General features: G+C 32.4%; 26 protein-coding genes and 1 pseudogene across 62 annotated transcripts; 9 read left to right on the forward strand and 18 right to left on the reverse strand.

Moving 5' to 3' along the window:
- Positions 1 to 2,188: 2,188 nt before the first annotated feature.
- On the reverse strand, positions 2,189 to 8,850 carry LOC100817289 (probable serine/threonine-protein kinase At1g54610). 9 transcript variants are annotated; one of them, XM_014763198.3, is made up of 9 exons: positions 8,525 to 8,850; positions 8,205 to 8,270; positions 7,530 to 7,967; positions 6,915 to 7,199; positions 6,490 to 6,807; positions 5,155 to 5,382; positions 3,656 to 3,756; positions 3,049 to 3,166; positions 2,189 to 2,884 (listed from the first exon to the last, which is right to left on the reverse strand). In XM_014763198.3, exons 3-9 carry the CDS (start codon positions 7,896 to 7,898, stop codon positions 2,561 to 2,563), a joined length of 1,743 nt encoding a protein of 580 aa, XP_014618684.1. In that variant the 5' UTR covers positions 7,899 to 7,967; positions 8,205 to 8,270; positions 8,525 to 8,850; the 3' UTR covers positions 2,189 to 2,560. The 9 variants fall into 9 exon arrangements, with proteins under 9 accessions (XP_014618684.1, XP_040861677.1, XP_006589162.1 ...); XM_041005743.1 differs by having other exon boundaries at positions 7,530 to 7,955; positions 8,060 to 8,270; XM_006589099.4 differs by having other exon boundaries at positions 8,060 to 8,270.
- Positions 8,851 to 11,826: 2,976 nt separating this feature from the next.
- On the reverse strand, positions 11,827 to 13,601 carry LOC100784520 (uncharacterized). The gene has a single exon (XM_003535311.5). The coding sequence runs from the start codon at positions 13,546 to 13,548 to the stop codon at positions 12,169 to 12,171; it is 1,380 nt and encodes a 459-aa protein (XP_003535359.1). The 5' UTR covers positions 13,549 to 13,601; the 3' UTR covers positions 11,827 to 12,168.
- A 2,451-nt stretch (positions 13,602 to 16,052) lies between these two features.
- Positions 16,053 to 23,663, reverse strand: LOC100785045 (WD repeat-containing protein 48). 2 transcript variants are annotated; one of them, XM_014762758.3, is made up of 15 exons: positions 23,535 to 23,663; positions 21,762 to 21,862; positions 21,149 to 21,307; positions 20,045 to 20,110; positions 19,826 to 19,915; positions 19,350 to 19,658; positions 19,071 to 19,168; positions 18,314 to 18,349; positions 18,118 to 18,238; positions 17,779 to 17,997; positions 17,444 to 17,539; positions 17,266 to 17,331; positions 17,080 to 17,118; positions 16,815 to 16,952; positions 16,053 to 16,689 (listed from the first exon to the last, which is right to left on the reverse strand). In XM_014762758.3, the coding sequence occupies exons 2-15, from the start codon at positions 21,858 to 21,860 to the stop codon at positions 16,348 to 16,350; spliced, it is 1,878 nt and encodes a 625-aa protein (XP_014618244.1). In that variant the 5' UTR covers positions 21,861 to 21,862; positions 23,535 to 23,663; the 3' UTR covers positions 16,053 to 16,347. The 2 variants fall into 2 exon arrangements, with proteins under 2 accessions (XP_014618244.1, XP_025979911.1); XM_026124126.2 differs by lacking the exon at positions 23,535 to 23,663 and having other exon boundaries at positions 21,762 to 21,875.
- Positions 23,664 to 28,700: 5,037 nt separating this feature from the next.
- Positions 28,701 to 33,048, forward strand: LOC100785581 (kinesin-like protein KIN-14U). 3 transcript variants are annotated; one of them, XM_006589104.4, is made up of 12 exons: positions 28,703 to 28,843; positions 28,991 to 29,070; positions 29,313 to 29,520; positions 29,636 to 29,719; positions 29,809 to 29,970; positions 30,072 to 30,178; positions 30,302 to 30,489; positions 30,587 to 30,751; positions 30,843 to 31,061; positions 31,255 to 31,292; positions 31,909 to 32,036; positions 32,124 to 33,048. In XM_006589104.4, the coding sequence occupies exons 3-12, from the start codon at positions 29,316 to 29,318 to the stop codon at positions 32,760 to 32,762; spliced, it is 1,935 nt and encodes a 644-aa protein (XP_006589167.1). In that variant the 5' UTR covers positions 28,703 to 28,843; positions 28,991 to 29,070; positions 29,313 to 29,315; the 3' UTR covers positions 32,763 to 33,048. The 3 variants fall into 3 exon arrangements, with proteins under 3 accessions (XP_006589168.1, XP_006589167.1, XP_003535361.2); XM_006589105.4 differs by lacking the exon at positions 28,991 to 29,070 and having other exon boundaries at positions 28,701 to 28,843; XM_003535313.5 differs by lacking the exons at positions 28,703 to 28,843; positions 28,991 to 29,070 and adding an exon at positions 29,104 to 29,241.
- Positions 33,049 to 35,690: 2,642 nt separating this feature from the next.
- Positions 35,691 to 43,585, reverse strand: EDR1 (serine/threonine-protein kinase EDR1). Of its 2 annotated transcripts, none has more exons than XM_003536056.5 (13): positions 42,908 to 43,585; positions 41,496 to 41,903; positions 40,783 to 40,886; positions 39,617 to 40,611; positions 39,160 to 39,200; positions 38,470 to 38,538; positions 38,108 to 38,208; positions 37,872 to 37,950; positions 37,691 to 37,789; positions 37,119 to 37,187; positions 36,954 to 37,003; positions 36,225 to 36,401; positions 35,691 to 36,091 (listed from the first exon to the last, which is right to left on the reverse strand). In XM_003536056.5, the coding sequence occupies exons 1-13, from the start codon at positions 43,370 to 43,372 to the stop codon at positions 35,956 to 35,958; spliced, it is 2,793 nt and encodes a 930-aa protein (XP_003536104.1). In that variant the 5' UTR covers positions 43,373 to 43,585; the 3' UTR covers positions 35,691 to 35,955. The 2 variants fall into 2 exon arrangements, with proteins under 2 accessions (XP_003536104.1, XP_014618685.1); XM_014763199.2 differs by having other exon boundaries at positions 42,903 to 43,038.
- A 12,448-nt stretch (positions 43,586 to 56,033) lies between these two features.
- On the reverse strand, positions 56,034 to 56,680 carry LOC102662571 (uncharacterized). Its single transcript, XM_006590094.1, has 2 exons — positions 56,288 to 56,680; positions 56,034 to 56,207 (listed from the first exon to the last, which is right to left on the reverse strand). The coding sequence occupies exons 1-2, from the start codon at positions 56,678 to 56,680 to the stop codon at positions 56,034 to 56,036; spliced, it is 567 nt and encodes a 188-aa protein (XP_006590157.1).
- A 215-nt stretch (positions 56,681 to 56,895) lies between these two features.
- LOC102662715 (protein MAIN-LIKE 2-like) lies at positions 56,896 to 58,005 on the reverse strand. Its single transcript, XM_006590095.1, has 2 exons — positions 57,631 to 58,005; positions 56,896 to 57,528 (listed from the first exon to the last, which is right to left on the reverse strand). Exons 1-2 carry the CDS (start codon positions 58,003 to 58,005, stop codon positions 56,896 to 56,898), a joined length of 1,008 nt encoding a protein of 335 aa, XP_006590158.1.
- Positions 58,006 to 68,202: 10,197 nt separating this feature from the next.
- Positions 68,203 to 69,834, forward strand: LOC100818354 (late embryogenesis abundant protein D-34). 2 transcript variants are annotated; one of them, XM_006589110.4, is made up of 4 exons: positions 68,203 to 68,572; positions 68,731 to 68,781; positions 69,093 to 69,404; positions 69,550 to 69,834. In XM_006589110.4, the coding sequence occupies exons 1-4, from the start codon at positions 68,276 to 68,278 to the stop codon at positions 69,715 to 69,717; spliced, it is 828 nt and encodes a 275-aa protein (XP_006589173.1). In that variant the 5' UTR covers positions 68,203 to 68,275; the 3' UTR covers positions 69,718 to 69,834. The 2 variants fall into 2 exon arrangements, with proteins under 2 accessions (XP_006589173.1, XP_006589172.1); XM_006589109.4 differs by having other exon boundaries at positions 68,204 to 68,599.
- A 1,479-nt stretch (positions 69,835 to 71,313) lies between these two features.
- Positions 71,314 to 102,990, reverse strand: LOC100818893 (protein MON2 homolog). Of its 2 annotated transcripts, none has more exons than XM_006589112.3 (44): positions 102,777 to 102,990; positions 102,113 to 102,298; positions 101,782 to 101,871; positions 97,762 to 97,835; positions 97,376 to 97,531; positions 96,964 to 97,084; positions 96,694 to 96,749; positions 96,345 to 96,399; positions 96,178 to 96,234; positions 95,963 to 96,064; positions 95,587 to 95,667; positions 95,433 to 95,485; positions 92,935 to 93,004; positions 92,617 to 92,680; positions 91,235 to 91,383; positions 91,005 to 91,132; positions 90,491 to 90,548; positions 90,288 to 90,385; positions 90,088 to 90,172; positions 89,877 to 89,942; positions 89,739 to 89,798; positions 87,055 to 87,141; positions 86,542 to 86,722; positions 86,294 to 86,337; positions 86,078 to 86,209; positions 85,870 to 86,001; positions 85,726 to 85,778; positions 85,598 to 85,646; positions 84,384 to 84,442; positions 83,621 to 83,760; positions 83,368 to 83,534; positions 81,646 to 81,774; positions 81,475 to 81,560; positions 79,213 to 79,328; positions 79,013 to 79,125; positions 78,701 to 78,824; positions 78,411 to 78,532; positions 77,041 to 77,209; positions 76,733 to 76,940; positions 75,648 to 75,969; positions 73,737 to 73,876; positions 73,184 to 73,305; positions 72,882 to 73,089; positions 71,314 to 71,998 (listed from the first exon to the last, which is right to left on the reverse strand). In XM_006589112.3, exons 1-44 carry the CDS (start codon positions 102,879 to 102,881, stop codon positions 71,893 to 71,895), a joined length of 4,923 nt encoding a protein of 1,640 aa, XP_006589175.1. In that variant the 5' UTR covers positions 102,882 to 102,990; the 3' UTR covers positions 71,314 to 71,892. The 2 variants fall into 2 exon arrangements, with proteins under 2 accessions (XP_006589175.1, XP_006589174.1); XM_006589111.3 differs by having other exon boundaries at positions 90,088 to 90,175.
- Positions 102,991 to 109,718: 6,728 nt separating this feature from the next.
- LOC100820325 (benzyl alcohol O-benzoyltransferase) lies at positions 109,719 to 112,049 on the reverse strand. Its single transcript, XM_003536061.4, has 2 exons — positions 111,450 to 112,049; positions 109,719 to 110,747 (listed from the first exon to the last, which is right to left on the reverse strand). Exons 1-2 carry the CDS (start codon positions 111,921 to 111,923, stop codon positions 109,842 to 109,844), a joined length of 1,380 nt encoding a protein of 459 aa, XP_003536109.1. The 5' UTR covers positions 111,924 to 112,049; the 3' UTR covers positions 109,719 to 109,841.
- A 9,974-nt stretch (positions 112,050 to 122,023) lies between these two features.
- On the reverse strand, positions 122,024 to 128,267 carry OAS-TL6 (cysteine synthase). Of its 10 annotated transcripts, none has more exons than XM_014762494.3 (12): positions 128,121 to 128,267; positions 127,483 to 127,584; positions 127,311 to 127,370; positions 127,095 to 127,204; positions 126,944 to 127,001; positions 125,446 to 125,709; positions 125,049 to 125,186; positions 124,915 to 124,966; positions 124,462 to 124,541; positions 123,413 to 123,472; positions 123,181 to 123,261; positions 122,051 to 122,267 (listed from the first exon to the last, which is right to left on the reverse strand). In XM_014762494.3, exons 3-12 carry the CDS (start codon positions 127,347 to 127,349, stop codon positions 122,178 to 122,180), a joined length of 972 nt encoding a protein of 323 aa, XP_014617980.1. In that variant the 5' UTR covers positions 127,350 to 127,370; positions 127,483 to 127,584; positions 128,121 to 128,267; the 3' UTR covers positions 122,051 to 122,177. The 10 variants fall into 10 exon arrangements, with proteins under 10 accessions (NP_001238426.2, XP_014617980.1, XP_040861466.1 ...); XM_041005532.1 differs by lacking the exon at positions 128,121 to 128,267 and adding an exon at positions 127,710 to 127,878 and having other exon boundaries at positions 123,421 to 123,472; XM_006588291.4 differs by lacking the exon at positions 128,121 to 128,267 and adding an exon at positions 127,710 to 127,878.
- Positions 128,268 to 130,605: 2,338 nt separating this feature from the next.
- Positions 130,606 to 136,024, reverse strand: LOC100775420 (cysteine synthase-like). 7 transcript variants are annotated; one of them, XM_006588364.4, is made up of 11 exons: positions 135,747 to 136,024; positions 135,385 to 135,445; positions 135,146 to 135,255; positions 134,869 to 134,926; positions 133,898 to 134,161; positions 133,675 to 133,812; positions 133,527 to 133,578; positions 132,566 to 132,645; positions 131,217 to 131,276; positions 130,987 to 131,067; positions 130,606 to 130,837 (listed from the first exon to the last, which is right to left on the reverse strand). In XM_006588364.4, the coding sequence occupies exons 2-11, from the start codon at positions 135,424 to 135,426 to the stop codon at positions 130,748 to 130,750; spliced, it is 975 nt and encodes a 324-aa protein (XP_006588427.1). In that variant the 5' UTR covers positions 135,427 to 135,445; positions 135,747 to 136,024; the 3' UTR covers positions 130,606 to 130,747.
- A 2,498-nt stretch (positions 136,025 to 138,522) lies between these two features.
- On the forward strand, positions 138,523 to 147,421 carry LOC100786106 (5'-3' exoribonuclease 4-like; annotated as a pseudogene).
- LOC100786620 (probable transcription factor At3g04930) lies at positions 142,161 to 145,099 on the reverse strand. Of its 2 annotated transcripts, none has more exons than XM_006589114.4 (2): positions 142,665 to 145,099; positions 142,161 to 142,361 (listed from the first exon to the last, which is right to left on the reverse strand). In XM_006589114.4, the coding sequence occupies exon 1, from the start codon at positions 143,805 to 143,807 to the stop codon at positions 142,689 to 142,691; it is 1,119 nt and encodes a 372-aa protein (XP_006589177.1). In that variant the 5' UTR covers positions 143,808 to 145,099; the 3' UTR covers positions 142,161 to 142,361; positions 142,665 to 142,688. The 2 variants fall into 2 exon arrangements, with proteins under 2 accessions (XP_006589177.1, XP_003535363.1); XM_003535315.5 differs by having other exon boundaries at positions 142,161 to 142,466.
- A 5,332-nt stretch (positions 147,422 to 152,753) lies between the features above and the next one.
- Positions 152,754 to 154,524, forward strand: LOC102662842 (probable transcription factor At5g28040). Its single transcript, XM_041006215.1, has 2 exons — positions 152,754 to 152,939; positions 153,361 to 154,524. Exons 1-2 carry the CDS (start codon positions 152,754 to 152,756, stop codon positions 154,522 to 154,524), a joined length of 1,350 nt encoding a protein of 449 aa, XP_040862149.1.
- An 893-nt stretch (positions 154,525 to 155,417) lies between these two features.
- On the reverse strand, positions 155,418 to 158,033 carry LOC100305603 (uncharacterized). 4 transcript variants are annotated; one of them, XM_026123954.2, is made up of 5 exons: positions 157,910 to 158,033; positions 157,505 to 157,686; positions 156,385 to 156,575; positions 155,902 to 156,006; positions 155,418 to 155,803 (listed from the first exon to the last, which is right to left on the reverse strand). In XM_026123954.2, the coding sequence occupies exons 3-5, from the start codon at positions 156,541 to 156,543 to the stop codon at positions 155,615 to 155,617; spliced, it is 453 nt and encodes a 150-aa protein (XP_025979739.1). In that variant the 5' UTR covers positions 156,544 to 156,575; positions 157,505 to 157,686; positions 157,910 to 158,033; the 3' UTR covers positions 155,418 to 155,614.
- Positions 158,034 to 160,234: 2,201 nt separating this feature from the next.
- Positions 160,235 to 161,885, reverse strand: LOC100499673 (uncharacterized). The gene is made up of 5 exons (NM_001251211.2): positions 161,753 to 161,885; positions 161,459 to 161,500; positions 161,140 to 161,310; positions 160,559 to 160,645; positions 160,235 to 160,470 (listed from the first exon to the last, which is right to left on the reverse strand). The coding sequence occupies exons 1-5, from the start codon at positions 161,822 to 161,824 to the stop codon at positions 160,429 to 160,431; spliced, it is 414 nt and encodes a 137-aa protein (NP_001238140.1). The 5' UTR covers positions 161,825 to 161,885; the 3' UTR covers positions 160,235 to 160,428.
- An 8,267-nt stretch (positions 161,886 to 170,152) lies between these two features.
- On the reverse strand, positions 170,153 to 173,855 carry LOC100775959 (serine/threonine-protein kinase WNK1). 2 transcript variants are annotated; one of them, XM_014763201.3, is made up of 8 exons: positions 173,452 to 173,855; positions 173,323 to 173,360; positions 172,872 to 173,099; positions 172,528 to 172,748; positions 172,180 to 172,337; positions 171,663 to 172,095; positions 171,356 to 171,559; positions 170,153 to 171,249 (listed from the first exon to the last, which is right to left on the reverse strand). In XM_014763201.3, exons 1-8 carry the CDS (start codon positions 173,524 to 173,526, stop codon positions 171,164 to 171,166), a joined length of 1,443 nt encoding a protein of 480 aa, XP_014618687.1. In that variant the 5' UTR covers positions 173,527 to 173,855; the 3' UTR covers positions 170,153 to 171,163. The 2 variants fall into 2 exon arrangements, with proteins under 2 accessions (XP_014618687.1, XP_006589178.1); XM_006589115.4 differs by having other exon boundaries at positions 170,153 to 171,559; positions 173,452 to 173,846.
- A 1,306-nt stretch (positions 173,856 to 175,161) lies between these two features.
- On the reverse strand, positions 175,162 to 175,452 carry LOC102662977 (loricrin-like). The gene has a single exon (XM_006590097.1). It carries the CDS (start codon positions 175,450 to 175,452, stop codon positions 175,162 to 175,164), a length of 291 nt encoding a protein of 96 aa, XP_006590160.1.
- An 18,787-nt stretch (positions 175,453 to 194,239) lies between these two features.
- Positions 194,240 to 199,354, forward strand: LOC100776502 (zeta-carotene desaturase, chloroplastic/chromoplastic). The gene is made up of 14 exons (XM_003536064.5): positions 194,240 to 194,733; positions 194,902 to 195,026; positions 195,230 to 195,364; positions 195,515 to 195,587; positions 195,670 to 195,743; positions 195,927 to 196,031; positions 196,319 to 196,563; positions 196,646 to 196,733; positions 196,840 to 196,882; positions 196,968 to 197,124; positions 197,257 to 197,385; positions 197,845 to 197,917; positions 198,362 to 198,526; positions 199,075 to 199,354. Exons 1-14 carry the CDS (start codon positions 194,598 to 194,600, stop codon positions 199,237 to 199,239), a joined length of 1,713 nt encoding a protein of 570 aa, XP_003536112.1. The 5' UTR covers positions 194,240 to 194,597; the 3' UTR covers positions 199,240 to 199,354.
- Positions 199,355 to 199,731: 377 nt separating this feature from the next.
- LOC100306700 (nuclear transport factor NTF2-like domain-containing protein) lies at positions 199,732 to 206,498 on the forward strand. 3 transcript variants are annotated; one of them, XR_001382907.3, is made up of 9 exons: positions 199,732 to 199,937; positions 200,050 to 200,225; positions 200,326 to 200,426; positions 200,707 to 200,772; positions 200,966 to 201,048; positions 201,973 to 202,019; positions 202,693 to 202,771; positions 202,873 to 203,028; positions 206,332 to 206,498. XR_001382907.3 is itself a non-coding variant. In NM_001248212.2 (8 exons), exons 1-8 carry the CDS (start codon positions 199,881 to 199,883, stop codon positions 202,960 to 202,962), a joined length of 699 nt encoding a protein of 232 aa, NP_001235141.2. In that variant the 5' UTR covers positions 199,740 to 199,880; the 3' UTR covers positions 202,963 to 203,156. The 3 variants fall into 3 exon arrangements, 1 of the variants encoding a protein (NP_001235141.2); XR_001382908.3 differs by lacking the exon at positions 206,332 to 206,498 and adding an exon at positions 204,754 to 204,903; NM_001248212.2 differs by lacking the exon at positions 206,332 to 206,498 and having other exon boundaries at positions 199,740 to 199,937; positions 202,873 to 203,156.
- Positions 204,273 to 206,053, reverse strand: LOC100777551 (uncharacterized). The gene has a single exon (XM_003536066.4). The coding sequence runs from the start codon at positions 205,750 to 205,752 to the stop codon at positions 204,757 to 204,759; it is 996 nt and encodes a 331-aa protein (XP_003536114.1). The 5' UTR covers positions 205,753 to 206,053; the 3' UTR covers positions 204,273 to 204,756.
- Positions 206,499 to 207,649: 1,151 nt separating the features above from the next.
- On the reverse strand, positions 207,650 to 208,284 carry LOC100787172 (uncharacterized). The gene has a single exon (XM_003535316.5). The coding sequence runs from the start codon at positions 208,247 to 208,249 to the stop codon at positions 207,773 to 207,775; it is 477 nt and encodes a 158-aa protein (XP_003535364.2). The 5' UTR covers positions 208,250 to 208,284; the 3' UTR covers positions 207,650 to 207,772.
- Positions 208,285 to 224,235: 15,951 nt separating this feature from the next.
- On the forward strand, positions 224,236 to 226,093 carry LOC100778089 (uncharacterized). The gene has a single exon (XM_003536067.5). The coding sequence runs from the start codon at positions 224,951 to 224,953 to the stop codon at positions 225,854 to 225,856; it is 906 nt and encodes a 301-aa protein (XP_003536115.1). The 5' UTR covers positions 224,236 to 224,950; the 3' UTR covers positions 225,857 to 226,093.
- A 5,996-nt stretch (positions 226,094 to 232,089) lies between these two features.
- On the forward strand, positions 232,090 to 236,552 carry LOC100778625 (protein NDL2). The gene is made up of 11 exons (XM_003536068.5): positions 232,090 to 232,466; positions 232,598 to 232,697; positions 232,893 to 232,990; positions 233,251 to 233,339; positions 233,605 to 233,665; positions 233,750 to 233,836; positions 234,504 to 234,581; positions 234,668 to 234,724; positions 234,836 to 234,891; positions 235,834 to 235,969; positions 236,084 to 236,552. Exons 1-11 carry the CDS (start codon positions 232,407 to 232,409, stop codon positions 236,324 to 236,326), a joined length of 1,065 nt encoding a protein of 354 aa, XP_003536116.1. The 5' UTR covers positions 232,090 to 232,406; the 3' UTR covers positions 236,327 to 236,552.
- A 2,349-nt stretch (positions 236,553 to 238,901) lies between these two features.
- Positions 238,902 to 239,756, reverse strand: LOC100779163 (mitochondrial import inner membrane translocase subunit TIM23-1). Its single transcript, XM_003536069.5, has one exon. It carries the CDS (start codon positions 239,668 to 239,670, stop codon positions 239,116 to 239,118), a length of 555 nt encoding a protein of 184 aa, XP_003536117.1. The 5' UTR covers positions 239,671 to 239,756; the 3' UTR covers positions 238,902 to 239,115.
- A 7,466-nt stretch (positions 239,757 to 247,222) lies between these two features.
- Positions 247,223 to 249,363, forward strand: GT-2B (trihelix transcription factor). The gene is given in 2 exon segments (NM_001249714.1): positions 247,223 to 247,599; positions 247,995 to 249,363. Coding segments are annotated over 2 exon segments (1,746 nt in total).
- The last annotated feature ends 5,658 nt before the right edge of the window (positions 249,364 to 255,021 follow it).

Below are 255,021 nucleotides of genomic sequence, written 5' to 3' on the forward strand. Positions count from 1 at the left end.
TATTTAAAAAAACTATTGAAATTAAATTTAGAAATAAAGATAAAAAATAGATCAAAAGAGATAAAAAGTTAAAAAAAATCTAATAAATACTTGTTTTTATAAAAAAAAATTAAAAACACTCTCGTAAAAAAGTCCTTATTCTCGTTTAACATGACTATTCTGATTTATATATAAAGATGACATTTGATGCATGTTATGATAACAGAAAAATTAATAGAAAAAAATTATAAATAAGTGTAGTTTGTAACCAAATGGTTTTATTAACTTTTTTGGTTTAGAAATTTATTTGGAATATTAGCTTTTTACAATTTTTTGTAATATATGATATTGAGATTTTTTTAAGTTGTTATGTAACTTAATTATTATATGTGAGATTGTAAATGAAATTTTTAAATTGTTTGTGATATTTGTTGTTATTAATAGGGTTTTAAATAAATTTAATTATTTTTGTAATATGCAGTGTATTTGATATGACAAGTTCATCATCCTCCACATCCAGTTTTGATGTGGTATGTGGACTACGTGAAAATGATGTGTTGTGGATGCAAAAACAACATGTGTCCCAACATATTTGGAACGGGGATGCAGATAGAAAATTAAGAATGAGGCGAGCGATTCCAACTTATCAGGGTATAGAACAACCACCGACAGAAATTATTTCTCTGTTACAGTAGTCTGGATTATACGTGCAATATATTTACATGCAACTAAAAATCGACAAGTCATAGTAGATATACTTTCATTTTTATCTAATTTTACCTTATTAGGAATTCTTTTTTTTAACCCATCAAAAGTTACACCACGTTTAATTTGAATAGCCTTTTTAGGACCTTCAAATCTGATGTCGTCGTCACTTTAAAATATTCTTCCATTCAAATAAACCAGAACAATAATCGAAGAACTCATTTTTATAATAAAACCTACAAAATAAATCAATAATGTCATCAATAATTTTCATTAACTATAATAACATAAAAAAAATACAAATTAATAAAAAATTAATAAATATATTATCGATTTTCACCCCACTGAAGAAATATCAACAAAGCTGTAATATAGAAAGAGAAAATTGGAGAGATGCGAAAATGTACCAGAGAAAGAAAATTGGAGAGATGTAGAAATGTAGCAGAAAGTGTCTCGTTTATATAGGCATGTATTGCGCTGATAGTAATGACGCAATACGTTGTACTTAGGTAATTTAAGCAAAGGGTTGCTTCAACTGACATGCCACAACACCTTTTCAGCTGGTCACGCGCTGTCCAAAGCAGTCAACACTGCATAACCTGTCCAAAAGTAGTTGTGCCACTGCATGTGTAGCAATCCATTGTGCAAAGTTTTTGACACAACAAATCAATACCACTTGTCAGCTCCCCGTTGAATTGCGCCTCTACCTTTGGCGCAATACAAATAAAAACAGACCCCTTCGATAAATAGTTTCAAAACAGCCCCTTTTAGTAAATAGTTTCTAAAAAGACCCCAAACTGATGCTTTTGCCAGGTACGTGGAATTACTAGTTTTATATGAAATATAAAATTAATTATTTCAATTAAAAATGATTATATATATATATATATATATATAAGATATGATCAAATGACATAGATGCAAATTAAACTTTGATATAAAATCCTATTTATCTATATTTATTTAATCTAAAAATTAAACTTAAACTCAACCCTTTAGTTTATCTACTATAACGGCCACTTTTACAAGAATATTTTAAAAAGTGATAAAATGAAATGATTTCTAATTAGTGGTTAATGTAAAAAATCTTTACACTAACAGTATATAAAAATTAAATTATATAAAGAATTAAACATCCACTATTGGAGAACCAATTGAAGAGGATTTTTTTAATACATTTGAAAATTCGATTAAAGAAAAAAATAACAAAACAGAAAGAACATGTGATTCAAAAGGGAAAAAAAGTGGTAAAACGAGTATAGATTACTCATTTTAAAATATGAAATTTTATATTTTTCCTGAAGGTGTGAATTGTCTCTTGTGAGTAAAATAGGATGAATGATAATAACTTTATTAAGGTGATATCAATACAAAAAAAGTAAATGAGGAAAGTAAAAAAAAGAAAAGCGAATCCAATACAGAATAACAGAAAGCAAAACAAGTTACTATCATTTTAATTTTGGTGCAGCTGGAGTTGCAAGCACCTATATCTATAAATGAGGACTAAAAAACAACTCAAATTTTATTGCAATTCTCAACATATTAAAAAGAATTCAGATATTGACACGAGTATGAAAACAAAAAATCATGATGTACACCACAGTAATTCTCTATAATAGCAACAGACTTAACAAGCCCCCCCCCTAGAGAAACCTCTATCTATATGAAATCCAATAAATAGATCAAAACTATGAAACAAAAATGAAGGTTTTAAAATGGGGGGAAATGGTTCTACCCCTTGATAAGAAAGGAGTTAACTTTAAGAAGCAAGCATGTAGCATGACATATTTTTAAGCAGTTGGACTCCAACACCAAAAAATGAGGCAGCAGGGACAGGTTCTTTCTTCATTTGACTCTACAAGAATGTACTAAATATCTAAGCTATGATTTTCTTTCCTTTAACCTTATCCTTGAGGGCACCTTTATATGGTTTTGATAAATCCAGTGCATCACCTGCAGTGTGTTTCTTCCGCTTTGTGACACTAATGCTAGCAGTATTACCAATGGGACCTGACCAAGCTTGGAATGGTTCCTTTGAAAAGGTGTATGAGGTTGAACCGAAAGAAACATCAGAAGGAACAATATCTGGATCAATATGATTAGAAGATCCCAAAGGAAAGCCAAGCTGTCCATCTTCATGTGGTGGAGGGAACTTTTCACTCTTGCTCTTAGCATTTGCATGAGTGATTAAACGCCTTCTCTGTTACACATGAAATCATTGCAGCAAATTTTAATCAACGTTAGTTTTATACTTTCAATCACAACTATACAGATTTTCAATAATAAAAATGATAATGAATTTTATTAGAAGGAAAGCAGCAGTTCAAAGGCATAAAACAATAGAAGTAAATTTCTTTAACATACATCAATGTTGGATTGAAGCTCAGCATTGCCTTCAGGAGCAGGAGCAGCTTTTGCAGCGCGATCACGCGTACGATGCTTCTTTGCACCATCAACGTGAGCTTTGCCAGCAGCTCTTGATCTGACCATTCATATTTGCAGGGAATATCGGTCAAATATAGTATGATCACCAAATTAAAACTCACAGATGTTAATCAAAAGGAACATTCTTCACTCTACTGATCTCTATAAACAAAGTGTATGTCATTGTATGTGTGTATGTTGAAGCAGACTCTCTTTTATCTGCTTTCAGTCATATGATTAAATTTCTACTGTCAATAAACATGTAACTAGTTTTTCAGTATCCACTCTTTGTTTCAAAAGTGTCATCATTATTATTTGCATACCTGTAAGTTACTCAATCAAAGATATTTACAATAAGTGTCATTGAATAATTCAGATGATATAAACTAGAATTGTTAACAACACCTTACATTTTTACCCTCAATGTCTCCAATTTTTCTGTCCTAATCCCTCCATTTGTTTTTAAAAAATATCATTTTCTTAAATATTCACACCTATGTGCACCTCACTTCTAGTATGCATCAAGCAAACTTGAGAGAAAAGATACCTCCTTGCTTCATCATCCCGTCGTTTAGCATCCATTTCCTTGGTTGGGGGATATTTTGGAAGACTAGAAGGATCACAAGCATAAGGTTCTGTGGTAAAGAACTGCAAATTGATAGGAAGGTCAAACAAAGTAAATGTATGTGGGTTTGATTTAAAAAAATAAAAGAAAAATAAAAATAGAGCATCTAAATTCGACAAAGATAACATCTACTTTAGATTCAAGAGAAGTTTCAATTTATTAACGTAAATTTTGGAATATCCACATCCCTTATGGACTTATGGTGATCATTTCAAACATGCCATCCATTCCATCACTTGTTCATTATTCCAAAGAAAACAAGAAAGAGTGAATTGACTTCCAAGGTCATCCAGACACCATTTTACATCAAATCAAACTTTTTTATCCTATTCCAAGAAGGGATGCATATTCTAAAGTAAAAAAAGCTCAAGAGAGGCACAGAGGCATGGTAATAAAAACCGAACCCGTGGATACCCATCTGACTCTGCCCCAATTTTGACGGGGAAAACCTTCTTTGACTGGGGTCGAGGTCAGATTTTCCCCAACTTGGGGAAGCGGGATTGGGTTCGGGTTTTGGTATGTCACTCCCTGCCATGCCCCCGCCCCACTCATATATTTTTATAATTATTAATATAGTTATATTTATGTATAATTCTATTAATATATATTATATGTAATTATTAATCATATAATTATTTTCATATTTTGTCATTTATAACTATTAAAATATAGAATAATTATTTTAATAGTTAAATAAATAATATTATAATTATATTATTAATTATAACAAAATTAAAAATTATACATTTAGCCAAGAATATAATTTAATTCTTAAATATGTTTACGTTATTTATTCTTTATTAAATTATATATAATGATTGAATTCAAATATAATTAATAACTTAGTCTATGATTTATTTAAAGTATATAAACAAATATATATCATTTTTAAATGTGAGATGAGTTCCCCGCTTATTTCCCCAAACCTGATAAAACCCAATGGGGATGGGGCTGGGTTTCATTTTTCCACCCTCGCCAAATAAACCCGAACCCACCCTGCCTTTTGTGGGGATGGGGATGGGGATAGGCAAATCCGCCCCGTTGCCATCCCCAGAGGCACATCATCTAGTTGATACAAAACTACAATGGTTTTCCTCAGACAACATTCAAGATTTGATGGACCATTCTCCTATAGCAGCAGTTTACAACATTCATGCACACTTATTTTGGTATAAGATATCAAAGACTCTAAGAAGCTGAAGAACCATGCTCTCCAACTTTTTGTGTCAGCAATAGAACATCACAAGTCATAGACCTTCAAGAAGTTCAACATGTTGCTTATTTTGTATGTTTCATGTAAGAGTCTAGTGTATGTACTTTAGGCAATCTATGTACCCTGAGAATAGATCTGGATCCAATAGATCTCTAAGTAGCATGAAATAATAATATCAATAACAAATCAGGAATTTTCAAAAGCCCACCTCACTTCTTAGAGCATCTGTGGCACTCTTCCGTTCTGCAGGATCAATTGCAAGAAGAGTGTCAATAAGGGGCAGTGCTGAAGGTGGAAAATCTTTAAATGTCTCTGTTATGCATCTCTTGTATGGATGTCGAGGTTTAAACAAAGTAGCATTAGGCATCTTTGACTTCTTCCAATACTCATCAGAAGGCGAACCACAAAGTTTGTATATCTTATGCAGTTGTTCCACCTATGTAAGTCATCAAGAAAAAGTGTCAGAAAATATCCAATGGAAATTTCAAATAACCAGCAAATAAAGTGCAAGTGATATATCCTTAATGTGACGCAAATTTCCTCAAATTACGTAAGAGAAGGTAGAGCTAAACATAAGATCTAGTATACCACTTAAAAGAGTGATTTGCTGAAAACAGCCTTGGGGATGCATTTAAACAAATACAGAAATTGTAGATAATGTTGTTTTCTAGTTATCAGTCTGCATTGCATAATTAGGCAACTGAACCAAGATTATTATTACTATCATCATAGTCACTAGTACTGCTAAATCCTTACAAATGCATGTCTTGATTATCCTTCTACTTTTGAGGGTGGAATGGTTTATTCACCATTAACCCACAGCTAAATCATATGGGAAAACTACGACTTTATAACAGTCAACCAGAAAAAATGTTTTTAGTAATAACATATTGAGCTGGTAGCAGCCTAACAGGTATACAGCTTCTAGGTGTGCAATTCTTTTGTTGAGAACCATCCAGTTATGCTCCACCACTTCATTCCTCTCTAGAAGTTTTCCAGTAAATATCTTACGGACCATCATTCAACTCAGCTATAATAATCATGCTCTCCTATAGTATTCTAAAATTTGTATCTCCTTTTTAGTTTTTACCCAGTTTTTGTTTTCAATAGTACATGTACATTAAAAAGTTTGAACAAGGGACAAAAAGCCAAAGGTTTTCATTTTTGCATTAATTGCACGTCTTCCTATTTTGTATATTTCTCATACTTTTTCAGTTTTTCTTAGTTTATTTCTCATTAATTGCACATCTTCCTATTCATTGCAGATATGCACAATGGTGACCTTCTAAATGGCAGTATAGTGCACAAAGCTTGGATTAAACTTACATAGGCTTACCCCCATGAGAAGAGAGGGTTGGAGGAGGGGGGAGTTGCAAGGCAATAATTAAAAGGTTCATACATGCATATCTAGAAAGCAGACTGTTCCATTAGGAGATATAACTTCTTTTAGAAAATTTGTTGAATTACAACACTAACTGTTAGGCAGAGTTTAGAGGGAAATGAAAATTCCTATAAGACAAAACAAGAAATTTTAAGTTTTCACCTCTGTACGACCAGGCAAAATAGGTTTCCCAGCCAATAACTCTCCTAAAATGCAACCAACACTCCAAAGGTCGATGGCCGCACCATATTCTGTGGCACCAAGAAGCAACTCAAGAGGTCGGTACCAAAGGGTAACCACACGATTAGTCATGGGTTGCCGGCGATTTGGATCAAAGAAAGATGCAAGTCCGAAGTCAGCAATTTTAAGTATTCCTTCATTGTCAATAAGAAGGTTTGATCCTTTAATATCACGGTGAAGTACGTTTCGACTATGACAGTGCTCAAGTCCTGATAGCAGTTGATGTATGTAACATTTAACCTGCAGTAGGAGGCATATAATATATGGAGACATCACATACAGCCAATTGAAAAGAAACCAAAGAGTATCTTTTATTTCTTAGATTATTAAGCCAAACCTGGCCTAACCTGAGGCTCTGTAAACTTGATGTCAGGGCTTGCAGCAAGTCCAGCTAAATCATGCACCATGTAATCAAACACCAGGTACAAACTCAAGGACATTCTGGATGTAACTAAACCTTCTAGCTTTATAACGTTGGGATGATCCAATCTTCGCAAAATAAGAATCTCTCTGGCCATGAATTTAACACTCTCAGGTTCCAAATTGTCAAACCGAACCTTCTTCAGTGCAACAATCTTACCCGTCAATGTGTCTTTAGCTTTGTATACATTACTATAAGTTCCTTGACCAATCTAATACAAAGGGAAATTTTAAAAAAAGAGCAGAATAAAGAATGAGAAGAGCAGAATAATACATCTCAAATAATGCAGACTCAATTCCTTTTAACCTTGCCCACAATTTTATCAATCCAATAATGCATCATGAGTTTTGACAACACTATCACAACATCAATGATCAATCATAATCTGCAATTCTGCATTGATGAACTTCAAACCACATCCATCCATATATCCCTGATATGGCATGACTCATCAAATGCATTTCCATTTCAAGTTAAAGGTAACACAAGCACCTGAAAAATAACTAAAGTTCAAATTTTTTGCCAGTCAATACAAACCCACCTTATCAATTTTCTCAAAGGTGTCAGCCTTTCGGGGAATCCACCCACTAAGTGCTTCCCCACACACTGCTGTTAGCCAAGGTGGCCAGCCAGCTGCTACTTGCTCCCCCTGCAAATGCTTTGGTGGATTACTTAACCTTGGATTTGGCTTTGATCTTCTTCTTTCACCCTTCGGCCGCCGAACACGATCATCACCGCCACCATTCTCTTCCTTCTCCTTCTCACCATTCTGAGCCACTACCGCGTTCTCCTCAGCTCCGCTTGTGGACGCTTCATCAACTTTCTTGTTGGACCCAACACTCAAATTCTTCTCCTCCTTCACCTCGGAGACTATTCCCGATGACACTTCTCGGCTAATCACACACCCCATTAGTTCTCCTCCAATCCAAGCTTCATTCCCTTGACATGGCTCTCTAAGTGAGGGTCTCTGATCACCACACTAATCCAATAATAATAATAATAATAAAAAGTAAAACACGAGCATGAATATTATTATGATTAAGATTATGAATGGATAACATTTTTTTTTACCCTTGATCAACTTGGTAATCCTAGAACAATTGGTGAAAGCAGCAAACTTAAGCATCAAGTGATAAGAGGAATTCGGAATCAAAAGTAAGACTTGTTCACGTTTTGAACGATTACTGGCCCACAAGGTGCACGATCAAAAACATACCCAGTGATCAATTAAGAATTTTGTTGCGGTCAAAGGTATCAAGATTCAGGGTGGCGTCAAAGTGATCTATCTACATACACAAAAGGAAAGTGAAAAAGTAAAAAAAATAAAATTAATTTTATTTTCCCAGATAGAGCAAGCAAGCAAGCACGTGATGGGTTGAGAAAGAAAAGGGGGCAAAGAAGAAAAACATGAAAAAAATGATTGTGGTATGTTGCAGAGAGTGTTAGAGTAACAGTAATTGGAGCAGGGGTTAGTAATTTTTTTGTATAAATAGAAAGAGGTTGTTGTCTTGTGTGAGAATTGTGGGTACTGTTTACCTGCGTTTGTATTGTCTGGTGATGTTGTTGCTTTGGTCTTTTCTGGTTCTCTTTCTCTCTGAGACGAGAAGAGGAATATAGAGAGGATGAGATCTTCCAACTCTCAAAAAGTCAAACCTCTCCAAATCTCTTTCTTACAACACCGTTTCCATTTCATTTGTTTTCTACTCATTTCTCGTCTTCCCTGCTTCCTAAATTCATCGGTTTTATTAGTACTTTTTTGCTTTTTTTTTTTTTTTCCTTTTCTCCCTTCACTGGAGTGCCTAAAGAAAAAAGAAATAAAGAAAGAAAACAAAGAAAGGGAATTACAGGGAAAAGGACTAAAACGAATGGAACTGAAATGATTGATAATTATTAGTATTATCTTAAAAAATAAAATTATTGGTATTATTATTTTTTTTCTTTTGAATCCTGTTAAAATTTAATAGTATTATTTCAGTAATTAATATATTTTTTTATTAAAAGTTATAGTATTAGTGTATCAGTAATAGTATTGCTTACTTAATAAATTACTGATTAATATTTATTGTATTGTTTGAAAAATAATTTTATTAATTAATAAAGTACCGATTAATAGTATTTATCATTTTTTGTAATTTAAAGTATTGAAATAATAGGTAATTATAATTTTAGGATTGATTAAATATTTTACTGGAAACATCATTAATAGTATGAGCTGTTCATTGCTCCGCGTCGCATCCATAATCCGGAATCTATATTGATAGGTACTATTTTTTAAGAATATTTTACTATTTTTATTTCCTTTGGTGCAAAATGGAAACGAACCAGTTTTCTAACTTGTTTAATATTCGTAGAGATGTGCTTGTTTTATATGCATGCATTTTATTATACCTTAGGGGTCATTATATATATATAAAATTATGTAATTCTTAAAAAAGTATGACTTTGTATTTAAATTTTGATAATTCATAATAAAATCTAATAATTAATATTTATTTCTCGGTTTCACATATTAGACTCACTATATTTATCTTCACTTAGCATATATTTTTTTATTAAAGTTACGATAAAATTAAAATTCTAATGACTTTTGATATAAAAAAATACACTATGAATCAATAAAAAATTACTCTTACTGTTCTTATTATTTAAAAAAAATTATTAAAAAAATCAATAAACTTATTATACATAATAAATTATTATGATTGAACAAATAAAATTATTTTACATTACTTTATATTATTACTGCATAAACTATTTTTTTAAAATTAATTTTAAATAATTAAAATATGTTTTTAAATTATTTTTAATTATAGATTTATATTAAAATGTGGAATTATGAGAAAAAATAATTCTAAATGTAAAGTAAATAAACACTTTTTTTTTTTTTGGAGACATGATGCAACAAGATCTGTACAACATAATTTGGATAATGGTTAGCACATCCAAAATGATGGATCATGGATCACGACTACTTACGATTATGATTACCTTGTATCTACAGATATCTTAATTTTTTAAATTGATTATTTTCATGATAAAGTTTATGAATAAATATGGCTAAAAAGATTCAAACAGCTCATAAACTTCGCCCAGTGGGATGCACTTCTCTTTTTGGCATGTAGAAGATCCTTGTCCCAAAGTCACACATATGTAGTTTTGAATTGATAAACAGAATATTTCATTTCATCCCAGTGCAGTTTGATATAAGAAATTTATCAACTTGTTATATACTAGAAGTCTGCAACATGTTATTATTTTCCCTATATTTTCTCTTTGATTGCATAATAAAAACACAGATCAGCCTGACCTGCTATGCTAAGATCACACATCACGCTCCTCTTCAACTATGCTAGAAAGTCACATAGGCTACCAAGATTTCAATCGTTTAAACAAACAAATATGCAAACAACGTTTCAAATTCTCCAAAATAATCCACCATTTCCAAAAATACAAGGATCAGACAAACTCTTTGCCCAAATAGACCTCCTAATTGTGTACATGCTTGCAGGTTTGCAAATTAAGATTAATTCTGCAAACTAATTAACAGAATCTAGAGTAACTTCATAACATGACTCATGAGCTGATATGGTAATAGCAAACAACTAAATACTAACAAAGTATTCTTTGGGCCAAGCTCAAATTGAATTCATTTCTATGCAAAGTTGGTAATACCGAAATTATAGCAGTTTAAGATAGTTTCTTGTACAGATTCCAATGTTACTTCTACTAAACCTTATAAGTTATCAGGAATAATATAAACAGATCGATACAAACAGAACCATCATTTTTTTTTTCAACAAGGTGCTTACATCATAGTTTCACAAGAAAACACCAATAACCGAAGTAGCTCAAGAATTAAATAGAACTAATTTACAACAACTGTCTTAAATTGAATCAGCATCTAGCAACTACCCATCAATATATACCCCCATTAAGACGCAATTCATAAAACAGCACCAGAAAATCATAGAGTTATAAAAATTTTCATTGATAACGAAGAAACGCACATGGAACCAAACCTTTTCAGATAACTGGCAGGAAAGTGAATTGCGAATTTGATGCGAGTGGCTGACTGAGTGAAGTGAACTTATGTATTAAAATGGAAAATATTTTATGTTTTTGTCAAACAAACATTCCATTATGGTTGAAAATTGGCAAGGCAAATTCATCTACACGCTTTGTTTCAGTGATAAATAAATAAATTTCAGAGTGTTTAGACATTCATTTTTTTTCCCAACAGCTACTATTTGTAAATTAATCATTTTTTTTAACATATTAGTTTCTTTCCCTAGACCAAATCATGTCAGTGTTTAGCAAAGGACTTCAATTGATTGAGTAATGTGCATATACAAGTTATTTTAAAATTTTTAACATTTGAGTTTAATTCTTATGAATAAAAAAAATCTTATTAGTGTTCAAACACTCATTTTTATTGAATTTATAATATCCAGCTTCAAAAAACTTTGAACCTCAAATCTTATTTATTCAAGACATTCAACTTCAAACCCAATTTCATTCCAACCAATGTCACGTTGATTTCTCGTTATTTAATTACATTTTCATCTTTCTATCATAATTAACGTGTGATTTGAGTATCTCAATGAATTCTACTAAGTCAGAAATATTGATACTTTCTTCGCTGCAGAGTTATACTCTTCATAACATAACAAGTGTAGAAAAAATACCAGCTTTTGTGGTTATTGATTCTGCTGTTCCTCTAAATAAACATCATCATAGTACGCTTCATTTTTGGAGTGTAATTGTTGAAAGGAGTGAATGAACGGATAGAAATTAAAAGAAAAATGTTAAGAATATAAGTATGATGCATGAATATATGTCATTGATCGACCATCTTACCAGGCCAATGATCATATCATATATAGCCAACAAGGGTCGTTATTTAAATAGCACTCCACATATATTTATTCAATCCTTACACATCGCTTTTGCCTCTAAAATCAGGTACAACACACATGTCATATCATTATTACATATAGAGAAGCATTGATACATATATTAATTAACTTAAGAAAGCCAAACCATGTAATTACTGAAAGCACATGCACCTGAGAGCTTACTCAACAAGAGTACATGTTACTAATTCTTCATACATGTATAGCTATAGCTGCTAGCTTATTGGATGGACATGCATGCCATTAAACTTATCCTCATCAGCCTCCTTAATTATGATCGAGGGTGACGCCATTAAACTTCTTCTCAGCCTCCTTATGATTCATGACTCCATAGCCCCGTCTCTTGTCATAATCATAATCAGGACGTTTCCCCCCATCACCGAAATTGAAGCGTTGTCGCACCGGATTCATGGTCCTGTCACATGTGCTTGCTGGTGGTGGCGCGGGCCTGCTCCCAAACTGGCCTGGCCCATTTTGATGGGCCTTGTTCTCATATTCACGCAATTTTGCAGCTTCTTTCATCAACAACTCCATGGCCTCGTCGATATTATTCGTTGCCTTGGTTAGTTGGATCCCTTTTCTTGGTGAATCACTCCAGCCTGAAGCGGGTTTTGATCCACCGTGCTTGTTGTGGTAGTTGCCGTAGTCACCCTCATGATCATAGTTGCCATGTCGAGTTGGACTTGCACTTCCACTACCATAGCCCCCACCATATCCATTTTTATTAACGGAAATACCTGTGGGCTTGGGCTTGGGCTTGCCCCCTTCTCCGTTGTTGTAGTTATCATAGTTGTCACCATATCCACTATTATAAACGGGACTGCCAGTGGGCTTGGGCTTGGGCTTTGGCCCTTCTATGTTGTTGTAGTCACCACCATATCCACTATTATAAACAGGACTGACAGTGGGCTTGGACCCATCTTTGTTGTAGTAGTCCCCATAGCTATCATAATCATGATCATAGGGACTTGTATAACCGTCATGGTTAATTGGCTTGGGTGCACCATAGTCACCACCATAACTACTATTATAAACGGGACTGCCGGTGGGCTTGGACATGGGCTTGGGCTTGGGGCCATTTTTGTTGTATCCATCATAAGCATGATCAAAGTTGTTCTTCTTGGCAGGACTTGTATAACCATCATGGTTATCAAAATTCTTAGTGTTACCTCCATATAAAGGCTTGTTCCCTTCCTTGTTGTTGCCATAACCAGGACCATCATGTTTATTGGCACCTCCAATTGGCTTGTTGGTTCCGTAGTCAGCATAGCCGCCATTGTAAGGTTTTGGCTGCGAGGAGTGGCGCCAATCAGGTGAAGTCACGTGACCGGAGGACCTTGGTGGACTACGGTTAGCTTCATTGTGCACCTTGGTGAGGAAGTCATCAAATTTACGTGGGCTTGTTTGATGTGGATGCTTCCCTTCATCGTCATCATGGTCGTTGTCACTCTCGTCCTCATAATAAGGCCTGCTAGCAACTGGAATTATTTTTTTCTTGGTAACGATCCCGTCTGAGTAACCATTACCGTTACTAAATTTGGGGACGTAGGGAGCAAATGGCTTTGCACCAGTTTCAATGTTTCTCACATTGCTAGTGTTGTAGGTGGATATTTGAGCGCTTCGGTATGCGTAACCATACTGAGCCATGCTTCTTACTTCTCAAACATACACCCACCTCTATCTTTTGCTTCTTAACTTAAAACCCTTCTCTTTTTATATAGGAAGAAAAAAAAGTTAATTATTAGATTCTGAATTTGAGGTATATATGTCCTTATTTTAGTCCTTTTTGAAATTTAAAAATATTTTTTTTAGTTATTAAATTTTGAAAATTATATTTTTTAGTTAATGATATAATAAATTAATACTTTATGATGGTTTTTAATTGCCTTAAATTAATTTTTATTTTTTGACCATTTGAATTTGTATTTAAAAACTATTATAAAGTGATAAAAATCTATCACAAAGTGCTTTAAAATTACCACAAAATATCAATTTATTATGTCAGAAACTAAAAATAATAATTTTTTAAAATTTAAAAACTAAGAAAATATTTTAAATTTAAAAGACAAAAAAATTACCCACTCAAAATCAGGGACTAAAACTAAGCTGAAAAAAAAAATACGGTGAAACTTTTTGTTTGAACTATGCCCGGCCCACAATGTCTCCAACTAAAATAGCTAAAGATATGCATGCGGAGCAGGAGATTGAAACTTATCGTGTGCATAAGATAAGAGAATCGTATGCTATATACTTTAGGCGGAATTGACAATACACGGGTGTGAATTTTATTAATGTTCTTATATTGATGATATCTCTGGTGATTGAAAGTAAAGAATGGTATTAATTCCTTCAATTAGTGGATTGAGAAGCTTGAATTCCACTTGTTTTAGTGACATGCATCGTTTTCTACCCCTGGATGTAAATGAACATGTTCGTTGGTGTTGGATGGAATCCAACGACGCAGTAACGAGAACAAAGTAATTAAAACGGACCACAACATAAAAAGAATCTGAACCCATTTCATTTTCTGCTAGCAAAGTCAAGAATCTGTGGAAATCTACAGTTCGAAAGAGTATCAGTGAGCTAGGTGGGCTCCCTGGAGATAGAGATGACTTCTCTCAATTGATGAACAAAGTTATGCTAGCCATATATTTATTTAATTAATAAACTACTGAGTAATCAATCTTCAAGCTTCAACTACAGAGAGAGTGCCACTTCATTAATTTAATCGTCATATACTTTACTGCTTTATTGGAATTCAATATATTCTCTTTTTTGGCTACAACGTAGTGAGGGAGAGGAATACTTTTAAAAAGGAAACTTCAATCATTCAGCTTCAAACAACGATTCTCCTCCGATCTGAAATTAACAGAGAAATTATTAAGTGATTTGAAATTATTATAGCTAGTCTCAACTAATCTTTACATTATTAAAATGGGTTTAATTTAATTTTGGTTTTTTTTTTCATTTCCTCAAAAATTTAAAATTTAAAATTCAAATTAATTTTTAATAAGATCAAATTGAATTCATTTTATAAAAAAAAAATAAGAAATCTGAAATCAAACCTTTAAAAATAAAGAACCTAATTCGACTACTTTAAAAAATTACAGAATTTTATTGAACCTTTAGACAATAAGATGATCAAATTCAACCTACAAATAAATTAAAAAAAGAAAAAAAGTAATTAAAGGTGCATTTATCTATTATCTTGTCACCTCATGCCATTGACAACATTGTTTCCTCTCCCATATCTGGCTATTCGTATATCATGGCACATCAGCGATGGACAATATTGAACAAAGGAAAAGAGATGGATTTGCTTAACTACTCGAGAAGATATATTCAACCACCTGAAATGTATTTCAAAATATAATTTAACATTTCCATAAGAAAAAAACAATGTCCTGACTGCAAGTTTTCAAAGATGGAATAGGTTATTAACTACCATGTTCAAGGAAATATCTCAAATTTGATTCACAACTTCAAGGATAAAGGAACAACGCGTTCTTCTCTTCCTACAGGACACTTCGTTCATTTCATTTAGAAATGAAGATTGAGAAAGCGCATGGAATTATTGCTTGATTTCTTTTCTAATCTGTCCATTACTAAGGAAATTAAATCTTGATGAATTCTTAATATACGTGGAGCACTTAGCTTCCCTTGGGTAAGGTTTTGGAGACTAGAACCTTCACATGGATGCAAATAGAAACTGCATCCGCAAAGGTTATCCAAAACAGATCTGTATCAAGAAAAATATTATATAAATTTTTTATCCATCAGAATTGACATCGAGAGAATTTACAAAAATTCACGCATATGATTCAACTAACAAAATTATATCATCTTAATAAGAAAAATGGTATATAATTACTATTCACTAACCCAAGAGAAATGATAATTATAAAGAATTCCAGAGTTATAAAATTTTCATCAAGGTCAGTAACTCATATCCATTGGTAAATGTTCCACCCTCTCTCAAAAAGTAAGAAAACAAACTCAGTCTTTTTAAAAGACTAACCATCAAAAGTGCAAAATATATAGATAGATGATACGAAAAATACATGGAACCGAGCAACAGATAGCACTGGATAAATATTAGCAGCTAACTACTATAACTTAAAACAAAATCGCAACTACTTAATTGATTTGTGTTATAAACTACTATGTTCAGTATCATCATATTTGTTTATGGGATGTGTGTAAAATACTATCATATATATGATTATCCACAGTCAAGTTCAAACATTAGAATAAGCCTAAGATAAGAAAAAGAGGAGATTAAAAAAGAAAGAAAGAAAGAAAGAAAGAAATCAGCCAACCAAGTTCTTAATAAATGCAATTGCCATGACCCACAAACAAGTCTTCTTCCTTGCTACTACAAGCATGGGTTCCACCAAACAATGAGAGTGTACAGGAAGGCAAAACGTTAATTACTTCATATTTTCTCTAGAAGCTAGGTAACCGATTATTCAATACAGAGTCCAAACACCACCAGGGGAAGTCTTTTTCATCCTCAGTTCCATCTAAATCAGACATTTTTTTTCTCCACGGACCTCCATGGGTTCCCTCGGTAATAATGGAAGGAGGGGAAACATCTGAGAATTCGAATGGAGGATAAACCATTATCTCAGTCTCAGAACTTCCATCAAGCTCAGTTCTTGAATGTGTAACACTTCCAGATAGTAACTCCGCATTATCATATGGAGGGGCTGGAGTTCCCATTCTTTGCTTTCTTTTTATCAACCAATTAGCCAAGAGCCCTTTCAGTGTTTCTTGAGCCAAGTTAACCTGTAGAGTAATGTCAAGAGTCATGAGTTGCTTTCATATATCTTAATTAAGAAACAAGCAAGCACTGATTTTGGTAGTTGATACTTGATATATAGTAAATTGGATATGAGGATAAATGCGTTTACCTTATCATCTTCAGGCTTGCCTACAATGTTAAGATCTGCAGAATACATCTCACCAGAAAAACATTGAGGAGTGTCCAAATGTACAGACAAACATCCAAGTCTAGTATCCACTGTGAACCATGCTGGAATATTGCTAACCTGAAGCAGTATGGGTAGAAAATAAACATAAAAAAAAAACTAGGTAGGGCTAAAATCTTATATAACCGAAACAAGTGTAACTGTGTAAGTAGAATTAGTTGGTGATGATTAATATCAGTAATCATACCATCTCAAACAACTCTTCTTTCTTCTCCTCAAATGAAACCTACATACATAGTTCACATGTAAAGCATGAGCTATTTTGAACTCAATAGAACTTCGAAAATTATAATTATAATCAATACAAGTATGTTCATTCCTTTCTACAATGTTGCCACACCGATAACCAAATGAAAGTACAATCTATTCTTACCTTTCCAAAATCTTTAACTACAACACCTTTCGTAATTTCCCACAACTTTACTGAACCAGAAGTATCCTATAAAGAGCCATTTTATCAGCTCAGAAGATGACAGAAAGATTAACAGAATAGATGACAATTTAACATTTTTGGCATATAATAGCACGAATTAAAAACACCATATGATTACCTTTGTCAGGACATGCCTCCTATTATTCAAAACTTCATGTTGTACAATTGAAGGGATGCCAGGAATAGTTAAAGTTGGTTGTTTATATACAGGAACCTATTGACGTTTGTAATTTTGGAAATAAAAAGAAAATTATTAGTGCCCCAAACAGAGAACCAAAAGAACATTTATCTGTGAAATATACATGCACAAATATACATAACACAACTATGCTTCACCTTTATTTGTGCAAATGCACTAGTATAATGTGTTCCTATAGCAATACAACACACTTGGTAGATAAAATAATAAAGTTAGTATGTTGAACTTTTGAGAAATAAATAAGTATAACATACAAGGGTAGATCCTTCTAGTGACACCCTTGCTCTGGAAAAGGACAAATTGCCTCTATGGAAAATCTTTTGAGGGTTGCGTCCTTCAGCAGGCCATCTGTGCACTGAAGAGTCTGTTGATGCAACCCAAATGCTATCGTCATGCAAAGCCAATTGAAGAATAGGATTTTCCCCGGTTGAAAGCAAAACACTCTCTCTTGTTTGCAAGTCTGTCAAGTATAACTACAAAAATAAAAGAATTACGAATCAGTAACACAAGCTTCACTAATTAAGCAAAACAAGGAGACATCATATAAATTCAAAGTCATGATAATTAAAAATTTATCGAAAAACTGCACTCACAGAAGAGTCTCTACCACCACTATAAACATGACTAAATGTTGAAGTGCTTGCAAGAGCCCAAATAGAATCTGTATGAACTGCATAAGAATGCACACAGCGTTGCTGACCAAGATCCCAAAGCCTATGATGAAAGATGGTGAGATTAGTAAACCATAAAACAAAAAGAAATTATTATAAAACCATATACACGCATTACCTTATCATAGAGTCTGAAGATCCTGATATACAAAACCTGCAATAAAAATGTTAAAATAATCTCAGCTCTTGTGGGGAAAAAGCATTACTTAATCTAACCTAATAACTTATAAAAAAATTTCGTACCCCATTGTCCAGAGGCTCTTCGCTATGCGAAGGTATGGGGGAGGGATATTGTACGCAGCCTTACCCTTGCATATGCAAAGAGGCTGTTTCCGGATTCGAACCCATGACCAACAAGTCACCAAGGCACAACTTTACCGCTGCACCAGGGCTCGCCCTCTGACCTAATAACTTATGCCATGGAAAAATGCATGGCTATATGGAATGGCAAAGAAACCAAAAAACATTTAGTGTTTATCTCCTTTTCATCTTCTAAACATATAAGCATCATCAATTCAATTAGCTAAAAAGATTTTTGTCATCAATTTAATTAGTCCCTCAAAATCATAAATAAATTATTAAGTCCTAACTTTAGTGAATGTTTAGCTCAACTTTTTTTTTTTTTTATAGCAAAAAAGGAGCAAGAGCCTGTAGGAGATTGGGGCTGACATCCCAACTAAGCTTACGTTTACCTACTTTTTGAGAGAGCTTTAGAAAAATACGCGGATTATTTCTCCAATCAAGCTAAATCAAGCATGTTGCTAATGTTTGTAAATAGTAACTTGTCCAGAGTAGAAGCAATGCCATAAGTATTTTTGGTGGGGGGGGGGGGGGGGGGGGGAGGAGCAGAAAAATTACGAGTCCTATCAACACACCTGCCAGTAGAATCCAGAAGTAAAGCCCTGATGTTATCTGTATGCCCTTTTAGCTTCAAAGTCTTTGATCCAGATCTCGGATCCCAAATACGCAAAACCTTAAAAGAAAAAATAAATAAAAATAAATAATGCTCTAGGTAGAGATAACACCCCACTATCTAGCTAATGAAATTCAATTTAATATAATATAAAGTAAATGCTTCTTATATTCCAAGGGTAATAGCTAGCAGAAGCCACACACGGGAGAACATAAATCTGAACAAGAATGCCACATTTTACCTTTTCTGTACCACCGGAGACAAGAAGTGTTCCACCTTCATTCATTGCCAATGCATAAACAGATTCCTTATGGCCTTTGGCAATAATTGGATTGTATCCTTGAGATTGAGTAGTGTGCATAGACATACTGTTACTTGAGCTGATGGTATGTAAGCTTGTCATTGGTAATGAGTTTCCAGAAACATTGATATCATTTGAATTATCATCATCATCCATTGGATCATTGCATTTTGTAGCTGAAGCTAGTGCAGCTTCAATATCCCATATAAAAATCTCCCCGCCAAGGCCACCAGAGGCAACCACATTGCTCTAAAATTCACGACACTTCTAAAGAATCAGAAAATGGATTTGATAAGATTCAAACTTTAAATTCAATCAAACTATGTCATATTTGAGCACATAAAAACAAGAAGAAAAAAAAACTTTTCTTGGTGTGCGATTCATAAGAAGCATGAAAAGTTCATAGTACACATTACATTTTTTTCTGCCACAGCAAGGCAAGTAACATAATCTGAGTGTTGACGGAGTGTCCTAGTACATGTTCCTGTGGACAAAGCATTCCATGTCTAGCACAAACATACAACCACCAAGTTAAACAAAAGGGGGTGGAAAAATTGAATCGATACTGACGTACCGTTATCACGGGAAAAGAGCGAGGATTAATTACAACTACAACTAATCAATAGTCAACGAACCTTAAGGGTTGTATCTGAAGAACACGAAACAAGAACATTATCACCAACAAGAACAACATCATTAACCTGCAAAAATAAAAAAATAAAAAGCAATTTCTATCTATTTAACTTACATTGCAAATTGTGTAGATATATTTGTTTGGTTGGTAAAAAAGCTATTTATTCCTTAACTGGTGTAACATCTAAAACTCATGGAGTCTTAGAAATTTAGGATTAAACCAAAAGTATATAAGTTGAGCAATGATTCTAGGTTCAATTTTTATAGAATAATAATATAATATTATTTTGTATTGGCTTTGCCATTATTTTCACACACAGAGACGCTAAGTATTGTTCTCAAATGTTATATGTCTTTTTTCTTGTTCACAAACACCTTTTATCTATCTATTTATTTAATAATGGTGTTTTTATTTAATAGTAAAATCAAATGTTATAATTTTCTCGTTATTAAATGTTATCAATTATGCTTTTTATGGATTTAAATTTTCAAGTAATTATTTATTTAATTAAAATATATTATATTTATTTATTATTTAGTAATTAGCATTCAAATATATTAAAATGAAACAGGTTAATTGAACTATTGTAAAATATAAATAATACATTTTTGGTTGGAGAAAAAAAATTGATTGAGTTGTTTTGAAGTATGAAAGATTATTGGAAAGTGTAAAATATAGGTTTCTTTATTGGATATGCACTTGACGAATCACTCTAAATAAATAAATAGTAAATAGATTTTATGTTCCCATGGATAAGACATAATTTTGCACATAACATATATAGTGAACAACTTACCCATAATTTTGCACATAACATATATAGTGAACAACTTACCCATGTTGCATCATATGCACCTTTTAACCTGATGGATCACTTAGTTCAATGTTAAGTAAGAAAATTACCACTAAATCAATGTCGTTTAAGCAAGAAAATTACACATAATAAATACAAATTCTAATAAATTGATAACAACAACAACAACGTCTTATCCCACTAGGTGGGGTCGGCTACATGGATCAACTTCCGTCATAATGTTCTATCAAGTACTCAGTCATAATGGTGATAAACAAAAGAAAAAAAAAGCACAAGATAAATAAGGATTACCCAGTCCACATGAGATTCAAAGGTAGCAGAGCATGATGGCATGTCATCAGCTAGTGCCCACCGATTTAACTTCCCATCACGACTTCCAGTGAAGAGATAACCAGATCCATCAAATGTAGTAGACTTAAGAACAGACAAACAATTTATGCCTGCACAGTGCTGCAGAAAATAACAAACTTTAAAGATAATATTCAGATACACCAACCAATGATATTTTTTACTTTATAAAGATTTCCAAATAAAAAATGCAAGATTGATGCCCAAATAATGTATATTACATCACCTGATTGAAGCAAAAAGCCAAGTAACTGGCCAGAATGATACAAATTAACACCATGGTGTACAATAAACTATTGATGATAAATTAAGCTTTCATTGATTACAAGGTAAAATAATGGGTAAATTTTAAACATTTGATGTTCAAAGATAGAGAACAATATGGGTACCGCTTTATTAACTTTAAGAATTACAGAATCAACTCATACAATTGACAGGCTTATAGGCAAATGACAAAAACAATCTGTATGGATAAAAATGCAAGTTACAAAAAAACAAACATAAAACTCATCCATTTTCCTGGAAAAAAAAATAGAATAACAAATAATGATCTCACCCTTTTGTCATCAGAATCATTCAACACATACGTTAATCTCTTCTCCTTCCGAGGGCGAGTTGAATTGTTTGTGTTCCCCACACTACCAACACGATGCATTGCTGAAACTATGACAATGCATAAATGATAAATCATGTAGCATAAATAGCAAATCCAGAAGTAAATTACAAAAATGTAAAAGGATACTAATTAATTTAAATGATTTGTGTCAACCTATACATGAGTTCCTTGACATAAAAAAAAAAACTTATATATAAAAGTGGTTAGCAAGATGCAAGGTGGTAATCTCAACTAAATAATTTGCTACAGTTCAAATTGTTACAAATGGGGATCAAGATCTAAACATTTTATTTTATAAATTATTTGGTTGAAGAACTAAGGATTGACTTATATTCCTCAACTATCAATCCCAAAACTTATCATTATTCATACTCACTAAATTTTGAAAATATGTCTCAGACAAGCTATCACACATCAGAAACAACCTAACTTCTATTTCTGCCAGATGCCAATCTACTAGCTTAAGAATGTATCCCCATTGTGAACAGACCAAACGAAATATATCCTGAACAGTTGACAATGTGTTCATCAAAAGAACAATTTCAATAGTTCAATGTACTAAAGAACTATAGATGGGTTGGGCTTTACATAAAAAGTGGCCTAAAATAGACCAGATTTTTTGGCCCAACGGGTTAACTGGGCTCAGGCCGGGCTAGTCCTACAGATAAATAAAAGTGAAAATCAAGTAAGTTTTGTAGTTGAGGTGGTGAGGTGTGCGTGAAAAATGACTCACGTGTGGTGAGGTTGAGAGAAATATATCAGGTGCTATTTATCATCATGAAAATAAAAGGGTGAACAATGTGCGTTAGTGAGCAGTGACAAAAGAGCAATGTTTATTGTGTGAGATGCTTGTGTAGTTGTGTAGTTGTGTGTGACAAGCAATGTACTGTTAGGTCATAAGGTGAGAGAATATATATGCAAAATGAAGGCAAACGCACAAAATGTAAACACTAGGTGTATGTTTGGGAAACTGGTGCCGAGGTCCTGAACGTACATTGGATCCAAAAATATGCCTTTCCTTACTTCTGAAAAGGTAAGTTGGATTTTCGGTACCCACAATTCAAACACACGCTATACCATTTTTTGGACGAGAACAAGGCCATTGTGCCTTTGTGAGTGTGAATGCTTACTATGTAATTCAAGCTTTGTTTTTTAACTATATTTCAATCACTTCATAAGTACATTTTTAAATTTATTTTTAAGATGAATTTGGCCCATTGGTCAGACATATGACCGAGGCCTAAAAAATAACAGTCCAAAGGAAATGTGGGACGATCAAATTGGTTGATTTAGTTTCATGCTTTAACCTAATGGGTCAGATCAGAGTGTTTGTTTCAACAACTCTAAGTGCATTTGGTACAATAATGGAATTCAAAGACTTAATAAATTTAGTGCAATTAATTCTTTGCAAATGTAGAAATAATCAAAATTATATCCATCCAATGCCCAACAACAAAATTTTGTATTGAGCCAAATTGAAAATGTGGTGAGTTTGTCTAGTTGTACAATGCAAGATAACAAAATCACATGCCATAGAAAATAAGCTCAAAAGCCAAACGTCTAGGCCCAGTAAAATTGTAGAACCAATAATTTCATTAAAACGTTGGAAACATGATTAATGCAACCTTAAATAAGATCATGGAATCATGTAAATCACGAATAACATGAAAACACAAAATCATAATTTGCATAACTGAGGCCTAAACAACGCACCATTAAAGCTTTTTCCAAATTAGCGTCTTGTACTTTCCCCAAAAACTGCTGGATTTGTCCCCAAATGTCTTCTCATTTCTCAATATTCTCAACGGTTTGCTAAACTCTGCAATTCCACGCTTATAACCGGTTTTCTTTCCTGCAAGCCTTCTTCGATAATCAGTACTATATTCAGCTGAGGGTCAAACTTATATACCAGTCAAAGCATACCTTTGATATCAAATCCACACACAAAAAATTAAATGCGAATTAAAACCAAACACAACCATAGAAGAGATAACAAATTGAGCCAGTCAAAGCTATTGAATACCCCAAATCATTCCAGATATAATGTACGTGGACGTAAAACTCAAATAGTAATAACAATAATAACACCAGCAAGTCTTATACCATTACGCAAATTAACAAACCCGATCACAGGGTTAAGCATTCTATCGTGGTCTGGAACTAAACTAACTTCTCATAAGATGCATGAATTTTTCTATAATTGATACGAATAAATAATAGAAAGTGGAACAAAAAATAAGTCCTAACCTCAATCAATTATGAATGTGTGACACAGCTGTTTTGTGCTTGTTTGTTTTTCTAATGCGTAAGCTTCAACTTGAGAGGAATTTGTTTCATAGGGAAGGGAGAAAAAAGAGAGTGAAGAATGCATGCAGCTCTAGATGGGATTTGATTTTACCGCGGCAAGTAATTTGACTTTAATTAAGGGCAATATTGTTTTTCAGTTTAAAAACAAATCCACGCAATTGATCTTGATGTTTTTGTTAAGGTTTGTTTCCTGATTTAACGTATTACCGTTTCATATCCAATATCTTGATATGATCATGAAGTATCACGTTTTTTTATTGCATTCTAATTAACAGTTATATTCAATTTTAAGTGCAACTTTTTTGCTTACAATCTGTTAGAAGGGTTTAATAGTTTTCTAATGGAATATTCTTTTTCATTTTTCTGAACCATTTAATATGATATTTTCATATACAACTCTAATAACTACATTTCTAAATCTTGTCTAATGTTATAGAAAACAATAAGTCAAATTCCTTTTCAAAAAATAAACAAGTCAAATCAATTTTTCATCACTATATGACTGATATTTTTTTTTTTATGAATCTATTATCTATCTATCTATTACTACTATTTGTTACATATTAAGAAGGTTTTGTTGTCCAAAATCATGTCACGTAGTACCACCCTTTCAAGATATTTAATATTTTGCTTGAATCATTTTCAATTTTCATAGATTTTTAATAATAAAATAACTAATGTATATAATTACATTAACTTTGAGATCTGCACCAAAAAAAAGGACTGTATGTACCAAAAAAAAACATTAACTTTGAGTTGTATTAAGGTGCTTAATCAATTAATTTTTTGCTTCAATCAATTAAAATATAAGCTGAACTTATTAATTAAATATTCCGTGTTAAAAATCTATAGAAATTGTTAGAAGATTATTATTTTCTTTTTAAAAGCTTATTTAATAATAAATAATAAAGTAAAATGTATATATAAATGTGGAATCAATTTATACGGGTGTTGATTAGGTGAAAATTAATATTAAGGTAGTCACTTTTGTTCATCGGTGTGTAATTCGCTGATAAATATGTCTTAAAAAATGAAAATACAAAATTTAGTTTAAAAAGTGTAAAAAGTGCAATAAATATGTCCTGCCGTTAATTTTCGTCCATTACTGTTAATAAAATCACTTACGTGACACACGGAAGGATAAATTTGTCACTAAAATGATTGTCAACGTAGATTCTTAATATAAGGATATATTTATCATAATATTTTTTTAACTTTTCCTCTTCCCCCTCTGTTTACAACTGCGTCCTGAAAAATGAAAATATAAAATTTAGTCATTGAAAATATAAAAAATGCAACAAATATATCTGAACGTTAATAATAGATTGTGACTAATTATTATTATTATTATTATTATTATTATTATTATTATTATTATTATGTGTTTATAATTTACTGTTCCTATTCGTTTAGTACTTATGCAATATATTTTTTAAATTTCCTTTTAATATATATATTTTTATTATTTTTATTTTCTTGTCAAACCTTAATCTTTGCTGTTAAAGAAAAACTTTATTTTATATCTTATAATTTTATCAAATTTTTACTAAATTTCTCACTTTTAATGTTTAAAATTATTCCATATCACAATTCCAATTTAAGTGCCCTCATATTTAGATTGAAAATAATATGTCGAGAGTTTTGAGTAGAAAAAACACAACCGGTTACGTGACCAAATTTATTTATTTAAAAAAAAGAATTTAATCAACTAATTTTTTTAAAAAAAATCTCACAAAATTTAAACTAGATAAAGTTAAAGTGAAATTATAAGTCTTTTTCCTTAATATATATATATATATATATACCTCAAATATGAAAGAATCCATTGGATAAATCTTATGTGCTTCCATTCGAGATAACATTTGTTATACATAATATGAATGAAATGAAAACAGTTACTAACAAGTAAAGAATCCAAATAAATTTAAATAAAAAATATAATAACACTCAAATTAATACAAATGTTAACTTTAAAATAAAACAAAAAAGATTAATACAGAGGTTTATTCTTTGTCTTTGGGACGTAGAGTTGTATCTCTCGCTGATTTAGGGAGTGCAAACCTTATTTGACATGTTGTGACAGAGTACGTAATCAGGATTAATAATTAATTGAAGAAACAAAAAATTTCAAGAAATAAAAGGCTTTCATTTTTTTAAATGCTAACTTAATTTTTTTATATCATAAAACTAAAAAAAATTATTTTAGTTTGAAAAATAAGTAGTTATATTGATTAATTAAAAAAATAATTAACAATTTAATAAATGGATAAATAGATAAATAATCAAAGTATAAAAGTTCAAATCTTAAGTTGTATTTTACTATTTTTTAATCTCGTTTTTCATAGTTTATCTCTTATACAATTCATTATTAACATATATTTGTAGCATTTCTTATACTTACGGAGAATAAATTTTGTATTGGAACGTATTTGTCAGCAAAGCGGGAAACGAGAAGTCAAAAAGATATGATGACAAATATGTCTTTAGGCTGACAATTCATGTTAGCAATCATGTGACAAATTTGTCCCTCTGTGTCATGTATGTTATCTTATTAATGGTGATAAATGGAAGTTAATAATATATAGGACATATTTATTGCATTTTTTACACTTTCAAGAATTAAATTTTGTATTTTCATCTTATAGGGATACAAATTAAACATTAAGGGATAAAAGTGAATATTTATTCTAATATTAATGATGTTGTCTAAGAATAATGTATTAAGCAGGTTGTAGAGAAAATATTAGAGATCACTTGGGAAATTTTATTCCTGCTTTCCTACTCGACACTCGTGTCATTGTAGGGTCAGATTTTTCTAATAATTATTAAACTTTTTTAAATGGTTGTGCAACCACGTAAATGAAACAAATGTTTTTTTTTAAATAATTTTTAAGTTGTATACATCTTGATAGAAAAAAAAAGAGATAAAAATAAATGATTGATGATGTAATATGATAAAAAAAATTTATTAATTGAATATTTGAAATTTGAAATCATCAAAATATAATTATTCGGCGTAAATGTTTCTCCATTACTAACAGAATTTGTCTTTTTGCACCGACTGATGGAGTCATGTGTTGGACGCATGCTCGGAAATGGCAACCAAATTGTTGATGAGTTGGCCAAACAAACATAGTTTTAATATTAGTCCTTGCCTTTTCATGTTTTTCATCTTGTTCCTAAGTTTATTAGTCTAGACTAGACAATTTAGATGACCAATCCAACGTGGCTTTCCTACATGGATTCTAGCTTGTTTATAATTTCCTTTTTTTCTCACACAAAGAGGTTGTTCAATTAGGCATAAATGATTCTTCAATATTACCAGAATTTGTTGGATGCATGCTCTCGGGAAGGCCAACCAAGGTTTTTGATGAATTGGATAAACAACTTTAATTTATCCAAACCTTTTCATGTATTTCATTATGCTCCAAACTTTGTTAGTCTGGGCAATTTAGCCAACCAATTCAACGCAACCCTTGGTGTGATTTGGTAGTAGTAGTAGTATAAAGAAAGTGTTAAGAAAATATATACTATATAAAGGTACAAGTTCCAAGGTCTCGAAACCAAAATCGACCCTCCTGTCTGCTCAAGCCTTCGGGATGTTTATCCTGCGATTATCTATTGCTTTTTTGTGGTTTGCCAAGAACAAGGGTAGTCAAAAGAATAGAAAGTACTGTAGAAAATATTAAATAAACTGTATTTAAGTGGTTAAGGAGATAGTATGTTTAAAAGTTTAAAATATTTTTATATTTTTGAAATACTATACGTCAACATTGATTAAAATAGTTATTTTAAAAATTAAGAATTTTTATTAATATTTATATTTAAATTATACTAACTTTTTAAAAAATTACACTGCATTTTAATTAAATTTATATCTAATATATAAAACTTTTTATTCCATACATTTTTCAAGCGTTACACTAGGTTTCCTTATTATTACTCTTTATAAAAAAAATGATTGGCAAATACACGTCATGGTTATTATTTTTAAAAAATTCTGGACCATTACAAGAGTTGGTGGGTACACCCAGAGTTTCTCATTTTCTTAGCAGAATTTAAATTAGACAGAAAAAAAAAACAACCCAATGGCATCTCATAAGATGTGGCAGCATCTGAATCCACATAGTACATTCTATCATTTATATGGAAAGCAAATTTATTATTTAATGTAAATGTAATGAAATACTAAACTGAACATGGAAATCCAGCATCATCTGAGTCCGCATACATTCTACCATCATTTATATTTTATATAGAAAGTAAATGCAATAAATAGAATAAGAATATAGAAATCTCTCACTCTCATTAATTGAATGCCTATAGGTAACTTACATAAATAAAGAATTTGTCTGAAACAAAGCCAGAACAGAGATGAACCAACCACGTTCCCCGTTGCTTATAGTCAAAGTTTAACTCAAAAGCACTGACATTGAGTAGTGAGTTTCGTAACGAAAAGGAACATCTTTTTCGCTTTAATTTCAACTCTGCCACTCCGCTCCCTCCAACTCCAATAACTACAATTCAAGTTTGAAGATCTGATCTGGACCAACCAAAAAGATTCTTACGCCACCATTATTATTATTATTGTTTTTCTTTCTTATTACTTATTGTACTACAAAACTCCTTTTTTCACTCCTAATCAGGGAGTGTTCAAGTTCAATCATTGAAAATAACCAACTCTCTCCTTCTCTACATCTTTTACTTCGTTCTTTGTGAGTTGAAAATCCGTGCTTGCTTTGAGTCTTTTCAGTGTTGATCCTAAATTCTTCTTCAAAACAGTTCCCTTTTTTTATTTTACTTACTTTTTACTTTTGAGTTTATGGTTTACGCTACATGAATCATGGGAAATGTTTCTTCAGTATTACAGTTTCATTATAACGCGTGTTCCAACTTGCTCCATCGCATGTCTCGAGGTTAAGGGGTTCAAGTCCAATCTATAGTGAGTGTCTAGAAGTTTCGTTTCTTTGATTGTTGTTTCTTTGAGTTGGTTAGATTGACTTTTAGCTAATTAAGAACAGAGAAATAAAAAGAAAAAACAGATCTCTGTGTATGTGTTGTACTAGGTAGCAGTGATAGCTTCTATTACTTTCCAATCCTTGTCTTACATAAGGTTTGTTTTTTTATTTATTATTATAACCGTACTAGGTGGCTGTGTTTCATACTTTCATTTCATGTTTTTAGGTAATGAAAATGCCTGTTCCTAATGGAGAAGAGCAGATTCTGTTACCTGAAACTGAAAATGCAAGTGAGGTTTCGAAGTCACCCTCATTGGATTTGAACCCAGATTCAGTTGATGGGTCCCCACCTGTTTCCACCGTTTACACTGATGTGGGTGTCGTCCCAGAACACCAAAAGAACGAGCTTGAGCACTTGATATCCAATTTAGAAGGTATGAATGAATAAAGTCACGCCCTTCTCTCTGTTTCTTTTTGTGGCTTATGGATTTAAATCTAAGGAATAAATGTTGTTAATGTTTTTTGGCTTGGTTGAAATTGTTTGTGTAGGTGAAATTGAGGAGCTGAGGCTCAAGCAGAAGAAATTGGATAAAAAGCGGAGAGAAGAATTAAGCAAGATATTGGACATCAAAGGTATAGGCTAATAGTATATTTACTAAAAAAGCATCAAGGTTAATGCTAATTGTTTACAAAGTGTTGAAGAATTGTAATTTGCTATTCAGGGAGCATTCGAGTATTTTGTAGAATTCGACCGAATCTGGTTACAGAGAAGAGAAAATTTTCTGAACCGGTATCGGCTGGACCAGAGAAAATTCGGGTTAAGTTCGGGGGGACGAGGAAAGATTTTGAGTTTGATAAGGTTTTTACCCAAGAAGCAAGCCAAGGCTAGTATTTAATGTCGGTGTGTCTCCCAATTTTATTTATCTGATTATAGTTCCAACTTTTACTAAAGAGGGTGCATGTGCCCTTGTTGGAACCTCTGCAGAGAGTGTTTTTGTGGAGGTTGAGCCAATTCTAAGATCTGCAATGGACGGGCACAATGTGTGTGTTTTTGCCTATGGTCAAACAGGCACAGGCAAGACATTCACCATGGTTAGTTAATTCAACATTGTGTTGCTATTTGTGCATGTGCTAAACACTCTTATTACTTACTAGTATTTTTTAATGTGGTAGCCTTGCTAGTGTATGATGATGCCATGCAATAATTGTTTTTAGGATGGTACAAACGAGGAGCCAGGAATTATTCCGCGTGCACTTGAAGAGCTCTTTCGTCAAGCCTCTTTGGATAATTCATCTTCTTTTACTTTTACAATGAGCATGTTGGAAGTTTATATGGGCAATCTCAGGGATTTGTTATCTCCAAGACAGTCTGGCAGACCACATGAACAATATATGACAAAGTGGTAACATTTTTTCCCTTTTTCTTTTCACTAACATTTCAAAGATTGAATTCCACAGTATAATAAACTCTAGCTAACTAATGATTAACCCCTTCTATAGCAATCTCAATATTCAAACAGATCCAAAGGGATTGATTGAAATTGAGGGTCTCTCAGAAGTGCAAATTAGTGATTATGCTAAAGCCAAATGGTGGTACAACAAGGGCAAACGGTTCAGATCCACCTCTTGGACTAATGTGAATGAGGCATCAAGCAGGTCACACTGGTGGGTTATAGGTTTACTTAGATACTTCAAAGTATTTTAATGGGTTTCTCAGCTTGATAGTTACGTTATCTGTTTAGCTTCATATATCTAGCTTGACGAGGATAAGCATATTTCGGCGTGGGGATGCATTGGAAGCCAAAAGTGAAGTAAGTAAATTGTGGATGATTGATCTTGGAGGCAGCGAAAGGTTGCTTAAAACTGGAGCCAAAGGACTAACACTTGATGAGGGCAGAGCCATTAATCTTTCCCTTTCAGCTTTAGCTGATGTTGTTGCTGCTTTGAAGAGAAAGAGGTGTCATGTGCCTTACAGGTATGAATCTGGTGTTGATTTCTCATTTTTAATTTATGTCCTTCTAGCTGCTAGATGTTATCTGTACCTGAAAAAGCTATTTAACTTCAGAGATGAGTCCCTTTTACTGCTTCTAGTTTTTTGTACTATCATTGTTTCTTTCTAGACAATCAAAGTATATATAGTTAGTGATTTGTTGCTACTTTGCTTGCAGGAATAGCAAGCTGACTCAAATACTGAAAGATTCTCTTGGTATGATACTATTTCTTCTTTTGATTGCATACACTACCAACTTTTGCGCATGAATGTAGTGTGATAAACCTTTTACAAAATTAGAAATTCATACAATTTGAAATATTTACACGTGTTAGTCTTTAGCTCACTTAGACTATTGAGTAAGAACAGGGAGACCCAATCAGCTTTTTTTGTTGATGTGTCAACATCTATATGAACCATGCATTTGTAAATGTGATAAGATGGAATGAACTACCAATTTAGTCTCCTAAGTATTATTACCCTCTCTCTTGAGTAGTTCCTAAAGTAATAAAACTATATAAGTAATTCCCTAAGCATTAAATTTCCATCAATTTAGTTCCTAAATTGATTTATTCTATTAACGTTCAGGATCATTGTGAAAGGTTTTTTAATATTTGAAGGACTACATATCATGATATATAATATTTCAGGGATTATTATTATTTTTTAATTTAGGGATCATTTAGGAGAGAGTAATACTTCAAAGAATCAAGAATGAAATTGATAGTTTATTTGACATAGATGGCTCGTGATTTATGATGTGCTGACTATTTTGTTGTTTTTTAATCTAAAATATAAAATCTCTAATCTTTATAATAAAAAAATACTTAAGGGTATGGCTCAAAGGTGTTGATGTTGGTGCATATAAGCCCTTCTGAAGAGGATGTTTGCGAAACAGTTTGTTCCTTAAATTTTGCAAAGAGAGCGAGAGCAATAGAGTCCAACAAAGAAGTGCCAGTGGTAATTTTACTGATTTTTTTTTCTAAAGCAAGTTCCTCAGTGGAAACTGTTTGAAGATTGCTGACTACTTGCATATATATACTGTAGGAAGTGAAGAAGCAAAAAGAGAAGAAGATTATGGAGCTAGAGGAAGACATCAAGGAAGCCGAAAAACAGAGCCAGAATTTAAGGGAACAAATACAGCAGATTGAGTTGAAGTTAAATGAGAGTAAAAAGCTCTTATTTACCACATATAGTCTTGTGGAAAGTGATCACATTGCAACCTCAATTAGCCCCAAAGATGATGTCAAAGAGGTCATTGAAACCCCTAAAGCATCCAAGAAGTCCATTAAAAGAAATTTCACCAATTCAATGCCTCGATTCATGACTTCAACTGTTGCAAGTCGCCAAAGGCAAAGTGCTGCAGAACGAGACATTGGTACTGTGAGATTGAAAAGTTTTAGATCAATTGCCTCTAAAAGTTCCATCAATTTTTCATATTCCCAATCATTGAGTTATTCAGATATCCGCATCAAAGCAATACTGCGAAGTTCAAATGGAAAATCTCGGTACGCTGAAGCAGATAGTGTTCCAATTCCAAAGACTGTTCTCACAGAAAAGCCTAAATGCAACAATGATTTGGAACCAAAAGTCACAACTCCTCGAAGCAAGATGGTTACATCATCAGACCAAAACTTTAGAGTTTCATTGGGTCGTCACAGAAGAAGGATGTCTGATTTGATCTAAAGGTTCAAAAGACATCTTGGTTGCAGATTTTTTAATGTGGTGAAGGGATTGCATGTTTAACTTTTTGCAGTTTATATTTGTCTGTAACAAATAGTAGCGAGTGGTATATGAATAGGTGTGTTTTCTTGATCTTTTCTGGGTTGGGATCTGTTAATTACTTCATTAACATGATCATTCTCTGTTTTTGAGCTTATTGGGTCTTATTAGTCATTTGCTTATGTGATTGTGTAACTATTTGGGGCCACTAACTTTCACTGAAGTTTGTCATCATGACCTTTTATATGAATACAACACTTATTTAGCCTTGACTAGCAGGAGTATGGATCAATAACTGAACTTTTTCAAACCAACAGGAAACAATTTTTTACTATTCCTATTTTTTCTTCCAGACAACAAATGACACATTTAGGCTTAGTTGTATCTATGTATTATCAGGATCTCTGGTTCTTCCTTCATACTTAAAATTATGATAGAATTGTGCTATAACTGGGAAGGTGTTATATTCTTGATGGTCACATACTCACATGTACAATTGACAACTCAAGTCAAATAGTTTTGACTGATTAATTTATATACGAGGGGAAACAATGATGTGGAGAGCAATTTGTTTTTCTTCCGTTCAGCTTGCGAAAAGACATAGTCGGATCCTTTATTCTATTTTTAAGCATTCTCCAGTCCGGGATTCTTTATGATATTCATAAGGGTATTTGTTTCAGTATAACTTTTTTAATCCTGAGAATATTATTCTTGAAAATAAAATGAGAACATTTTCAGTATTTAATAAAAAAATGTGTTTGTTTAATTATAAAGTTAGTTGAGTATATTTTTTATATTTCTGGGAATACTTGGTTTAATTTTTTTTAGGAATATATATTATAATTACTAAAATATTTATATTATGTTAAAGATATTATTTTTTTCACAAAACAAACACCTTTATTATAAAACCAATAAATAACAAATAAATTATACTTAAAATATATATATCTTACAATTTCATGATAAAATCTCTCATTATTTTTACTATTCATTAGAGTATGACAAAAAAAATATAAAAATACCTATTTGTGCCACATCTCACATGAAATGAACAATTGACTATGAACGAAAAATTATTTTGGTTAAAATTCTTGAGATTGGTAGTAAATAAAAATTGACACGAGCGAAAATTTTGAAAATGACAATTAGAGATTAAAAGGGAAGTATGATATTTTTTTCTCATGAGAATAAATATTTCATACCTCCTCTGTCGTAATTAAATATAGGTTGAAAGTGAAATTATTGTTTATCCAGGTAAAAAGTATACCCTGAATTAATTATTTTATTATTTTGTAACAAATGCAGGATTATTTTTTCCAAATGTATTTCTGGGATTAAAAAATCTACCCACGAAATAAACGCCCCACAGTGTTTAACATAATAAGCTCTTCTGCTCGAGTGGTCTAAGGGCGGGTTTAGTATAAGTAATTTTGTTCTAGGCTTTGAGTGGTCTAATGTTGGTGTAGTGATAGGATAATTTTATTCTAAGCAAGGTATGATTTGCTATTTACAAATGAATGAATGAATGATCTTGAGTATTAAATTTGGTTAATATTATTGACCACGAGCCTAGTTCAAAAAATTTGACGGAGGGGCATTGCTATTGATCTCTTCATTGCTAGTTAAACCCCCTAATGTTTTGCTTTTATTTTACTTTTTTGAAAATATCTCGATGGAAATAAATTTGTGTTATTTTTTGAAAAATTAATACAATAAAAACTTGTTTGCGTTGTATTAAATAGGTTTGAATTCAAGATACACAATGAAGGTTTCCATTGTGTCAAATTTTTAACTTATTTTTCAAAAATAATAATTAAACAATGAAAACAAGTTTTTATTGTATTAATTTTTCCCCCAAAAAATAACAATGGAAACCTGTTTTTACTGTGTTAATTTTAATCAACATAAATATGATTTTTTCAGAAGTGTTTTTAAATAAATATCAAAATGTTTTTTTTTTCTTTTCACTTTGTTTGGGGGTTAAATAATAAAATATGGAAGTGCTAATGGTATTCATGCCCTAAACGGAGAGTTAAAAGCTCATGTAGTATGTGGTAGTGGGCCCGCATTTGCATGACCTGCATCCGACTGACAATACAACTTGACTGCAGGAAGTGCTTATTCTGTTTCCTTTGACTTTGACTGGTTGTTGTATTGTAATCGTTTTTTTTTAAGTGTTATTGTAAATAGAACACAATATCATTTTCAATTTAAGAAAAAAATTTATATACTCATAGTATAAAAAGTATTTTACCATTACAATCGATATGTATAATAAATTTATTAATTTTTAAAATAATTATCTTAAAATAATTTAAACTATAATTTTTCAATAATTTTCTACTTCGTGACAATAAAACTTTCATTTCGTTATGTCTAATTAACAGGGAGTGATTATTTTGACTGCTTCCATATGGATCAGGATGAGATTGCAGATGAATTTAATTGATTTTTACAAAATATTTGGATTCAAGAAATTGATCGCAGCTATCGTCAAACATTGTCACAATTGATTTTTTTTATTATTCATATATGAATATGAATACCTGTGCTCTCCACCGAAAAACTATTAATATGAACACAGTTCCACTCGCATGAATACAGGTACTTTAACAAGAACAAACGACGTATACGGCATCAAAGCTGCGATATCGCGTAAATGGTTTTGTTACCGTAGAGAACGAGGGTCCCCTTAAGGTCATTGAAAGGGATGGATTGGAATCCTTTGGGAGGTATTCAGAAAAAAAAAAAAATGCATGTCATCATGGTAAAATCTTGACTCAAATAAAATGTTGAAGACATTTTCGTTAGTATACGAGCTTCGTCACCACATTAAAGCTTGAGCACATACTGCTTGGCCAAATTCTAGACATTCCCGGTAAAACGTACTTTTGCAAAAGTATATACTTTTTTGCTTTCAAGTACAGTAATTTACACATTACCGAGTTTTGGTTCCTCGGACAACCTATCATCACAAATACAAAATGGCTCTGCAGTTGTTTGGTTGCAGTAGCAGTTGATATTTTCCTCAACACAAACATTTGCCGTTACAAGTTTTGATATTTTTTTTCCCCTTTTATTGTGTTCATGTTACCTTTATACGCACATAACTATGCAAAATGCCTCTAATTATTCACACTTGAAGCGAGACATTTCAGGGGGTGGAATTTACAGAAATCTCCTGCGGCATAGGTGGAGCTAACTGATCTTGATAAGATGGGATAACCAGACGCTGTAGAGGCTTTAGAGCCACTGTGAGTTGCGCAAACGAGGGCCGCAAATTTGGATCCCTGAAACGGGGAGGGGGGCCAGAAAAATGTCATAAACTGGAAACTGAAGTGTAGTTGCAAAATTTGCTGAAATCATTTAATGGTATGTGTAAAAAAAAAGGAATAAAACAAACTTTAAGTTGAGCATGCTTACTGTTGCCAACACTCCCAGATTATTCTTGCAACTATAGGATCGACTTCCTTAGGAATATCAAGTCTACGGTTTTGGAAACCAACGGCACCAACAACTTGCATAGGATTCATTCCACTCCACGGCAACCTTAGAGTGGCAAGCTCCCATAAGATGACTCCAAAACTATAAACATCGCATCTGTATTTGAAATGATGATTAATAGAGATGCACTCAATAGACACGGCTATTGTTGTAAGAAAAGTAGAAACTAGCATATATGTGAATCTAAATATATGTTCAAATGTTAAATTGCTTAAGTTCATAAATTTCAAGTATTTTGCTTCTCAAACTGCCGTAGCCATGTCTGCCAAGCATTAATATTTTACCACAAATATCAATAAAAATAAGCTTTTTATGATTGGAGATAACAATCTAGTAATAGAACACACCAATGAAATAGGGCTTCACTATTAATTACCAAATGATTAAAAAAAGCTTGCAAGTTAAGAAAATGCTTTTCATCAAGCAAAAATCTGTAAGAAAAGGACTAACAGAACCTATTTTACTTGTGAGATATGAAATTGTTATAAGAATAGGAGCAGGTCAGCTGCTGCGACTAGCTCAATACCATTCACATTTTAGAGACCCAGTAGAGTGAAGCAATTATGGACAGACATTGATTACACAAATAAGATATGAAATGACGATGAAAATCAAGAATAAAAAAACCTTAAATTAATAACAACTCACTTCTCATTTGAGGGCTCATTGCGGAGAACTTCAGGAGCCATCCATTCCGGCTAACATATTGACAGAATCATGTCAGTGAAATGAAGAGAAATGCAGATCAGACACATGCTGCATGTGCCTAAACAAATGAGCTACAGAATAACAAAGATTTTCTCAAATTCTCACCGTTCCAGCAGTTGACTTGGATGACAAAAAAGTGTTGTGCTTCAACCGTGACAACCCAAAATCACATACCTGTAGAAAGAGTGGCTTACTTTTAACTAACTTAGCCAAGATTATATAAAATGCACACAGCTCAGAAATTGATGTATACATAATTCAAGAAATATGTTCAGAAAAAAAAACAATGACAAAAATATCCTTCAGTGTAGACACTAGAGTGACTAGACACACATTTGCCATGTGATTACAACTGTTCAAAACCCAAGCAAGCCTGACCAAACCTGAGCAACCCAACTCAAACTATTACCTGGGTTTCGTTTTCAGCTTTAGGCTGGGTTGATTCAAAATCCAAATATCAGTTAAGATGGCTAAAATTAGTAAATTTAAAAACTTATGTAACCCAACAATCTGTTTTTTACTCATAAAACTATGATTCCAACAAGACATCATCCCCATCACCATCATCATGTCGTTATTATTTTATTGCACTATTTTTTATGGCGCTCTTTAATCATGTTATGCAATAATAAAGAATAAGCAAATACTATAACCTGCATGAGTTTTCAATCATATACCTTAACATTCCAGTTCTTATCAACCAAAAGATTTGGAGACTTTAGATCTCGATGAACAATTGTAGGTGTGCTGGTGTGTAAGCAATTCATGCCCCTAGCCTGTAAATTGGAGAATTTCAAAATGTGAAAGTTTATTGATGTAAATGATGGTTGAAAAGGAAGGAGTGTAATTATTTCATACCACATCCAGAGCCATTTTTATTCTTCGTTTCTCATCAATCTGACAATTAGGGCGATGAAGAATTCGGTACAAGCTTCCTCTGCAAAATGGTACATTAGTAACACTGGTGAGACTCATAAATATGAAAAGAGTAACATGGAAAATAGCTAAGGTTGCAAAGACCAATATGACCAACAAGAATTTCTCATTATTTTGTAAAAAAATATAATAATGAAAAAAGGGAAAAAGCTATATACCTTGGTAGATACTCTGAAATGATTGACAGATTGGGAGGACGAGTAACAGCACCCATAAAAAGAACAATATTTGGATGACGTAGCCTACGCATTATCCGCACCTTGCAGCAAAAGGATTAAACAGATTAATTTTGGCCTTTAAGAAGATAATCATGGTGGACCCTTACCCATGAAATCACTGCCTGTCAACTTATTCTTTTCCCCTATTAGTATTTCTGCCCAAATCTTCTGATTAGTTTTAAATTGAAAAGTAACAAAATGATTTTTTTTTTTTAAATTCACAAGTTTTACACCATTTCTTTCCATTTCTCTTGTACAAATAAGAATATTAATAATGGTTCTAGGCAAAAAAAAAAAAGTACTTCTCTTTTGAATTCTGATAATGCAGCGCCTGAAAAATCCTGATCCAAAAATTTCTTCACAGCAACCTCCTGATATTTCAACAGCAACTCATCAGTCAGAAAATCAGAGACTAGAAATCCTTATGTTTTGGGGAAAACATTTGAAATTAAAAACTGGGAAATGATTGAGACTTTACTAGCCTAGCAAGACTAAGAGATTATCAGAGCATTTTCATCTTTTTCCCCTTTCCTTTTCTTCAGATTTTCTGGTAATTTAGCAAGGGTGTAGTAAATACGTTCCGCAAATTCTTTAATTAGTAGGCTTTGTACAAATTGAATCAGCCATTATAATGTCATAGGCCCATAATAAGAGTAGATTATCCAGTAATATAGAAGGCTTTCATAATGGCTAGAAAACATAAAAAAGGGTCTTCCAGAGTGTTGATCTTGTGCTTCTCAGTTCTTAACAGAAGTTAAATTGACTCAATTAGGAAGAAAGCAGAACATCTAACCATTCATGAAGAAGGTTATCTAAATGATCTGAACAGGAAATTTATATTATCATTATCATCATCATTGTCATTTTTACATTTGAATCATGCAGATAGAAGTACAGCATTACCATCACTCAGAATGAAAATATAAAATTTCCTAATTCAATCTACAATAATAATATTCCCAGCAAGTATGAGAAGGAATTAAAGAACTCACCGTGCCATTCCAGTCAGCATGGTATACCTCTCCATATGAACCTATTTAAAACAGAGCATGAACAGATATATTAAAATTTAAATAAAAAAACTCCAGAAACATATTTACAGTCATGCAACACTCAAAACACACAAGGAGCCTCCCCAACTACCACTAAACATACTTCTGAATCCTTGTGAATGTATATCACATGTAAAAATGTGAAATTTTTAGTTAAATGAGCTTGGCACAACCTTGGGACCATGCTTGCACAAATAGAAATAAAAATTAAAAGTAATTTAATCAATTGAAAAATAGGGTAGAAATTAATGCTAGATCTAGGTCACTAATGATTGATTTGCATCTATGGAGAGCTCCACTAATTAAATAGTAAATCAGAGCAATATCAAGTTTTCAGTAAATATGAATGACATTTCAACAAGAAAATGAAGACAAATCATGTACATTACATCATTACCTATACCAATTCTTTCACCAAGAACCAGATCCTCCCATGGAATCTCGCATTCACCAACATCTACATCATCCAATATTTGATCAACCCTGTTTGTGATGGAATCAATTGATGAGCTAGGACTCTCTGGATCTTTTAATTTCAAATTGCTTCCCATGAATCTGTCATATGTACAGTTCCTCTGGTCATGATTAGGTGGTGAAACTGAACCAGTAACTTGCGCCAAAGTTTGAGCATTTACATCATTATTTATATTTGAATTATACAACGGCTTGGAACTACTAAGGTCAATAATTTCAGACATAGAAGAACCATTGGAAACAAATAAGGGAGGGTTGTATTCATTAGGATTATGATTAGTTTTCCTGGGGTCTTCATTGTAAGCATGACGATTCTTCCACATCAGTGGCACTGGGGGTCGACCAGAAACAGCATTGTTTTTAGTACTTTTAAGCTCAGGAGGTTTATTTTCCACAGGTTTGTTATGCACAGGGGCCTTCCCCATTCCTTTTATTTGGAATGGGTTAAGATCTGCAAAAAGGTTCCGAGAGTCATTGGGGCTGTTATTAGTATATGGTACAACATTGACATTCAATCTTGTCCCATCACCAACTGTATTCATTCCAAGAGTCCCTTTGTACAGAGAAGTACCAGACAAGGCTGGCAAATTTTCTAGTTGGTTAGGAGTCCCTTTATTAGGAATTTTAGAAGGACCAACGCCACTGTCTCTACTCAAACCTAAGTTTGAAGGCTCTGACTTCTCAAAATATGGTTTTCCATTCCAGGGCAGTGAATAATCTTTTACCACAGAATTTTGACTACTACCTTCACCATGAGATGGTTGGATAGGTCTTGAGTAAGAAAATTCATTATCCTTAGTGGAGGGTAAACTTGGCCAAATCTTGGGATTGTAAGGCTTAAAGGCACTATCCTTGGTGCTTAAAATATCAGCTGGGATAAGTGTCCCTGGAGCAGCCATGAGATCAACCAAAAACTCCCTGAAAGCAGAGTAGGAGATGTCAGTACCACAACATAAACTTTCCGGGTAAACTTAGAGATATCCAATGATCGCATCAATCATTTCCATGCATATAAATTTGTATCCAATGATTACATAAATTAGTAAATTAACAAATACAAGAAAAATACAAAGATGTAAAAGCCTTAACCTTTCATCCTCCAACTTTATAATGTTGACAGCATCATCCTCGACACCAGTGTAATGACTACCTTTTACCAGTCTACAAGGCATATTAATGTTGTCAGCTAATACCTGAATGCATAAAAAACAAGTATATTACACAACCAATAGATCAAGAAGTTTAGCAAATCTTGATAAAATTCATAACGAACCTTAATATGATCCTCTAAAATACACACAATAAATACTAAATTTAACTAGAAGATCTATTCTCAAATCTCATATGCAACTAGCTTTGCAACTACATTACAACTATAAATCCAAAGGTTAAAAACCTGCAGAAGTGTTAGAAGAAGTATTGATGATGAGCACAGTCAGCCATAAGTTAGATGACTCAATCTTGATAAAGTGAGCAGCACTTTCTCACTTTCCCAGTTAAGCATACTTACAGCAAATATATTTCTTAATGCATGCCCAGGCTAGATTAGCAGGGAATATTTACTCTGAGAATAATTCTAAAGAAAACTATCTGAATTACTTTTATTATTGATAATTTCTTTTCAAAATGTTTTTAAGTGATATAAATATTTAATAATTATTGCAAATATCATGTTACACTTTTTTTTTTCTTTTAGCGTAGTTTTGTCTGGAATTTTTGTGCATATTATAGTTGGAATAACCTAACAACAAACTACTACAGCTAACAAGACTTTAATCACCAATGAAAGCCATAATACTAACCTTGAAAAGCAAAGCACGATGCCTAGAGAGCCCAATATTTAAGGACCCAAGAGGCAATACAATTGTGTGAAGAGATGTCTTTAACTCTGCTCTTGTTTCTGTCCATCTTGCTAACATAATACTAGCATCCTTTACAGGACCACCCATATGACTTGTAACAAGTTCAGCAAGCCTTTGTACCAAACTAGAGACAGGGCAGTCTAATGCAATGCATTGTGCAATTTGTATCAGTTCCTCCAGAGAAGGATCAATTGTTCGATTAACAATGACCAACTCAGAACCTCCAGGGTTTGCTTCAAGATCTGTTCGAGATGGCATCTTTCCTTGCATTACTGAATCATTATAGGGCCCATATACATCATAAAAACCATCTACCACTTTCTCCTCATAGTCAAGCACATTATATTCCTGGTCAACAAAATAGAAACACAAGATAATCAAAACAGGTACAGTTAAAGAAATGGTCATTAAACGGAATAGGTGAAGGAAGCATCAATATAGTTGAAACAAGAGGTGAGCATTCCATGTTCACTAAATACAACTTGTAATTTGATTATTTCTATCTTGGTGCTCAACAGATAAAAATAAATGAAAGGGTACATGTTCACTTACTGCAAATGACAAAGTGCAAGACAGTGACAGAGTTAAACAATACCATATGATGAAGTGGGTGAGTGTGAAATAATAAGTTTACATAAAGAAACATTTATACAATCTTAAAAAAGATATGCCATAGAAAGTCAATCACAGACACAACAGCTGTAAAACAATCAACTGCTGATTATGGCAAAAAATTCATCTTATCATAAGCAAAAATGTAAACTGTCTAAATAAATGTTTGCCAAATTGCCAGTGCACCAGTTTAACAATTTAATCATAAACATTCCTTCTAGTTTTCTTTTTCAACAGCAAGCACACAAATAAGCACTTGATGATTCTGAAATAAGCGATCCACATTTCTAATTTCTAGGGATATATTACATTTCCAAAAAAAGCACTAAATCTTCAATATCGTTTGACCTCTTGCCCAATCAATCACTCTTCACTCCAGACTATAAACAGAGAACTGAGCATAACAGCTTATGCTAAGGAGCAATAAATCGGAATTAAGATTCTAGCAAAGTTCCGTCTGTTTTCAGCAGAAACCATATTTTACCTCGCTGATCAAAAACAGATTTCGAACTTCACCGGAGTAGTACTAGCCCTAGACACATATAAAGCCCCAAATCTAAGTTCCAATACACAAATGAATTCACTAAAAGTACGAATTAAAGTTCCAAACACACAAATGAATTCACTACAAGTAAAAATAAAAAACAATTCACGGCATCTCCTCAATTAATCACAACGAAAGAGTAACATTGCAGGAAGTGAATTTTCAACAATTGAGCAAGAAGAGTGCAAGACCTTACCCAGTACTGCCTCGACAGCGCCTCCGCCACATCATCCTTGTTCCGCGCCGAATCGATTCGATGGCCTCCCAAGCTCAAAAGCGTCGCCGCGTGGATCTGATCCTTCTCAGGATCCTCACGGAACTCCGAATTCGAAGCGCTGATAGCTAGGGCTAGCTGAACCTGAAACTCCTCCTCCGACGAGAAAAAGTCCTGCCGATTCATCACCGGACTCGCGCCGCCGCCTCCTCCTCCGGGAGTCACCACCACCGTGGACGCCGACGCCGACGCCGACGAAGGACTCGCCGGAGTGGCGGCGGAGCTCTGGGACTGATCGGCAACGCACGACGGCGACGGCACAGACGGTGAAGCCTCATTGGATCGATGAGGATCGTGGCTGCTACCTATGTGCAGCTTCTTGAAGATGTTCTTCATCCTCTCCCTTTTCTCCCCCGTTTGCTTTTCTTTCTTCACTCTCTCACTCATCAAAGCGAAAATTGAAGTAACTTTCCAACTCTAAACTACAATCGGAATCAGCTTTCGTGATTCTCAGCTCAGTGTTCGGTTCCTTTTCTCCCCGATTTCTTTTCCCTTCAATTTCTTCGGTTTTTCTGTGTCCTGTGGCTTTCAGGGTCAAGCAAGGGACTCAAAGGGGAAAAAGTGTTAGGAGGGAAAAAGAAAAAAAAAAAAAACTTAGGCGAGTAGAACAAGCGTTGGAATGGCTGGTAATAAAATGGGCTCAGCAATTCGCTAAATAACGAAAATGACATGCACACTTGGATACGCTACGATCACCGCGCTAGATAAACGCGTCAATTCGATGTTGACATGGGAACCTACGTGTCTCATGAATAGTCTACGTGGAACTCATAACATCTTAACTCTACTTATATTATACGCTTTTTAATTTTTCCTTCATCATCCATGTGCTTCAACTGATGAATATTCTCATTAACTTTCTTTTATTATTGATTTTTTTATGTCTTAATAAATAATAATGATTGAATTTTACTTATTTTTCTCTTCCGATTATAATTGTGTTACTTATAATGATAATTTTTTCTCAGATCGATCTCGCAAACTTTTGTTATTCCCATGCTCATGTTTTTTTCTTTCTTTTATTAAACAACCATCCGTGGCTCCTTTCTTAGCTTTATGAACCATCATCATCATATGCAAAAGTTTAATGCAAATGGCTTTTCTGTTTCAATAATTCAAATTCTGTGTACATATTTTCATAAAATTGCTTGCGAAAAATAGTTAGGGAAAAAGTTAAATAGAAGGATCGAAAGTAAAAGAAGGAAAAGAACGTCAAATAAATAAATATATAAGGCTATAAGCATAACAAAGAATATATATATTGTTTAAGAAATACTAATAATTATGAACAGATCATAAAGTTCTTTTTAATCAGATTTAGATCATAAAGTTAATATTGGATTGCATAGTATATTAGAATAATTACACAGCATAGTAAATTGGCGCTTATAATTTATTTATGGTTCACTTTTTTTAACTAAAAAGAATTATATAACACGCTATGCTAGTAAGTAGTAAGAAACTTTTTTATGTGTTTTTTCAAACATCAACGTTTTTTTAATATTTGAAATTTATTAAAAAAATAATAAATTTGTAGTTTCGGATGGATTTTAAATAATAGCAAAAAGGAAAATGCCCAATATAATTTCACATTAATAAAAATAATTTATTTAATTAAATAATTCGTGTTTAATTTTTATCGTGTGTAAAATTATCTTAGACTAACAATAAACATGTACCATGAGTAAAATTAGTCTCTAATTCGATGAAATTAGAAATATCTGTCATCTCTAATCTAAGATAAAAAATACATTAGATAGTATTTGTAATTATATATGGATATGGATAAAAATATAAGTAAAACTTGTAGTACAATGTAACAATCTTAGTAGTATCCCTCACAAGAATCTTGAGTTAGTTTATTAACCAATCAAAAGAGTTATAAAAAAAAGGAAGTTTGAGATTTTAAAGATAAAAAACATATTGTAAATATTAGGGAATTCAAATCAATAAAATGACAAATCTATTGGTTAAGTTTTTTAATCAAACTTATTTAATTTCTAAAGATTTAACTTTTTTTGTTGATTTAATCATTGTTTGACCCCAAAAATAATCAATTAAATATCTATCAATTTTTAGAAAATTCATATTGAATTACACTTTTTATCTAAAAAATATAAAAAAATAGATAAATATTTATTGTCCACGTTGAAAAATCGGTTTTCAAGAACCAATCCCTGAATGTGAACAACTATTTTTTTTCCCTTACTTTAGAAATCGATTCTTGAATTAAGTTTTTTTTACATGCGTTATGAAATTGGTTCTACGTTTTTTTTATAATGTGGTTTTTAAAAAAAATAGTTTTTTTCAAAAGAAGATTTAAAAAAAATTAACTAGTTTTTTATTTGTTTTAATTTGTGTCAATTTTTTATTTTACTTATTTATATATATTAATTTATAAAAAAATATAATTTATCTAGAATAATATTGTGTGTGTGTGTGATGAAATATATGTTAGGGTGAGTTCTTGTCCAATTTTTTTTTAAAGTAATGAAATACTAAATATTGCTATTTTTAATTAAATGATTTTTAAATCAACTTTATTTTATTATAATAAAATATTTTAAAATAAATCTATTTAATAATTGAAATATGAATTAGAAAATAAAATACATGGAGGGATGTGTTTAACATAATGCGTGTAAGTGTTCCTAATATTTATAAAAAAAAAATATTATACTTTAGAGTATCTTCAATGAGAGTTTTTTAAGTGAAAAAACTGTTACTTACATCTTCTTTTCCATTATAGCAAATTTGTGTGGCATGAAAAGTTTCTTAAAAATAAGATTTGTATGTTTTGCAAGAAATTATTTCTTAGCAATAAAAAATAATATTTATATAAAATATAACAATACTATAATTAAACTATAATTAAGTAAAAAAAAATATAAAAGTGTAAATTTTTTGAATTTATCTTCAGTTTTTTTTTATCATTGGAACAAAATTGTGTATAAATTTCTTATATTGATATAGTATCATAGTGACCACAAAAAATAATTTAAGAAATTTTCATTGAAGATGCTCTTATCATCTCATTATGTCATGTTAAATATTTTATTTCATTCATGTCTTTCTTTAGCTTCTAAACACATGGTTATAAATTTATGGTATGCAAAATGTTTATATTTCCATGTTGTTATCACAAACTTTGCAGGTTCTCAAACTACAAAGTGTTTTTACTTTTAAAAAATATTTCAATAATACAAAATAAAAGTATTTTGAGTTTAAACAATTTAAACATAAATATAGATAATTCAAAAATAAATATTAAAAATAGAAAAAACAGTTAGAAAAACAAAAAAAAAATTAAAATAAATAACAAAAAACATAAATAAATAAAACCAGTTAAGAAATATGTTCATGAGGAACCAATTTCATAACATTGTTCCAGGAACTGATTTTTAAAAAGTGTGTTCAGGTTGTAAACAGTATTATTTGTGTAAATATTTTTTCACTTGTATTATTTGGATAAATATTTATTTTATTTACATAAAAAAGTCTATCGAATTAAGCATTCAATATATAATTAATTTTTGAGTTTAATTACTTATTTGATTTTTATTGCTGATCCAAAAAACAACTTGTACAATCTTTGTTTTAATTCCTACACCTGAAAACTAGTTGCTTTAGTACTTACACATGCAAGAGCATGAACCAACATATCTTTAAAGTTAGACCCCACTAAACTCACCCCTTAAACTTTATGATAGAAATTAATTATTAATAAAGTCGATCAAAACATCGTACTTATATAATTGAAAAAAAAAAGATGAAATTTAATTTACATATCAATTTAGATTTTATCCTTTTTGAAATGAATCGTAAGCATTCAATTTAATACTATTAGTTGGTAATATCTTGAAAAATAATGAATTGTAAACAAGAAAATTAATTTTTAGATCAATTTAATTTAATTTAAATTCAATCCAACTAATTGATCGAAAAATTCAATCCAATTAACTTTTTAATCTTAATTTTTTCAAAAGCATTAAAAGTCGACAAGCTCATCCATTTAGTAGGCGTGTTTATTTTAAGGCATCAAGATAGATTCTCGAGAATGAGAACTTAGGAAAATATCTCATTCTCATGCTTGGTACAAATTTTGTAAAGACATTTTGAGGAAAGATTGATTTCCAAAAATATCAAATGTTCATATTTATGTTACTTCCTATTTCCATGGGAAGTAGTATCTTCCATTCACATGAAAATGAAAGTTATTTTTGTACAATAATTACCTCTTCTTCCACATTTCTTATTTCACTTTTTTTTTAATTAAATAATTTTTTTTTTCTGAAACTACTAACCAGTTAAATTTGGTCTTTAATCAGCTATAATAATGAGCAATCATATCAGAAACATAAGTTATAAATCAATAAAACACGACAAGTTCATAATCTGTCCAATTCGGGTAGGGAGTTCGATTCAACTTTTAAATATGTTTGCTCTACTGTTGCTCTTCCATTCACAAAAGGGAAAAACTTATTAACTCACAAAACATGAATTATTTTTAAGGCTTTAGACATTTATAATGTCATTTTCCAATAAAAATATGTCGTCTTTAATACTCCAACTATAAGACTTGAAAGAATAAAGTATATAAAAAATACTCGTCATGTTTTTATTGATAGGAAAAAAAAACCTCACATATATGTAATAAGATTTATCTAGCCAGATTTTAATTGAAATATTCCTCAAAAGTTTAAGATTCTTAAGAGTGAAGTAGAAAATAATTTTGAGCTAAGGATTAAAATGTCATTCTAACAGAATGTAACTTATATCTATACGTAATCTATGAAGAAAAAAAATGCATATGCAATCTTCATAGTAATTATAGAGGTTGTTGTTAGGTACAACCAGCATTATTGCTGGTGCATCTAGCATAGTTAAAAAATTCTAAAATTGCCCTTGCCTTATTTGTATTTGTGGAAGAAGAATCAGAAGCTCGCGGAAGAAGAAGAAGCAGGTCGCGGAAGATTGATACTCAACTCGCGGAAGAAGGGAATGCACGAAAGAACGAAAAGAAGGAGCAAAATGGCAAAATAACAAAAGGTTGGGGAGTTGTTGGGTGCACAAAAACATTTTTAAAAATACACAAGGGTATTTATGCCTTTTCATGTTAAGTGTTGGGTGCACCTAGCAACACTCAATCATAGACGGTGTAACTAAAGTTCTTTGGGTATTGCTAGGGGCACCCAACAACATTGCTGGTGCACCCAACATTTTTTATAATTTCCAAAATACCCTTCACCGTGTTTTTTTCTACAAAAAACTGGTTTATTTCATTTTTGTTTACGTTGTTGCTTTCTTTGTTTCTCCGTGGTAGTGTTGTGTGGTATTTGGAGCTTTGAAAGAGTTTGGGGTGTGTTGAAGTTAGAGATCTCTGCTTTGGTGTGTTATTTTTCAACCAAGGTACATATTTTATAACTTTTGTGGGTATGATGTTTTTTTTGGGTACGGGAATGTCAGAATACACTGTTTCAAAGGCACGAAAGAACTTCTTCCGTGAGAGTGCACAAAAGAACCTTCTTCTGCAGTTGAAATTAACAACTGCGGAAGAACCTTCTTCCGTGCATTCTTGCGGAAGAACTTCTTCTGTGAGAGTGCATGGAAGAACCTTTTTCTGCAGCTGAAAATAACAACTGCAGAGGAACCTTCTTCCGTGCATTTTTGCAGAAGAAGTTCTTCCACAGGAATGCACGGAAGAAGGTTCTTCCGTAGTTAATGTTACAATTTCGGAAGAACCTTCTTCCGCAGTTGAAAATAACAACTGCCGAAGAAGGTTCTTCCGTGAGTTAATTTGTTTTTCTAATTTTTAGATTATTTTGTATATGTATGTGTTATATTGGTTAATTCTATTTGTAATGTATGTCAAACATAAAATACATAAGATATTATTATATTAGTTGGTTGAAGTGTTGATTTTTTCGCCTAGGTTGAAGTATTTTTTGGTGATATGAACTATGTAGTTATAATGTTGAAATTAGGTAATTAAAACTTGAATTTGTTTTTTGTTAAATTATATATGTAGATAAAATATTTGTATTAGGTTGTTAAATCTTGAATTAGTCGATATTCATAGTTTGAAGTAATTATTTAGTTAATTTATTTAGGTTATTGTATTGTTCAAATTATTTAGTTGAATGTTGAATTAGGTGATAGTTATAGTTTGAATTAAGATGGACGAAGATCAATGGGCGTATAACAATACGATGTTTGAAGAAGTTGATATGGATTTTGAAGATGAACAACATTGTGGTGTGAATGAAGGATATGTTGATTGTTTAGACGCTTTTAATACTTCTCAGGTAATCATGTTGATTAGTTTCAGTCGTTTGGTTTAATGTATGATTTGTGTAAAAATTAATATGTTGGGGTTGCGTTGTAGGTCTTTGCAACCCGAGACGACATTTTGTAGTGGGCTCGAACGATTGCCCATGAAAACGGGTTTGTTGCAGTAATTATGAGGTTTGATACATATACTGGTAGTAGAGGAAGAACTTCATTTATGTTAATTGGGTGTGAAAGAAGCAGTCAGTACAAATGTAGGAAGAAGAAAATTGTTAGAAGAGACACAGGCACTAGGAAATGTGATTGTCCCTTTAAGCTTCGTTGGAAACTAGCATGGAAGAAAAGGTTGGATCGTGAAGTTGATCTGTGGGATTTACAACCATGAATTGGCGAAGACCTTAGTTGGACATCCATATGCTGGGAGATTAACAAATGATGAGAAGAATATCATTGCGGATATGACAAAGTCGAATGTGAAACCAAGAAACATCCTGCTAACGTTGAAGGAGCACAACGCCAACAGTTGCACAACAATCAAACAAATCTACAATGCAAGAAGTGCATATCGTTCTTCAATCAGAGGAGATGACACTGAAATGCAACACCTAATGAGGCTTCTTGAACGTGATCAATACATTCATTGACATAGATTGAAGGATGAAGTTGTGGTACATGATTTGTTTTAGTGTCACCTAGATGCAGTTAAGTTATGTAATGTGTGTCATCTTGTTTTTTGATAGACAGTACCTACAAAACAAATAGGTACAAACTCCAATTGCTTGACTTTGTGGGGGTGACACCAACAGGGATGACTTTCTCTGCTGGGTTTGCATACCTGGAGGGTGAGCGTGTGAGCAATATTGTATGGGCATTGGAACGGTTTTGAGGCTTATTTTTAAGAAATGATCGCCTCCCTGTTATTATTGTCACAGACAGAGACCTAGCCTTCATGAATGCACTGAAAATTATGTTTCCGGAGTGTACAAACTTGTTGTGCAGGTTTCACATAGACAAGAATGTGAAGGCAAAGTGCAAATCGCTAATTGGTCAAAAAAATGTCTGGGAGTACGTAATGGATAGCTGGGGTACTCTGGTAGATTGTCCTTCGGAACGACAGTTCCCTGAGCACCTTCAAAAGTTTCAAGTAGTGTGTTCCCTGTGGCCAATGTTCGTTGACTATGTATGTGAGACATGGATTGTCCCACACAAGGAGAAATTTATCACGGTCTGGACGAATAAGGTGATGCACCTAAACAACACAACAATAATTAGGTATTTAAATGTTTTATTATTTTAGTCAAGTTTCTTTTAATGATTTTTAGGAACATGATTGTTATTAATTTGTCTTGTCTGTTGTGTGTTTTAAATGTAGGGTTGAATCTGCTCATTGAGCTCTGAAAATGGTATTACATAATAGCCTTAGAGACCTTTGTAGTGTTTGGGATGCCATGAACAATATGATCACGCTGCAACACACTTAAATTAAAGCATCATTCAAAACAAGCACGCATGTCGTTGGAGATGTATATAAAAAAACCTTTTACAAAAGGCTTTTGGGAATGGTTTCGAGGTACGCTTTAAATGAAATTGCGTATGAGTTTGAGCGTGTATGCTATTTCAAAAACAATCCATCTTCTTGTGGTTGTGTCTTGAGAACCACGCTAGGTCCTTCTTGTGCATGTGAGCTACAAAGGTATGATGGTGGCAGCATCCCACTCGATGTTGTCCATATGTACTGGAGGAGACTTAGTTTTTTAGACCAGGGGTTATGTGAGGACGAAGTCAGCATCAAGGAAGAGATGGATAGAATATATAAAAGATTTGAGGAACTTGATGTCTGTGGCAAAGTTACTTTCAAGAGTAAACTTTGAGAATTTGCGTATCTCGATGAGAACTCTATGTGTCCTCCTTCGTCAAAGGTTAACACCAAAGGTGCACCAAAGAAATTGATGAAAATAAGCCAAAGATCGACAAAGTGTGATCTATCATATTGGGAGTATGTTGATGCTTATCATTTAATTCAAAATAGAAACACTTCAATCAGACGTAATGCATCATCTTCTGAACCACCGAAGCCAGCAAGGATGATCCCGATGTTGGATCAATTTGCGCCATTTATACAGGGTTTCATTGAGGACATTGTTGATGTGAAAGTGGATGGTAACTGTGGATATCGGTCAGTTGCCATTTTGTTAGGTATGGGAGAATAATCTTGGGCACTGATGCGCAACGAATTGATTAAAGAACTTGGCAAATGGTCGCAAGACTACATAAAGCTCTTTGGTGGCACAAAGAGATTTGAACAGTTGAGGTTGTCCCTACATGTAGATAGGTTATCCAAGGTATGTTGTTTATGCTTGTTTTTTTTTTTTTTTATAAATAATGTTTACATGACTGACACATGTATGTTTTTGTGATTTAGGTTAGTGTGGACAAGTGGATGGATATAACGGAGATGAGATATGTCATTGCATCAAGATATAATGTAATCCTTGTATCGTTGTCACGACAACAAAACTTCACATTTTTTCCTCTCAGAAGTCAACCACCGCCCGATTCTTCTACACACCGCATGATATGCGTCGGTCATATGTTTGGAAATCATTTTGTTCAGGTCCATTTGAAAATTCATTTACTGAAATATTTTCAATTATTCAATAACTTGGCTTGTTCGTTTAACTTATTATTGTTATTTCACTTACAACAGGTTTATCTCAAAGATCGTTGTCCCTTACTGCCTATGGCATTGTTGTGGTCAAGCAATTCATATCCTCAGGCAAAACAGTGGTCAATTGCATACGTAGGTAGAATGCAGTAGTACTTAAGCCTAATGACAATTAAAACAATGCATGTAGACCTAAACGAACACTGAAGCTGTAACATTTATGTATTTGTATTTACGATTGGATTTGTCTTGATGTAACACGTCAATATTGAAATACTAATGAATTGTTGCGTGAACAAATCGATGAGCTAGTCCATTTAAAAGCAATGACATGCTTGTCATGTGTCAGTGTCGTAAGTCACAAAGCATTGCATGACGTGACTCGACATTCATTGATGTGATAGGACAAGTAGTGATGTGATACGACAATGACTAACGTGACACGACATGACTATGAATGATTTGACTCGACAGTGATTGACGTGACACGACAATTACTGATGTGACACGACAATGACTAACGTGACACGATATTGAATGACGTGATGCATCTGTTAAAAGTGAAGCCACGCACCTGCATGCCATGTATATAAATGAGATATGGCCAGGCGCCCATCTGTCGCACATCAAGTGGTATTCACATTTTGTCAAAAAAAAAATCGACAAACAATGACATTCTTAGGAGAAACTTCCTCTCAGACGATCGTCAACTCAAGGTTGGCCTTCATTTTTCCAAATGAATTCATTATTCACAACGAGTGTGGGGTTTATTTTCAAAGTTCAACTCCAATGCCCATGCGAGTACCAAACATGTGCGATTTTTCAACTCTTAAAAGTAGAATACACAACACCCTTCAGCTAAACGACAATCAAGTTGTGGATGAAATTCATTACCGGTGACCACTCGAAGATACAGGTAACAAAATTCACTTCCAATGTATGCAATTGAAAGATGACATGGATGTGAACACAATGTTAATGTCTAATGATCGATTTTCATGTGTTGGACCGATTGAGTTGTTATGCACCGTTGGTAGAACACTAGATGAAATTTTAAACTTACTTGAACGCACTATGACTCCTACTCATGATGCGATTTTGTATTACAACGGAAGGTGGAACATGCCACACCAAAACAACTTTGTAGGTTACACATTCACAGGAAAAATTCCCCAAAAATTTGATATTACAAAAGGATGTGCCATAGATGAACTGAAGGATTTGATGAAGCAAGTAGCACCTAAAGGGATTCCTCCTCATAGGATTCATGAATCCTAACTTGTAAGGCATTTGTTTTTTCGACAACCTGCTCATTTGGAGTATTCTGACAAAGTTTTAAAATTTGAAATTATTGAGCTGAAATCTGACGATGACGTGCTGAAGGTGTTGGTAGAGTCCAATTATTGGAAACAATTTGTGCCAATAGAAATTTTGGCTCTCTTTAGTAAACCGGTTATGGAAAATGAGGATGAGGTGGTTACGTCGTTGTAGGATTGAATGCTAGTTTTATTTCGCGGTGTTTCATGCGAATTATATTTGTGTCCACCATATTCAACTGAATGTAATGTGTTAGTGTGTAAACAACTCTTTGTTGCTTTGTTTACGATTATTGTTGTTTGTATGTGACCTATTTCTTATGTGTATTATATATGAAAAAAGGATGTTTAATGTCGTTGGTACTAATTAATTGTTTTTCTAACTTTTATGACTAATTATAATATGTGTGGAAGCAATGACTTCCAAGGTTATTTTGATGATGCCAAAGAATCAAGAGTTAAGCAAAGTTTCAAGCAAAGATTCAAGAATCAAGTTTCAAGATTCAAGAATCAAGAATCAAGAAGAATTAAGATCAAGATTCAAGAATCACGAGAAGACTTAATCAAGATAAGTATTAAAAAGTTTTTTCAAAAACTGAGTAGCACATGAATTTTTCTCAAAACCTTTTACCAAAGAGTTTTTACTCTCTTGTAATCGATTACCAGATTATTGTAATCGATTACCAGTAGCAAAATGGTTTTCAAAAAGCTTTCAACTGAATTTACAACGTTCCAATTGATTTCAAAATGTTGTAATCGATTACAATGTTTTGGTAATCGATTACCAGTGTGCTTGAACGTTGAAATTCAAATTCAAATGTGAAGAGTCACATCCTTTCACAAAAAAGTTTTGTGTAATCGATTACACTGATTTGGTAATCGATTACCAGTGATTGTTTCTGAATAAATCAAAAGATGTAACTCTTCAAATAGTTTTTGACTTTTTCAAATTGGTTTTAAGTTTTTCTAAAAGTCATAACTCTTCTAATGGTTCTCTTGACTAGACATGAATAGTCTATGAAAACAAGACTTTGTTTTGCATTTCACAACAATCCAATCTATTAATCTACACATCTATCTTCTCCAATTCATTCTTTACACAAGCAATTTTTCTACATTAATTTCTGAGTCTCTTTGAACTTCTTTTTCCTCCTTTTGCCAAAAGCTTTCCAAAGTTTTCTGGTCTTCTAAACCATCAAAACTTGTGCTATTCATCTTTTTCATCTCTTCTCCCTTTGCCAAAAAGAATTCGCCAAGGACTAACCGCCTGAACTCTTTGTGTCTCTCTTCTCCCTTTTCCAAAAGAACAAAGGACTAACTGCCTAAATTCTTTTGTGTCTCCCTTCTCCCTTGTCAAAAAATTCAAAACGACACAGTCTGAGAATTCTTTTGATTCTTCCCTTTCCCATATACAAAAGATTTCAAAAGACTAACCGCCTGAGAATTCTTTTGTATCCCCATTCACAAAGTATCAAAGGTTTAACCGCCTGAGATCTTTGTCTTAACACATTGGAGGGTACATCCTTTGTGGTACAAGTAGATGGTACATCTACTTGGGTTTGACTGAGAACAAGAGAGGGTACATCTCTTGTGGATCAGTTCTAGTGGAGGGTGCATCCACTAGGGTTTCAAAGAGAACAATGGAGGGTGCATCCCTTGTGGATCTTTGCTTGTAAAAGGATTTTTACAAGGTTGAAAGAAATCTCAAGGACCGCAGGTCGCCTGGGGACTGGATGTATGCATTTTAATTTCCGCTTTTACTTTTGGTTAAGTTTCTCTTCTACTCCTTATTCTCTTAACAACATAGTAAAAGTCTTAGAAGAGTAAATTTTTAATTAGTAAATGTTTAGGAATAATTAATTCAACCCCCTTTTTAATTATTCTGAGACCACTTGATCTAACAATATGTTCAAAATTATGTATAATTGTTAAAGTATGTTATTATTATAGTAATTGAATAATAAATTTATATAATTAAATGATAAACCCTTTCAATCTTTTTTATATATAACTTAATGCATTGATTTGTTTGCCAAGTTTTGTTTTTTTTAATTATTATTTTATCTCAAATTGACGTAAAATGTGGGGGGAAGTGATTTTCTTGATTTCACTTTTTTCCTTTTAATTTCTTAAGAAATTAAATCATTTTTTTGTTGGATAATTCAAAAATAATAAATAATTTATGTTAATAAAAAAATAGAGTAAAAAATTATATTTTAATTAGTATAAAATATTTCTAAATAACTTATTTATTTATTTTCACTCTGTTTTCCATTATCCCAAACGGGTAAAAAAAAAATTATTCATTTATTTTATTTTATTTCTATTTATTCAAATATTATATTTTTTTTACAATATTTTCATCTATTTTTATTGTTTGATTTTTTTCTCTATTTTGAACTCATAATCTAAATTAACTTAAAGAAAGTAACTGTTCTTCAAAATCTTTGAAAAAAAATTCCCATGTAATTTTTTTAATAAATTACAAATTTCTGTCTCCCAAGATGAAATAATATTATTTTTTAGTTTCTCCAAAGCGGGAGTAAATCACCTTGTTTCATTATTTTATCTTCTCTATTTTATATATTGAAAAAAAATTAATTTCATAATTTTTAGTTATTTACCTGTATCTTGTTTTATTTGGATAAATACTTTTTAACTCTCTATGTACGTGTGTGTGGTTTATATTTAAATTAAAAATGCTCTAAGTATATTTGTCTTATCACATATATAAAGGAATACTAAAATTAAAACTTTAAATACAATAAAAATATGTATCCTATTCTATGCGTCGTCTTTGTCGCGGCCTAAGGCTTCCATCTGTGGTGTCACCTCTAGCGATCCTGAGGCAACGAGTCATGATGTCATATAACTCAGTGCCTTCAGTGACCATCCTAAGGTTGAAGATCCGCTCTAAATCCTCAGCAATCACTTGACATCCTTGGCAGTCAACCTGTCACAATCAAAATAACAAAGTTAGTATCAGATTTTTAAAAAATTTAAATTATGAAAAATTACACAATTTTAGCTTACCACGACACCGTCCTCGGTCGGCGTGACGAACGGGTGCGAAATCCGGAAAAACCAATCCATATAGTCTGGCGCTACCTGGCCAGGAACTACACAGATCTCCCCCGCGGGCACTAGATGGTCTGAAAAGTGCAGCCATCGGTCGTCTATATCAGGACCCGTAAACGAATCACAAACAGGCAACGGAGGGACGGTCTGAATGTACCCGAACTGTCGAAGCACCCGCTCTGGTCGAACGTAGACGACTATCTGACCCCATCTGAGCTGGCCCGTGTAGGTTGAGATCAGGTCGAAGCCCCTAACTACTCGGTGCTCTGCATAGGGCATCCAACACACGTCCGTGACAGTCAGGGCTTCTATACGTGCCCGGTATGGGATTCCCTTGATCCCCGTCATATGAGCCTTACTCGTAAGCCACCTGGAGGCACGTGGGCTTGCCTCAGCATAAGATCATCAACGACGCACTGATGCATCGTCGAAAAATGCTCGTAAATCCAGCACTACAAACACGAAGTCAACATCAATAAAAAAAAACATGTATTTCGTCCTAGTTCAATTTAAATTATAAGTAACACAATATTTACCTGAAATAATGTCATGTAACCGGTCATCTACTGTGTAAGGGTCTGCGACGCTTCATTCAGATGGTCATACAAGTGCACCAATGCTGCTGCTCCCCAAGAGAATCCCCCTGCTTGGGCCAGGTCCCTGAAAGCCTCCAGGTGCACGACATAAACATGTGTTGCACTCTTGTTAGCGAAAAGAGTGCAACCGACCAAGTGGAGGAGATACGCGCGGGCTGCTACAACCCAACGTCTGGCCCGACACCTGCTCTGATACATTTCCCGGAGCCAGGACAATCGAACATAAGGCCCAGACGCCTGACGGGTCTCAGCTTTAGCCTCCTCAAAGCTGACCTCAAGCAGCTCCGTCAACAGCACGACCGCCTTGGAAGTAACCAACGACTCAAAGGTATGCAACGCGCCAGTGATGGGAAGGTGTAGGAGTGACGCCACATCATCCAGAGTGATCGTCAACTCTCCTACTGGCAGGTAGAAGGTGCTGGTCTCCCTATGCCACCTCTCAACGAACGCGGATATAAGTCCAGGATCAGTGGTGATTACCGAACACCTGATCAGTGGACTCAATCCGGTGGCCGCAATCATGTCTTCTATCTCAGGCGTTGGTCTCCCAAATTTATCTACTTTTCTACCGTGAGAGACCAACTTCAGCTCGGGTCGTTCCTAAATTGAATAACACATAACAATTTATAAAAATGTCTATATAAAAAACAATCCAACTATAAATAATTATCATATAATTACTCAACGTCAAAATGTAAGTACCTCTCCACTCCAGATGCTATGTGCCACATGCTTGGCAAAACCAGTCAAAACCGATGGGTCGCGTGGTCCACCAGGGAATCCCTCATCAGCAGCAGATGAATCCTCACTACCATTAATAGCCACTCCCTCTGCGTCCGCAGCATCGACGACACCTGTCATCTCCGGAGTAACGTTAGACACATGAGAAACATCCTCATTCAACTGAGGCACATCCTCAGGTGTTTGAGTAACGTCCTCAGTCACATGAACCCGTTGCCTACGTACTAAAGCAATAGACCTACGACGCTGAGGAACTTCAGGCTGATGCGCATCCTGACTCATGTCTCTGCCTCTACCAGTTCCTGAGGCACGACCTAACCCTCTTGTTCTAACCATGATCTAAAATCATGAAGAACATTTACTTTTTTTTTTGGTAAAATTAAGTATTAAAATAATTGGTAACAAAGCTTTGTCATTACTAATTTGTTCAAATACAAGTTTTGTATGTTTCTTACTAATTTGGTCAAATTAAGTTTTGTATGTTTCTTGGACATGATCTTGTCATGCGAAATTTGAACATGACCTTCTCATGATATGTGTGACATTGTCACTTGTTGGCAGGGGTTGAGTGGTCCCCTAAGTGTTACTGCATGACATGTGTGACATTGTCATGTGAAATTTGTGTGACATTATCATGTGAAATTATTTAGTCATGATATGTGTGACATTATGCTTGATTAGGAGGGACATGTGGAATGAAGGCATGCCATTCTCTTCCTAATGAAAATTGAGATACCATCATTTCTGTTTATAATGTTTTGGTGTGTTGAATCATCTATATTCAGAATGGGTATACTGGTTTTGAATCATTCTCTTCCTAATCAAGAATTTAGCATATGACCAAACTGAATTAAATATAGATTGTTTGATATGGATGAGAGTTTGTTTTCAAGAAGAATGTCATCAAACTGCTTATATTGATGAGATTCAGATGTGACATGGAAGAAAAGAAAGATGGAGAAGATAGCACTTTTAATAAAGGTGAAGCTGAGGTTACCATGGCTCATGCAAAGAGACTAGTGCAGAGTGGGGTGCTTCCTCCTGATATTGGAATTATTACTCCATATGCTGCCCAAGTATGAAATTGTTCTATGTGAAGTGTGAACCTTTATTATAAATGTTCTTGCACAAGCTTTGTATTCTAGGAGTTTTATGAAGGATGACAATATGGTAAGTGTTCTTCCTAACCCTTGCTTACTAGTATGGTAGGTTGTTTTACTTAAAGATGTTGAAAAACAAGGAGTTGAGTGGTATTGTTTTCGTAATAGTCCTAATCTTGCTCTTCTCTTCATCGCACACAACACCATCACTAAATATAGTCTATCCCATGAAAGCATCAAACCTAGACTCAAACCGCAAAGGAAGCAAGCATGGTCTTAGCATACACGGCGAGAACACGTGACCTTAGGTTGTTCTTGGCTTCGTGGAGAATGGTGCCGCCAATGTCGCAGTCGTGATTAAAGAGCATGAGGCGGTCAACTATCAACTTGAGTCCAATGAGTTGGAGAGGTAGTGGTTGAGGTCAACAATGGTGTTGAAGAAGAAAGTGTGTATCATGGATTGAGAAACTTGTAATAAGCACGCATGTATTGCATATTGGTTAATCTGTACTACATTTGTATCATGGATTACCCAATCCAAAATACATTTGTATGTATTACGGAATGTATTATGAATTACACAATTCATAATACATACATGAGTATTATGGATTGATCAATCTATAATTATATAGAAGTGGTACACCACAATGGTGGGTCAATGCATCGTGGAGGTTCATGGTCATAGTCGTGCGCATGATGGTGTGATGTGGAGGTGGCATTGAGTGCAACAATGGTGTGTTGTGTGTAGTGGTGATATATCTAGGTTTGCTAGGGAAATATTAAAATTTTTGGAAGTGCTCCAAGTAAAAAATGGGATGCATCTAGTTCTCTCCTCACAGGAAATCCAAACTATTATTAGAAAAAGATAGAAATCCAAAATAAATACTAATTGGTATCTTTGTCACCGGAAAGGATATAAAAATAAGCTGAAGTGGCTTTTGCACATGCATGAGTTTTTTTTTGCTAATGTAATGAATAAGAAGGGAGAAAAGTTTTTTTTTCTTCTCATGCAGCATCATAGTCAAAGGACGTAAGTTCCAAGCTTTTGACTCAAAATACCAACAAGATTTCCATCAATGTCTATGTGATGTTTACCCGGAAGAGGAGATCAGGGAGCATAATAAAATCTATTTCGAATTTGGAGAAGTGAAAATGATATCAATGATAATTGTGCCATTGTTACATAGATCTTTGTCATTGTAGCAAGTAGGTACTATTTGATATATCTTGTCTATCATCACCTTGAAGAGTTTCTTATTGACTTAAGTATTGGAGTGTTTTTACTAGTATTTATCATTTTTTATGATATCTAAGTTGTATCAGAACTCTAAAGAACTAACTAATAATTCAATTTGTCATTTCTCATATACATATGCACTTTGTAATAGCAAATAAATAAAAAAACTAACTAATAATATGAATAAAATGATGGTTCAGGGATAATCTTCAAAATAAATGAGCAATATACAATAAAACATGTTGATGCGGAAGAAGGTTCTTCCGCAAGAAAGATTTCCTTCATGCGGAAAAACATTCTTCTGCAGGTGAAAGATGGTTTGTCTCCTTTGTGCGGAAGATGTTCTTCCGTTCGTTCATGCGGAAGAAGGTTCTTCTGCATGAACCAACAGAAGAACTATCTTCCGCACGAAGGAGACAAACCATCTTTCACCTACGGAAGAAGGTTCTTCCGCACGTTCATGCGGAAGAACCTCCGTCTTCTCCCTTGCGCAACAAGCAAAAACACAGAGGTCGTCTATCCTAAGGCCCGCATACACGATTAAAAGAGAAAGGAAGTTAGAACAGTACCCTAGATGGTGGAAGGTGACGAAAACGCAATAAAAAACCTTCTTAGCTTCGGCAATGGAGGAAGCGCGGAGAAGAAATGGACGCCTGAGGAGAGGAAGGAAGCGCAAAGAAGAAATGGTGCTGGGCAGAAACGTTTTTCTTTTTTTTTTAATTTTTTTTTTAATAAAGGACAATTTTGCCAAATCAACTAATTGCTGAGTGCACCTAGCACAACAACACCCAAGTTCTTTTTTTTTTTTTTGCTACAATGCAATTAAAGTTCTTAATCACATTAAAACAAAAATCTTATATCTTACATAACACCTAAAATGTATTCACCAAAAAATAAAACTTAAAAGGTGGACCGGCTTATCCCTTTTACTACTGATTACATATTTTTTATTTATTTATAGAAATTAAACACCAGGAATTTATAACAATCATATATTTCGCTGAACCAACTTACTACATATGGTAGATAGACTCTTTATTAATCATTAGAGAGAAAAGTATATAGTTCCATATTCAGTACACATGTATAATAAATCACGAGTATGTGAAGATATTAACCATTGATTTTCTTATAAACGACAAAACTTACTCCTTTTATCCTTGTTCATTTTCGAAGAGTATAGTTCTCTTCTACTAATTATATGTAATACCCTGTCTTGTTTACACTAATTTACCTCACTTAACCACGGAGCTAGAGGTAGCTCTATTAGCTCTTCTTCCTCCTCGTCATCATTAGATATCCAGCCATAGCTAGGTTTATACCTTTTGTCACTAAGTCCCGTCCCAAGTTGTGGGGAATTCGATACATGATTTTCGGCCAAAGCCCAATCTGGCTGAAACTCTGCAAGACAGTAACCTACGAGATAATTAATCACAAATACGTTTAGTTATGCTCTGAACCTTTGCTTGAAAACCAATTAAAAAAAATAAAGAAAATGGATAGTTGATAACCTGATTCTTTTTCTGCCTCAATGGGAGTTTCACTGGCAGCCTCGATTCTTTTTCTGCCTTGATAACCTGATTCTTTTTCTGCCCTGATGGGAGTTTCACTGGCAGCCTTGATTAAAAGTTGATTGGCAGGTTCAATGGGAAGTTCACTAGCAGTTTTTGCAGATACAGTATCCACACCATTGATGGGAAGTTGAATAGCAGTTCCACTGGGTGACGATACAATGTCCATCGCCTGATTAGTTAATGGTGTATCATCAGAAGTTTTTGTGTTAGAGCAAGCTAGAAAGGCACTGTTTGAGCATCCGGCAGGTGTTACCTCATTCGGACCATCTGGATTAGCCTCTATCAAACCATCCTTCACACAAAACAATACAAGACCACAGAACTAGCCCTTGTTAATACTAACTTTATAAGAATATATAGGTCATCAGATCAAAGATCCACCGGCAGATTTCCACAGGGCTGCAGGCCATGTTTTCCAGAAGTAAAAGAAGTTTTCATGGGATTACTCGATAAGATTACATGTCATCTCAATCATTTTTAAAATATTATATGAATCTCTCAAAATTGTAGCCCATGATTCACCATTACTTGGAGCTACTGAACCTCTCAAAAGAAAAGATTTTAATTTACACGTAAAATTAGGATTCTAAAGAAGCAACCACAGGAATTTAAATACAGAATCCTATTAACAAGTATCTTAATGTCTGAATGTCATTAGTTAGAAAATAAAGAAATAAAATGTATTTAATAAAGTACAACATTTAATACACTGACAACTTCAAAAACATTATTTCTCATTTAACATCATACAATAACAAATTAGAAGCTATGGCCTTTGCAAACATGTGTAAGCAGAACAAAAATTGTTCCCTTGGGGGGACGGTGAATCACATAATAGTAGGCATATTTGAAGAACTAATATAAAGTAATTGCATAGAGTCTTTCTTCAAAAAAAATATTACATAGAGTCTCAATCTGGAAAGTAATATGCTTTTGGAGACACAGCAGCTCATTGGCCATTGCTGCCCATGACATATCTAGAAATTGAAATAATATTGAATTTGGGAAGACACCAAAGCTGAAAGACTGAAAAATGAAGGACATATATAAAAACTAACCCATTTCTAAACTTAACATCATCCTAAAATATTTAATTTGGAAAGACATGATTGGCTAACGGTTATAATTAATGTCTCATGTGAGAGACATGTGATTTATGTAGGAATTAATAAATAAATAAATAATAATTATGGACTAAATTATAATTGGGTTAAATAGGAGAGTAACTGTTGGGGAGATTCGAGGGGTACACCTGTGAACCACGAGTCACCACATAAGGAGACCTGACACCACACTCTAACCCAAAACCTTAAGACTCAGGTTTATGGGTCTTCTCCTCATTTATATGGTGTTCAACCTTTCCACTTCTACCCGATGTGGGACTTCACCTCACACTTGTAACCCAACACATCTCCCCCTCAAGTGTGAGTCTCTTCCACATGATAGTTTCCCCCTCGAGCGGAAGTCTTTATCATCCACGAGTATAGCCATGGCCACCTGCGGTACTTGCCCTGCCCGCTAGCCATTCTGGCCACCTGCGGTACTTGCATAATCGTCTGAGCCGGTCACCAACTTGAATCATCGGCTCTGATACCAATTGTTGGGGAGATTCGAGGGGTACACCTGTGGACCACGAGCCACCACATAAGGAGACCTGACACCACACTCCAACCCAAAACCTTAAGGCTCAGGTTTATGGGTCTTCTCCTCACTTATATGGTGTTTAACCTTTCCACTTCACTTCACACTTGTAACCCAGCACTGCTGCTTGGGAGTAGTGGTTATAAAAGGGATAATACCCACTGATGTGAAATAAGGTCGTCTTAAAAAAAATAGTCAAGGAAGTGAAATTTTCTTTTTCTCCTCTTTCAAGTATACTAGAGAGAAGCTCCACTATGGAGAAAGGAGAAAGGTACGTACTGTTTATTTATTATTTTTTATTTGTGAGAATAATAAATTTCAAGATCCTATTGATTTCCTATAATTGTTAATTTAGGAAATTCTTAAAAATTTTACATGCATGTGTTATAAAATTTATAATTCTCCAAGAATAATTTATTTTCTCCCAATTATACATGAACCTTAATTATGAAATTTAGGGATTTTTTTTTATTGCAAGTATGAAATTTTATGATTGTTAAAATTATCTCTCCAATTTCCGCTGCACATATGGAACCCATCATGATTTAATCTGTTGTACATGTTTTTGTTGTAAGTTATTCTTTGAAAAGCGGAAGCCTGTCAGCATTGCATTTTAGGGTAATTGAAAGAAAGCCAAAGCCGTGTATGGTTTTAGGAATTCTTGGAATTGCTATTCTCAATCCCACATGCTCATTTTTTCCCCAAATATTATTGTTGAATGCCATTAAAGGATTGAAAGTTTATGTCTTGGAATTAAATTAATGTGAATGCTTTGAAACTGTTGGTAGCAATAAATATGTATATGCTACATATTTGCTTGGACGTGCTTAAATGCAAAAGACAAATAAATGATATGTTTATGATTACCTGTTCTCTATGTTTGCATGCATGTTTGTATTAGAGTAATGTTAACATGTTTGTCTTGACTAAAGACATTATGTTGGACCAATTATGTACTCCTAACTAATGGTCATATTAAGGAGAAAACTAATTTATAATACATGGAAGAGACTATGTTGATTAAATAATGTACAACCGCCATGACTCAAATTGGTTCTTATTCTTAATCATGAAATTATGATGTACCCAATGTATAAAATAATTTAGTCATTTTAATGCGCATTATGTTAGTTTAATCTACTTATTTATTTAGTCCATAATGTTTAGTAATGTCACATGAGTCAAGTGGGAGAATGTAAGAATTAATGTCTCATATGAGAGACATATGATTTATGTAGGGACTAATAAATAAATAATTAATAATTAGGGACTAAATTGTAATTGGATTAAATAAGAGAAATTTGTAAAAGTAACTGCTACTTAATGAGAGTAATAGTTATAAAAAGGATTAATACCCACTAATGTGAAATAAAGTTTCTTTCCTGACAAAAAAAGAGTTCTTTCTAATCCTAGTCATCACGAACATAAAGAGACAGAAAAAATAGTTAAGGAAGTGAAATTTTTTTATTTCTTCTTCCAAGAAAATCAAAGTACACCGGAAAGAAACTCCACTATGAAAAAAGATACGCACTATTTATCTATTATTTGTTATTTGTAAGAATCATAGATTTTGATACGCACTATTTATCTATTATTTGTTATTTGTAAGAATCATAGGTTTCAAGTTGGTCTATAATTATTAATTTAGGAAATTCTTAAAATTTTTACACTAACTACTTCTATTCTCTTTCCGTTGAGTAGAACTTTAGTCTGAAACTCCCAACTTGTAAGTTGGTTCAGTGAAGGGAACTATAAAACAACTTTCAAACAGAAAAATATCAAGAAGTTGGTGAAACTGAACCAGTAACTTGCACCAAAGTTTAAGCATTTACATCATTAGTTATATTTGAATTATAAGATAGTTTGGAACTAAATGTCAATCTTTTCATATGTAGAAGAACCCGTTGGAAACAAATAAAGGAAAATTGTACCCATTAGGGTTATGATTAGTTTTTACTAGGGACTTCAATGTAAGCATGATGATTCTTCCGCATCAATGGATGGCACTGGGGATTGACCAGGAACGGTATTGTTTTGAGTACTTTTAAGCTCAGGAGGTTTATTTTCCACAGTTTTGTAATGCACAGGCGCCTTGCCCGTTCCTTTTATTTTGAATGGGTTAAGATCTTCAAAAAGGCAACAAGGATCGTTGGGGTTGCTATGACTTATGGGTATATGGTGCAACTTTGATATTCAATCTTGTCCCATCACCAATATTCATTCCAAGAGTCCCTTTGTACATAGAAGTACCAGATAAGGCTAGAAAATTTTCTCGCTGGTTAGGAGTCTCTCTATTGGGAATTTTAAAAGGACCAACACCAGTGTCTCTGCTCAAACCCAAGTTTGAAGGCTCTGGCTTCTCAAAATATGATTTTTAATTCCAGGGCAGTGGATGATATCTTATCACAGGATTTTGATTACTACATTCACCATGAGAAGTTGGGATAAGTCTTGAGTGAAATTCAGTATCCTTAATGGAAGGTAAATTAAACAAAATCTTGGGATTGTAAGACTTGAAGGTCCTATCCTTGGTGCTTAAAATATCAGCTGGGATAAGTGTCCTGGAGCTGCTATGAGATCAACCAAAAACTCCCTTTCACCCTCCAAATTGAAAACATCAAGGCTTATTAAAATAAAAGAAAAATACCACGAAACATCTTATGATAAGAACAAACAAAACTTTGAAAAGCCAAAAAAAAAATGTAACTTTCCTACAAAAACCCTGAGGTATTCATATTTCATACCATTCTACTATGAATTAAACGAGCCAACGACAGAAACTGACTGTCAGATATTTTTTTTGGTCTTGAGTCAAAGATCGCAGGTGTCTCTCAACCACTGGGTCAGAAACTAATCTCGCTTACGATTTGTGGCTGCCACTAACCCAAGGAAATTTTACACACGGTGAGAATCAAACACGAGTTCTCCTGCTAAATATATCGTTCTCACTCATGTGAACGCAGTGGGACCTTAAACCCTTGCGGCAACCCTTTGGGTTCTGGCTGTTAGATATGCTAATTTGTTTCTAGAAAGAGAATAAAATAAGCAATCTAATTCCCAAGAGGCAGATCTTGGTTAAATTTTCCTGAAGTAAATGTTTTGTGCGAGTATGATACTGTTCTGTTCAACAAAAATTGACTCGGTTTTTCACAGCCAGCAAACAAGTCCACAACATAAACACAAAACAGATCAAGATAAATCATAATTATTACGATTGAAGCAATACATTACGACATAACAATAGCAGAAAATGAAAATCCAGAAAAAAGAACGCAGAGACCATATAGTTGCTTGGAGGGTAAGAAACAACAGAAGAAGCGTTACCTGAGGTGAAGAACTGGCTTGTTCTTCAAGAAGCGTTTCGATCAACAGAGAGTAAGCGGATTCTTCGATGAAGACCCAGCCATTGTTGCCACCGTAAACCTAAATCCACAAACATTATGATTTTGGCGATAAAATAAAATCAAATAATTTAGGTTGAATGAAGAGAATAGTTTTTTTTTTTTTTTTTACTTTGAGGAGGCTATTAACGGCAGTTCGGACGAGTCTGTTGGGGAAGCCGTAGGGTTTCATGGCGTCGAGTGCTGCCTCCATTCGCGACTCGCCTTTCTGCAAATCACAAACACGAATCAGTTCATGGAGAGAAGAAAATAAAAAGTGATTGATTGAATGAGAAAAGAGAATGTGAAACGACATACCTTAGGACGTCGTTTCGGAGCCATGAGAAGAAGAAGAAGAAGAAGAAATTGCAGAGGGAATTGGGTTTATGTTTGCATTTGCTCACACAATGTCAGTTGGTAGTAGTCACTTGGGGTGGCATAAGACACGTGACGGGGACGCGCGAAAATGATGAGACACAGACTCTTCAATCTTTTCAGTTTTCATTATTCTAGGGGAACTCTAAATTTTTAAAATAATAATAAAAGAAAAAAATGAAAAAGAAACAAAACAGACGTTAAATATAATTAATAAAATAGAGTGACAGAGTAAAAATTAATAATATAAAGATAGTGGAAAGTTACTATAAGTTATAAAAGAAAAATTTGAAAAACTTATGAAGTAATTCAAGGGTGGTGCGTGAATTTGTTTTATGAGATCTGAACACTAAATAAAAATATTTTTTTTATTAATAGTATAGAAATATAGATTAGGCTCAAAATTAGTGGACTCAATCCACACCACTTCACTTCATAAAAATTTATTTTTTTGAGTTTGATTAAATTTAATTTCATAAATGATCACTTAATTCTATAGTTTTAGATTCAATTTAAAATTGTGATTATATTACACATTTTATTTATATTTAATTTTATACAAAAATATAAATAATTAAAATTTAAAGTCAAATGATTTATTTGATCTTTTATTTTATTTACATATTTTTCAAATTGATTTGAAATGATTCTTTTGTTTGTTTTTTACAATAAAAAATTGTCCTTCTATTCTTGTAATGTTATCGCTGATAATGAAATAAATACATTAAATATTTTCATTATATACACTCTATTAAATATATTGAATATTAATATATATATTACTGGAATACGAAATATAAATCAGTTGCAATTCTCTTTTGATGGGGCAACACATAAGAAATATGCATGCATATATCAACAGGCATGTTGTAAATGGACGAAAAGAGATTAAAAGGAGAGATATAGTGTTATATTTATAGAAAAAGCTTGCTACTATACATCTAGCATTTTCGGAAAAAAAGGGCAACAAAGATAAATAGACTCGGTTATGACGGAGACGCTCTAAATGACATTTGTCTTCGCTTTCTCAAACAAACGTCAACAACCAATGGTTTCATTGAGCCACACAAAAACAAGTCCCAATTAGTTTCACGCCAAGTGTTGCTGGCAAGTCCACCGTGTTTCTCTCTAACATTCGCCACGTGTCATCACTGCATGCCCCATGCACGTACAAACAACTAATCATATATATATGTGTATATATCATCCATCCTATCTCATTCCACACCCCTTTCAACTTTGCATGCACATCACCAAAATAAAACTAACAGACAAACAGTGTGTTGAAGAATTAAGATGAGTCAAGAACAGCCTCAGAAGGAGAATCATGAGGAGGAAGGAATCAAATATGGAGATGTGTTCAATGTGAAGGGAGAGATGAAAAGCAAGCCGGAGGCGCCGGTGGACGCGGGGATGATGCAAAAGGCGGAGACGGAAACCACTGGTAAGACCCAAAAGGCTGGTGCCGCGATGCAATCGGCGGCGGCGAAAAATGAGAGAGGAGGGATGGCGGGGCACAAAGATAAGAATAACGTTGCCGCTGATGGTGGTGTTAGTGTGACTGAGACTGAGGCTCATCTTTCGGGGAGCCAGGTGATATCGGAGTCCGTTGCAGGACAGGTTCTCCTTATATATATATATACACACACATTATACGCCAAGAAACTCTAATTTATTATTATCATTTAATTATTTGGATTTTGGAGTGAGGTTTTTGTTTTTAATTCTTTTTTTATTAATTGGTTTTGTAGGTTGTTAACAGACTAGAGGAAAAGAAAAGGAAAGTTAATAAGTTGGTTGAGGTATTAATTCAATCTTTCAACACAAATCATGATATCCTGTATGTTTTACTTATAAGTGATGCTTAATTATTTTTTTCGCCTTAATTAGTTTTCCTGGCATAACCGAAAGCTACCGGCCTAATCTAAAAAAAATTATAATCTTCTACTATATATTGCATGTGTTTCCTATTTTATTTCCACTTCATTTTTTTAATCTTTCTTTTACATTACGTTATTATTTGGTGATTAATTACCATATATTCATATTTACATTACGTAATAACCAAAAAAATATAATATGATGGGAATTACGTACTTACTGAGATGTGTAGGTGGTGAAGCAATTTAACCAAAAGGCTCCACTGAATACGATGACGCCACCTTCTATTGTTCAAGAAATGGGCGCTGGAGGTGCTGGAAGCGGGATCACCATAGGCGAAGCACTCGAGGCCACGGTTCTGACCGCCGGAAAGAAGCCCGTCGAGTGGAGCGACGCCGCGGCGATTCAGGCCGCCGAAGTCAGAGCCACTGGACGCACCAACATCGTCCCCGGCGGTGTTGCCGCCGCGGCTCAATCTGCCGCCACACTCAATGCTCGAGTTACAAAGGATGAGGAGAAGATCAAACTCGCAGATATTCTCGCGGTACGTCACGATTAATTAATTTCAATCATTTGATAACACACAAGTTGAAGGTTCGATTCTTTTTAACAAAAAAAAAAAAAAAACTAACAATTAATATTTATGGATAAAAAAAAAATAAGACACAAGTTGTTGCTGTTGTTTTCAGGATGCGACTTCGAAGTTACCTTCAGACAGAGCAGCGACTCGGCGAGATGCAGAAGGGGTGACGGGTGCAGAAATGAGAAATGATCCAAACCTCACTACTCATCCTGGGGGCGTCTCTGCATCCGTCGCTGCTGCTGCTAGGCTTAACAAAACCAATACCAACACCTAATAATAATAATAATCATATTTAAACTCATATACCATACCATACCATACCATGTATGTTATCGCTTTATTTCCCTTTTACTTTCTTTCATCCAATGAATGAAAAATGAGAGTGAACAAATCTTATGACCAAGTGTTAATTAAGGTGCTCGGGGTATCTTCAGGGGACCATTTTCTATCAATAATCTTATAAACTCCATTTTCCTTTTAATTCTTTGATCTAGCTAGTTTTCTCCAAAGCAGATGGGTAGAGGTAGACATTTAATCCCCCCTGCATCTGCTTGGAATCGCTACAACCAGGAGTATGGTTGTAACTTCATGAAATGAAATTCTAGTTTACAAAATAAATAAGAAATACACCTTTACTTTTTAGGACGATGTGTTGTTCTTTTAGACAATTTTCTTTAATTAATATTAAGGTAATTAAAGTGAAAATATGAGCAATAACTTATGATGAGTTGGTAAAAATGTTTAAGTAAAAATAAATGTAACTAATCGGAAAAAGCAAGTTTTGATTAATAGTTAAGTTGTGCATAAAAATAAAGTTGTATAATTTTTTATAAGAACTTCTACTATAAAATAAAAGATATATTTTTCTTTTATAAGTAATTGAGATTTTATGAAATTAGACAAATTCTCTCACGTTATTTTAACGTATTTTATAAGTAATTAGATTTTATGAAATTACATAAATTCTCTCATGTTATTTTAACATAAGTAATTGAGATTTTAACATACTTTTTAAGTAATTGAGATTTTATGAAATTACACAAATCTTGTTATTTTATCGCTTATAACAAGAACACAATGTAATATTTTTAAAATAATTAAGAGAGATTAATTTAAGCAATTAGAAAAAATTGATGTAAGGGCAAAAGAATAAGGGGATTTTGTACAATTTTACAAAAACCTGTCACTGTAATTACTCATTCTTTATAGCAATCTATTCATAGTTTTTATTTTATTATTAAATCTCTTCATTAAGCGACTTTATATAATAAATTGTATTTTATTAAGAATATTTTATTGAAAACCGTCTTTATTAAGAAACTTCATATGCTCGTTTTGTTTAATAATTATATCTGGAGTATAATCATGGAAAACATGTTTTTTTATTAAAAGAATTAAGGAACATAAAGATACCTAAAATGTGTGTAAGTTGTTCTTCGCATCTGATTAGCTGAATATTAAGATGTATATACATTGCAATGACTATAAATAAAACGAACGAGGATATAACAAATAAAGAATTGCAATATCCCAAATACTTATGATTTTTGCTCCGAGTTTCCCAGATAGTTTGATCTTTCGGCTCTATGAACACTTCGTAAAAAACAGATAATTATTCTCCAAAAGTTAACCATCATAATTCAAACGTCATTGTTTTGATATGAAGCGTAGTTTTTCAAATAAATTTGAAAACATATGGGCGCTCATCCTACAATAATTTTCTCAATTAACAACATTTAGGAACGGGGATGGAATTGAGACTATTTCTTCTCCAGGGGACATGTTCAAATCTAATTCAAGAATTCCGAAATATAATGCCCGTTTGTTTCTCAGTCTCCAATCAATAAGATATTAATACATACATTGAGCATTTAAAGGACCAAGAAGGTTAGCACTAACAAACAAACAAAAATAAGGCCTGGGCCCGAGTTTAAAAAAATTGGGCTCAAAGTCAGACTCATTTCAGTGTGATTTGGTACAACAAAATTGGCAATGCAAGGGGCATATTGATCCTCTTACTAGGACCATTTTAACAGATTTCTTCCTCTTCCTTAGCGGTTCCTGTCTTTAGAATATCTGGTAAACCACACAATTCTGTCAGGTGCTCCATTGTTTTTCCCAGATTTATGGCTCTCCAAGTTTTGCCCCAAATAAATTGTATTGGGTTGGAGAACCTCAAACGGTTTAACAATGGACTACTGGAAAACTTTGATCTGTCGTAACTTGAGGTAGGCCAATCATGGGCATGTAGCTGATGGAGCTGAGAAAGTATGGATGACCATAATTTATGACAGGCAACAGAGAAAAGACTGGGAAAACCTCCTACAGGTGGTTCTAGTCTAGTCTACAGAAAAAAAAAAAATATACAATCCTAGACAAGGGTAAAAGAAGAAAAGCTAGGTATTTCATCAGCTTAAAAATTTCGAAGCAAACAACTTATTAAATGGGCTTATCTGGAAGTATTCTTTTCACTCGCCAAGCTGAGCTTTTCCAGAGACAATTCCTTGGTGACTAATCGAAGCAGTACTTGCACCAGCTCCCGTATTCTTAATTCTCTGTCCATCGAAAGAACAAAATTTTGAAACAGAAAAGGAAGAAGAAAGAAATATATAATGAAAAACAGGAAAAAAAAATCTCGGTTTTCTCTCAATTTTCTAGAAACGAAGGTCCCTTCCAAGATTATATAGTCTTCGTTTAAACAAGCACTTGATATGATTATAAAAAAAAAGCATATGTATTGTTGGACACGTAGGCCAAACTATGCCTTTTGCCATTGTGAAGTGACCTAGCATCTTTTGAACTAGCTTGTGCTGTTGGAGGTAGTTTTGAGATTGTTCGACTACTTTAGAAGATTTTTTTAGTACTCATTATCAAGTTTTTGTAAAATGCATGGATAGGATAAACAAGAACCGTGTAACTTTTGTTTATATTTGTATATCAAGTTTTTCACAAGTCTGTTTCAGTGGTTTTGTGACTTTTGACTCCCGTGACAGACTTGTATCTTCGGCTCCTTATGGGTTTAAATCTAATGACATCTGGGGTTTTCTTTACCCGCTTGTCAAAGAGATTGTCAAGCACTTTTTAAGCATATATATATATATATATATATATATATATATGTATATATTTTTTCTTGCTTGATTATTATTAGTATTTTGTTCTGTGAGAAAAATATAAATAGAGGTTAAGAAAATATAACATTAATGCATATTATGAAATCTCATTTCCTTTTAGTATCTCTCTTTTCCCAAATTTCCTTTTATTTTTTCCGAAGATGAGAGAAAAATAGAAATAGAGGTTAAGAAAATATAACATTAATGCATATTATGAAATCTCATTTCCAATCTCCAACCAACCCCCGGACATCCACTTGCAAAAAGATTCCACGTGTGTGCATGCCATATAAAGCATGGTTGCTCAAATTTATAGTTACTTTACCTTGATGTAACAAGCTCACAAAAGGAAGGTAATAGCGCAAACAGATGGGGACGGTTGTCATGCTTCTCCTTTTCCCTTGCTAGTTCAGTTCTCAACAATGGGTGTAAAGGGAGACTGGATGCTGCATCTGGATGAATTACAAGATGCGCCAGTTCTTGGAGAACATAAATAATTTCTTCAAGTCTTGCTTTTGGTAATGGACAGTCACCTGCAGGAAAAAGAAAATAGTTAAGTAGGCAAAAACAGGGAGATGAAATGAAGATTATTGATGCTGTTTATCTTTCATTAAAATAGAAGCACACCTAAGCCATTTTCATCTGTCAGAAACCTGCTCAAGATGTATTCACATCTGGTCATGAGCACTGTAATTGAGATTTTGCTGACTTCAGATCTTGTCATATTCCAATTGACTTCATTAGAATAACTAACCAAACATAAAATCGGTCAACATATCAAGATAATATATATAGTAAAACTAAAAAGCAAAGAGAGAGAAGAAAATAAGGACTAGAGATCAAAGCTAGTTAAAATAAACAATACGTATAAAAAGCAAGAGCGTGGGGGATGGGGGGAGTCAGGAATTGGTGGCAATCTTATACTTAGCTAGGGCGAATTGATCAGATCTCAACAATGTAAATTTTAGGACATGGATTCATCAGAATTTTTTCCCAAAGAAAGCAGTCAATTGCATACAAAAATGCATGATAAAGGTAGATTACTAAAAGCATCCATGATATCTCACAGAAGAGACATGTCTACATCCATGACATCAATTAAAAGATACTTTACATTCAGAATTTAGATATTGGAGAAAATTTTCTAATATGAACTAAAGAAGGTTTCAAAGGATGGCACCTGCTCAAAGAAAATAACTTCTGTAAACAAGTCAAGGAAAATCTGCTGCAGTGAGGAGGCATAAGCTCTACAGTCTCAACAGGTAATGAGCATGTGCGTGATGCACAACGGTCCAATGTGGAGACCAGTCGCTGCAGAATCTGAGAACATGCACATTGTTAGAACATACGAAAAATATCCAGTAGGATCTTAATTATTTAGAGTATTTTAGAGCATCTTATATTATCTCTTAGGATTAGTTTCCCTATTTCTTTGGTTTCCATATCTCCTTATATTTCACAATTTCTTTCCTTATTTGATTAGGATTAAGAGTTTAGTATTAGTATAAATAAAGGTTGTTGCTTTATGTTTTGCATCTCATATACAACACAAGACAATAACAAGAGTATATTATTCAAAATCTCTTCACATTTTCCTCCCTCAATAGTCAATACCTAAAATGTTATAATTTCAACAGTATTAAAAAGGATAAGTAAAATGTCCCACTGAAACCTCAAGCCAATGGCAGGTCCATTCAACTACATAATCTGGAGTGCAACAAAAGCTCAAAACAAGTCCATTTCGGTGACTTTCGCAGCAAACTAAGCAAACAACTTTAGTACCAATGACAAATATATAATTGTTAACCGAATTAATTATTACTCAAAAGTCATGCATAGGAAGGAATGTGTCGTCATTCAATAATAGAGCTAGATCCAATAAACAAAATATAAGAACTCTTAATATTAAATTAATAGATAATTTACATGTTAGTTTCTCCACAACAGTGATACAGAATGATAAGAGGCAGCACCACCATGTGCAAATATAATCATTGTAACAAGGCAGAGTCATATTTTGCAAGAAATACAACTAAAACTTATAAATAGTTTTAAGTATTTTTATTATTCATTATGGTGGGAATCTTCTATATCAACTTTTTTCAATACCTCTTTTATAGTTTTATGGATGATGATTCAAAAGTTAGCAATGCAATTCTTGGACGAAAATTTTTGAAGTGTAAGTACATCATATTATCATTGATGAGATAAATTATATTTATTTTGAGGATATGGGTAAGTGCTGGGGAACCTGATCGAAACTGATACTTAATTATGGAACAATGTGACTAGCTCCTTAAAACAGTAGTCCTCTGTAATTCATCAAAACAGAAAAAGAAAAGATACCTTATGCAACCTCTCCACCAAAAACTTCCTTTCCTCTCTCTCTCTCTCTCTATATATATATATATATATATAGATTCCATTTAGACATTATGTTATTCCTGTAATAGAATTTTCTCTCAGCTATCACCATTGCCAAGGTGGGTTGGTTCCATGATCCTCTTATCACCCTACCCAATGCACACCTTCGTAATAGGAGGTCTAACAGTAACTTGAAAACTATTGACAGTGTAGATCTTTTTTGCTTCTAGCTCCATGTGTGGTTACGTATCAAATTATTCCTATTGGGCTTCTTAATGCTTAAGTATCTTACATATTGGGTTGAGATTATGATGACAAACAAAACAACACACCCCTTAACATTGACCTGGTAAGTCAAGAATTTTGTTTTCTTCATGCAGCCTGATCAGCCTAGTCAAACTCAAACAAGCAAGTAAATACGTAACTCAACCCTCTATTACATAGGATGCTCATGCTCATAACAACTTCATGAAGTACAAACTATAACTAACAATATTGGATGAGTTTATTTAAACGTAAAAAAATCAACTTTAAAATAAGCACTTTTTTAAGAAGCAGATAGGATTTGCTTCTCAAAATAAGCAGAAAATTGCTTTTTTTTTTTTTTAAGGAGAGACAGTTAGGCAAACACACTAAAAAAATAGAAAGTTGCTTATTTTATTAAAATAAGCGTTTATTTCAACAAATAAGTTTAAACAAACTGGCCCATTATTGGTGATTAACTTACATCCGAAGGAGTGTCAACTGGCAACTTAAGGATTGTGTCACCAAGAATATTTAATATGGACATCTCAAGGGACTCATCAGCCTCTAGCACCACTGCTGAGATGGAATTTGAAGGAAGAGCTCGTCCACAATATCCAATTAGGAATATTTCATAAACATCTGCAATTTCTTTCCATATTCGTGTTCTGACAGGTTTGCTAATCGTTGAATCTGGACCTCCATTGGTTAATTTGGTGACATAGTGAACAAGAACACGATTGAATGCTTCAACAGCTAACCTCCAAAGTGCATTATCTGGATTGTCTCTTCTTGTTGTCATACACCTGAAAAGTTAACATAATAGTATTATAGCGCAATACTCATGAATCTATAGACAAAAGGAAGATATATAAACGTATCAAGCAGGAGAATATCTTCAGCCATTAGGGTTGCATATTTTATGGCATAAAAAAAGAGCTGACCAAATGGTAAAAAGTTTACAGCTGTCAATTCCAAGCGTAAAAGATATAGCTTTAGGAGGGGCAACTTCAAAAGTTGTTGGTGAGTGAAGCAGAATGTACTTCTCTTTTTTTCTCTCACTCTTAACAAATTATCAACTACTTTTTGCGTTTCATTCTTCTTCACTTTAACTCCGGGAATAGAAGAGTTAAGTGAAGCCAAAAATCTTTTTATCTCTCTGAAGGCATGCAAATTATAATAAAACTTAAAATATTCAGAATCTTTTCCTTATATCTCAACAGATAAAAGGAAGAGAATTCCTACCTATGAAAAGAACTTCCAGGAGCACACAAGAGTAGCATTCATCTCGAGCAAGACATGCCAAGTCATTTTTAACCCCAGTTTCCAAATTCCAATTTAAACATTTTCGAAAACCTGATGTTTGAAGCTATAGTAACCTATAAACTCTAGAATCCACTATCCACAGAAACGGAGTCTCAGCATTTCCTGGCTAGTGACTACAGTATACAAATCTTTCCAACTAAAATTTTTAAAAATAACTCTCTGACCCTTAAGTGAGTTATCCTATCCTACCCCTTAACTGTAAGTAGCAAAACAGAATTGACATTAATTAAGAGCAACTACTACCTTCCAAGGCTTTGAATAATTTCAGGGTATATAATATACTTTTCAACAGCAGGTGCCTGCAAGAAAAGATCTACTAGCACGGGAACTAGCTTTTCTGCAAATATGTAACTAGGAATGGCTGCAGTTGATCCAGAACCCGGGGATACTGCTATTTTGTTGGGTGATATTGGAGTAGCACCATTAGGTGCATCATAGTTCACCTGAGAATCTGCAAACACAAGCATAGGTTTTACACTTTTACTTAAAGGAAAACTGAAAACTAGATTAGATACAACCAGACACTTCCATAACTAAAATAAGATCATAACCTCTTGCTTGATCGATTTTACCATCCTCATTCTGTAAATGAGAATCCTGTCTAGGAAGATACTTCAGAAACTCTCGAAGAAGAACAGGCCACGTAGAAGATATGTGCTCTGTTGGACGTAACAGCGGTAAGATTTCCAATATAGTCCGTAGCACTGGTGGGACATTCCCCTAGAAAAATGGAACATCACATTCATATGAAAGTTTCTACTAAAAAATGAAAATTCTACTACAACTACTAAATAGGTTCTTTGAATAACACTGCAGGATACTTGTTCGATGTAAAGTCACTCATATATGCTTTCACCTAACAGCTTAAGTTTTTTTTTGCTTAGCTGGTTGATGACAACTTTTTCTTTTAAAGCAAAGCAAGATTTGAGATACCAAATGCTTTTGTAAAACAAGACTGCAAAGAAATCACTTGGGCCTTGTGCCTTGTTAGTTCACCGTGCTGTGTCATCTATATATTGATGACTCTTTCCTTTGTGTCATTTCAACCAATTCATGATGAAATAAGTAAATATTCAGTTACAATTTTCTCTCTGCCTCTGAAACTGATCAGGACAGCTTACGCTCATAAAAGTTATGAATTTTTTTCTAATATGATTGTTAGTATAGACCATATATTATTTCCTTTTCATTTTATTCCACTGTGAAGAACTGAATACAAAAGTGAACAATGAACGGGGATACTCCAAGTTAACACTTCAAAGAATGCCAGTGGTGTTTTTACTTATACAACAACAAACTCTTCGGCTATGTAGGGGTTATAAGGTTGAGTTAGTGGTGAAGGGAGAAGGAAGGGGAGGAAAGGTCGTGGGTTCGAATCTTCCCTATTACCAAAAAAAAATAACTAACAACTAAAATTTGCCGATAAAAAAAAAAAAAAAAAACTCTGTGGCTAAGTTAGTATAAAGAATTATTAAGGATGCTAATAAAGTTAAAGGAATTTTTTTTTTGAATGTACAACTAAGAAATCACAAGTGCATAATACAATAAGTTCACAACTTATTGGTAACTATGTATAAAATTTAAGGTGTATGAATAGTATAACAGTTACAATTTAGTGACAAAAACATTTGATTGCATAGTTAATTTAATTTATTTTTCAAGCACATAATAGGTTAGGTTTACAAAGTTGAAATAGCATGTACTCTGTAAAGCATATATGTGATATTTGTAATGTGTTGTGGATTAATATTTTTTTTTCATGTTATGTAAAGAATATTTCTTCATTTGCTTGCTTCATATTCCCCAGTATTGTTAGAAAAACTAATGAACATAATAATAACGGTTTGAAGTTCCAATTTACAAGAGAATAAGAAAAAAATAATTAAGAAATATTGATAAAGTTATTAGAAAGTGGACTTACGAATTCCATTTCAAAGTTATCATTAGTTAACATGGCTTGCTTCACAGCCAAATCTATTATTGCTATTAGTTGTGTGTATATGACATCATTGAACAATCCTTGAGCCTGCACGTAAAGCTCTCCTGATAGATGATCAAAATATGAAGTAAATCAGTCTCATGAAATCTGAATAACACTATCTAAAGCTACTTGACTATGGGCATAAGGTACAAACAAAGGAACAACTGTTAATCCATAAGCAATGTATACAGAAAAATAAAATCTTAATTAAATGAAAATCGATATATTACCAAGACCATGCAAAATCTCCTGCGTCACTTTATCAGCAGCATTGCCACGGTAACTAGAAGGCTTTCTCAGAACAAGCTCGTAAACATCAATTACTGAAATAAGGTAAGGCATTGGCATATTTCCCTAATTCAAAAACTTCTGTCAGTACTTAAATGAGTATATTTCAACCAGTTCTACTTTCTTGATTCCTATATTTGTTAATTGATTAAAAGCCAACATGGCTAGTGTCAAAGATGGTCGAGAATCAATTCAGCTATCTATTCTTCATCTACAAACAGAAGATCAGCTCCAATTCAGACCATTATCCCTACCTTAGATGAATGAGAGTTAACAGTTGTCTGCAAACAATTTATTGCTGCAAGTGCTACCTCTTTACTACCATTTAAAATGCTATTCTCAACAAATTGAAGCAATGATTCCCAGCCTACACGGAACAAAATTAAATCAGGACTACTTGTAAATTACACCAAATGAAAATACCAGATACATGATCTTTTAATAGTGAACCCACCAGACCAGAAGTTACTTAAGCTCGTGAAAAAAGGAAAGAACAACCGTAATATACGTGCAATTCCACCCAAAACAAGCACAAGAGTTTCATCCCACTGCTTCTGAGCCGTGTTACGACTGCAAAATTCATTAGAATGTACACATATATCAAGTGATTTTGGAAAATTTTATGAGATTACTGAAGTAGCTAACTACAGTGCACCCGTAAAAGGTTTATGCAGTCATGGTATCAGCATAAACACAGGCTAGAAGTCAGTATCATATACACTACTTCTGAGTTTTTCAATCCTACTCTAACTTTTCAGTCTCCCTATACCTCAACATTTTATTAGAACTATTTACCCTCCTCCCTCAGTTTCTGGTTTTGTGGATCAAAAAATCATATTACATATTCACGTTCTCATGATTTAACACATGAGCTATCATCCATTGATTTCATTGCAATTTGTGGACTGTTAAGTTGTCATTCATTGATCTCTACAAGTTCTTTGCTACGTTTGTTAGTTTATAGCTAATTGTTCTTGAAGCTCCTACAAGTAGATTTGTTAATTGCAAGTCATGATTCTTTGTTTTGGGCAGAGTTTAATCTTCAATTTGTCAGGTTCGGTTTATTGACTTTATTCCAAAGAAGATGAAAGCTTATTGTAGAAAACCAGAATTAATATTATAATAATAGCGGTTTATAGGCACATTATCTTTAATTTAGAGGAAACAGAGTATCCTCTATTAACCTAGATAAAAACGATCCGCCGTGTACTCTGACAGACAGTTTTTACTCAATTTCTCTGTTTTCTCCTATTTTAACATGGTATCTAGATCTTGACATAGGAATAACAAAAATCGTGCCCCACCAGTGACCTATTGTCCCCGGTGAACCTTTCAGCTCATCGCCCTTTCGACAACCTATTTCAGCATTCCAACAAATTTTCTGGCTTCTTCTCCAGTCATCGGTGCAATTCCAGCGACGTTTCCGACAACCACCAACTCGATCTGGATCACCCTTTGCTGATCTTCTCAGTCGTACCAGCATCAACGTCAGACTCCCTTTTACATGCTCTCATGCACTGATTTTTGCCATGCCAAACAGCACCTCTTGTTGGTGCTTCGCCGGCGTGTGGTAGCGCGTCCCACCACATTTCCGGCCTCTGTTTCCAGTGACTGGCTCACAAAGCCCAGTCAGTTTCGGGCCACTTCGTTTGCTGGGCATTATTTTCCACACTTTTGTTCGCGATTTTTATTCCTGTCTCTCAACAATGGCTTCCATTGTCCTGTCTTTGTCCTACATGCACTGGCCCTTGTCTTTCTCCCAGATGCATTGCCTCTGTCCCAGAAGCAATGGACTTAGTTTTTCAGTTTAAATAATTTTGGGTCTCCAATATTATTGGTTTGAAGCTTCCAAATGTGGTTCTTAAGAAGGTCGGAACTTGCTTTGTTTCCATAAATTATCTTAGGCTGATGGTTATTCTAGCTCTTTGGCAATGTTATCTTTCTAGCAATACTCCCAACTTCGCCAACATCCCTGAGTTGTCTTTCAAACTATTGTTTTTTGTGGAGCTCAATTTTTATTTTTTTATTTATTTGTTGGGAATAAATTATTTCTTTGTAACAAGCTAAAGCTTAGTAAGCTTCAGCTTGAGGGGGAGTGTTGAAAATCAGAACTAATATTCTGATTCTACTAATAATAGGCGGTTTATAGGCACATTATCTTTGATTTAGAGGAAGAAAAATATCCTCTATTTATGTGTAATTAATGTAATTAGCCTATATAAACACACATCTGTTGTGTACTCTGACATATGGTTTTTACTTAATTAACACTTACAAAACCTTCAGCTTCAGGAAAAATGTCAATCAATATGGGGAAATTTAGAGAAGTGTTGCAGGATTAAGAAAATAGGTAGTCTTCTGTGCACCCAAACTATGGGCCATGGGGTACAAGTGCCATAATTTAGTCATATTATGATATCATCATCAGTATAATTTATTTCTTTTCAATTTCATTATGGAAAACAATAAGTGTAGTATAATTAGAAAATATAAGATTAGGAACTTCAGGGATCAGCATTATGTACACTGTTCCAGACTATTTTCAGTTAATATTTTTTCCACCTTATTTTTTCCAGATTAGGAACTTCATGTAGTTGGTAAAGCTTATTTTTTCTCCACCTTCCAGTCTCCCCATCTTCTCAAACAAATATATCACATCACTAAGGCTACAAATAAACAAAATATGTAATACAGAGTCAATGTCAATGTCAAATACCTATGATGTATGAGCATGTGAACTGCTTTTCCTCCTCGAGTTCCAAGTTCTTTCCCTTGCCATTCATCTTTTGATGATGTAGCAACCTACTTATCAAAAATCAAATTCAAAGTACATCAGCTTATGATAAAAATAATATCTCGTGTCAACTTCTAGTAGTTTCATCCATACCATATGAGAAGCACGATCCAATGTAGGAAATACATAATTCCAAAGGCAATCTTCCCACATGCTCTTTGAAAGCTTTTGCCCATGCGTTCCTAAAGTTTGGAACAGTGTCCTGACAGCAGAATTCCTCACCTGCAAAACAAAACTTTCAGTACCAGAAAGCTTTAACATCCAGCAGCAACAATAGTAGAGAGAAATAGAAGTTCGAAGGTCTATTGAAATGGGTTTTGTTATATTGTCCAAATTTCCCTAATTGGTATAGAAGTAGTAGAGAGAAATGGAAGTTTGAAGGTCTATTTAAATGGTTGTAAGTTGTAACATTTATTTAGGGAGATCATTAGGTTTATGAATTATGGTCTTCTTCGTTATGCAATGAAACCCAATTGTGATGCACAAGAGACCCAAGGAATGAAGCCTAGATTTCTGCTATTTTATTATTTCTTTAATTTTCTCTGCAACACTAACATTTTCTATGGTAGACGGCAGTAAAAATCCAACTCATCAAACAATAGTTCCTTTCCTTAAGCTTCCCTAAAACCCATCAAAATTAGAAAACTAATCACAGATAATGTTCACTGCTCCTTATTTGACACTCATTTTATCTGCAAATCTCCCTTACTCTCACACAGACCCTCTGAACCTTAATTCTTATTTCCCACCCCTCCCATTTCCAATCAAAGTGCTCAAACTTATGATAACAAACAAGAAAGAATAGTTATGAGTGGTTTTAAACTCAAAACAGAAGTCAATTTCTAATTTTCTATTGCTATATCAAGCTGGAAAAAAAAATATAATTTTAACGCTTAATGCAACTACATGAAGTCTCCTTACTTCTCACTGGGAAAATAAACCCCATCATTCCTCACAAATGATTCTGAAATGCTGCTGGTTCCCTTTCATACAAAGAAGAGAAGCACCCCCAGTACCTAGCCCTAGATGAAGCATGCCATTATTCAAGAACATATTACACTGACATTTTAGATATAACCGTTCATGTGCTTTCACCCTATAGCTTAAGTTTTTGGGGTAGTTGATTCCAGAAATGGTATTATAGCCTCTACGGAAATGAGTTCTAGAGTTTAATCCTTCTTGCAGATTGTTCAAATTAAAAGTTAAATTTCAGCATAAGGTAATATAGGCATTTATATTGTCCTTGCCTTAAGTCCAACAGGTTCTCATGTCTAGGGATGTGTTAGATATAAAACCTATCACATAATTTCCCCCATTGGATTAAGCTTTTGGGATGATTAGACCATGATAGGTCATAAGTATCTTCAACCCACAAGGCTAGGCTTAGCTTATCAGAAGAGAAAAAGGACTCGTTCACATAAACCAAAGGGGAAAAAACATCGTCAGTTTGTCACCTCTAAAAACTATAAATTGTTTATGACAATCCTTCAACCAATGTTCTCATCAATGCTACTTATATCAACATACAGCAACAAAGCCATAGACTTCCATAATTACACTTTCGAAGTGTATCAAAAACTGAAATGTGTGATACCTCAAAAAAGAAGGGTCAAGTTAAGAGAGAAAAATTCTTACACACATAATTGGTACTCTAAATGAAACTCAATTGTTAAATAGCAAAATGGAAACAGGGGAATCCATGTTTACACATAAGAAATGCTTCATGAAGTCCTTTCTGGTAGAAAGCAAGAACAGGAAGAGAAAAAAAGTAGAAAATTCCAAAGTAAAGCAAGATTAGAAGTTCATTAATTGTACCTCTGGTCTCTCATCTGCCCCAAGGTTTTGAAGTAATGAGAAAACAGAGAATAGAAGCTTCTCAAAATCAACACCATCTACAGAAGCCTGGTCTCTCACATTATAAGAAATACGTGTTTGATCCTCCATCTTTTTGCGGTCTATCTGCTTCACTGTGGAACCAACACCTGAAAGGTAGAACCATCATAGAAGGCTTGGTATTATTGCAGAAAAATGACAGGTCAAGAACAAGGCTTGACAACAAAATATTAACCTGCTTCCTTTTCTTCAAAAGGTCCATTGAGAAGGCCCTTTGCAATGAAATCAGTCATAGTCCACAGAAGTCCAACTGCTGTCAAGCTTATGTTCAACTCAGTCTTCTGAGCACTGTATGCTCCAGTCACATCAACACATCTGTAATATGTAATAATACACATTAAACAACAGAAGGAGCTCATCTAGGAGCAAATATATGTGTGTATTTATGTGCACAGGTGTACACACACAAGCATGTTAGTATGTATGTGTAGCATTAATACAACTCTAGAATTTGAGCTAGGCCTAACTAAACCACAAAAGTCAGCTCATAAGATGAGGATTGCCCAAGCCTTTATAAGCCATCTTTAGCCATATCTATAGTTGATGTGAGAACTCAACACACATCCCTCACCCAGGATTTAACATCTGAAGGGTGGAGGTTTGCACTAGAAAAGCCATGGGACCAAGTGGATTTTTGGACAGTTAAGGGTGGCAAATATCATATCTATGATAGGCTATGATACCATCTTAAATTTGGGCTAAGCCTAACTCAACTCCAAAAGCTAGTTGATGAGATGAGGATTGCTCGAGCCTTTATAATCTCTCCTTTGTTCATATCTATAGTCGATGTGAGATCTCAACAACAACATTCAATAAGAAACTCAAAAATGTTTTTTTTCCTCAGGATTGCAGCCCACTATAGAATCAGAAAATAAAAGAAATCATATATACACATGTATACAGTATGCATGGAGGTAAGGTGAAACATGAGATCTCACACTTGAAGGCAGTCTGTAGGTAAAGCAGACAGTCCATCGTTCATTATCACTCTTAGGTTCTAGAAAGAAATAAAAACAGGAAAATTAGTACATATGATAATGTTACAGAGAAAGGATAATACTAGAAAAAAATTAAAAAACAGGAGCATATGAATTATTAGATCAAATATCGAACTACAGCAAGTCTTAAAAGAAAACTTAAAATATGCATGAAGCATCAAAAATAAGATTCAAGAAAAGGATACATGACTAAGAGATTAAACCAACAGGGGAGTTATAGAAAATATTCAAACTGATGATAATACGATAATTTGAAATAAATCCAAAGTTAACTTGTAGGTTGTAAAGAGATGAGAATTGACACATAAAATGACAGATTAGATTCATGTTTTGAAAATTGAATATACAGCGTATGAATATTAAATTCATCCCTTGAAAATGCCGTATATAACAAAAAATCATGATGATGATGTGTGTGCCCACAATTTTATTTTTTTTGACATTTAATAGTTCAAAAACTAAAAAAAAAAAAGATGATGAATCAAAAGTACACAGGAGTTTGATGCCAAAAGAGATATAGAATAAAGAAAAGAAAAATACAAAGTCCAAAAAAAAAAATAACACCATACTTATCTGCTAACATCTGTAAAGAAACACGGGAGAAATCCAGCAGACACAAATCAAGGCAGAAGAGCTCTAATGATGATATTCATTAACTTTAGAAGTAGAATTCATAATCCATTTTTTGCAGTTTTAATGAATTCAATTTGCCTAAGTTATGTGTAGTCGTAGATTAAAAATAAAAAACTAAAAGTAGAGCATGCCATCATTTTCAAAACCAACATCAAACTCCCTAATACACTGGAAGTTTCTAAAAGCAATGGAGCTTTAAAAAAAAAAGGTTGTGAGAAATATGGAAAAAAAACCGAGGTTTTTGTGTAGGTTTGGAAAACAGAAGGAAGGTATGTGAAAAGTGAGGAAAATAGATGGAAGGAAGGTATAAATAATTTAATCTAAAAACTATTACATTAATTCCTTAAAAAGGAAAATTGAATAGAAAAAGAAATATAAATGAGAAGTTTACAGATATAGAGATTATTGAGAAAATTTCAAGGAAAATTGCAAGAATGATTTTCAGAAACAAGATCATAAGTAACTAGAATATACCAATAGCCCCATTGCAGCAATAAATGCTGCAAAATAACTCAGTATACCTGGAAGCCAAGAGTAACAAGATCCTTCTCTGAAACATCTGCTACATACCTTACAGTAAGACAAAGGTACTTAGATTAACCAAAGGATTACCAATAGAGAGGAACATTAAGGGCATAAGAAGGCCAACCTCAACATTTCAAGTATATTAGGCCAGCTGTAATGAAGTTTCTCTCCATATCTCTGAAAGAAATTGTATAAATTAATATCATGTAAACAAACAATGAGGAAATAAAAATCACAAAGAAACTTGACCAATCAATAACAGCATTACCTCTAAGACATGCAAAAGAATTTTCAAAGATCCAATACGAACATCTACACTTTGAGTAGAAAAATAAAGCACCTTTAGTGGAGATATGATAGAACATTCAAGAGACATCAACTTATCAAGATTGACTTCCATCTGCATATCGCGAACACACATTAAGTCCCCTTTAATACATTATGAATTGCCAGATATAAATGGTAGAAGGTCTCACTTCCTGTGATGGTTCAAGAGACTTGGATAGTTTGTAGTCTTGGAACCGGTCAGAACCTAAGACAGCAGATATAGACTGATCAAGTGCATCAAGTGCCATGTTTTTCAAATGTGGATTAGAATTATCAGCTAGCTGCAAAAGCAAGTCAAAATATCAAGTGCAATGAAAATGAAACTAGCATTGCCACAAAAGAAACAACAAGAGACAAAAGGAAACCTCAAGAAAGTGACTAATAACTTGATCCCAAAATGGCTCAACTCCTGTGGTGAAAAAGGATAATATAACATTTTAATACCTTCACTCAAAAAAAAAAATCAAGAATGAATATTCAAAAAATCCAAAATAAGTAGTAAATAGAACCTCACAAGTATCTACTTAGGAAAACATGACATGAGAATGAACAATTAAACAGCATCCAGCATAAAAGATTTGCTATCATGCTTAAAGTTATTGGAGCTACATACTGTGAACATTATTCACAAGGATGGATATCATTCTTTCCACTGAAAAGCTTATGCTTCCAATTTTTTGACTAGTTGTTGGTCCCAAACTGCTTGAAGTCATGCATTGATGTGAAAGTTGGCATAATGCAGAGAGGAGAGACTTTACAGCAGATATATGCATCAGAGCAGAGCTCTCAAAGAGCTTTCAACAGAAAATAATATCAGGTTAGATCAATATATTCCCAACAGAAAAATGCAGAAAGAAATAAAATAAATTCTTAGGTACCAATAAAATCAGAAAAATACAGAATGAAACGGAATCAAAGCTTAGATGACAATAAAAGCAAAATTGCATTCTCAACATTGAACATGAAAAAGGATTTCCAAGGAAAAAGAGCTATAAAAAAGAAAACACTAGAAAAGGATTATCATTAGGACAATTTTAGTGCCATACATGCTCATCATAAGTTGGGTGTAGTAGATGAAAGTTATCTTTTATTGTAACCACCAAACAACTAAAATTAGTTTATTCACCTGAGAGTTCAAAGAAGAGAGTATATTGAAGTCACTGGATTGGGTAGATAACTCCCTTGTGAACTTTGGGACAGGGGTAGAGACCTCCTGCAGATTTAATCATGTACTCAGTAAATTTCTATATAAGACACACCCAAAAGAAATTTCCACCAAAAATATGCAGCATATGAAATTTAATTTGACAAACATCTGAAAAAAAAAGTCATTAGAAATAAGAAGAAATAGAATACAACATGAGAAGAAAAGTGTAACGAGTATGAGTAGTGTATATGAGTAACTCAGTTTAGTTTACCACTGAGTTAGTTAACAGTTAGGTTTAATTACTTTTCAGTTACAACTGAATCTCAACAGTATACACTACTCATATACTCTTACAAAAAGACATCCTCATTAGCAAAGGCAAACAAAAAGAAATAGAAAAATCAAATAAACAAGTCAGAAAAAATAAAGGTCTCCAATTACTTCATGCATTATGTGCTAGAGACAACCCCTTAAAGAGACCTTTTACCAAGCACTAGAGAGGCCAAAAGGAAAGTCCTGTCCCAAAACAGAGTTTTTAGTTGAAAAGCCTCCTTGCCACTCCACAGAACAGCCTAAATAGCACATTAATATAGAACTATTCCATCATCTATTGTACAAACCCCCTGAAGTTGAGTTTAGTAAACTGATCCGGATGGATCAAGCTATAGGACAGCATCACCTGTTATATGCCAGGAAAGAGCAGATTCTGTAGCCTATAGGTCTCCTAATTGGGTGTTGCTAGGTGCACCCAGCATTATTGCTGGTGCACCCAACACTTAACGTGAAAAGGCAAAAATACCCCTGCGTATTTTTAAAAATATTTTTGTCCACCCAACTAATTTAGGTTGATCCGCATAGGTTTTAGTTGATCCGCAGTTGATATAGATGATCTGCAAGTCACTTGCGGATCAAGTTGATCCATAAGAAGCTTGCGGATTAAGTTGATCCGCAAGTTGGTTTTTAAGACTTACGGATCAATTTGATCCGTAAGTCACTTGCGGATCAACTTGATCCGTAAGTCTTTTACGGATCAAGTTGATCCGCGAGTTGATTTTTAAGAAGTGTTTCACGGATCAAGTTGATCAATAAGCTTCAAACGGTTGTAACTTTTGATAGAAATGTCTGTTTGAGGCCCATAATATGTCAAAACGCTCGAAATTGAAGGGGGAATCCCCTGACAAATTCCTGAAGGCGATTTGGTCAACTCATTTTGCTTCTTCCTCGTGCATTCTCCTCGACTGGCGTTTGGCGGCGTGGTGGTGGTGCTTTATGGATCAACTTGATCCGCAGCTTTAAAATCTACATGCAGATCAAGTTGATCCGTAAAGCTTTTACGGATCAAGTTGATCTGCTACACCTGAACGCACAAGCAACAAAAATGCATACCTCGTATGCCGCCGCCAACCACCGCAACACTGAACACCGCTACCTTCACCGAACCTAACCGTTGCCAAGGAACCGAAGATAATACGACACCGAAGAGAGAAAAGCGAGAAGAAGAGTGCGCAACAATGGCTGCTCTGGTTTTTTTAAAAAAAAACACAGCTTTTAAAAGGAGAAAGAAGGCAGGGGCAGTTTTGCCATTTTTAAAGAATGTTGGGTGCACCAGCAATGTTGTTGGGTGCACCTAGCAATTCCCCTCCTAATTTGCAGCAAATCATTAGAATATGGTTTAATGACATCTGCTAATGAAAATGAAAGGCTTAATCTTGGAGGGAATTACCAAAGGAGTATTTCACTCTATTTTTTAGAGGGAAGGAAAGTGAAGGGTTTTAGATGAATATTCACTAGGGCTATCAAGAGTCCATACTCGTCTATTGAAGTTAGAGGACAATAGAAAAGGTCTTAATGTTGGTGGTGCCTCATTTAGAACAATTGTGCCATCTAGAATTCGCAAGAAAGATTTCAACAGAGATTCTCTATCTGATATTTTCATTGCACAAATTCCTAAGGAAATAAGAGATTCCAGGCATTGTTATTGACAGAGAATGGAAAGGCTACAAAAGCAACGGTGGGGATGGAGAAACCCCTAATCCAACGGTCCTCACCAAATTTTATACAAGAACAATGACCCATAAAAAGGTGAGAAGAATCAAAAAGGAACTAGTATTATGATACTCAAATACAAACAGCAACACTAAGCAACATGGCAGTACAACTTTAACTTCTATTGAAAAACAAAATAAGAGAAAAGAAACTACAACTTGAAAAGGGATAAGATAACCTACAAAAAATAGAAGACAAAAAACAAAAAGAAACTTCAAAAGTAAGCAATATTGCTCGGCAATGGAATGAAGAGAACATAAGTTGAACTAATACTTGGGGTTGGGGATGAAAGAAGGGACAAAGCAACACTAATTTGTGCTCACTGCAAAAATTTATTTTCAATAATGATAGTCAGTAAAGGGAAGTGAAAATCAAACTCCTAACCACTTGATTAAAAACACTCAAGAAATCAATTATACAAAAAGCTTAACCTATATGGAGAAGGGCCTGAAATTGTTTTGACCTATATCCCAAGCAACAATGGCAACGGGATTCAAACGTTATCTCTGTATTCAACTTTTATTGCTTTCTTGTCATGAATTGATGATTTCTGAAAATATATTGCAAGGCAATTGAAGCCAATTTTCACTGAATAATATAACAATAGATAAAATTACCTGAGTAGTGGCATGTGGAGAATGAATTGCTCGATCTAAAGCTGCCAGAGTTTCCAACACCTGTAGGTATTCATCATGACCACTCATTCAACGGGTAGGATTTCACTTCACAGATAACAGGAGAAAAATATAACATACCAGAACCCAGGATGGGCCCAGAACATTATGCAATCGATGAGCGATGTTGAAAAGGGTTCTCAATGCCTAGTTCACATGATCAGTGTTGATAAAATATGAGTTATTGCAATGACACAATCAAATATACAAATCCACAGAAAAAAATGAACAGGTGAAAAACAAAGTTACAATCAAGTGGGGAAAAAATACACATTGCAACCAGAAGGATCACCTGCACATTCTTGGGAGTGAGCACAATGCTATCCCTCTGGTCAACTGATAGTTCTGACCGTTTCGATACAGGAGACGGCAAAGCACTGCTGAAATCTCAAATTTAAGCTAAAATCTCAGTACTGTAAGCTTGAATTCTTGAAAACCATCTTAATAAATGAAAAAATAGAAAGTACTAACTAGAGATTTAAAACGTCATACCTCCTTTTTTCTGTTTCAACAGGAAAATTGATGGTAAATTTACAAAGGGATGCAAGGAAGGAGTTTAAAGGTTCTACGGCTCGGAGAATCCCACACGCCTGTGAAATTGTAAATCCATATATCATTTTAAGTTCAAACCTAATTTCAAATGTCACGGTCAAATAAAATAAAACAAAAAGGAGTTAAAGGCCAAGCTGAGTTACCTGAGTAAATGCCTGGTATCCCTTTAATATTTCCAACACAATGGCCTCTCCTTGTGACCTTCAAATTAACCGCAAGTCAAATGTTAAGGAATATATTGAAAACATTTTTTTTTTATCAGCAAAAGTAAGTATGTATATTGCTTTAGTTCCAGAGGTACTGAAAAGTACATTATAAGTTAATTGGTATTTGGTTCAAAAGCAGACTTAAAGAAGTCAGGATGTGAACCAAATTCTGAGGAATATATTGAAAACATAACAAACAACATAGGGTTAATTAAGATTAATTGAAACCAGCATGGTATAAAATAAATCTTAGATCACTGAACAACATTTTATTGGATGAATTACTCGTAAAATCCAGTAGATTATTAAAGCCCACCACCATGCTGTTCAAACTCAAAATTTCAGATGAATCACAAAGAAGTTTAGGCTCTTGTATGACTGAATACTAGCATAATACCAACCATGCTTATTCGTGTTTAATTGTTTAATAAGTGTATGTAGAAAAACAAACCTTGATAGAATAAGGGATAATGCATCAAGTATCGTCAACCACAGTGAGTCAACCATTGAGATGCAGAGAACTGCAGTTTTACCAGTCCATTTCACAGGTGGGTCATTATCACATCTAGGGGACTCAAGCTGAATGGACATAGAGAAAGCAGACCATTAAGCAGCATAACCAAAAGAAAATACAAAATGGAAATGGAAATGGCAAAACAACAGAGAGAATATAGAAATTACCTCTCCAACATCTATGGCTGCATCTGTTAAAGTTGCAACAGTGAAGACAACCCCTAATAGGCCTTCAACTGCCAAAGTTATGGCATGTGCTTCACTGGCAACCAAAACTGCAGCATTAGATGCATCATTATCTAGACTCCATTCAATACCTGCAGGAGGAATAACATCTCATTCTTGAGTCATTTAAATACCACCAAGTCCCATATCACTGCTAAACTTAAATAACCACAAAGATTAACTATTAAGTAAAGACAAGACTTCTGGTAACTTTCAAGAAGGTTTAGTAATAGCACAGAAGTATATTACAAACTATCAACCTTATCAGATATACTATGGCATACACATTAATATTTCTTTTATGGTGACTTTGAAGATCAATTCTAATTAACATCAAGGAAAATTTGAGGGTTAGTAAAAAAATAGCCTGATTAACATCAATAGACATTTCTCTCTTGTTTTCCTTCTTGGGAGCCACCTCCGTCATGGAGGAGCCTTGCCATGGGAAAAAGAATGGAGGTGTTGACCAGCAAGGGAGCCCCATTGATGCCGTGAACCTATGGAGTTGTGGGGTGTAAAAGAAAATAAAACTTATTAATAGTAGCAGTTAAAAACCGCCACCATGTTAAAAGCACTTATTTTAAATGTGTTTAGTAGTGATCAAAATTGGCAGAAAGTGTTAGCACTGTTTGGGATTTAACAAAGATATGATGAAAGGACAACATTCGCAACATTTTGAAAAGTGGGAGGCAAAAAAAAGTTGGTGGCAAAATGTGCAATTAAGCCCTTTTGTTTAGGAGAATTTTTTTTCCTCATCACTCTTCACAATTCTTTCTCTTAGTAAACTTGTACATTTACACGAAAATAATTTCAGCAAATTAAACTTGCCTAAAGGCATCTAGATGTGATCTCTGAATCATTAGGTCGAATAGGTGCTGGTAGTTTGATTAATTTTTCAAAAAAAAAATCAAAAGAATGGAAAGAGAATACAGAAATAGAGGAAAGAGCATCATCTTTGAAGATGCCAAACAATAAACAATACAGGGCAGAAAATATACAACACCAGCACATAAGAGCTATCAGCTAAAATGTGTTTAAGATATGAGAAACCACAACTCTAAAATAAAATAAAACCTAAGGAGCAGAAAAATCTAAGAGTTGGCATAATATCTTGCAAGCATTTTATGGAAACAGGAAATGATTTTAATAAAGTATCAACCAAAATAACGAGATAAACCTATCAATGGGATTGGTTTCAGACTTCCTACTCTGAGTTCAATATGAAACACTAGCTAAATAAGGGCATCAAAACAAATATTTGACTTTGAAAAAGAGATATAGATATCAAAATTGTTCTTCTTTAACCTAAACACGAAAATTAATACCTTTGGCTTTGCTACTAAACATTCCAGCAACAGCTGCCAGGCTCTCCTCACTTGATTCTTGAACCTACAGAATCATTTAAAGTCTCTTCTAACCATAAAATTTATAGACAAAAGACAGAAACCCCCACCCCAAGTATATGCATGCTATGTAACAGCTGGAAGAAAAGATACATTAATTAAAGTCAACTGAAGAAAGTGGCAATATTCAAAGTAAAACACAGTTATGCCATTCAATTTTTTCTTTATAATTTGTACCATGACCAAAAACATGACTCAGAAGTCAGAAATGAATGGAAGCATATGCAGTTAAAATCATACCTGTACATTTGAAACAACCCTAGCAAGAGCTTTGACCATTCCCTCCACAACATTTGTATTCTTGGGGTGCCTATGATGCCAATAGATACCAGCAATGAATACATAATATTGAACTTAGGTGATTTTCTTGCAATCCATATATCTATATTACACTAAAATTTGTCAAATACTACAATTATAAACACAGTAAGCATGGCTTCATCAATGCAAAATTAGTAATTGAAAAGGTTTGGATATGGTACCAAACTTCTACACATTTGCACAGGACCACATGGCCAGGACTAACTCGAAATTTCAGGACAACTCGTGTAAGAAAACACAATTAAAGATTTACTAATGCCGTAGTACTGATTACTCAATATATTATAATCCTATCTGGAAGTTTCATATGACTAAAGATTCCTATATCCATCTTTCACTAATAAATTCTTGATAAGTGATGAACTGCCAATCACTGGGCCTCCAATTTGGCATTTTGCGCTTACCGTAGAAGGAATAAAGGGAGGGTCAGGGTAGAAATGGTAATGAGTTGAATGGCAGAGGAAGATTCTGTTGTGAAGGGCCAGAGGGTCTAACCGAATGCACACATGGCAGTGAGGTACTGGAACCATGGATTGGAATATGAGGGGTTGGGAGGGGAACATTGGAGCATCTGGGTGGCTTAAGCCATTCAGGCAGATGTAGAACATTGCTTCTCTGATTTTCTTCTTTCTCAATTCCATATTTGCCTCTTTATTTTCTGTTTCCTTTCATTTCTGATTAATACCAGAACCTATCAACATTGTCGGATTGTTTCATCAAGACAACAGCTACATAGTAGGCAAAAAGAGGGGGGCGGGGGGATGGGGTTGATGGTCACATGCATGGAAAGTCCTTAAATGACCAATTAATCTTATTTTCTACTGGTCAAAAATCAAAACTTATGTTCATTGGAAACTAAAAAGCAATCTTGGGCTAGTTTGTTTAAACTTAAAAAATAAATTTAAAAATTTGCTTCTTAAAAAAAGCATAGAACTGTTCTTTTAAGTATATTAGACAAATACATAAAAAAGAAAAACTGCTTATTTTATTAAGAAAAACACTTTAAAAAAATAATCTTAAACAAACGGACCCCTTATACCATCTGGAAGGTTAAGGAATAATTTAATATTTTCAAGTATACTAGAGGCAACAAAAAATCAATTAGTCTCCAGTCTGGGATTAAAAACTACCTCACTGAAGAGAAAATTCTGTCTTACCAAATACCAACCAGAGAAAACTCTTTGAAAGTCCCAAAAATACCTCAATTGTTATTCTGTAACAAAAAACTGAATCTTATTTCATGTTTCTTCATGCATTCAATATGACATGGTCCAATTCTTACAGTCAAACAGAACAAAAGAACTTAAATTAGTATACCAAAGAATCATATATTTCAGCCCATTTATCTTTTTTCAAAGATATAGCAATTTTATTTGAGAGAAAAGAGAGTTTGAATATCCAGATTCCAGAGGATACAGTAAACAATGATAGCAGCAGCAGCAGCAACAACAACAACAACAACAACAATAACAATAATATAGCATGTAGCCAGGCTGCCCAACCTCTCTGCATGTCAGAAATTGTAACTCCCTTAAAACATCCAATCATTCCCATGGGTAGAAGTAGAATACCAAACAAAAGCCAGACATATAATCTATCCCATAATGCCATAACAAGCATAGGGGCAAAGAGACAACCATAAAGACTGGACCCAAGCATTCAACTCCAGCCACATGCACCAAAGAATTGCATAAACAGCACTTTGCCATGAAAGGCTTCACAATGTGCATACCCTCATCTATGGCTTACACCCTTTTACTAAAGCTCTATCAGTTTTAACACAAACATGATGGGTATAGTTGTATTGTAAATTTTCCAAAGAATCCCTAATTCTATATAAATCTACTACAACAACTAAGCCTTTATCACTTGGTGGGATTGGCTACATAGATCACTTGGGGTATAGGTGTATTTTTAATCCTATCTTGTCATGTGAACCCAGTCATCCATCGTAACATTCTCATTTCTACAAAATTAATAAGCTAACTTTTTCGTTGGCTCTTCAACACCCAACATTGTCCCACATATAATATTACAGATCCTATAATTGTGTAGTAAATTTTTGTCCCATATATCACTACAGGTCTTATATAACTGTGCAGTAAACTTTTCCATTAAGCTTGAGTGTTACTTTTCTATCACATATCACGCTCAAATCAATTTTCCATTACTTCCATCTTGCTTGAATCTTGTGGTTGACATCACTCTTTATGTCCCTATTAATTCTATATAAATCTAATTCATTAAAATTTTCAATGGGACCAATAAGCAACAACGTTTAAGGTATCTGGGCGATGCTCATAAGACACACATACTAGTTGGTAAGAGCACAATAGTTATAAGGCATGCCAATATACCAATGGTTCCTGGCATTATGCACATCATCATTAAATTAAGAAGAAAAAAATTGAACTTACATATCAAAATTTTGGAAAAGAATCCGCAATGTCCGTGCCTCAACACAAAACCCCTACAAACCACCATTTCTGGTTGTTAGGTTAAAGACATACTGAGTAAATCAACAACTCACGAAAGAAAAATAAAAAGAATAATACAACATAACTACATTACCCTCAAAATCTCAAGAACAAGAATGCGATGCCATAATGGCAAATCAAGAAAAGTAACCTTCAGTAACATACTAAGAAAAACCTGAAAATTAGAAGAAAAATTTAGCATCTGCCAATTTTGTTGAGATGCAACAAAATTATAAAAGGGAACTGACACCAAAGATCAACATTAGGATGGTATCTTAGATTATTGACAAAGAATTAGCTCTCAGTTGGGAAGCAGTCTTTGCATGCATTATGCTTATTCTACATTACACCATACAATTACCAAATTTATCCCTCTCACTCAACCCAAAAGGGAAATCTGCACTGTCCATTTCCATAACTTAATTGGCATGAGCTGAGTGCCTAGATGGAAAAGGAAATAGGAAACTTACCTCACATTCAGTTATAAGGGAAGAACTGTAAAGTCTTATAATATGAGCAACTGAACGCAAGACCAAACGACGAAAGCTAGGTTCACCAGTTTCTCCTTCAAGCTAATTAACATATTAAAGAATTATGAAAGTATAATATTGCACTTCAAAAACAGGGAGAAGGAATCTCTGGTGAAACACCAGTGTCATACTACATGTTTCAGGGAATTAATTACCTCAGCATTGGTACGAAGTGAAGTCATAAGAAGTGAACAAATTTGCCGTCGTAAAGCCTGACATTTTGAACAAATATATCAAGATAAAAGAACAAAAGATATGCTGGTATAGTACGATTCAAGTAAAAACCAGCAACAGCATTCAGAATTACAATAGACATATTGACCTGTTCATAGGGTAACAATGTTCTGAAGACAGCCACATAATTGGACAAAATGAACCTGTAAAACATGTTTGGAATATTATGATGAAGATTGAAGAGCATTGCAAACTCATATGCAATTTCAGTAGAACAATTAAATAGAATTCACCATACTGGTGAAGCCAATTCAAAAGCATGGGATGATCTAATTTGTAGAATATATATGTCAATGTCCTTCACTTAAATGACATTTTAGCTTAAGAGAAAAAAGAATAAATCACCAACTACAGGTATCCCAATCAAATATCTGATTGCAAAGAATCTGCAAAATGACATGAACTAGTAAACCACACATTGCAAAAATATTTCTTACTCAAGAATATCAAGTGCAAATGTCCTCTGAAGAATATTGACACGTAACCAAATTGCCTGTAGAATAGATGGAGGTTAATGTCATCCAGTAAGAAATGGCATTTAATGAATATCAGAATCACCATTAATGATGTGAATAAAAAAAAATGAGAGCACCTAATGGGTTTCTAGATACCCAGAGACAAGAAATTCCAACAAAATGGATTTTTTTTTTTTTTTTTGAACTGCCCAACAAATAGTTCCAAATAAATAGTTCCAAATAAGCACATACAGATCCACCTGCGGCAAGAGATGTCAGGTCTTCAAGCAAGCGCAGTCCAAGTTTTCCAGTTTCAGTTAAAGTCTCCCTCATCACAGGGGGTCTTCCAGAAACGGACTCATGATCTAATGATCTGTGCATGATTATAAACACCATGAAAAAGTCATCATAATGGAATTGTAAACATCATGATCTAATGATCATAAACGTAAGTTCAAATCCTGAGAATTAAGAAGTCAACTTGAGGGGAGTTATAAGGTGGTCTGGTGGTTGGGGGGAGGGGCATAAGGGATAGAGTGATAAGGAGGTCTTGGGTTCGAATCCCCCCACTACCATAACATGTTAACTACTAACATTTGCCGATAAAAAACCAACTTGAGACAAAAGCATTAAGCAAGTTTCTATTAACAGGGGGGGAACATACTCAGACAAATTGATGCTACGGTTAACATCACCAGTAACTGAATTTGTCCGAGAGAGCTGACCTCCAAAACCAAATTTGCCAGTTGGAAGAGACTCAGCCAAAACTACATGATCAAAAATCAAGGCCACTGCTTGCCTGAAGGTAGCTGCTGCAGTACTGCAAAATAATTGCATAAGAACACATACAGATACAACAACAAAGCCTTATCCCACTAGGTGAGGTCGGCTAGATATATACATCACTAAAAGCATATAGCAACTGATGAAGGATATGATGTTAATATGGATAAAAGGTCACCATAGAGAAAAGTTAGCTGAATCACAATACACACACACACAGAGAGAGAGAGAGAGAGACAGACAGACAGACAGACAAAGAGATCTTACTTCCGCACACTATCAGAAGATCGAGTGTTTTCAAGAAGCCTGAGACAGATGCCAAGAGCTTGAGACATGGTATCCTGAAATTAACAACATACAATTATAACAAGTCAGACACATATTCAAAGTTAATTCCAGTCTATTTATCTTTCAGAAAAAAAAAATTGAAATTGAAATTGAACAGCACTAAGACAGCAATATAATAAAGCCACCCTCCCTGTCATTTTCTTTCAGTATTCACATAACAAATGGGGCAATTTGGCAGGAAGCTGCACCGCATAGTGTGTCCAACCCCCAATTTCTCAAAAGACCCAAGTGTATAAAAAATCTAACTTTAAAATCAAACTATCCATCTTTTGATAATGATGTAATATCATCATACTTTGTCTTTCTATTGACAGAAGCATACAGAATCAACACGAAAAAAAAAAAACAATTGATTACCATTTAGCCAACGGCTTAAATTGGGCAATTTCCGCAATAAATCTATTTTGATCATATTTCTGGTCCAGTCCTATCAGATTATAGCTAAGAATTTGTCCTTGGGATTGGGACAGGAGTTTGAAGATGCAATTTCCACTGCTAAAATGTGGCTTTAAGTGGCAGACAGTCTCTACCTGTGGCCCAAATTGCTATAGCCACTATAAATAATGGAATAGTATTTGAGTTGTATTTAGAGAAGGCACGTGATAGTGTAAGTGATAGCAACATGGCCCAATCATCACAGCCCAAGAGGAATACAAGGAGACCTCTCCACCTAAAGGACTTTGTCTGATTATGAAGGATTCGGCATTTAGTCAATTGAGCAGAATGACATGTCCTTAGTTTGTTACAACTACCAGTAGTAGCTAATATTCTCACAATCCTGAATAACTGTTATATTCCAATTCTGTTACTGATAGTGCAAATAGCCAATCATTTGGCCTTTGTACTTGTTTAAATATCACAATGAAGAGTAATGAAAGATAGTCAAGTATTTTTCCTCAATACTATTCTTTAGATTAGCTTGTTATCCTTAACAGTAGTATGGAAACCTAACAACTAGTCCAACCTGCCCACCATGACTGAACACAATACCAAAAAAACCACCACCGACCACCTTAAGGACGCCATCCTCTGCCTCGCCCATAGCCTCAACACCCTCACCAACCACCTCTCCGAATTTTCCCAGAAAGTTGAATCCATCTTGGATCGCCTTTCTACCATCAGTGTCACCTCCCCCACCCCATAGCGTGGCACTCCTTTCACCCCTCGTCCACCCTTTAAATTGGAAGTTCCCTATTTCGATGGCCATGACCCACTCAGTTGGATTTCAAAATCAACCAAGTCTTTGATTACCAAGGAACCCCCGACAATGATGTATCACCGTCGCATCCTTTTACATGGACGGTCCGACATTAAGCTGGTACCAGTGGATATACCACAACGGGTTCACCACGTCCTAGCCTACACTGTTACAAGGTCTGGAATCCTATTTTGCGCCCTCTTACTATGATGATCCACAGGGGGTGTTGTTCAAATTGATTCAACGCGGCACTGTCAACAAGTACTTGACTGAATTCGAGTGTCTGGCAAATCGCATCGTAGGCCTTGCTCCCATATTTCTTATGAGTTGCTTCACTTTCGACTTCACTTCCAAGATTTGACGCGAGGTTCAGGCACTGCAACCGAGTCTCTCCCTCAGGCTATAGCCTTAGCCAAGCTCCAAGAAGACAAGCTCAACGATCATCAACATCCCGTCCGCAACATGTCTTTGTTTTCATCCCCAACTCCAACTACCGTTAGTCCTCATTCGCCCTCTCCCTCGACGTCGAAGGTAGGCTTCAACCACCTTTCGTCAACGGAAATTACATCTCGTCACGAGCAGGGTTTATGCTACCACTACAACAAGAAATGGATTGTAGGGCATCGCTGTAAGGGCCACATTCTGCTCCTTATAGCTGATGATGATGATGGCCTTGAAACCCCAAGTGCCCTGATTCTGCTACTATTGAAACCACCCCTAACGAGGAGGCCCTGCCCACTCCACAGATCAGCATGAATGCCATGTTCGGCATGCCAACACTGGAGATGTTCCGCTTATATGGACAGATTGACGGCCACCGCATCACTATTCTAGTCGACGGCGGTAGTACCCACAATTTCATCCAGACGCAGGTTACCAAGTTCTTGAATCTCCCACTCCTCTCCACCTTCGCCTTACCCGTCAAGGTAGGTAATGGGTCTGTCTTACATTGCACTCATCTCTGTCCACAGAGTCCTCTTCTTCAGTCCCAAAGCTTTTCCATCGACCTCCCTATGAGGTGACTTTTGGCAAACCCCCTCCATCCATTCCACACTATTTGCTGGTTTCTTCTCTGATGGAGGCCGTCGACCACTCTACTCTCTACTCGTGAGGCGATTTGTGACCGTTTGAAGCGGAAATTATCCAAAGCACAGACTACCATGAAGCACTTTGCCGATAGCAAACGACGGGATGTGCAGCATAATGATGGTGACTGGGTTTATGTGAAACTCAAACCGTATCGCCAACTCTCAGTTGTTGGTGCTTATCATAAGCTTTCTAAACGATTTTATGGTCCTTTTCCAATTATGGAGAGTGTTGATGTTGTGCCCTACCACCTTCAACTTCCGGCTTCATCAGAGATTCATCCCGTTTTCCATTGTTCGCTGTTGAAACCTCACCACAGGGACATTCCCACTAAGATTGCCACCTTACCATCTAAAGCAAGGGACCATCACCCCATAATCGAACCCCTGACCTTGTTGGATTGGAAACTGGACCACTCCACTTCACCCCTTGACCAAACAGGTCTTGGTCCAATGGCTCGGTTTACAACCTAAAGATGCCACCTAGGAGGCTTGGGATGATTTATGCATTGTGAATCACCTTGAGGACAAGGTGTTTCCTCCAGAGGTGGGTATTGATAGCAACATGGCCCAATCATCACAGCCCAAGAGGAATACAAGGAGACCTCTCCATCTACAGGACTTTGTCTGATTATGAAGGATTCGGCATTTAGTCAATTGAGCAGAATGACGTGTCCTTAGTTTGTTACAACTACCAGTAGTAGCTAATATTCTCACAATCCTGAATAACTGTTATATTCCAATTCTGCTACTGATAGTGCGAATAGCCAATCATTTGGCCTTTGTACTTGTTTAAATATCATAATGATGAGTAATGAAAGACAGTCAAGTATTTTTCCTCAATAGTATTCTTTAGATTAGCTTGTTATCCTTACCAGTAGTATAGAAACCTAACAGTAAGTCAGTGGTTTTAGAATATAATAATGAACCACAAAGGTTTTCAACTTTTTCACATGCAAAATATACAATCTTCAGGGTCATTCCTGGAAACATTTTAGAGAGTCACAATCCTACAAGCCATATTTTAGTTCCTTCTAAGGTGAAGATAACCTAAAAGGAAAAAGTTGTTGTCTAGCCCACAATACTTACTAGATTTAACGCCAATGATCTATCAAATGCATGGAGACCACATAAAACCCTGTCCCAACATTTGTCTGGTATGGTTCTAGATTTTAGAAGCAAGCAACTACTTGTGTTAATATGATGAATTGGCTAAGCAGTTTTGGAACCAACTCTTTGCTGTTTCTGGATTCTGGAAGCTTTGGGATACCTTAGGAGGCTTACTGCCCAACATCAAGGTTTTGGAAAAGGCAAGGACTAAAAAAGGCTTTAGCAGCTGTGCTTGTTTTACTGGTGGTTGTCATCTTTGGTAGAAGTATAGTGCTATAATTTTTTTTGAAACAATGTTCTCATCCATTATATCCTGTAAGATAGATTCCTGTTTTCGATCTCCTTAGACCTTACAGATCAAAGCCAACAAGTCCATGTCACACTATATAATCATTATTTAGGTCTATTACATCTTATATTCAATAAGATCAATATATTATATTTAACAGAGTACAGTCAGCTTACCAGACAACTTCCAGGTCCAGCTAAAATACAGTTTATATACTGTAAACAATAAGACACATAGTTCGTGTAGATGAAACTTACCTCGTTTTCAGGGTGCAAACGTGATTGAAATATTATTGATATTGTTTGAAGGGTCTTGAGCTGAACACCCTCATCCACCATTTCAGCATGCTGCACAGGCCAGGGGACAAGAAAGAGAAAGATGGGTAGGTTATTGATGCATGAGTTAGCCTTCCCACTAGAATGAAACTAAAACATAATGTACTAGCTCTTGCATAAATCTAAAAAATTAAACCTAAACATAGAATTGAAGTAACAAGATTTGAAAGTCTCTATAACCAAATATAGTAAGGTCCAGCTGAATGTTTTTAAACCATCATATTTTCTAGCTGAACTGGTTATCTAAGCTTACATCTTTCAGTGTAGATAAAATCTCCGTCAGAGCGGATGGAGAAACAGCATCATGAGATATCAGTTTCTGCAGACACGAAAGTCCAATAATGCTAAGCTTCACCGTCCGCACCTCGCACGCCATCAAAAAGATTCGTAATATGTCATCATTGTGTGCAATTTCACTAGGACTTGACAATGTACGAAGCTGCAAGTGAATAATAAGAAGTGTAAAGAGTTTATAGTTGCCATTCTTTTATCTAGAAGATAAAATGAACAAAACGCACATACAAGTATCCTTCTAAAATTGCTTATTATCAGTATCGTTACACTTCTACATCTAACAGAATCAATTCACAACAGCGTCAAAGAATTTTCCGCCGCACACGCTTCCTTAGACATTGATCCGAGCATCAGTCAAAATTAAAAATAAAAAAAACACGTTCTCATTTTCCGAGTATCCAAGCATGAAGCATTGAGGTTACTTCAAACTAACTCCAACAGTTCAATCCAGTTACGCCATTTCAATAGTTGCGATGATCTACTAGCCTGTTACTGGAAATTGAAATCCATAGTCTCATTTTTCTTCCTTCCTTTAAAATCAGTTCCTATTTGCATAATCGAATCGCAATGCAACAGAATCTCGGAGGTGACAAAGAGCTAAAACCAGAATCAAAGATACTAACCTTGAGGATGGCGTGCTCTGCGCCGTCTTTAACAGCGGGATAGCGACGGCGAGCTTCGGCGGAGAGAGCGCGAAGGTCGGATTCCAAGACCGCCATGAAAGCCATCTCGGAATTGAGTCGATGGAGTGTGAAGACTCTTGTCACTCACTGTGATCGGTTGTTGTGAAGTTTCACCACACGGGGACGTAGATCTTGTGCTCGGGAGAGCCGCATAGATCCGCTACGCTTGAAAGACATGGATCGATGGAAAGACAAGGAGCTTTGGGCTAAGACATGTTCGAAGCCCGTTAAGGTTGTTGCTTCCTGCACCACACGTTTCACTACCTGTACTCCCACAATTTTAATATTCCCACATTTCCCTTCCCATATTGTAACTTCTTTCACCTTTTTTTCCTCCAAAAGAAAAATGTTACATGAACACCCAATATGTTATTTGATACCTAGAGAGAGGGAGAAAAATATAGGTATGATAGAATTTTTAATGTGATAGAAAGAGAGAAATAGACAAAAATAAAAGGTGTTTAAAATAAAGAGGTGTTTGTGTACCATCACTCTTCCCCCAAATTTCCCTACTACGAAAAGGAAAAAGTTTAATGAACACCCCAAACCCCTATGCAACACCTAGAAAGAAAGAAAAAAGTATAGGTATGAATGTGTTAATATTGTCATAAGAAGATAGAAATAGAGAAAAAATGAGAAGTGTTGATAGAGTATTTAAAATAATGAAATATTTGTATATCATTACTCCTGAAAAAATACTCATATCAATTAATACCCTCATATAATCAATATACTAAATATAGGTGTTTACATTAACTATTGAGTAGTTAGTAATTACTTGTTGCACAACAAATGCCATTATTTAGCATGTAAGAATGAAATACAATTCTCTCTTATCAAGCTTGTAACAACTAACAAGTCACTAATATAGGACTGTATGGTTAAAGATGGTTTAAAGGAATTAATTAATATTACATATACCAACAAGAAGCATTTATTTTTTGATAATCTATCACTTAGCAACTTCATAGTTAAGCGTGTTTGATTTTGAGTAGTTATGTGATGGGTGACCTTCTAAAAAGTTTTTCATAAAGCGTGTGACTGAGAATAAAGTATCCTAAAAAGTCTTGTGTTGATTTGTAGGGATAGTCATTGCTCCTAAAAAGCAGTCGAAAGAGATTGTCAAAGTCTCAAAAAGGACTACCTATAGAAGGTACTAACCAATGGAGGAATTGAGTGAAATGTTACCATGTGAGCCAACCCGACTCACCACAAGTTTGAGCTGGGCCAAGCTAAAAAATTGATTTTTTCTTCAATGTTGGCCAAATTGTAACCCAACTCACTTAACCCACGAGCTAGGTGGGCTCAAGCCAAGTTGAGCTGGGTTAATCCACTTAAACTAAAAATTGATATTTTTAATTTTTATTTTAATATTTCAATGTTGTTGAACTATGACAAATGTTTGGACCAATAGATTTTATTTTAAGACTTTGGCATTTTAAGTCTTTTGAATGATATTTATGTATTCTAGACATTTGAATGGTTACTTGAATGATAATACTATATGCTTGAATGATTATTTGAGATATTTATCTATTATTTGTATTTGAATTAATAAAGTCTTTGATGGAAAAAATATCATTTTTAAAAAAATGAAAAAAAAAATAATGTTTAATTTTTTTTATTTGGGATTTATTTTTATTTTTATAAATTTGGTGAGTCAACCCACTTAACCCACTAACCCGTGGTGGACCAAGTCAGATGGGTATTTCCATGACTCACATAAAGGTAAATCGAGCTGACTCGGCTTGTTTAGCTCTCAAATCGTGATGAGCCAATCCTTGTGGGTCAAACTGATTGGTTTTGACACATCTACTCCTAATATATCAATTGATATGGCCCTTAATCAAAATCTTTGTTCCCAAAAAATATTATAATTATATCAAGATTGGAATTCATATGAAACATTTTACCATAAACATAAGACATATCAAAGACATTCTAAACTAGATGCAAAATAGAGGAGAATGGGAAATAAGTTTTTTCATATTCTAAGTTTATAACTATAAAAAAAACAATTGGGTGAAACTATAAGTCTACAATAAAGGTAAATAAAAAAATTTCAAAGGGGGTAAGAACAAAGAAAAAATATGCTCATACAAATTGTTCCAAAAAGTATATTAAGTTAAACAACTCAAAGTGACATTTCACTACAATGAATGATAAAATACACACAAAATTAAATTGATTGTATAACATTTTAGTTTGCTCGGCAATTATGTGCTCTACATGATTACCCTATGAGGCCATGACACCAACTTAAAGGGTATTTCACAAAAAATCTAATGTCTAATTTTGTATGGAGAAAATGTGAGTAATGTGAATGCAAGTTTACACAAGCTCAATAGTTAGGCTTGCTAGCTATTGAAAAGAACCAATTCGTCTTTTCATTCTCCCACTTCCCAATAACAAGAATGGAAAATTGGGTCTACCGTTATACTTAGTTTTCAAGAAAGAAGAGCATCATTGAATGTCACAATGTTAGTTAGATCTTTATGTGAGGTTTAACAAGAATGGTGTGTGTCAAAGTAAAAGGAACCCTAGGCGCATCAGAGTTAAGTCATAGCTTTTGTCTCTTAATTCATGTCCTTAGTTATAAGAGAAACTTGCATGGGAAAGAAAGCATCGCCAATCAGTCACCTTATAGTTGTTGCAATAATTTATCTATTTGTTCAATACTTAAACCTCAAAGTCATGAAGTTGTTGGAGGGAACTTTTGCAAAGTTTTAGAATGTGTTTGGTTTGTCGTTGAGTAACCTCAAAGGTTTGTTCAGTTAGAAGCCCCCTCTCACATACTTCTCCATTCAACAATCTTGAAACACACCCTGCCAACAAATATAACACACTCTTAAAGGTTATTTGGTAAAAGATGAAAGATGATGAAAAATGAGCGAAATAAACAATAAAATGTTGTAAAACACACTTTTACTTTTTATTTTAATTCAAATTTTTATATTTTTTTCAATCTACCAAACATATACTTAGTCAAATGATTTTTTTTTCATTTTACCGAACATCCACTTAGTTAAGTGGTTTATTTGCTCGTTAAATTAAACTCAAAACCAAATACATGGACCCTCATTAACTTTCATGTACAAATATATATTTTTCACAACGTGGATTAAACATTGGCTTACCGCGGCCATCACATATTTATAATACATCAAACTAAAGGTAAAACAATTGGGAAGTTATAAGACATCACATATTTGGATCGAAAAGCAAGTGCGGCAAATTATAAAGTAAACAAATCAAGGGATTTTCTTTCAGTACCGTGTGGATTTCTTCTACACCCAACAATTTTATTAAATTTCCAACACTACCCCTATTAAGTTCTTTTTCTTTGTGTGTTGGTTTTATTTTTTCCTCATTCACCAAGTTGTTTTATTTTCAGCTGAGGTTCTGGTTGTTGTTGTTGTGGCTGGTTTGATCGAGGTCACGATGGTTGTTCGCAGCACGTGGTTATCGTTGTGGTGAGTGTTGCGATGCAACAACGGAGGAGGTCGGTTTTTTTTATGTCTGCGAGTTTATCTGTTTGGTAATAAACATACGAATTAATAATTCATATGAATCTTATGAATTGACAATTCATATGTTTCATATGGATTGACAATCCGTAAGTTTCATACAAATTGACAATCCGTAAGAAACATACGAACTGTCAATCCGTATGAATTATACGAATTGCTAATCCATAAGTTTTATACGGATTGTCAATCCATATAACCTAAAAATATTTTTAAAAATTATTTTTGATGTTTTTTTAAAATTTAGTTATATTTTTTTATAATATGTTGAATTACTCATTTGCTCCTTATAGTTTCATAATTTGTATATTTTAATCTTTATAGTTTGAAAGTGGTATTTGTATTCTCTATAATTTACATTTTAATTCTCTTTTAGTCCTTTTTAGTTTAAAAGTAATTTTTTTAATCCTTATAATTTACATTTTAATTATCTTTTAGTCCTTATAGTTTGAACGCGATCTTTTTAATCCTATAGTTTATATTTTGATTTCCTTTCGGTCCTCACCATTAAAATATAGTTAATATTATGAATTACAATTAAATAAAAAAATATTAACAAGTAATTCGTAAATAATTTATCATAAGATAATTTACAATAAAAAAGAGTTGATAATTTATATCTAATTTGTAGCTATATATATATATATATATATATATATATATATATATATATATATATATATATATATATGTTGTAACAAGGACTAAAAGGTAATAAAAAGAGTTGATGTTTTTTTTGTAACTGAATGAGTAATTAAACCTTTATAATATTTGTGTAAATATTATTATGTTAACTACTTTATGCAAGTAAAAAAACAATAAAATTGTGCCATATATTAGTTTATGCAAGTCTAAATTTTAATATATATGCTTATCAATTTTAATGTATTATATTATTAAATGCAGTAAAAAAATAATAAAATTGTGTGATAGTATATGTTAAAAAACATATTTATTTATATTGACATATTTATGGAGCATACGAATTGTCAATCCGTATGAAGCATACAGATTGTCATATGATCTATACGGGTATAAATTTCCTAGCACAACACAGAAAATCTTAAACAGAAAGATAGGTACCACGTCAACGACGGTGATTATGAAAGCAAGAGGAGGAGAGATCACAATGCAACAAAGCACGAGATGAACGAAGGATGAAGGAGGAGTCACAGTGCAAGGGAGCACGAGAATAGCAGCAATTGAGGTAGGGGATGATGTTTTTAATTTTAAGTGAAGAATAATTTCATCAATTCACTTACATTATTGGATTGGATGTAAAAGAAAACTTCACGGTACACAAAATAAATCCCACAAATCAATATTCAACACTCACTTTAAGTCCCAAATACTTTTATAGTGCAATGAGAAATTTAAAAAGACCGAGAGCCTGAGATTATTTTATATAGTGCAATGAATCAAAATTTCCATTTCATCGTTTGAATAATAAACAGAACAGAATATTTTTTTGTCACAAAGCCAATGTTTCTCAAGGCAAGGCTAAGAAAATTAGTATTGTTTAGAGGAAGAAAAATGAGGAGAATGATCGAGAAACTTTTCAAATTTAAATTGAAAAAATGGAATATTTATTTTTAAAAACTAATTTTTTCTTTTCTTTTCAATCAAATAAAATATTTAATAGTATATCATTATATATATTTTCTTCCCTCTTTGATTTCTTTCCACTTGTTATAACACACCGTATAATTGTTGACAGATTTAATTATAGTATAATATATTAGATTTGATGAGTTTGATTTACCTACTCTGTTATTTTAATATTATTTAAGGACCCATGTGACAATAATATACGGTTGTCCATTTATAGGTTGGTGAAGTTGGCAATATTATATGGGTAAAGGTTGTTTTACATATGATGGAAGTTGCGCAGAGGAACAATTGAGATGTTGGTTTATGGAATAGGGAGGAAGAAATTAAAGAGCAGTTGTAGACAAGAGAGAGGATTTTTGTCGGGATTGATCAGGACATAATAACATAGATGGGCTTATCATATAGTGATTTTTGTCTGGTTTTTTACGTTTTTTTTAAGTAGTACTATTTGAGACATAATCCGATTCTAAACAAGTATTTTATTGTTTTTTTATTCAAAGCAAAAGAAAATAAACTTTGCTCGTATTGTTTAATTGATCGATTTTTTTGTCACTTGTTTTAACTTAAGAGATTAGACAGATACTCTGGTCTCAAAAAAAATATGACATGATAATTAAAAAAAAATAGTTAACCATACAATTTTAATTAAAAAATATTTTTTCTCAACTTATCTTTTATTATAATTTGGTTTTAAAAATAAGAAAGAATCATTGAATCTAACACTTCAATGAAAAATATTTTAAAGATAATAATATTAAATAAAATAAAATTAGTTGAATTTTTTTTATTTAAAACAAAAAAATGTATTTTTTTTTTATATTTGAAACCATAGGAAGTAATTAAAAGTATATAATTGACTATTGAAACTTTTTTTTAGGAGATATAAGATTGACCTTGAAAAGAGAGTACTTAAAGATGAAGGTAGAAAGAGAGAATGAGGGATTATTCAAATCTCACTCCCTATTATTTTTAACAAAATTAACAAACTAAAATTTGTGAATAAAAAAAACCTTGTTTCCATTAGTTCATTTGGAAAGACTTTGGTTATGTGGTTATGTTTTTTTTTCATTATATTGATAGAAAAACGAAGAGAATGAGAAAATTAATTTTGAATATTTAGTTTTAAAAATCATTTTTATTTTTTATTTTTTATTTTCTCTCAACTAAATAAAAAATGAATGTATCATATATACCTTCTCTTTTCTTTATTTTCCCCCTCTTATTAAAACATACTATCCTGTAATTATTGAAAGATTTAGTTACGTAATATAGATTTGATGGTTTTGTTTCACCTACTCTGTTGTTTCAAAATTCAATATTGTTTAAGGACAATAATATTGGTTTTGGCACGATATATATGAATAAAGGTTGGTCCATGTCTTATGGGAATTTTTTTTTCCTAAGTGAAAGACACGAATGTGTTCTAACCATTAATCCCACTTACGAAGTGTGATTCGCAGGTCTCATGAGAATTGCGAGAAGAAATAAAGGTTGGTTGACAACATCTATAACTCCTCCATTGACACTTTTTGTATCCTGTTGTATATATAATTATTTAAATATTTTTAAGAATATCTTTTCCATACAAAACATAGAATTTAATATATATAAAATTTATAATTTATGATTAAATGAAAAAATAATCCTATAAAAAAAACTTAAACAAAGATGTCGATCGCTAATTTAGATGAATATGTTAACAGTAGTAAATAATTAAGAAACGTAATTAATTATGATAGAAGAGTTATTGTTAACACACAATTTTTATTTGGCACACAGTGACAATACTCCAAGGTTCAATTAACTTGATAATACGTAAACAGCACTGGATGAGTCCAACCAAAGATCTCATGTCATAATTAATTAATTAATTAATTAATGAAGTTGCTTCTGAAGCATGCATGTTATGATCCAACTCTTTAGCAAAGGCTTTCATGACTTGGCTAGGCAAGCAAATCAAAACCAGAATTCCTTCTTCGCCCTTGGCATTCTGACTCGGCACATGAAAGTTCACCGCAGGGAAAGCACCAGCACCAGCAACTGCCATTCCACCATACAGCGCATTCCCCCAACCAAAGTCCAAATTTCTGAACCCAGCCTCCGTCGTATCCAACACCAGACACGACCTCACCACAGTGAACAAAGGCCTTCCCTCACTCGCCATCAAATCCGCCACCGAATCAATATACTCTTCGCTCACCTCGCCGCGCGCTTTCTGTATCAACTGCACCGCGTACTCCAGCGGTTTCTCGCAGAGATCTCCGGCGCCCGTCACCGCCGCCGGAAACGCGAAGCAGCTGCCGTAGAACCCCGCCGGGAAGGGAGGATCGAACTTTCCACGCGCGTCGACGATGCACATCATTCTCACATCTTCATTTGGAGGGATTTGAAGCGCTTTCGTGCGGCAGCGCCAGACGTATGACGTCAGCACCTCGAACGTTGTGGCGCGTTGGTCGAGGTCACGGGGGAGGAGGGCGCGGATGGAGGCGGTTTCGGTGGGGCCGAAGAAGAAGGAACGCTGCTCGAAGTCTGTCGAAACGGCATCGTTGGAGTCTGTGAGTTGTTCGTACTCGCGGTGGTTGAAGGTGACACGTGGCGGATCCCTGGCGAAGAGAAGCTCCCTGCTCCACACGGGTTGGAATGGAGGCTCCTTCATGGCTCCGCGTGCTATCCCTGCCACGGTGAGTGTGAAATGAATGAGCCCAACTCCGTCAACCATGACGTGGTTGAAACGAATTGCCAAGATGAAACCACCGCACTTCAAACGGGTCACCTGTGTATCAATCCAAAATCAAAATATATATTCATTCTAAGATATTATTCACTCTCAAATGATTCTTGAGAAAAAAAATTATGATCCAACTTAATCTTCGTATTATTATTCTCTTAATTAACTTTAACAAATTTAATTATATGTCATATGAAAGTTTTTCTTTTTTATTTTATGATCCAGGTTATTCGTACAAATATTCACTCACTTTGTTTGTGAGAATTTGATTAGTCATTTTTTTTTATAGTTTTTCTTCTTATTACATTTTTCATCTACAAAATTTAAATTCAATATATTATTTAAGAAAATTTAATTTAATTTCAGTGGTACTTTTTTCTTGATGTTTTGATTTCTTTCTTTGTGTATTAAAAAAAGAAAGAAACTTGAACATACTCACATAATCATATAATAATTTCTTATTAAAAATGAGAAATTATTATATAATTTCAGGTTACTATATATGATTCTTATCAACTTTTATATAGTACGTAATGGGGTTTTATTAATACTTTCTTCTAAAATAAAAACTCAATTATATATCACCATCAACATTCATTAGATTTATGACCATCCATGATTACCTAATAGTCCTGTAAGATACAATTTTTCTTGTTAAATATGGTGGTCTACTATAAAATTCAAAGCGTGGAATTAAGAAATGAAGAAGATATGTGAATGATTAGCGAGACTGGATATAAGTTGGACCTGTATAAGAAAAATGGGGGCATCAGTGATTCCGTCTGAACCAGGAGGTTGGTAAAGGAGTTCTTGGAAGCACGGAAACGGAGGTTTCAGAGCATCACCGAACTGATCAAGTGTGACATCAGCGTCAGCCTCGATGAACATGACACCCTCTTCGTTACAATCCACCACGAGTTTTCCATCCGAACCTTCTTCCTTAATTCTACCCGCAAACGGGTAGTAGAAAACAAGTGCTTCCGCAAGAGCGTTTCGAATGGCTTGAACTGGGTCCTTGCCTGCCAATGATGGGTCGTTACGGTAGAACTGTATGATTGGAATTTGGGTACGAAGACCCGCCTGAGAATCTATCTCAGATAGGATCTTAATTTCGCGGGGAGTGGGCTTGGCCGGAGCCACCAGCTCCGGTTCACTCCTCCGTACTGAGAACACCAGAGGGGAAGAAGAGGATTCCAACTCCAAGTCGTGAGCAAACGCCATTATTGGTCGTTTTAAGTGTGTTAGCTAGAAGTAGGTTGTGTGAGTCATGGAGTGCCTCCAGAGCGTTTATTTATAAGCATGGAATTGAACATGAGCGTCCATGTATAAATTTCTTTAGGGTGTGTTTGGTAGAGCAAAAGATGAATGAAATGAAATGAAAATTTTAAATTAATATTGAATAATTTATTCATAACCTAAAAATGAATTTTCTGATAAGTTACCACAAGAGTTGTCTAAATCAAGGTGAGGGTCAAGTTTTCCCCAACCTGGGGAGGCAGGTTAGGGTCGGGTTTTAGTATGTCATTCCTCACTCTTGTGTTACATATTTTTTTATAATTATTAATATATATATATATATATATATATATATATATATATAAAGGAGATCTCACTTATTTTAAAAATGATATTTTAGAATTATTTTTCGTTCTTATAATTTATTTTTTAAGATTTAATAGTTATAATAAGTAATTAATCATTAAATTTAAAAAAAAATAAACAATGAGGATGAGATTCTTAGAACAAGTGGTGGATCACTCCTTTTATAATATATTATATGTAATTATTAATTATATAATTATGTATTTTTCATATTTTATTATTTATAATTATAAAAATATATAATAATTATTTTAATAGTTAAATAAATAATTATATGACTAATTATAAAAAAAATAAAAATTATATACTTAGCTAAAAATATAATTTAATTCTTAAATATATTTTCAGTATTTATTATTTGTTAGTTTAACGAGATTAAGAATCTCTTAAACATATTAGTTCAAGTAAGTTCCCAATATACATACTATTAAAAAATACTAATTTTCGTATAATGTTTTTTCTCGTTTGTTTTTTTATAAAAATTATAGTAAAACATATTTTTTTTCTTCTTTATATAAATATTTTCATTCTCAAATTATCTATCCCCGCCCCAACCCCCCCCCCCCCGTCGTGTCCTTTTTGCTTTTTAATTTTTTTTCACAGATGTATAATAATTAATTGATTCTGCTAGTTTGTAATGATTCTATATTTTTGGAAACAATCATTTTGATGCGTTCCTTTCTTTGATGATTCACGTGTTCATTTCTTTGAGTAATTAATCATGTTTGTCGTTTCTTATTTTATAAAATATCAAACCAATTACCACTACTTGATAACATTATCTTACATAAATATAAGAATAACTAATTATAACTATTAGATTAAAATTAAAAATAATAAATAATTGAAATTAAAATATTTAAATTTTAAACTAAATCATAATATGTCATTAAATCTATAAAAGATTAATCATTACCTTAATTACTATTGTTATTATTATTGTCATTAATTATTACCATTGTCATTAACAACAATCATAATAACAAGTAATGATATTTAGTTAATAATAATTAAATATTTTAGAACATAATTTGTTTCATAAATTTTTTAAAAATTTAATGACTATATTATATTTGAATTTAATTTTTTTAATTTCAGTTATCTGTTATTTTTAATCACAATCTAATAATTATTATCAATTGTAATCACGTTTTTACATAAATAAGTGTTTTCACAATAATTATATTCATATCAAACCCTACACATTAAAACAAATGTAACTACAAATATAAGTGTGTTATATGTAGTCTGTACACATTTTTACGCTTATTAAAAAGATGTAACTATAAATAGTAAAGCCCCATTTGTACACTCTTTTTTTTTTTTACTTTTAAAAAAGTTAATTTTAAAAATAAAATTTACAATAATATTTTTTAGTCAGCTATTATGAATATTGTTTAACCAACTAGGTTATAGTCTAATTCTATTTGTCCTGTCTGCCTCTTGTTATGCCTTTGACTAAAAAAATAATTTACACATGAAAAGAATTAAAGACAAATTCTCCCCTTAAATACATATAACAATTGTTAATTTAGTCTAAATATATATTTTTAAAAATATTTGTTTTTAGCTTTATTTTTGTACTTTTCATTAAAAAATTATATTTTAACAAATATTTACAAATACACATAAATATTTGAAAATATTTAAAAATTCCATAAATATCACCTTAACAAATACTTGTACAATTAAGAGATACGAGAGACTAATACCGACCCCAACCGTTGCCATCCGAAGTGTGATGTCCCCTGTAGTCCCTAACATTAAAGTTGTTGCGATATGATTATTCATGATACCTGTGATTTTTATCTTCACCTTCTCATTATAATAAGATGTATCTAATCATATATTATTATTTATTAATATAAAATAAAAAATTATGTATTTATTCATTATAAATTTTAATTATATAACAATAAATACTTGTCTTGCATAATGAACCAACTAAAATATTAATTTGTTTTGTTTAAGAATCAATTTCTCATTTCATGCATATTTTTTAAGAATTTTTTCATTAGAATTATTTTAAATATACATTTTAATTATATTAATTTAAAATATTTTTAAATTTTAATTTTTTATTTTTAAAATAATTAAAATTATGCCGAAGCACATATGACACGAGCTCGGAAGAAATAGAATAGTAGAGTCAGAGAGATAATCGTATGGATTAAATACTATTTTTCCTAGTTCCACCGTGACACGTTTTGCAATGAATAATGAGTTTCCTTTTTAGAAATATAGTAATACTTTTTTTAAGGCAAAAATATATACTATAATACTTATACAATAAATTATATAGTACAACAAAGAAAACAAAATTAAAACATAATAAACGATGAATAACAAGAGATAAATACAAAAATTATTATATGAATGACTATATATATATATATTAAATAAATTTAATGTTTATACACTTGAGTATAAAACAATTTTATATTATTGTCTGATCATAATTTATTATATATAATAGATTATTAATTTTTAAAACTTTTCACACTTTCATAAGTTTTCTTTTCTCATTTTAAATTATGGCTCAGGATAAATAATGAGTTATATACATCATTCTTTCCGTCTTTCTGTCACAAAGATAAACGTGCTTGGATTGAGAAAAACAATAAAATAAAGAAAGAGAAAATGATAAAATGTTGCAGTTAAAAATTACCACAGTACCTTTAAAAAAAAAATTACCACAGTTGTAATTTTTATTTAGTAGTAGAAAACACAATAACTAACTTATTATTTTCTCTTTTGATCCAAATTCATCAAATGTCGAGAGTTAAGAAAACTCATAATCTTGTAATTGTACAACTTGTATTTTATTAATTTTAACACTTATATGAGTACTAATATTTTAGTTTATTCAGTCCAGAAGATGAATATAAGTTATGCTAAAAATTCATAATAAATAATATTTTAATATATAAGTTATGTTATAATTAACATGTATAATAATTACTATTTAAAAAAAAATATGTTATATTTAAATTTCTAATAAATAATTTAAATTATGATATAATATTATTTTTAATAATTGACATTTTAAAAAATATTAAAATTTAATTTATCAATAAAGACAAAGAAGATGATTTAAAACATATAACGATTTATATACATAAAATAATAATTTAAGATTATTTAAAATATTACTAGTTACTAATAAAAGCTAATTGTGCTTTTAAAATGAAAAGAATTACATGATAAGCAAGTTATTTTATCACAAAATATGGGCGCATGGCTTTTCTAATGTGCAACAATAAGGGGTCTCGCAGTCTGTGACTCTTGTTTACACTGGTGTAATGTAGTACCATGATTGAGAACCTGGTTCGAAGCAAGAAGTAGCTAAACTCAGCCTCAAAATAAAATTAAATGAAGTTTTAGTTTTCATATTTCTGGTCAAATATAATCAAGATTTTCTTTTATAAAAAATTATCATTTCTTAAAGTTAAGACCTAAGAGAGACTAAATCTTTTTTTTATTTATTTATAAATTTAAGTATCAAATTAATTAATATGAAAGTATAGAAATCTTAATTACATTTAATGGAAAATATAGACATTAAAAATATTTATCTTTAAAAAAATATGTATAAGGGTCTCGCAAAAGCTGAAAAGCCCATGTTTCTTTTTATTTTTATTTTTTGACAAAGTCCATGCTTAATTATTGAATTAAATTTTTTAAAAGGAATTATTGAATTACATGGGACCTAGATTTTAATTTAATTTAATCTATGATTGAGACTCGAGAGTTCTACTTTCCAACTAGTAGCTACAAGACAAGTGATAGCGCAGTGCCAATGCTAAGCTAAGCAACAGGACACTAATTGGAACGAGATGAGTAATTTTTCATGCCTTTGTTCATTGATATTGCTATATTTATAAGTGATTACAATAGATGATAACTGCCATCAGAGTCGGTTACTGCTGAACTGGGAAATAACCACTTTCTGGTATGGTATGTAGGTGGTTATAACAAACTTCTACAAGGAGAGTGGTGGAGGCCCAACTGCACTAAGGATATTGGGTCTGTTATTGCCAATATTGCTATCAACACCCCTTACTCGAAACATGTCCTTGTCTTCAAGGGCATATGTTGTCTTCAGGTCCTCCCAAGCTTCCTAAGTGGATTCCTCAAGAGATAATCCCAACCATTGGACCAGTACCAACTTGGAAGGTAAAGAAGTGTTAGTGTTTCACTTCTAGTCCATAATAATAAGGGGCTGGACGAGAGGCATATTGTCCATTATAGGGGAAGGTAAAAATCCGAGACTGACGGGTTGAAGGCCTTGGTGTAATTTCAGCAATGAGACATGGAATATTAGGTGAATCCTAGATGATTTCGACTATTGGAGACGATAAGCTACGACACCAATCCGCTCTATTACCTGGAATGGGTCAAAGTAGCATTTGAAAAGCTTATTGTAAGTTGTGGTGACCGACTTTTGACAATATGGACGGAGTCTGACATAAACCTAGTCACTTACTGAATAAGTGACATCGCGTTGATGGGTGTCAGCAGATTGCTTCATAGCTACCTGAGCTTTAAGCAAACAACGCTAGTTGTAAGATGGAGCGGATAAACGTATGTGTAGATAAGAGGGCGTCAATTGCTTCAATGGATGATGATCCCTGCATGTAATTGGGAATTGATGGTGGGGGCTTTCTGTATGTGACTTCAAATGGCAAAAGACCGGTACTGGAGTGCACAAAAGTGTTGTATGACCACTTTGCTAAAGACAATAACTTGAACCATTATCGTGGTCCGTCATGAACGAAGGAACGGAGATATTGTTCCAATATATGATTGAGTACTTAAGTTTGCCCATCTGTTTTAGAGTGGTATGAAGGCTCATCCTGAGTTTGATGCCACTCAGGCGAAACAGCTCCTACCAAAAAGAGCTAATGAAAACAAGGTCTCTGTCGAAAACTAAGCTCCTAAAAAAGCCATGGAGTTTGCAAACGACATCGAGAAAGAGTAGTGCCATTGAACGGGCTGTGTAGCGAATGGGTAAAGCATCGAAGTGATCCCCTTTTGAAAAGCGGTCCACTATGACCAAAATAACATAATAGCCCTATGATTGGGGAAGGTCATTGATAAAATCGAGCGAAAGGTCCTCCCATGGCATATTTGGGATGGGTAAGGGCTGAAGTAATCCCGCAGGATTTTTCGTCTCGTACTTGGTCTGTTGGCATGTAGTATATTTGGCGATGAAAGCTCGTAAATCTTGGCGCATGTTGGCCCAAAAGAAAATTGCTTGAAGTTGGTGTAATGTTTTGGAAAATCCCATATGCCCCCAAAAGGAGTAGTATGGAATTCTTTGAGCAAGCGAGTTATGAATGGATTGTCTGATGGTAGCCATATCTTCCTATGGAAGAAGATGAGATTGCGGTCCACCGTGAAACCTTCATGTCTGGCTGGGTGTTCCTTGATGTTCTACAACAAAGATGAATAGCTAGCAGACAAGTGAAGTGACTGCTTGAGTTGTTCAAGGAATACAAAATTCGAAAGTGATAAAGAAAAGTAGTTTTCCTCTGTAGGAGAAACAATGCGAGACAGGGTGTCTGCCACAACGTTACTGGCATCGGATTTGTATTCGATCGTGTAGTTGTAGCCAAGTAACTTGAACAAGTAAACTTGTTGCTCAGGTGCTTGGATGACCTGGGCCATTAAATCCTTCAAACTCTTGTGGTCAGTCAGGATGATAAAGGAATTTCCAAGCAGGTAATGACGCCATATTCGGATAGTTGACGTGATGACATGGAGGTCCCGGACATATATGGACGCCTTCTAGAGTTTGGGGCAAAATAACTTGCTATAAAAGGCTATAGAATGGCAATTTTAAAGCATGACAACCCCCGTGGCAGACCCAGAAGCGTCTGTTTCCAATATGAAAGGAATTGTGAAATTCGACGAGGCCAGTATGGGAGCCTGGGTCATTATCTCCTTTAGACGGTCAAAAGCACTTTAAGCCTCTAGGTTCCACTGAAAGTGCTCTTTGCGGAGCAATGTTGTTAGGGGACCTGCAATAGAGGTGTAGCCTTTGATGAAACGACAATAAAAACCAGTAAGTCTGAGAAATCCGCGCAACTCGGTGGTCGTTGATGGTCGCGGCCAGGCAACCATGGCTTGAATCTTCTCTGGATTCGATGCCACTTCCTTTTCAAAAACGATGTGGCCAAGGTTTTGAAGATGGTTCCTAGCAAATAGGCACTTGGAGCGACGAAGGTAGAACTCGCCCTTCGCGAGAGTATCCAACACTACTTCTAGGTGGTCAAAATGAGAAGGCAACGAAGGACTATAAACTAATATATCATCAAAGAAAATGACAACGAGTTTATAGAGAAAGGGCTTCAACAATTCATTCATGGTCACCTGAAATGTGGATGACGCGTTGCAAAGGCCGAATGGCATAACGCGAAATTCGTAGTGCCCTTGATGGGCATGAAACACGGTTTTCAGAATGTCTTCATCAGAAACCCGGATTTGGTGGAACCCCTATCGGAGATCAAGCTTCAGAAACCAACATGCCCATCCTAGTTCGTCAAACAATTCGTCAATGATGGGCATGTGAAATTGATCCTTTACTATGACTGAGTTAAAAGCTCGATAATCGACACAACATTGTCATGTGTCATCCTTCTTCTTCACCAAAAGAACAAGGGAAGAAAATGGACTTTGGCTTAGGCGGATAAGATCGGTAGTGAGCATAGAGGCCACCTATTTTTCCAGTTCAGCTTTCTGGGAATAGGGATAACGATAAGGGCATACATTGACGAGGACAAAATTGGGTAAAAGTTGTATAAGGTAAGTGATGGAACGTTGAGGTGGAAGGGTATTGGGTTCTTGGAAAATTTTCACGAAAAGATGAAGCAATTGGGTTAGCTTCGGTGATGGTGAGGGATTGTCGGAAGTAGGGGGTGTGGGTTGTTTGGCCTGGTCGTGGAGCAAGGAGAGTTGGAAGAGGACCGAGATGCTTTCTGTGTGGAACATACATCAAACCTATTGGGCTAAGACATATTTGGGTTGTATTGGAACACTTGCGTGAATGGTAGTGGGCTAACCCAAGTGGGTAAGTGACATTGTCATTTGGGTGTAGTCTGTAGTGACGAGTCCTAATTCTTTGAGCCATTAGACCCCTAGCACCAAGTTCGTGCCGCTGAGGGGAAGTGCATAGAGGTCGACCACGAAACGATGGTCATGTATCTCCACCGAGACCTGTGGACAAGAGGAGGTGCAATCCATCATGGTGCCATTTCCCACCATAACATGCAGTAAAGGTGTTGAAGTGGTCGGGAGGCCGAGGAATTTCGCAACGTGGGACCGTATAAAATTGTGGGTACTCCCACCATCGACGAGGATAAGAACACAGTGGTGGTTGATGGTACCATATACATGTATGGTTTTCGGTGCCGGCATGCCTGCCATAGCGTTTAAACTAAGTTGGGGTGTGGGCAAGTCAGGGGAACTCAAAGAGGTGTGGTTCAGAACTAGGGTTGGGTTTTTGTCAAGAACATCATTGTCTTCATCAGCGATGAACAATTGGAGGTGGGGCTTGCAATGGTGGCCTTGCACCCATTTTTCCTCGCAGTGGTAGTAGAGGCCATGATCGCGGTGCAACACCAGTTCCTTCGAGGATAGTTGCTTAAATGGGATGCGTGGACTGGAGGGAGCAATGATGGCAGAGGCAAATAATAAGACATTGGAATAAGAGTGACGAGGGCCCTTGTGGCGATTGCTAAGCTTGTCTTCCTAAAGCTTGGCTAGAGCCACCGCCTATGGCAGGGACATCGACTGCAGGGCTTGAAACTCTGTGCAACTCAGGATTCAACCCTGAAATAAAACAACTAAGGAGGAACGGCAGGGCAAGGCCAATAATGCGGTTAACTAGCCATTCAAAGTCTGTCAAGTAGTCGCTGTTGGAGTTTGAAAAGGACGTCGTGGGAGTCGTCATAATACGATGGGGAAAAACGGGACTCCAACGCATGGAACATGGTAGGCCATATGGTGAGAAAACCATTGTGCGTCATCCATTGATACCAGCAGAGCGCTAGTCCTTCCATATAGAAGGAAATGATGGTGAGGCATTTTGGCTCAGGGACACCTTGATAGTCAAAGAATTAGGATATTTTAAATATCCAGCCCAACGGGTCTTGACCATCGAAGTGAGGCACTTCGAGCTTCAGGTGAGGATGATTGTGTGAAGGTTGCGGGGCTAGAGCTGGGGAACTAGGCATAACGGTCATCACAACCAAACATTCCAAGATGGACTCGAGTTTCTCATTCATCACAGAATCTGACTAAGAAAGAGTGGTCTGGTGTTGGGTGAGGCGAAAGATGGCGTCCTCCAATTGTTCCATGGCGGACTGTCGTGTATTGTGCTCTGACATGGTGGTGGTGGAGGGCAGGTCGGACCACTTGATAACACAATGCTAATGCTAAGCTACAAGGCACTAATTAGAATGAGATAAGTAATTTTTCCTGCCTTTATTCATTGATATTGCTATATTTATAAGTGATTATAATGGATGATAATTGCCCATCAAGGTCACTTAGTGTTGAATTGGGAAATAACTAATTTATGGTATGGTATGTAGGTGGTTATAACAAACTTCTACAGGCAAAGTAGTGGAGGCCCAACTGCACTAAGGATGCTCACATGAAGTCATTGAGATAAGTTGACCTTGTGCTTACCTCTTGGGTCTGTTATTACCAATATTGCTATCAATATGCATGAAAAGGAGCAAGATTTGATCCTCAGCGAGACACTTCCTCTCTTATGATCCTAACCTCCAGTTCCCCACCTTTAGAAAAAAAACAAAATAAAATTAGCAGTTACAGTAATAGCCTTTACACTCTGCAGCCTTCAAAAAAAGCAATAGCCTCTGCAAGGATGTACAGGAAAGAGAAGTTGCAGTATTTGATGTTCACCTTTAGAAGAGTGTTACAATGTAGCTAATCTAATCACGATAAATGTTAGTAGTATCACACTTCTTTAACACACATTATTTCAAACATTTATTAAGAATTATAAAACATAATAAATTTTATTTATTATTTAATGAGTTTCATTTTTAATATTTAATTTTTAATACATTTTAACTTATAGGATTAATGCACTTGAATAAGATATTATTCATATGTGAAAAACATCTATTTATAAAGAGAAAACATGTGTTTATTTTCTTTCTTGTATAAAATTTCATTAGACTAGTGACAATCATGAATTATCAATCAAACAAAATTAGTGTTTGATTTAGTTGGTTTAGAGGCGTCCCAAGTAATCCCGAGGATTTAGCAAGTACATTTGATGGTTTGTTAGATTACAAGGGTGGTCACTTCTTCTCTATCTCAATGAAATTTCTTGTTTTTAAATTTATTTATGATAAATATAATATATTCAAGGAGTCAAAATAGATGCATCATCCTTTACAAGGAGATTAATCTTGTTTGTTGATAAAAAAACAAAAAAATAGTTGATTTAAAAACACCTAATATTTTTTGGTTAATCAAGTATGTTTTAATAAGAGCCTTTCTAAACTAAAAGAGTAAAAGGACACAAAAATATACTATTTCACTTCCGACTCACCATTTTTTAACAAGACCCTTTCTAAGAACTATTCATAGTCATATAGCTTTTCCGGCATTGAACATTCAATTGTATATTTTTCGTTAATTTTTTATTCCTTTTAAAAGATACGTAGATTTCTAATCGTTCTGAATAAGGGATCACTGGAGGCTTCTCCTATAAAATTCTTATGTATTATTGAAGTCAAACATATGGATCGTCCTGAATAGGAGATCACCAGACAAAAAAAAAAAAACTATAATACTATCAAATTCGCAGAGCACTGTTACATAGTATTTTTGTTCTTAATCAAATGTCATCTGTTCAGCTTCATGCCGAATGGATTCAAACAATGGTGAAGATAAATAACGCTCCCCGTAACTAGGAAATACCACCTGCACATCAACAGGAGCAAATGACATGATTTAGCATACGCAAATCATTTGTACCTCTAACTAGAATTATCACAAATTCACACACAATTTGGAACCTTGAAGTGTATTTGATTGGTATCCAAGCAACGATAACAATAAAGCAAAAGATGTTACTCAAGTGTATGACGTAAAGATGAAGACTTTGGCAGCAAAACAGGGGAACAAGACTGTTACTGAGTACACTAACAAGCTTAGTCCTTATGGATGGAATTTGACCAATAAAGATAAAATGTTCTAATGATGTAGCAGTTCTCAAGAAGTCTATTGAGCAATAGAGAGTCTATGAATATGATTTCCATCGCTTGAATCCTGAATTTGATCAAGTCAGGATTCAAATCTTGGGGAAAGAAGAGCTACCAACATTTAATGAAGTAGTTGTTGTTGTACCAAGTGAAGAAATTAGGAGTCTAATGGTAAATTTTCCAACAGTGAAAAACTGAAAACCTTAGCTATGGTCATTGACAGGAAGGTTGACAAATGTGAAGAAGGGTTATGATCAATGCTCTACCAATTAACCTATGATCCCATGCCCCATCAATAAGAAAATTGCTATAGCAGATTGAACTCTCATAACTGTCCCATCAATGATCTTGAAAATTGTCAATCATGTTCCAAAGTTGTCCACCAACGTCTTTATACAAAAACTTACTCAAGATTTGTCATGTAATGTGGTTTGTTCACGACAATTGTTGTGTGTTTCAGGATAGGAATTTGGGAAGGACAATTGAACATGCTGGAGAATGGAATGACCTTTATTGTCTAGAAGATCCAAATCTTCTCACTCCTTCATATATGAATTTATGACCACCAACAAAGAAAATATCCTACTTTATCATTATCGATTAGGACATAATGTCAAAGATTAGAAACTCACAACGATGAGTTTTCCGGCATTTTCTGGTCTCTTCCCCAATTTTATGGCAGCTGCAGCTGCGGCTCCTGATGAAATTCCCATCTGCAAAAACAAGTAATTATATAATCAGCATGAAAACTGATAATTTAAATATTTGGGATTAGAGAAGTATTGAGTTTGGATTTCACAGGAATAACTGACAAATAGAAACTACTGTGAAATCACTAAGAGCCACAAATTATCATTGCCATACCAACAAACCTTCTTTTAAAGCAAGAAGCTTAGCAGTTTCTATAGCTTCTTCACTTGATATCTGCAGTTTACAGACCTTGTTAGCCTTGACAAAATGCCTTGTAACAGTAGCTAGCTGAGTAAACATTATGTGTGTGTTGAATAACTTGTACTAATTGTAGAGCATTGTCAGTCTTAGCCCGCAATTAATGCCCTGATTTGTGATTCTTTTGCTTATAATTAAATGTACAAGGCTGGGAGGACTTTTTCGCTAGCAATTCAGTGACACTTCTATTTTTTCAAGCATATCAATTTATATATTCTTATAAAATCTAAACATGTTTTATGAATCATAGATTCAGAATCAGTATGTCTCACTCTGAAATGTGAAATAATAGGTTATAAGAAAAACATGCTAAGGATCAGAGTGCATGAAAATGGGAAAGGAAACTTTTGACAAGAATCAGACATGATGGCCGCACTTATAACACTTAGAAGCATGTGACATTAACAAGCTACTTCAAGTGTCAGAAATGAAAAATTAAAAAAAAATGAAGAGCATTAAGTATATAAATTAAAAAAAAAAGAGATTAAAAATGATCTTGTCATGTTTGGTAGGATTAGGAAACAAAAATAACAAAATAATAACCGTTTTCTGATTTTTCCTCTCAAGTATATTTTTTCTTACCATGCATGATCACATATCTTCCCAGAGACAACAAACTATACTCTAAAAAATAATACCATTTATTTTGAAATTTCTGGGCATCTAAGTGAATTTAAAAATAAGAAAAAATACAATTTGAAATATTTGACAGCCACCCACTACAATTACTAAACAAATATTCACTTCCACTCCAACATACTGTTGAGCCATTTATTGGTAACTGAGTCTGAGATATATCTGCATAAAATCTAAATATATTAAGATTATTTGAGTAAATTTTCTGCAAAACAAAAATAACAAATTTTGAGGCTACACCAGGCTAAAAGATAGATAGATTGACTCCTTGGAAATATAGGTTTCTGAATCAAAATTGAAAATTGAGTGGCAATAGTGTTGAGAGGTACCTGAATAACTTCATCTAGGAGATTAAAATCCAGTACACTTGGAATGAGACCATTACCAATCCCTTGGATTAGGTGATCACCTGAATGTGTACAAAACAGTCACTAAACGGTCTCATATTGTTGTCTAAGGTCTTGCTAAAGCTTAAAGAACAGATATTCAGAGTTGATGTATGCTATCTGAATGAAAAACTCAATTTTGCAATTCAACTAATAACAACATTTAGCAGCTAAATTAGATTTCAAGATGACTTGATAAGTGTATTCTTACATAATAACTGTGGGTTGGATAGTTAAGAAAAAAGGAAACAAGAGAAAGTCATAGGTTCCATACCGATACTATGCCGACAAAATTAACATTTATCGATAAAAAAAGAAAAATATTATATTGTGGAATTGAGATAGCAAAACGACTCGTTTAATTGGCTAAAAGAATGAGCGTAATGGTAAAATTACCTGGCGGTCCTCCACTGAGGACTGCACTTTCAACTGGTTCTATGCCGTACAGCTGGGGCAAAAACGTGAAGTTAGCATAAAATATTACTATTAGGCAAAGCAGAGCAAGCTTGGTAAGGTAAAAGAATTAAAACCTTGACATTGGGGTTTCTCTCCTTGAGGAATCTGCCAGCACCCGTTATGGTACCCCCGGTTCCTACCCCTGCAACCAAAGCATCAACTTTCCCTCCGGAGTCTCTCCAAATCTCAGGACCAGTGGTCTCGTAATGAATCTATAATTACGGATTTAACCATAATCAATAAATGACAAAAAAAATAAAATAATAATAAGCTCATATATTTATGTATGACCATATTATAAAGAAGTAGAGAAAAAAAACCGAATTAAAATAATTTTATAAAATTATCCTATCCGTCATATATAATAAATTTATTGATTTTTATAATAATTAACTTAAAAATAATTTATGATCGAACGAAAAAGAACTTTAAATTATGAGTGCATGATGATTAAATTGAAAGCATTAATACTTTTGGATTAGCAGGATTATCTATCTGGCGGAGCATGTAACTTCCGGGCGTGTTATTCACTATCTCCTCGGCCTTCCTAAGAACTGCATCGGTTCCTTTGGCAGGGTCAGTGAGATAGACTTCAGCTCCAAAGGCTCGAAGTACAATTTTTCTCTCAAGACTCACAGAAGCTGGCATAGCCACTATGACTTTATACCCCTTCAATGTTGCTACGAATGCCATTCCAATGCCCGTGTTCCCACTTGTAGCCTCAACAAGAACACTCTTGAAAACCATCATTTGAAAACAAAACAAAAAAAAACTTTGCAATATGAATAACATAATGATATGTACTTCATGAAGAGCATGCAATGGCATAGAATTTGAAAAAGATTATTGTCCAAGTAAAAACCATATATATATAAAAACCTAAACGAGGGTCACCCATATGATAGGCTGCATGTAAGTTTCAGTTTCATTTGTCTCCTTGAGATAAGTAGAAGGGGTCGGTCTGTTTTGGTTTTGTAGATAATCCAACCAAGTGGATTGGTTTAGTTTAATTTGGTCTGCCTTATATCAACTTGAATTAATTTTAATTGATCCGAAGATCAATTATCAGTTTTATGAATATTTTTTTTTATATGAATAGCTATTTCGTAAAAAATATATGACTAAAATTTGTCTTGGCACTTCACAGCATGACAAATCTTTTATACATGTCTTTGATTCACATGAATAAAAAAAATTCTCTTATAAAAAAAATTCATTAATTACGTAGAAAAAAGAATTCATTAAGATTTATAGATAATTATTTATGTATTATCAATATCATAATTTCATAATTTAATATAACTAAAATGTCTAACAAGTAAAATTACACACTATCGTGATCAAAAGTTCAAAATATTATTATACTATAGTTTGACAGGGTTAAGAAAAGAATTGAATTTTATGAGGTGTAGTATAACAAGAAAAACAATATAAGTAGAATAAATAATATATACATTAATTATAAAGTTTTTTTTTTTACATTATTATCCAATTATAAACTTTCATGTAAGCTTATTATCTTTTTAAAAAAATCATATTAAAAATGATTTTTTATTGATTAATAATTAAAAAAATTTATTAATCATTCATGCTTATTAGACTCACATAAGTATGTTAAAAAAATATGGATTTGATTGCGTTCAATTTTAACAATAACAAGAAAAAATGGAACTAAATCGAAATTAAAAATAATGTGTTTTTATTATTAGTTTGATCTTTTTTTTTACTCGATACATATGCTAAATCATTTTTTTTTTGTTACATATGTTAAATCAATTTGATTTGCTTTTAAACACTCAAAGTGCATGTCAGTTCAATACCAAAAAAAGTGCATGAAAGTTTTTCGTTGTTGAGTCTTTTAAGTTCAGTTTCTTTTTTTCTTCAACCCGGCACAACCCTTTTCCCTTAAATATATTCTACAAGGGAATATATAAACTGTAACGTACGTGACTCATTAGTCATGACTAACCTTTCCCGGTGTAATGAGGCCTTTATCCTCAGCATCTTTGATCATGCTAAATGCTGTCCTGAGTGCAAAAAAGAAGATCATAATTAAAATTTCTGAAATTGAAATCCCGAAATTAGATCAAAGCTCTCTAGTTTGTGAACTAATGTCATGCCTATCTTTGATACTGAAGCAAGGTTGCATGGACTCTAACTTAGCAGCAATGCGGGCCATACACCCCTCCACTATGTTGTTCAGGTATACCATTGGGGTATTACCTATCAACTGCACAGGAAAAAGAAGGATGATAAATGCTTCAAGCATGGCAGAATAACTAATTAAGATGGTGAAGATAGGTGAAATAAAATGTTATTATGACAAAATATATTACTTCAGTGGCATCTTTCTTGATTGCACACTGTGACTCCATGTTAATTGGAAGGCCTGCAAACTGAACAAAGAGAGCTTTAGGTAAGAAAACAATTACACACACACACACACACACACACACACACACACACACACATATATATATATATATGCAAAGAGATATTTAAGTAGACCTTAATTATAATTCTTCACCAAGGGGTGTAGGTGCAGAATAATTCACCAAAAAAAGGGCTGTGCAGAAATACTGAATAAGATAATTGACTAGCTAGCTCTGCCTGTTTCACAATTTATAAACAACCCAGCCAAAGTCTTTCTCATCAGAAACAAAGCTTTGGTTTAATTAGCCAATCATGTTCAAGAAAACAACACAAAACAATTCAATTATGGCACACGTACAAACCGAATACTCGATGCACGAAAAAAGAAAACTACTAATTCGTTTGGGGTTTGGGCAGAGTGGGACAAGTTATTCCATTAAAATATATTATCTTCATTTTATTAATGACCAATGTTGTTTCTCATGGACATGGGTTGTTTCAGATAAGAATTATTTTAGTGGCTATAAAAAGCCTCGAAGGAGTGGTAGCAGCTGTTTTGTAAAATTAATTCTTGGCCGTATATGGAAACTTTATTTGTTATGCCCTTAATAGCAATTCCGAAAACCAAGAAGTCTTCTTATCCAAGAAAGAAAAAGGTTCCCAAATTCAGCAAGTTGCAGAACCAGAGTGACATGATGAAGGTTAAGGAATTAACGTATTTTACGTAAAACATAGTCATACACTCATACACCCAAAAAAAAAGTCATACGTACACACAGACACAGTGCACCGTGAAACTAAAAGTAGTTATTATTGTATTTCTTCAATTCTTTGGAGTTTTGTATAACACATTTCATCGGCACAAGAATCCAATATATGTACTTGAAAGATAATATCTTTTCTTTGTCTTGCAAGCACAGGAGCTGTGTTATACGGACGCGAACAAGACAACACGAATAATTAACTACGTGTTCGGATTGGAGTCTCCTGCCTCTTGACTCACGTCCCTTGGAAGTTGTGAAACAACATGGGACTTCATGCGGCCGCAGTTCTACCGAAAATACAAATGTGCACAAAGTAGCTTATGCGTTTGGACGTGGAATTTAGTGCGCGTTTGATTTGGCAGTCCACAGAATTGATTCTCGGTCCATAATTAATTTTAAATATATTTTCACGTGTTTAATTTCACATTCAAAAATAATTCAGAATTGATTATAGGTCTAGAATCTGGTTAAATTAACTTTGAATAATTTTTACATTAAATCCAAATTTGTATTGAATTTTATTTATAACTTGATTTTAATAAAACATCCAAACATAAATTATATCTCTTTAAAACTAATTTTGACAAATTAACTTTATTATTATTTATCCAAACGCACACTTAATTACTAAGACACAAACACACTTAACTGGTGTGTATGATACAAATCACCAATACTAATAAACTTGTAGATTAACTCAAATATGATTAGAGACTAATTAAATAATTTATTTGTTCAACCTGATTTATGAATTAGATGGGTCAATTTTGAATAAAAAGTTGAACTTGTTCACATGGACTATTAATTTGTATAGACACATATAGATTTATTTTATGGGTTGTCAATCCGTATATAGGAAGAAAAAAAAAGAAATAAATAAAGAAAAAGAAGTAAAAAAAATAAAATATATATTTTTTAAATATATTAGATGTAGAAAAAATTTGAAACGGTATATAAAAAATAACCTAACCCTGAACTTGTTTCATAATTTGTGAGTGAGGGTCCATTTCAATTCCAATTATTTCTTGTCTGAATTAGCCGACCAGCGTGAAGGGGCAGATTCTCTTTAGTAAATAAATTTGGGGACTCTTGGGATATGACATGAGCAATTCCGAATGGAAAAAGAAATATAAAAACAGGGTCTTTTCCATTTCCATTTAAATGTCTTTTTCTTTAACGAGACTAGTGGAGGGCTATTTTTAGACAAAGTGTTTTCTTTTTCTTTTTTGTGGATATGTGGGAAATATGGACAGACGATTTTTTCAGTTTTCTTTTCGTATGAAAAAGGTATTTTAAAATGGTGGACAAATTCTATAATAGTTATTTAAAAATTAATTCAAATTCGACAAATTTTTTAAAGGGGAGTTATATCATAAAAGGGGAGTATAAAACAAATTTAATTTTATAGTTTGTGAACTTTAAGTTGAGTAATTTTAAAATAGTGGTCGATTTGTTTAAAGTTTTTGAAGTAAATTTTATAATTTTAAGGATTTTTTTTTAAAAAAAATAATAAAGATCTAGTGATTTTTTTCTTCTAAATTAATGTCAATCAAACATGTTATAAACTTGAAAATTGTTGTCTTGCCTAGACAACAAGCCTTTTGCCCTTCCAAACACAAATAGCCGAGTATCTGCTAATGGATGGAAAAGAAGTTAGTTTGTGCAAAATATCCTGCAACTTCATGTAATATTTGAGGTTGCAACCTTTTCTATGACCATTTTCATACCCACTATAAGGAGATAAACTCAATCATCAACTTGCATGTTGTGTGGTCAGCCATATGTTGAGCCAAGGTTCTGTTTTTGACATTGACACGGACTGATCAAGTCAAGAACATTAATTGTGGACTACTACTACTACTCTAACTTCCGTGTAATCAACTATCAAGCTAACTATGACACAATTAACACGAACGAAATGCAAACACACTGTAGGTCTCATTCTCAAGGGTTTGATTCCATCGTAAAACTCATTCTTGAGTTTTGCTCTTCACTTGTTTGAAACCGCATTTTGAGAGAAAGAAACACACGTCCAACCATATGCTACATATTATATAGCTTTTGCATTAACGTGGAATCTTAACACAGTTCCTAACACACTGATAATTGTCATGTTTTGTCTGGCAATTGTTGCCAAACATAATAGTAATCTCCTTTTGCTTAGGTTAAATTTCCAAATGCACAATAACAAACATATATTGCCAGTGCTTATGGATTTCTGACCTTGGCTCCATTTAAAAGAATTTTTGGTTTTAAATTATTTGGACTTGTCTTTTACAAGCATTTCAATTTGAGTAAATAATATATACACTAATAATCTAAAGAATTATTATACCGTCATTCAGTCACCACTATCATGTATATTAAGTTTATTAACTTTTATAATAATTACTTAAAAATTATACTTACCGCAATTTCTGAATAGTTGATAGTATAAAGTTTTTACGTTATGAATGCATAAAAATTAAACTATTTTGATTTGATTCCATTTGGATGAGTGAAAACAACTTTTGCATAAAAATTGAAGCTTGAAGTGTCAATCCAAATGTTATTCAACTTATTTTAGACCACACTACCGACAGTCGTGCTTGCTTAACGAGTACTCAGTGCGTACTAACCTAAGCTATTTATGCACCTTAGTCAAATGTCATTTGTTCAGCTTCTTTCCTAATGGATTCAAACAGTGGTGAAGATAAGTAACGTTCTCCAAAACTGGGGAAAATCACCTGTACAACAACAATTCAGAATTGACATTAACTAATAATCTACAATTCAATGCCAAACAACATCAAGCAATATTTTGAAACTCAGATGAATAGACGATAGTCATCCTATAACTATCATTTAATAAACTTATTGAAAATTACAAACTTACAACAATGAGCTTTCCTGCATTTTCTGGTCTCTTCCCCACCTTTATTGCTGCTGCTGCAGCAGCTCCTGATGAAATTCCCATCTGAAAAATATGTGTTTATATAATCAGCATGAAAAAATAATAATTTACATATTTGCTATTACAAATGTACAGAGTTCATATTTAATCAGAATAACCAGGTGAAATTTCTGTAAAGCTGACAGCAAGAATCACAAATTATGTTACCATACCAGCAAACCTTCTTTCAAGGCAAGCAGTTTAGCAGTTTCTATAGCCTCTTCACTTGAAACCTGCAGTTCATAAAACCTTGTTGATCAAAATAGAATCCCTTATATTAGTAGCTAGAAGAGGAAACATTATGTAATTTCCATACATCTTAGCATGTTTCAAGTATCAAAGATTCAACATTAATATGCTTCACTGTCCTTGAAGATTGGTGGATCACATATAATAGCTAATAAAGTCCAGATATGTTGCTTTTCAATTTGTATAATATATGCCAAGTATATGATGAGGCCCAAGAAAATTGTTAGGAATAAGATGGTTCAACTTAAAAATGATTAGATGAATAATTTGTTGTAGACTTGTAGTCTAATGATTTTATTTGAGTAAATAGAAATGAGAAAATGACATACATATCTACCTCGTCCAAAGGGTTTACAATCCAAAGCAGATCATTCTAAGACCATCAAGCAACATCATCCTAAGAGATAGTTGTCCTAAGATAATCTGACCTCTCAACAGTTTGAAAACTCTTTTGTTCTAAGACTATAAAACATCCTCAAATGGTTGCTCCAAATGAGACATAGCTTCAACTCAACCTCTAAAAGGAAAAAAACAGCCTTGTATACTGCGCTGGACACAAAAAATAGATATGGCAAAGTAAACTTAGTGCTGCAAAAGTCTCGTCTTATACCAAAATGGAAAGCTTAACTACGAGGCTACCTGCTCTGATTTGCTTGCTCATTCAAAAGTAAAAACAATGAAGAGCTGTATTTAGGCTGAGCATGCTAATTTAATAAGTCTATTTTCTTGATTTAAGATGGCTTGTTCTAAAGCTCATTAACGACTTTTGCTCAATAAGTCCAAATTGCTTAAATTTGGATTTTGTCCTGTTCAGTTATCATACTGAGAAACAAAATGATAAACTAATCATCTCCTCTTTTTTTCCTTGCATCTGTTTGCCTACTATGTTTAATTGATTAATCTGAATCCTTTTATGCAACTCTTTCACATCATAAGAAACAGAAATATATTTCCCAAGAAGATAACAACCTGTGTATTACTACTTCTGAAAAAATACTAGTCCTTTAAGGCATATAACAATTGAATCAAATACAATTGGAAATGTTTGAAAAATACATTCAATACACAATTACTAAACGAATATTCAATTCCACTATTCCATATTGTGCATATAACAATCTTCATGTATTATTCTAGTACATTCAGATAAAGCATTAACAAACTATGAGGTCACTCTTCGGCAAAGAGAGAGATCAATCTAAATAAAAGGAAGTAGCCAGTTTTTGGATCAAAATTGAAAACTGAATGCCAATGTTTTAGTGTTGAGAGCTACCTGAATAACTTCATCTAGGAGATTTACATCCAGAACTTTGGGAATGATACCAGCACCAATTCCTTGGATCAGATGCTTACCTTTGACATGTGTGCAAATGAAAAAAAAATAGTCAGCAAACAGCAGCCTCTAGTAGTTGCCTAAGAACTGCTCAAGGTAAAGAATGATTTTTAAGAATTTATGTATGACATCTCAAGGAACACACATTTAACAATTCAATTGAATAACAATATTTAGTACCTAGATTACAATTAATGTTAAATGATAAACAGGAGGATTGAATCCAGCATCCAACTTCCATCATATAGGTCAGTCAACAATTTAACAGGACATATCCAAATGGGAGAGCATGTTACACTAGCTAATGTCTAATAGTGCTGCCTGAGTTTGTAGTTTTTTCCAGGCCATTTTCATGAACATAAATTCTACTGTTTGGCATATTTCAAATAGTTTCCAAAGGATGATCCAATAAACAGTTTTGATGTTAAAAATGCTTGTCTTGATGGTTGACTTCAAGAATTTCTGCATGAATTAACCACCACACTTAAGGCTTCCCATTGCTATTTGTAGTACATCCTAATTATTACTTATCTCTCAAGGAATGCAGAGCCATACTCCAGGTCTAAGCACATAGAAATTGACAGACCTGCACATAGTCTTGGTAGCTACAGGTTCAGTCCAAGTTTTTCATCTGCACGTATGACCAGATAGCAGATTTTTTCACAAAGGGTCTTTTGGAAGCATGGTTTTATTCCCTGTGTTCCAATTTGAACTTGGTTCCAATTCTATTGTTCAGTGCATATAACAAATTTTCTTCTATACATCTTGATAGAGAGATGAAAATAATATAACCATGAGTCTTGGATGTCTTGAATTTTAATCTTCCATGAATATGATGATAGAGCCCAATAGTTATACAGTGAAATAGACCAGAGAGAAATATACAGAATGGTAAAATCACCTGGCTGTCCTCCATTCAAAACTGCACTTTCGGCTGGCTCCACACCATACAGCTTGGGGGGGGGCAGAAGAAATCATAAAGTTAGTATAAGAAACTTGTTCCCAAGTTCTCTCCCAGTAAAGAAAGTATGCATGGTAAACAAATCAACCTTGATATCTGGGTTTTTCTCCCTGAGGAATCTTCCAGCACCTGCTATTGACCCCCCAGTTCCTATCCCTGCAACCAAAGCATCAATTTTCCCTCCTGAGTCTCTCCAAATCTCAGGGCCTGTTGTCTCATAATGAATCTACAGGGATGACAAATTAAACAGCTGTAATTTTTCTTAACACAAGGCAACCAAATTAGGAATGTGTTGTGAATAATGAGAATACATTTGGATTGGCAGGATTTTCAAATTGGTTAAGCATAAAACTATCAGGTGTCTTGGCTAGTAGTTCTTCTGCCTTCTGAATAACTCCATCAATTCCTTTGGCAGGGTCTGTAAGATATACCTCAGCTCCAAATGCTCGCAGTATAATCTTTCTCTCAAGACTCACATAAGACGGCATAGTCACCTGAAGTTTATAGCCCCTCAATGCTGCTATGAATGCCAATCCTATGCCGGTGTTACCACTTGTATACTCAACCAGAACAGTCTTTTCAACCATTTGTCAAAAATATTAAACTTAGTTAGATAGTATCTTCAACAATACAGACAACATAAGTGCCTGAGGAGTGGAAATACCCAATTCTTCAATATTATAAGCAGTAATATTGGAAAAGCTCAATAAAACATATTTCCTGACTATGATGGATAATTTATGTTATGGACTGAAAGAATTTGAAAAAATTGTCCAAAAGTCCAAACATTATTACAGGCCAAAGTTGAAGGACATTTAGAGCTTATTTGATTTCTTTCTCACCTGTTAGTTTTAAAAACTGTTTTCTAAAACAATTCTACACTACTCAGCAGTCAAATTCTCCTCAAAATCTATTAAGTTTTAAAATTATTTTCAAAACAAGTATTTTAAAAATAAAAATAGAAACAGCCTAGAGATATCTTCTTATCTTCTTCAATTTTCATCTTGTTTAACCTCTTTCTCAATTCCACATTCTACTCTGTATCTTGCACCACTCTCCACTAGCTATTTGAGCATCTTATTTAGTTGCATTTTGAAAACTAAAAACGATTTTGAAAATAGAAATCAAACACGCCCTTACTGATGGAATTGGGAAAACAATATTGTCCAAATAAAAGCCATGTTGAGAAGTGCGCATGCCTGTATTATTACTGGCCTGAGGCCACACAGAGAATCTCCACTCCAAAATCCAGATATGTAAATATATCTTTAACACATCTAACCTTTCCAGGAGTAATAAGGCCTTTTTTCTCAGCATCTTCAATCATGCTCAAAGCAATCCTGATTGAGAAAAAAGAAGATTATCATTACAAATCCACAAATGAAAATCTTAAAAACTTACAGTTCTAGATAGCTCTAGTTTATGAAATCAAGATTGCAGGTTAAGGGAGAAGGGAAGAGGGGAATGGTCGAGGGTTCAATCTCCTCTACTAACAAAAACTAACATTCTAACAAACTAATATTTGCCGATAAAAAAAATGAAATCAAAGAATTCCATGCCTATCTTTGACACTACAGCAGGCCTGCATGTACTCCAGTTTAGCAGCAATACGGGCTACACACCCGACAACAATGTTGTTCAGAAATACCATTGGGGTATTCCCTACCAACTGCACATTAATGAAGAGAAGATAATTAATATGTTTTTTTCAACTAAACATAAAGGGAAAAGAAAATACTGCTAATGGTAGAATAGATAAGACTGTTAAGGTAAAAAGAGGATTAAGAAATAGCTCTACTTCAGTGGCATCCTTCTTGATTGCACATTGAGGCTCCTCCATGCTATCTGCTCAAGAACATCTGCAAGCCACACGAAGTGAAGGGTAATAACATGTAGAAAATGCAAATAGACATTTAAGCATATCATATAATTATTCAGCAGCAAAAAAAAATATATATATAATTAGTCACCAACAATGACAAGCTGTGCCTATTGATTCCCTAAACAAGTTCTGAACAACCCAGTTAATTAAAAATCTTTCAAAAACAAGAACCACCAACTAAAGAAAGCACCATAACAGTTGAACAATCATTGAGCACATATGAGCAAAAACCAAAAACTCAAAGCACGGGAATTTGGAGATCGAAATATTGGAATTACCAATTAGAACCTTACTATTATGTCTTCAATGATAGGAAGATAAAACGTGGAAAACAAAGATGTTTCACTGTTTTAGACTCACAAAAAGAACGAAGTCAGTCAACCAATTGTGGACCGAAATTCATAGAATTGCGTAACTATAGTCAAACAATTTATTTTATTTTATTAAGAATATGATGATAATATTAAGATGGTGGTGTTTTTTCGCTAAGATCCAAGAGCCATCACGCGTTTCTACGGATTAAGAGAAAACCTTAGACGTCGCCAGTGGCTACCGTAAAAAACGTGAAGATAATACAACAAATATAAAAATGGTATAATTACTTGGTTTTCAAACTTATTCTTTTTATTTCTTATGCAATTAAAAAATTTACATAGAGAACAAAATAGATAAATTTAAAAATTATAGGAATTAAATTAAATATTAGTTTGTTTTTGTTTTATTATCATTTTACTTTACCAAAAATCCTCAATGTAAAATATAAATAAAAATTATAAAAAATGGTTTATACGCATATATTTTGAACTTAACGACCTGTATATAAAATCACAATCAAAATAAAGTTTTAGATAAATAATTAAACATACAAAATGAATAAGAAAAAATCATTCTAAATGTGTTTTAATACGTGTTCGGTTAGATTTAATATTATTAGAAATATTTTTTAAAATTCAAAATATTTGAAATTAGAAATGGAAAATGAAGTTATAATGAGGTTAGAAAATAATTTCTCGTACTATTACAAAAATATTTTGGAAATCCTTTATTGTGGTTCCAATTGGAGCTATCTTGTCTTGTTCCATGTCTTTTTTCCATCAATAATAATACATAAATACTTTACTCCTTAACACTTAGATAGAGGGTAAGAGACAAAAAAGATGAAAGTGTATGTATTTTTTTTTTACCCATAAAAGTGTACCTATATGTGGTACGATAAGAAATAATAAATAAAACATAATAATAATTATTAATGAGGTGTTTGTAATAAAGAAGTGTCCATATATCATTATTTCTTCCTATTGATGGGGCTTAACCACTTAACCATCAAATACATAATAAGAACAACAAACCAAACAATAATATTCATCAGTTTATATACACAAAGCACTCGATCTAAAACCAAAATATGAAGAGTTCGAATGCAAGGTTGTAATTCTTGTATCTGTTGTATCTCTTGGAGTTCCTACTGAATCTTATCCGATCCAATACCAAATTGGCACAAAGATTATAACTAAATCAAACTTGTGGTGTATAGGTTATCAAGAAGGCTTTGTGACCTCTATTACAAAGGGGATGGGAGTTAGCCTATCATAATTTGTGTAATTTGTGACATGGGAATTTGAGTTTTCTCACTTTTAAATCCATATTTGATCTTTTAATTCCATTTATCAGTGCATCAAGTGATGCATGAACTGTAATTTAGAAATCATTTCAATTTAATCTGGGAGAGATACCTCAAAGGAATAATGTTTGTTGATGTTTAATTATTTCATACACTGAAGACGAAAATTGTGAAAGTAGACCCACAAATAAATATGTAGAGAGAGACTCAACAAATATATTTCATCATTTTCATGCTCTGTGCCCTTGGAAATCAATACAAATTCATGTCACACATACAAATTCCAGTAATTTCAATCAAACTCTTTGCTTTAGCGATTGTTCTTATTAATGTTATGAACAAGGAAAAACAAAGGATACAAATCCCACGAGTGTTCTTCCGTAAAATGTATTGAAAAAACTTACTTTTAGGTCATCTTCATCAATAAAGAGTTTCAGTGCTAAATTAAATATAGATGCTTATTAGTAAACAACTATTGGAGCTAGAAGAGTGTAACCAATTCTGCATTGGTGAATGAAAATTAAAAAAAAATGCCGAGTTAGAGGCAAAAATGGCTTAAATTATAAAAAGTAAAAATAAGTTATATGTCATTTAAGATGTGTAAAAAGTAAATAAGAGATACGTTAGAATGCATATGGCCTTACAGACTGAGTTTTGCGGATTAACTTGTCTCAATAGTGGAGTCTTAAGTGGGATAATATCCTTAATGTGTTATAAAGGGGGTGTGAAAATGGGAGAAAAGTGGGATATTTTGGGAATATAAATAACCAACAAAAGAAGTGAGAGCGTGAAGAGCAAAGGAGGAAGTGTGAATAGCATAGACGATTAAAATCAAGAGATAGCCCAAGATACTAAAAACAACAAAAAAAATTCTATAATCAAGCTTGGTGCTCATGGGAATAGAATTGGCTCAATTACACGTAGCAAGCGGTCTTTGATTTGATTGTTTTTTTTTAATTATTTTCACTGAAAATAAAAAATGGTGATGAAAATATATTTGGTTGGATTTTTGAAAATATTTTCTAAACGAATCAAAAATTATAAACAATAAATTTTGAATGTTTTCAGTTGAAAACAGAACCCTCATTTTAGATAAAATGAAAATACAGTGACAAAAAATATAATTTTAAGTAAATCTAAAAATACATTTTCTTTTAAAAAACACATTTTCAATATTTTTATTTATTGAAAATAGGAAACAAGAAGTAAAACTAAATATGTTTTCATACTTCTCTATTTTTTCAAAATAAAAACAATTTTCAGAAAATAAAAATAAAAAATAAAAGCTAAAAATCAAAATACAAATTAAACACATCCTAAATTTTTTCTTTTAATTTTTTGAAGTAACCGACATGATTTGAGTTTTTTATTTTTATTTATTTGTTAGTAACGTCAATGGAGGGGTTTCGAACCTTATATCTTTCAACATTTGCCTGAAGTGCCTTGTGCGCACTTCCGCTGCTTATTCATTTGATTTGTTGAACTTGAAGGCAATGCAGATGGAGGGTGAGAAGCAGCAGAAGTTTGATGTGGACCTTGGTAACCTCGTGGCTTTCGACTCCTATCACACCTTCCCTTCTCAACCACCTCTTTCTAGGTAACTTCTTCTTCTTCTTATTTTCATTTTTGACACTGTCCTTGCTTACCTTAATTGAACCTAGGGAGGACCTCATCAAGCACTGTTTTCTCAAAGGCACTCACTTGGTTCAAGCTATCGCAGATGCCCTCTTTACCTTACCATTAGCCGAAGACGTAGACGGAGCTGAGCTTTTACTTCTACTATGGGAGTGCCAGCGTTTTACCGGTGGCTCGCCGACCGGTACCCACTCTCCATCGCCGATGCCGTCGAGGTTGACCCCTCCGTCGCCGAAGACGGCGTTCCGTTGCCTATCGACGCGTCTAAACCTAATCCCAACGGCATGGAGTTCGACAACTTGTACTTGGACATGAACGGCATCATTCACCATTGCTTTCACCCTGACGGCAAGGTTAGTACTTCACGTTTCTTATTTTCTCATCATTATTCCGAGCGTGAGTGGAATAACAAGTTCCGAATTTCCGTTTCAACTTCCCGTTTGAAGTTCTGCTACTGATTTTCTTAATTCAATTCGATTAGGTTTTATATAGTGAACTGATGTGATGTGATGTGATGCTTTGTTTCTGAGTTGCTTAGTGGTTTTGGTGAACTTACATTACTGTGATTAATATGTCTTCAAACGCAGCCGGCACCTGCTACCTACGATGATGTGTTCAAATCAATATTTGATTACATTGACCATCTCTATTCGTTGGTTCGTCCAAGGAAGCTGCTCTACCTTGCCATCGGTATGTATGAGTATAAATTTATCATTTATTTTCTCATTTTCTCTGTCATGTAAATGCAACAAATTTACATGATTCGTTTCGAAAGTGTTGGATTTCTGATGTTAAAGTTAAACCTGTCATTGTACTCTTCTCTTCCTCCTTAGTAAATTTTCATTTTCTAGCAAAATGTACTTGACTCACATGACACAGAACAACACAAGAGTGCTCCTCTTGGCTAGTACTCCCCTGAGAAACCTAGAGTACTCCTCTAAGATGGAGTGCTCCTTTGACTCAAATCATTTTATGAATAAAGAAAACTCGATATCATGTGATAATCAAAAGCTTATCCATCTATAGATCCAATAAAGGCAAACATCCTGATAAGCTATTCTTATTCTATGCTAGAATAAGATAATTTGAAATAAGAAAAGGCTCAAGAGCTCTATAATGTAACTGTTTAAATAAGTGTATAAGGTGAAGATCAAGACAGTTTCCACATTAAAACTGAGCCTGGTGAATCAAAACTTACGTATATCCAACTTTCCTCTAGCTACAATCTTTCTGTCTGACTGCAATGTTAAGAGTCTAAATTTTTTATTATGTAATTTTCAAACTGATAGTTCCCAGATTCTGTTTTTACTTTAAACCCACTTTCTCATTTCATCTGTTTCTTTATTACACGTACTTTTGTTACCCCTTCAGTTTTTGCCTCTTGTTTCCTTACTTTGAAATTTGCAGATGGTGTTGCACCAAGAGCCAAAATGAATCAGCAACGTTCTCGGCGCTTCCGAACTGCAAAAGATGTAGCTGAGGCTGTAAGAATGTTAATATGCTCTTGCTTACAAGGGAATCCTTATTTGCAATGAAGGATGAAGTTTGAATTACTGTGCTTATGTGTAATATGATAGGAGGCTGAAGAGGAAAGGCTGAGGAAAAAATTTATGAGTGAGGGAAAAGTTTTGTCTTCTAAAGACAAGCCTGAGACTTCAGACTCAAATGTCATTACCCCTGGAACTCAATTTATGGTAGTGCTGTCAGTGGCTCTCCAGTATTATATACACACTAGATTGAACCACAACTCTAGCTGGCGGAATACAAAGGTGCTATTGCACCTCATCCAATTAATTCTCTATGCCACTTGATACCTTCAAGATTGGATGATTCCTTTCTGTAGAGTAGTTCCATCTATTTTTTTTCTTTATACAAATCTGGTTTTCAGGATACTTTGTCTCTATATATTAATTTATGGGGCTGCATTGGGTGATTAATTATTTGAGGTTATACTGTCTGATTCAAATGCACCTGGTGAAGGAGGAAATAAAATAATGGAATACATCTGGTTACAACGCAACCTTCCTGGTTTCAATCGAAATACTCGTCATTGTTTGTATCGGATGGTGAGTTTTTGTCCTGTTTTGAATTTTCATCTTATCTGATTTAGGTGTTTTTATCCTTTCCTTGATTTTTGCATGATATGTTCCTTAAACCAGGATGCTGATTTGATTATGCTCTCCTTAGCTACACATGAGGTTCACTTCTCAGTATTGAGGGAGGTTAGTTTCCAATGTATGAAATTTTTTATGATATTGTTATCTCATTGATCTCTATGGATTGTCTCAAATGATTACTTAATGCATGGACAGGTAATTACTATAACAGGATAAGTGTTTTTTGTGTGGCCAAGTTGGCCATTTTGCAGCTGATTGTCAAGCTGAGGATTTCGATACTCCTGATGATAGCTCAATTCACAAGAAGAAATATGAGGTTGGAGAATTAGATTCCAGTATTTTGATTTAAATCTTTATTTTTCTATTCTGTTTATTTTCTATTTTAAACTAATTCATGGTATTCACAGTTTCTTAACATCTGGGTGCTGCGTGAATATTTGCAATTTGAATTGGAGATACCCAACCCTCCTTTTGAGATTGACATTGAACGAATAGTGGACGATTTTGTATTTCTATGCTTCTTTGTCGGCAATGATTTTCTTCCGCATATGCCAACATTAGAGATCAGGGAGGTAAGCATCCAGAAGGCACTGTGTTATTCTGAGGAATAATTTGAAGGGCTTTTCAATATTCAAAGGATTAAATTGATAGTTTATTTAGTACATGCATGAAATTCTTAGATTTACTATTTTAATTTTTTTTATTAATAATTAGAATTTTACATTTATATTTTAAAATTTTAGTTCTTATTTTAAAGAAGTTAAACCCCACTTATTACAACGCCTTTAGTTTTAAAAATCCGATTCTAAAAATAAAAAGGATTTTGCGTTTGACTCATGAGATATACTTCTACGTGTTTCACACTAAATTAGATAAATTGATGGATAATGTAGTTTATTGCGAAATTATGCTGAGCTTTCATGAAAGTATGAAGTTCACTGTTCAAGCCCATCATTTCAAGAAGAACAAAATTTATAAACAGCAGTTTTTTATTACCTTTTTTTAACACTTCGAAGTGTTTCCCTTGCATTCTTTTTTGCCATGTGATCGGCAATTTGGCACTGCCATTATTATATTTAGGAATTTCGAATTTTGAAGTTGAAAAAGTATGATCGCACGTACGCAGAAATGAAAAGTGATATCGGATAAACTAATAATTGAATTAATCCGAATAAACAATGTCTTTCAAGTTTCAACCCATGCCCCAGCCTCTTTCCGAGTATCAGAGGATCCAAATCATTGGAAGGCAGAAATAAAGTGCACATTTCAACTTTACCTGAATCAAATAGTAGTAATAACTACCGAATGGCATTATAACAGACAACAGAAATTGCTCTTCATTCCAATCTCAAATCTTCAACTTTCAGTACTTCCATACAGCAAAATCCACAAATGATCACACTGATGAGATACCAGGAGAGATACGAGAATGACCATCCAAAAGAAGTTTCAGGATCTGGAATATGCCATTGCATACCACTATCCTAAACACAGCTCAGAAAGTACAAAACCCAAAAGCCCTGCGGGATACATGTAATTTCGTAAGAAAATTCACCCAAAATTGCATACTAAACAACACATCAAAATACAAGGCCGTTCATCTTGCGCCAATTCCTTGACTCTATCTGTACATGTAAATTATTAATTAGCCAAGAAGAAATTTTACAAAAGTCAAATAAACAAAAATAAGAACGTTTTATTGAACAAATACTGTATGCAATAATCAAAAGCTATACTGAAAAAAAGCTAAACTATAAAAAAAAAATTACAAACTGTCTAGCTACCCCTATCAACCATTAGTGGATTATGAGTACTGTAAACACCTGAAAGCTCAGTTTTATTTTGGGTTATACTCCTCCAGCTGATCGCAACTCCTCGAGAGCAACCTTGATCTCATCCTGCACCAATTCCAAACGCTTGGAATACACTTCCAGCTCCAAAATCTGTTGCTTCCTCCACTTCTCATCCATCGTTGTTTCCCCAATCCTCAAATTCAATAAAGTCATTGGCATTGTCATTTGAGTTTGCAAGGAATTCAATGCAAGCCCTCCTCCAACTCCAAGCCCTCCTCCAACTCCAAACCCTCTTCCCAATTCCATGCCACCGGTACCACACACCAACTCCTTCAACACCGGCGACACGCAACTCTTAACCGTCTCTTCAATCAAACCCTGTAAGTTATGCCTACCATTACAATTCTCATTATTATTATTATTACTATTGCTATTATTATTATTATTGCCAATACAATTATTATCTCTATTCAATGTTGAACCGTCGTTCAACTCGCGCTTCTGAGGCCGCGACCGCTTCCGCGAGATAGGTGTCTTCGCGGAATTGCCGAAATTAGGGTTAGGGTTGATTTCGTCGTCGTCTTCGACGGGACCGCTTATTGGAGCGGTGTTGCTCCATATCCTGCGTGAGATTTCGAAGGTGGCTTTGTCGTGAGGGCTCTTGAAGGAGACATCCTTGCCGGAGCTGATTTTGGTGACGACGTTGCGGTACTTCTTCTTCAGCCTTCGGAGCTTCTCGACGAGCTGGTTCTTGTTGAAGCCGAGTTGGAGCTTCGACTTGATTTGGTCGTAGAACAAGGCGGTATCGCTGTGGTGAGAGGATCCTCGCTGCGCCGTGTAGTCCAGAAACCCCTGCAAGAGCCCGATCTCGTCCTCGTCCGTCCACAGACGCTGGAACAGTCGCCGCGAATCGTCCAGCGCTTTTTTCTCCTCGATTAGCTCCGGGTGCAGTGGTTTCAGTGAGGAATCGGCGACGGCGGAGATCGGGATCAACGTGGTGTCGAGTGTTTCGGAGGCGGTGGAAGCGGGCGGCGCGACTGCTACGACGGCGAGGACGAAGGGAGGGGGTTCGGTTTCGTCGTCGTAGTCCTCTTCGTCCTCTGGAGTTTCATCGTCGTCGTCGTCGTCGAGATCTTCTTCGGGGAAAACGGCGTCGTTTAGATCGGATTCCATGGGAGTGAGTCGGTTAGGCAAAGGGTCTAATGGGTGCTTTGCTTTCACGGGTTTGTTGGTGTAACTTTTCACTCACTCGGTTGCAATAAGAATGAGAATGAGAATCTGGGAGGTCGTTTATTAGTTAGTGGACCAACCCAGTTGCCCCACATGATTTTCTTTATTGCTTAATTTAATAAGTTTTTGTCAACTTTTTATCAAATTATTATTATTGACTCAAATGTTGATTTAATATTTTTATGAATCTAATTACTATAATATATTCATATGACAAAGATTTTAAATTAACATTTACCTAATGATTGTTATATATATTGTTATTTTTTATATTATTAATTACTTTAAAAATCATGTAACTGATTTATAGTATAATTTTTTACAGTCATAATGTACCAAAATTAAATTACACTTTAATTTGATTTGTCTTCTAAATATTTTTATTATTTTTTATCCTTGTTAAAAAAATTAAATAATTTTTATCATCACTTAACAATCAAGTTTCGTGTATGTTGTCACAAAATAATTGTTTGGAATGATGTCATTATATAATAAAATCAATTAAAAATATATTTATAAGACTAGAAACATGATTAAGTTTTTAAATTATTTGATTGAATCTCTCACAAAATATTGTAACCGATTAAATATATAGTAAAATTGATGTTAAAATTTAAAAATAAATATAAAGCTAAGATTATGGAAAAAAGAACTTATAATTTATCAACAATAATATATTTTTATATAATAAATTAAAATAGAGAAAAAATATTATACATTGATAATGTAAAAAAAATTACACAGAAATCTCATCACAATTTAACATATATGGTAAATTTGTTAACTTTTAAAATAATTATTTTAATTATTTTTCATTCTTAGTAAAGCTAAGAAAAAAAATTATTTTTTAATTTCTGTTTTACTTCTTTCTTCCCCGTAAAGATATTAAATGGAATAAACTATTTTTTCATTGAAATTTAAAAAATGAACATTTAAATATCCTTCAAAAACAAATAAATAGTTCCAAAACATATAAAATGTAGTTCACCTTGTTATACAACAAACTATTATTGCAAAAATGAGTGAATACAACTATCATTAAGAATTTCATCTTTAGACAAAAAGTGGAATACCACAAGGGTATCCTTTGTAATTGATACATGTTTTGTTAAACTGTCCATAAGAACCATATTCTCTTTAATCTCATAATTAGATGTTCTCAATTATTCACAAAAAAAGGCATTCTCAATTCCAATATTCTTTTTTCTTTGCATATGCATTTCATATATTATCATCACAATTATTCAAAAAAAAAAAATATCTCTCAAATATCTCAAACTATCATTTTTTTTATTTGTATGATATTTTTTAGAGAAAAGGAATTGTATACTTGTAAATATAATCATCCAATTATAACCTATTATAACCTATTATGATAAATTTATTGACTTTTAAAATAATTATTTTAAAAATGTTTTACATCGATGTTTTAACCTAAAATGTTTTAATCTTAGATACACATTAACTTTTTGGACCCATCTAAAAATTGGTCTTCCTTATACTCTCTTATAGACACTACTATTGGGTTGACATTCATAAAATGATAAGAGCTTACTTGAGTCCAAATTGAAGAATCTTACACCATAGAAGTTTACACAAGCAAATTAAAGTCAGTTTTTATTGTAATGTATTTTAAGCTTGTTAGAAAATATAGTTAGATGAACAACAAATTTTCTCTGATTTTGCTGTTAATGTCATCGAATAAGTATATGATTGTGATTGTCCTAGCTAAAAGTTTGTTAGGAATGCTTTGAAATTTCAACTAGTAATGAACGTTAGTTTGGGAGTTATTTGAAATCCTTGGCAATCCAATTTATTTATTTTCCAATTACTACTTGTGCATGCCATTCTTTAGAGAACTACCACACCAATATAACAGCATAGATTCCATTTGAGAACTCCTTATTTGAAAGCAGCAGTGGGTTCTAGCTAGGATATTCCACAAAACCCATCAATCCATTAACTTTTATTATTAAAGCTCATTTTATAGCAGACAAACATCACACTGACTTGGTCCATAAGCTTCCCTTCTGTCCAGCAAACCACCATTACCTTAATATATCCTCAATAAGTCTTCAATTTAACCAAGTTCCACAACTCTTATCCATCCAAGATCATAACCCTAGCCCTTGACATCAATGTTTCCTTACTATCCTATTCCAATAAACCATGTAATGGAATTAGGGGATTCGTTTAAAGATTCATATAAGCAAAATACCAGTAAATGCATATGTTTGAGTTTATAAGCATCTTGTTGAAAAGTTGAACAAGCATAAGACATCATAATATATATCAAACAAGTACCATCATAAATACATGCACACACAAAGAAGAAATCACATAATTGACCTCTTTCAGTGAGTTAATAAAGCTCCACTTTACACTATCTTCAGCTTCAAAGGGAAGTAATATATTACTTGGATATCCTCTAAAGTGTACCTACAAATAAGAGGCTACAGAGATTGAATATTGTTGCACGTGGAAATATGATTTTTGTAAGGGCCAGTAAAAATTTTGTAGTAAATCAGTCCTAATTTCTACAACAACTCTTAATTTTTAATGTTATTTGATTCCCCAAGTCCAGGAACTTTCTTAGTTTCTTGAATAACAACACCACCAAGCAAGTAGAGATGTAGTGGGAAGAAATCCAAAAGGTAGCCTCCATAGAACATAGAGCTACATTCATATGATATTCAAAGAATTTAATTTCTATTCACAATCTGTATAACATTTCACACCAATATAACTAATGGAACTTTTGGTCTGCTTCTTGGCTAACGTTCACTGGGAAGTGAAACCACACAGCTAACAGAGTAGGTAAGGGAAATGAAACCAATTGTCACAACGAGAAACTAAAAAGTGAAAGCTTGCAATACAAATATACAATGGCCCACAATATTCATTAAAATCCGTTAGTCTAAGTCTCTTTTCCAAGTTTCCATAACAGCATATCCTCATAAATTAAAGAACATAAAGCATAGACAGAAGATGAAAGAAAAACATTCCAAGTGAGAGCTTCGTGTTTCTTCTCCACAAGCTGAGATAGAAAACAGAGAGAGTAGATTGATTTACCTATGAAACTTCCATTTTTGTTCTCCTTGCAGGCGAAGCTTACCGTTTCTTCTCCTTGCAGGCAGACCCCCTTCTTTCACCTGCGCAAAACACACAAAGAGTTAGCCAATGGGTAAAAAAGAAAAACAAAACTGGAGTCAAGAAAAATATTACGAACCACTACCAAATACAAACGTCAGTCACAGGACGGCACGACGGTAGCGACGATGTGGGTCACAGGACGGCTCGACGGCAACGAGCGTGCGATGGCGGCGAGTGTGATCGACTGTGTGACGGCGGAATCACTACCAGATACAAACGTGAGTGACAGAAGGCTAGGGTTGGATTCCTTTTGTTTGGGTAAAATTTTAGATTCCGACGAATGTATATTTTGTCAGAAAAATTCGTCAGAAATTTCGCCAGACAAAAATCTGTGAGTAAAAATCCGTCAGAAATTTATCTGTCGGTCATTTAAATATTTTTAATGGAATACATTCGGTGAAAAATATTCTATTAGGAATAACTATTTTTTTTTTTGTCCTGATCTTCAGCGCATAATTAGCCATACAAACAATTCAGAGTTTCAACAAGGTTACGAGTCGTTGAATTGGTTATTGTCTCTTTACAAAACAAACTTTAAACTTTAAAATAGAATTTAAATATTATTGTAACCGTATATTTCTTTCATTCTACCGTATGCTATCTTTATTTGCATAGAAAATATTCTTATCAAATGATATTTCTGTTACAATTTGAATCACACTTTTCCGTAACTCATAAAATAGGTTTAATGGTAAAATTTGTTATTCTATTTTATCCGTTATACTAAATGGTCCTTAAAGTAAATTTTTTTTTTACCATTATACTTAATTTTCATTTGAATATTTGATGAAAAATATAATATTAATATAAGTTTTATGTAAAAATAATTTAAAATTCAAATTTTATTCTTTTTTAATTTATTATATTTTTATAATCTTATATATTATCTTTTAAAATATAATATAAGATTAAATTCTATTTTCATATAAATTAAAATATATATACTTATATAAGTTTTATTTTTATTTTATATATTATATTTTTATAATTTTATGTATTTTTATCATATTATTCATAACTTATTTTATAAAGTAAATTTATAATATAAATGTTATCTTTAATGTATATTTTTTAACATAAATTATAATTTTATAAAATGATAGTATTTTATTATCTTTTTAATATTTATATATGTGACTTAATGACAGTATTTTTTTTCTATATCAAGATATTCTTGTTATTTATTATAATAGTATTTTTTAAATTTATATTAACTTTATTTAATCAAGGAATGAAATTTTTTTAAAGAATTAAATTATACAATAAAGATACATAATTAAGTAACATGACAATATTTTCTATTTTCTAAAATATTTATGTATATAATTTATTGACATTATTTTTTATCTATATTATAATAAATAACATAAATATCTTAATATAGATAAAAAAAACTAAATCACAAGTATTATTTTAAAAGATAAATATAATATATAAAATAAAAAATAAAATACATAAATATACATATTTTATTTTATATGAAAATATAATTTAATCTTATATATTATATTTTAAAAGATAATATATAAGATTATAAAAATATAATAAATTATAGAAGAATAAAATTTGAATTTTGAATTATTTTCTATGAAATTATATTAATATTATATTTTGCACCAAATATTTAACACTTAAATGTGATGATAAAAGAGTGTGTTTTTTTTATTTGAAAGATCATTCCTTAAGAATATTTTTAAGGATTTGATGAGTGAGAGTTGAGATTCTTATTTTCTTTAATCTTTATCTTTATTTATATATTTCATCTTTTAAATATATATCTCTTTTATCTATATCTGTAAATTAAATTTAAGTTATTTACTATAAATTAAAAATATAAATTATATTTATTTAAATACTATTTATTATAAATTTTAGTTATTATATAAAATAAATATTTATCCTAATTTGAACACTAATATACTACTAGTTTTTTTGTTAAGAGCTAATATACTACTAGTTTACTTGTTCACTTGTTGCAGGATTTGGGTTATATAATAAATGGTTTCTTTCACTTTCATGTGATGTCAAGTCAACATGGCTATTTTTTTTAGCACAACCAATGGAACTTGAAACCTAGGGAATTCCCTGATTTTAAATTTGTTGCGTTGCGTGTATATCTCTATCTAAATCCAGCAGGGTCGTTGAAAGTTGAAACTTCAAACCTTGAAACTTTGCAGAAACTCCCTGCTTTTAGGTTTGTTTCATTTCATGAGCCATTGACGTGTTCCGTTCACGCAATCAAATACTAAATATTTTTGTTTAATGATAAACGCATATTCCAAAATGATGAGGTATACGGTATACCTTTCTCTTTGAACAAATTACACCCATTTTTCTTATATGTTTCAGACTTATTATACTCGATCTCTCTTCTTGTTTTACTCCTTAAGAAAACACAATTAATTATTGCAGACACGGTCATGTGCCTTGCACACGTGTGTATTTAATGAAATACACGTACCAAATTACCCTTATCTTTTCTTCTCCATGGTCAACCATTGATCCCTCAATAATGGGCATTGGGCATTTCCAGAAGACCAGAACCAACAAAATTTCCAGCTCCATGTGCCTTGTACAGTAACATTATCCTTTTTCATTTTCGGAACCAACAAAAACTTCAGGTCCGTTTTGAGCAATGGGCAGCCACTAATGGACGAGATATATAGGATAGAATGAAAACAAATAAATAAACAAGAAAAAACGATAAATACATGATGAGTTTATTTAAACTTTAAAAAAAATAACTTAAATTAAATATTTTTTATATCAGCATTTTTATTTCGTAAAAGCGAATAGGATTTGTTTCTTAAATAAGATTGCAGAAATCTGTTTTTTTCTAAGCAGAAGTAATTTAGAGAAATATACTAAAAAGTAAAAAAAAATACTTATTTTTATTTTAATAAAATAAATTTAAACAAAGTAACCCATAATTAGAAAAAAGACAAATATAAGAGAATAAAAAATATAGAAAAATAAGTCTATGTGTATGTCTTGTATGTCATAAAGTGTCATACAACTTAATGTATCGTTTGATAGAACGGAAAGAAAAAAAAAATGAAATTGAGAAGAAAGATATAAAATTTGAAGTTAAAATAATGTACAGGAGTCTGGAACTATGCCAAAATTTGAAACTTTCCACACATTTCCATTTCTTTCCTCAACAATCCAACAAGGCCTAAGAGTTGACGTTTAAGGTAATTTATAAAATTCTCCTCTTTTGATTCACCAAGCCCCCTTTTAAGACAATATTGTAATGAAATTATTAAATATCAAAACGGATAATATCTCATAGGTATATGTAATAACTTTATTGATCCTAATATATTTGAGGTGAAAACAGAAATCATACAAGGAGAATTAATCACTTTTTCTCCTTAGCCTTGATTATGAAACTTATTTTAACACGTCAAAAATTCTTACATGTCTTAGGAATCTTGAATCAAGATTAATAGTAGTTTATAAACACACTTCATCCCTAACCAAGAATACAACAGCAGGACAAAGCCACCAAGTATGACTTTATCGATAATTAATTTATGTCAAATACTTAATCGATTGTATTTAGTGAATCTCTCGTTTCAATCCAATCATAGAAACATAGTCTTTATAATTAGTTAAAATTTATTGAAAAATATAAAATCATAAAAGAGACATGTTAAACAAAAAAAATATAATTTAAAAAAAACAAAAGTTTCAGTCAATAATAAAAAAGAGAAAATTTTAATAAGAAATGTATACAATTATTCAATCACAACTTGTTACATATGATAAATTTGTCAATTTTTAAAATAATTATCTTAAACTAATTCAAACGATAATTTATAATTGGATGATAGTATAAAACAGTTTTACATTGTCAAAGCATACTCTCATATATGCAAAAATATGTTGTAAAAGGGATTTTTCTTAAACAATATTTTTTCTTTTCCAATCCAATGGTTAAAAACTACATGTTAAGATTTTTCCATCTAACATTTTCATTTGAAAGATAGGACCCAGAGTTTTTTTTTTTAGTAGAAAAAATCATTTTGGATGACTTTTTGTGGATCACGTGATGTCATATAAGATATACGAATTTTTATCATATTTTACTTTAATGGTAAAATCGAATTTGAATTCTTAGATTTTATTTCCTTAAAAAAAAAAAAACCTCTATTTTCTCTCAAATGGCATTACAAAAGAATATTTTAAAAAATTGGAATTCTTAAGAATTCTTTTCTTAAAATTCAACCTCCGGTATGGAGAACTCTTGAAAAAAAAAATAATAATAGATCTAGATCTTATAAATAGAAATTATTGAGCTCAAGAATTTCACTTAAAGCTCTTGGGAGACTAATATGATGGGATTTGTTAATTGTTAGAGTTTGAGTTAACAATTCACCAAAGATAACAAATTTCTCATATCATTTTCAAGGACTTGCTTTTCATCTTTGCTGCTAAATTTCAGGAATATGAAATTTATTGTTGTTGGTTTTGAAATTTATAAAAAAATATATATAATTGCACATGTTTTATACTTTATTGAATGAATTTTGCTTACAGTTTTATATTTTTAAATAAATTTTAACTAATAATAATATATTAAAATACTTTATATCTCAATAAAAACAGTTTTTTGAAACAACTGGTTAGTTGTAACCTCGGATCTAAATTTATGAGAGTGTTTGGGAATATCCAGCAGAATGTACTACCAAATCCCAATTCATTTACGATAAATAAAATAGTGATTCCACACCATGATGTTTTGTCTCACCATCTATCACATAATTAGGGCTACAACATCAAAATAAAAAGAATTATATTACATATAAGAACTTTATAAAATACATTATACAATTCTATTTTTTTCATTATCTCTTGCTTCACATCAATTATATATTATTGATAACATGATTTTTCTACATGTAACTTTATATTCACGGATAAACATGCACCCCATTTGAAGGTATATATAGGAAGAAAAAGAGAGAGATGAAAAAAAAAGATAGAAAATAATAATAAATATGATAAATGGCGGAAAGTTTATAGAAATACAATTGAGTAACACATGTTTTTTTTTTTAGGCATCATGCATATTAGTTAATTAACAACTAACATATATGGGAGGGGGGGGGGGGGGGGAAATGATAAATCCTCCGAGACAAAGAGACCAAATAACTGCCGAACCATTCAAAAGCTTACACCTGTCAACTATTCACTTAATTTTTTTTTTAAAAAATTCCTTCCAAATTGATTCCTTGTTTCACATCTCTCTTTTTTTTAAGATCCATGTCATCTCTTTCTAAATTTTCAGTCCAAAACCCTTATTCATGGATGAATCTCTTGGGATTATTCAGAGCAAAGGAATAAAGAATCTCACCCACAAAAAGTTTATTTTCGTTCACAATCTCAAATAAAAAATGGGTTGTTGTTTAGATAGCCTTTGGGAAGAGCACACTTCCTCGTGTTGTTTACGAGAATCACAAACCTCGTTACCAACCTGAGGCACGAAGGTTCTGGAGTTCGCCATTAAAATGTTTATGCCATCTAAGTGGAAAGCTTGAATGTTATATGTTCTTTGTATAGTTTTGGGTTTACGCCATCTAATTAATGTTCTTTACTTGCCAAGATCCACCAGCTATTGTAACTTTTCTAATAATCCAACGTTGACACTTTAAATGAATAGGTACAAATCACTAAGAATGCCAAATACAAATTCAATGAATAAATAAAACCAAAGTGTGTTAGAGTACACAAATGTCAGTTTCTACATTTGTAGGCTTTGAATTCCCCAGTTTTGAAAGTGCTCATCCTGAAATGTTGGGTCGGTGGGGGAGGGTGGAAAGGTGGGATAGGGTGGTGGGTGATTGTGTTGTTGAAATTCGTGGGACCGAAGGAGGAGAAGCTGTGTACAAGGGAGTTGTGGAGGGAAGTGAAAATCATGTATGATTTGTTTAGTTGTACGTGAGTGATGAGGAAAGAAAACGAGAGAATGAAAGAGAATAAATGAACAAAAGAGAAATAAGTAAGAAATACGGTATCTTGAGTCATCTTTCATTTTTTTTTCTTTTCAGGATATTTATGTGATTCATTCATTGTGCAGGTGCTTTCTCTAACCATAGTGCTCTATGACTATGAGACAATAAAAATAAAATAAATGCTGACAGGTGTCAACCTTATGTAGTTCGATAGAGTAGTCGACTGATTTTGTTCGGTGGATATAGAAGTCTTTGTATATATATATTTTCTTAAAAAGTCTAACTCTCATAATTTTCATCCGAATTTGGATCATATGATATGAATTTATAACGATATATTTTTCCCTTATTATTGTGGAGGTAATAGACATGCATTCTATTGATAGCAAATGCACAACTGCCATAAACGAACAAACGGCTACCTTGACACTCTAATATGCGAAAAAAGGAAATGTGATATCTCCTCAACAATGCTTTCCCGGTTGGTTTCTTGGATCTTGTCGCCCTCCTCTTCTGAAGAAGAAGAAGAAATCCTTGACATCATCAAAGATAATGACATTAACCATGAAAACGACCAAAAGTTCAACGTAGAAGATGACAAGAACGACCATTTTCTTAACTCATGCGATGTGGACGACACCATTCCCATTGCACTTGCCGTTCCCAATGCCTCCCCCGCCGTGACAGTGGCCTTCCCGGCCAATGACGAAAGAAACACCGTCCCAACCACCGCCACTGTGGCCACTATAGTAACACGCTCAAAAGGGCAGCGCAACGCCAAGTATTCCGGAATGGTGAGACAATACCAAAGGCTGTGGACGAAGGAGGATGAGATGGAACTGTTGAAGGGATACCTTGATTACGTCAAGCAGCATAGAAAGGAAACCACCACCCTTCAAAACGTCGTAGTTTCATTGTATGATCACGTAAGGCCCAAACTAAACATCGATTTCAACAGAAACCAGCTTGTTGAGAAACTGCGTAGGTTAAAGAGAAAACACAAGTTGGCTTTGGAAAAAGGCAAGGACAAGGAGGTTCCCTTTAGGAACCCCCAGGAGCAGGCCATTTTTGAAATTTCCCACAAGATTTGGGCCAATGACACAGATAATATAATAGTCCAAGATGCCTTGGATGGTGATGAATCAGGACACACTCCTGAAAGTCATGATCATGTTGGCAACGTCAAGGTGAAGATTGAACAAGTTGACAACAGTGATGAAATAGGCAATAGAGTGCCAAAGCGGTTGCGGCTAGATGATGCAGACGATATGAACAGAACAAATGACCAGAACAATGGTGATAGCATACAAGGCTTCATTGAGGACACCATGAGGTCCTGTTTCTCACCATTGCTGAAGGAAGTGTTGGATGAAGCACAGGAAGAGTCACTTCCTGAGTTGGAGGCAATCCCAATGCCGCTATGCTCCGGGGAAGTGGACCATGAACAATGGAGAAAACGGAGGATTTTGGAGTTGGAGGTGTATGTGAAGCGGTTGGAGTTGTTGCAGAATCAGATCAAGTCTAGATTGGAAGAGTTGCGATCTAGCTGAGGATGGCATAAGTTTTTTATTGCTCCCAAATGTGCAGAATCAGCATGTTCTTTATTCTACACCAACAATTGTAATGAATAGTAGAATAGCTCTAGCAATTCTGTAATGTTTTTGTAGTAGACAAGAAACTTAATTATATATATATATATGTGTGTGTGTACGACAAGATTGGATTCTTGTGCATGATAGGCTAGTCATTTGTATATTCAGTGCATGATAGGCTAGTCATTTGTATATTCAGTGCATTATCAGCCCCCAATTGCCTCGTTCTCTGGTTTGATCTGCCTTTCTCTCCTACGAAACTCTCCAACAATCGAACAAATAATCAATAAATTTAACGTATCAGTATAATAATTTCCAATGCCTTGAGCAAATAATATGAACAAACGAAACACCAGCAAAAGAGCATGTAAACTTTATATTTCTTGAATTCATGAATGTAGTTATAGTAAGAAATTGAAAGTTTTCAGAACAATAGTATCTTGGGTTCACTTTTAATTAGTCGATTCAAGCAAATCAATACAGAGTAAACTTGGATTTTGTCTTCACAAATACCGTCAGCAATAACAGCACCACTACCGTCGGCCTTTTTGATCTCTAATTGAGTCTTCTGAATTTTGCATTATTAGCAGGACACATAACATTCTAACCACTTAAGTTAATAAGTCTGTTATAAAATAATTAATGTCATTATATATAACACTAAAATTTTTAATGTATATTTAATGTACATAAAAATTTATATAATAAATTTTGTGACAATTAATTTTGATCTAATAATTAATTTGTTTATATATATAAATTATAAATTTATTAACCATCAAACAGATCATTCAAAACTTAACGAAGTCAAAAATCATTTGAAGTGACTCAAGAAAAATAATACAAACAAATGAACAGAAACATGAACGTGCAAATTTTATATTTGAATTATTTCTTTTTTGTCTAATCCTCCGGATTATCAGGAAAATGAGACCTGACTAATCCAAAATAAAGTCTGACAAAAAATTATTTTTGTCCAAGAATCAAAAGTTTTCCTGAACAATTGTAACTTGCGCTCACATTTAATAAGATGATTATAGCTAACTAATCAGGGAATAATAAACTTGTCTTTGGTCTTCTCGAATACTTGTTCTGCCATTACAGCAACACTACCTTCAGCCTTTTTTACCTCTAAGTTGAGTTTCTCATAAAAACCAGTGTCCTTCAGTGCATCAGCAATGATACTCTCAAACCCAATTGCTACCGCAGCTTCTGCTTTAGCTCCATAAACCAGTTTCTGTTTCAGTGTAAACAGAATGAAAAATGTGATACAATTTCATAAAAACTAGAGAAACATGGTGAGAAGAAAATATGAGTAGTGTGTGGCAAGCTCACCTTAATTTTGGAAAAATGAATTGCACTAAGGCACATTGGACAAGGCTCGCAAGAAGCATAGATTTCAGAGTCAGCAAGTTCAACTTGATTCAGCTTTCGACAAGCCTACAGATGATATCCAGCTATAGCATGAGGTCCAAAATTGATAGAAAATGACATTATGGTTTGAGCAATATAAATGTGGTTTCTGATATAAAAGTAATCATAGCCTCATTACATATATTATAGACTAATGTCTAATGCATTTTTCATGTTAGAGCAAACAATGTAAACTTCCCGAAGCTTGAGTTCGAAATCTGTCCGAGACAACCAGAGCTGATAATAGATGATTGCAATGTAAGATTAAAGAATGCTAAGACTACAACTTATTTGGTTTGATTCTGCGACCTCTTTGTTTTGATATTTGATCCATTCTTTAGGCATGTGATTTCACAAATCAACAAGAAATTTCTTAACGAAAAAAATAACAATTGTGAATTTAACCTCTCTTATAGCAGTAATCTCAGCATGGGCAGTGGGATCAGCATTTCTTACAACCATGTTATGACAGCTTGAAAGTATTTCATCGTTTCGAACAATAACTGCACCAAATGGGCGACCATGGCCACTTTCAACCGCCTTATATGCTTCTTCAATTGCCATAGTTAGGAACTTGTTTTCTCTATCCTCTGCAGCTGGTATAACAAGAGAAAATAACACAAATAAGGTAATCTACAGAAGAACATGTTCAATAAGGAAAACGGATTCTATGGTGGATAACTACAAAAAGGGCAAGGAAGAAAACGAATTTGGAAAACAAATAATCTTCGGTTCAGATATTCTATTCAGTGAGCTACAAGAGCAAATTGGAATTGGTGTATAATTTAAAAATAACGAGACTTAGGATCAAATTTTGAAGCAAAAATATGCACTTGGAATTTGGATTCAAAAAATTAGATGGTATTTTGCGTTTGGAATTTGTTCAATTATTTATACGTCGTTAATGTAAACATTCAATCTGGTTTTTCATCCATAGTCAAAGCACGATCTCTTTTGCCTCAAGTGAGTGACGAATTGACAAATATTACATTGCATAGACAACAATTGAAGAGGAACAGTTTTTTACTAGATGCAAAAGCGAGAATTATGAAAAAATTTACCATTAGAAGTAGCAGCATCCTCCATGATGGTATTAGGATTGGACGAAAAAGAGGACAAGGAAAATAGCAAGTGACTGATAGTAAAAAGGTTTTCACTTGAAAATAGAAGCAAACACAAACAAAAAACAAGTAAAGAGATGCAAGAGCTCAAGATCTGGCCTGCGCATCAAGTGTGAGGTGAAAGTCATCGCAATATTATTTAAAACAATAAATGTGGAAATTTTTATAGAGTCGGTGGCTCCTTGTACGACTTTGTAGACAAAACACCAAAAACTAGCCTACGAAAATTCCGTCATCACAATACATAAAACAATAAATTAAACTTGATATTTCATACATAATGTAAGTCAATTTTTCCCGCATCGAATAGAAGTGAAAAGATTGAACACCATATAAGTAAGAAGAAGACTTATAAATTTGAGTCTTAAGATTTTTGATTAAAGTGTAATATCAGGTTTCTTTACGTGGTCCCTCCTGGTCCACAGGGATAAATCTATCCGGTGTTTACTCCCCTCAAGTCTCCCCAACACTGGCCTTGGGTGGATCTTGTGGTCTCTATGCTGGACAGTTGCAGATGAAGCAGAAAGTATCAATCATACCTTGCCAGATGAAGCAACAGAAATAGTTTCATCTTTGGCTTCCAACACTATAACAAAAGCCGGGTAAAAGAAAGTATCAAACAATCAGATCCTTGGTTAATGTAAACATTGAATCTGGTTTTCATCCGTAATCAAAGCACGATCTGTTTTTGCCTCCATATTACACTACATAGTTGAACACACTAACGACAAGAATTGAAGAGGGTCGATTATTAAGCATAAGGGAAACAAAAGTAGAAGCAAAAGGCAATAATTTATGAAGAATTTTACCATTAGCAGAAGCAGCAGCATCCTCCATGATGACGGAAAATGGAAGTGGTGGAAAGTAAAAACGATACGGAAAAAGAAAAGACTCGAGGCCGCGAATTTGCCTTCAAAATTAAAAAGAGAAGGAAAGACAGACAAAGAGGTAAGTAAGGTAAGGACGCGCAAATACAGTGACAGTGATGTCAATGTTTTTTGTTTTTTGTTTTTTGTTTTTTTTTTATCCCGTCTGTTTTGGGAATATCCCAACAAAAGCCTAACACGAAACTGTTTTCGCTGCCCTATAGAGTCTTTGTCATTTTTTGTTTTTTTTAAAAAAAAATTTCATATAAACTATTTAGGGTAATTTAGGTTATGTTTGAACCTGAAAATTTATTTTATTGAATCATAATTGCTTGCTAAAATTATTGTGAAGTAGTTTAAAAATATAAAAAATAAAAAATTATATAAATAGACATTAAATTTTATCTTAAATAAAAAATATTTTAAAAAATCTAATAAATGTTTAAGGAGAAAAAGTGAGTAAATATAAAAATTTAAAAGTTACATGCTAGTGTCTTAATAAATATTATTTTAAGTGATATTTCAAAAAATACTAAAAATTACTAAAAATTATTTATCAAATAGTCAAACAAATTTTTCAGTTAACTACTAAAAAAAATTAAAAGATAACTAAAAGAAAATCTAATAAATGTTAAAGGACAAAAAATGAATAAATATAAAAGATTAAAAATTAATATCTTAAAAAATATTATTTCAATGAGTGTCTCAAAAAAACACTAAAATTACTAAAAAATCTTATCAAACCGTCAAAAAACTATAGAATAACTTAAATGTTTTACCAAAAACCATTTTAGTTACATTTTGATTTTTAATTATAACAATAATATAAAAATGTTTTACATCTAAAGTACACACATCAAACTATTTAAATATTTATAACACCAAAAGATTTATACATAAATTATTTAAATATTTTGCACGAGAATGTGTTGATTATTGATTATTTTTTGGTGTTATTGATATTATATCAATATTTTAATAGTTTCAATTAGGTTAATTTATCAAAGAATTTTGCGGTGATTCATTTTCCAATATTTTAATAGTTTAAATTTGGATAACACAAATTACGACGGTAAACTCTCAGAGAAGTTGTAGCATAATCGGGTCTTCAAGGTTTTATTTAAATGAAAGTCTCACCTTTTAGCTTTATTCACAAAATAATGTATCAAATTAAAGATTATCAAATATCAAATATAATTAGAAAAAAAAAATGTTGAAGTAGACAATCATAAATTCGCCACTTAATCCTAATTTCTTACTTGTTAGTTATAGAAAACACAATAGAGAAAACATTATCCAATCAGTTTAATTTTCTTTTATTACATTAGTACATCAAATAAGATAAATAGAAGACAAAGCTAAAACATAATATTGAGTAATCCTATATATAATATCAAATGAATTAGTTTCTAATACCGAAAGTATAAAAAGCGTCTTACTTCCGGAACTTGGTTTCTCTTTGTATATAAGTTAAGATACACATTCATGATGATTTCACGTGAAGAATATACAGGTTGGCACTAAAAAATTCACTTAAAAAATTTAATCCTTTTACTCTTTTAAAAAAACAAAAAGTATTCACTAAAAATTGGAAAAATAAAACATATATTCTTGAAATGAAATAACTGAGACACTAGTTTTTTCAGGGATCAGCGTATCCCTGGTAATTTTACGAACAAGTTAATATATTCAACCTAAAATTAATCAAATTCAGAAATTACTTTGGTTCAAAATACCAATAAACAAATTTAACTTTTCATAATTCCTCGCCAAGTCCAATAATCTATTTACCAATATCAAAACGAAATTTTGAGTAAGAAATATCTCGAATGATTTGGATCACATATTTTTCAATTGTAAGGGGGGGTGTTTGGTCTCATAATTAATTGTATATAAATGAGTCCCTTTTTTTGAAGTAAAAAGAAGAATAGACAAGAAATTCTAAATTGCAACTGAAGAACTATAAATAAACTACCACAATACAGCCCTCGTATATGTTCGATCGATCGATCGTCAACCATTATTCAACCAAGATGAAACCATATAACCAGATCATCTCACCTGTATACAATATTTACACAACGTAATGAAATCGCGTGCAATATTGTGCACAACATAGAAGAATTTCAACACAGTCCCAACATATATACTCTTCAAAACAAGTTGCATTTAAAATATTAGACTATTATCAGTCATAACAAGGCACTTAAAATGATTTTGTGACAATAATCGGCTGGTTCATCCCAAATCAAGAAACACCAGAATTCATTATCAAAATACTAAATATTTGAAAACAAAGTGTTCAACTGAATTGTCAAAATTGATCATGCCAGTACCCAATCTCTAGTTATAACTGAACATCAATTAACGTAACACTTACAGCAAAATATCTCATTCTAGGAAGCTATTAGAAAATACCGATAGCAAAAGAACCTTAAAATCAGGACAGGATGTTTGAAAACTCATTTCTTTTTTCCCGCCTTTGCAGCATCAGATGCCTTGGTCTGCAAAAATAACAAATGCCAGAGGCTATTAGTATATAAAAAATTATATAAGCTGTAAACAATAGTCAACAATACACAATTGTATTACCTTCTTAACTCCCCGAATCTTCTTAGCTCTATTCTTTCTCTCCTTCATTTGCTTCCTTGATTTCTCTACTTTGGTATCAAGTCCATTCTGCAATAAAAGATTTAAGTTTTGTTGGCAGAAAGAAAGAATCAGGCAGAAATAACAGAAAGAAATGGAAATAAAATGTTGTAATTCTCAAATGTCATAATTAACAAGGAACAAAGGTGAGACTCAGCTATCAAAGTCACTTAGCTGCTAAAGTAAAAAAGAGCACCACTAGTCACATACAATATCCAAAAAGAAACCATTAATACCCACAAAACACACAAGCAAACACTATTATTTCAGATGGACGACAATCACCGTCCCCAACTACAGAGCACACTCGTTCAAATGTTTTCCATAAAACCCTTCAATGGTTTACAATTAACCCAACTCAAGAGGAAAGGCAATCAAACTAATCAGAAAAAAGAAGCAGTAATGATAGAAAATGATCGCTTTATAAATTTATAAACAGACCATCTAATATAAAAAAAAAAGCATTCAAACAAAGCCAAAAAAATTATAATGACAATTGACACAGAAAGATTTAATGAACTCACCCTGATAAGCCTGTATTTAGGCTCATACTTCTTAGCATTCTCAACTGAATCATAGATCAAACCAAACCCAGTGGACTTGCCACCACCAAAATGAGTTCGGAACTTGAAGACAAATACAGTGTTGGTGTCTTTCACGTCATACATTCTTCCCAGCTTCTCCTTCAGTTCAGCCTTCAAGCCAAACACAACAAATTAAACAGGTAACACAATTTTCAACTAGTAATAATAATATTAAAAACATATCATTCATCTGCTTCAGTAAAAAAAAAAGCAGCTTCACAAATTCCGCAATCACAAAAAAATCAAAAAAGAAAAATACCTTGGAAACATTAGCCCTCCCTGGATGAAGGACATCAACGACCTGCATCACACAACTAAAAGGTTAGCCATAAAACCCTAGCAATCTCTGCTAATAGGGATCAAGTGGTTCAAGTTCATAATGACACAAATCGGCTAGCTATGCGATTAAATTAAATATTTTGATGAAAACAGCAACAAATTGGGTCTCGAATGAGTGACATTGCTTTCAGAATCGAAACGATAGAGGGAACTCTACAAAATCAAAATGCATGATATAAAGCGAAGATCAGAGGACGAAACGAGAAAAACGTACGAACTGCTTTCTGGAGAGAAGCCTGTTTGTCATAAACTTCCTGGTTCGGATGGTGACTGCCTTGTCCGCCATGTTGTTTAGTGCCGGCTACTGGAGCAACTGGTATTCTCAGCTCGACACCACAAAGGAGGAGAAAGATTAAAATGCTTAACCCTAATGTTTTATAAGCCCTACTTTAATGGTCTTTTCGTTTGGGCTGGGTGTCCAATTTGAGCCCGTCTAGGGTCTGAATGTATATGAACGATGAAAGTTTCTATTTACACTCTACCTTATTATATACTTTCCTTTATGATTTTTTATTTCCAAAATACCCTTATTTTGAACTTTCCTTTTTGTAATTCTTTTAACTTGTTCTAGACTTCTGGAGATGATTTTGTCTCCCCCTCTTTCTCCATTCCTCTGCTGCCACATCAATCCCTCTTCCTTACAAACCTTAAGCTTCATGGACCCCGATGACACCCGCACTACTACTTTCTTGGATTCGAATTGTTTCATAATGCCACAATAGATATTAGCTAAATATTGCATTACTAGCTTAATACCTGTGTTATATACACGGATATTGAGTTTAAACTATATTTTTTTAATTATTTTTATATAAAATATAATTTTTTATTATTAAGATATGTTTTATTTTACTATTAATTTGTTAATTTCTGTAAATTAAAAAATGATAATGAATGATTACTTTATTTAATATAATTGTATATTTATCTTTAATCACAAATGAAAAAATTATTTATATTTTCATAAGAAATAAACTTTAAAATTTGACTAAAATAAATATAATAAAAATTATTAATATAAAATTAAAATTAAATTTTCTAGTGTTATTAATTAATTTAAATTTGAATATATAATTGTATTATCAATTAGAATATAATTACCTCAATTTCTGTAATTTAAATAATAATAGTAAAAATTATCGAAATATATTTGAATCAGAATTATTTGAATTATCAAAATTTCTATAATTTTAATCAGAATATATTTTAATGTTCAATAAGAAAATCATATTAGTTATGATTAATTTAATATTTTTTATTACATTACTGTTACTTTAACTAATATAACTTTGTATTTTCATGATATTTTTTTCAGTTGTATTTACTAAAAATATTGAAATGTCTTAATTTAAATTTAAATTTGTTACAAATTGGAATCAAAATTAATATCGGTGTTATTAATTAAGTTGCTTCAAAAATTAAATGAAATTGTTTAATTATAATAGAATACTTTTTTATTTAATTTACCTTTTTAAATTTTGAACATCATCTAAAAATCTTTTAACCTTAAAATAAATGATCAAAAAACGTCATCTCATTTCCGTTGAAAATAAAGAAAAAAAATAAATTACATCAAGGTTAATTATTTGAATTAATACTTGAGAATTTAATTTATTTCCTATTAAATTATTTTCAAAATTTAATTTCAAATATAATGTGCATGAATATCTTTCTTTTTAACTTGAATTATTTCAAAAAATATATTAAATCGTTTATCTATATAAATTTCGTTTTGAGTACTGTGCGATACACAAGTTTACTGAGGATGGAGTGAATTTGTAAATAAAAAATTATATTGAAAAAGTTATTAATTTGTTATATTACTTTTTTAAACTGCAAATTGTTATATTACTTAAAAATATGAAACTAAATCAAATTTTTAAGAAACTTTTTTTGGAGAAATTTGCAATAAGAAACATATTCGTTAATAGTATTATTAGTATTAGTTGATTTGTTAAAATATTTTTCAGTATGAAAAAAAAAACTTACTTTCAATTGAATCCTTAAACGAATATAAGAAATTTTTTGTTTTATGATAAAATATGGGAAAAATATATTTATACAAAAAAAATTAAAATTATATAATATACACAATACTCAAATAATCCATCACAAAAAATTCATCATCTATTGAATACTTTTTTTCAACTTATAAAAAGCAAAAGTATAAAATAAAACATTTTACAAACATTTTATGGGGCGGGAAGAAATTAGTTGCATTACTACTTTCAATTTCAATTTCACAATTTATAGAGAATAAAGAAATAGTAAAAAGGGATTTTTAAAAAATCATGATTAAAATAAAAACAATCAAATTATTTATGTAATTCAATTACAGTTTATCAAAAGTTATTTATGTTATCAAATTTATTTTGATCTATAAATTTTAAATTAAAATATTATCTAAATAAAATCTATTTTTAACATGACTTATTGTCCTAAATAAATTATTTCTAAAAATTAAATAAAATGAAGTTTTCTTTTCAAAGAATTTAAGTAGTCATAACGAGAATTTGGTATAAAAAAATACATAATAAAAATAAGATTACGTTCGATAAAACATTTAAGTTAGTTTTTTACTTTTTTTAATAATTGAAAAAACTTATTTGATTGTTACATAAGCAAATTTTATTTAGCTTTTTTAAAATATTAGCTTGCACCTTTTTATATATTTTTGTTTCTTTAATGTATTTATCAAATTTTTCTGATTATCTTTTTAAATAAATTAGAATTTTATTGTTTTTTTTTTTACTTATTCGTATGTTTTTTGTCTCTTTTTTTTTTCTCCAACATGCAGACGCCCTTATTTTTTTCACACAACGTGCACACTCATTTTCTTTCTCCAAGTAATGGTATTTTTAATTTTTTTTCACTCCTCATATAATGTTTTTATAGGTTATTTTTATAATATTTTGATTGTAAAATTTTACCCTAGGGATAAGTAAAAAAAGTAATAAAAAAGAAACACAAGGGTTTGATTATGGATGTACTTTAATAGGTTTATTCTAGTTTATTTTTTTATATTATATTTTGGATATTTTATATTATATTCTTAATTTAATGACTATATTATTTATTTATTAATTTAGCCTTATAAATCAAGACATTGATAATGATAGATGATAGGTTTATTTATTTTTATTATTATATTTTAGATTTTTTTTTATGCTACAATATTTACTTTAATCATTGTACTACTCATAATATTTAATTTATTATTTTAACACTATGTTTTGTTTATTATTCTTTGAATAATTTTATATTAGATTATTTATTTTAACTATTACACTAATTAACATAATAAAAATATAATGTCTACTTAAGTGTATTTTCTTATATTATTTTAAACTTGATTAAAAATATTTTAAGAAATAATATAAAATTAATAATAGAATATTTAATATAAAAAAATGTAACATGTCATTTTACTCTTTTTAGATACTTTAACAATCATTTTTACCTAATACTTCTAACTTGATAAGCTAATTCTTCAACTTTTATCTAATTTTTTAGTTCGTTATGTTAAACATAACCTAAATATGAAATTTATTTATCACTATAAAATAATAGCATTTTGATAGACAAAATAAAATTTAAAAAATAATTATCAGTTCAAATTAAAATAATGATAAAAAATAAAAATAAATTATTAATTGATATTGATACGAAATTTAAAAAAATAATATAATGATTACTTTTTATTTACTGATATATGATATGGTATAGATATTTATTTTGATATAAAATTTAAATAAAAAATTAATGATTGTTTTTTATTTATTTACACGTAATCAATTGATTATTTTTTAATTAATTAGTACTTAAGATAATATCAATTATAAATATTTATCTTTTTATCATAAATTTGAATATTTTTTAAAAAAATGGGACATCCTTTTACTAGAGTGTGACACATGTGTTAACGTCCTAGCAATTATCTTTTACATAATATACATCACATAGATATAATTATAAGTATTTATATGAAATAATAATAATAAATTAAATTGTATAAACATTTATATCAAATAATAATAATTTATTAAATAAATAAAAATTTTGTGTTTGATTTCTTTATACATTATTATCATACATTCACATTTAAATGTTATTATTATTTTTAATTAAATAAATTATATATATTAATATAATTGGCATTGATAAAAAAAATATTTTTCTTCCTTTATTATTGTAATTTTAAAATATGAAAAAAAAGTAAAACATTATTTTACCAAAGCGTGACACCTGTGTGCTAACAAGTACAATCAATAATACAATTGTGTTTTATATAATATATAGACTAATGTAATGACTATGTCAGGTAATGATCTTAAGTTTATAATTTACAAAATCTTATATTATTATAATTTTTAATATATTTACAATATTTTTTTTTAAAATATATATTTATATATATGTTTTTATGTTTGTGTGTGTATGTGTGCATATGTTTACAAGTATATTCATAAGTATTAGTTAAAAAATTAAAACAAAAAATAAATTAAATCAAATCAAATAAATTTGAAGTATATTGTTATAATAAAACAAATACTTTTAAAATATATATTTATATTAAAAATAAATAATTTCCAATTTTTATATTTAAATTAAAATTATTTTAGAACAACTTAACTTATATATGATTAAAGCTATTTAAGTAATTTCAAACTACAGGTAAGTTTGTTTTATTACCTATCCATGTGTCCTTTAGATTATTTATAATGTACATTTAATGTTTTTTTAAAAAGAAACAATGAAATCTTTAAATCGTGATATTAATTAACTTAATTATCAACTTGAATATATTAATTACCTTAAATACTCTTTTAATATATTAATTACTTAAATCAATTGGTGTAGATTTAATCAAATAAATCACACCAACCTTTTTTTAAGTAAATAAGTTTGTCTTTAATACTACTTAAAAAAAATACTAAATGAAAAGATATATTGTCACAAGTTAGATATAATATTTATTGGGATGTGATTCTTAAAAATATAACATGATATCTTGGAATAAACATTTCAAATAAATTAATTATTTTATTTTATTTTCATGTTTTTATTGATTTTTTTATTTTATTTAACAAAAAATAAATTAATTATGCAAAACCTAGTCTCACCATGGTCTGCAACTTATGAAAACAGAAAACGGTGAAATCTGATGGCAGCCGAGTTGCGGATGGTAGAGGAGTTTCAGATGTGAGAGAGGCACTTGCAAAGGCAAGAGAAAGGAAAAATTACATGTAGATTCGGATTCCAAATATAGTTAAAAACCAAAAAATAACATATTATAATTTTAGAGGAACGTAAAATGAACAAATTATTTTTATAAGGACTAAAAACAAACTTTGAGTATTGTACCGAGATAAAAAAAATATTTTAGTAAAAAAATCTAATTATCTAAACCATACTAATTTAAACTACTTTAAATTCATTTTAATGAATTAATTTCATGTTCAAATTTAGTTTTATTATATTTTAAATCTAATAAATTTATTTGGATATGGATTGAATATTGGTGGGATTTTTTAAAATCTAATCCATACTCACTAGAGATGATAAAAATTTGAATTAAACGCTTATCACTTAAGTTAACTATCTATTTGTTTTGATTAAAGTTGAACTAAACATGTTTTCACCCAAATCAAGTTGAAGATGTTTATTTGTTTTGACCAAAGTTGAGTCAAATATGTTTTTACTAAAATTAAGTTAAAGATATTTTAATAGAGATCAGGACAAAGATAGTCTGAGGTAAAATGAAATTACTTTCATCAAGGTTAAGTTAAAAATACTCTTATAAATGATTAGTTGAAATTATTTTAACTAAGACTGAGTTAAATATATTTTATCAATATTTTGAAATTAGTTTATGATTTTAAAATAATATTAATACTAAATTGTATATAACTAGGTTTTAAGACCAATTCTATACCAATTTCAAAAATTTAAACCAGTTTTTTTTTTTAACATGATGTGGAATTTAAAAATGAATTGGGATTTTAAAAACCAATCTTTACCCACCTTTAACATTTTAAAGTTGAACGTTGTTGCGTGAGTGTTAACTGTCCAAAGCAAAGCATGAGATCTTGAAGACAAAAATTTTACGTGGAAGAGATTTGTTGGACTGCATATCATTATTGGGGAATCATTTTAGCAAGCTCTGGCTTTTCTCCAAAACATGCACACGTTTGCAGTAATTAATGAAATTAATGTGCACTGAAGCAGAACATCCTAGAGAAGTAGCAGGCGGTTCCACCCAAGAGGTTGAACATAAAATCCTTTATCGTATCCTAGGCAATAGGCATTGTCCACTGCAGCTTCTACCCTATTATTCGAGTAAAAATTAGTGGCATATCAAGAAACACGTTACGGGTACTCTTTGATTGTCTGAAAAATGGGACACTGTACACTGATAGCAACAAATTAAAATTATTTTTGATATATCTTTATCCAACTATATATGTCTGTGAGTCTGTCTGTCCTCTGCAACCTAGTTAACTCATTAAGAGAAATAGTCGATGATCAAGACTTTGGTTAAAATTACTATATAAGGAATAACGCAATCTGACAAAAATAAAAGGAATAAGAAAAAAAATTGAAACGCAAAGCGCATTTTGCATTATGTATATATTGTAAAATATACTATGTCTTAAACACATAATTTAGAGACTTTTTTTATGTTCATGTGATTTAGAATACAGACTTAGAGGGTGAATTGATAATATTAAATTTAATTTTAATCTTTTAAAAAATTATTGATCGCAATCTTCAAAAAATAAAATAAAAAAATATGATTCTCATCACTATTTAATAATGATGTAACATATATCCATTAGATATGTTATATCAACAATCATTTTAAGGGGATACATGACATGTCTGGATGTATCATGTTTGTCATGTTATCATTAAATTGTGATAAAAAAATTATGAAGATTACAAATGATCAATAAAAAAATAAATGAAAGACTGAACCAATTTTAATTGTATCTGTGGAGATTAAGGGTAAGTTTTAACTTATTAAAGAAAAAGTAATTTGATATAAAATAATTTAGTTATTATTTTATAGATATCCAGTAAATAATTTTTTTTAAAATAATTTTTAATACTTTTTGAAACATTACTCAAAGTATTATTTTCTAAAACTTAAGCTTTTAACTTTTATTTTTTTTATATATCTTATTCCATTTTTATCCTTTAAATATTTATTTTATTTTTTATTACTGTATTTAAATAATAAATCAAGGTTTTATTATTCATTTTAACCATTGTATTATTTATAATATTTTATTTAATTTAACATTATACTTCACAAAATTAACAATGACAAATGTTAGATTTTCTTAATAGTTTTATATTAGACAAATAATTTTAACAATAGTAATGAAAATAATTTATCTATAAATAAAAATTATAAGAGTTTAAAATCAATTAAAAAATAAAATTATAAAATCTAAAAAAAATCATAAAATAAAATTGATATTCATAAACAAATTCATATGTCAACAACCATTTTTTAGGTAATTATTATAAAATCAATAAAAATGTTATGTGTAACAATTTTAATTGATTCACAAAATAAAAATCTCACTTATTTTTTTATATAATTATTACATTGTTGAAAACCAACTGAATAATAATTAATACTATCATTAACTTTTGATAATTATCAATAATAGAAAGCTTTTCAAAATCTCTACCTATATTTCTTCGTAATATTATTATCCAAGACAAATAGCCATAAGTTACATTTATTACACAATTAAATAGCTTGTCAGGTCGTTGTTCCTTCGATGTAAGATTAATAAATTGAGCAGATTAAGTTTCATGATCAGGAAAATTCAGGAGACGAAAAAAAGTAAAAAATTACAAAATTTACACAGAAGAAATTCATGGAGTGGACTGATGAGACCATCCTTAATAATTATATTTAATAATATTAGTCAGCAACTATACATCTTAGTTAGCAGAAACATGGAATTTGATACTTTGGTGGGCCTTCTTCCACTTATTATCGCTGTCTTTTTTTGTCCAATTAATTGATTGCCTTTAGAGAACAACCTCTTCATCTATGATTGAGTAAAAAGCAAAGGGCCTCCGTGAGGAAGAGCAAAAAGTTCAGAAAGCACCCCCATTCACCAACTGCCGGCCAGTCAGAACTCTCATGCCAAATAATTTATGGTCCAAAAGAAATAAAAATAATAATAATTGATTGCCTTGTCAACGTACCTTCTGCCCCATCCCTTATCAACTCAATTATTCTCATGCATATAATTATAATTAATTTAGTTTCCCCCTTTTGCACTAACTTTAACACGATAATATCCATAATCATGATGCAACAAGTGCATCAAATCAATGAGGCAACAACCTATTTAGTTGCTTTGTCCATAAACAGCTAAACGAGTGGCAGGGAATTTCAATTTTGACTATGTTATTGGATTTGGTATAATCTCTTAATGGCTTGCCAGATGGATGAACATCCACGCGCTTTACTTGGACCCGTTAGCTTATGTTTAAGTGTAGATTTGACATAGCTGCCACACTCAATTATTGCATATCTTTTCAGGGAGGAAAAAATAAATAAAGCAAGCAACTTAACACGCTGAGGTCTATCAATAGTTGTTTCATAACGTGGGAGATACAATAATATACTTGGACAGATTTACATAGACTCTACTACTTTCATATTTTACATGCCTCAATTATGAAATTCACGATCACTAGCATCCGTAACCAAAATCTGATTTTCTTTTTCCTAGATAAATAAACACTCAAGTGTATGTTGATGCCTTTGTGGGGGGGAAAGGATTATAGCCAGTAGCTACCGATTTCCATGTGGGTAAATTGAAAATCCTATGAAAAAAAGGAGGGATGTAGAAATCAGATAGCCTCTATATGGGGATTTATAGTATATATAATCTACAAAAGAATCCAATGAGTGCCTCACAAAATTATATATCAACAGCATCAACTGGGAGGGAAACTGTCCTGTGCAAAGAGTGTGGAAGCAATGAGCCCGTGTAAAAACTCTTTGCAGTAACCATACCTTCTCCAGGGGATTTAATCGCCACACAATTTTGGGCCCTTTGGGTGTCCGAATTGGGGCTGCTTTCATGGACATGAGGGTGACTACTGGAATCACAATTCCACTTGGTAGTAATGGGTTTCAACTGAGTCCCATTGTTGCCTCCTTTTAATGTTTCTGTCAGTGAAGGTGACAAAAAGCCATTTTCTGTTCTGTGCTCACTGTTACAACTATGCGAACATTGCCCAAACTGTCGATCCTTGTGATCCCTTAACTCCATTTGGTACTTGGCTCTGAGCCATCTGAGTTCCTTTTGGATCTCTTTCTCATAGTCATCCTCAAGGTCACAATAGGTCGATCGGATAGTAGAGAAATCATGACTTCCTGATAAATTTCTTAGAGAATTTGCTGCATTGGGGGAAAACTTGTCTTCCCAAACATCCTGTGCTTTGTCTTTAGCAAGAATCGGTTTATCTAATTGCTCATATTGTTCATCAGAATGACTTTGATCAGACTCTACCGGACTCAATTCACGACTTTCATGCTGATTCCATAACTCCTGATACTGCAAGCTGTCTAATTGGCTTGATATGTTCAGATCCCCTCTAGCATGATTGTCATACTCTTCAGATTGGAAGGTAATCTCCCCAAACCGTCCATGCATTGAAGCACATCCATGCCTACAACAATCGAGAAGTTGCAAGTTCTTGTTATCTGGATTGTTTGAAAGAAAATCCAGAAAAGAACCGCTAGAAGTATGATTAGACACACAATTGTGACATAAACCTTGATTAGCAAAACGGGGAGTCTCATCAATTCCTGGTCCTGGTCTCCATTCAGGTACCAAGGAAGCAATTTCCCCATCTATCATATCTGCTATTCTGGTAACATCCTGATCAGTCATGTCCAGCTCTGCAACCATTTCAGTTGCCACACTTATTGCTGTGTCCATCTCTATGTCAAATGGGAAATAAATATTTCGGATGCGACCTGTGACAATCAAATTCATACTCTTAAGCTTACATTGCATAATACAAAAAATAAACAAATCACAGGTTTAAAAAAACACAACAAGTGGCATCCAATTCCCTACCTTCTTTATCAGCAATTCTTAGTCTCAAAAAGATACCACCATCATCTTTCCTCTTGCCCTTGATGCTTATGTCAACATCTTCAGAGGGTTCATCATCATCACGGTACTCAAAAAGTTCAATTCCACTAGGTTCGATCTCAGCCGGATGAGGACCCCAGTCTCCTTCGTACCCAAAGCCATTCGTGTATTCATTACTGAAGTTACTATAGCTTCGATGAAGATCAAAGAATGGCTGTCTCATGAGAGGACCAAATTCATCCAATTCCCCATTGTCTACAGTTCTCAAATCATATTCATAATCGTCAATTTGAAGAAATGGATCATCTAAAAGCTCCCTTGCAGAAAGCCTTAGAGACACTGTGGCCAAGCATTTCTCAACAAATTGCCGCACTTCTGGATCCTTCACTCTATACAAAGCATCTGGCTTTTTCCCCTGGAGACAGAAAATGCCAATGAAATTTCACCACCACCGAACAATCCCTTATCAACAAGACATAGAGAAAGGGAACAAACTTACAGAAATAACTTTTTTGTAGATTTGAGCCGGATGAGTACATTCACTATAAGGATATTCAAATGTAACCATCTCTAATATGCACATCCCAAAGGAATATATGTCAACTAACTCGTTGTATGCCTCTTCATATACTTCAGGGGCCATGAACTCAGGCGTCCCTGGGAAAATAGAAGAGACACAGATGAAGCCCCAACTAGAATAATTGATCTTTGTTATTACTAAATCATTTAAAAAACAGGCATCACCAAAAGTGATTAGGTGAACAAATTGTTAATGGATTCTGAGCTGGCCACACATCTTTTCCTGATACCTTCTTACATGATATTTAGTGAAATTAAATAAACATACCTACACAATGAGCAGCATGAGATTTCCGGAGAATTGCTGCCAAACCAAGATCCCCAATCTTCACTTCCCCTTGGTTTCCATTGACAAAAATATTATCACATTTTAGATCTCTATGGATCACCGGTGGGTCGTGACTATGAAGATAGAGAAGTCCGCTCAAGATCTGTCTACACCAATGCTTCACTGCTCTGATGTTAACTCTCTTGTGCTTTAGCCTATACCTATTTGACAATTAAAACAAGTTAAGATCAGAATGAAGAAGAAACAATTCAACTACACAAGATCTAAAACGCACAAAAGTGAATGATGAACAGAAATAATGTAGTTGCAACTGAAGAACTTACTGTCTAAGTGTACCGGATGTGAACATTTCAGTCACGAAGTTGATGTTCCTATTAGCAGTATCGACCCAAGAAGTGTAGAACTTCATAATGTTTCTGTGCTTCAATGTTTTCAGGAGATGAATTTCACAGTAAAGCCTCTCAAGATCTTCAGGGCTTTGCAGGAAATCATACAACTTGACCTGGTTCCAAGCAACTTCAATCCCTTGATACTCATCGAATGCTCTATATCTGCATCAATTAAGAACCCAAATCACACACACAAAAAAAAAAAATCAAATTTATCAGATGCCCTTTTCTACAAAATGAAAGAAAAACATACAGAAACTCAATTTCTAAGCAAATCAGTACTAGGCCAGACATATAACAAACTAGAAGAACCAAAAAGAGTCCAAATTTAAGAAAAATGAGAAACGGTTATGACAAATGAAATAGGATGAGTTTCTAAGCATACACTGTCTTTGAAGCTCCTTTGCCAAGGATTTCATTGTACTGCAAGAAACATGGAAAAAAAATCATGAAACTGAGGGAAAAAGGAGAACCAAAAGGATAGAGATGAAGAGAAAAAGAGAGAGTAGCATACTCTGCCATATCTGCCAGTTGGATCAACTTCAACAAACTCAGACTCATCTGGTTCAAGGTGTGTGACCCCATTCATCCTCTGAATCTGCTGCACTTTGATGCTCTCTTTTTTTCCCTATGATATGATTAGATTTCTCTCGTATGTCCTTCCTCTTTTGTTATGACACACGAACACAACCCGAAAGGAAGGAAGAGGGGGGAATAATATTTATTTTTTTAAAATAATACTTTTTCCGCAACCTTTCGAGGAGATTTTTTTAATATAAAAAATATTAGAAAAATACCCATCAAATAATTCACGAGAAAGAGAATAAAAACGGAGAGTTGAACAGAAGGAGAAAGCAAAACTGTATCTCTGCCACAATTTTTTTAGAGGATACAAACTACAAACAGAGCAACCCAACCCATGACGGAACGTGACAAATAGACAAGGAGAGAGACGTGCAGGGTCATCGCCAATGTTTTTTTTTTTTTAATTTTGATCCATCTATTAATTAACCATTTAAATTATAATAACTATGAGATTAACCAATTGAATCTATCGATACTTTTTCTGCTTTACTTGTTCAATCTTGTAATTTTATTCTTAAAGAAACATTAATAATCACAACAACGCGTAAAAAAAAAATCACCACGCGACAACCCAGCACAGACAGAGCTGGCCTGTAAAGTAAAAAATGTTAAGTGAGAAAACAACGCCGCGGTCCGTACGACCTACGAGACTCATGCTCAAAACCGAACTGCAACAAAAAATATACTAATTCGTAAGCTTTTTCTTCTTCTTTATGCTAAAAAAATTGATGCACCAACGTTTGCTTTACTCGTGTAGGTGAAACTTTTAGGATACACGTTACAAACGCATGACTGATCTTAAATTTGAGGCACCTAAGAGTGTGCTATCTTCCAATTACTATGTGTGTTTGGTTTAATGTTAAGTTAAATGAAAACACATTTTGGGAGAAGTAAAAATTCTGAATTTCCGATTTAGTCGTCTGAAAGTCTTTTAATTCAACAAAGTTCAATGTATCTTATTCGTTGTATCAAATTGACCAAAATCAAAATTAAATTAATTAAGGGCTCATATGGGGTGATGGTGAGTTTTTAGTTTTTGGGTTTGAAATTCAATTTTTAAAACAAAATTTTTGGAAAAAATTGAGCTGAAATAATTTTTAAATTATTTTTGAAACACTTTTACGTTTATTTTCAAAATCGAGAAACAAAATTTTGTAAATTTGGTTTTTAGTTTTGAAAAAACACATATTTTTCACATTTAATAATGATATTTTTTGTTGTCACCACGATCACCATCACCAATACCACATACTGTCATCATCATCATCATTGTCACTACTATAATTGGTTGCTACCACCACGACCACAAACAATGCTATTACCATTATTATTGTCACTAACATCACCATTACTACCAACATTGCTACTATTACCATTAGTGTCACTTTCATTATCATTATCATCGCCACCACAACTATTACCAATGTTGTCACAACCACTGTCACCACTTGGTATCACCACCAACACCAACGTCAAGTCTTCACAGGGAAATTGTCCCTACTTATGGACCTGAACCTAAGTGATCTATCCATGATTGGGATGAAGCTTGGGTGAAACTAAGTGGAGGTTCGGATCAACTGATGTTGAAGAATAAGTGGATGAGTTGTGGTTAGGGATGAAATGTCACTCGAACTTAGAGTTAGTTGGTTCTTCGACCATCGTCGTCACCGACACTGCTATCACCATCACCGCCATCAATGTCACTATTACTATCACCACCACCACTACCAATAATACCACCTCTGACATCGCCACCACAACCACCACCAATGTCATCATAACTACCACTATTGTCACCACAACCACCACCACCATTGTCAAAGCCACCACCATCACACCAACACATTGACATTGATACAACCACTACCACCACTAATACCACCTCTATCACCACCACCACCACCACCACCACTACCAATGTCGCTACCATTGGTTGCTACCACCATATTGTCACCGCCATTTGTATCACAACCGCAATCAATATCACTTCCACCACCACTGCGATCATCCCTTGTATCTATTGTCATCGTTATTACTAAAGTTACGACTATCATCATTGTTGTCACCACCACATAAAAATACTCTCAAACTAATTTTAATACAATATAAAAATTTCAAAACAAATTTATTTGAAACTAATCATATTTTAATAAGTGGTTTTTTAAAACTAAAACTAAAAACTGGTTATTTTTAAAAATTTTAACACTCAAAACTAAAAATCACCCCAAACGAATCCTAAGTTTATTAGGTTGGTTTTGATAATTGGGTCATGTTCAAGGTGGCTACAAGTTTTTTATTATTAAATGCACTTTTTAGAACAAAATATGTTGGAAAAAAATAAAACTAAAATGATTTTTAACTTAATTTCAAAACAATTATACATTTGTTTTCAAAACAGAAAAATAAGTTTTGTATGAATTTCATTTTTAGTTTTATAAAACACATTCTAGCTCACCATCACGATCACAACTGTCATCATCGTGGTTGTTACATTTAGCACCACAAATATCATTGTTTACCACCATTATTTCATACTCAAACAAGATAAAATAGAACAATTGACACATTTTATTTATTTTAAATTTGCAACGACTTTTTAAAAATTGAAAATAAACTTACATTATAAACTTAAAACTAAAAAATTGGTTTTGATTTTTAAGAAATTCAAAACTAAAAACATAAAATTAGCCTGAATTGGACTAAGTGTTTCATTACAAATCTAAATAAATTTTTTTATTCATAAGAATTCAACTAATTGAGTTAAACTTTTTTAAAAATCACTTATGTACATGTTTGTTTATCCATTGAAATTGCGACAACATGAATTCAATGTTCCTACACCAAAAAAAGAATAAAAAAAATGCTTTCGGAAATGTAGGTTGAAATTGTTTGCACAACAATATAAACATGCGCTATAATTGATTTGATTCTTGAATATTTCTTTTTTAATCCGAACTAACCCAATAAATCAATGAATTAACGTTTAACTTTGGCTAATACATTTTAAAAATTGGTACTTAATTTTGTCTATTTTTATTTTTTTTCTTCCTCTCCGTTCATTTTGATTTTCTTATGGTTTATCTTGTATTACAAAGTGTATTAATTTATTCGTATTTATTATGTAATTCTTATAATATTCTAAGTAAAAAAAATTATGAGATGTATAAATTAATAACTATAAAATAAATATTTAGTCATTAAAAAAGAAGACATGTTTTTATTTTGTATCAATATAAAATTAAAATTTATATAATATTGAAAATAATTAGATATAAAAACTTAAAAAATTATAATAAGTTATTTTTATGACAACATGATGCTCTATAAAATAGCCTTGTCATTATTTTCCAAATATAATAAGAACAATAATATAATTGTTTGAATTTAATTTATTACACAAAAAATACTACAATAAAAATATTATCATAATAATTATTAATCTTGAATTTTCATAAAAAGTAAAACAATAAAAAAACAGAGAATTTTATAATATCAATAAGATGTTGGTTTGAATAAAAATCTGAGCTTAGTCTCTTCAAGAAAGATATTAGTTCAAATCTTGTGAGTAAAAAAAAATATTAGAAGAAAAAATTCCAATAAGAGTGTCAGTAAGATTTTAACAAAAGGTAGTTATACATGAATAATTCATTAGTGTACAACTTATAAAATAACTATTGCATATCCTAAAAAAAACTAATTTATCAAATTTGAAATTATTAAAATCCTTTTAAAACTGTGACATAAGATAGAATAAATAAACTTGCTTTGATTTTTATTGAATATAATTATTTAATATGAATAAATTATTAATAACTTTGTCATAAAAAATGCAAGAAGGATAAAATTTAAATAATTATGGAAATATGATTTTCTCAATTCACTGAGGACACCATAAATCATAAAACCGATCTGATACCGTACCATTATCAATGGGAAAAGAAAAACACAATGAACAAAGTTTAGGGGATTTCCTACAGACATATACTTGAAACAGGAAAGAGAGAAAAAATGAGAATGTGAATTTCTTTTTAAAATTTCAATAGAATTCGTTTTTAAATTTGAAAATTTGTGGCATTAGACTGCGTTGACAAATACCGAAGCAAAATCAAACCCTTTGAATTTTCAAGTTGACGAGCAATTTGACTGGTCAACTAGTATTAGCTTTTGAAAAAACCATTGTTAGGTTTAATAAAAAAGAAAGTGTTATTGTGTGGTGTTGTAGTCTTGTAGAAGTGCAAGCAAAGGTGAAATTGTCAAACAAGCAAAAACAAAACAAAACCATTGTTAGGTTTAATAAAAAAGAAAGTGTTATTGTGTGGTGTTGTAGTCTTGTAGAAGTGCAAGCAAAAACAAAACAAAACCATTGTTAGCTTCATTTGACCGCCTGCTTTGAATTTGCATTGGGAATTTTATATATATAGTTGCTCACTTGCTTCTCTTCACATTTTCAATCATTGTTAACTTTTTAAAACCTATTCATCTCTTTTAATTTGCCATTTTTATCTTTATTTTCAATCATTTTTAAAACAATTAGTCAATAATTAAAAATAACCTTGTATAACAATAAATTATTTATCATAAATTTAAAATATAATTTATAAGTTCAAAATATTTTAATTATAATATAACTTATTTATTTCAAATATATTTAATAAAAATATATATTTATTATACGGACTTAAATACTAATTTATTCTTATTGGATAAAATAAAATCCTTATTATTAACAATAAAACATTTGTTGGCATGACAAAGTTTGAATAAACTTCTCAGTAAATATTTAGATAGTAAAATAAATTAAACTTTTATCATAAGTTAAAATCAATTTTTAAAGGAATTAAATGAAAAAGTTTGTATAAATTATCTTATCCACCATAAACTTTTTCTTTGACATATTGGAAAAGCTTAAATATGAACCTATATATAATCTACAATTTGCGGATTAACCTATATATAATCTACAATTCCACTAAGGTTAATAATAGGAAACACATAAATGTATAATTTTCTGCCGAATCCATTTAAACTGACTGTCAAATATGAGTTCGGCCCGTTGGTTAATATATTAACAAAGGGGCTAGAAAAAGATTAAAATATATTTTGTTATTTATATTTAATTTTTCTTTTTTTCTCATTCTTTCTAAATGTTTTAACATAATTTATTTTTCTCAAGATTCTACTGTAAAATCATTTTTTCTATTTATAGTTTATTTTTTTTTCTTTTTGAGGAAATTTGGTCTACAAATGATATGTTAGGCAAAATAGCTGAAAAATTAGTTAGATGTTGAAAAATTAACTTATTAAATTATATGTATTTGATAAATTAGTTTAAGTAAAAAATGAAAAAAATAATAAAATCATAATTTATTCAAAAAAGATAATAAGAAAAAAAATAAATACGATAAAAGTGAAATAAAACAAAAATTAAAAATTAATATTTTTAAAAAAATTACTTTAAGTAATTTTTCAAAAAATGTTACAAATTATCAAGACTATATATTAGTAAAAAATATTAAAAAATTATTAATCAAGAAATTAAATAAACTTTTTAATTAATAAAAAAATTAAAAACTAAATATGTTAATAACCAAAATGTCAAAGCATGCTTAAATAAATAGAAATGAATTGAGCTAGTTCATCCATTGTTTCTATATTTTAATTTTTTATTTCCATATTTAATGTCGTGAATTAAAATAGTTTCATTATTTCACTTAGGAAGTAACATAACTTGTTCTAAGTAGTGTGGCCTGTTCTAAATGCTGAAGAAAGAGAGTAACTTTGGGTCCAATGTTCAAATGTTTTTTTTTTCAATTATTTTAAAGAAGTAAAAGAATATCGAAGCTCAAATACTAATTATATTGTTTCTCTGATTAAGATTTTGAAATTTAAGCTGAATGATTTACGATTGAGTTTTTGAATGATATAAATGTTTTTGAATTCTAATTAAATCATAGATTGTTACTGAATGCTTTTGGGAAATATTTTAGTTTTTGTGATGAAGCAATACTAATATAAATGCTAGGCAAACAGTTATTCTAAAAAAAAAAAAACTAGGCAAGCAGTAAAAAAAGTTACTAGGAAAAAATGTAATTAGAGTCACTGTCTCCTCATTGGAAAAAAAATGGAGACACAATATTTATATTTCAAAGACAAATTTAATATCGTTTTATTTCTCTTTCAAGTTTGAGAAAACAACAATTTATATTTTTCGATGACTACTAACACTAGTCACAAGAACGGTTGTTGTCACTATATATTTGTAAAACATTTTTTTTTATCTTTGATGACGCAATGTTTTCTTCGTAATAAGGATTAATGAGTCTAATTACAATCATGTACCCATGACGCTTTGCAAGTTATTCATATTGTATGTATATTACTTATAAAAAAGATCACTCTTTTATTTTATTTTTTTGGTATTGAGAGCACTCTTTTATTTTTACATTCAACAGTATTTTTTTTATACAATAAAATGCATTTTTTTTAATGAAAAGTCTTGCATATTCTTATATGAATAGTATTAACACTATTCTTTTTACTTACAAACATTATTTTACTGGTAAATTGAATCATAAAAAAATGCTAATGTTGTCTGCATTTTTCATTCGTAAAACATCATTAATTTCTTTTATTGTTTTCAAATTGAATGCTATGTAATTCCAACATTCTCTATACATTGCATGAGTTCTTACACTAATTAACAAATAAGTACAACTTGTTTTTCTGACAGAAAAAATACAGCTTTTTTATTATTTATATTTTCATACTTGAATTATATATATATATATATATATATATATATATATATATATATATATATATATATATATATATATATATATATAGTATTTGTGACTTTTTAACCAAAAAATACAAAAAAATTTACTAAAATAATACAAGTGAAAAAATATTTACATAAATAATACAAATTATTGTTCACCTTAAGAAATCGATTTTTCAAAAATCGTTTTCTCAACGTGAATAGCTAAATTTTTTTAATTTTTTTTTTATCTTAGTTTAAAGATCAGTTCCTGCGAATGTTGGAATTATATAAACTAAGGTTTTTTTAGGACCTGATTTCATAAAGTGTGTTTTTTTAAAATAGTTTTTTTAAATTTTTTTAACTGGTTTTTTTAGTTGTGTTATTTTTTTATTTACTAATTTATATATATTAACTTATAAAAAATATAATTGATCTAGAATAGTATTTAAAAAATAATAATTAATAATGAAATCAAGTTCATTTAAATTGAAGTAGACTAAAAAAAGAGGCTTAAATAAATAAATAAAGTTTATTTAGAATACATGACTTAGATAAATAAATAATTATTTATGTTTATGATATTTTGTCGATTGAATGTTAGTGTGATTCCTAAATATAAATTGTGGATTAAAGAAAAATTATATTAACAAAAAAATTTTGTTTTTTATATAGAATTTTTTTTAAAGATAGTCATATCTCCTCTTTTTGTTTGTGTCATGTAGTTTCAAGCTAACAATGTTAAATTTATATTATATTTTTTTATATTTTAAATATTTTGTTTATTGTTGGTAATTTTATATATTTTATAATTTAAATATTTTAGTTCAATTCAACTTGTTGATTACATATATTTTTTAAAAAATTTCAAATATGTATTTTAATAATCAAATAAAATGAGAACACAAAGGAATAAAAACACTCTCTCTATATTTTTTTTTAATTTTGACATAAAATATTATATAGTTTTTATGTGAATAATGTGACTTAACTACACTAATCAAGGAGTCATGGTCAATCAATCAATTATTGCATCAAAGAATTTTTAAACTAAGAAATAAATATAGATAATATTTAAGAAAAAACAAAATTGAATATATAGTTAAAATACATGAAATGTATGTTAGGGTAAACTACTATCCAATCTTTTTTATTTTAAAAAAGTAAAAGTAACGGAATACTAAATATTATTATTTTTAACTAAACCATTTTTAAATCAACTTTATTTCATTTTAGTAAAATATTTTAAAATAAATTTATTTAATAATTTGAATATGAATTAGAAAATAAAATATATGAAGGAATATGTTCAATAGAATGTTTATAATTATTCCTAATATTTATAAAAAATTATTATAGTTTATCATTTTATTATGTGATGTTAAATATTTTATTTTATTTTATTCATGTCTTTATTTACTTTCTAAATACATGATTATAAATATGCCATTATGAAATGTTTCTATTTTCATGTTGTTATCACAAACTTAATAGGTTCTCAAACTACAAAATGTTTTCACTTTTAAAAAGGATTTCAATAATACAAAAATAAAATTATTTTCAGTTTCAACAATTTAAACATAAATATAAATAATTAAAAATAAAAAATATTAAAAATTAGAAAAAATTTAAAAAAACCAAAAAAATATTAAATGAAATAACAAAAAACATAAAAAAATTAAAAACAAAACCAATTCATAACATTCTTTGAAAAAAATAATACTGTTCACAATGTGAAAAATAAACTATATCATTTGTATAAATATTTTTTACCTGGGTAAATATTTATTTTATTTATATTATTTACGAAAAAAAAGTCTAGTATTTGTTTTTAAAGAAATATAATATTTTATAGTACGGGAAATACATCTCCCATCATTATGTTGATGTAAATCATCTTAAGATTCCAAGCTTGATTTCTTTCCGTAGATGCCGTACACTTAAGATAAAAGATAAAGAATAGACTATAAAGCATAACCCCATTTTGAGGCCAAAAGCTAGCCAACAATGAATAAAACAAACGGGAAAAAAAATGAAAAATTAAAGTAAGACCATCTTAATTATCTATTTCACACAACCATTTCCCCCCCTTAACTATCAAATGACATGCCATCCATTAACATCCACTTTCAATCAAAATATAACATGGAAACAAAAGGAAAAATCCATTATACAAACATGAAATAAATTCGTAGATCATTTTTCTCAAAACCATTTCATAAGATCAATTAACATTCTTCATAAATTACGCTTCTAATAAATACAGGTTTAAATTAATTCATTTTCAAAACTAATTTTCTACCATTTAAAAAAATGATAATTTTTTTTTTTACAAAAAGTTAAAACAAAACATACACAAAGACAAAAGAAACCTTGGATCGAAATCATAAATACTTGGCTTTAAACGTGTACGAATGATCTCAAGTGCAAAATGAACATGTGTGCTGTATGGAGGTTAGGGTGCATCTATTATCAACAGCAGCACATGCACACACAAGTGGGATCCTATGCACCTCTTCACCCAATGTTTTGATTTTTATACTAATTTAATTAAACATGCAAATCTCCTTTTATCCTTTGTTTATTTGGTAGAGGATTTTGGGACATTCATAGGTGGCGAGAGGAGGATCTGATTAAGTGATCGATCAATTCAAGATTTATTTTTCTGGGGTGTTTTGATTAGTAGAAAATAATTTTAAAATTTTGGATTACATTTCATCTTAAAATTAATTTGAAGTTGTCTAATAAGTATATAAACTGCATTCCAATAATTGAGGCAATCGATGTGGGACTTGAATATTTCTCAATATTTTAATTTTAATCATAAGTAAATTTGTAATAAGTGGATTTAAGTTTTGATATTTTTTACCCCAAAGAGTAATATTCATAAAACGAATATTGATTGAATTATATTAATTAAATCATTTTTAGATATACACCAATTACTTCAAAGAGCATGGCCATGAGTTTTATAATATGCATGATGTTAATATTGTATATTATAAACACAAATCTGTAATAAAAAGTGAAAATTATACGTATAAATATTTAAAACTTCAAATAATAATAGAGTTGTAAATATCCCCAATAGGTAAATAGATTGACTCTATGTATGTATGAAAATGTCTAAACTTTTGTAAAGGCATATCAATCTACACCAAGGATTTTACTCTTTTAAAGTGAGTAAAACTAAAGTCAATAATTTTAGCTGACCATGAAAATCAATTATTAATATTATAACTATTCATAATTTGTTATATACATACATATATATATATATATATATATATATATATATTAATTTACAAATATTTGAGATTGGTTTGATTTCTGGAGAAAAAAAATAATTGGACCAAGTTTTGAAATCGATTTATTTGAAAAAAAAACTATAAAAATGTTTTTTTTTAAAAAAAATTTGCCCAGGAATAAAAAAGGAAAAACTCATACCAAAAAAACCAATGGGCGGTAAAACATATTGGCTGAAGTTATTTTTGAAAACACATGAAATGATGAAAAGCAAGTAATGTATTGAAATCTCAATCATTGATGGAGCACCATACAAACATTATCCAAACAAACGCATCATAATAATGTTAAGGTATCGATCAACAAAGGGGGAAAAACCACTGAAGGAGGAGGACAGAACGAAACTGAAGCTGCTAGACCTCATAGTCATTTATATATATATCATTTTCGTCGATCTCTGTATTTAGAATATGACAGGTGACTTGGCCACGGTATGCGACACGAATTGAAGCAACGTAGAACAACGACGCAGGGTAGCATAATGAAGGTGCAATCGCTTTGAGACACAGTTTCTATTAATTTGCATGTTGTTGTTCTAAATAGATATAGATAGTGGTGGGTGAATGGTGATGGGTCGTGGACTCACGGTGGTGGTGAAAGGTGGCGGTGGTGAGATAGTACGTAAGAGAACAGTGCGTGAAAAATTAAGAATAGTGAGTTGAGACTAATTACGTACGATAAGATACGAAGGAAAAGGATTTTATATATGAAAGTCCCTAAGATAATTACGTATAATAGTACAATTCTAAAGAATAATGACTTAAATTGTTTTAAACTATCATTTTATGTTTTAATGTCTATGTTACAAATGATAAATGTTTATTTTAAAATTTATAATAAATAATTTTTTAATATATAAAATACAATTTATATTTTTAAGGAATAATTTAAACTATGACATAATGTCAGTTAAATAATTATTGATTTTTTTTAAAATATTTATATTTAATTTAGAAATAGAGATAAGATATTATAGAATGAAAATCACTAGTATTTTTTCCCGAGGAAGCATTGACAAGGTTTTTGTTTTGTTTTTATATACCTATAATGCATAATGAAAAAAATAATTTTCAATTTAAAAATTGATAGTATATTATAATTAGAATTTACAAAAAATATTTTTAAATATATAAATTGTATATTGAATTTATAATTTATAATAAATAATTAAAATTAAGATATAATATTTTTAAATTAAAAGAGATACGTGGTAAAGAAAGTTAAATATATAGATAAAAATAAGATGAGAGTAATTCAATAAGATCAAGATATATATATATATATATATCTTTTTAAAAAAAGATATATTCTAAAAAATACTCTTATTCAACAATAAATTTTAAAAACACTTTCATTAAAGACTAAAATTCAAATTTACAAGAATAAATTGTTGAATGTTTAAATAATAAAACTGCAATCCATGCCAATATACTTCCTAGCTAGCTAGCTAGGACAACTTTCAACATCTATATCCCTAAACCAAATAGTTAGGTTGAATGCTCTATCAAATTGAAGGCCCGTAACCAATTAACTCTCCTCATCTGAATATTTACACTGCTTAATTTAGTATCACGAAACAAAAAGACAATAATTTCGGCAGAGATGTCTAGCATTTTGTCATTTTGACATGTGCCTGAGTTGGTTCATACAGAATCTATCAGTATGAGCTCTGACAAGGCTTTGACTTATAACTCCAAACCCATAAATTAATTTTGCGTTAGGTTATTTGCCAAAATATAATTATTATTATTATTACAAGTTGTTAGGCAGTTAAATACATGTAGGCAGCTTATAGTCTAGCAGAAACCAAGACCATTTTCAAGTACGTACCACTCGAGGAAACTAAATTTTATTAAATTCAATCGGTTATGGTGCATAGTGTTGGAACTGGAAGCCAAGCCATCACTTGTGCTGCCACGCACACCCATTGTTTTAGGGTTTTGATAGTGATTTTCAAAGTCTAGAGTAGCGTTATATTTTGTCTGTTTTTTAATCTCAACGGTCCCTTCAACAAACAGCTTAAGATTTCATGCAGTTAGCCTACAAGATTACAACCCTCAAATCGTGATGAAGTTCAAGGCCCCAAAAAAAATGATGAAAAATCAACTACGGTCTACGGGAAACATGCGCACATGAGATGCTTTACAAGTCAGCGAATGCGTCTAGTGCCAAGTACTTTATAGTATGGCACAAAAGAACACCAAAGGATTTGTTTTGCCAAAAGTTTAGCACACACTCTCATGTCCAACTCACTCATAAAATTATTGGTTATATTTATTTATATAATATAATAAATTTGTAAATATTTTTTATAATATTGTTTTTAAAATCTTTTTTAATTATATCACTCCTCCTCTTACATATTTTTTATTTCACTCTATTTTTTTATATAAAATATTGTACAAAATTAAGCCCAATTAACATTTCTTAAATATAAAAAAAACTTGGATTTAATTTGGAACCATGTCTGCCATGCATGATTTCTCCTGCTGTGTTACTTGTGTACGTGGTACACGTACGTTTAGTTTGCTCTAATCCATAAGTAGAGGCTCCTTTGATGTACATGTACTTAAACTGTGCCATGAATTGGGTCCCTAGAAAGCTTGGGTAGGCAACTAGTGGCCAGCAGTGACACTAATGTTAACTCACCCAGCTATGCATGTCTTTAATATTATGGAACATCCAATACGTAAGGCTTCCCATTAAAGTTTATCAAGAAAGCATTGGTTGGCTTAGTGGCTGGCTAGCTACATTATAATTCTTGTTATGATTCGTTATCTTATTTATTGCAGTCGATAAGGATGAGAATTTTCTTTTTTCAATTGGTTATACTTTTCTTTCCATGATGTGGAAAGCTCCCTTTTCATTTTTAGGGTTAGTTACTAGTTAATTATATGTTTTTTCAATATTAATCAAGAATTATTTAAGTTACCAAAAATATATATATGAATTATGCTCCTAGATTAATAATTCTCTCAGATCTTAGAGCATCCGCGACTACTAGTTGCTTCAAAAATTATTATTTTAATTTTATGAGTCTTATAACTTTACAAAATTCAATCAGTTTAATACTAAGATTGTTAATGGGAGAATTTAGCTTAAAATTATGAATCATACAATATTTAAAAAATAAATTATTTATAATATGTATTTAATTAAACAATATTATTTATATAAGCAACAAACAACGATACTTGTATACGAACAACTCTATGTCTTTAGTTCCAATTAGAAGAAAAAAACTTAGATATTATTACTTAGAGTTAAGTAAATCATGTAAATATTTGTGTTGAAGATGCTGTTAATAAACTTCAAACACTAATAAGATGTGTTAAAAGAAGTATATTAAAAATCGTTACCAAACTTTTTTCTTGACGATATTCATAAAACTTTATCAAGCCTTAGACTTAGTAATTCCGTGCACGAAAAAAACCATATCATTACAGTTGATTCTCATGACAACTTCCAAAAGACTAATTACGTGAATATTTTCTTAATGATTAGTTGATTAATCAACTAAGAATATAGTGTATAACCTTTAAAGAAGCTGAGTAAGATCCTGTCAATATAAGTTTATCTCTAAAATTTGTAAATCAGTGTATGTTAATTATTGATTTAATTTAAAATATTTGTTAATAACTGATTTAATTTAAAATATATGATGACGATAATTTGATTTATTTAAATTTAAGAATAAATTTATTGTTTTTCCCCTTTTAAATATTCCCTCCAAAATTTAAGAATTATTAACTTTTGTTCTCAAATTCTTTGTCTAAACATATCTCAAAAAGAAATTCCAATATATTTCGTAAAGATGGTTAAGAACATGATATAGTATAGTATATTAGAAATTTTGTCATGTTACTTACCATGGTGAGAGAGAGAGATAGTGAGAGGGGAGAGAGAGTGACAGAAAGACCATGAAAGGGAGGGGGGAAATTGACCAATAAGGATGATTTTGGAAAACTAAATATCAATGTGGGTTGGTCTACAAAGTATTTACATACTAATGTGGGCGATTCAAGTCACGTTGAATTTTGATGGCGCCAGTTAACAACTGATCACCTAGGTGGTACCACATTGACTAGCGCCACCAATTCAAGTGTTTTTACTGGCTTGGTGGCGCCACTGGGTGGCGCTAGTCAGTGTGGTGCCACTTAGGTGATAGGTTGTTGATTGATGCCACTGAAATTCAACATGACTTGAATCGCCCACATTGGTAAATACTTTGTGAACCAACCTACATTGGTATTTAGTTTCCCAAAATCACCCTTATTGGTTAATTTCTTGAAGGGAGGGAGACATCTAAGTGCTAGAGGGTATCTTACATCGTTGTTTTACTCAAATTTCCTTGATGATGTTGATGAAGCACATATGCGTGAGATACTAAGGAAATAGGGGTGTGTTGGAGATTTGTTTATCTAAAAAAGGAGAACGCAAAAAGGGAGGAGATTTGGCTTTGTTAGGTTTTACGACATTACAAATCCTAAAGAACTGGAGTATAACCTCGACAATATAGTGATCATATGCAATATGAATTTTGAATTGTCCCAAACATTGGAAGACAGTGAACTCAAGAGGAGAAGGAAATTGGATCACAAGGTGTATGACGCTTCAGAGGGAAGGGGAAAGGATAGAGAGGGTCTGGGTTCAGGTAAAAGGGTGTGTCTTATACTCAAATCACTAGATTGCCGTATCAGAATATGGTTCGTGAGTGGTTGAAAAAACAACATCAAGACTCATGACAAGGACGGGGACCTAATCGACAGATAGAGATTAAAGAAACGAACCTGGATTAGTTGCGAAAATGTATGGTTGGCAATGTTCATGATCCGGGTGATTTTTTTAACATTTAGAAAGCTTTTATAATTGAAGGATACTAGACTATAAGGGTCAATTAGACAAAGCCCGTGATCTTTATTAAAATTATTCCCTGGATGGAACCCTAAGCCTAACCTTGGTTCTGAGATAAATTTCCTTCTTGATGATAACCTAAATTGCCTCCTGGATGGTAACTCGCATTGCCTCATTGATTATACCCTTGGCGGTTCTAGTTGGCCATATAATTGACCTTTTTTTAGGCTTCCTCTTGAGTCATGCAAGTGCCTAACTCATGAGCTCCTCCGCACACAACACAACCTTTTGCTTGCATTACAAAAACATTACCATGATTACCTAAATGTAGTTGTTGGGGAAGTTTGCTTAGGGTGTCAGTCAAGGTCTCTAGTTGCTTTGCTAGAAGCTTGTTCTAAGCTAGTAATGCAGAAGTGTAAGCTTTATCCCACGTCTGTCATGTTGGAGGGTATCCATTGACTGTTTGGTCTTACTCCTGACCATAAGTTCCCGTATTTGGACAGTTTTAGGATTCTCATCATCTCACGTCGCGGCTCCATGCACCAATGGTGCCAGGGAGGCACGCCATCCTCCGTGGCGGCTTCTCCCATTATGGTGCCGTTTGGGAAGCTAGGTCATCTAGGGTTGTTTCAACCCTGATGCCTAAATGTGGGTTGGGCCGAGTCACCCTGACCCGGTTCCAACCCAACCCTAAAAAACACAAAAACGTAAAAAAAAAAAACAATTATTGTTTATATCGCCTTTTTAATACATGCACCTTTTTTATGTTTTGGGCCTAGCCCATTTTTTTAAAGTATTTAATAAGATGGTAATGCTACTTAAACCACGTTTTCATACATGCACCTTTTCTTGGGCCTAGCCCATGTTTGTGAAGTCTGAAATATAATAAAAATGCTATTTACACCGCTTTTCTTAACACATGCACCTTTTTCATTTTGGGCCTAACCCATTTTTTGTGAAGTCCTAAATAAAATAAAATTGACAGTTACACTCTTTTCTTTATATGTTCACCCTGCCACTTAGAATGGTGACTAGACCTGCCTTATCAGCACTCCGTCAGTGTTAACTAAGTCCAAATCAACCCTTTGACTTAAAAAAAAAAATACCAAAAAGAATAATTATAAATATTAGTGGATAACTCTTTTTTTATTTTATTTCTTTATGGTCTCTATCATTTATTTTATTCTTCAATGTATTTTTTTAATCATTGTCTAGCTAGTTAGTTTAATTAATAATGCATTGTAAATATTTCGTTATTCATTTTATTTTCCCCCATGTTTTAATCTCACACTCTTAATTACTAGGTGTACTCCCCTCTTCTAATTCTATCCCTTTCTATTCCCATTCTATTTATCTGATTTCGTAGCACTAAGTCAATTTTATATTTACTTTTGCAAATCTGCATTAGCATTCTTTAGTACACGCTTATACTATGTGCACTCCATGCTGGGTCTCCAACTTACTTTGTGATGTTTCAATAACATGTGAGTAAATTTTGTGAATGACATGTTGGATTTCCGACTTGCTTGAGTTCACAAAATTTACCACAAACTTAAAGTCTTTTCCAAAAAGGTAACATTCTCAAATAAATGATCACTCAATTCTTTTTTTTCATGTTGCACGCACTCCATATTGAGTCTCCGACTTGCTTGGCAATGTTTCAATAAAGTGTGCGTAAATTTTGTGAATCGAATGCTAGGTTTCCAACTTGCTTGACTTCACAAAGTTTACCACAAAACCCAAAATCTTTCAAAATTAAATTAAATTAAATTAAATCAACTCAACACATAAACATTTTTTCTGCAAAGAACTACGTAAGTCTGATTTCCTCATTGCACCTGAGGATACGTAGGAGCGAAGGCAAATCCCTCGTCGACCCAAAAAAAAACTTAAAAAAATAAAAGTCCCCTTTTGTTTCTAAAAATAAAATTTGATTTCCTTTTCTAAATATAAAATATAATTGATATCTTCAAGGGAAGATAAATAATTAAAAGTCACTTTATTTTTAGCATACTCGATTAAAAACTGTCATTTTCATGACGGACATGCGGGGTGCTAACACCTCCCTTGCGAGTAAACGACTCCCAAATCCCTTTTCTCCAATCGTTGACCATTCCTTGTCTTTTTTGTTTTCCTCACGTTTTCCTTGAATAAACGTTGGTGGGGACTCCACAAGTTTTCCATTTTTTGGAAAACTATTTGTTTATTTGAATATTTTATTTCATTGTCTCGTCGTGGTCCATGTTGCAACACCAAAAAAGGTAAAATTATCAAATAAATGATCACTTAATTCTCCTTTTTCACGTTTCACACATGCAACATTGGGTCTCTGACTTACTTGAGAGTGTTTCAATAAAGTGTGAGTAAATTTTGTGAATGTCATGCTGGATCTCCAACTTGCTCGAATTCACAAAGTTTACCACAAAACCAAAATCTTTAAAAAAAAATAATAAAATAAAATAAAATTAACCTAACACATAAGTTTTTTTTCTATAAAGAACTATGTAAGTCTGATTTTCTCATTGCACCTCAGATAGGACAGATCCCTTGTCAAAAAAAAAAACTAAAAAAATAAGAATCCCTTTTTGTTTCTAAAAATAAATTTTGATTTCCTTTTCTAAATAAAAATATAACAAAATATAATTCATGTTTTCAAGGGAAGATAAATAATTAAAAAGTCACTTTATTTTTTAGCGCACTCGATTAAAGGGTGTTGTTTTCATGACGGACACGCGATGTGCTAACACCTTCCCTGTGTATAAATGATTCCTGAATCCTTTTTCTCCAATCCTTGACCATTCCTTATCTTTTTTTTTTCTTGACGTTTTTCTTAAATAAACGCCGGGAGCGACTCCACAAGTTTTCCATTTTTTGAAAATAATTTATTTATCTAATTTTTTATTTCGCCATCCCGTCCTGACCACGTTACTATAGACGTTGTTAGGGGCGATGGGTCTCAACGTATAACGTTGTGATCACCACCACCGCCTACTCTCTCCTCCCCAACCTCATTTTATTTAATCTATTGTTGTTTCATTGTTTGAGGTTTATTTGTTAGGTTTAATAATTTGATCTTGGGTTCTAAGGGCTTTGAATGTGTGGATCAAATTTTTGGGTTTTTTTTTTTTACTTTTGATTTTGAACTATCAATTTTTTGTGGACTTTTTAGAGGGTATATATGTGCACCTGTTATCATAGTTTATGGGCAATTTCAAATTCTAGACTTGAGTTGTTGTGGTTGTCATTAAGTTCAATGTGTTTTGGGAATGAGAAATGATCCGATTTTGAATTTGCAATAGATGACATGTGGTTGATCATAAAACTTTAAGATTTGCAATATATTTTTTAATATTTATTCCCTTTTTTTCCTTAAATATTTATTGGATTTTCTTTTTAATCTTTTCTATTTAAGAGAAAAAAAATTATTTTTATGCTTTATGTAATTTTATATTTTCAGTTATTATAACATATAATTTTACCAAACATTTATAATACAATAAGATAACTTTTTAGTTTTCAACTATTACCTAACTTTTTAACTTTCGACTAATTTTTCCAAATACAACAACTATATTTGACAAGACATTTCAACTAACTTTTAACTTTTTTTACCTGCTTAAAAGTTCATTTGGTTGTTTGGTAAACAAATTTTTTTTAGCAATTTTTAGTATTTTTTAAACATTACTTAAAGTAACATTTTCTTAAATGCTTCTAGCTTCTAAGTTTCTATATTTCATTTTACTTTTATCCTTAATATATTTATTCATTTTTTTTATCTTTTTTAAATAAATCATGGTATTATTTTATTTGTCATTTTATACTTTTCACCCACTTCAACAGGTAATTTTACCGAACACTTATAATTTAATAAGTTAATTTTTAAGGTTCTAACTACTAGTTAATATTTTAGCTTGTTTTTTCGAACATAGCCAACCTTAATAAAAAAAATTATATAAAAATTAATTACAAGTAATTACCTTAACTACACATATTTAATAATTAACTTAATTGCACATATTTAATATTTTATATATTTAATAATTACATTAATTACTTCATATACAAAGAAGAAATTTGATATATAAAATATAATAAGTTTCTTTTTTAAATCAATGATGACAAATGTATAAGGGGACATTAAGGACTGAATTGAATGCTTTATATAATTTTATATTTTTAGCTACGGCAAGCTATCATTTTATCAAATACTTATAATTTAGTAAGATAATGTTTTAACTTTCAACTACTAGCTAGCTTTTCAACTTCTAGCTAGTTTTCATCTAGTTTTGCTAAACATAACGGTTATGATTGAGAAGACATTTCAGCTAACTTTTAATTTTTTTTTATTGGGTGAAAAACTCATTTGACTGATCAATAAGCAAACTTTTTTTTACTAATCTCTAGCGTTTTTTGGGAACACTTGCTTCTAGCTTCTATCTTTTTATGTTTTGTTTCACTTTTATTCTTGATATATTTATTCATTTTTCTTGTTATATTTTTTAAATAAATCACGATATTAATATTTTTTTGTCATTTTACACTTTTTAACTACTTCTACAACTATTTTTACCATATATTTATAATTTAATAAACTAATTTTTCAAGTTTCAGCTATAGCTAATTTTTCCGAACATAGCCAACCTTAATAAAAAAAAACTTATATATATAAATTAATTACAAGTAATTACATTAACTACATATATTTAATAATTGTCTTAATTACACATATTTAATATTTTATATATTTAATAATTACATTAATTACTTCAGATACAAAGAAGAAATTTGATATATAAAATATAATAAGTTTCTTTTTTAAACCGATTATGCCAAATGTATAAGGGGATATTAAGGAGTGAATTGAATGCTTATATTTGACTTGATTATAGAAAAATTAACGGCAAAAATCATTAAGGAATGATATTTAATTAGGAAGATAAAAATTAAAATTATTATTCTAATTTTGATTAGAGAAAATTATTGTGCCATAATTATTCATAAAATTGATTTGTGTGTAAATAAGTTAACAGGTGATAGATGAGAGCTTTAGGTTGCTTCTATAAGAAACAATTGTTTGTAATTTAAAATAACATTTTTTTTTGCTATTTAAGGATTATTTTAAGGGATTCATTGTTTTAAATTATTTTATTAGAATAAAATATGTATGAGTTACTTAATTATAGTGTGATATTGTATGAAACGATTAACAGAGAATAAAAATAACTCAGAATAGTTAGCTTAAATAATCAGAGATGCTTTCATATATAACATATGAAGACTTTAGGTGGAGATTATTTTGAATGTGCTAGAGATTTTGAAAGCCAATACTTAAAAAAAAACAATGATTTTTTTTATAGCTTTAATACATTTGAAAATACTTGAATTATTTGAGAATTTTTAACTTGGTCTCTAGATGAAAAAATAATTATGTTTAAGAGATAAGTGATAAAATTAACTGATAAATTAATCGAAGCCAAAATAAAAACTAGCTTTTGTTGTTTGTCTATTTACATATGAACCAAAGATTATTTTCCTTGGATAAAATATATAATGTAAACTTGTTTTGGTAAATGATATTGTTTAGAAAAAACCAAAAATAAAAATAAAATAAAATATGGAGTGTAAACTAGGACGAGGTTTTGACTATTGACATGAACTGTAATTCCTGTCTCGCGCTTTTGCAAGAAAGAAGAAACTAGAAATGGATAAAAAAAACTTAAGGCCACCAATAGCTGACACGTAAGATATGTATTAAGCGAAAATAAGGAGTGAAGTGTTTAAAGTTTAATAAAGATGGAAAGTGAGTCTCTCCACCGTGTACGAAGGAGGTGCATTGGTCCATTATCTATCGTTAATGGAAGTGGAAGTAGCACTTCCATTTTCCATTTTGCATTTCCCAGTAGAGTAGGCAAAGCCAAATCCAAAGGGAACACGTTCATTCAATTGCAATTATTTATATTAATTAATAATAATTCACAAATTGTGTGTGGCCAGCACTCCAATCCCCTCCCTCAACTACCCGACAAATTTTCCATTCCCGGCATCTCCTCCCAGCCTCGTACCCCAGATACCTTAAATTCGCTTCATAACACAATTTCGTTTCTTTCTTTGCCGACCAACTCGGTTCTTTTTTTTTCTTTCTTTCACCTTCACCTATGGCCATGGCTTCTTTGATTCAGTGTTCTGCAACTTCCCTCTCCGCTGTCCCCATCACTACCCGTTTCACCAGGACCCACAAGTCTCGCCTTCGCTGCTCCTTAGATGCTAATGTTTCCGACATGAGCGTTAACGGTTTGTAATTTCAGTTCCTGATCAATTTTCGATCTTACACTTATCTTACCAGTGTATTCTTTTCTTTTTTTTAATCTATTGATTTTCGTTCTGGGAGTGTTGTGTGTTTGCGATGTGTCACAATGTTTAGACAATAATAATTCTCATACTGTAAGTTTGACATGGCAGCGCCAAAAGGGTTGTTTCCTCCGGAACCTGAACATTATCGAGGACCAAAACTGAAAGTGGCAATTATTGGAGCTGGACTTGCAGGCATGTCAACTGCAGTGGAACTCTTGGATCAAGGCCATGAGGTTTGGCTCCTTCTCTCTCTGTTTCTCTTAATATAAGCCACTGATATTTTAATATTTTGAAATTGGATGTTATGGTATAGCATATAGTAAAGTTGTTTTTGAAGCAAAGGGGAGTGATTCCTTGATCGTTGATTAGTTTGTTTTTATAATTCAGGTGTGTTGTTTGCATTAGGGTGTTATGACTAATGTATTCTATCATTCAGGTGGATATCTATGAGTCAAGACCTTTTATTGGTGGCAAAGTTGGCTCTTTTGTTGACAAAGGTGGGAATCACATTGAAATGGGATTGCATGTTTTCTTTGGTTGCTACAACAATCTTTTCCGATTGTTGAAGAAGGTAAGCTGTTTTTACTTCCAGTCATGGTGTGCATTCTTCTTCATCTCTAAACCCTGTACTCTTCCTCTCTCTTTTTTGGCCATGAAACCTGTACCATTGACTTTATTTTCCATGTGCATTTGATAACTTCTTCAATACTTGGATGACTAGGTGGGTGCAGAAAACAATCTACTTGTGAAGGATCACACTCACACTTTTGTTAACAAAGGGGGTCAAATTGGTGGTATGTTTTATGCTGCTATACCTTGCTTCATTTTTGTTCATTTATTTTTGTGCATTGTTCATAACTTAGTTTTCTGGTGCAGAACTGGATTTTCGCTTCCCAATTGGGGCACCAATACACGGGATAAGGGCATTTTTGACCACAAATCAGCTTAATGTAATCACATTGTATATTCTATTATCATGTTTGTTTAGATTACATTATTTGGTCATCATTCATCACTATTATGCAGAACTAGAAACTAATATATTTCAATGCCCAACAAAAGTATATATGTTCATTTGATTTTCCTCAGCCAAACTATCATTGCACCTAACTTTACATATTTTTTATGAACAGACTTATGATAAGGCTAGAAATGCTGTGGCTCTTGCACTCAGTCCAGTTGTCAGAGCTCTTGTTGATCCAGATGGTGCACTGAGGGACATAAGGAATTTGGATAGTGTAAGAGGATTTGTTATTTTTTGGTCTATTTCCAAATGATGCTTCCTGATTATCTGTGCCCTCAGTTTCCATGTGTTCTTACACATGCTCAATTGCTCATGCCCATCCACACAGCATATACATACATGCACACACATACAATAGTAGTAGTTGTGAAGGTTCTTTGTTTACCAAACAAAGTAAAAATACCGATACTTGCTGCCCTAGAATCTAAGTTTACTCTTTCACTTTATATTGATTGTGTTTGCCAATCTTGTTCTTTTAACCATTATGTGCATTTGTAACAGATTAGCTTTTCAGATTGGTTTTTATCCAAAGGTGGCACACGCATGAGTATTACAAAAATGTGGGATCCAGTTGCCTATGCCCTTGGGTTTATCGACTGTGATAATATCAGTGCTCGCTGCATGCTCACCATATTTGCATTGTTTGCCACAAAGACCGAGGCTTCCCTTTTGCGAATGCTGAAGGGTTCACCGGATGTTTATCTGAGTGGCCCCATCCGAAAGTACATCATGGACAGAGGGGGCAGGTATAGTTTTCGATACTAGAATATTGCCACCATGACTATCCAAATTTCTTCCTATTTGGATTCTCATTCATTGCTGGAACAGGTTCCATCTTAGGTGGGGATGCAGAGAACTGCTTTATGACAAATCTGCTGATGGGAGTATTTATGTTAGAGGACTTTCCATGTCAAAGGTGATATTTGTTTTTTTTGTTTGAAATCTTTACATACTTGGTTAGAATCCAAGTGACATTGTCAAAAATCTTTATAGTCAATACCTTATAATTTTTATTTTCTCAGGCCACTGCCAAGAAAATTGTGAAAGCTGATGCTTATGTTGCTGGTTAGTAGGTTACTCTTTGCTTTTGTATTTATTCCTTATTGTGTTAACAATCTTCAATACCTTAGTGTCATTTACGCAATGCCAGCTTGTGATGTCCCTGGAATTAAGAGATTACTTCCATCAGAGTGGAGGGAACAGGAGTTTTTCAATAATATCTATGAACTAGTTGGAGTTCCTGTAGTCACAGTGCAACTCAGATACAATGGTTGGGTTACAGAGTTGCAGGATCTAGAAAAGTCAAGGTAATTCTCTGAATTTTAGGGTCCATGTAGAAACTATAAAGTGATGTACTTTTGCTTTGACAGTTAAGATTGATCTATCCTTTGATCATTATTGTTCAACTTCTTCATGCACCCTTACTATCTGGATGACAGGCGACTGGGGAAAGCTGTTGGGTTGGATAACCTTCTCTATACACCCGATGCAGATTTTTCTTGCTTTGCAGACCTTGCACTTTCATCTCCAGAGGATTATTACATTGAGGGACAAGGATCATTGCTCCAGTAAGTGTTTGTAATCTTGCACTTCTAAATTTTCACTTCCATTCATGAGTTGTTTACCTGAAAATATTTTAAGGAAAGATTTAATTAAGTGACTTGCTTGAGTGTTCTGCACTCAGTATAATTATAAATGTATACATGGAAAAACAAAAACAACTTACATTTGCAAGAGTAGTGAAGAGTTGGACTATTTCTTTAAGATCTTAATGTCCCCAATGCTTCCAAAATACTGTTATCATCTCCAACAGTTTATGCTTAAAATCATGCATGACTAAGTATGTTGTGCAATGGATGAAATTGCATTATCAATTCATCATGCAACTTGTATCTGAGATTGGTAAATGCATAAGCTTTACCAAGCCTAACAAGTAACTTTTCATGGTATTAAAATTTGGTAACCATCATGCATATAATGTGTGATTTAGTGTTGACCTTCTAAGAATATAATGTTATATCTGTCAGATGTGTTCTGACGCCAGGAGATCCATACATGCCCTTACCAAATGACGAAATTATTGCAAGGGTAGCAAAACAGGTTGGTTAAAAGAATTCCATTTCTCTTATTCTGTTTTTGATATTTTCACCGTTGATTTAGTAATGACATGAAAGTTTGCATCCAAAGCTGGAAGGGTAGCTAGTGTGTTGAGTTATTTTGATATTTCAGCAGTCAGTGTCGTATGATGTGTTAATGGTGAATGCATGATAAATATTTTTAACAAAATACCAATATGGGATCACTTTATGGATCGAAAAAGACGGTTACCGGTTGGATTGGTACTTTTTCATTTGGTGTATGCTTGTTCATGCTGCTAATTTGATGCCTGACTGGATTCTTCTGATATCATCAGCATAGCACTTTCTATTATTTCCATCACAAATCACATCACAGGTTCCATTTTGTAGTCTATTTTGGGAGGTTTTAATCAATGGTAGATATTCAGTTCTCTTGTCATTACATTGATTTTAATTTATTTTTTAGGTTTTGGCACTGTTCCCATCATCTCAAGGTTTGGAAGTGACTTGGTCTTCTGTTGTTAAAATTGGCCAATCTCTGTACCGTGAGGGGCCTGGTAAAGATCCATATAGACCTGATCAAAAGACACCAGTGAGGAATTTCTTTCTTGCTGGCTCTTACACAAAGCAGGTAGCACCTTCTTGACTATGCTTCTCCTATGCATATAATATATTTCCTTTAAAATTGCATGTTATCTAGATGCTTCATAGCTGTGGTTTATGAGATCCTACAGGAGTCAGTTAACCTTTAAATTCTTATATTGGTTCCTGGGCTTGTAGTGTGACCTATGAAAAAATTTTAGAAAGTGAAGAAGCTTTTATGACATGACAATAAATTCCTGCTTGCTGCTATATTTGATTGAATGGGATTACTTGTCTAGTGTTTTTTCAATAGATATTAGTATGTGCTTTTACTATGCTTGCTCACATCTATGGGATATAACTTGCTCAAACTCAAATTTACCGAACTAATTTAGCCTTTTCAAATTTGTGTTCAACCTTTTTTTTTTATTTATTAACTGTTTTTTACTTTCTACTCCATGGCAATATTTTAATGAGCTCTTACAATTTTGCTGTGTTTGTTCAGCAATTGCTGTATGTTTTCTTCAGTTTCACTGCAGTAGTGAAATCTAAGTTGCATTGATGTTGCTCACTTTATTATTATTATTTTTTGTTCAGGACTACATAGACAGCATGGAAGGTGCAACCTTGTCTGGCAGACAAGCTTCGGCCTATATCTGCGATGCAGGGGAAGAATTAGTGGCATTGCGGAAGAAGCTCGATGCTGAGTTTAAAGACGACTTAAAAATATCAAATACTAAAGATGAATTGAGCTTAGTATGATAAATTTTCATGAGGTGGTCATGTTGACATGAAGCAATCTGGTTTTTTTGCATGCAACATTTTTCAATGTATATTCAATCGATAAATAATTACAGAATAGATTGTTTCGAAGCAAGTAGTGTTGTTTATAGTTCTTATATCCGGTCTCTATAAATTGTGATTCCCATCCAGCCATTGACATTCCTTACGCCCCAATTTTTTTTTTTTTCTTTTGAACTGAAATTAGCATTAAAATAATTCAAGGTAATGAATGATCCAGGAATTGATCGCTGTGCAAGAAAATTATTTTCTTAATACATACTTGTTGAAATTTATAAGAAATTACAAAATTTAGTGAGTTTCACATTAATCTCTTTTTTTATGTATAATTTTTAATAAAATTTAACTAATAGAAGAAAATGTGTTCTTGATATTCTTAAAAAAAAAATCCTATTAGACATGAATATAAATTAAACTAAATTAAATACACGTAAACATGAATCCAAATCCCTTGGAGAGTGAGCAAGCCTTGGCCACACAATTATCAATTACACAAATAATTGAGCGAATGTATGTGTATCCACGTTGGTGGTACTGCGAAAGAGAAAACGGAGCAACACAAAGAAGCTTAATTAATGTAAATTATGAACATAGGATAGGAAATGGCAAAAATATGCTGCTGGAGTGGAACACCTCCACTACAACCTTTACAAAAGCAGGTACTACATAGTTACTAAGAATCTATTATATGATTTATATCTATAGAGGCGAATTCGGACTTTCAAATTCGTTGCTGCTTCTCTGATTTATATTTTGACGTTGCTATTGCAGTTTCGAAGGAATCACGGCGTCCAAAACTGCTCAAACACTAACACACTGAATAGGAGGAAGATATATGCATGCTTGAACAGAGAAAAAGAAAGTGAAACACCTCAGATATTGAAAATAGCGGTGAGCGGGGTAACGGAACTCTTGAGGCTTTTCTCTCCTTCTTCCCATCAAACAAGGTGTCCATGCCCATGCCAACACAATCTCCAACCTTGTTTTTACTTATCTATCTATTAATTGCTCTATTCTAAGGAGTCACTCCCACTTAGTTATATGCAGCCTTGAGAAACAGAGAGATCAAATTGAATTCCCAGCTTCGAGCGTCGATGATGTTCTAAGGATCATCAAGTCTGATTACGACAACGCTTATTTCGTAACAGGTAGCATCTTTTTTTTTTTTTAATTTCCATTTATTTTATTAATTCAACAAGACTTAATTATCAATTTGGTCTCCAAATTTTTAAAATTGAAACATTTAATATAATTTGGGGATCAAATTGATATTTTAGCCAATAAGATAATGATATCAGTTTGTTTTTTTCGTGGTGTGCTATCTGTCTCTTAATTTTTGCATGCATGATGAAGCGGGATCGTGCTTGCAGAAATGAATTATACGGCTAAAATTAATGGACGCATTTCTCACTTTTGTTTGACAACTAGGGAACTTCTCTTCTTCAATTTATGCTGAGAACTGTATCTTTGAAGACCCAACTATTAAATTTCGCGGTAAGAATTATCGCCTTTCACCTATAACAACTTGTATGCTACCCTTCCTCTTGTGCTTGGCTTCTCTTCTCCTGCTTACTCTTCATCAGCAACTCGAGTTACTCATTGCTGTCATGGAAAAAAAATATGAAAGAAAAGAAAACATCACTTTGATAATATACAATCAACTAAGCTATCATGCATGGTCATACAGGTAGGGAGTTATATGCGCGCAACTTGAAATTGCTTGTTCCCTTCTTTGACTCTGCATCAATTATACTACAAAAGATTGATAAGGTAGATATTCTCTGTAAATTAACATTTTATACTTGCTAGTTGTAAAACTAGAAACCTACACCAAGAGACCATCTCTCTGTTGGAACTCTTGTCTAAGGAACTATTTTGTGGAAAAGAAAAGTGCAGTATTTTATATCTTCCTCATTAAAACCATTTACACTTGTTTTGATTATACATTAAGAAGATTCACATTAACTAGGAGTGATTCTATTCATATTCATAATCAGAAAACTGTATTTCCCTTTGTTACTAAGGTAGAGATTCTTCAAGTATCACCTGGAAGAATGTACAAATGGGGGGTGGGGGTGGGGGGACATGGGACTTAGCATCATACCATTGCCATAATGTGGTTCTTTTGTGTTTGGAATTTGGATACTCCATGGTTATATTGAGAAAATGGTCAACTTTTAGAGGGGTTATGCACCCAAGCAGAAGGAACATGATTCTAAGAAATATGACATAGTCTCTTATGAGAGACAAAATGTTTATCACTCCTTATAAATCTTGAGTGAGAGATTTAGGCTTGTAGGATAATACACAACTTGGAGAGGCTTTTTTAAGTTTGTCTATAAAACTTGTAATTCAGTTCCAGATGTGTTAATTTTGAACCTATGGTCTAGATACTTTGAACCATTTCTTACCCATTTGCGTTATGATTTAGACCCTTAAAAAGATTTGTTTCTCTCTTTTGATTATATGTGCTTATCAGTCATCTTTCTCCATTACGTTCCTGTATTGTTTTTCTCTGCAAATTGAAAGTCCTGATATTACAACTCTCACGACTCTGTTAATTTAAATCATACACACCTTATTGCTGGATGTTTCTTTCAATCAGTCTCTACAATAACTGATAGGAGATTGGCCTCTTGAGCTACACTATTTACTCAAAAAACACATCTTCATGTTCTGCTCATCTTCATGCAGGATGTTGACTCTGACACAAATTTTGTGCTGGCATCTTGGAAACTAAGGTGCTTATCCTACTCCTTATATGCATCAACGTGTAACATCAGCATTTCTATTTTCAAGCACTTTGTATTCCCTCAGTTCAGGAGTTACTGAAAACTCCGCAAATGGAGATAGAGTTCAATAGCTTCATGAGTTGATAAAAAAGATAGAATTAGCCTTATCTTGATTTTGAATCTTGCCATGTATAATGCTAATTTATCTGTACAATTTGATCATATGTTGCACATATATACCTGTGTTGAATCAATGAAGATTATTTTGGTTCTCTCTATATATGCATTGTTCAAAGAATTATAAAATGCTTCTAAAGCAAAATGGTAGTGATGTTCTGGAATATAGATAAATTTCTGTATTTGGCATCCTTTTGCCTTTAACACAAAGCGAGCGCTAAAAGGATCCCTAAAGAGTTTGCTACTTGCTTCACTTAAGTGTTCTGAAATTAGGTACAACATAGATGTGTGGTCAATTTTATAGTCTTTGTGCATTCCTTAGGTTTGTTAGGTGCCCGGTACGAGTATGATAGTCATCAGTTTTAAAGTGTCCATGCCTCTATTAATCAGGAAACATCGCCTACGAGGATATTTGAAGTTACATGCCTGGCCTCCATTCCATGTTTTCATCACTTAAGATTCTCAATTTCTTTGTTAATTTACTTTTTGGGGGTCTGATATGCAGGACCAACTTAAAGCTTCCTTGGAGGCCTCTAATTTCAATCGATGGAAGCACAGTTTATGAATTAAATGAAGATTACAAAGTCAGTCAATACATCCTTTTCTTTCTGCTGTATACCATTTTACCAATTGATGTGATTTGAGATCCATGTTAACTAGTGTTTGCAACTTTTTTGTTTGACAGATTGTTAGACATGTTGAGAGTTGGAACATTTCTGCAGTTGAAGCAGTTTTGCAGATTTTCTCCTTTAAGTCTAAAAATCCAGGTGGTTGAGACATCGAGTGTCATGAAATTATCCATGTGTCACTCTCTGTTGGCACTTTCAAACGGAGTCACTTGGTAAATTTAACTGACAGATATTTCATAATGATTCTTAGTTTATGTAGTTGTTAAAGATTCCATTTAGCCTATCAGTTTTTCTGCATGACTGGCTTATTTTTCCTCTAGGCGCAAGTATAACTAGGAGTATTTGCAGAATACGTATGTTCTAAAAAAAGTGTTTATTACTGGTGCATTAATTGGGAGATTTTTCAAGTGAATGTTAGTATATCCACACAAAGCATGAAATATCAAAGGCAGAATTGCCCTAAAGCAAGCCACAAGAAAAGAAAACGGACTTCTTGTTGACAATACACTAAATTAAGTTGAGCAGGCAAAAGATTCCCTTTTCCGTTTAAGTCTGTTCCACTGCCTATACTTGCCTGCAGTCTGTAATAAGTATGGAGTAATTCCATTTATCAGTTGAAGGATCAGCTTTATCATTTGCCCCACAAGAAGTGCGTCTGTTGCTATAATGATGGGGTGAGATTAAATTACAATGATAGTCTTTAGATTAGAGCATCTCTAGACCATAAGTTCAGCGCCATAGTGCTGTTAGCACAACCAATTTTTCTGTGACACTACATTATTATTTCCCTCCACTATCTCTGACTACTGCAGCACTGCCATCAAGTTCAAGATTACCTTTACCTTTTACTAGTGTCTTTATAGTTCAAAATGAAATTTCTCCTTTCAAACAGGCTAATAGCCCATCTCCAGATTTGGTATGAGTAGCTTCTTAGTAGACCATCTTTTAGTTGCATTTGTGAATTATGAGAAGGCTTTGTAGTTACTTTTTGACCAAAATATATCCCATATATAGCAATATAGATTCCAAGGAGTTCAAGCTAGGATGGAAGTCATGTGAGAGTTGGTTCATTTGAATTCATTTAGCACAGAAGATTGTTGGATGAAACACATATTTGGGGTTGCAATCTCTAAGAATGTGGCTTACGATTTCAATGGCCAGCCTTCTCAAGGTTTTCCTACCTAGTTGATTTAATATTAGAAAATGGTAGTAGTAAATAAAGCAGTCATGTTGCAGAGAATCTCCACCGACCACCATACTGATATTTACAAGAAAGGTATAGTTATCTTTCTATCTGTATTATGCTTGCCATATGATAGCTAAATGGGGTCTATGAGTCTATGACAACACTATGGTATTATTTAATCTGAGAATCCAAGGTGGAACGGTAGTTACGGTACTAGTGCCTGGCTGCAATTTTGCTCTGTCTTACATTTGTTAATTTGGTTTCTCACAACTCACGAGTCACCATAAGCTAACCAACTCGTTCAGATTCAAACTCATCCATGTGAAACTAAATTACAGTCACAAATAGCACAATTCTTCTGGGGGGATACACATCATGTTTAGACATGCAGAAACTTTATGCTCTAGTTGTTGCAATGGGCCATACATTTTTTTTATATAACTCATTACTTCATTACAATTTTACGTGTTACCATGAAGTTCCACAGTTTTGTTAGAGGGCAAGAAATGGATAACCATGTAACTACTTTGTTCCTACTACTTGAAGACAAACTTAAGATAAATAACTGTACAAGAGAGACAGGCAAGTATACAAGAAACTGCTCTCCAATTCAGAGCAATTCAAAGTTGAAACCCCATGAAAACAATAGTTTCAATAATTAATTGAAACATAGAAGTTAAAAATCAATAATCACAAGTGAAATAATGAATGTGGAAAAGAACAATGAACTAATCCAGTTCCAAAATTTCAGACTCTAGTCTCTCCACCAAGCATATAGCAACAAAGAGAAGCCACCATTACTACTCCCACATGACCTTGTAGATGAAGAGCACGAACTTCTGCCACCATCACTGCTCTCCTCCGCCCACTGCAACACACTGGAGCTCGATGGCGATGTCCTGAAGATCGATGGTGCCATAGTGGGTCCCACCAACCTCTTCTTCATTAACTTCTTCTCTGGACCCACCATTTCAGGCCACACAGCACCACCATCACCTACTTGAAACACAAAAACACCATGGCCATTGTTGCCATTGCCATCTTCACTATTAACCACCCAATTCAACACGTCCCAGTAGAACTCTACTTCAACGCCATCAATGAATATTTTCTCGTTGCCTCTGAATTTCCACGCCAGCCTTTTCACCACCAAACAAACTTGACCATCCGCTTTCACTCTCAGTTCTTCTCCACTGCACAATTCAATCTCTAATTCGTGTTTTGAACCCATGAACTCGCCCCTGGACACGTAACTCTTGCTTCCAAACACATGTTCTCTTCTCGACACAAGAGTTTGGTCACTGGGTTGGTGAGTTGAAAGCTGCACGGGAAGACCAAGAACAAGATCACCCAGAAAGAATTCAACCCTTCCATTGCAGCAGATAGCAAGGTAGAAGCATGACTCAGGCTCAGCTGAGTTTCGAGTACTAAAAAGTGTTTCAGAGAAGTCCCAGTGAAGTTTGATTTTCTGAGAACGTTTGTGGGGGCGAGTGAGGTAGATGGATTTGGATTCTGGTCGAGTTCGGAAGAAGGAGAAGGTTGAAGGGTTGAGAGGAATGGTGATGGAGAAGGTGTGAGGTGCATAAATGGTTAAGGAGTGAGAGAGAAGGGTTCTGCACCAGGTGAGTGTAAGGTACGTGGAAGAGTTGCAAAGTTGAGTTTGGTATATGCAGGTTACTAGGTTTTGTGGCACTTGAGTGATGCTTGAGCTTGAAGGTGTGTTGGGTTGGCTGAAACAAGCTGGGATCATGTTGTGTTGTTTGTTGTTCCTTCTTGGACGTGTGTGTGTGTGTGTGTTTTTCTCAAACCATGTAGTTAATGTTCGTCTGTTTGGACTTTGGATGGATGGTTAGGTTGTTTTAGTATCGATAATGGGAGAGGAGTGTGTCAGTGTGTGTTATTGGTTTTATGTGTGTTGGGGGGAAATTTTGTTGGACTTGTGTTCAATGTTTAAGGTTGTGAGTTGTGACTTCTTTTGAGATGTTGGCAAAAGTGTAGAAGTAATAATGAGAAAGCAAGGCTTGTTTGATATTAAAAGAGAAAAAGAGGGAGAATACGAGGCTTTTATGTGTTAGCCTTTCAAATACAGTTTGTTGGTTTCCTTGAATTGCGCCTTTGACAAGGCTTCAAAAGCCTTTTGTCCCTCGTAGTATGTATGCTCGTGAGCTGGGTTGCACTGGGGGTCTGCAACTTTCCAAGTCATTCGAATTAACAATTATATATGCCATGACCCGTTTTTATTTTGTTATTGATTACTACCTTCTCAGTTCCCTAGCTTGAAATGAAATGTCATAAATCCTATTTATAATGTTTCAACTTTGAATATCAGAAGCATTGGACATAAAATGATCGTGCCATATGTTTTCGCACGGAAGCAAAGGGAGGCGAGAAGACAACTGACTTTTCACATTATCCAGTTTTTTCTATTAAACAGCTGACATATAGATTATAGAGTGTTAAATTTATATAAAAAAAAATCCATATCAATAGTTTTAACTGTTGTTTTATTTGCATAACAAGTAAATTGCTTGATTATAATATCTATTTAAATTCATGGTTGGTTTTAATTTATAAGCAAATTGCTTGCAAACCAAAATATGTAACATTATATTCATTTTCGATCCCTCCTGTAAAATGTTATATTCATACAACATTTAAATGTGAAACTTCCTATTGAGAAATACTGTTTTGTATGAAAACAAATAGAAGAAAGGAAATTTACTGTCATTCTATCCTATACACCCAAAGGGTTTGGTCCAGCGAAAGTGTGCCAAGTGCGCAATTAAAAGTGTGTCGAGGGAGATACTTCATGAGGAGGGACACCCTGACTCAATTCTTGTGAAAAACATCCCTGGGATAGGGAGTTAATTTACTCATGTCGCTCTAAGTCAGAAATTTTCTCTCCACAAATTACTACGTATGACAACTTTATTAGTTTTAAAAATAATTATCTTTAAAATCATATCAAATTTGTGATTAGATGATATTAGTGATTAAATAGTAGTATAAAATTATGAGGAACAATTATATATAAACTATTCACGGTGGCTTCTGTGAAATATCTAAATTTAACTTCTTTTTTTTATATAATTTTTACATATAACCAATCAAATATATACATGTATTTGTGATGTGTTGGTGTGGATTTTTCTTTTGTACAAAATAGCAACATTACTTTCTATTATTCACAAAATACTTTTTTTGTAGAACTTTTGTAACACTATTTTCTCTTTTATTTCTATTCATTTGACCAATCTTATCTCAAGTTTCTCTCTTTTTTTATGTTTCTTTCTTTTCTTCTTATTTTTTGACTGTACTGGAAAATATGAAAAAATTATACAAATAAAATTTATCTTCTCCTAAAGATATTTATTCGTCCAACAGATTTGCAGCCAAAATTATGCTTCAAATCTTGAAATTATACCGAATTAGCGTCCCAAAGTAGTCCCTGCTTTTCATTAAAGCTAATTTACCCTTTTCCACCGTACTTCAAATTAAGTTCAAACACGATCGACCAAGGCATGGTTTTCTTCCAATAGTTAATTAGGAAAATCTCTGTCAGGAGTATTGAACCACAATCACCAGATCCGCAATTGTTAATAATAATTTCAGAGCAAAACCAAAAATTGAACTTTGCAAGACCCAAATCAAATAAACTCCCTCGACAACAATTCAATTGTTTATAGGTGTATAGCCATAGCAAATGCAATAAAACGTACAAAAAATAACAGGAAGAAATCTAAGTAAAAGAACCAGATTAAAAAAAAAGACTAAGAATGAGAAGACGGTGTTGCCAATTCATGTTGAACAGCCTTCATGAGCAAGCTATCTTTTCCAAGAACAACAATGACGGGAGAGCCACCAATGCTACGAGCAGCGGCATTCATAATCTCAGTCATTAAGGCCTTGAACTCATTCAGATCAAGTGCACCATTCCCATCTTCATCGAACCTCTTGAATATCTCTTCGTTCTCTTGCTGCGGCGGCGATTCCGAACCGAAAGGCAGAAGCATCCCTAACCTCCCTCGGATTTTGTCACGCGAAAGCTTCCCATCGCCATTCTCATCTATCCTCGCAAACCATTCGTTCACGAAACCGTCAAACTTAGCCTTGTCATTTACGAACTCGGTTATGGTGAAGCTGTTCACTACTGCTACGCTCATTGTTCTCTTTTGGAATAATAGGCTAGAATAAGGTCTGAGTCTGAGGAAAACAGTTATGTTATTGTCTTCTGGACATGTGTGCATGTTTTATTTATAAAGTAACGGTTGCCCTAAGTTCACGTTTCCAATGGTTGATTAGCCTTTATTTTAGAATTTAGAGCACCACACCACACCACACCAATGTGCCTGTGGTAGTGGGATTTTTATTTTTTTTTACCCTTCAAAGGACATTCACATGTTGCGATGTTGGGGAAAGAATATGCCGTTGGGGTGGGTGAAAATTTAAGTGGCTGGACTTTCTTAAACAGTTAAACATGTGGATCATTATGTAGTTCTGCTATGCAAATATTTAAATGCGGTAAGGCTAACTAATGATATTTATGTGTGCCATAAAAAATGATATTAATGTGCATACTATTTTTTTTTATTATAATTTTTGGTTTAAAGTCGTTCTTGTTTAAAATAATAAGTAATATTCCTCTTTGAGATTATGAGCACACACATGATGTACATACAAAATAGATAATCTCCTGATCTATTTTATACCTAAAGATGAATCCAGATTCTAATTATGGATCAATTGATTAAAGACACAAATTACTATCATTTATGTCAAGTATGTGGTTGGTGTTAACTGTTAAAATTTAAAATGATTATCTAACAAGCTTAGATATACTTTTTTATATAAATAATACATATATTCACTAATATAATTAATATTTTTTTCCTAAAAGAATATTTGTTATTACTACTTTGGGTGATATATACTTTAGGTGATATACTTTGGATGAGTATCATAATTTGTATTTCTTTCCAATCATTTTTTATTAATAATTTCTTTCTCATTGCTCCTCTAACATTTCCACCATCTTTGGAATTAATGTTTTTTAGAATTACAAAATTATAACTTAGAGAACTTTTATTGAGATAAGGGCGTAGTTAATATATTAATTTAAACTTTTATAATGACAAATGAAAACAATTTGCTAACCAAAACCATAGATACAAGAAAAGGATAGAGTATTGCTTTCATTTTTTTTATAAAAAACATTTAAAAATAAGAAATCAGGTAATATTTTTTTAATTGATTGTAAAAATATAAACTGAAACAATTTTCTCTCAAATTAAACCAGTTCCTATGTAAAAGAAAAATGTAGTTTACAAAATACTACCACTTATCATATTCAAATCCGTGCAGGGTTGGTAATAGTGCATGAAAAGGGGTAACTCTTCTATCGTATGTTTCTCTTTTTATTAACGAACAAACATATGAAAAGTGAATATCTATAAATATTTAAGAATTAAAAAGTTGTAATAAAAAGTTTTTCTTACTGCTATAATAATATAAAAAGTTAATACCATACAATAAAATACAATTATTTATTAATTAATTTTTTGTAAAATTAAAATGATATTCCATGTGTGTGTGCGCGTGTAATGTTTCATGTTTCATATAATTGAAAAATTAAGACGGTCACTCACAAGGCTGACACTATTTCCCTCAACAGCCTAAATCAACGAGTAGCCAAGATAAAAGACTGAACCATATTTATCAAACAAATAAGTTAATTTGACACACAAATTATGAGATAGGCGATGAGCAAGCATATTTTGTTTTCTGGTTTTTCAGCTGCAGGGCAAAGCTTTAATCCTTTAAACATTTCTGCATTTCAGGGAGCGGGCAAAGAAATCAATCATCAATTTGTGAATCCAACTTTTAAAATGTATTTCTCAGAACATATCAAGCGAATTGGATCTGATTGTAGTTTAGGAACTGCATGGCATTAGCTATAACTAAACCAATCCTACTATCCCTGACTGAAGCAGCAGGGGTTTAGTCAAGTTTGTGGGATACAGCATTTATCAGACAAACTCACTCACATGGCCTCAATTCAGAAGCAATTTGAAGCATTCTCGAACGAGATGCAAAACCATACGAAGGATCATGGATTTGTTACGTTTGCAGCAAATAACAAAATTGTACCTTGGTCATGTGACAAACAATCAGTGCTGTTGCATTTGTTCGGCAAAATGACCTAAAGGGGTTTTTTTTTACAAACTTATTCCCAAAACAGGTTTCTTTTGAAACATTTTTCCTGGGGGGTTTGTTTTTTAGGGTTTTGCAAAGGGTTTCACCATTCCTGTTGACGAAACACCTTATGTCGCCATTCCCATTGACATAACATCACTGTGCATGTCAGCCACAAATTATTCACGTGTGCTATGTGGGTTTCGCCATCACCATTTGCGAAACACACTGCACTGCATCCTTCCATCATACCGTTACACCATGCCTATACATGCAAGCCATCCAGCATGGGTTTCGTCAATGATACCAGCGTGTCCAGCATGGGTTTCACCATCACCATTGGCGAAACACACATGCATGTGTTTCCATTTCACGTGCTTCCATAGGCAGCCGTTGTGGCTATTAAAACATCTAGCCTTTTCAGAATTTGCAGGTGGGTTGCAGGCGTAGATTCTTTAGTTGAAATTAATCCAACTCCCCCACCTTCTCCCCCTCCCCTTTATATAACAACATGTGGTGCAGAATAAACACACTCCATTCAAGATTTTTCTAGTTTTCTAATTGCGGTTATATACTTCTGGCTGGAAATTTGCTTACTGGAAATTGCCTCCCCAGTTCAAGTTTTGTTATTTCTCGGTATGTCTCTCATTTTAATATTTGTCGTATCTCTCCTTTTTAAATCTTGACATCATTTACAAATTTTTTTTTGTAGAATTAAGATTTAATCTCAAGTTTAACTGAACTAGTATTTTTTAGAATTAGATTATTTTATTTTAAAGTTATTGATGTTATGATTAATTATTTATAATATTTTTTTTGTAGTTATATTTTGGTATGTGATGAATTATGTTATAGCAATCTTATATTTCAATGGAAAGGTATATGAAGAGAATGATGGTGAAGGCAGTAAAAAAGCAATTCAGATTAATCGTGGAATAAGTTATAATGCTTTGAATAAAAAAATAGAGATAAGGTAAGGTTAGAAAATAATGAAATTATTTCTTCTATAAGCTACAAATTTATAGTTTCAGGAAAATATGTTGCGTTGCAAATTTGTGATGACGAAGAAGTTGAAACTATGATCGAAAGTTTTCGACAACAAAAACAAATGTCAATTATAGAATTGTACATAGAAAAAGATGTTACTGGTGGTTCTGCGTTTCATTCTACAAATTCTGTTAGATCATGTGGAAATAATTTATCTAATAATGAGTAGGAACCGCCAAGAAATGTAAGCAATTTAGATGATGATGAAGATGAAGATGATGATGATTATTTTGTGTCTAATTCATACGTTGAGAGTCTTTAGATGAAGATGATAGTGTTGATGGTATATCTGATACACATGATGAAGTCACCCACATGGTTGAACCAGTTACAATTGTTCAACCAAGAATAGATATATTTAATTAAATTAAAAAATAGTTGAATACATTAATCAATTTATAACATTTGTATTTAATGGTAAATAAATATTTTGGTGATATTGACATGAATTTTAATTTTTTAAGTATTAGGTGTAGAAGGAATTCAAAATGCATTTTGGAATGATGTTTTGCATTATAACAATATCAATTGGAGTCATCCTGATGAGGAGGACATTTGTAGTTTGGAGATGTCATCCAGTTTTAATGTTAGGCAAGAATTATATGTTGGTATGGATTTTGATAGTAAAGATGCGGTAAAAAATGCATTGAAACAATATGTTATAAAGGTGCATCAAAGTTTTAAAGTTCTTGAAATCAAATCACACAAATATATCGTTTGTTGCCCGAATAAAAACACACAGAGTGTCCTTGACCTTTTTATATGAGGACAATTTTATCTAAAAAAACTTATTCATGGAAAGTGACACAATGGGATGGACCACACACATGTCTGAATATGAGTATGACACAAGATCATGACAAACTTGATTCAGATTTAATCGTCACTTGTGTAGTAGGTACGTTTTTTATGTTCATATTATCCTACTTTTGCGTTTTTGGTTATTTAAAATTTTTTATTTTATTAACAGGCATGATTAGAGAAGATACATCAATAAAAGTTTCTTTGATTCAAGAAAGGATAAACAATGAATTTGCCTATAAGGTTTCGTACAAAAAAGCATGGATGTCGAAACAAAAAGTGATTGCAATTGAATATGGCGATTGGGAAGAGTCATATGCCAAACTTTCATCGTGGCTAAAACACATGCAAAATAATTTTCTTGGATCCTATTTTCAAATACTGCATGACGATTTTATTGTTGGGAATAGGGTGAGTCGTGAACACTGTTAGTTTCATAGAGTATTTTGGACTTTCGGTCAATGTAAAGAGGCTTTTAATTATTGTAAGCCAATCATACAAGTTGACGGCACACATTTACACGGGAAATACCGTGGGACCCTGTTAATAACCACATCACAAGATGGAAATGGTGGTGTTCTTCCTCTAGCATTCACTGTAGTCGAAGGTGAAACGTTAACAGCGTGATCATGGTTTTTGGCACACTTGCGTGAACACGTGACAAATAAAAATGGTATTTGTCTCATATTTGATCATCATGTGAGTATAAAGTCTATTGTTGTTAACGAAACACTTGGTTGACAAGCTTCCCACGCTTATCATGTTTACTGCGTCTGACATAGCAAGCAATTTCAATCGCAAATTCAACAATGTCAAACAAAAAGAAATGTTGAAAAAATTGGGTAAGATTTAATTTCTAATATGATGTTAATTTATGTATCATATATACTTAAAATTGTTGTTGCTAACTAATTTTATGCATGCAACCTACACTCCTTGCAAGCATACATTTGATCAAAATTTAGAAAAATTTCGTCAATTGAGTTCAGCCATAGCAACATGGATTGATTGCATTTCAAAGGAAAAATGGAGCATGGCTTATGACGAAGAAGGACATAGATATGGTCACATGACAACCAACCTCTCAGAATGTGTAAATAAGGTATTGAAGGATTGTCGCAACATACCGATAATAGCTTTGGTGAAATCAACATATAGTAGGTGTCGAAAATACTTTGTTGATCGTGGTCGTCAAGCCCAAAGACAATTAAATGAAGGACAAGTATATTGTTCTAAGGTTGTTAAAGAACTTCGAAAAAATCAAGAACAAGCTTGTTCGCACATCGTCCGCATCTACGATATCCACTCGACAAAGTTTGAAGTAAAGGAGACCTTCAATCCTATAACGCAACGTGGTGGACAAAAGCGAACAATTAAATTGAATGACCATTATTGTCAATGCGGAAAGTATTCTGGACTTCAATATCCATGTTCACACATTATTGCTACTTGTGGTTACGTGAGCATGAACTACAATTCGTGTGAAAGGTAGGCCAAAATCAACAAGGATAAGGAATGAGATAGATTGGTTCGAACCATCTGAGCACCGACAAAAATATAATAGATGTGGAAGAGAAGGACACAACAACGTCGATGTCCAATGCAATCTAAATGTGAAAGTTGTTAAATTAATTGATTTATGTATTTTGTTTGTCTACTTGAATGAAATGGTAGCTATCCATCATCAGTTTGTTTTTTAACTTACTTATTATTATATTTTTGTGCGTGACATAAACTGCATCAATTGGTTAATATTCATAACAAACGATGATAGAAGTCTAAAATTTAAATAAAAAGCATACAATACAATATTTAAATACTAATATGAAAATCAATCGTCATGATGTCTGTGATGACGTGAGGATGTGCCGCACGGACGTTCCCATCTTCGTGCTTGTCTCCCTTCTTCAACTTGATCAGCCTCAGCAGAAAATTGGTGACGTAAATCAATACCTAATAATTCATCTATATTAGGTATTACTCCGGGTACATTCCATTGAGTACCTAATGGGGCATTAGGTGTTGGAATTGAAGCATCATGTTGCTGTGAATAGGTCATAGTAGGCCATGAAAAATTGGGATATGTCTCCGCAACACCACCTAATGAATGATCGCTTGAAGAAGTATCACTTGGTGAGCTTCGAATGGACACTGATACATCTGTGTCGGATACTGAGCAAATGTTGGTGGTGCGTAGTACATTTCATGGCCACGCTCTACCATCTGTGGATACAAATATGGTTCCGCTTCAACAGCCTCTCCCTTCGTCTGGCTGTGTCCTGAGTTTGAACACTTGATTGGAGAATATTAAACTCTTGGACTGTAAATTCATGTTCTGTTGCTGGACCATGTGATAGAGGTTCAATTATTCTCTCTTGCTCTTCAGATAAAATGGTTATTTTCTCCACATACGGCACTAGATCATCCACTGTCCATGTATTTCTCCCTTGTGGAGACACCGTACTATAATGTCTCTGCAACTTCAGTCTGCAATTATTAATTATTTTAGTTCATGGACTCAAATTTCATAAATAATTTGAACTTAAATATGAAGGAAAAAAATTAAAAATACCAGTGTAGCTGTGTTTGCATTTTTAGGGTCAACAAACATCTTCGTTTTTTGCCTATACCACACCATATAGTCGGAGTTAAAGCCCAATAAGTCTTCTTGTCAAGCATAACCGTCGACCCTAAAATCAGCTCGATTGTTCCATTGATCGATCATTGAGCCTAACAATTGGCCCCAATTTTCATCATGTTTTCCTTTCAATGTTATGCCATGAATATTAAAGGGCTGTGAAGGACACCGTAGAATTGGTTGCTGCATTCCAAATTGTCTCAACACTCTATCAGGTTGGTACCATTAAATAACTTGGAAACAAATTAGTGGCACCACCGCGCACCACGCTACACTCCCAACTAAAAAAATTGGAGGCAACACTGAGATAACATTTGCTGAGTTAGGCTCCCACACAAATTGCATATAATTCCAATTTTGTTTAATTTCAGTGAAATATGACATATTATCTATTATTTAAGTAATACATTTAAATGTTCTTACCTCATGTCGTTTCATAATATCTAATTTGCGACGAAAAAGTATCAAATCATCATTACCAATATGTTGATTTTCCCGTCGCAGCCACCTAAAAACAATTATAAATTAACATAACTTACATTATTAATTATTTTAAAATCAAATCTAATTTTTTAAACGACTAACATGTGTCCAAGTGATTTATTTTCTATCAGTGGAAGAGTCCTCTTTGGAGTCAAAGTTGTACATCGTTCTCATGCTCACATTTGTATTAACACGCACATACATCCAATTGATTTAATTTTATAATTGATGACGTTGCACATCTCTATATAAATAAACAAGTACGACAACTCCCCATGAATACGTGTTGCACTCTCTAATACCTTACCGAAACTTTGCTACTGCCTTTTGTCAACAAATAAAACACCTCCAATGAATCTTAGGATCCATGCATGGGTAAACCTTTCTACTTGTAAGTTGTCATCATGGTTATTTAATTGTGGAAAATGCTGAGCCAGCCAACTTAATTTAATTATACTACCTTGAAGTTCACCTTCTTCTGGTATAACCCTGACAATTCTTCACATAAATCAGCCCAATTAAGGTTTGTTGGACCAGTTAATGGTGACTCATCCACACAGATACCTAATAAAACAAATACATCTTAAAGAGTAACAGTACACACTCCACATCTCATGTGAAAAGTAGAAAAGTATGTGTTTCTAGCCTCCATCTTTCTATCAAGCCGCTAATTAATACCATATTTATTTTTAAATATCCCATTTTCATAATCTAGTCAAAACCAGATTGTCGAAGTAGAGGAATAATTTCGTCTGATATTTATTCTTGACCTTGATAGGTGGGGATAACTTGTCTAATGTGTAATTTTCTATCTTCTTCCTCATTCCAAATATGTTGTGAAACATGTTTATCTTACATCCACGACACGTCACCATCAGATTTAATTTTTATATTTGATGAACATGATCAAGAAGATGTCATTAATACTGCAAAATAAAATATGTAGACAATATAATAAAATTAAGTACATACATACAAATTAAATTAAATATATATATATATATAAAATATTAATGACACGATAAATATATTATACCAAATAAATTAAAATACATCCAAAGAAGCTAAACAAATAATAACACAATAAATATTATAAAAGCTAAATTCAATATATGCACAAAAATTATATATAGGATGTGTTTAGTTTAAAAAATTAAAATATTTTTTTTTAAAATTAAAATAAAATGTAAAAAGTATGAGTACTCTTACGAAAAAATATAATTTTTTTTTCTAATATTATTTTTCTGTTAAAAAAACTAATTTTTCATCATCTTTCGCAAGTATCCACTACTGCTTTGTTAATAGGGTCAAATTAAAAGATTTTAGAGCAAAAATTGAGTTAACCTTTTCCTCTCCGAACTAGTTAAAGAAAAAACTCATCCAACGAATTTTTCATTTCTTGATAATGCTTTTTTCTAAATCATATTAATCATGTCTTCTAACTCAACACACGAAGAATTTGAAAATAAACAAACAACCCACACAATTAATACACGAAGGAAACCATTGTATAATGAAAGTGCGCTGCATATCTTTATTGTGCTTACTTGGTAGTTAAGATTGAGATATTGTTCAAATGTTTGGTTACAGAGCTAATCATAAAAAATTAACATATTTATATTCAATTATATTTAAATAAACATAATATTAATATCAAATATCCGTCCTAAGACTTATGGGAATGCACTCTTAGAGGATTGCAATTTCAACACCTCAATTAAAATTAGTATTAATATTAAAAAATATAAAAAATTATAACATGAGAAAAAATTTCAGTCTAATTTTAACTGTTTATAATTAATCATTTCTAAACATATTTTTTAAACACACCTAGCTAATATTATCTATAATTTTTTTTATAACAAATAAGATTAGTTTATTTTTACACTAGAAATAACTATGAAAAATTAAACACACCTACCTAATATTATTTATGATTTAATTGTTGAATTCAATTATATTTTATTTTAAATATAATTACTAACTAAAATAACTACGAAAAATTAAACACATATTATTCGCGTGAAATGTAACTGCTTTTAACTTAAAAAGAAAGTTTTACATAATATAAAAATTAAATATAAATTTTACTGTTAAATAAATTATTGTTCAATAACAATAATATCAAAATTGAAGTCATATTACCGGATTGAAGCCTTTGTCCACCATCACCAGCGGAATAATTTGTTTGAAGGTCGAAAAAGTAGAAACTCTTGAACCGGAATTGAAGCTTTTCCCACCACCACCAACAGAATAATTTTTTTAAGTGTGTGTATTCTGCACACACAGAAGGGTCATATAAAGGGGAGGGGAAGAGGGTGGGGGACGAAATTTAAATTATCGTCATCCCTCCCACCTTCAAAAGAATAAAGGCTCAACTGCACCTTCTGAAAAGCTTCTAAAAAGGCTATGCTTCAACCACTGCAGCTTCTGAAAAGGCGAGCTAGAAAATGGGTGGCATGTGTTTCACCAATGGTGCTGGCGAAACCCATGTGGACACGGATTCATGCACGTTTCGCCAATGGAGCTGGCGAAACCGGACACATGGCACGCGTTTCGTCAATGGTGTCGGCGAAACCCATGCTAGATGAGAAATGTCGACATGCCATGCATGGATGGACATGGTGTAATATGCATGCAGTGTATTTCGCTAATGGTGATAGCGAAACCCACATGACACACGTGAATAATTTGTGACTGACATGCACAGAGACGATGTGTTGATAGGAATGACGACACAAGGTGTTTCACAACAGAAATGACGAAACCTTTTCCAAAACCTTAAAAAATAGACCCCCTAAATAAAATGTTTCAAAAAAAATCCTTTTAGAAATAAGTTTGTAAAACAAACTCCTTCAAGTCATTTTGCCCATTTGTTCCTAATACTAGTAGTATTGCTCTCAACACAAGTAGAACTGCAAATATTTAATACCATAGGTGAACATATCTATTTGTCAATACTCAATATCAACAGCAGATTAGTAATGATGACAGGCATTGAACTGTCCACAAAAATTATTAGGCAATCCATGACCATAGATGACGTGATACTCCAATATCACCCAATAATTTCTTGTCCACTACAGTAATATTATATGCAAAAGTTCATAGCACTGGCACTTTGCTCTTTGTTCAACCTGAGCTCTCTTCTTTGACTCGTCTTATTTTTCATTGAGATTTTAGACATCTTTTCTTTTCTCTTCAAGAAAGCGACACGGTAAACAGTTGCTCCTTCGACAATGTATGTTAGTGTGTCTGCTCTGCATACATAAAACAACTCGAGTATATATGTTGGGTGGTCCATGATCCTATCAGCAACACCTAGCTAGCCTACACTTAACAACTAAATTTATTTTATTTTTGCTAAAATTCACCCGTTACGGCGGTATGTTTGAATTTGGTTGAATCGGAAAAACAAACATCCTTTTCTTAAAGATAAAAACAATTGCCTAGATTTATTCAAAGTTTCGATAACTAAATTAATAATTGATACACTTTCATATTAAATAAATAATTGCATAAATTGTAATGTATTACATCTATTTTATATTCGAAATAGAAAAATGTTTTATGACAGTGAGAGAGAAAAGTATAGGTATGGTAGGATTTATAATGTTGATTGAGAAAGAGAGATAAAGAAAAATAAGAAGTATTAATAGAGTATTTAAAATTAGGAGATAAAAATAATCTTTGCAAGTTGTGTTGAGAATGTCTACATCAGTACATAAACATAGGAAAACAATTAGTCCATGTGCTTAAGCAGTGTTGGGCCAAACCTAGATTACCAGTAACGTCATGATGGTAGATAGTTTTGGGCCCAATTGAGTGGTCCAGGGTGACATAGAAGTCTTACTGATCCCACTGCCATTGTTCTTGTTTGTGTTTCGTACTGCCATCCAATACCAAAAAACAGTAATGATTTTCATGCCTTTCTTTTTGAATTTCAACAGATTTTGCTAACCTGATGAAACTCTAATATTGAGCTTGACTGACAAATCCGCAACCCTTTGTGCCCGTCAATTTCTCCTTTTCTTTTCATGAGCTTCTTTTTCTTAATTTTTCTTCTTGTCTTTCACTGCCACGCGAATTCAGTAAAAACAAAAACAAAAACAAAATAGTATATATAGTTTAAATTGATATAAACTGTAACGTTTACCTAAGACAATTGCTCAATGATCATTTTTTAATGAAATCAGTGTCATATATTATAATGGTATCGTCTATTTTATTATGATGAAAGGTATAATTAGCGTAAGTGCTACTTGTCTTCCCCTTTGATTGAAAAGAAACAAGACAGAATGGAAAAGTAAGAAATTAACACGATTGTTCTGGTTGTAGATTATGCTACTGTGGATCATCAATGTCCCTTCGTTATCAAGGATATATAAATCAATATGTATATCGGGACAAATCCAGGTTGTCATGTAATAATTTATTCTCCTTTTTTACTTCTTTTTTCCTTTCTCATTGAGGCATCAGAGAGTATGCAGATAAGCTTATGTGATCGCAACTTTTGTGGCGATGGCATTATTACAAAAGGAAAGACAACCATAAGAGAAAGATTCGGTTTTTCTTTTTCTCACCCATATTTTTTTTCTTTAACTTTTTTTCATTTCATTTTCATCTTTTATTTTTCTTTTATTGATATGAATTTAGTTTAATTTCTCAATTGTGGCGCTTAATTTGTTACTTTTTTTTTGTCTGCACTTAATTTGTTATTTATAAGTTATAACAGTAAAAAGCTACCACGATTAACAATTTTGGCAATCAAATGCAGCCAAATATTACAAATTAAACTACCTTGAAAAAAGTAAAAGCCAAGGGACCAAAATAAAATGAAAAAACAATTAAATCAAAATATGTTACGAGGACAAAAAACTAACTATGTGTATCTTTTTCTTCCTTTCGTTCCTCTCGTATCGGTGAGTATATGAGAAAAACATTTTCCTAAATTTTCGCAGCTATTCATCTAACTAACTATCATAAGATTATATTATTTCCACAAAGAGACAAAAAGAGGATTCAATCTTCGAATACCAATGAACAATTACTTATTGACAAAGTCTATGAATACATTAGACGTGTCAAGTTTATAATTAGTTGGTGTTTTGTTATATGAAACTGAGCAATCCTCTTAAGATGTCTTTTATTCTATGGCTTGTTAAAAGGAACTGTTTACTTAGACAAAGCTACTTTTTTGAACAATGATTCTCTCTACCCTTTATGTTCAAATAAGGTTGAGTCAAATATGTTCATTTTTTTCTTGCAGGAAATCTCACTAAGTTTGGACTCATATCCTTGATTTGGCTCTTTTCCGCAAGCGTTTCACACAGTACATTACCGACTTTTTAATTAGGGGCAGATTCACATCAAATGTTCAAGGAAAATATCGTTGTCTAAGAACAAGCTGATTTTTTTAAGATTATCAATTTTTTATAATAGATATTATTAGTAAGATTAAGTTTCTTATGTATAAATAAGTAAAAGGTAAGGGACCAAAATAAACTGAAAAAACAATTAAATCTGAAAACATAAAATATGGTACGAGGACAAAAAACTAACTATGTGTATCTTTTTCTTCCTTTCGTTCCTCTCGTATTGGTGAGTATATGAGAAAAACATTTCCCGAAATTTTTGCAGCTATTCATCTAACTAACTATCTTGTTTGGACTTTGAGCAGAATTAACTCACAGTCACAAGCTCGCACCGTAGTAAGTGTACAAATCTCGTAGGGGAGTTACGTAAAACTTTCATTAGAATTAGATGACCGTAAGGATACAAATTTATTCCAAAGTACGTGAATGTCATTATTTGTGGAATTAATATATAATATATGTATATCTTGCCAGGACAGACTACAGAGTCACTTACACGTAACGCATATTAGATATTTTACACCATGACCAGGCCAGTACTTTATTTCCTTTTGTTTTTATATTAATATTAGAACTTAATTATTGTTTTAGTCTCTTAATTTCAGAATGTGTTTTTTTAATTCATAAAATTTAAAAAGTTTTAGCCTCTAACATAATAAATTAATATTTTATGATATTTTTTAGTATTTTGTATCGGTTTTAAAATATAAACTCAAGCAACTAAAAAATAAAATTAAGTTATAAAAATTTAAAACCGTCACAAAATATCAATTTATCATATTAGATACTAAAAAGAATAATTTATTAAATTTAAGATAAAAAACATTTTTAACTTTTAAGAACCGAACAAAATACACACCTCAAATTCGGAAACTAAATAGTCATTAAACTTTGTTTAAAACTATTTTTTATGCCAAAGGCTAATTTATATATTTATGTTAAAAGTTGTTGAAACCAATTTAGTAAGAAAATAGATTTATTTTCAAAATTAATTATAATACTAGTTCATTTTAAATTTGCATTTAAAAAATGTCCCAAGTATTAAAAAATCACCACAAAATACTAAAAATTGATATAAAATATCAATTTACTATGTCAAACATTAAAAAATAATTTATCAAAATTCATAAATTAAAAAATATTTTAAAATTTCAGAAACTAAAAAAAAGCATACCTTGAGATTCAAGAACTAAAATAATAATGAATTCTTAATGTTAATATTAAATTCGTTTCATAGAGTAACCTCTCATCAATGAGGTTATATAATATAATAACATTCGCCTTCTCTTTTACTCCTGCTTCCTCCTTGTCCCCATGATTGCGTTCCGTTGCTTATGATATGTTATTTAAATTCGGTTTAATTTATTTAACACCGTTTCGCCAAGTAATATTTTCTTCAATAATCCTTTTTGTATATCTAGAATGCGACAAGTGACAACATCTCCTTTTAATTTTGGAGAATATTTTTTAATTTTCATATATTTAAAAATATATTTCATTAATTTTAATGTATATAAATAAAGTAGTTATAATAATTATAAATTAATTTAAAATTTTGCAAATATAACGCATGTGATAAAACATTAAAACTTTCAACAAAATATATCTTGAAATAACATTATTTAATAAAAATATTATTGAATGATGTAAGAAAAAGTATATAAATAGTAAAAGGTAAAGATAAATTTATTCGTTATAACATAGGATGCTAATTATTTAACTTCCAAAGAATATAACTGATTTTTCTTATTTCCAAGATGTCTTTTTCCGTAGTAAACGTACGCAAGAACACGATAAAGATGAAATGGTGTACCCCACGACGATGTGAAGATGTAAGGAGGAGGAATTGATCTTTTTGGTGATCCCCAAGAAGATATGGAGATGGAAAAGAAAGGAAGAGGAGGAATTGGTGTCTCTAATGAGTGATGATAGGAGTTGAGACTTGAGAGTTACGGGGGAATAGAGCAATTTTTTTTGTTATTAATTGGGCTAATTTATCGTTTGCATGCATGGATAAACTGAATCAAAAAAATGCATGGATAAACTGAAAAAAAAAACGAGTTTTTATTTATTTATTATGTAGAACTGTTTTACTAGTTAAAATGTATAATAGGAGCTTTTCTTCATTGTAAATTTAAAAGTCAATGCATGCATATATTATCTAAATTAACTATTTATTGGTATATTATTAGAAGATTGAGGTAAAAAATTATGATTATAATAAATAAATAAAATCATCAACATGCTTAACACATTCAACGAGAGACACGTTGTTTAATTATTTTTTATGAGCTATCACATCACATTTAAGAATCTTAACAGTTTTCCACTCTGATATTTTTATATGTTTGATATTCACAATAACCTCTCCATTGTATAAGCATAATTAACATCACAAGTTACTAAATTGTCAATATTGTTATTAGTTATCCGTTAACATTGGTACTTGACAATTAAAAAACAAAAAAAATTTAGAAAAAATAACATTAAACTCTTTAGTATTTTATAATTTTTTCTCAATTATTATATCAATCATCGAAATCAAAATAAGAACTACTAAAAAGGTCAATTGAATAGGATCTAATATCGAAAAATGCAGTTATATAAATTAATATTATAATAAAAGCATATATTAAAATTATTAATTTAATATTTGATTTTAAAAAATTTATTATTATATAAAATATTCTACAAATGCATTTATATATTTTTATAGATTAACATACATATAATATAAACCATTAGTATTGACTTAGTGATGGAGGGTTTGAGTAATTTATGAGATTTTAAGTTGAAATTTTGTTATCATTACCAACAACACATACATATGAAATAACAATTTAAACAAATAATTTAATAAACACTTTGGTAATAAGATGGAAATTAGGGTGTTCTCATATCATTAAATTAACTCTTAAATTTAAATTTTATAGATAAAGATATATATTTGAAATAAGAGACCACAGTGATCAATAAGATTTTTTTGATAAAAAATAATCATTAATATCTTAATGCCCAAAAAAGTTTAGGAATCCAATACCTTGACTCGTTAATGTGGCACTTTATTTTTAATTGTTATTTATATTTTATTTTTTCAATTTTTAAAAAAAATGAAAACAATATTTTAGTTTTTTAGATCCAATAGACTTAACTCAAACTAATCCATTACTTATCACTTTAGTTCATTTTTGAGTTTGACAAGAAAAATATACAAACTAAATTGACCCAAATCGTAATATTTTGATACGTTGGACAGTTGGAGTGATGGATTTAGTGAAATTAGATCTAAATATATACCCTTTATAGAAAAACTAATAAGTAAAATAGCAATATTTTAAAAATTTAAAAAAATTCAAATTTATGGTGCTGATAAAAAGTGACAAAGTTAAAATTTTTCCAGATTGGGAACAAAAATTCTTAATTTTTCCAGGATTATCTTTTTTAAAAAAATTATTATAGGAAAAAAAATACAGGTTGTCGTCGTGTGGTGTGATTATTGTGAGGTATGTAACGCATGGAAGCATATTTGTGAGAACGTGCTTGCGTTTTTACACGAGAGTGTGGGCTCCACTTCCGAGGAACCGCTTCTGAACCTTTCACTCCTTCCCTCCCTTTGAATACCTACATGCCAAATATAGCGAATTTACATTTATTGACTATTTAATTTTAATATAATATTTGTTACTCAGAATGAATGAAGCCACAATGAAGAGGCTCCTCTCTTGTTCGTTCATGTGTGCTTGTCAGGTAAAATCAACTACACACACCAACACCATAGGAGAAGAAAAAAAAAATGCTTTCTTTTTCACCCATAACTTTAATCAGTGTGGAGTAACCCTCACGAACCAGCCTTCCAAAAGTTCAACCCAGTTACCATTTTCTTCCACATTGTCCCATTCTTTTATGTGGCCTGTCACCATCTCATTTTACCTCTCTGCTACTTCTTAAACCATAATAGAGTCATAGACGCTATATTATTATTGTTATTGTTTTTTTTTTTTCTTCAAAATTTTGAATTGTTTGTTTGAGATTTGTGGCATTGACAGTGAAACAAGTCGGCTTTTTGTCTGTTTCTCTGTGACCCCCTTTCACTCTCTACATTCCTCCAAATTTTGTCTTCAACTTGCACGCGCCTCTTCCACTCTTCTTCTTCTTCTTCTCTCAACTCAACAACAGATTGATAGATAGATAGATAGAGTCATGGGTTCCTATCTAAGACCCCATCTCTCCGATGCCTTGTACTGTTTCTCTGATCTATCAAGGTAACACTCTCTCTTAGCTCTCTGCAACTTCTGCCTTATCCTCAGAGAGAAACAAAAACATTCGTTGTCTACTACTTTTGTTCTGTCTCCTAAAAAGGTCGGAAATTTAGTTGAGTTTTGAGGTTGGTGTTTCGGAGAAGAAGAAAAAAAATGAAGGACTTTCCTTCATGCTTTGGTGAAAATGCAGTTCAGGTTGCAGATTCTTCATCTTCAAGTTCGAGCAAAACTGCACAGAATCTGGTTATCTGCGTTTACCAATGCCGGATATGGGGTAAGTGCTGCTTCATAACCATCACATGGACTAAGAGCTTGATGGGGCAAGGGCTTAGCGTAGGGATCGATGATTATTCTTCAAATCAGTGTCTGTGTAAGGTGGATATCAAACCCTGGGTGTTCTCCAAGAGGAGGGGTTGTAAGAGCCTTGAGGCTTATTCTTGTAAGATTGATGTGTATTGGGACCTTTCCAATGCTAGATTTGGTGTTGGTCCTGAACCCTTGGAGGGGTTTTATGTAGGAGTAGTTGTAGATCGCCAAATGGTTCTCCTTCTTGGAGATTTGAGGAAAGAGGCTTTCAAGAAATCCAGTGCTATTCCATTACCATCCAATGCTGTTTTTGTTGCCAAAAAAGAACATGTCTTTGGCAAGAAAATGTTTGGTAACAAGGCTGTGTTTTGTGACAATGGTCAGATTCATGATCTTGTCATAGAATGTGACACCTCTGGGGTGTCTGATCCGTGCCTTATAATTCGAATCGATAGCAAAACCGTGATGCAGGTGAAGCGGCTCAAGTGGAAGTTTAGGGGGAACCACACCATCTTGGTGGATGGTCTTGCAGTGGAAGTTTTCTGGGATGTCTATAATTGGCTCTTTGGTGGAACATCGCTTGGAAATGCTGTCTTTATGTTCAGAACATGTATCTCTGCGGAAAAATTTTGGGCTGGTGAACCCCTTTCTGATGCAAATGTGGTGCAGTGGTCCTTCTCTCAGAGGTTTTCTGAGACCAAGTCGCAAGGTGTTGGCTTCTCACATATTTTATATGCGTGGAAGAACGACTAGAAGTTGTGGAAATCCACCATACTAACAGAACTTTTAGTGAGTTGTGATTTTATCAAGGATGTGATTGTTTTAGTACACTTGATTAAAAGATGAGTTGAGTACTTTTGTTTGTATCGCTTCCACCCTTAAAATTCATACCCTCAATATATCTGTGCATTTGAACAGATCGTGGACATTTTTTTCTCTCCAATTGGCTGTATATTTATCTTCAAGTGTTAATTTTATGATATCCATATTGCAAAAAAAGTAGTCTACAGTTTGTTCTGTGATATTCAAGTACATATTCTCTGAATTCTTTTATCAGTAATGTATACCTGCTATTCCCCTGTTTCAGACTTTCAGGTTGTCATATTTTTTTTTTTATCTTTTTGCATTGAGAATTCATCATAACCAATATGTGAGGCAGGAAGTGCAAACTAGTAATGTCCATTAACTAAGAAGATACAATAACAATTCTTAACCAAAAGTGTGATTGTAGTAGCCAGGGCCCAGGGGGAGTTGACTGCTGAGGCTGAAGAGGAAGGTAGCATGCGAGAGAAAAAGAGATCAATGAATTAGAATGAGTGTTGATTTGCTTTCCTTCTTGTATTGTAATCCACAGAGCTTTTACTAATTATAGTGAGACTATTATCAGGCTATGGAATTAATCTTTCCTTAATCCTTATTAGAATCTCCTACTCTGATGAATGAGTATGAGATTCTGGCCAGTTATCTTTGTATATGTTTATTTATTTTCATGCTGAGAGACCAGGTATCATTCTGGTTACCATATGAAGATGAATCATGGATTGTGACAGATGTCTTTACTCAAATTATTTGTAAATTAACCCAAGGACATATTGCCAGCTAATTTTCTCCCCTATATTATGCTCTGATGTTCTATGATTTTACCTGCAGACCTCTTATTCTCTTTCACAGCCAAATCCAGGAATCTGTGTTTTTAATCCTGCACCATGCCTGCTGTATGTATGATTCTGCCATACAAATAGCACAACAGGAACAATTTTATAGTTACAAGCAGTTATGATTTCTTGTAAGACACAGCTGCTATTTCAGATGCCTATCTCATATGTAAGAAATATTCCACGATCCCAACAATAGAAAACTGTACCACTGTCATTTATTTATACCTTGTCATTTCTTTATTACTATATAATAGCACTATGATAGTAATATGTTATAATATCCTTCTTACAGCTCAGATGCTTCCCTCTAATCCTCTATATTCCATAAAATAACTTTTCAGCAGTATTGATCATCCAACATGATTGTAGCTGCTCATATGGGAAGAACATTTTTCTTGAATGCTTGGTTGAACTTTTCTTTATTGTGTAAAGGTAAGGAGGAAATGTATGTATAGATGATGTGTAAGAGAAGCTGCTCACTTCTTCCCAATTCATAGTTTGCCTATGCTGTTTTTCTTCCTTTGACTGCTTTTGATAGATCATGGTGTTGTCATTTTGAAGATTGTATATGGCCTTTAATGGAAGAAGTAAATCTCTGTCAATGTTATCATATATGACAATGTTTCCTTTCTTATCCTTTTGAATTTTGCTTCATTGTTCTATATTCAGTTATTGATAATTTGTGGCATGAAATAATTTAAAGGAGGGGAAGTGATAGAGGATGTATATGATCACGGATGATTTGAAATCTGCAAAAGGTCATGGACTCCTTGTATGTAGATTTGAAGAATTCTGATTTTGGTGTAAAAGTAGCTTATATTTGATGACACCAAGTATTTTTACTGTTTTTTTTACTGAATTTGCTCTGTTTTTTACTCTTTAATTTTCTAAGTGAACTACCACTGATCTTAGCTGTGGATCCGGCTGCAAGAGTGTAAGGTAATAAAGATGGAGCAATATGGTAACGTCTACCTTACATTAGTCTGAAGAAAAAATCGGTTACTGTGGTATACTGCCTTTGGAAATTTGTCACATGTTCTGAAATGTGAAAATGTAAAATAGTTTTCGGTAATTAATACCATATATATCTTTGCTACCTTGAGCCAGTGCCAATATGCAGTATTTTTTTATCAGCAAAAGGATTCTATTTACTAGAAAATCTGCAATGGTCACCAATGAGTATTAATGACTTTCAAATTTGGTAAGATGTTAACAACGCTGTTTGTTTCCCAACGGACCCCGAAAGTTAAGTGTTTCTTTAGATGTGACAGTAAGAAAAATGTGCTAAATGAAATGAATGATTTGGTGGAACTTGTTTGTCAATTAGTCAAGTTATACAAAAGAGGTCCTTGAGTGATTTTATATTATCAATTTAGTATCTTAGTGGTTGTTGGGTCCCTAAATGCGAAAGAGTTAATTTTGACCTCAAGAAAATAAACAAGTTCCCAAGTCCTCGCTCACCAAATCTTAGTGTTATGAAAGCACTTATGCATATTGCTGATAATACATGACCTAACATAGTATTTTCTATAACTTTATTAATAAAATATGGTTCTTTGCGAAGCTAACGATATTGAGATGAAAATGAGAACATTCTTTGATATTCCATCAATAGATTCGCAGTTGTGAGGTTCAATTAGTTACACAATTGAAAGATACCTATAGAGTCTTGTAAAGTTTTGTTTTTTTAAACGAGATTATTGAACTCAATTAATTAAGATTCAATATAACCTTCGGATATTGAAGGTCTAAGACTAAAGGTATACTTATCCACATAAAGCAAGATCTCGATTAAGTTATTCTCATTTTACATATGGAAATGCAAGTATACAGATTACATCGACAATGATTTATAATGATTTATAGTGTGACAATTATCTTACTTTTCAATGTATTTCAACATGATTGAGTCAAAACCATGGATTGAGGTTCAACTGAGTTATTTATTTTAATTTTATGTGAGCCAACCTATTAACCCGTCTTAACTTTTAGACAAGCTAACACAGTTTGGGACTTTGGGCTAAGACTAGTTCAGATCTTTAGGTAAACGAATTCTACTCTTGTATAATGGTTTGAGAAAATTTTGTCATTCCACTCACATTGCTAATCACTTCTCCATCCAAATAGTTCCCGAAGCTAACAAACAAAACAAAATTAAAGATACATGAACACGTGTACACTACATTTTGTAAAAGTTTCCCATGTAAACGAACATTTTTCCAATAGGAGCCGAATGTTGCTTCTACATTTACTGCATGATAATGAGAATGTTTATTTGAAGCCCTCAAACGACAGTCCATAATCATGTACCCCTATATAAACTTCTACACATTCTTACAAGTTTTCCTGATTAAAATAAAATAATTTTCCTTTCTTCTATTTTATCTCTTTCTTCCTTTTTTTATTATTACAAAAAATATAAATAAAAATATAATTTCTCTCTTTTTTCAACGATCGGATGGTACAAGAAAAAAGAAACTGACATGAGTAACTTTTTTTTATAATTGGCACGTAAAAGGGTGCATTTTTATTTATTTTTTTTATATTTTCCACCTAACAGAAACCATCACTTTTTGAAAAAGAAAGAAAAAGTTAAACATAGATGATAAACTATAAAGAGTAAGGAATCAGTGTATGTCCGATAAAAGGTTAAACTAATGAGTACATTAACATTTTGAGAAAAATATCTTACAATTTAAAACTTATACTTGTAGTTAAATTGATTTTTTTTTTTTTTTACAAATATCACCTTTGAAAGTAATCTTGTTTAAGACATATTTAAATATCAAATGTGATAATTTCTTTTAAAAAATATATTTAAACCTTATTTGTCACGTTATATTGGACTCAACTCCCGTTGATATTGTTGTTAAAATTTTAAAGAATAAAATTTCAATTCATTCTATTAGTAAATCTTTGTGAATGTCTAATTAGAAAATTACAATTATAAATTTCATACATAAAAATGCTACAATAAAGAGAGCTGTTAGAACAATTTAGCCTACTCAAACAGTTACGTAAATGGTAATTTTAAGTCAAAAAGGAAGACCGTGCACCCAACACAAACAGCGTCTGGCCTCGGTCCATGCCGCCACGAAAGCTGCATCCTGCAATTTGTACGTCAACACACTCGACATACCTAAAATTTTGCAGGCTTTCTCGTTTGAATCTTAATACTAGTACTTTTTTCAAAAATTGTACGGACATCTCGGACAAAATGTTACTTGTTATTTGGCTTATTACAAGGTATATTGCAAATAGAGTTCCTCGAGGAAATGGAGGATGTAAATTCCATGCCAACTACCAAATTCTGAGGTGCTTCAAGTTTACATGATGCCGTTATCCTTCAGTCATAATTGAAAACGAGGCATCGGAATTGAATAAAATTTGTGGCATGGCGTAACGAATATTTTATGACGTGGATAACAGAGTCAACATGCTTACGTGCCACTAAAGGCTATATGTATTTTATTATTATAAGAGAAGTGTCTGAATTTTAGCTTGTTCATCCCATACCCATCTGCTAAATTAATTTGTGTTGGGGATGTTGTCACGGAAGTCCGTGATCGGCGGATAAATTAAGAAAAGCCGCGTTCAATTCCTTTCCATAATTTAACGGATCAATCAATCACCATGCATGTCCTTAGCAGCATTTCCCAGTGAAGTTCATGAGATGATAGGATAAACCTAAGCCATCATTATTCAAAATATTCAATTGCCTTCTTATTAAACTCCTTTAACCAGTCCCGCCTTCCTATCAGGAGTGATTGTTGGAACATTACTATATTTGAGTAGGCTGTTAGTTTCTTACTAAACTTTTCGTGGTAAACTAATTGTGAAATTAAACCTTTATCGCTTCAAATTAACAACCTTAATTAATTTGTTAAAATATGTATATTTGTTGATCTATAACTATTATATTATAAAGGAAATAATCTCATTTCATTTTTCTAATGAACATTTTTACTCCCCAAAATTATAAACTTCCTATTTTAGTTACATCTTTTCAGTTTTATTTTAACTTTCAATTTCAATTACATCTTTTAAAATAAGTCATATCAATTACATGAACATTTAATATTTTCAATCCGAACACTTGCCTGTTTTTGCCCTAGTAAACATAATGAAAGTACAAAATACTATTTAACTTGATAAACAAAAATTATATATGAGCAAAATATATTATATGAGGCTCTTCTATATACAATTATAATTCTATAACTTCCAGTTGCTTTTCATATGAAATAGGGAATATTTTGTTGGCTATACAATATTATTATTCTGTATTTTTAAAACAAGTTCTTTAACAAGTGTTCCTAAAAATGATTTAAAATCGTATGAAAAATAACAATGATATTAAAGTTTTATACAAATCGTGCGTTTGCTTTCGGTGAAGAAAAACACGAATATTTATATTCTAAACTACCAAAAGGATGATTAGAATCTTAGCGAGAATAGTCTCACAAAATAAATAAATAAAATATACACCAACCTAGAAAAGATATGCTTCCTCCATCTCATTTTATTTGTCACTTTTAGAATATTTTATTTCAAATTATTTATTACTTTTAAATATTAATAAAACATTAATTATTATTATTTTTCTAAAAATCTTCAATAAATAAATACCTTAATAGATAGTATATAGTTACAACTAAACTATGTCATTAATAAGGATATTTTAATTAAATAAAATCATTTTAAATTGATATAATTAATTATTTTAAATCTTTATATTAATTACATTAAACAATTAAAAAGAGGAAGCAGATACAGTTTAATTTTATATTAAAAAAAACAGCATATTTGGTATTGTATCTTTCCATAATCTTAATTAGATTTAAATCCTGTAATATATGTACTAAAAAATACAAATGAGCTGGCGTCCGATCATATGTTAGTGGAGAGCTTTCTCCTAGAACAGAAATCCAGGTGGCCTACAGCTGTATAATGATGCTTGAGCAAAATTACGAGAAAGCCCTCACCTTCCATTTCATTTATGCCTCACATGTGCGCCGCTAATGAAATCCAGCTCAACACCAACCTACATCTCCTCTCCTGCACCCGCACATAGCAACCAAATCCTCTCCCTCCTCAAACATAAATTCTATTATAGTATTCTTTTTAACTAAAAAGCATAAAAAAGTGCAAATCATTCATCATTATGTGTAAATATAAAATATTACTATTTAATTAAATGATCAGGAATTTAATTATTCTTTAAATAAAATATTGAGTTGAAATCTTTGAAATGAAGAAAGCTGGTACCCAAAGAATTTTAGCCTAATTGAAGTTATACATTGACTTGACCCAAATTACTGGTACCTCAACTAATTCCTGAATGGCAACGCAAAGGTAATAAAAAAGTAAATAAATTTTAAATTGATTGTCTTTTAACCATCTCCAACGGTCACTGACTGAGTGACTCACGACACAGTGCAAGGACCGTAAAATCTCGTACTCTCATACGTTGTCACTATTTACTAAGGTCATTTGTGTGGTTCCCTTCAAATAAGGAGGTTCTGCCCGTAATTTGACACCAACGAATACGAAGAGTAAGAACTAAGAACTAAGAAGAGAAGAGGTTGGTCGTGAATATCAATATTAAGCAGTGTGAGGCATTTGTTGATGTATAGAGCGGAGACATGGGCGAGTCAAGCGACTCTGTCTCCATTGACATTGATTTGATTCCTTTGGGAGGAAAGGTAATGGCACTTTAACACGTTACAAGTTTTTGAAGAGAACCATTCATCTCCAAGTTTAGCTTGTGTTTATGTGATAGTGTAATGGAACTGGTATCAAAATCATGTACTTATCATAGATTATGTTCTTGCAGGAATGCACGGTTAAAACTAGTAAAGGTTCCGTGTCTGTGCTTGTTTGTGGGGATCAAGAAAAACCCGCTCTAATAACCTACCCAGACCTGGCTCTCAATTGTAACCTTCTTATTTATATTGCTTTTGTTTGCATATATTTTCAATATGAATATGAATGAATTTCCTCACAAAATGTTCCATGTCTTGTCTATGCGATTCAGTGAAGATGTTTTGAATTAGAAGCAAAGCAACCTTTGTGTTTGTAGTTTTGGATTACTATATAATTACAATAACTTGATTTTGGCTTTTTTGCAGATGTGTCTTGTTTCCAGGGTCTTTTATTCTGCCCAGAGGCAGCTTCTTTGTTGCTTCATAACTTCTGCATTTATCACATTGATGCTCCGGGGCATGAGGTCGGTATTAGCATTCTTCGCCTTCCTTCCCAACTCATATAAAGCTCATCTAGGCTTTTCTATGTAACTGTATCCCTTTTCATTTTGAAATCTTCAACATGATTCAATGTTGAGGAATTGTAACTTCCTTGAAATATTTATGATTAAACAGTTATGTTAAATAACGTCTATGAAACATAATATAAGACCTCAACGATGCTGTCCTCTCCTTGACCTTGAGTATAATTTGACTCTTTTATAATTTTTAAGAGTTATTGCAGTTGGGAGCTGATGTCATTTCTTCAGATGAACCATTGCTCTGCGTGGATGACCTTGCTGACCAGATTGCAGAAGTGCTTGATTTCTTTGGGTATGTAGAGCATCAGTTATTCTAAGCATTCCCCTATTGTTTTAAAAGGAAGAATGTGATAACTGTTGGTGTCATGCACATTGTTTGTGCATTGCTGGATAATTTAAACCAAGGAAAGAGAGTACATATATATATATTAGTAGGTCTATGTAAAGGAACTTAAGTATTTGTTATTGAATACAATTTTAGATTCCTAAAACAAGCCTCTTTGATATTCTTACTTGGAATAGGATTTTAACCATTTTCCAAAACCCTCTTAAATTAGGCTAAGGGAGGTTCTGTGCTTGGGTGTAACAGCTGGTGCTTATGTCCTCACTCTATTTGCTGTAAGTTGGCATTTGTGAATTATAACTTAATCCACCATAACAATCTAGTATGGTAAACCATCGAGCTTTTTCCTAATTTGGCAGATGAAATACAAAGAACGAGTGCTTGGATTGATTCTTGTTTCACCTATTTGCAAATCTCCTTCATGGACTGAATGGCTTTACAACAAGGTTTAATCTCTGTCAGCATTGGCTTTTATCATATGCTATCTACTAAGTGTCTGTAACTAGATTAAAATTTTTAGTAGCTCATTAACTGACAAGGATACATAACTTTTTTGTATACAATAAAACAATATGAAAACTTAAGTCTACGATGTGTGTCTGACACAGCAATAAAAGTCCAGGTCAGCATCATTGGCTATCATATAACAATTCCTTAGATACCTTCGAAGTTGTAAAGCAATAAAATAAAAAGAAGAAAATGTTAGATTAAAATTTTTAACCTGTGATGTTACAAACTACAAAACAAAACTCAGGTCATTAACTAAATGCAGAAAAATAAAAATAAAAAATGTACCTCCAGCCATTCTCATAAAAGAGCTGTCTTGTTTTGGTTCTTTCAAGCTCTCACTCTCTCTATAGATAGTCTATGTGAGTTCAGGAATGGTAAAATCTTAATAAATAGGCATTACCACTCAAGAATGCATTTAGTAGTCATTACCACTCATTAATGGCCATTACTACCTATTAGTAGTCATTCAATATTTGGCTTCTTAATTCCAAAACTGATGGAGCATTTCATTTTCCGGAACGTACATACCAAGTTATTACAGAAAATTCATTGCCCTTGTAAACATAAGGCCTCCCTAAAGGTTTTTTATATCCATTCATGCAGGTCTTGATGAATTTAATATACTTCTATGGTATGTGCGGTGTACTGAAGGAATGTCTTCTGCAGCGTTACTTCAGTAAGGTATTCTTCACATTCTTCCCTTCATCCCTCATTATGAAGGTAAAATCATTTCTATATATGACATTACTTCTCTACATTTGTTATAGGAACTTAGGTGCAGTGTTCAGGGAGCAGAATCAGATATAATACTAACGTGCCGAAGGGTATTAACACATCAATTTTAGTAAATAACATACATAAGCCTTGTGTACATGCATAATTTGAATGTTTAGGATTCTAACTTGCTTATCCTCTTTTCTGGTCTACAATTACAGCTTCTGGATGAAAGGCAAAGTTTGAATGTCATGCGATTTCTCCAAGCTATTAATGTGTAAGTTATAATGTTGTTTACAACCATGATAGTTTTCTTTTACTTTCTCTTGGCTCCTGTTTTTTTTTTCCTGTACTTAGTTAATCCTGTTATTATTGATGATACTTTAAATATTCTTGAGATGATTCAATAGTATATTTTGGTGGTCTGTTTATGAAGTTCATGCAAGTTGTAAGAAAATTCTTTTCTACAATTAGAATTTGAAATAGAGGGCAAGCCGTAGCACAGTGGTAAAGTTGTGTCTTGGCCACGGTTGGTCATGGGTTTGAATCCGGAAACGATTTTTTTTGTTTATGCTAGGGTTCTTAGCGTACAATAACTCTCCCCGTATCTTTGCATAGAGAGAAAGCCTTCAAGCACCAGGGTACATTAGTTTTTTTTTTATTATTAGAATTTGAAATGGCAATAGTTGTTATTTTACGAGAGAACCAAATTCTATCCGATGGCCACTGACTTGGATTTTGTTTGGGCAGACTAACATGGGCATGTAAATGAATGGATGACAAAAGAATGCCATTTCTTGTAAGGATATTATACTATGACACTATCTTCCACATAAGGACAAAATTCTCCAGATGAAACTTCAAATATTCTTACCTTCAGATGATACTTGTTGGGTTTCTTATAAAGATGATACTTTAAAGTTAAATGTTCTTCAGATGATTCAATAGCATATTTTGGTGATTTGCTTAAGAAGTTCAAGTTGTTAGAATTCGACGTGGAAATAATTGTCATTCCATACATTATTCTACGGGAGAAACCAAATTCTAATCTGTGGCTACTGACTCGTTTGATTTTTGGCAGACCACCATGGGATTTTACTGAAAAACATAAAAAAATGTTATTTCTTATAATTTCAATAAATTTCTGAAAAATTGAAAACCTTGGCAAAATTGTTAATTGTTTCCGTGATGTTTTACCAAAGTGATTAACTGGTTGCAGAAGGCACGATCTCACTGAGGGTCTGAAGGACTTGCAATGTAGAACACTTATATTTGCAGGTGAGAGTAGTCCATTCCATGCTGAATCTGTGTACATGAGCACAAAAATGAACCACAAAATCTGCGCACTTGTTGAGGTAGGTTGTACATTCATTTTATGAGTCAACATATAACTTATACTCAGCAGCCTCCTTAAATCTAGTTGAGAAGACAAACAAAAATAGCATGATCATTTTGTAATACTTGCTCAGGTTCAGGCTTGTGGCTCACTAGTAACAGAAGAGCACCCAAATTCCATGATATCACCACTTGAGGGTTTCTTAATGGGTTTTGGCTACCACAGACAAACACATGCTGCTTCCTCATCAAGCAATTGTTCAAATCCCGCAAGCCCCACTAGCCATTATTCATGCATAGCACCAGAACTGCTCTCCCCAGAGAGTTTAGGAATTAAGCTCAAGCCCATCAGAACCCGTGTTGATGTTCAATTCTAACTTTATCCAGCACAATACAGCCATGGAGCGAGCTAAATCATTGCACATAATATAATATATAGCTAGTGTAGGATATATTCTTTGATTAATGATTATGTTGGTGGACTAGTTATATTTGCAAAAATGGCTGTTTTTCCTACTAATGTAAAACAGTTGGAGGTGTCTTACAGTTTACAATAGGACTATTCTTTTCCTAATGTTGATTTTTGAGATATCTCTCACCAAAGTCAATCTGTTCCGGAACTAAGCTTCAACCTTAACTTTGTCTTTTTTTGGTTAATAGTTTGCCATTCTTTCACTATTACTGTTTACGGACTCGTAATATTACCCATAAGCTGATTGAAATTATTGCATTAAGAAGTGCATTTAGGCTGCTTGCTCTGTTTAATGTTAAGCCTTTAACTTTAAATCAATAATGCATTTACGGACTCGTGTTGTATAATTAATCAATGACACAGGAAACAATCATTATCGCCTGACTAACATTGTCACTGTTTTTTGAACTATATCTATGGATGAAAGGTAATTTTCTCCGTTCCTTCTAGATGTTGAGGCAATATCTACCTGTTGGAAACCGTTACCGGTGAAGTAGGTTTTACATGTAAAAAATGATGGAATTTTCGGATGGATCCACGTTTTTCTATTTTTTTCGTTACAATTTTTTTTGGAAATTTGTTTTCTGAATTTGGTCTATTTTTCTTTCACGTTCAATAATAAACTCACCTCCTTATCCTCAAACCAATGTTTTGATCAAAATTGGTTGAGCTCTATGATGGACAGATTCTATAAATAGGATGGGGTGCTCTCAGTTTTGTATCACCAAGTCTACTTTTTTATTCGAAAAAATAAACCATCTATTTTGAGTAAGGGTCTAGAAAAACAAAGTTGATTTCGGGTTCGTGTTTGCGCTACTTCGTGTTTGATCTGCGAGGTATGCTTGTGTTGTTTAGCTTCCGCTGTTTGATCTGAATATGTCATTTAAATTCATTCGCATGTTTAGATCAGTATGTGTATCTTTTACATTTGGTATCAGAGCTCATGTATGCCTTTGCCTTGCTCCTTTTTGGAACTATATGCCAGTAACGTTGTTCTATTCAATATGGGTATTTCGTTTTGATGGCTTTTAATTCAAACTAATATGAGAAATCTAAAAGAAATTGATGAACCTTCTGTGATTTAAAGTATTATTTTTTTCCACCATTGAAGGTAATCAGAAGCGACGATTCTATAATGTTTTTTTTTTATTTAATTTTCAACCATTATTCTAGAGACACAATTCTGGAAGCTATGTAATAGCCTTACGAAATGGTCATTCTGGACTATACATTGAATTATGGAATAGGGTTTCTGGAATACATAAAATATTTTTTATTGTTATTATTATTATGGAAAAAGCATTCCAAAAGTTATTTTTTTACTGTTATGGAACAGACATTTTGGAAGCTATTTTTTACTGTTATGGAACACCTACTTTGGAAGTTATTTTTTGTTGTTATGGAATACCTATTCTAGAAACTATCTTTTTACTATTATGGAAAACCTATACTAGTTTTATTATTATGGAACACCTATTCTGAAAGAACAAGAGTCGCGACATTATGAGAAGGGTGTCAGGGGAAAGGAGGTGGTGCAGGACAAGAGTCGTCATGGGAAAAATATGAGCTGTCGTGGGAGGGAGAGGAGCCGTTGCTAGAGCTGCCGTCGTGGATTGAATGATTTCTAAATGAGGAAGGTGTTAGGATTGAAAAAGAAGGTACTAGCTCATTAAGGGTAGTACAGTATTTTCATACTAAAATAGAAGGTGCAAGGTACACATATCATATAAGAGTGCAGGATTCAAATCCTGTAAAAAAAAAAATTGTACTTGGAAATTTGGACCCATGGAAACTGAGAGCCCACAAGGTTTTCGGGCCCGTAATAGTAGTGGTGTTCCACAGAGGAATGCAATTCTACTTTATTCTTATCTAACTTGAAATTTTAATAGAATCATGTATTTGAGTCTAAATTCAATTTGATAATATATGAGTGTGAGAAAAATAATGTCAAATTGATTGTATAATGTAATGTATATAGTTAAACAGCATAATTAAATAAGTATACAACTATAACTAAGTTAAAAAAATTATATTATTAATACATAATTATTTCTAAAAATTATACTTTTAGAAAGAAAATAACGACATGGTGAACACACCCTGCATAATAGGACTAGCTAGCTCATTTTCATCATAATGGTTGTTTAACAGTTAACATAGTTTCATGTTCTCTATTCATGTCTATGACTCGGAGCACATTTTAATCCTGAATACGTAATCACATGAACACGTTAATAAAGACGGTTTCTAACTTGTCGCAAAGGAGTTTAATCGACCATACTCAACTCTCAAGGCAAGATTTCAAATGAAACTAACAAGCCATTTCTACACAAGACTGGCTAAAGAGAATAGAAAAGCAAAGCCAAAGCATACATAGTTGACACGACACCGTTTTATACGAAAATTCCAGAGAATCCATCTCTTATAATCAGCCTAGATTAGAATAACCACGGTGACAATCAACAGAGAGGACTACAAGAAACACATTAAACAATAATTATAAAAATTCATGGTCACTTCTGTGCTTTAAAACTAAATACATGAATTTATGGAGAGGGTTTTACAAATTACAACTGCAATATGAAACTAATAGCAACAAACACTATAATGATAAAAAAAAAAGGAAGACAATTAATTCCAAAATATTAATCTAATTTGTACCACCATCCCCATGGTCGTTAACCTAATTGTTTCCTAGATCGGAACGTATCTTTTCAAAGCTTGCTTCCCGGAAACCGCGGCGGCGGCGGCGATCCCGCCGATGGCGCCGGCAATAGCGGCGGATCGGGGTCCGGCGGCGGCCCTAAAGAGCGTTCCGGTGCCGAGTCCGGCGACGGCGCTGTTGACGAGGTCATCGGTGCCCCTTAAGTAGGTCATCCCACTCTCGAGTCCCGCGAAGATGAGGCCCACCACGCCGAGCGAGTTCCCGAGTCTGCGACCCGCGTGGCCCCCCGAGTTGAGGACTCGGTTGAGTCGGATTTTGAGGGAGTCGCCGGACTCAGCCTCACGGAGGCCCTGGACGGTGCCCCTGGCGGCTCCGATCAAGGCACCGGCGAGGTAGCCGGAGCCAGTGTAGTATTGGAGGTTGTCGCCCCAGGAGCGGTGGGTCCTGGCGGCTTCTTCCGGGAAGAGGTGCTCCGGCGCGGTGGGGAGGTTGTAGAGCTTCTGGATGGGGACGTTGAGGTCCTGGTAAGGGTGGTAGACGCGCGTGTTGTGGTGATCCTTTGAGTTGCTTGAAGAATCCGCCATCGCCGCCTGGGAATGAAAAAATTCCAAAGTCTACGAGAACAACGAAGGCGTGCGTAGGGTTTAAGGAAGATCAAGTCTCAAAGGGTTTTGTGAATACTATAATATAATGTTTTGTTTTTTAAGGCACCACTTGGTATTAAAATAAAATTAATCTTACTTGTCGTAAGTCGTAACGATTATGAACTCAGAAAAAAAAAACAAAAAAAATCTTAACGATTATGGCCTGTATGAAATAGGAGGGATGAAAGAAAATATTTAATTTTTAATTTTTTGTTAGGTTTTTTAATTTAATATATAGGGGATAGGAAACAAAATTAATTAATTATTAATGAGGTACATATTGTCGAGTTGGAAAACCTATTTTCTTTTTTGTACTTCTTTAATGGGAAATGATAAATGTAAGAAAAGTTTTTTGGTTTTTTTTCATAATTACACCTTCTTTTTTTTACTTTTTTCCAATCTACACTACTTTGTAAATTAATTCTTAATATACACTATTTAAGACTTTTTCTCTTTTTTTAAAAAAAATAATTTAAAATATTATAAAATATAAACATTATATTATATGATTTTTTTAATTGGTTTTAAAATTACTTATTTATTAAATTAAATTTTATAATTTTGTTTTTTATTTTTTTAAAGAAAATATACCGATAAAGAAAAATAAAAAAATTGAATACAATTAGAGTATAATTTTTTAGTTATTTCGTATGTACTTTTATAGTTAAATTTATGTGTTGTTAATATTTTTTTATGTTCATTAATTAAAAAAAATAAGAAAATTAATTAGTAGTATTAAAATAAACTAAAAAATATAGTAAAAAATTAATTGATACATTTATCTTATACAATAAACATAAAATTTCAAAGAGTAGTAACTGTTATATTGAAAATATCTTTAAAAAAATTTATTGAAAATATCTTTAAATAAAAATATATTGAAAATATATTTAAAAATATTTATTTAACAGTTATTTTTTCTGCTTAAGTGATAAAAATTGATATTTTTATTATTTATGGCTTGCAGATATAAAAAGAAAAGATTAAAATATCCAAAAGATAAATATGAGCTATTTTTAATAATAAAAATATATTAAAAATATTTTTAAAGATATTTAATCAGTAATTATTTTTTGCTGTCACACCCGAATGAATGTTGCAAAAATATGAACGAGTTCAGGGGATCCTAATCCAAGGAGAAAAAAGACGGTAAAGAATCGTCCTGTTTCAACTCGTATTCCTACTCCTACTGGACGAACGAAAATGAACAGAAAGGTAGAAAAAATTGTAAAATTTATCGACAACATGGTCATAACATAGAAACAATTGTCTTAATATATGTATCCATCTTAAATTTTTCCTTAGTCAAAGTAAAATTGTTTAAGTATTTTATTGATAATGCAATATAATATTCTTCTATAAATAAATTGTTAAACAATTTTTTTTCATTTTTAGTCAAATCTAATGACATAAACAAAGTAATTATATTTAGTAATATAATTATATTAGAAAATTCAGATTTTAAATAAAAATATTCACCTAAAAAATATATTAAGTAAATTAAATAATAAAACAAAAATAATTATATTTAATAATATCATTTTCTTTAAAAAAATAAAAAACAAAATTATAAAATTTAATTTAATAAATAAATAATTTTAAAACCAATTAAAAAATTATATAATATAATATTTATATTTTATAATATTTTAAATTAAAAAAATAAAAAAGGAAAGAAAAAGTCTCAAGTAATATATATTAGAAATTAAATTGTAAAGTAGTGTAGATTGAGAAAAAGCTGAAAAGATAAGGTGTATTTACATTAAAAAAATCAAAGTTTTTTCGTGCAAAAGTAACAAACCATGATTTATATCAAATCACAACCTTTATTAATTGAGTTTTATTTTTTAAAAATATCACCCTTTCGTATTATATTTCGTGTAACTCGTGCAAGTTTTATTCCTATAATTCTAAAGAGTATAATGCATATGATGGGAATATTTCGCAAACCAATTTCTAAGATGAAAATATTCTGATTGTTTTAATATTACAGTTATCTAGGATGAAGATATTTTTCTTCAAAAAAAAAAACAGATGAAGATATTCAAACATATTTTTTTATTATTATTCATTGCATCATGGTTGTATTTTGTAAAACATATATATGCCATTATCTTTTACACTTATAGATAAGAAGGGAGTATTAAAGTCAGATTTTGTACACAGTTGTTAAAAAGATATTGATATTTAAAAAATTCTTCTATTTGAAAAAATATTACACTTTATGTTTAATATATATTATCCTCCCCTATATTTTTTAATCATAAAAAAATCATTGAATATGCTTCATAAAAGTTGAAAAATTAGTTGGGAGCTAAACAATTAACTGAAAATTAAAAAATTATCTTATTTTGATAAATTATTTGTTTAATTTTTTAACAAAAAAATATAAAATTACATAAATAGACATATTTATGTAATATTTTTATGAAATTTAAATTTAATTCTCTTGATAAAATATATTTTCTATTATTTATAACTTTATTACTAAATTAATTTTAAACTATTATAGTTTTATTTGTAAAATATAAAAAAAACCCACATATACTTATTATATATCACTATTATTATCATCATATATAATAAAAAAAATAAGAAAATCATATCATAGGTAAAAAAAATTAAAATGATAAAATTTTACTTTAAACACAAGATTAAAAATGAGACCAATCCAAGGATAAATAAAACATACAAAAATTAAAAAATTATAAATTGAATTTATTGTCAACTTTTTCTAATAAATAGGACATTTTTTGTTGACAGTTGCTATTTTCCCCCCTTTTACTTTTTCTTTCAGATTTCCCCCAAATTATCGTCGTAATTCTCTCTATCCTTCTTCTTCGGTAAAACACTTTGTATAGTAACCCATCGGCCGCAAAATCTCCAGCCACTCCACTGCAGTGTCGACGCAGTTCCTGCTCATCGAAGGTTGAAGGTGCGTCGTGCTCCTCTCGCTGTCTTGGATGATTAGTTCTCTGGATTCACTTCCTCTTTGCGGTGGTTGTGGCGATTTTGGTTCACTTTGGTATTTTGACAACCGAAGAGCATTTGAGGATTATGAGGTTTAGGGATGAGTACGATAATTTGAGAGATCCAATCGCGAATTTCACTGCTATATTCACATAACTGTTCAAGTTTAGCACTATTATTTTTGTTATAGGTATAAGGTTATTGCTCCAATGAATTATGGAGTTCTGGTTTTTGTTGTTGAATATGGTCGAATTAATTGGTGTTTATGTTTGATTTTAGCATTTTAGAGGAGAGGTTTGGTTACGTTGACGAAGAGTGTGTTCAAAGGGTAGTTTGGAGGAAAAAAAACCAAAATAAAAGAAAGGGAAAGTGTAAAAGTATAAAAGCGGAATAGAAATAGCAATTATCTTTTTTTTTTTATATATAAAAACTAAAAGAAATATGTTTTTTTTTTTTTTTTTGTCTAAAGCTTACAAAACTTGTTATAAGTTTTAGTTGTTTTAGTCTTGATACTAAAATCTAATAAATTTTTAAGGAAAAAAGGGAATAAATATAAAAAAAGTTAAAAATTAATATTTAAAAAAATATTATTTCAAATAATATTTTTATAAAAATACTAGAAAATATTAAAAAATATTCATTTACTAAATAACTAAATAAATTTTTCAGACGATAAAAAAATCTATAATTTAACTAAAATACTTTTTGAAACACACTCAATTACCTCCCTTCCTATTTATTGATATGACTTAAACTTGTTTAATAATCATATAGGAAAAAGTGAAATAAGTTGCATCTTACTCGATAATATCTGGGTTATCGTTCCATTTGAAAATTGTTTATCTATGCCTCAAAAGCATTTGTTTAACAAATGGAAATATGTTGAATGATTTATAAATATATAAACCTATAATTTCATGCAATTATTGTTATTGAGGAATAAAATGAAATAAAAAATGCATTTATTAAAGTTCAAATAATTTGTTATCATATTTTTATTATTTTATAAGTAAAGTTAAGTTACTTTTTTTCATTACAATTTTTTTTATTAAAACTATTGTCTTTTAATTGTAAATCCATAAAAATTTCAAAAATTTATTAATTAAAATACAAGTAAGTATTTATTAATTAATCATCATAAATAATACATATAAACAACAACATAACATTGGTTTGTGTGAAATTTATCTTAGATTTCTTAAATTAGATATAATATATTTGAATCTTACGAATGAATAAAAAATATGATTAAATTGAAAGATTTTATTGAATAAGATTCCTTAGCCTAGATAAACTTTTAACAAAGATAATGAACATTTGATAACAATCTCATGATTACCAAAAAATTAATTAATAATAAATAAATACACATTAAATTATTATAATAATTAAAACAAATAACCTTACAAATAAACCAAATTCAACCAAAGACAAAGGGTAAACAAAAAATATATCCATTGAAGATTGAAGAATTTCCTTGTGCATTGAAAAACAAGATGTTTAAAGGAGCTTTCAGCAAATGTGGTTGCATTTTTATTTAATAAATTCTCTATCATTCCAGGTCAACTCTTAGTAACACTTAACAAGCAAATGTGGTTGCATGATTATTATATGTTAGTTTCAGGACACAGTGACATTCTAACAATTACTTTAAAGTTAAATATTTATAATAAAAAATATATGTGTATGATAAATACTCAAACTTAAAAAGTATTTTTAATTTAAAATTTCCTACGTAGTCTCATCTTAAATATTGAGATATGAAATGAAGTGTGAAAATGGATTATCCTTTACATTTATTGACGGATGTGATTGGCTGTGTGTAAAATCCTTTTGATAGTGTATGCGTATTAATCTCATTTTTATTTATAGAAACTTAAAATAATATAAGCAAAAACACTTCCTCAGCATAGAAAAAAAAACAATTTGAAATTCATTCTTCTTCTTTTTGCGGATTGCAGTTACGAAGTAGATATGAAAAGAAGTTGGACTTGAGGTTGGACACTAGAATTGGCATTGTACTTACTCTTCCTACCAAACCAGTAAAGTTGTAATTTACGGCCTAGGGTGTATCAGCGATCCAAGACCCATGACAGTGTACTTACTACTCAGTTATTATATTATCCACTAGTACTTGGCAAAAATAAAACAGGCCCATAAATACGACCCATTTATTTTAGCTTTGGGTATGTTCATGCAAGTTCGGCCTATAAATTCCGCCACCTTTTAATAATCAATTGTGAGATAAAATTGAAGGTTTGAAAGAGAAGACAAACCCACATCCACATGGAACCAAAACTTTAAGACTGGGTGCATAATTAAAAGAGAGAGAGAGAAAGAGAGACCCTTTTAACAAAAATGAATGCACATCCAAGCCCCTCACTGCTATGAACTATTGGTACAACTTGCAGCCATTTTCAGTCAAATAGGTCAAAACTCAAAAAGTAAGGGAAAAACTGGCAGGTAGACAGGTACCAAGGGCCAAGATTGAGCCAATGCAATGAGAAGAAGTTGCGAGTTATGACATATCTCTTTCCACAACTCATCGCAAGCTGGTTAACCACTTACCCCACCCCTTTCTTATTTAGCTCACCTCCTTCCTCCCAAATCCGAAAGTTTGTTTTTTTTCTTTCCTTTTAATTTTTTCTTCTTAATCATGTTTAACCTTAATTTCACCCTCAATATTCCAGCAATCACATGTACAACGCTTTCAATAATATATATGTCGGGGTGCAACATTATTATAATTAAGTTGCTCATTCTTTTTTTTTTTTCCTTTCTTTATTTCCATTATGTGTAGGTGCAAATACCAAAGTTTATTACATATTCTTTATGTGTTGGTGCAAATCTTAATGAAACGAACCAACCAAAGGAAGGAGGGGGGGGAAAATAGTGCATGGTGATGGTCATAAGGGGAGTCTTAAAGATGCAACAAGGTCGCAGAAAGGGGAAAGTAAATCGTTGAAGGTGGGGGGAATATTCTTATTGTTGGTGTTCATAGATCCAAACTATACATGTAATAGTAGGCCCAACATAACCATCAACAAATTGAAATGATATATTTTGGCTTCTTGATGATATAGTAGTATAGAGAGGGCAATGCATGAATCCATGACTCACACACACTGCACTGTGGTGAAGCTGTGTACTATAGCACTGTATCCTCTGTACCATGTGAAGATTCCCATCCTTAAATAATTGGTCCCAGCCTCTGCATGTTTTCACGTGTCCTGCCATCCTGATGCCGTTAATTACACCATCATGAGCATCAGCTACTGCATAGGATTCGAATGGCCCAGTGACAACCAAAACTATTTATTTCTTTCTTTCTTTTTTCCAAGTATCATTTTCCACCTCAGTCCTCTCCCTACCACACGCTTTCCACAAGCGCGTCCTCTTCAGTCTCCAATCATGCATGACATGATATAATAGACCACCCCTTCTTTTCTTCCTTTCTTCCTTTCTTTCTTTCCCTCTTGTTGAAGCAATTGCATTCATTTCCCCATTAAATACAAACCGGTAACACCATCACGCACACAATCGTCTTGTTTTATGGATTCACTTATCCTTTGTGATGTATATACTGGCGCCAATTATTCTCTCCTAAAGCATATCTGATTTGTGATGAGGGTGACACTCATATATCCCGGCTACTTAAAGTTTTTTTTCACCAGAAGGAATTACGATGCTTGATAAAGATGACTTTGGAATTTTATTTGGAAATAGGAAAAGAGCTAAAAAGCACTCAATGTGCCTTTTTTATTTGTAACGTGATTTGATTGACTTGTTCAAGGAAGCCACATCTTCATTTAAGAAATGTTAATTACCAATCCATTAGTCTAAGAGTTTAACAATTATGTTTTTGATAATTTAAAATTATTTTATATTGTCATTATAAATTATTGTTTAAATTTTTTTAAGATAATTATTTTAAATGTTAATTAATTTATCATATATAATAAATTATAATTAAATATCTGTGTAAAAAAAATTACCCTCGGTGTATAATTATTTTTGTCTTAATTTAAACATTTATTCAATCTATTATTAGTTAAAATTTATCAAAAATAATAAATTTTAACTAAATATAAAGTGTGTATCAGAAAAAAATTTATTGAGTAATATGAAACTATGTGATCTCAATTAACTTTATATGATATATAATTGAAGTTATTATTTTTTCTGATAAATTAAAAAAATTGTATGCATATCATATATAAATTTTTGTTGTTGCTAACAATCTTCTCGTTTTATTATTAAATAGAATATATTATTTGTTAGCTAGGGGCGTGAGTTCACTTTCTTCTAAAAGGGTGTGGTGGTGGGCTATCTTTTCCCTTCCATGCAAGGACAAATTCTTTGATAAATGTGAGAGAGAGAAAGACAGAAATCAGAGAGAGAGAGAGAGGTTGGTGCGTGGTTTGTAAGGTGCTTGCTTGTAGCATTTTGCTGATTTTAATTTACAGTGAGCACAGGAAAGAAGAGGGTAAAGAAGACAGAAGTGTTAACAGAAAACACAAACATGTTCGATGGAGTACCAGACCAGTTCCACCAATTCATAACTCCAAGGACCTCACAACCTCTTCACTTACCTTTCCCTCTCCATGCTTCAGGAACCCCCAATACCACCTTCCCTTCCAATTTTGATCCTTATAACAACCCTTCTCATCAATTGCCACTCCAACCCAACAACCTCTTGCACCCATTACACCACAAAGATGAAGAGAAGGAAGAAAACACAACCACCGTCCCAATGAACTTCGAAATCCAAAGAGATCAAAGGCAACAACTTCCTGAACTAATTGATCCCTGGACTACCGATGAAGTGCTTACCCTCTTGAGGATCAGATCTAGCATGGAAAGTTGGTTCCCAGAACTCACTTGGGAACATGTCTCAAGGTAATTAACTTAATTCAATCTTAATTTTTTTTACTGTTATTGCGTGCCCTTAACTTTTTTTTTCTTTTTTTTCTAAACAACGATCATCCAAAAAAATCAACGCAATAAATTCGTTATCAGAAAAACAATTATGAGCTGCACTTTGTGTTGTGTTTGATCAGTGTGGTTGCATCGTATGCTTAAAAACTTCATGTGGTAGACAAACGCACACGTGCACCTACACTTTAGCTAACACACTGACACCTTGACACACACACACACACACAAAAACACACAACCCAAGAGGAAGGAAGGGAAGTATTACGTGTTGAAGACAAAGGTGCTAATAGATGCTTTCATTCCATGGTTGTGTTTTTTTTTATTTTGGATTTATATAATTTATGGTTTGGGCGCAGGAAACTAGCAGAGCTTGGATATAAGAGGAGTGCAGAGAAGTGCAAGGAGAAGTTTGAAGAAGAGAGTAGATATTTCAACAACAACATCAATTACGCCAAGAATAACAATAATAGTACCAGCAATTATCGGTTTCTTAGTGAGCTTGAACAACTTTATCACCAACAAGGGAGTAGTGGTGATCATCTTGAAAAGATGACTCAGCCACCACTGCAGAAACAAGGCAGGATGGACCACCATGCATTAGAATTGGAAGAGGAAGAAGGGGATTCGAGAAACGTTATTGTTGACGCATCGGTGACAAAAATACAAAGCGACGAGGCACTTGCGGTGGAAAAGATCACAAAGGACCGCAAGAGGAAGAGGTCTGATAGGTTTGAGATGTTCAAGGGTTTTTGCGAGAGCATTGTGCACAAGATGATGACTCAGCAAGAAGAGATGCACAACAAGCTCCTTGAGGACATGATGAAGAGAGATGAAGAGAAGTTCACCAGAGAGGAAGCTTGGAAGAAGCAAGAGATGGAGAAGATGAACAAGGAGCTTGAGATGATGGCACGTGAGCAGGCTGTTGCAGGTGATAGACAAGCCAAAATTATCCAAATCCTGAACAAATTCTCAGCCACTACTTCGTCCCCTGCAAGCCACACCCTCAAGAAGGTAAACACCCACATTTCACAAAACCCTAATCCTTCACAAACAGAAAACCCTACTTTAAGTGTTGCACAAGACACACTGATTCCTTCTACTTCTTCTACTTCAACTCCAGCTCCAGCTCCTCCCCAGAACCCTAGTTCTTGTTCTCTAAATAGCCAGAATAATAATCATATTAATAATAATATTCCAGTAGAGAAAAATTCGATTTTGAATAAGGGGTCCTCATCAAATGAGAAAGACGATGTTGGGAGAAGGTGGCCAAAGGATGAAGTGTTGGCACTCATAAACCTGAGGTGCACCAGTGTGAACAACAACAACAACAATGAGGAGAAGGAAGGGAACAACAAGGTCCCTCTGTGGGAGAGAATCTCACAAGGGATGTCGGAGTTGAGATACAAGAGGAGTGCAAAGAGGTGCAAAGAGAAGTGGGAGAACATAAACAAGTACTTCAGGAAAACCAAGGATATTACTAAGAAGAGGTCCCTTGACTCAAGAACTTGTCCCTACTTTCATCAGTTGAGCAGTCTCTACAATCAAGGAAAACTCGTTCTACAATCTGAAAGCCACTTGAATAATACTCCACCTGATCAGAATCCCGAGCAAGTAAAACCAGATCAAACAACACAAGCTCATGAGTCTTCTTCGCAGGTGGGGTCTGGTAGTGGTTTCAGTGTTCAGCAACAGCAGGTACCTTCTTTGGATTTTGATCAGTTTTAATTCATTGATTCACATAATAAGAAGTGTACCACCTCTTTTTTGTATTTTTGTTTTTTGGTTGATGCTGGCTATCTTTAATATAGCATATAAATTGATTGTGTATATTTGAAAGAACTTAGAATTTGGCGAGCACCGACAGCTATAGCTAGTTTGAGGAATGAGAACTATTAATATTTCTATTCCGGTGTAAGTGTTATTTTCATATATATTCTATTTTATTTTATTTTAGTGAGAGAATCAATTGATGGTTTCATATTTGTTTTAATGGGGAAGACATTGACCCTGTGAAAAAAATAAAGGAAGAGGAAGCAAAACATTCTTTGGGACATTCTTCACTTTTTTAGCTAGGGACTTGAACAACAACTAATAAAAGCTAAGGTTAAAAAAACATCAGTCTTTTTCGTCCAAGTATACAAAGTTTAGGTACTCAAAGCTAAAGTCCAGCCAAGATAAGTTTTTATCTCTAATAATGAAGACAATTTAAATTTTACTATTCTGGATAACTTTATCACCCCCCAGTAATAATGAATTTTGTACTCAAGTGCTAGGTGCCACATCCTTAAAATTTTAAAGAAATGAGAAAAACGAGTTTGTTTTGTATGAATTTATTAATACAATATGACCAATTGTGCTTTAATTAATAACTTACCATAAGTTTTCTTGCAATAAAGTTTCAGAAATAAATGTATTTACACAACAAAATTATACACATTTTAAAAAAAAATACCAGAGAAATAAGTAAGAAATAAATTATATAATGTAATATATATAGAGAGTTATATAAATTTTTAAATAATTTTATTGTGTAAATAAAATATTTTATATGTTCATATGCATGTTGACGTGCATAAATAATGTTTGTTACTAGAAAGTAGACTTTAAGTAGTAATATCATGGACTCTAGAAATTTAAATATAATATTCTAACGATAAGTTGTGTTCTCATATAATTTAATTTACATAAAACTAAATCATTTAGATTTTTCAAAAAATTGAAGGAATTGTGGTTAATTAGCCGTCAGAGAACTCAAGCAATTATGGGTTATGATTAAAATCATGCAATAGAATTCTCCTAATTCTTCTCAAATGAATTTCTAATTATTCTTCAATCATGCTTAAGTGATTGTTACGTGTAATTTTTGTGAACCAAAGGAAGAAATATGCCTAGAAAAATCTAATTTTTCCATTTAAGTGTGGCACATGCTTACAAAATTACAATCCGTACAAAATGATTGCACGCTTAGAAAGTTAGAACCCATACAAAAAGAAATGATCAATTATCTTAAAAGTAATTCTCAGCAAAATTATTTTTTTTAATAAATATATGTATAAATTAAATTTGATTAAATTAATTGTTAAGTTAAAAGTTCTTTTTTAGCTTTTTTCCTAGTATTATTGGGTAAACATTTGGTTACCGAAAGATGGTGGTTCAATCAAGATTATGTTTTACAGTACATAAAGAGTTATGACATGACATCATTGTTTCAAATGAATGGTACTACACATATTTCAATTGATAGTTGTCAATGGGCATATATTTCCATGCCGAAATTATTTTTATTATTCTTTGTAGCTGCTTGATTGATTACTTCTGCTTATTTTAAAAATTTTAATGACTAATCCATTGATTAAATTATTTTTTATTTGGACATGGTAGATAATTTTTAACCTTTAATTCACCATTAACTTTTTTTATTCGAATAATATATTTTATTATCCGAATAAAAAAGAAATTAATGGATGGATTAGTTGTTGAAATTATTCTAGTTGTCCAAAATATTTATATAACAATTTAATGTAGAAGAGGGATAAGAGAAAAAAAGAAGAAAATATTAACTACCATGAAATGAGTATGATGACGAAAGATTAAAAAATTTACAAAATTATTGTAAATATATCATTAGAGGTCCAATGCTGGTTTTCTTTCTTTCTTAATTTCACAGGAGGATTAAGTATAGTGTTCCATGCTTTTAAATGTCCAAATAATATACTCTATTATCAATATTCTTAAAGTTAGAATTGTTAATTCGTGTTTGCTTTATCTGTGTGTAAAATTCCCTGATTAACGATAACTATATACGTGAGCGGGATTAGTTTTTGATTCAATGGGTTAAAAAATAGTCTTAATTTCTAATATAGGCAAAAAAAATGTTAGAATCGTTCAACAATAAAATTTTTATAATATTCAATAGCTATAAAAATAAGAAACTAACGTAATGAAAAGAAATTAACGAACAGTATTATGGCCACATGATTATATTTCTTTATGCTTGATTATGTTTATATTAAATGTTCATCTGAGTAAAGTGGTTGTACTTAGAGTTAAGAGTTTATGTAAATTTGTGAGAGTTTCATATACTCGACTAGTAAACTTAATTTGTAAACTCATAAGAGTTCATTTCGTATAAAAATAATAACAAGATATATATATAAATAACATATTAATTAAAAATTTCAACACTATGATAAAACAAAATAATAAATAATAAATTTCACAATACTTAAATAATCAAGTCTAGTAATGTATCACTACTAGATAATAACTTACAAATGTTATAATAGTGGTAGATCATTCTCATCGAGGATTTGATGTCATTAGAGAACAAGGATTTGATGTTAGTAATTGTAATAATTTTTTTATTCGAGAACAACACACTAAATGAAGGTATATTGAATATTAAACAGATAAAAAATAACCCAAAATGACTTACATTTTGGTTTAATTTTTTTAACTTGCTAACTCGTTGACTTGGTGGTAAATTTGAGAGTCTACCGAGTTTATTTATAATTTATAGAGTCTACTAAAAAGAGAGTCTACTACCGTGTTTATTTTAAAATTTGATTGAGTTCAATGTGTTTAATTATTCACCGACTAGTTGTTGTTAGTGATCAATACATAATATGTTTTGGTTCTAGCAATTAAGAATGATTTAGAAAATATATACATACTCGCAGTATATATGTAAATTATTTTATACATTCATTTAATTATAACTCATCATATATAATAAATTTGTTAATTTTTAAAATAATTATCTTAAAATAATTTAAATAATAATTTGTAATTGGATGACAATATAAAATTATTTTATACGATTCGTGTATAAAAATTAAACTATATATATGTGTGTGTGAATAAATAAAATGTACGTAGTATGGTAGAAACAAATCAAATACTTGTATCAATATTTACTTAAAAAAAATACTTGTATCCATATCTGAAAAACATACTTTTATAGAATAATTAGGTATTCATATATCATTATTAAAAATAAACACTTAGTGGGTGGCTCTCCAGCTGACTGAAGTTGTATGGAATAAGTTTTTTTTTGCAGTGGTATTGATATGATTCGTCGGAAGCGATATCACTTGGTTAAGAGATACAAGTCACCACTACTTATGTTAATTGTTGTTGGAGTTGTATGGAACAAGTGGTTACAAAATATTTATGCATTCTAATGTGTATAAATATAATTTAACCATTTGGTTGGAGATCTTGTAGACATTGTCTTTGTAAGTAGGTTTGGGTACCCTTTATATCCTTATGTCTTAATTAAATTTTTCATATATGAAATATAGGTCGTTTTTAGATTACTACTTAACATTCATTATTTTTCAACCAAGTACCTAAAAAAATTTTAAGATTTATTTTACTATCTGTTGTTAGTCCCCTTCCATTAAGTGATTACGTGGCAGACGGAGTGTCACGTTATCACGCCTTGTTACTAACACCTTAGCATCACGTCATCACCTTCTTCCCTTTCTCCCCTTTTTCCGCTTCTCTTTTTTCCCCTTATCCAATTGAAAACAACTCACCTCATGCCACCAATAGAAAGCAATTCACCTCATTGATCCATCTTTTCTCTTAATCAACAATGACAACAACAACAACAAAATCATCAATAAAATTATCAACAACACAAGCGAGAGGGCACTAGTGCAACAGAGATGCAACGACTCACGTCCAAGCCCAGTCATCGCGCGTGCACACCATCACCTCCCAGATACACCTCTGTGTGCTCACAACAACAACGACCCAACCACCACATCGTCGTGCACAACTCCACCCTCACCACCTTTGAGTGGTCGCTAGTGACGACGAGTGCAATGATTTTCACGGACCTGGCATGGGTGAGAGGGGTGGAGACGACGTCATTTTGGAGGCGTTGGGAGATGTCGTTGAGCATTGTAGTGAGGTTCGAGGAGAAGGGGCGGCCTCTGACGACGGGCTCTTGGGCATGAAAGTCGCGTGTGGCGATGACAAGTTTCATGGCTTTAGTGATCTTTTGAGTGGTTCGGATGGTCCGAATTCATATGCGTAGCTCGTGGGAGCCGCAACGAACCGAAGAGAAGTGGGGTTTTGAGAGGAAAAACATTGAATTGGGGAATGGGGTTTAGGGTTAGGTTGGGTTATTTTGATTATTTTTTCTCTAGATAGGTGATATGATGTTAGATGGTTCTTTTCCATCATTGTTGTTTTGTTTGTCTGAGTTGACAAAAGTGAATGTAATAATGGTTATGTAGCTTGGTAGGTGGTGGCGATTGACGGCAGTGGTGGCACAACGTGGTCAGTAGTGGTGGTTTCCGTTGGAGAAGGAAAGAATGGGAGAAAAGGAAGAAGGACAATGGAAATAAGGTGATAACGCGATGCTAAGGTGTTAGTGACAAGGCGTGATAACATGTCACTCTGTCTGTCACAACATTACTCAACGGAAAGGGACTAACGACGAGTTGTAAAATTCAACGGAAAAATTTTCAAATACTTAGTTGAAAAGAATGAATGTTACGTAATAATTAATCTAAAAATAACTTATATTTCAGGTATGAAAAACTTAATTAAGTCTATCCTTATTAATCTATTTTTTATTGGCTGATATAAAAAAACGAGTAAACTTAGCTTGTTTATCTTTGTTAATCTTTAGATCGCAAAATTGTAGCCATGATTTTGTATCTATTGCCAGTGACGGTAATTTGGTATGCAATATAGTTAAGGTTGTGGTCTTGTCTAAATAAATTTCTTCAAAACTACTAATAAAAGAAAGAAAAGAATACAAAAATTGTATTTTCTTTATAAACTAAAATTATGCACATATAAAGTCCTATATATTTTTTTACTACGAGGGCATGTGAATTATCACAAAATCCTTCACCATCATACAAAATCCCTCATATTAGCTAGGCCTAAATATAGATCTCTTGTTCATCTTGACGGTATGCAATCCACTAGCCTCTCCTTCGTTTTCGGATTAAGACTCCACAAAGTGTTGAACATTGGGCCCAATCTCATTGCTCTCACTAGTGACCAAAACAAATTATGGTCATTTGAAGAAAAATCAAAGTGTAGAGAAAAAGTATATTATTTAACGACCTCATTAAAATGTGTTCCTACAATTCTACTTGTTATTTTTTATCAGTTAATTATTAGTTTATTAGTTTTTATTAATAAAAGAGATTAAGCCTATTTTTTTTTCTTCTTTCTTAACTATAAAATCGATCTTATAACTTGCTACTTATCATCTTTTACATATAGCTCTTTTTGTTTAAAGAGAAATAGACGGAGGACGAGGAATAAGAAGAATATGGTGATGATGGTGAGACAAAATTTTTTTAAGATACATTACATGAGACAAGGTGAAATACTTCTTGCTCACTCTTTCTA

The sequence above is a fragment of the Glycine max genome, chromosome 10 (assembly GCF_000004515.6).
Source record: "Glycine max cultivar Williams 82 chromosome 10, Glycine_max_v4.0, whole genome shotgun sequence".
Lineage (NCBI taxonomy): Eukaryota > Viridiplantae > Streptophyta > Magnoliopsida > Fabales > Fabaceae > Glycine > Glycine max.

Excerpts from the sequence above, each read along its gene's own strand:
- LOC100817289 (XM_006589102.4), bottom strand. The coding sequence starts at position 7,898 with ATGGGGTGTGTGATTAGCCGAGAAGTGTCATCGGGAATAGTCTCCGAG. Across the intron at positions 6,808-6,914 it reads TCAAGTTTACAGAGCCTCAG|GTTAAATGTTACATACATCA; the intron begins GTTAGGCCAGGT and ends CTCCTACTGCAG. Across the intron at positions 3,757-5,154 it reads CAGATGCTCTAAGAAGTGAG|TTCTTTACCACAGAACCTTA; the intron begins GTGGGCTTTTGA and ends ATCAATTTGCAG.
- LOC100784520 (XM_003535311.5), bottom strand. The coding sequence starts at position 13,548 with ATGGCTCAGTATGGTTACGCATACCGAAGCGCTCAAATATCCACCTAC.
- LOC100785045 (XM_014762758.3), bottom strand. The coding sequence starts at position 21,860 with ATGCATCGTGTTGGTAGTGTGGGGAACACAAACAATTCAACTCGCCCT. Across the intron at positions 17,540-17,778 it reads CACTAGAAGGATCTACCCTT|GTTCCTGTATATAAACAACC; the intron begins GTATGTTATACT and ends AAACGTCAATAG. Across the intron at positions 17,119-17,265 it reads TAGTTAAAGATTTTGGAAAG|GTTTCATTTGAGGAGAAGAA; the intron begins GTAAGAATAGAT and ends CTATGTATGTAG.
- LOC100785581 (XM_006589105.4), top strand. The coding sequence starts at position 29,316 with ATGAAAATGCCTGTTCCTAATGGAGAAGAGCAGATTCTGTTACCTGAA. Across the intron at positions 30,752-30,842 it reads GCATCAAGCAGGTCACACTG|CTTGACGAGGATAAGCATAT; the intron begins GTGGGTTATAGG and ends TCATATATCTAG. Across the intron at positions 31,062-31,254 it reads AGGTGTCATGTGCCTTACAG|GAATAGCAAGCTGACTCAAA; the intron begins GTATGAATCTGG and ends CTTTGCTTGCAG.
- EDR1 (XM_003536056.5), bottom strand. The coding sequence starts at position 43,372 with ATGAGTGAGAGAGTGAAGAAAGAAAAGCAAACGGGGGAGAAAAGGGAG. Across the intron at positions 41,904-42,907 it reads CGCTGTCGAGGCAGTACTGG|GAATATAATGTGCTTGACTA; the intron begins GTAAGGTCTTGC and ends TTTGTTGACCAG. Across the intron at positions 40,612-40,782 it reads ATAAAGTTGGAGGATGAAAG|GGAGTTTTTGGTTGATCTCA; the intron begins GTTAAGGCTTTT and ends CTCTGCTTTCAG.
- LOC102662571 (XM_006590094.1), bottom strand. The coding sequence starts at position 56,680 with ATGACGGGGATCAAGGGAATCCCATACCGGGCACGTATAGAAGCCCTG. Across the intron at positions 56,208-56,287 it reads CGACCGAGGACGGTGTCGTG|GTTGACTGCCAAGGATGTCA; the intron begins GTAAGCTAAAAT and ends TGATTGTGACAG.
- LOC102662715 (XM_006590095.1), bottom strand. The coding sequence starts at position 58,005 with ATGGTTAGAACAAGAGGGTTAGGTCGTGCCTCAGGAACTGGTAGAGGC. Across the intron at positions 57,529-57,630 it reads ATAGCATCTGGAGTGGAGAG|GAACGACCCGAGCTGAAGTT; the intron begins GTACTTACATTT and ends TATTCAATTTAG.
- LOC100818354 (XM_006589109.4), top strand. The coding sequence starts at position 68,276 with ATGAGTCAAGAACAGCCTCAGAAGGAGAATCATGAGGAGGAAGGAATC. Across the intron at positions 68,782-69,092 it reads AAGTTAATAAGTTGGTTGAG|GTGGTGAAGCAATTTAACCA; the intron begins GTATTAATTCAA and ends TGAGATGTGTAG. Across the intron at positions 69,405-69,549 it reads AACTCGCAGATATTCTCGCG|GATGCGACTTCGAAGTTACC; the intron begins GTACGTCACGAT and ends TGTTGTTTTCAG.
- LOC100818893 (XM_006589111.3), bottom strand. The coding sequence starts at position 102,881 with ATGGCTTTCATGGCGGTCTTGGAATCCGACCTTCGCGCTCTCTCCGCC. Across the intron at positions 85,779-85,869 it reads TTCTTTTGCATGTCTTAGAG|AGATATGGAGAGAAACTTCA; the intron begins GTAATGCTGTTA and ends AATTTCTTTCAG. Across the intron at positions 81,775-83,367 it reads GGGCAGATGAGAGACCAGAG|GTGAGGAATTCTGCTGTCAG; the intron begins GTACAATTAATG and ends TTTGTTTTGCAG.
- LOC100820325 (XM_003536061.4), bottom strand. The coding sequence starts at position 111,923 with ATGGCGTTTGCTCACGACTTGGAGTTGGAATCCTCTTCTTCCCCTCTG. Across the intron at positions 110,748-111,449 it reads CCCCCATTTTTCTTATACAG|GTGACCCGTTTGAAGTGCGG; the intron begins GTCCAACTTATA and ends ATTGATACACAG.
- OAS-TL6 (NM_001251497.2), bottom strand. The coding sequence starts at position 127,349 with ATGGAGTCACAGTGTGCAATCAAGAAAGATGCCACTGAA. Across the intron at positions 124,967-125,048 it reads AGAGAAACCCCAATGTCAAG|CTGTACGGCATAGAACCAGT; the intron begins GTTTTAATTCTT and ends TTTTTGCCCCAG. Across the intron at positions 124,542-124,914 it reads CCTCAGTGGAGGACCGCCAG|GTGATCACCTAATCCAAGGG; the intron begins GTAATTTTACCA and ends GTACACATTCAG.
- LOC100775420 (XM_006588364.4), bottom strand. The coding sequence starts at position 135,426 with ATGGAGGAGCCTCAATGTGCAATCAAGAAGGATGCCACTGAA. Across the intron at positions 133,813-133,897 it reads AAAATCCTGCCAATCCAAAT|ATTCATTATGAGACAACAGG; the intron begins GTATTCTCATTA and ends TCATCCCTGTAG. Across the intron at positions 130,838-130,986 it reads ATGCAGGAAAGCTCATTGTT|GTGATTTTCCCCAGTTTTGG; the intron begins GTAAGTTTGTAA and ends GTTGTTGTACAG.
- LOC100786620 (XM_006589114.4), bottom strand. The coding sequence starts at position 143,807 with ATGGAATCCGATCTAAACGACGCCGTTTTCCCCGAAGAAGATCTCGAC.
- LOC102662842 (XM_041006215.1), top strand. The coding sequence starts at position 152,754 with ATGTCAGTTTCTACATTTGTAGGCTTTGAATTCCCCAGTTTTGAAAGT. Across the intron at positions 152,940-153,360 it reads TGGAGGGAAGTGAAAATCAT|CAAATGCACAACTGCCATAA; the intron begins GTATGATTTGTT and ends TTCTATTGATAG.
- LOC100305603 (XM_006588309.4), bottom strand. The coding sequence starts at position 157,065 with ATGGAGGATGCTGCTACTTCTAATG. Across the intron at positions 156,576-157,040 it reads GGATGCTGCTACTTCTAATG|CTGCAGAGGATAGAGAAAAC; the intron begins GTAAATTTTTTC and ends TTGTTATACCAG. Across the intron at positions 155,804-155,901 it reads TTCATTTTTCCAAAATTAAG|AAACTGGTTTATGGAGCTAA; the intron begins GTGAGCTTGCCA and ends ACACTGAAACAG.
- LOC100499673 (NM_001251211.2), bottom strand. The coding sequence starts at position 161,824 with ATGGCGGACAAGGCAGTCACCATCCGAACCAGGAAGTTTATGACAAAC. Across the intron at positions 161,501-161,752 it reads TTCTCTCCAGAAAGCAGTTC|GTCGTTGATGTCCTTCATCC; the intron begins GTACGTTTTTCT and ends TGTGTGATGCAG. Across the intron at positions 160,471-160,558 it reads AGATTCGGGGAGTTAAGAAG|ACCAAGGCATCTGATGCTGC; the intron begins GTAATACAATTG and ends TTATTTTTGCAG.
- LOC100775959 (XM_006589115.4), bottom strand. The coding sequence starts at position 173,526 with ATGAATGGGGTCACACACCTTGAACCAGATGAGTCTGAGTTTGTTGAA. Across the intron at positions 172,749-172,871 it reads ACATCCGGTACACTTAGACA|GTATAGGCTAAAGCACAAGA; the intron begins GTAAGTTCTTCA and ends ATTGTCAAATAG. Across the intron at positions 171,560-171,662 it reads AAGAATTGCTGATAAAGAAG|GTCGCATCCGAAATATTTAT; the intron begins GTAGGGAATTGG and ends TGATTGTCACAG.
- LOC102662977 (XM_006590097.1), bottom strand. The coding sequence starts at position 175,452 with ATGGTAGCGACATTGGTAGTGGTGGTGGTGGTGGTGGTGGTGATAGAG.
- LOC100776502 (XM_003536064.5), top strand. The coding sequence starts at position 194,598 with ATGGCCATGGCTTCTTTGATTCAGTGTTCTGCAACTTCCCTCTCCGCT. Across the intron at positions 197,918-198,361 it reads TTGCAAGGGTAGCAAAACAG|GTTTTGGCACTGTTCCCATC; the intron begins GTTGGTTAAAAG and ends TTTATTTTTTAG. Across the intron at positions 198,527-199,074 it reads CTGGCTCTTACACAAAGCAG|GACTACATAGACAGCATGGA; the intron begins GTAGCACCTTCT and ends TTTTTTGTTCAG.
- LOC100306700 (NM_001248212.2), top strand. The coding sequence starts at position 199,881 with ATGGCAAAAATATGCTGCTGGAGTGGAACACCTCCACTACAACCTTTA. Across the intron at positions 202,020-202,692 it reads CTGGCATCTTGGAAACTAAG|GACCAACTTAAAGCTTCCTT; the intron begins GTGCTTATCCTA and ends TCTGATATGCAG. Across the intron at positions 202,772-202,872 it reads AATTAAATGAAGATTACAAA|ATTGTTAGACATGTTGAGAG; the intron begins GTCAGTCAATAC and ends TTTGTTTGACAG.
- LOC100777551 (XM_003536066.4), bottom strand. The coding sequence starts at position 205,752 with ATGATCCCAGCTTGTTTCAGCCAACCCAACACACCTTCAAGCTCAAGC.
- LOC100787172 (XM_003535316.5), bottom strand. The coding sequence starts at position 208,249 with ATGCACACATGTCCAGAAGACAATAACATAACTGTTTTCCTCAGACTC.
- LOC100778089 (XM_003536067.5), top strand. The coding sequence starts at position 224,951 with ATGAAGGACTTTCCTTCATGCTTTGGTGAAAATGCAGTTCAGGTTGCA.
- LOC100778625 (XM_003536068.5), top strand. The coding sequence starts at position 232,407 with ATGGGCGAGTCAAGCGACTCTGTCTCCATTGACATTGATTTGATTCCT. Across the intron at positions 234,725-234,835 it reads TAATACTAACGTGCCGAAGG|CTTCTGGATGAAAGGCAAAG; the intron begins GTATTAACACAT and ends CTACAATTACAG. Across the intron at positions 234,892-235,833 it reads TTTCTCCAAGCTATTAATGT|AAGGCACGATCTCACTGAGG; the intron begins GTAAGTTATAAT and ends AACTGGTTGCAG.
- LOC100779163 (XM_003536069.5), bottom strand. The coding sequence starts at position 239,670 with ATGGCGGATTCTTCAAGCAACTCAAAGGATCACCACAACACGCGCGTC.